This window comes from Pleurodeles waltl, chromosome 11 (assembly GCF_031143425.1).
Source record: "Pleurodeles waltl isolate 20211129_DDA chromosome 11, aPleWal1.hap1.20221129, whole genome shotgun sequence".
In the NCBI taxonomy this organism is placed as follows: Eukaryota; Metazoa; Chordata; class Amphibia; order Caudata; family Salamandridae; genus Pleurodeles; species Pleurodeles waltl.
Genome location: NC_090450.1, coordinates 779,868,831 through 780,157,188, shown reverse-complemented (window position 1 = coordinate 780,157,188; position 288,358 = coordinate 779,868,831). Strand labels below are relative to the sequence as shown.

Here is a 288,358-nt window from a genome sequence, read left to right as displayed (position 1 = left end):
ATCCAGGCACAACATCGCCGTGCAGAAGACTGGCGGAGGACCCCCACCTCAACCCCCACAATTCACATCATGGGAGGAGGAAGTCTTGAACATCCTGCATCCTGACGGCCTCGCAGGAGTCGGCGGAGGAATGGATACTGGTAAGTTGAAGCTTCAATACTGCTTCCCCCCCACCTGCATGCCAAATCAGACCCCAACCCTCACCCCCATCCTCGAACCCCACCCTCACCCCCACCCCCATCCTCACCCCCACCCTCACCCCCACCACCATCCTCACCCCCACCACCATCCTCACCCCCACCCCCAGCACACCTATTCCCCGCCAATGTCTCACCATCACAACCCACACATCCCAAAACCTAGGCCTGCATGCGTCCACTAAGCATGGACACCCATCACCAAAGCATGCCCAATGCATATACACATCCCCCCCACAAGCCACCCTCACCAAAGCCCCCACACACGAATGCCAGCACTTGGGGACACGGGAACCCACAGATACACCCATATGCCACACATTGAAACTATAACCATACCTCTATACCCCTGCAGGACCCGACCGTCAACACACCGCGGCGGAGGGGCCAGAATTATCCACACCCCCCACCCAAGAGGCCGTCAGCGATGACAGCAGCTCTGTCGATCTGGACACCGATGACCAGCCCGGACCATCGGGGACCTCTGGACAGTCGGTTCCCCTCACACAGGCACAGGCCACTATAGACCCTAACCCCTCTGGGAACACCAGCACAGCTCCCACCCAGCGGGCCCATGCCTCTGTCTCCAGGGCGCGTCAATCTGCGGTGTGTCTACCACTACAGGGCACCCAGGATAACCCACCACCCCAACAACAACAGGGACCTGGGGGCAGTGGTAGTGGGCACACCGGCCAGGGGGCAGAGGCCCAGGGAAACAGGGCAACTCGGCGGGCAGCTGTGCGACAGGGGGGGGAGGAGAGGCCCAGGGAACCCACTCTCCACGAGGTCCTCACCACCATCATGGGAGCATACAACCGCTCCCAGGAGACGATGGCGACGGTACTGGCCCGGTTCCAGGAGATCCAGGTGCTGCAGGAGGAACACTATCGGGGGTACAGGGAGGACATCAGAGCCATCAACACCACCCTGGTTACCATGGTAGGGCTGCTGCAGGACCTCGTAAACAGCAGGGCGGACACTGAACAACACCCAAGGGCCCCTGCCACTAGCCTGGACCAAGAACAGCCATCCACCTCCGCCGGCGCTAGTGGACAGGAGGCCCCCGCACAGCAGCAGCCCACCAGACCCCCACCTCCTGCAGGAGAAGAACCACCCCGCAAGAGGGCCCTGAGATCTCGCAAGACAGAGTAGGATGTCAAGACCCCCGCCAGCAATGGATACCACCTGATGTCATCCCACTGTCCCACATTGTCACCCTGTCCATCCTCGAACTGCCCATGCTCCATCTCTCCACAGGCCTCTGGACAATGCACCTGTGTGACTGTTACTCTGGACTCTGCCATGGACATTCCTTCACCATAGCCCCCACCCACTTGAAACCACCCATCCCATTTTGAGCACTGAAATAAACACCTATTTTGCACCAAAATATCAGGAGTCTGGCTGTGATTTCAATAGATTGTAATTGACATGACAGTGCAAATATGTCCTTGTACATGGTGAAGTCAACAAACAGCTGCCACAAAGCTGTAGTCCATGGGGAAACGAAGCACAGGACTCGTAGTGGGGACCCCAGATCTGAAATAGGGAGGGAAAAGCCAAAACTCAGTCATCATACACTGGGGCAAATAGACAGGCAGCAGAGATGCTGCAGAGTAGTTAACATTTACTAAATTATCTTTGAAATGTTACCTGTGTCCTATTGGAAGTACTGTTCAATGATTCTGTCCCTGTTGTCTGTTTCAGCCCCGTCGTCTTCCTCCTCGTCACTCTCCTCAGGTTCCACCGCTGCCACAACACCACCGTCTCGACCATCCTCCTGCAGGAAAGGCACCTGGCGGCGCAAAGCCAGGTTGTGAAGCATGCAGCAGGCCACGATGATGTGACACACCTTCTTAGGTGAGTACATTAGGGATCCACCGGTCATATGCAGGCAGCGAAACCTGGCCTTTAGGAGGCCAAAGGTGCGTTCGATCACCCTCCTAGTACGCCCATGGGCCTCATTGTACCGTTCCTCTGCCCTGGTCCGGGGATTCCTTACTGGGGTCAGTAGCCACGACAGGTTGGGGTACCCAGAGTCCCCCACTAGCCATACACGGTGTCTCTGTAGCTGTTCCATCACGTAAGGGATGCTGCTATTCCTGAGGATGTAGGCGTCATGCACTGACCCTCGGAATTTGGCATTTACATGCGAGATGTACTGGTCAGCCAAACACACCACCTGGATGTTCATTGAATGGTAACTTTTTCTGTTCCTGTACACCTGCTCCCTGTCTCTTGGGGGAACCAAAGCCACATGGGTCCCATCAATGGCACCAATTACGTTGGGAATATGTCCAAGGGCGTAGAAATCACCCTTCACTGTAGCCAATTCGCCCACCTCAGGGAAAATGATGTAGTTCCTCACGGATTTCATCAGGGCAGACAACACTCTGGATAACACCTTTGAAAACATGGGCTGAGACATCCCGGAAGCAATTCCCACGGTTGTCTGAAATGACCCACTTGCCAAGAAATGTAGTACTGACATGACCTGCACCAGAGGGGGAATCCCTGTGGGTTGGCGGATGGGGGACATCAGGTCGGGCTCCAGCTGGGCACACAGTTCATGGATAGTGGCACGGTTAAGACGGTAGGTCAGGATAATGTGGCATTCTTCCATTGTCGACAGGTCCACCAGCGGTCGGTACACGGGAGGATTCATCCGTCTCCTCGCCCAACCCAGCGGACGGTGCCTAGGAAGGACAACATGGAGCACACAGTCAGGCAACCCACAGGTACGTACTCACAGCTAGCACAGTATACGATTCTCTATGCAGTGAATGGCGTGTCTGAGTGGCTATGCAAGGCCTAGGCCTGTGTGACGCAGTTGAAATTGAGCCATGTGGGCCCTGGAAATGGCGGCTGCCTGACCTGTGAAGTGTGACAATGGGATGTGAGGTCAATGTGCTGGCGTGGCACACCGCGGCGGGCGGCGGGCGAAGACCGCGGCGCGAAGCCGCATTGGTTAACATTGAAGCCTATGGGTTTCAGGAGCCAATGGCGAAGGGCGCCGGCGGTGGCGGGACGCACCGCCGCGGTACGCACCGCCGCGGACGTGACCGCCATTTTCTATCTACTTATCCACTTGCGACTTGAACTTTCACAGGAGAGGACCTATACTGCAAGTGTTGCTGTGACCTCGGTCTGGAAGGGACAATGGCTGCTGCGACTGGGGAAAGGGCCCCTGCCTTCACTGGAGAGGAGTTGGAGAAACTTGTGGATGGGGTCCTCCCCCAGTATGCGCTACTCTACGGTCCTCCAGACCAACAAGTGAGTTTAATTCAATCTGGATTTGGGGCCACTGGCTGGCTTGGGGGCCTGGCGGGGATGGGGGGCATGTTGGGGCTGGCGGGGGGCCTGGCGGGGGGCCTGGCGGGGATGGGGGGCATGTTGGGCCTGGCGGGGGGCCTGGCGGGGATGGGGGGCATGTTGGGCATGGCGGGGGGCCTGGCGGGGGGCCTGGCGGGGATGGGGGGCATGTTGGGCCTGGCGGGGGGCCTGGCGGGGATGGGGGGCATGTTGGGCATGGCGGGGGGCCTGGCGGGGGGCCTGGCGGGGATGGGGGGCATGTTGGGCATGGCGGGGGCCTGGCGGGGGGCCTGGCGGGGATGGGGGGCATGTTGGGCATGGCGGGGGGCCTGGCGGGGATGGGGGGCATGTTGGGCCTGGCGGGGGGCCTGGCGGGGGGCCTGGCGGGGATGGGGGGCATGTTGGGCCTGGCGGGGGGCCTGGCGGGGATGGGGGGCATATTGGGCCTGGCGGGGGGCCTGGCGGGGGGCCTGGCGGGGATGGGTGGCATGTTGGGCATGGCAGGGGCCTGGCGGGGATGGGGGGCATGTTGGGCATGGCGGGGGGCCTGGCGGGGGGCCTGGCGGGGATGGGGGGCATGTTGGGCCTGGCGGGGGGCCTGGCGGTGATGGGGGGCATGTTGGGCATGGCGGGGAGCCTGGCGGGGGGCCTGGCGGGGATGGGTGGCATGTTGGGCATGGCGGGGGGCCTGGCGGGGATGGGGGGCATGTTGGGCATGGCGGGGGGCCTGGCGGGGGGCCTGGCGGGGATGGGGGGCGTTGGGCCACTGGAAAGGAAAATGCTGAGTAACTTGAACGTGGTATTTCTCCCTCCCTGTACGTGTCACATAGGTCCGCGCCCATGAGAAGATCGGGATTTGGCGTGCCATCGCCAAGGAAGTCCGGGCCCTGGGGGTCCACCATCGACGGGGCACCCACTGCCGCAAGAGGTGGGAGGACATCCGCCGCGGGACCAAGAAGACCGCCGAGTCTCTGCTGGGGATGGCCTCCCAACGTAGGCGGGGTGCCTGCCGTCAACTGAGCCCCCTGATGTTCCGGATCCTGGCGGTGGCCTACCCTGATTTGGATGGGCGCGTGAGGGCAGCACAGCAGACACAAGGGGGTGAGTCCAAGCATTATCTACTCTGTTGTCGCGCAGTGGAGGTGTCTGGGTGGGGGAGGAGGGCTGGGGGTCCCCCTAGGCCAGGGCGATATCTGTAGGCTGGGCACCCCCGTAAGCCCCTGTGTCCCCAGCCACCACCCTCAGTAGTTTGTCAGTACAGCCATCCCTGGGCCGTGTCATCCATGGGTGCAGTTGTCAACTCTAGGCGTGTAGGGCATGTTCCACGGAATGCGTAGCGGACCCCAAGTGCGCAACTTAGTGCAGGGGGCATCTGTGTCTGTCATGTCCGCTAACTGTACCGGAGATCCATGTAATCAATATCCCTTTATTTCTCTCTCCCCCCCCCTTTTTGTTTGTCTTTCTGTGCTTGTGTGCATCAGCATCATCAGGCGGAGGAGAAGTGGCATCGGGGCAGGAGGGAGCTGCATCTCACATGGCCCAGGAGGGCCATGCCACAGAGTCAGACTGGACCAGTGAGACGGAGGGCGAGGGGAGCTCCACGACGGGGACGACTGGACCCTGCAGCGACACGGACACGTCCTCGGAAGGGGGCTCCCTTGCGGGGGTGGCACCATCCGTGCCCCCCGCCATTACAGGTACAGCCGCCACCCAGCGCACCATCTCCGCCCTCCCAGCAGCCCCTCAGCGTTCGCCCCGTGCCCGCTCTGCCAGGAAGCCGGGCATCTCCTTCGCCCCAGGCACCTCAGGCCCTGCCCCTGTTACCCCCGCTGCCCTCAGTGAGGAGGTCATTGACCTCCTCCGAACGCTCATTGTTGGGCAGACTACCCTTTTGAATGCCATCCAGGGGGTGGAGAGGGAGGTTCATCGCAGCAATGCGTACCTGGAGGGCATTCATTCGGGTCAGGCTGCCCATCAGCGATCGTTCCAGGCTCTGGCCTCAGCACTGACGGCAGCCATTGTCCCTGTCTCCTGCCTGCCTCTACTAACTCCCTCCTCCCAGTCTCCTGTTCCTCTGCCTGTCCCACCCACACCATCAGACCAGCCTGCACACACCTCAACACCCAAGAGAAGCTCATCCAAACATAAGCACCACAGATCACGCAGACATTCACACACGCAACATTCCGATGCAGACATGCCAACAGTCACTACCACCTCTGTGACCCCCACCTCCTCGTCTCCCTCCTCCCTCCCTGTGACGTCTACACTCACACCTCCATTCACCTCACCATCAGCCAGTGTTTCCATCACCAGCACACCCTCCACTCCAGTCCGCACACGTGCAGTCACCACCCCCACTGCCATTTACACGTCCCCTGTGTCCTCTCCCACTGTGTCTGTCACCCCCTCTTCCACACCACACAAACGCAGCCACCCACCCACCCAACAGCCATCCACCTCACGACAGCCTATCCCTCCTGCACCTGCACCCAAAGACAGCAAACGTGACTCACCTACAACCACATCCTCTCCCTCCACTCCCATTCCCACTGTACCTACCACTCTCCATTGTCCCAAGAAGCTCTTCCTCGCCACTACTAACTTCTTTCCTGACCCTGAGCCCCCCCCTCCTTCTCGTCGGGGTAAGAAGAGCACCTCAGCCACCACCAGCCCTGCAGCCCCCTTGACAAGGGTGCAGGGGTATTGGAGCCCGCCAGCCCGCATGTCTGGATCTTCGCCCAGCAGCAAGGGGACAGCCAGCCCACCCCCTGGGAAGAGGAGCAGAAGGCGGAAGGGGCGCCGCAGGAGCCCGCCTTCTACATCCCCCCCGGACACCACCCAGAGACAGTCACCAGCCACAGCTCCAAAGGGAGGAAAGGGCCACAGGCCGACGACTAAGGAGGGCAAGGGCAGCAAGTTGGAGAGGTCAGGCAGCAGGCCTGCTGCCCAGGAGGAGCCCACAACCCCCATAGCCGCTGCCCCGGGAGGAACCGGCACAGCTGCCCCGGGAGAGCCCACCAGCCCCATAGCCGCTGCCCAGGGAGGACCCAGCCCAGCTGGCCAGGAGGGCCCCACCACCCACAGCCCAGGTGGGCAGTGAAGGAGCACCATCCCCGCTGCCCAGGAGGGCACCACCAGGCATTTAGCAGTTGGCCATAGACCGTCCGCCGTCTCAAGAACCGCTGAACTGGGCCCTTCAAGGCAAGAACCGCTGAACTGGGCCCTTCAAGGCAAGAACCGCTGAACTGGGCCCCGCCGTCTCAAGAACCGCTGAACTGGGCCCCGCCGTCTCAAGAACCGCTGAACTGGGCCCTTCAGGGCAAGAACCGCTGGCCCTTTGGCAGACGTGGCAGGGCAGGATCTATCTCGGGCAGGGCTGCAGGATGTCCTCTGGCCAACTTGCCTCCTCCAGTGGCAGTGGGGTCTGTTATGGACTGTATGGACTGTGGCTTTGCTCTCCCCAGGATGGCCCAGTGGGCAGGCCACCCACTGTATGGACTGTTTGGACTGTGGCTTTGCTCTCCCCAGGATGGCCCAGTGGGCAGGCCACCCACTGTATGGACTGTATGGACTGTGGCTTTGCTCTCCCCAGGATGGCCCAGTGGGCAGGCCACCCACTGTATGGACTGTATGGACTGTGGCTTTGCTCTCCCCAGGATGGCCCAGTGGGCAGGCCACCCACTGTATGGACTGTTTGGACTGTGGCTTTGCTCTCCCCAGGATGGCCCAGTGGGCAGGCCACCCACTGTATGGACTGTATGGACTGTGGCTTTGCTCTCCCCAGGATGGCCCAGTGGGCAGGCCACCCACTGTATGGACTGTATGGACTGTGGCTTTGCTCTCCCCAGGATGGCCCAGTGGGCAGGCCACCCACTGTATGGACTGTATGGACTGTGGCTTTGCTCTCCCCAGGATGGCCCAGTGGGCAGGCCACCCACTGTATGGACTGTATGGACTGTGGCTTTGCTCTCCCCAGGATGGCCCAGTGGTCATGGAGTCCCCTCGTGGATCTGGCGTCGTGTACTCAAGTGGCTGAGGTGCCCCCCCTTCCCTTCCCCCTGAGGTGCCTGTCCTATTTTCTTTCTGATGCCCCTGCAGTGTTCTCTCCGTGGAGTTCTTGTCGTGGGACTGGGCCTTGCCCCTTTGCACAGGACCCCTGTGATCCACGGACAGTGGTTGGACTACATTTAGTAGCTGTATATATTTTGTACATAGTTTATTTATTTTTTGGGATTAATGGCGTACATATTTCAATATATCTGCCCGTTTATGATCTCTTCTTTTGGTCTTTGCATTATTTCGGAGGGGGGTGGTTTGTGGGTTGTGACAGTGATCTGTGGGAATGCATTGATGTGTGTGTTGTAGTGGGTGTGGGTGGGTGGGTGTGTGCCGGTAATCTTTTCCCTCCCCTGTGTCGTAGGTGCAGTACTCACCGATGTCTTCCGCGCCGCCGGGCGTGCTCCTGGTATATGAGGAGGAATAGGAGTGCGGGGATGACCTGTAACTCTGGCTCCATACTGCCGGAATCTCGCGTGGAGTGCGTAGAGGTGAGCGTTTTCCCGTTCGTAGTCTGTTTCCGCCGTGTTCTTATCGGCGGTGCTCCCGCCCCGGAAAAGGTGGCAGATTGGTGGGTCGTAATAGGGTGGGCGGTACTTTGTGTGCCGCCGGGCTGTTGGCGGGAACCGCCGCGCTGTTTGTTTGTACCGCTGTGGCGGTCGGAGTGTTAAGTTGGCGGGCTGTGTTGGCGGTTCCCGCCAGGGTCAGAATTGCATATTTTAGACCGCCGGCCTGTTGGCGGCTTGGCCGCCGCTTTATCACCGACCGCCAGGGTCAGAATGAGGGCCTTAGTCTCCTTTTCAGAGATTTTCTTTACCGGGACGAACCAGCAAATCAGGCCGGGTCGCGGTTGAGGCAAGCCGGCTAGAGTTGCTGCGGCGGGTCGGTCCCTCTATGGAGCTTTTTTTCAAAAGTTGTCCAAACTTCTGGGGCTTCTCCCAGATGTCCTTTTAAGGTTCTTTTGGGGTCCACAGCTCACACCAAGGGTCCAGAAGTTCTGAGATGGTCCTTGGGGAGTGCGGACTACAACTCCCAGAATGCACCTGGCATAAACTCCTTTTTGGCCACTGGACAGTGGTCAGCTGGTCGCTTTCTTCAGGAGTTGGTGCAGGGGACTCTGGATAGCAATTTTTCACCTGTAGCAAACAGGGAGTCCCTCCTTGAACCAGTTGGAGCCAGGCAAAGTCCTTCTTGTGGTGAAGCCCAAGTGCCCAGCTGGTGCAGTCCTTCTGAGTGCAGGTTCCAGGTGCAGGCCAGGGGTCCAGCAGGGCAGTCCTTCTTCTTCTGTTGTTCTTCCTTGTTGGATGTGGTAGGGAACTGAGGTGTGGGTGCAGGTCTGCCAGTTTTATCCTTGCTCCTGGGTGAATAGCAGGGGGGTCCTGGTTCTCCAATCAGGTGCAGGGTCCTTCCCCCTGTGATGACCACTTCCTGGGAAGTGTGGCAAAAATCAGTCCCAGGAGGCAACATTCTCTAAAAATCCATCATGGCTGAATCTGATTTTTGAGGTTACATCTGGCTGAGCCCACCCACTGGTGTGGCTAAAAATCATAAACACACCCCTCTCCTGCCCTCTCCTAATCTAATCAAGGGGGCACCTAGTTGTCTGGGGTTTCAGGATGTGGGGGTGTTGCTGGTTGCTCCAAATGTCCTTCTCTGCCTTTGAAGACCAGTTTGGCAGCCCTCCCCCTTTCTGCCTCACCATCTGCTGAGGGAAGATTCCTTCCCACAGGCACATTCCTTTGTGTGAAGCCAGGCCACTTCACACCTCATCAAGGCAGCTTGGCCAAGCTGCTAAAGGCTGGCCAATCAGAGCACAGCAGCAAAAACAATGCAGGGCAACTTTTTAGGTAAAGTTTAAAACTCTTTACCTGAACAAGTTATATTAAATCCCACAACTGGAAGTTGTGGGATTTAATACAACAATTAATTTGATACCAAACTCTTGGTATGCATCATTTAAGGAGACTTTAAAAATTAAAATAAAGTCTCCCCATTTTAGCCTATGAAGGCCATTTACTACAATGAGGGAAAAACGAATTTGGCAGTTTTTACCTCACCAGGGCTTATAAAACTATTTTTATAAAGTCCCTGCTTATAGTTACATGGCACCCAGCCCTAGGGGCACATAGGGCACACCTTAGGGGTGATTTATATGTAAAAATAAGGTAGTTTAAGACTTTGGAACTACTTTTAATTCCAAAGTCGAATTTGCATATAACTTTAATTTAAAAGCAGCCAGCAAGGCAGGCCTGCCTTTAAAATACCACTGGGCACCTCAGCAGTGCATCTATGGGTGCACCACCTATGCTGTGGTCCCTAAACCTACATGCCCTACCATATACTAGGGACTTATAGGTAGGTTAACTTAGCCAATTATAATTAGCCTAATTTGCATATCCATTTTACACAGAGCACAGGCCCTGGGACTGGTTAGCAGTAACCAGGGCACCATCAGAGTCAGGAAAACACCAGCAAAAAGAGGAAAATGGGGGCAAAAAGTTAGGGGGCCTCTGCAATCAGCCCTGTTTTCTCACAGTACTCATTCACTAATGGGGTACAGGACTAAAAAGTTCACTGGAGAAGGAAAACCAGTGCTATTCCTGTGGTGTAATGATCATCTATATAGTGGTTTGGTGTTTTCTGCTTTTTTCTTTCCTAATTCCAAACAGTTTTCTAATCAAAACTTATCCTACTGTGCTCTGAGTGAGCAAAAAGCGAGCCAGCATCCGTAACAATCAGGTAATAGTTATTCTGAACAAGAATAGAGGGGCGAAGGAATACACTAGATCAGCAGCTAATCCACTTGTTTGTTATTCAGAGTTGCTGAACTCTCAAAGTCAGAAAACCCAGAGATTGCTTGCTTTCTCTAAGTTATTACCCTTCTCTATCAGTAGATTTTGATATCAGAAGTACGAGTATTATACTCGCTAACTTAGGATCATCAGTAAATGTTTCAGTTTATTCTTTCCTTGCAGGCGAGTGCAAACATGCTTTTCTTTCTTTTGCCTTCACTGATTTCCTTTCTGGTTTGTTCTCTGCCCTGTCCCTTGGGATCACCAGATCTGGTCAATGACAAAAATAAAGATTCCAAAATATAGGGTGTCATTACGAGTCTGGCGGCCGGACCGCTGCACTCCTGGTGATCCTACCAGCAGATTACAACCATGGAGGTTTGACCGCCAGGGGACTACTGCCACTGCTGGGAACATGGTTCCCGACGAGGTGACTGCAGTCGGAGTTGTGGTCAGCCGCGGTAGCGCTGGCGAAAAGCCAGTGCTGGGGGCCCCTGCCAGCACCCTTGGAATGCATACTGTCTGCTTTGCAGACAGTGCGCATTCTGAGGCTGGTGGTGTGCCACAGCATTGGCCTCAGCTCCCTCGGCTCCCTTAAGGGAGCCGATGCGAATGCCTTGGCACTGTTTCTGCCGGTCTAACCGTCGTCATATGATGTTTCCACGGTCAGCCCGGTGGAAACATCGTAATATGACTGTGGTGAGGCCACTGGTATGACAGCTGCCTCCTTCCCGTGGCTCTTTTCTAATTCCTAATCAGGCACTAAGGCAGTCATTACAACCCTGGCGGTCGGTGCTAAAGCGGCGGTAAAACCGCCAACAGACCAGCGGGAAAAAAAATGGAATCACGACTGTGGCGGAAACCGCCAACAAAGACAGCCACTTTAACACTCCGAACGCCATGGCGGTACAAACAAACAGCGCGGCGGTCACCGCCAACAGACAGGCGGGAGTCAAAGTACTGCCTACAGTATCACAACAGTCCAATCCGCCACCTTTTCCGGGGCGGATTCACCGCTGATAAAAACACGGCGGAAACAGCCATTTCGAAGGGAAAACGCTCACCTCTACACACCCCACGAGGAACGAGGACACCATGGAGCCGGAACTCCAAATCCTCCCAGCTATAGGCTTCCTGCTCCTCTACTAGGAGCACGTACGCCGGCGCAGAAGACAGCGGTGAGTACTGCACCTACGACACAGGGAAAGGGGGTGGGTAAAAACAGTGACACACAGACGCAACACCCCCACCCCCACCCTCACCCACTACAACACACACACTAATACATATCTATACATCACAGTTACACCCCCCAGACCCCCTGGAAGAATGCAAAGACAAAAGGAAATGACTGTAACCATTGAAATATATTGAAATACAGCAATCAAAAATATATACACACTAAAAACTATTATATACACCAAATTCACAAGTCCAGGCATTGTACCAGGCATTGTCCGTGGACCACTGGGCCCAAAAAACATGGGCAAAGCCCACACCGGATACCTGACCTCAACGCAGAGAACACTGCAGGGGCATCAGATAGCAAAACTACAGGCACCTCAGGGGGAACGGAAGGGGGGGCACCTCAGCCGGATGAGTGCACCACGCCAGATCCACGAGGGGGCTCCATGCCCACTGTTCCATCCTGGGGAGTGCAAAGCCACAGTCTCTCAAGTCTCTACAGTGGGTGGGTTTCCCACTGTTCCATCCTGGGGAGTGCAAAACCACAGTCTTTCAAGTCTCTACAGTGGGTGGGTTTCCCACTGTTCCATCCTGGGGAGTGCAAAGCCACAGTCTCTCAAGTGGATAACAGTCTCCACTGGTTCTGGAGGGTGCCTGTTGGCCAGAGTGCTTCTTCCTGTGCAGGAATGAGGTAGTGGATGCATGTCTCCACTGATTCTGGGGGGGGCTTGGTGCCCAGAGTGCATCGTGCAGCCCTGTCCGACACAGATGCGGCACTGCCCCTGCCGCTCATGGGCCAGCGGTGCGTGAGATGGCAGTCCCCTGTTCAGCGGTGCTTGAGATGGCGGTCCCCTGTTCAGCGGTGCTTGGGATAGCCGTGCCCTGTTCAGCGGTGCATGAGATGGCGGTCCCCTGTTCAGTGGTGCTTGGGATAGCCGTGCCCTGTTCAGCGGTGCATGAGATGGCGGTCCCCTGTTCAGCGGTGCTTGGGATAGCTGTGCCCTGTTCAGCGGTGCGTGAGATGGCGGTCCCCTGTTCAGCGGTGCATGAGATGGCGGTCCCCTGTTCAGCGGTGCTTGGGATAGCCGTGCCCTGTTCAGCGGTGCTTGAGATGGCGGTCCCCAGTTCAGCGGTGCTTGGGATAGCCGTGCCCTGTTCAGCGGTTCATGAGATGGCGGTCCCCTGTTCAGCGGTGCTTGGGATAGCCGTGCCCTGTTCAGCGGTGCATGAGATGGCGGTCCCCTGTTCAGCGGTGCTTGGGATAGCCGTGCCCTGTTCAGCGGTGCTTGAGATGGCGGTCCACTGTTCAGCGGTGCTTGGGATAGCCATGCCCCGTTCAGCGGTGCTTGAGATGGCGGTCCTCTGTTCAGCGGTGCTGCCCATGCCGGGGTGCTCATGTGCCATCTGGCTTGGGCCTGGCGGGGCCCTCCTGCCCACCTGTCCTGTGGGTGCCGGGGCCCCCCTGGACAGCTGTGCTGGAGCTTTTGGTGGCCTCCTGGGCAGCTGTGCTGGGGCTTTTGGTGGCCTCCTGGTCAGCTGGGATGGGGCTTGCAGGGCCCTTCTGGCCAGCTGGGCTGATGGCGGTGTTGTCGGGCATGCTGCCCTTCCCAGCCTTTCCTGCTCTCCTGTGGCCCTTCCCCACCTTGGCCGGTGTCCCAGCTGCCTCCACACTCCCGCCGGGAGCCCTGTTAGGGGTTTTTGTCCCTGGTGTCTTTACCCTCTGCCGCCGTGCACTGTCAAGTTTTGGATGTTTCTGAGGGGGGGGGGGCTGGCTGTGCTGTGGCTCCGTACCAGTCTGGCTGCCCTGGTGGGCGGTGCACTCCATTGTCCATGTACGACATGCACCACCGGGCCCGGTGATGTAGTGGCTGAGGTGCTAGCTCTGGGCCTATGACATGGACGGGGTGGGGGAGTTGAGGGAAAGAGGTTAAGTTTGGACAGGAAAAAAGTTTTGGGAGCAGTGGGACGGGTAGGTGTAGTGGGTATGGGAGTGGAGGAAGAGGCTGTGGTTGTAGGAGGTGTAAGTGGGGTGGCTTTGGGTGCAGGTGCCTGGGCTGGAGGCTGTCGTGAGGTGGATGGCTGTTGGGTGGGTGGCTGCCTGCGTTTGTGTGTCTTGGAAGGGGGCGGCACAGACACACTGGGAGAGGACACAGGGGATGTGTAAATGGCAGTGGGGGTGGTGAGTGCACGTGTGCGGGGTGTTCTGGTGTGTGTGCTGCAGAGGGACGTAGTGGCTGAAGATGCTGTGCATGCAGGTGTGAGTGGAGACAAGACTGGCAGGGAGGAGGGAGACGTGGAGGAGGGGGACACAGTGGAGGCAGTGGATGTTGGTATGTCTGTATGTGGATGTTGCTTGTGTGACTGTCTGTGGGATGTGTGGTGCTTATGTCTGCGTGAGCTGCCCTTGGGTGTTGAGGTGTGTGCAGGCTGGTCTGATGGTGTGCTTGGGATAGGCAGAGGTACAGGGGATTGGGTCTGGGTGGAGGAAGTTGGAAGGGGGAGGCTAGACACAGGGACAATGGCTGCCATCAGTGCTGAGGCCAGAGATTGCAGGGTTCGATGAAGGGCAGCCTGACCAGAATGAATGCCCTCCAGGTATGCATTAGTTTGGTGCACTTCCCTTTCTACACCCTGGATGGCATTCAAAATGGTAGACTCCCCAACAGTGAGGGACCTGAGGAGGTCAATGGCCTCCTCACTGAGGGCAGCAGGGGTGACTGGGGCAGGGCCTGAGGTGCCTGGGGCGAAGGAGATGCCCACCTTCCTGGGTGAGCGGGCACGCGGCAAACGCTGAGGGGCTGCTGGGAGGGCGGTGCTGGTGCGGGGGGGTGGCGTCTGTACCTGTTGTTGCGGGGGGCAGAGATGTTGCCGCCACCACAAGGGAGCTCCCATCAGAGGACGACTCCGATCCACTAATGTCCACTCGTGTCCCCGCCCTGGAGCTCCCCTCGCCCTCCGTCCCACTGGCGATTTCAGAGTCGGTAGTGTGGCCCTCCATGGCCATGTGGGATGCAGCTCCCTCGTGCTCCGGTGCCACTGCTCCTCCGCCTGATGATGCTAATGCACACATGAACAGGAAGACCACAAAAGGGGGGGGGGGACAGAAGAAAGACATGTTGAGTGCATGCATTCCCGCTACCGTTGGCGGACAGCATAGACACAGAAGCCCCCTGCACTACGCCGCGCACTTGGGGTCCACTTTGCAATCCCTGGGACATGGCCTACAAGGCTATGGACGACATCTGCACACATAGGTGACACAGGGCCATGAATAGATGTACTTGGCACCCTACAGAGGTGGAGAGCGGGGGCACAGGACCGTGCCTTACGGAGGGGCCTCGCCCACGGAACTCACCCTGGCCTAGGGATACCCACAGCCCTCCTCCCCCACCCAGACACCTCCACAGCGTGCAAAGTTAGTAGAATGTGAGAGTACTCACCCCCTTGTGTCTGCTGTGATGCCCTCACGCGCCCATCCAACTCGGGGTAGGCCACCGCCAGGATCCGGAACATCAGGGGGGTCAAGGTCCGACCGGCACCCCTCTCACGTTGGGAGGACATCCCCAGCTGAGCCTCTGCCGTCTTCCTGCTCCAGCGGCGAATATCCTCCCATCTCTTCCGGCAGTGGGTGCCCCGTCTGTGGTGGACCCCCAGGGTCTGGACGTCCTTGGCGATGGCACGTCATATCTTCTGGTGTGAGCTGACCTATATGAAATGTACAGGGGGAGAAGAAAAGTAATTACCTTCTGCACCATCAATGTGAGTGGCCCCCCATCCCTACCCTTGCCATGTGGCACATGCACTCACCGTCGTTTCAAGCATGCCTCAATCTCTCCCCCACCCCATCTTTCATCCACCCCACTCAACACAGGCATAGCCCATACAGCATGCTCCCAGTGTATTTACCTGTTTGTCTGGAGGACCGTAGAGTAGCGCGTACTGGGGGAGGACCCCATCCACAAGCTTCTCCAACTCCTCCGATGTGAAGGCAGGGGCCCTTTCCCAGTCGCATGAGCCATTGTCCCTTCCAGACCAAGGTCACAGCAGCACTTGCAGTGTAGGTCCTCTCCTGTCGAAAATCAGGTATCGAGTGAATTAACAGAGAGAAAATGGCGACCGCCGGCGCACATCGTCATTGGCTCCTGAGATCCATAGGGTCCAATGTTAACCAATGCAGCATTGCGCCGCGGTCTTCGACCGCCTACCGCCACGGTGTACAACACCAGCGCAGTTACCTCACATCCCATTGTCACACTTTACAGGTCAGGCAGCCGCCATTTCAGGGGCCTACATGCCTTACTTTTTGTACTGCGTCACACATACCTAGGCCTTGCATCCACACTCATAAAAGCCATTCGATGGGTTAAGATCCGTGTTTTTTTAAAGCTGGGGTTACGTACCTCTGGGATGTTTGACTCTGTGGTCGCTGTTGTCCTTCATAGGCACCGTCCGCTGGGACATGTGAGGAGATGGCGGCATCCTCTGGTGTACAGACCGCTGGTGGACCTGTCGACAATGGAGGAGAGACATCTCATCCTGACATACAGGCTTGACCGTGCCACTATTCTGGAACTGTGTGCCCAGCTAGAGCCAGACCTGATGTCACCCATCCGCCATCCCACAGGAATCCCCCCTCAAGTGCAGGTGCTGTCAGTACTCCATTTCCTAGCAAGTGGGTCATTTCAAACAACAGTGGCCATAGCATCAGGGATGTCCCAGCCTATGTTTTCCAACGTGTTGTCCAGAGTGTTGTCTGCCCTGCTGAAACACATGCAGAGCTACATCGTTTTCCCTGAGGTGGAGGATTTGGCTACAGTGAAAGGTGACTTCTATGCCCTTGGACATATCCCCAACATCATAGGTGCCATTGATGGGACCCATGTGGCTTTGGTCCCCCCCCACAGGAGTGAACAGGTGTACAGAAACCGGAAGAATTATCATTCTATGAATGTCCAGATGGTATGTTTGGCAGACCAGTACATCTGCCATGTGAATGCCATGTTCCCTGGCTCAGTGCATGACGCCTACATCCTGCGGAATAGCAGCATCCCTTATGTGATGGGTCAACTCCAGAGGCACTGTGTGTGGCTAATTGGTGACTCTGGTTACCCCAACCTGTCATGGCTACTGACCCCAGTGAGGAATCCCAGGACTAGGGCAGAGGAACGCTACAATGAGGCCCATGGGCGAACTAGGAGGGTGATCGAGCGGACCTTCGGCCTCCTGAAGGCCAGGTTCAGGTGCCTCAATATGACAGGTGGATCCCTATTCTACTCACCAAAGAAGGTGTGCCAGATCATCGTGGCCTGCTGCATGCTTCACAACCTGGCTTTGCGTCGCCAGGTGCCTTTTCTGCAGGAGGGTGGTCCAGATGGTGGTGTTGTAGCAGCTGTGGAGCCTGTGGAGAGTGAAGAGGAGGAAGACGAAGAACACGACATAGACAACAGGAACACGGTGATACAGCAATATTTCCAATGAACAGAGGTAAGAATACAAACCGGCCTACTACATGTACTTAAACACTACTACCTCTGTACTGTCTGTCCTTTTCACCCAGTGTATGGTAACTGAGTTGTCACTTTCCCTTACGATTTCAGAGATCTGGGTGCCACAGTGTGACATCTCCTTTGTTCCCCCATGGACTACAGCTGTGTGACTTCGGTATGTTGGCATCACAATGTAAATAAGCATTTTGGCACTGTAATTACAGATAAATATATTCACATTCACAGACAGACTCCTGATTGTTTTGTGCAAAACGGTGTTTATTAAGGTGCAAAATATTGGATGGGGGTTGTAAATAGGTGAGGGGTGATGGTGGAGGAATGTCCATGGCAGAGTCCAGTCTATTAGTCTCACAGGTGCATTGTCCAAATGGGTCTGGGAAGTGGAGCTGGGGCAGTTTAAGGATGGACAGGGTGACAAAGTGGGACAGTGGGATGACTATCAGGGTGGTATCCTTTCTTGGCGGGGGTCTTGGCATCTTACTTTGTCCTCTTCCTGGATCTCTGGGACCGCTTGCGGGGTGGTTCTCCTTCTGCAGGGGGTGGGGTGCTGGTGGCCTGTTGGTCCTGTGGCGGTGCCTCCTGTCCACTAGCGCCGGCGGAGGTGGTGGGCAGTTCTTGGTCCATGCTAGTGTCAAGGGCCCTTTGTGGTGCCACAGTGTCCCTCAAAGTGGTCACTACCAGATTCAGCACCCCTACGATGGTGCCCAGGGCGGAGCTGATGGTTCTGAGTTCCTCCCTGAAGCCCAAATACTGTTCCTCCTGCATGCGCTGGGTCTCCTGAAACTTGGCCACTACCGTAGCCATTGTCTCCTGGGAGTGGTTGTATGCTCCCATGATGGAGGAGAGGGCCTCGTGGAGAGTGGGTTCCCTGGGCCTGTCCTCACCCTGTCGCACAGCAGCCCTCCCAGTTCCCCTGTTTCCCTGGGCCTCTGTCCCCTGGACCATGTGCCCACTGCCACTGCCCCCAGGTCCCTGTTGTTGTTGGGGTGGTGGGTTAACCTGAGTGCCCTGTAGTGGTGAACACACTGCTGCTTGACGTGTCCTGGAGACAGAGGTGTGGGCCCGCTGGGTGGGTGCTGTGCTGGTGTTTCCAGAGGGGGGTAGGTCTGCAGTGGCCTGTGGCTGTGTGAGGGGAACCGACTGTCCCGAAGTCCCCGATGGGCCGGGCTGGTCATCTAGATCCAGGTCGACAGAGTGGCTGTCATCACTGTGGGCCTCTTCTGGGGGGGTGGACATTTGTGGACCCTCCTGTGCGGTGACGTTGCGTAGGGGTCCTGCAGGGGTATAAAAGCATGATTATTGCATCTGTGTGTGGAATGGTGTGCAATCGGTGGGTGCCCGTGTCCCCCAGTGTTTGCATTCCTGTGTGGGGGCTTTTGTGTCGGTGGTTTGGGGGGGGTATGGGTATGTGCAGTGGGCATGCTTTGGTGATGGGTGTCCATGCTTTGTGGTCGCATGCAGGGCTTGGTGTTGGGATGGGTGGGTTGTGATGGTGGGACATTTGCAATCAGTAGGAGTGATAGGGGTGAGGCTGAGGGTGGGGGTATGTGTTGGCATGCAGGTGGGGTGGGGGGATGAAGTAGTGAAGATGTGACTTACCAGAGTCCATTCCTCCAGATACTCCGCCGAGGCCCTCAGGATGCAGGATCGCCAAGACCTGCTCCTCCCATGTCGTAAATTCTGGGGGAGGAGGTGGGGGTCCACCGCCAGTCTTCTGCACTGCAATCCGGTGTCTGGATACCACGGAACGCACCTTCCCCCGTAGGCCGTTCCACCTCTTCCTGATGTCATCCTGATTTCTTGGGTGCTGTCCCACTGCGTTGACCCTGTCGACTATTCTGCTCCATAGCTCCATCTTCCTTGCAATGGACGTCTACTGCACCTGTGCTCCGAATAGCTGTGGCTCTACCCGGATGATTTCCTCCACCATGACCCTGAGTTCCTCCTCCGAAAACCTGGGGTGTCTTTGCGGTGCCATGGGGTGGTGTAGGTGATGTGTGGGGTGGAATGTGTGGTGAGAAGTGTGGTGATGTGTATTGGTGTGTTGTGTGAAGTGCGTGGTATTTGTGTGGGTGATGGTAATATGTGCGTCTGGGTGCTCGATTCTTCTATATGGTCTCTCTCTCTGTGCGTCGTCACGATTTTTTTGTGGTGGGGGTTTGTGGGTGATGTGGGTGTGTGTTTTATATTGTATTGGGTGTGTGGGAGTGGTGTTTGTATGTGTATCAGGTGTGTGTATTTAGATTTGTCCAATGTGGCTGTGTTTTGTAGGAGTGTGTGTATTTTGAGCGCGGCGGTGTGTACCGCCAATGGGATACCGCGGTTGAAAGACCACCGCGTGGATTCGTGTGTCGTGATAGTATGGGCGTATTTCTGATGGCGTGACGGTGTCGGTTTGGTTATCGCCAGTTTATCGCTGGCCTTTGGTGTGGCGGACTTCTGTGGGTGTCTGTATTTTGGCGGTTTCCGAGTTGTGGGTCATAATGACCGTGGCGGTTTACCACGGCCGCGGTGGTGTGTTGGCGGTCTTCTGCACGGCGGTAAGCGGCTTTTACCGCCAATGTTGTAATGACCCCCTAAGTGTCACATGAATGTCCAGTCAAAAATATCATCACTACAAATATAGTGATTGAAAAAACACAGAAAGTATTGCTTTTTATACATGTAGTTTTTTTTTTAATTGCTCTTTTGTGCTTAATTTAATACAAAATAGTTCAATTAATTTTACTCTGTAGGTATAACTATTAATTTTAGGTGCTGATATTATTATTATACCTATTTTTTAGGTATAATATTTCATTTTTTATGTGTAATTTTAAAAGTTGTTAAATCTAATTAGTAAACTATCATTTACTAGTGGGTTGTTGAGTTTGTTGTGGAAGCGGGTGGTAAGTTATTTTAATTATTAATTAATTTTGGGGGGTTTTAGTTAGTAGGCACGGTAGTACATGTTTTTTATTTCTTATATTATTGCTGCATTATTATTTTTTTACATTTAATTTTATTTATTTACATAATATATATTTTGTATTTTGCACATATGCATGTTGCTATGTATTTAAATGTTTATTTATACATGTTTGGGAAATGGAATGCTATATGTAAACTTCTGTAAGTACAGCACTTTGTATGTTTTAGCATGGGTTGGAGGGAGAATAGTAAATGTAACCCCTCCAACATTTCTCTACTGTTCTTTTGATTGGAGTGGGAATAGGAAATCTAACTCCTCCAAAGTGCAACACTTTCCCTGCTGTTGCTTACTTTGGAGTGGGACTAATGAACCTAACCCCTCCAAACATCAACAATCTTCCTAAAATTTGCTTCTATTGAAGTTAGATTATTTAATCCGACTCATTTGAAGTCAAAGACTTTTGCTAGTGTTCTTTATTTTTAATTATGTTTAATATTGGCCATTTTTCAATGTTTACATTGTTTTTGTGTTTAACTCCTGTTATTAAGTAGCAAAACCATAAAACTCATACAATACAAAATGCAGGGCAATGTCGCAAACACAGTCATTAAACAAATATACGAGGGAAGAGTGGAGGTGATACAGGCTAAACAACAAACCAACCCAACCATGAGGTGAGGAAGCCCCCCTAAGACTGTGAGGCAGGTTTGTATTGTTTTTAACATTATGCGTTTGGCAGCCGGATCGCCAGAAGACCACCATCGGAACGCCAGCAGCGCTATACTTAGTGCAGCGGGCACTGCGGCAGTCAATCATGGAGATCCTGGCATTGAGACCGCCATGGCCACTATGACCTCCAGGACTGCCAAGATTTCAATGGCGATCCCACCACCATGGAAAGCTTGGCAGTTTGGAAGGTAAGGGGCCCAAAACCGAGCGGCTCTAGGGGATATGGCCCCAGGAAGGTTGAGGCGGGGGCCTATGTGGGCCCCCCAAAAATGTGGGGATCGGGCACACTGTGTCCCGTGCACGACGTGGTGCATGGGCAAAGTCCCCCCATCTTGCCAACAGGTAGGGATGCATGGGCGGCAGTAGCTCTATTATACTGCTCCCTGCCTCCCTCCACCAGTCATGCCAGCCCTGTGGGGAACTCATAATCCGGCAGATTTGGGACCATTGGCCTGGTACCATTTAAAAGACCGCGACCATGGTGGTCCGGCAGTCTGACCTCCAAACTCGTAATGAGGCCCTTCGTTTTTATATTAATTTTATTTTTTAATTAATTGTGATAAATTTAATTTTTGATATGTTTGTTGATTTTAAGTTTATTATTGTTATTAATAATAATGCATTTTAAATGGTTTCTTTTTTTAATATATATGTATACATATATATTTTATACCTTTATTTAGTTAACAGTAGTAAAACTGCCTTTACATTAAATTTCATTTTCGGATTAGGTTACATATATGCTTTGGTTATGTACGTGTTATTTCATTTTTAGTTTAAAATTATTGTTAATATATGAAATGTAGTGCATTTTAAAATAGTTTAGTTGTTATTTCTATATTTTGTAAGGTAAATATATGTATACATATGTTTTAATTGCATTACTTGTTAAGGCAGGTTAATTTTAATTATATTCTGTTTCTCAATATTTTAACACAATATTTTCGTAGCTCCCATACAGAGGGGTTCATTACAAGGTTGGTGGTCGGACGAACTGACTGCAATATTCGCGGGGAAAAGGTGGCCATCAACCTGGCTGCCTCATCCCTACCATATTACGATGTTCCCACTGGGCTGGCCGGCGGAAACATAGGGGTTGATTCTAACCCTGACGGGCGGCGGAGGCCGCCCGCCAGAGTTCCCCCTCCAGAACACCACTCCGCGGTCATAAGACCGCTGCGGTGATTCTGGCTTTTGCACTGGGCTGGCGGGCGGCCGCCAAAAGGCCGCCCGCCAGCCCAGTGCAAAAGAGCCTTCCCACGAGGACGCCGGCTCAGAATTGAGCCGGCGGAGTGGGAAGGTGCGACGGGTGCAGTGGCACCCGTCGCGTATTTCAGTGTCTGCAATGCAGACACTGAAATACAATGTGGGACCCTCTTAGGGGGGCCCCTGCAGTGCCCATGCCATTGGCATGGGCACTTCCGGGGCCCCCAGGGGCCCTCCGACAACCCATACCGCCATCCTGTTCCTGGCGGGAGAACCGGCAGGAACAGGATGGCGGGATGGGCTGTCAGAATCCCCCATGGCGGCGCAGCAAGCTGCGCCGCCATGGGGGATTCCCAGGGCAGCGGAAAACCGGCGGGAGACTGCCGGTTTTCCACTTCTGACCGCGGCAAAACCGCTGCGGTCAGAATGCCCTGCGGGGCACCGCCAGCCTGTTGGCGGTGCTCCCGCCGGGGTCAGAATCAGGCCCATAGTGTTACGACATTCCTGTCGGTCAGCCCGGTGGGAACAGTGGTATGTTAATGGTCTCGGCTCCCTTAAGGGAGCTAAGGCCAATACTGTATGACAACAGCACCCTCAAAATGCACACTGTCTACAAAGCAGACAGTGCACATTCTGAAGGTGCTGGGCAGGGGGGGCCTTCACTGCCTATGCCATGGGCATAGGAAGAGCAGGAGCCCCCCTGTGGCCCCCAGCACTGTGTTTCCACCAGCCTTTCCTTGGTGGGGTCCCCACCATGGAAAGGCTGTGAAAAACAGGAGTTGTGATCAGCAGGGTGGTGCTGAGTTCAGCGCCACTATGGCTAACCACGAGTTTGACCGCCATCAGCCCGCCGGGAACCTTATTCCCGGCAGTGACGGTGGTCCCCTGGAGTTCCAGCCGCCAGAGTCGGAATGTGGAAGTCAGACCACCTAGAGTGCGGCAGTCCGACTGTCACCACGAGTCTGTCGGTCCTTGGACCGCCAGATTTGTAATGAGGCCCACAATGTCTATTCCTGCTTCCTATTGGAAGGAGGTTATCTGGGCCCGTTTCTCTTTTCACCTGCAGTCTTCCATAAGCATCTGTGTTTCTACACTTTTTACTCCTTCTTCATGCACCAGCTGTCTTTGTTATGACTTATCAGTAGCTGCAGTGCCTCTTCTGACGCACTGCTATCCTCCAATCCTCTATAAATTTGCCAGTACACTTTTGAGGGTCTGTGCCTTTTTCACAAGGGTAAAAAATACTAACCACTTATTAATTTACCAGAGGACTTTCTTTTAAAAAACCTCAGTATTTCACACTAAGGGCCTGATTTAGAGTTTGGCAGATGGGATACTCCATCACAAATATGAGGGCTATCCTATTCGCTGTACTACAAGTGCCACAGTATACAGTGCACTGATATTATAGCGGATGGGATATCCATCACGTTTGTGATGAAGTATTCTATCCACCAAAGTGTAAATTAGGCCACTAATTATACATTTTACATCACTTCCATATTTGTCCAAACGGTCAGTCCTCAATGACAAGCTCTGGGGCTAAGATAGAGCAGAATCAGAGACTCAAGATAGACTGCCCAAGTTACCAACATGAAATCCAGTTTATGAATGACATAAACATGACTGAAGGACTAGGATAGCTATAAGTGATACTAATATCTCTAAACACTACTCTGAGGGGAACACCTAATACTTGGAAACCTTCTTTGAGTAAGTAATGTGAGACTTTGGGTACAAGAAGTGTGCTAAAAGATTTTGAGTCGTCATTCACAAGTGCCATACTTTATCCATTGACCTGGTCCTAGTGAGACTGAACACCAACCTATAACTGCAAAATGTACCAGGAGGTTATTCAATGGTCTTCATCATATGGTGAGCCCATTTATGAACTTTTTGGACCCTGACACTTGATATGCATATACTAGATGTGCTACGGTATTGGCCTCAGCTCCCTTAAAAGAGCCGAGGCCAATATCATAGCACTGTCGTCATAATACAATGTTCCCGCCGGTCAGCCCGTCGGGAACATTGTAATACAATGAGGGCGGCACTGCCGGCATGATGGCAGTGTCCTCCCTGTGGGTTTGGCGGTCCAGCGTTGGGCCCGCCAAAGTCATAATGACCCTGTGTATGTATTTCTTTTGCAGATAACAGGTATTTCAACCAGAAATAATGTACACAGCAAGAGAAACAAAATACAGAAAGTCATAAACAGTTTGTGTGGTCGACATAATTTTGTAGGAAGATTCATGGTGGCTAGCAAATATAGAAAGCAGACTAGACACCATTGAACATAATATGCAGGCTAGTTTATATATAAATCTCAACATAGTCACCTTTGGGAAGGCATAACATGCATGGGTGAGTGAACAAGGATTAGTTCAGGTCACATTCCAGCTTTCGTTGGGAAGGCTTTTAGGTTGATTTGAAAGTGAGGAAAGTACACAGCTTAGAGGGTGGGGTGGACCAATGTCTGCCGGAATACAAGAGAAAGGTTAAGTTGTATGGGATGCACAAAGGAGGAAACTATTGATCCTTGGGGGACAGAGCAGAAGCCATGAAGGAGTACTTACTATGATTGTTTTCACATCGCCTAGTGAAGTCTCAGGAGAGTGAAAGGGGGACTTAAAGTCAGGTGTACAAATTAGTCTTTGGGTCACAAGTGCACAGATTTGGAGTTGTGACCAAAAAACTGCTTTTAGCAATCTACTAACCCCATTTTAGGAGTCAATAAGTCCTAAAATGGGTCTGGAATAGTGATTCCTATCCATACGTATAATTGGTTTAGGACTAAAAGAGTGGTTGCAAACCATTGAAAAGTTATTGATCCCTAAATTGGGGTGGTAACCCATTTGCAAATGGGACCCCTTCCCCTCTGTGAATTAAAAAAAAATGCTTGAGGTATGGAATGATCCATGACACCACTGCAAACTCTCAAACAAACAATGAAACTTGGTTACCTTTAAGGAAAACGAGTTGCATTTAAAAAAAAAAAGGTTACTCTGTTGAAATGTGATCACAGACATGGTCTTCTAGTGACCCCAGCAGGCCACCATTCTTGTGATGCATCCAATCAATGTTAGTTGCAATTTGTGACCTACCTCATTAATGGTCAAGAGGTAGGTCTTATTTTGGCCCTCTATGATTCAGATTTTTAGGAACAGATCTATTAGTACAGTACATAGGTCTGTTCTTAAAAATATGTACTGGTCACAAAAATATTGTTAGCAGTTTTCAACCAGTATTTTGCAACCAGATATTTTTACCTCATTTTCCTACCAGTCCTACCTACATCAAGGTACGGCAATCACAAATCTTCCAGGCACATCCATAATCAGTGGGAGTCTAAAGCTGAAGTGTCATTAGCCATTTTGTAATTCCTATGTGTTCATCATTGCATAACATGAGAAAAGCACAGTTGTTTTAAGAATAAAAACTCAAGGGGTTCTTTACAAGATCCTCGCACCGCTAGTGAATCACTTTTTATGACCCATATTTATGAGGCCACGCAAAGCCACTTTGCGTGGCTTTTCATAACCTCATATATAGCGTGTAAGGCAACACAGTGCTAGTTGTTGCATTGCCTTACACTGCACAGGGGCGTTCCATGGGCATTGGAGTTGTTTTTCCTATGTAACACTCATGGGTTTTGACTCATTCCCAGATTTACAAGAATCTGAAAACCTGGGAATGTGTAAAAACTTTATGCCGCCCCAGGGGATGCGTAACAAGGAGAAATATTTTTATTTCTCCTTGTTTTTTCCTCTTTCTTAAAAAAAAAAGAAAATGCCTCCATGGATTGTTTTGGTGCGGAAGGTATCCCTTCCTGCACAAAAACAATCCTGCCAACAATGCAGACAGAATTTCTGCTAGGCACCAAATTGTGAGCCGGTGATGGCTGAAAGGACAGGAGTACCTCGTAAATATGGTGCACTCCTGACCTTTCAAATTTCATAGGGCAGTGCAGCAAAAAGACTTGGGGCTCTGCCATATGCCAATTAATTGTAAATATGCACCCCAGTTTTAAACCAACCTCTTGCATCTACAGTGAGAAGTATAGGCTAACAGGCGGCCTTGATGGTATATTTCCTCGCTGAAACACAGAGGAGAACATAAATCTATATTTTATGTATTCACCAACAATATCTATAAAATTCATTTACAAAATTTCATTTTTGTCGATATCATAATGCCTCCTCTAGAATCATCTTACTTTCCCACTTTAAATGATCATTGCTTTTTTAACATCTGTTCTGAGTTTAGTTTAAGGGAGGGGGTACAATAATAATAACAGATAAAAGAAAAAAACTGCATTTACCTTTGGACGGACGTACTCCTCTAGACATCTCTCCTTCTCCCCTGGGTCCAGGAAATCTCACTAGCGAATCCTGAAGCTGCTTTCATGCTGGTTACCAGCATGAGAGCAGCACCTGGATTGGTGGGAGGGGCTCTCTCATCGGTCACCAGAGCGCTAGCGGCTTGTGCCTTCACTAACCCAGCTGCCTTAAGACAGCTGGGTTAGAGATATTTACAGTGTGCAGATCTGGCTGGCCCTCGCAAGACGGCCGGCCAAAGGGACATGGCACTTTAAACAAGTGCACAGCTCCCTGCTGCCACTCGGCAGCAATTGCCATGCCCTGTCCTGACACTCATTTCAGGACGAGGCGTTGAAAAATAAAATGGTAATAAACAAGGTTTATTACCATTTTATTTTTATGTCCTGGGGGCTTTTTTCCAAGCGGGGCGACGCTCCTCAGCCCATGTGGAGGGACTGCCCCTGTAGTTTAATATCTCATTGTTTCATGGCTAACTCTATTTGAAATATAATTCTACTCCCTGTTACCTTAGGGACTTGATTGTAATGACCTTACAACAAAACATAGAAAAGCATTGTTACTAACATGGATCACACCATTATATTTGAAAATCAAATCATGTGCTATGTCAAAAAGAAAATTGCCTTGTAGCTACCAGGGTTACCAGGCAGATATCTGGAACCCTATGCTTTGTGGGTGTAGAATCCGGTTTCACCGGTGAAATAAGCATCTTAGTTCTCCTTACCCAATTTATTATGGCATAACATTTCAAGCAAGCCGTCCTTCAGTTTCTCAGAAAGTATCCAGAAGCTGTAGTCCAGTATTCGAGCATAAATACAGCAACAGTATCATCTCAGCAGATGTTAGTTACCCCTTATTGCAAAGCATTAAACTCTTAGGGGGTTATTACAACTTTGGAGGAGGTGTTAATCCGTCCCAAAAGTGACGGTAAAGTGACGGATATACCACCAGCCGTATTACGAGTCCATTATATCCTATGGAACTCGTAATACGGCTGGTGGTATATCCGTCACTTTACCGTCACTTTTGGGACGGATTAACACCTCCTCCAAAGTTGTAATAACCCCCTTAGACACTTGCCCTTTTTATTAAGCTTATTCAGAAGTAAAGAATCATAATCAGGGTATCTATTTATATTACAAGTTGTAAGCTCTCTGGTACTCTGCATCTGCTCATAGCACAGTTTCAGAACCTGTGCAATAACATAGCACCAGAACCAAAAACGATTTAGGCCCTCATTACAACCCTGGCGGTCGGTGTTAAAGTGGCAGTAATACCGCAAACAGGCCGGCTGAGGAAAAAATGGGATTACGACCATGGCGGAAACCGCCAACATAGACAGCCACTTTAACACTCTGACTGCCACGGCGGTAAAAACAAACAGCGCGGCTGACACCACCAAAAGACAGGCGGAAGACAATGGCCCTGATTCTGACTATGGTGGGCGGCGGAGGCCGCCCGCCAAAGTCCCGCCGACAAATGACCGCACGACCGCGGCGGCCATTCTTACATTTCCGCTGGGCCGGCGGGCGCTCTCCAAAAGAGCGGCCGCCGGCCCAGCGGAAATGCCCCTGCAACGAGGATGCCGGCTCCGAATGGAGCCGGCGGAGTTGCAGGGGTGCGACGGGTACAGTGGCACCCGTCGCGTATTTCAGTGTCTGCATGGCAGACACTGAAATACTTTGTGGGGCCCTCTTACGGGGGCCCCTGCAGTGCCCATGCCATGGGCATGGGCATGGGCACTGCAGGGGCCCCCAGGGGCCCGCGGCACCCCCTACCGCCATCCTGTTCCTGGCGGGAGACCCGCCAGGAACAGGATGGCGGTAGGGGGTGTCAGAATCCCCATGGCGGCGGAGCGCGCTCCGCCGCCATGGGGGATTCTGCAGGGCCGCCGGTTTCCCGCATCTGACCGCGGCCGAACCGCCGCGGTCAGAATGCCCTGCGGGGCACCGCCGGTCTGTCGGCGGTGCTCCCGCCGACCCTGGCCCCGGCGGTCTCAGACCGCCGGGGTCAGAATGACCCCCAATGTGCCGCCCACCCTATCACAACAGGCCTATCCGCCACCTTTTCCGGCGCGGAACCAACGCGGACAAAAACACGGCAGAAACAGTACACAGAAGGGAAAACACTCACCTCTCCACACCCCACGAGGAACCCGGACGCCATGGAGCCCGAATTGCAGATACTGCCGATTATGGTCTTCCTTCTCCTCTATCAGGAGCTCCAACGACGGTGGCGATGACCACGGTGAGTACTGCACCTACAACACAGGGGAGGGGGGAGGGAAAAGAGAGTGACACACACATGCAACACGCAACACCCCCACCCCCACCCTCACCCACAACAACATACACACAAATACATGCTGCAACATTACATATACACCCCCCACCCCCTGGAAGAACGCAAGCACAAAAGGAAATGATTTGAACGAATGTAATCATGTGACATATCATTATCAAAATTCAAAATCCAGTATATACAATTATGTACACCAAATACACAAGCCCGGATAGTGCACCAATCATTGTCCGTGGACCACTGGGCCCAAAATGCATGGGCGTGGCCCACACATGATACCTGACTCCAAACTGAGAGAACACTGGAGGGGCATCAGATCGAAAATATACAGGCACCTCAGGGGGAGGGGGACGGGGGGCACCTCAGCCTGATGAACGCAAGATGCCACTGCTCCACGAGGGGGCTCCATGCCCCCAGTTTGGTCCTGGGGAGTGCAAAGCCACAGTCTCTCAAGTCTTTCCAATGGGTTGTTTGCCCACTGCTTTATTCTGGGGAGTGCAAAGCCACAGTCTCTCAAGTCTTTCCAGTGGGTGGTTTACCCACTGCTTTATCCTGGGGAGTGCAAAGCCACAGTCTCTCAAGTCTTTCCAATGGGTTGGTTTGCCCACTGCTGTATCCTGGGGAGTGCAAAGCCACAGTCTCTCAAGTCTTTCCAGTGGGTGGTTTGCCCACTGCTGTATCCTGGGGAGTGCAAAACCACAGTATCTCATGTCTTTCCAGTGGGTGGTTTGCCCACTGCTGTATCCTGGGGAATGCAAAGCCACAGTCTTTCAAGTCTTTCCAGTGGGTGGTTTGCCCACTGCTTTATCCTGGGGAGTGCAAAGCCACAGTCTCTCAAGTGGATGTCATTCTCCACTGGTTCTGGAGGGGGCTTTGTGCCCAGAGTGCTTCATCCTGCCAAAGACCGAGGTAGTGGATGTATCTCTCCACTGGTTCTGGAGGGGGCTTTGTGCCCAGAGTGCTTCATCCTGCCAAGGACTGAGGTAGTGGATGTATCTCTCCACTGGTTCTGGAGGGGGCTTTGTGCCCAGAGAGCTCCATGTGCAGTGTGGCCGGTACAATACACTCGCCTGGGTGTGTGAGCCACAAGATTGCCGAGGTACAGGTAGCATGATACGCCATGGAGGCAGAGACATACCCCACACTGCTGCGGCTTCGCATTCCATATGCAGGTGACAACTGTGATGACAGTGATGCTTCATGGAAGCTGCCCAGGGTCCTTGTACTCACCACCAGCCTCGGACGACTGACCACTGGGGATGGTAGCCATGTCTGCGGTGGTACCACTGTCTGAGGACATCACGGTGCTGCTGGAGGTGCTTGCGTCAGTGTCAGTCGTGGTGGTGCTTGCGGCGGTGTCAGTCGTGGCTGTGCTGGCTGCAGGGTCTGTGACGCGGTGCTGGCTGCGGGGTCTGTGGCGGCGGTGCTGGCGGCGGGATCTGTGGCAGCGGAGCATGATTCAGCACCAGCTGAGTGAGAAAGCAGGATGTTCTGCAGCCTCGGACGGCTGCCCACCGGGGAAGAGGCTGGGGACTGTCGCAGCGGCTGTAGACGTGCCAGAGGTGGTGCAGGTGGCGGTGTTCGCCGCCGTACAGGTTGGCGTGGACGTGGACAGAAGGTGTGACACTGGTCCCTCAGTAGGTGCCACCATGCCCTCTCCTGACCTGCCCTTCAGTTTTTTGCCCTTGCCCACCTTTGATGGTGGCGCAGTTGTCTTGCCACTATCCCCTTTCATTTTCGCTGACGCCTTGGTGACAGGTGTTTTCAGCTTCTCCCTCTAGGATATGGGGACCTTTTTAACCTTGGCAGGTGGTGGAATGTCCTTGCACTCGCTCCGTGGCACACTGGCAGCCCTGATGGTTGGCGCACTGCATGACCCCGCAGTTGCTGGCACCACTGTGCCTGGGGATGTGGTGGCTGAGATGCTGGGCTGGGACCTGGAAAGCCTGGCCCTAGGGGAAGGACGGGGGGGTAGGTGAAGGGAAGAGGTCAAGGTTTGACAGGAAAAGTTTTTTAGACACACTGGAATGAGTAGATGGAGGGGGTTTGGAAGTAGAGGAAGAGGTAGTAGTTGTAGGAGGTGTACGTCTGCTGAATTTGGGTGAGGGTGCATGGGCTGGAGGCTGTCGTGAGGTGGATGGCTGTTGGGTGGGTGTGTGCCTGCGTTTGTGTACTTTGGGAGGAGGGCTCACAGACACACTGGGAGAGGACACAGGGGTAGTGGGGGTGGTGAGTGCACGTGAGCGGTGTGTGGTGATGGGCATGCTGGTGATGGAGGTAGTGGCTGAGGATGTAGTGCATGCCGGTGTGAGTGGAGACGAGACTGGGATGGAGGAGGGAGACGTGGAGCAGGGGGACACAGTGGAGGAAGTGGATGTTGGTATGTGTGCATGGGTATGATGCTTGTGTGAGTACCTGTGGGATGTGTGGTGCTTATGTTTGCCTGAGCCACTCTTGTGTGCTGATGTGTGTGCATGCTGGTCTGATGGTGTGCTTGGGATAGGCTGAGGTACAGGGGATTGGGTCTGGGTGGAGGAGGTTGGAGGTGGGAGGCTGGACACAGGGCCAATGGCTGCCATCAGTGCTGACTCCAGGGCCTGAAATGCTCTCTGTTGTGCTGCTTGGCCAGAATGAATGCCCTCCAGGTATGCATTTGTTTGTTGCAAATGCCTCTCAGCACCCTGGATGGCATTTACAATGGTAGACTGCCCAACATTGAGGGATCTCAGGAGGTCAATAGCCTCCTCACTGAGGGCAGCAGGGCTGACTGGGGCAGGGCCTGAGGTGCCTGCGGCGAAGGAGATGCCCACCCTCCTGGGTGAGCGGGCACGGGACACACGCTGAGGGGCTGCTGGGAGGGCGGTGCTGGTAGGGGGTGGCGGCTGTACCTGTTGATGCGGTGGGCACAGAGGGGCCCGCCACCGCAAGGGAGCTCCCATCAGATGAGGAGTCGCTGTCGCTGGTCTATGCTCCTGTCCCTGCCGTGGAGCTCTCCTCGCCCTCTGTCCCAAAGGTGGCTCCAGACTCCGTTGCTTCACCCTCCAGGGCAAAGTGGGATGCAGCTCCCTCCTGCTCCGGTGCCAATGCTCCTCCGCCTGATGATGCTATTGCACACAAGAACAGGGAGACCACAAAAAGGGGGGTGGAGACAGGAGAAAGACATGTTCAGTACATGCAACACCACTACCATTGGCGAACACAACAGACACAGCAGCCCTCTGCACTACGCCATGCACTTATAGTTCCTAGATTATTCACATGCCCATGGGGTACAAGCCCTAAGCCCGATTGCTGCACACCTGGAAGTCAGAGGAGCCTGACTAGGTGTAGATGGCTCTAACCACTAGTTGGGTTGGGGTGCCACATAGCCTGCCTCACAAGGGACCTTGCCTACCAAGATCACCCTGGCCTAGGAGAACCCACTGCCCACCTCCACCACTGAGACACCTCGTAATGCGGGCAGTCAGCTGAATGAGAGTGTACTCACCCCCTTGTGGCTGCTGGGATGCCCTCAAGCGCCCATCCAACTCCAGATACGCCACTGCCAGGATCCGGAACATCAGCGGGGTCATGGTGCGACAGGCACCCCTCCCACGTTGGGAGGCCATCCCCAGCTGGGCCTCCGCCGTCTTCTTGCTCCAGCAGTGCAGGTCCTCCCATCTTTTACTGCAGTGGGTGCTCCGTCTGTGGTGGACCCCCAGGGTCTGGACGTCCTTGGCGATGGCATGCCAAATAGCCTTCTTCTGGTGGGCACTGACCTAGAGGAGTAGTACAGGGGGAAAGGAAATTCTTTACCCGTCCGGACCATCATACTCATTGGACCAGCACCCCCCCTGTATCTTCCATCCACACCACTCAAAACAGGCATTGCCCATGCAGCATGCTCACAGTGTACTCACCTGTTAGTCTGGAGGACCGTACGGTTGCGTGTACTGTGGGAGGACCCCATCCACTAGTTTCTCCAACTCCTCCGAAGTGAAGGCAGGGGCCCTTTCCCCAGACACTGTAGCCATCGTCGCTTCCAAACACAGTCACAGCAGCACTTGCAGTGTAGGTCCTCTCCTGTTGAAGGTCGGATATCAAGTGAGTGTACAGACAGAAAATGGTGGTCACGTCCGCGGCGGTGCGTACCGTCATCGCCGGCGTACATTGTTATTGGCTCCTCGGACCCATAGGGCCCAATGCTAACCAATGCAGAATTACGCCTCAGTCTTCGACCGCCCACCGTGACGGTGTAGAACGCCAGCGCAGTTACCTCATATCCTCTTGTCCCACCTTACAGGTCAGGCAGCTGCCATTTCAGGGTGCCACATGGCATTAATAATAACTGCGTCACACCAATGTAGGCCTTGAATACACACAGTTACAGGCACATTGCGGATTAATAAATGTGTGCAAATTACATTTTGTGATACCTCAGTGTTGGATGACTCTCTGCTCGTTGTTCTCCTCCATAGGGCAGGTCCGCTGGGGCAGGTGATGAGATGGCGGCATCCTCCGGTGTACAGACTGCTGGTGGACCTGTCGACAATGGAAGAGAGACACATCATAGTTACCTACAGACTTGATCGTGCAACAATCCAGGAACTGTGTTCCCAGTTGGAGCCAGACCTGATGTCAGCTATCCGCCATCCCACAAGAATACCCCCTCTAATGCAGGTCCTGTCAGTACTCCATTTCCTGGCAAATGGTTCCTTTCAAACAACAGTTGCCATTGCATCAGGGATGTCCCAGCCAATGTTCTCTAACGTGTTGTCCAGAGTGTTGTCTGCCCTGCTGAAACACATGCGCAGTTCCATTGTGTTCCCTCAGGTGGAGGATTTGCCCACAGTGAAAGGTGACTTCTATGCCCTGGGAAATAACCTCAACATCATTGGTGCCATTGATGGGACACATGTGGCATTGGTACCCCCCCCTCGCAGGAGTGAACAGGTGTACAGAAACCGGAAAAGCTACGATTCTATGAATGTGCAGATGGTGTGTTTGGTAGACCAGTACATCTCCCATGTGAATTCCAAGTTTCCTGGCTCAGTGCATAATGCTTACATTTTGAGGAATAGCAGCATCCCTTATGTGATGGGGCAGCTCCAGAGGCACTGTGTGTGGCTAATAGGTGAGGCCAAGGACCCTATACAGTGTGAATAGGTGTCTGGGTATGGGGTTGTCCCTAAGGGTTAGTGTGTGTCTAACAGTTGTCCCTCAATATTTGCAGGTGACTCTGATTACCCCAACCTGTCATGGCTACTGACCCCAGTGAGGAATCCCAGGACAAGGGCAGAGGAACGCTACAATGAGGCACATGGGCGAACTAGGAGGGTGATTTAACAAACCTTCGGCCTCCTGAAGGCCAGATTCCGGTGCCTCCATCTGACAGGTGGTTCTCTCTACTACTCACCAAAGAAGGTGTGCCAGATCATCGTGGCCTGCCAGGTGCCTTTTCTGCAGGAGGATGGTCCAGCTGGTGGTCTTGTGGCAGCTGTGGAGCCTGTGGACAGTGAAGAAGAGGAGGCAGAAGAAGAGGATATCGACAACAGAAACAACATAATCATGCAATACTTCCAGTGAGACACAGGTAAGAAGATGTCACTGCCTCCCATATCTCATACTCTTATTGGAGCTAGCATAAGTCTGACATTTGCACTCAGTGTATGGACACTGACTTGTCACTTTGCCTTTCCATTTCACAGATGTGGGTCCCACATTGTGCCCTCTGCTATATTTCCTCCAGGCCTACAGCTGTGTTACATCGGTATGTGCACAAGTAAATTGACATTGCTATATTCCATGGTTATTGCAATTACACGTTTGTGAAAGCACAGACTGACTCCAGATTGTTTTGTGACTGAAGTGTGTTTATTTCTGTGCAAATAAGTGGAGGGGGTTGGAAAATGGGCAGGGGGGACGGTGGAGGAATGTCCATGGCAGAGACCAGTCTATTTGTTTAACAGGTGCATTGTCAAAGGGGCATAGGAAGTGGAGCAATGGCAGTTGAAGGAAGGACAGGGTGACAAAGTGGGACAGAAGGGTGACATTCAGGGGGGTCTCATTTCCTGGCGGGGGTCTTGGTATTGTTCTCTGTCTTGTTCCTGGATCTCAGGGACCGCTTGCAGGGTGGTTCTCCATCTGCAGGGGGTGGAGGTGTCTGGGTGGGGTAGGTGGGCTATGGGTTTCCCTAGGGCAGGACGAGTGTGCTAGTTAGGTCCCCTTGTTCTGGCAGACCCTGTGGCACCCCACCTGTGTACAGTGCCAAGTACACCTTGTCAGGCTCCTGTGTCATCCATGTGCGCAGATGTCGCCCATAGCCTTGTAGGCCATGTCCCAGGGATTGAACAGTGGAGCCCAAGTGCGCGGCGTAGTGCAGGGGGCTTCTGTGTCTGTCGTGTCCACCAACAGTAGCAGTAATGCATGCACTCAACATGTCTTTCTTCTGTCGTCCCCCCCCCTTTTTGTGGTCTCCCTGTTCTTGTGTGCATTAGCATCATCAGGCGGAGGAGCTGTGGCACCGGAGCAGGGTTCACCAGTGGGCATGAGGACGAGGGGAGCTCCACGGCGGGGACAGGAGCTGACACCAGTGACACGGACTCATCCTCAGATGGGAGCTCCCTTGTGGTGGCGGCAACATCTGTGCCCCCCGCATCTACAGGTACAGCCGCCACCCCCCCTACCAGCACCACCCTCCCAGCAGCCCCTCAGCCTTTGCCCTGTGCCCGCTCACCCAGGAGGGTGGGCATCACCTTCGCCCCAGGCACCTCAGCCCCTGCCCCAGTCACCCCTGCTGCCCTCAGTGAGGAGGCCATTGACCTCCTCAGGTCCCTCACTGTTGGGCAGTCTACCATTTTGAATGCCATCCAGGGTGTAGAAAGGTAGTTGCAACAAACAAATGTATTCCTGGAGGTCATTCATTCTGGTCAGGCGGCCCTTCAGCGAGCTTTTCAGACTCTGGCCTCAGCACTGATGACAGCCATTGTCCCTGTCTCTAGCTTCCCCCCTCCAACTTCCTCCACCCAGACCCAATCCCCTGTACCTCAGCCCATCCCAAGCACACCTTCAGACCAGCATGCACACACGTCAACACACAAGGGAAGCTCTGGCAAACATAAGCACCACACATCCCACAGGCACTCACGCAAGCATCACACACATGCAGACACACCAACATCCACTGCCTCCACTGTGTCCCCCTCCTCCTCGCCTCCCTCCTCCCTCCCAGTCTAGTCTACACTCACACCTGCATGCACTACATCTACAGCCACTACTTCCTTCACCAGCACACCCACCACCACACCCCGCTCACGTGCAGTCACCACCCCCACTGCCATTCACACGTCCCCTGTGTCCTCTCCCAGTGTGTCTGTGACGCCACCTCCCAAGATACACAAACGCAGGCACACACCCACCCAACAGCCATCCACCTCACAACAGCCTCCAGCGCATGCACCTGAACCCAAAGTCACCAAACGAACACCTCCTACAACCACAACCTCTTCCTCCACTCCCAAACCCCCTCCAGCTACCCGTCCCAGTGTTCCCAAGAAACCTTTCCTGTCCAACCTTGACCTCTTTCCCTCACCACCCCCACCCCGTCCGTCTCCTAGGGCCCGCCTCTACAGGTCCCAACCTAGCACCTCAGCCACAACATCTCCGGGACCAGTGGTGCCTGTAGTCACCGGAATCTGGAGTGCACCGGCCACCAGGGCAGCCAGTGTGGCACGGAGCCACAGCACGGACAGTCCCCCACCTGTGAAGCGTCCAAAGTAGGCCAGTGCCCGCGGAAGATGGGGAAGACTCCAGCCACCAAAGCCGCTCCCAGGGGTACAGGTGGGAGTGTGGAGTCAGCTGCGACACCTTCCAAGGTGGGGAAGGGCCACAAGAAAGTCAGCAAGTCTGGGAAGAGCAGCATGGCGGAGAAGACCGCAATCATCCCCTCTGCTCAGGAGGCCAGCACCAGCCCAGCTGCCCAGGAGGCCACCGCCATCATCCCCGCTGCCCAGGAGGTGACCGCCATCATCCCCGCTGCCCAGAAGGCCACCGCCAGCACCAGCCCAGCTGCCCAGGAAGCCACCGCCAGCACCAGCCAAGTTGCCCAGGAGACAACCGCCATCATCCACACTGCCCAGGAGGCCACCGCCAGCACCAGCCCAGCTGCCCAGGAAGCGACCGCCATCATCTCCGCTGCCCTGGAGGCCACCGCCAGCACCAGCCCAGCTGCCAAGGAGGCGACCACCATCATTCCCGCTGCCCAGGAGGTGACTGCCATCATCCCCGCTGCCCAGGAGGCCACCGCCACCAGCCCTGCTGCCCAGGAGGCCAACGCCACCAGCCCAGCTGCCTAGGAGGCCACCGCCAGCACCAGCCCCACTGGGCCATGAAGGACCGCCAGCAGCTGATTCACTGCAAAGGACCCTGCCGCTACAAGCACCGCTGAACAGGACACCGCGGCCACAAGCACCGCTAGAACAGGGCACCGCCGCCACAAGCACCGCTGAACAGGGCGCCGCTGCCACATGCACCGCTGAACAGGGCACCGCCGCAACAAGCACCGCTGGCCCATGAGCGCCAAGGGCACTGACGCTACTGAGTCCGTCACAAGCAGGATGAAGCACTCTGGGCACAAAGCCCCCTCCAGAACCAGTGGAGTATCACATCCACTACCTCAGTCCTTGGCAGGATGAAGCACTCTGAGCACAAAGCCACCTCCAGAACCAGTGGACAAAGGCATCCACTTGAGAGACTGTGTCTTTGCTCTCCTCAGGATGGAACAGTGGGCACTTGAGAGACTGTGCCTTTGCACTCCCCAGGATGGAACAGTGGGCAAACCACCCACTGTAGACACTTGAGAGACTGTGGCTTTGCACTCCCCAGGATGGAACAGTGGGCAACCCACCCACAGTTGAGACTTGAGAGACTGTGGCTTTGCACTCCCCAGGATGGAACAGTGGGCAACCCACCCCCTGTAGAGACTTGAGAGACTGTGGCTTTGCACTCCCTAGGATGGAACAGTGGGCAACCCACCCACTGTAGAGACTTGAGAGACTGTAGCTTTGCACTCCCCAGGATGGAACAGTGGGCATGTGGCCCCCTCGTGGATTTGGCGTCGGGCACTCAACCGGCTGAGGTGCCCCCCCATTTCCCTTCCCCCTGAGGTGCCTGTTTTACTGCTATATGATGCCCCTTCAGTGTTCTCTCCGTCATGTTCGGGGATTGGGTGTGGGCCTTGCCCATACCTTGTGGGCCCAGTGTTCCACGGACTTCAATGGAGCACTACCTGGACTACTATTCTTGGTGTACATTTTGCTTATAGTGTATATATATATTTTTGCGTACTGGATTTTAATATATTACAATGGTTACACTCATTTTCTTTGGTCTTTGCATTCTTCCGGGGGGTTGCGGATGTAACTGTAATGTATCATGCTGTATTAGTGTGTGTGTTGTCGTGGATGAGGATGGGGGTGTTGCATATTGCGTGTGTGTGTCCCTGTTTTTTCCCTCCCCACTCCCCTGTGTCGTAGGAGCAGTACTCACTGTTGTCTTCGCCGCCGGAGTTCGTGCTCCTGGTAGAGGAGCAAGAAGATAAGGGCTGGCAGGATCTGGGGCTATGGTTCCATGGCGTCTGGATTCCTCGTGGGGTGTGTAGAGGTGAGCGTTTTCCCTTCGAAGTCCTGTTTCCGCCGTGTTTTTTTCCACGGTGAACCTGCCCCCGAAAAGGTGGCGGATTAGTAGGTTGTGATACTGTGGGCGGTACATTGTCCTCCGCCTGTCTGTTGACGGTGACCGCCAAGCTGTCTGTTTGTACCGCCGTGGCGATCGGAGTTTTAAAGTGGCTGTGTTTGTTGGCGGTTTCCGCCACGGTCATGATTCCATTTTTTTTCCGCCGGCCTGTTTGCGGTCTTATCGCCACTTTTGCACCGACTGCCAAAATGCCTAATGTTATGCCATTTGACCATTACAGCATGTTGTATAACCAAGATTTCATTTGGGGAAAAAACTACTATGGGGACAATGGTAATAAGCATCAACAGTTGTACTTGAGGTTTTTTATTGCCAGGCACTGATTAGTGAGCAAAATGTATGTTGTTTGTGTTTGTAGGACGTAGGGTAGGAGGCAGGCACTCCATCCCTGAAGGTCAGCCTCTCTTTGCCCTCCATGCATTCTCCTTCGGTCATATATTTTTCATTGTATTTCCAGTAGGATTCCCCTAGGTTGTGCATTTGCTTTTTGCTCGCGAAGGCCGCAGGCCATACAAGTCAATATTTGTTTACATTCATTGAAAAGCACATATGTATTAATGATTATTATAATGTAATGGTGTGTTTGATTTATATATTTTGATACTAAGGGGCTCATTACAAGTTTATTGGTCGGATGAGGCAACCACCAATCTTGTGGGGATGAGGCACACATCAACCCGGCTGCCTCATCCCCATCGTATTATGATATTCCCACAGGGCTGACCGGCAGGAACATCTTATTACAACATTCCCGACAGTCAGCCTGGTGGGTGCAGTGCTGTGGAATTGGTCTCGACTCTGCTGTGGCAGACCACGACTCCAACTGCTGTCAGCCCATCAGAAACCATGTTCCTGGTGGGGACAGGGGTGCCCTGGTGGTCTGACTGCCAGGGTCGTAATGTGGCGGTCAAACCGCCTGGAGTGCAGCGGAACGACGGCTACCGTGGCATTGGTGGTCCTAGGACCACCAGTGTCATAATGAGGCCCTAAGCTTCTAGTCCATAAGTCATATACTTGTTTGGTTGTTTGATGCTTACAGAAAGACATTAGAGTCTGAACATGAGTATGTAAGTCAATTCTCAGGCTTTACTTTCCAACGTCACCATGAATCCCAATGTTGATTTTTCACAAAATGATATGATATGATGTAAAATGATTGTTCACTGCCCTCCTAATAGAAGAGCGGGGAACCCTGAAAATATTGAAGGTGAAGTGCTGATTGGCTAAGGCCGGAAATAAAATGTACTTTGTACAATTTTACCCACTTATATAATGTTTACATTCTTTGCATTATACTTGCTACTCTTGTCTTGATATCTGTGCTATTACATTTGCATATATTCTGCATTACATTTAGCTTTAAATGAAGCAAAGAAATAGGGGCCAGATGTATCAAGCTGCCGGTTTGCATTTCTTAAATAGTGAATTTTAAGAAATCGCTATTTAAGAAATGCAAAATGGGATGTATGAAAATTGCATTTCGATAATAGCGATTTCTTAATAATCGCAATCACAAATAGCAAATTCCAAATACTGATTCGCTAAAATAGCAATACGGTACTTGAAAATCGCTAATTGCTATTCCAGCAATCTGGAGCAGCCTGATGACATCACAACCAGAAAGTGAGTCAGTGCATGCTGTTTCCAGAAGCCCCAGACACAGAAGCAGGCAGACAGACCAAGCCAAGCACGAGGGAGGCAGTCTTGACAGTCAGCCAGGACCAAACAAAACAATGGCTACTGATGGGAATGTGAAGGACAAAGGAGAGAGGAAGTGCAAACTTAAATTCAGTGAGGAGGAATTGGAGGTGCTCACAGAAGAGGTGGTCAAGAACCATGACCAGTTATTCGGAAAACACTCACTGGAGGTGCCGAAAAGAGAAACATTTGGACAGACATACAGACCAAAATATGTGCAGTGGGTATTGCGCAGCACTCCATCGAGGAGATACGCAAGCGCTGATATGACTTGCGTTCACATGCCAAAGAGTGGGTAGCAAGCAGACTGAAAGAGGCAAGGAGCACTGGAGGAGGACCACCCACCCAGACACCATCCACACCAATGGAAGACATGGTGCTGTCAACACTGCTTCCTGACGCTGTCAGTGGTGTCACTGACATTGACACCACAGGCACACCCAGCACCAGCAAAGATAAGGGCAGTAATTATGTGATTCCCCATATGTGCATGTACAAATGCCCCTTAGAAAATAGCTATGGCACTATGCAGTGTGATAAGTAGTCCATGCCACATTTTACATACAACACAACAATGCATTATGGGAGTGGTAGTCCACACCCCATAGTGCACCTACCACATAAATAGCAAGATAGTGTAAAACCAAACAGATATACGACACAAAAGACTTTCAGAGATACTATGCCAGGGTAAATGTTATCCTTTTACAAACTGTGAGAGTACATATCCAAGAATGACATGCTGTGCATTGTTGTTGCAGATGTTCCGGGCCCTGACACAGCAGAAGGTGGAAATGTGGGGGATTGCGAAAGTCAGCCACAGTCCTACTTAAACACCAGTGAGTCCATCATACAAGCACCAACTAGAGGCAGAGCGAAAGTGCTACCCCTCCCTAAGTATAACTTGGACTCTGATGAATTGCCGAAAGAAGTACCCATACCACACCCAGAGGCTAGAAGCACCAGCAGACAGCAGTGCCTGCCCCAGCGTCAGTCCACTCCCCTCAGGAGGCATTGCAAAGAAGGCAGACAGTGCACAGAGGAAGGTGAGGGCCTATCACTGTTTGGTGACCTTGAGGCTTCCATGCTGAAAGTGCAGCGCCTGCAATGTAAACACATGAGGTCAATGCACAGGCAGTTGGTGTCAATCAATCATAACATGGGATCATTGCACAGGCAGTTTGAGTCTCTCAATGACAACATGGGTTCAATGCACATGCAGTTAGAGTCTCTCAATGACAACATGTGCAAGCTGCATGAGGGACAGCAAACAGCACCAGAACACGCAAAATGCCATTAGGGAACTCTGCACTGTGATGCAGCAGGAGCATGTCAACCACCGTAGGTGCCATCACCAATTGATGGGCAGGTTTGATGGGTTCTACAGATCTGTCAATCGGCTCACTACCACAACTGCTTTGGTGTCACAACATGCTGTGGGTAGGCAAGTAGAAATGGCATATTGCAGTCGGGACGTTGCACGAGGATTGGTGCAAATCACCAATGTTTTGGAGACAATGCAGACAGCCTGGAGTGCTACAAACAGCGAACTGGGTGGTGGGAATAGTGAGGACCTCTCTAGCCTCAGCAGTCTCACAGCCCCTATATTGGATCCTAGGCGTCACAGTACCAGACACAGTACTGTCTCTGAACCCGCAACAAGAGGTGCCACCGAGACCTCTGAGCACTCAAGTGGAGTGCATGGACGTAGAAAGTAATGTTGAGAGGTACAGGGGACTTGCATATCATGTAGCAATGCAGTGATACTAGGATGCTAATAGTGTGACACTGTAACTAGGACCCGTTTGTGTATACTGCTTACCTATGTCCTAATCACACATATATTATCTGACCTCTAGGAAATAAAGATGCTACCTACAGCAATACATAAAAGTTGACGTGGTGTTGTCATTACTTACATCAGATATAGTTGCGCGTGATCTCAGCACGTCTTTGTCTGCCCTGTGCTGCACTGCTTCTGTCTGCTGGTTGAAGGGGTGGCAAGGGATCGTCATCCTCATCAGAGTCAGGCTCTGTGGGTTCCACTGGTATGCCCCTGGTTGTTGCAATGTAGTGCAACTTTGCACATGTGGCCACGATTTTGCAGGTGTTTTCGGGGCTGTATTGCAGTGCACCACCACTCTTGTGCAGGCATCGGAAATGGCTCTTCAGCATGCTGAAGGTCCTCTCTACAACGCTGCGTGTCATCCTGTGTGCTGCATTGTACCTCCTTTCACCTGGCGTGGCAGGATTCAGTTAGGGTGTTAGGATGAAGGACCGCACTGCATATTCACTGTCTCCTAGAATGACAGGAGAGTAAAATGAGTACTTGTTATCTGTGACATCACATAGACATTAAGGCGACATTGTGAACTATTACATTACCAAGTAGGTATCCTTCACCAAACTCCCCAGCAAGTAGTCTTGTGTGTATTCCACTGTGCCTGAAGATATAGGAGTCATGTCTGCCACCTGGGTATCAGGCCACAAGATCCGTTATAACGTTAGAGGCATTGCTTATGACTTGTATGTTCATGGAATGTGTACTTTTTCTGTTCCGATAAACATACTTTGTGGCAGATGGTGGGACATGTGTCCCATCGATGCAACCAATGACGTGGAAATTGGGCTTTCTGGTAGAATTTGAATTTGGCTTGTTGCAAATCCTGTGAGGTGCTGGGGAATCTTATGTGCAGATGGATTTTGCTAAGCATGGCATTAAGGAATGCATTGAAGAAGCGTGAAAGCGCTCTCTGTGAGACACCTCCAGGTGCTGCTATGACCCCTTGATAGCTCCCTGAGGCTAAGAGGTGCAGGGAGCATAATACCTGCACATCCTGTGTGTGTTTCACTGCAGTAGGGGTTGTAGATCAGCTATCAAGTCAAGTATCATGGCTGAGTTTAACCTGTACTTATCAAATGGCTCCTCCTCTGTCTTGTCAAAAAGAGTAATGCGCACTCTGAAAATGGGCACCTGTCTCCTTCTCCCTCTCCTCAAATCTGCCAGCTTCCTCATCCTCCTCACCATGACGTAGAGTGCAGCCATTGTGGAAAAGAGGCTGAGTCAATCTGGGCCTCTTTACATAGGTTGCGCCTGTTTACCACCTGATTTCAATTCATGGTAAATTGCACGTGCAAAAACCCATTCTGCGAATAATTGCAAAATGCGACTGGTTGATGCATTGCGAATCAGGTTTTGCGATAATATCTCATCGCTATTTGCGAATCTCAGTGTGCAATTCACAATATCTCATCACAATTGTAAGGAATCGCTTTTTTAGCGATTCCTTAGAATTGCACTGTGAATGCCTTTCATACATCGCGAAAGGTGATTTTGCATTCACAAACAGTTAAATTTACCAATTCGCACTGTTTGCAAATGCAAAATCCTTTGATACATCTGGCCCTAAGAGTGTGAATCAGTATTTCCCAACCTTTTGACTCCCGAGGACCCCCACTGAATCACTACTGGAAGCCGGGGACCCCCAAGAAATTTGTACGATTTAAATTTCAAACATTAAAAAAGTAATTCGCAAAAAATACACAAACAAGTACATGCCAAACAAATACTCAAATTAGTAAACATATCATTATTTTATATTGGAAAAATTGGAAAACTTTAATGGGAAAGTTGGTGCCGCATCTTGGCGAGTAACTGTTCAATGATTGGTTTTATTTAGGAAAGCTGAATCCTCAAGTCACATTCTACATTATCCAAGCGATTTTTGTTTTTATTTTTTAGATACATAAACCTTTAAATTTAATGTCTGGTGGGCAAAGGAAGTAAAACCACAAAGGCCTCTCATCTCTCCATAGCCTCTCTGTCACATGTATTTAATTTGATTTATAGCACCTCTCATACCAGTGTAGGGTGTCAAAACACTTTACAGGGGACTACAAGGTGTAGGATTCACCTCATCCATACTGTTAGGCATTTTCTAAGAGCGCTTGGTCTGGAGAAACACAAACTAAGGATTCAGAACATAACACAGTGGCTAGCCTTTACTTTAATAATAGCGTACTCCTATGCAAGCAAACCTTTATTTTAGCAGTAATGAAAGAATTGGAAAAAAAAAAAAAAACAATTTGTTCCATGTAGTTCTTTGTTGGCAGATCATAACTCACTGTGCTAGATTATGATTGTGACTTGTGAACAGCACAATAACAAAACAATCTCTGTGATAAAAGCAGTAACCCACTGTACTATGCACATAAAATGTGGTTCATTGCATGATACATGTTCTTTGCATCTGGCATATTAACCATCTGCACTACTTCCAATGAGTCAAATCTGCCAATAGACAAACTCCCATCTCTCCAGCAGGTACATTAATCACCAGAGTTGACACTTTTATTTTTGTCCGAAAGCTTACACTGAACTTTGCAGTGCTTTTAAAGCTGTCGCACAAATGAATAACCAGATAAAAAAGCACGCACATTTTTCTGCAGAGGGCCCAGCTGGAGAAGTGCCTTCATGCCGGTCCAGGCCTGTGGACCCCCTGGGAATGTGACACGGACCAGTGGGGTCCGCGGACCACAGGTTGGGAAACGCTGGTGTGAATTACTTGTAGGTACACACTTAGGGTGAAAGAGTGTCTGTAACTCACAACAATAATTCGAAATGTCTGTCAGTCTGTGGCAGGTTTTGTTACACACCTAACATACATTCACTCCAGATGTGTTGGAAAAGACGTGTGAGTCATACCGTGTCCATTCTCTCTGCTCAAGCTGGTAAATTGGTCTACATGTGCTTGCTTGAAGGCCAGTGGGGGATCTAACTAGGTCATAACCCGTAAAAGTTCCTGGTAACGTAGTACTTCTTTGCCATGTGATTGTCCACCATTTTGTGAAACCAGTGACAGTGTGTGCATGTATGGATATCTGTGTGTGTGTTTGTGTATATATGTGTTAGAAATGGGGTCTTTGGTTGGCAGTCAGGTTACCCCCTGTCCAAGCATGGACCCTCACTCTAGTCAGGGTAAGTCACACACAATCCAAATTATCCTGTGCCCACCCTCTGGTAGCTTGGCACTGAGCAGTCAGGCTTAACTTACAAAGCAACCTGTAAAGTATTTGTGCAATAAATCATACAATAACACCATACAACACCACAAAAATACACCACACAGTGTTTAGAAATATATATAATATTTATCTGGATAAATGCAGGTCAAAACGATCAAAGATGCAATAAGTATATGTTGAGATATCACTGAAAAGTGATATAAAGTGGCTTAATTCTTTAAAACGCAACCAAAGTCTCTTTCAAGCACAAAGTACCTGGTTCGCGTGAAAAATCTCAGCAAAGAACCGCAGAGGAGGAGAAGCATCCCACCTAACCCCAGAGAGGGTAATAGAGAGCTGCAATTTCGTAAAAGGGAGGCAGCATGGATCTGTAGTTTACAAAAAGTTGAACTAGGACACAATACAGATCATGAATTTCATTATTATTTATGACAATTTTGTCACACTATGTATATACTTACTTTGTTACAACAGTTTTCTCTTTATCTTTTGAATGATATATTTCATTGGTTTTCTTACATTGATTCTATGTATTGCCACCCTTTGTATTTATTCCATGTTGTACTTATTCTTCTTACATATTGGCTCAGCATCTCTAATCGAATTTAGTAATATTTGAAATATCCAATTTTTTTTGTTTATTTAGATTCGGTGTCTTTGTATACCTATTTGGTTAATATATGTAAAGACAAATCGAATGTCAATTGTGACGTAGGTGTTGTTTGGTTTCCAAATATAATAATTCTATTATAATTGGTGACTCAATTATTACTTAGACCGTTTATTTTGCTACTATTATATATATGTTGTTTTATTATTATATATTCCTTTTCACCGTTTATGGCATGGTGCGGGATCTCTCACTATTATCCAGTTATTATTCTTTTTTCCCCTCTTTCTGTACATTTCACCCTTTACTATAGTTCCTATTTTCACTTTATTTTCAGTTCATTTCCACTTTATTTTTATCGTATTTCCATTTTCCATGCTCACTAACTTTTACCTATTTTATCTGGTCTTGCGCTCCCGTTTTATAATAACATTTTCGTTACATTTCAATTCATTTTTTAATATATTTTTACTTATTCTCTTTTCTATTTCAAAATGGCCGCAATATACTTTTGTAGTGTAATACTCAGTATGGTGCCGGACGCTGACAGTCCGTTTTTTGTGTTGCCACATTCTTTCTCTTTCACGGCGGGATTATAAATACATGGCATTTCCCGTTTGACACGTTTAGTCACTCTGATGCCGCACACGGGTTCATCTTATTGACGGGCGACACACGACCGGGCCCATCGTACGTTGTCTTGCGCCTGCTGCCACCTGCCCTAATACCCATTCCAATCATTTTATGCGATACTCTTTTCTGAAACTTAGGTAAGGTTTGAACAGCTGTTTATTCTAGCTACGCGATTATTTCATTATCATTTTACAGTTATTCTTGACCTTTTCGCTGACTCCACAGCTGCACTAATTAAACCATCTACTGATTATTACATAATCTCATTCGGGCTGGGTTTAATCAACCCGAACATATATATTTTTGCTCATATATAATTGCGTTTCAACGTAAATACCGGCATCAGCGCTTCTCTTTAATTTTTCTGCATTTTTCCACATTTGTGCTTATATGCACACTATGAATAACGATATTCTTCTAATTGGAATTTTTTGGGTACGTGTGCCTCTTTTGATATTTATTAGAATTATTTTTCTTTATCTTTCTTGATATGCGCCTTGTCATTCACTTTTTGTCACTTTTTGGTTGGTATTGGTACTTTCGCTTTAGTGGGTGGGAAATACCTTCACTTTTTCCAGTTTCTATAACGTGATTGCATTGGTTTCTCATTTCACTTTATTATATTCAGTGCACATTTTACTATGGGATTTTTTAGGATACTTTCTTCATTCTTTCCCTTGCTGGTTCTATTCACTACATAGCACTTGGCATCGATCAGACTTATGATATTGTTCTTTCAGAAATATTTTTTCTTTACAACTTTGTTTGTAACTTTAAAATATATTATCATATGTTTGTATATTAAGAACTTGTTTGTTAACTTGGTGTGTCTGTACTATTTCATGTATGTTATTATATTATGTCATTTTTCCTATGGTTATATGTTATATTGCAGCCCTGAAGAAGCCCATGTGTATAGGGTGAAACGCGTTGGCTGTTTGTCTTCGTGAATTTAATGGTATATCAAGCTTCCTATATCAAGTAAAGTCTTGTGGAAGAAACCAACAGATCCTTCGTATTGTTATTTGCCTGACTACATTGGACTTTTGGCATTTACTATTAGTTATTTGACACATTGAAGTGGTGCACCCCCGTATTGTGTTTAATTATCGGGTTTTTCTTGTACCCCTTAGGCCCTTTTGTGCAGCAGTGGCCTTGGTGGAGTTACACACCACACGTGCTCAAACTAGATATTTTCTCACAGATTGCGACGTATTGGACAACAATAGGGATTGGTGCGTTTCTCTTGGGCTTGCTTCACTTTGTCCGTTTAATATATAGTGCACTGTATTAGGGATGTGTAAATAAATTAAATAGTCCAATTGGGGATGATCCAATGTAACCATGTTTAAAGGGAGAGAGCATATGCACTTTAGCACTGGTTAGCAGTGGTAAAGTGCGCAGAGTCTTAAAACCAGCAAAAACAGTATCTAAAGAGTGGAGGGAGGCAGGCAAAAGGTTAGAGGTGACCACCCTAAGGCTGTGAGGTCTAACAATATGCATGTCTAATAGTCAATTATAACCCTATTTTGCCATTTTTAAAAGGCTTAGGTTGGATGTATGGTTTATTACAGCTCATTAGAAGATTATCCTGAGATGTTTTTCTATAGGGGAACCTACTCTAGCAGCCCTTGGCCAATCCCCCATATCTGAGCCCTATATTCCCCAAACACGACCATGTGGGAGAAAGCTAGTTTACTTCTGCACCCTAATCTTTATCTTTATCCCAGCAGGGAGCTCCACCAATGAGTGCAGACTGGCAAGTTTCTCCCAGTTTCTGCCTTCATGTACATTTATATTTTCCACCTATATATGAATGATGAAATTCCATGCTGCATCTAAAAATAAATATTATGAAGGTGACACTGTCCTACCTCACCCAACATATGGATACCATGAACAGCACCAAAGAAACTCCAATATGTTTCAGCAGCCTCATAAAACTGAACAGTTCAATTTTCTTAATTAAAAATAAATACCATCACAAAATTCTCATGAATCACACAACAGGATTGTTCCTACAATGGTTAAATTAATTTGAGTCTGTTCATTTCTCTTCTTTTCTATAATTCCACTAGCACTTGCACTCATTGCATGATACGTGTTAGGCCTGACATCCTTGGCATGTTTTTCTCCCGACTTTTTGCCTTATGACCTCCTGTTTTGCTGACGTAGTTTTTGCTGGCTTAGGATTCTGGGCACTTTACCACTGCTGACCAGTGCTAATGTACATGTGCTCTTTCACTAAAACATGGTGACATTGCCTTATCCATAATTAGCACATTTAATTTACTCGTAGGTCCCTAGTAAAATGCACTACATGTGCAGAGGGCCTCTAAATGAAATGCTACTAGTGGGCCTGCAGCACTGATTTTGCCACCCACTTTAGTAGCCCTTTAAACATGTCTCATGCCTGCCATTGCAGAGGCTGTGGGATCAGTTTTAAACTGCCATGTTCTCCTGGCAATTTAAACCTCTTAGCAGGCCCAAACCTTCCTTTTTAATACATATATGTCACCTCTATGGTAGGCCCTGGACAGCCCCAAGGGCAGGGTGCAGTGTATTTCAAAAAAGTTGGACATGTACTTTTAAGTTTTACAAGTCCAGGTAATAAAAAACTCTTCAATTTGCTTTTTACTACTGCAAGGCCTATCTTTCCCATAGGTTAACATTGGGATTGCCTTATTACATTTTATAAGTGTAATTTCCGATTGGGTCCAGATAGATAATTTGAGTTTGGTGTCTCTAGACTGACAATTTAAAATCACTACTGATGGTAAAGATGGAATTTAAGTTGCAAATCTGAAAAATGCCACTTTTAGAAAGTTGACATGTTCTTACTTCAACCATTCTGAGCCTCTGCCTGTCTCTGAATACACACCTGGGTAGGTGACAGCCTGGCTCTTGTGCATCCCCACAGCCACACACAAAGGGAGCTAGGTGTGCCTGATGAGCCACCCACATCCTGATGGGCCAATAACATCTTGATGAGTTATCCTGAGCAGGATGAGAGGGAGGAGCTGACACTTACACATGCATAGCAGGATCCTGAGCTCTCACACAGGGCTTCATAACGCCCTGTGGTGTACCTGGAGCCAAGGAAGGAAGGACTGGAACTTTGTACACTTCAAAGGCCTCTCTCTGAAGTTGCCCCCACTTCAATGGCATAGCTGGGTATAAGTACTGGACCCCTGACACTACCAAATCAGTACACTTCTGGACCTGAGGACATTCTGCCAGTAAGATGGACTGCTGTACTGCTGAAGAGACTGATATTCTGCTAGAACCTGTCCTGCCGCCTGCTAACTTCCTTGCCTGGGAGTGAGAAGGACTGGACCTGCATCTCTACATCCCCAGAACCAAAGTGACTCCAAAAGCTTGCTGGTGTGCCTCCTATTCTGAAGTCTTAGGGACATCAAAGGCTTTATTCCACTCTGCTACAGTTTCTGGACTCTGCCAACTGTGAGTTCTACCCTGCCAAGTGGTGCTTATTCAGTCATGGGCCTTTGGAAGTGGGTTCTGCAGCTCTTTCCTACAGAAATCCATGCATTGTGGTCACTGTGCCGATCGGCACTGCTGCATCTCTCCTTGAAGCTGAGGACAAAGACATCACAGCACCCACTGCGTGTCTCAGAACTGGTGCATCGCCATCAGCCCCATAACATTGCCTTCACCTCGCCCGCTGCACGCCCAATGACAGCGCATTTCGCATCAGATCTTCGACACAACCTACTGTTTCAGCGGGACAAGGTTGGTCTCTGTAGCCGACCCAAGCTCCATCGGTGTTAGTCAGAACTTTGGATATATCCGGCCTGACACGACCAGATAGCCCTGGTGTCCATGTTAAGTTTTTAAGCACTCCAATTGCAGATATACTTTACAAATTCATATCTCAACTTGTACTTATTGGATTTATGTTGTTTTTGTTTTCTTTTGTTCATTACATTTATATATATTTTTCTAACCTTGTGTGGATTATTTTTCTGTAGTTTTCACTGTTTTGCTGTTGTAAGTGTTGCACAAATACTTTATACATTGCCTCCTAGGTTAAGCCTGCCTGCTCTGTGCCAAGCTCCCAGAGGGTGAGCACAGGTTAATTTATGGTGTGTAATGGAATTTACCCTGACTAGGATTGTGGTTTCTGCCTGGGCAGGGCACATACCTCTGCCAACCAGAAATCTAATTTCTAACATTGGTGTTCAGCAGTGAGGATAGGACTTGTGTTTGTGCAGTGCCTTACAGTAATTTGGTGCACAGTAACATCCACATATAACACCAATTTGAATCAATTGTCACTGATTCTCATTGGCATTTTTTTCCTACTCTCTCTGATTGGCATGTTTAATTATTCTATTTTCCGTGATTGGCATTTGAACTTTCCTCTAAAATCATGTCTCTGACTGGAGGTCCTGTGAGAAAGTAGCCTCTTTCTAGCCTTGTTACCCCCACTTTTGGCCTGTTTGTGAGTGTATGTCAGGGTGTTTTCACTGTCTCACTGGGATCCTGCTAGCCAGGGCCCAGTGCTAATAGTGAAAACCCTATGTTTTCAGTATGTTTGTTATGTGTCACTGGGACCCTGCTAGTCAGGACCCCAGTGCTCATAAGGTTGTGGCCTATATGTATGTGTTCCCTGTGTGGTGCCTAACTGTCTCACTGAGGCTCTGCTAACCAGAACCTCAGTGGTTATGCTCTCTCATTTCTTTCCAAATTGTCACTAACAGGCTAGTGACCATTTTACCAATTTACATTGGCTTACTGGAACACCCTTATAATTCCCTAGTATATGGTACTGAGGTACCCAGGGTATTGGGGTTCCAGGAGATCCCTATGGGCTGCAGCATTTCTTTTGCCACCCATAGGGAGCTCTGACAATTCTTACACAGGCCTGCCACCGCAGCCTGAGTGAAATAACGTCCACGTTATTTCACAGCCATTTTACACTGCACTTAAGTAACTTATAAGTCACCTATATGTCTAACCTTTACCTGGTAAAGGTTAGGTGCAAAGTTACTTAGTGTGAGGGCACCCTGGCACTAGCCAAGGTGCCCCCACATTGTTCAGAGCCAATTCCCTGAACTTTGTGAGTGCGGGGACACCATTACACGCGTGCACTACATATAGGTCACTACCTATATGTAGCTTCACAATGGTAACTCCGAATATGGCCATGTAACATGTCTATGATCATGGAATTGCCCCCTCTATGCCATCCTGGCATAGTTGGCACAATCCCATGATCCCAGTGGTCTGTAGCACAGACCCTGGTACTGCCAAACTGCCCTTCCTGGGGTTTCACTGCAGCTGCTGCTGCTGCCAACCCCTCAGACAGGCATCTGCCCTCCTGGGGTCCAGCCAGGCCTGGCCCAGGATGGCAGAACAAAGAACTTCCTCTGAGAGAGGGTGTGACACCCTCTCCCTTTGGAAAATGGTGTGAAGGCAGGGGAGGAGTAGCCTCCCCCAGCCTCTGGAAATGCTTTGTTGGGCACAGATGTGCCCAATTCTGCATAAGCCAGTCTACACCGGTTCAGGGACCCCTTAGCCCCTGCTCTGGCGCGAAACTGGACAAAGGAAAGGGGAGTGACCACTCCCCTGACCTGCACCTCCCCTGGGAGGTGTCCAGAGCTCCTCCAGTGTGCTCCAGACCTCTGCCATCTTGGAAACAGAGGTGCTGCTGGCGCACTGGACTGCTCTGAGTGGCCAGTGCCACCAGGTGACGTCAGAGACTCCTTGTGATAGGCTCCTTCAGGTGTTGCTAGCCTATCCTCTCTCCTAGGTAGCCAAACCCTCTTTTCTGGCTATTTAGGGTCTCTGTCTCTGGGGAAACTTTAGATAACGAATGCAAGAGCTCAGCCGAGTTCCTCTGCATCTCTCTCTTCACCTTCTGCCAAGGAATCGACTGCTGACCGCGCTGGAACCCTGCAACACTGCAACAAAGTAGCAAAGACGACTACTGCAACTCTGTAACGCTGATCCTGCCGCCTTCTCGACTGTTTTCCTGTTTGTGCATGCTGTGGGGGTAGTTTGCCTCCTCTCTGCACCAGAAGCTCCAAAGAAATCTCCCGTGGGTCGACGGAATCTTCCCCCTGCAACCGCAGGCACCAAAAAGCTGCATTACCGGTCCCTTGGGTCTCCTCTCAGCACGACGAGCGAGGTCCCTTGAATCCAGCAACTCTGTCCAAGTGGCCCCCACAGTCCAGTGACTCTTCAGTCCAAGTTTGGTGGAGGTAAGTCCTTGCCTCACCTCGCTAGACTGCATTGCTGGGAACCACGACTTTTGCAGCTACTCCGGCCTCCGTGCACTTCCGGCGGAAATCCTTTGTGCACAGTCCAGCCTGGGTCCACGGCACTCTAACCTGCATTGCACGACCTCCTAAGTTGTTCTCCGGCGACGTGGGACTTCTTTGTGCGACTTCGGGTGAGCACCGTTTCACGCATCCTTGTAGTGCCTGTTTCTGGCACTTCTCCGGGTGCTACCTGCTGCTGAGAGGGCTCCTTGTCTTGCTTGACGTCCCCTCTCTCTCCTGGTCCAATTTGCGACCTCCTGGTCTCTCCAGGGGCAAAGCAGCGTCCAAAAACGCTAACCGCACGATTTGCAGCTAGCAAGGCTTGTTGGCGTTCTTTCGGCGGGTAAACACTTCTGCACGACTCTCCACGGCGAGAGGGATCCGTCCACCAAAGGGGAAGTCTCTAGCCCTTTTCGTTCCTGCAGAAACCTCAGCTTCTTCTGTCCAGTAGAAGCTTCTTTGCACCCGCAGCTGGCATTTCCTGGGCATCTGCCCATCTCTGACTTGCTTGTGACTTTTGGACTTTGTCCCCTTGTTCCACAGGTACCCTAGATTGGAAATCCACAGTTGTTGCATTGTTGGTTTGTGTCTTTCCTGCATTATTCCTCTAACACGACTTCTTTGTCCTTAGGGGAACTTTAGTGCACTTTGCACTCACTTTTCAGGGTCTTGGGGAGGGTTATTTTTCTAACTCTCACTATTTTCTAATAGTCCCAGCGACCCTCTACAAGGTCACATAGGTTTGGGGTCCATTCGTGGTTCGCATTCCACTTTTGGAGTATATGGTTTGTGTTGCCCCTATCCCTATGTTTCCCCATTGCATCCTATTGTAACTATACATTGTTTGCACTGTTTTCTAAGACTATACTGCATATTTTTGCTATTGTGTATATATATCTTGTGTATATTTCCTATCCTCTCACTGAGGGTACACTCTAAGATACTTTGGCATATTGTCATAAAAATAAAGTACCTTTATTTTTAGTATAACTGTGTATTGTGTTTTCTTATGATATTGTGCATATGACACTAAGTGGTACTGTAGTAGCTTCACACGTCTCCTAGTTCAGCCTCAGCTGCTCTGCTAAGCTACCATTATCTATCAGCCTAAGCTGCTAGACACCCTATACACTAATAAGGGATAACTGGACCTGATGCAAGGTGCAAGTACCCCTTGGTACTCACTACAAGCCAGTCCAGCCTCCTACAGGTCCTATATCTGCACCTGCAAAAATGGACTGTGAGTTGGCTCAGCTGGAGAGTTACAGTGTGTCCCAGCTCAAAGACGTTGCAAAGGGGTTTGGGCTGCCTACAAAAGGCTCCATCAGGAAGGCAGAGCTGCAGAAAGCACTGAGGGCCTGGTTAACAGCCCAGGATGCACGTGTGACCCTGGAGGAGAAGGATGGCATAATGAAGGATGTGGAGCTTGATCAGGAGTCCCTGGAACTGCCTGTGGGGCAGGGAACCAATGGAGTTGGGGTTCCCCCCAGGGCAGGGAGCAGTGTTTCATCTAGAGACCTGTCCCCAGAAGAGCTGGAGGACAGGAGGGAGGAGATAAAATTAAAAGTGGACCTGGCTAAGCTCGAATTGGAAAAGGAGAGAGCCTTTGAAGAGAAAAGGTTGGCCATGGAGGAGAGGAAAATAATGCAGGCTCAGGAGTTAAGCCTAAACGAGATGGCTCTCAAGGCCAGGAAGGCAGAGTCCAGTCAAGATGGTGGCAGAATTTCTTCAGTTCCCTCTGACAGGAGGGTCTACATACCCAATGGTCTGGTGTCTGACTTTGTGGTGGGAGAGGAACTGACAGAGGTTTGTGGCCTATGTAATTTCTCTACAGATGCACAAGGAGGTCTCTGAGGAGGATTCTGAACCCAATCTGTGAAGGTACATTCCTACTGGGGGGAGGGTTACTCTACTGGCCCTAGAAGGGAGAGACGAGATGAGGTATCCCCCATGAAGGAAACACTAATCAGGAAGTTTGGTCTGACCCCAGAAAGTTACAGGCAGACATTCAGGGACAGTCAGAAGCTCTCCCAAAAGGCTTGGATGGATTGTGTGGATTTGTTTTGCAAGGCACTGGATGGTTGGGTGAAGGGCATTGAGGTAAAAGCTTACCAAGAGCTGTATAACTTGATTCCAAAGGAGCACATGTTCAGTCTTTGTTTTCCAGATCTACACAAAGCTCCCTGACCCTAGTGAGCTTGCTAAGAAGGCAGACTGCTGGGTCAACACCAGGGTTGACAAGAAGGAATCTGAGATGGATCACCACAAGGGTGGGCAGGGTCCTCACCGGAAGAAGGAGGGGGAGGACAAAAATAAAAAAAATAGTTCTCTAAAGGGCCACAAACTAGTTCTGTGGGCAGGGCTCCCATCCCCCTACTGATAAGAAGAAGAAATGGTAACCTGATAGTAAGTCTTCAGGAAAGGCACCCACTAAGTGCTATGGGTGTCAGCAGGAAGGACACTAAAAAGGGGTTGCCAAGTGGGCACAACCCCCCCACCGTTAGGCAGTCACTGGGGTTGGCAAGTGTAACGCTTTGGGAGGAGTTTGTCCCAGATAATTTGGGGGACAGTGTAGAGGTTACCCTAGTTTCCTTGGGTGATGGAGAGATGGTGCAGAGAACCCACGTGTCTGATAATACTAGGAAGGTCAGTCAGTGGGTCACTATGAATGGTCAGAGGGTGAAGGCTCTGTGAGACACAGGAGTCAGTTTGATAACTGTTAGGTGTCATCTGGTGTCTTCAGAGCAGGTAGTCCGTAATGTGTTCCACCAAGTTGTTGCTGCTGACAGTCGTGAGCACCAATGGAAATGTGCAGTGATGATGCACTTCGCAGTGTACAAGGTTTGATATTTCTCACCGCTGTCAAGCTGTAGTGAAGGTCTCTATCTCTTCATTGAACTTGAACAGTGTATTGAATGATCATTTTGAGATTGTGGTAGTTGTTGTCAACCTCAGGATCACGGGGATCAGTTATCACAGTTGCTCCATGGGTGTCAATAGTGCAGCAGATACAGTGACAATAGGGGTCCACTTGATCCCAATTAGTAGGAGTTCTTATTACCAAACCAGGGGATGGAGGACCCAATTTCTGTGCTTGCAGTAGGGTCCATGGTGCCCTTGCTATGCCATTGACCAGCCCCTCTCTCCCTGGGAGCGTCACACCCACTGGATATTTTGCTGAATGTAGGTGTGCGGTGCGTCCCCCTAGCACCAGAGGTCTCCACTATCTGTGACCATTGAAGACAATCCCTTTCTAGCCTGCTGAGGCACGTTCCCTGTGACCCAGACAGAAGCCAGTGACCCTTGCCAAGACCACTGCCAGGAAATGAGACTTTCCTGATTGTCCCCCTGGTGTCCCACATTGGCACCTTGTCCACTTTGAACTGCCTTTACTCCCCTTCCTATGGCCCCTTGGACACTGCACCGGTGCTACAAACAGACTGGAACAATACCCTGGTGTTTCCTCCATCATCATCCCTTCCATTGCACTTTTCCTTCAATTTTACAGCACTACAATAAACACCCTTGAACACAACTTAACTACCAGTATTTTATGTGTTAAAAATTTGCATTTTTGGAAGCAGTCACATCTAGTGCAAATGATCTGAATACTGTGAGAGCATAGAAATAATGACCTGTAGCTGTCTGTACTCATCACATCAGTACACAGTTCTGATCTCACCAACATCTACAAAATGATATGCCATAGTGACAGTAAGTTGAGATGCAAAGGAAGTTAATGCCATCATGCTACAGCCACACAAAAAACATCAATAGTCAGAGGAATGGTCAGTTGCACTGTGTCACCTGTGTGTCATTGGAAGTATTGACGTATAACTGATGTTCTGTTGTCCTCATCCTCTGCCTCCTCCGCCAGCCACACCATTTGCACATTCAGTGAGTGGAATCTCTTCAGATTCCGGAACACCTGTTCATTCTGGCGGGGGTGGGACTAACGCAATATGTGTCCCGCAAAATGGCCCCAACAATATTGGGGATATGTCCCATTGCATAGAATCCGGCCTTCACAGTGGCCAGATCTCCCAACTCAGGGAAAGCTATGTAGCTGCACATGTGTTTCACCAGGGCAGACAAAACTCTTGCCAGCATTATTGAGAACATTCGCTGTGACATTCTTGCTGTCACTTGGAAAGAACCAGTTGCCAGGAAATGGAGCACTGATACCACTTGCACAAGAGGGGGGATCCCAGTCGGATGACAGATAGCAGATATCAGGTCAGGCTCCAATTAGGCACACAGCTCTGTGATTGTGGCCCTGTCCAGTCTATAGGTGAGTATAATGTGCCTGTCCTCCAGTGTAGCCAAGTCCACAAGGGGTCTGTACACGGGGGTATGTCTCCTCCTCCTATTTATCCGCAGCGGTAAGTATCTAAGGGACACAAGAGTGAGTAGGCTGTCACACTATGAACAATGGAACCCCAACCTCAGTGTACATAGTACGTTTATGTGACAGTGGGAATGGCGAGGTATATGGTAATCTAGGCTGTGACGCAGTTAAGGTTTATATGACCGTTGTCTGCCACCATGAAATGGTGACCACCTGTCCTGTATGTAGAGACAGGTGGAAGTGAGGTAACTCCGCCGACATTGGGCATCGTGGCGGAAGGCAGTCTTGCACCATCGTGCAATTCCTCATTGGATAATATGGGGCTCTATGGAGTACAGTGGCCAATGGGGATCTGCGCCAGCGGTGACAGTGTGCACTGCCGCGGACGTGACCACCATTTTCTATCTGATTCCTCACTTGGTTCCTAACCTTCAACAGGTGAACACCTACACTGCGTGTGCTGCTGTGACCTATGTCTGGAACCTACCATGGACCGTGTGACCGGGAAAAGGGCCCCTGCCTTAACTTTGGAGGAGTTGGAGTGTTTGCTGATTGGGAACTACGCCAGTACATACTGCTGTATCGGCCTCCAGACCAACAGGTGAGTACACCTTGGGCACGATGCATGTGGGAAGGATACATGCAGATGTGTGTGCAAGCATTGTGTCATCGGGGGTGGAATGTCTTGTGATGGTGCACATGGTGTGCGCTGGCTGATATGTGTGCCAATGGTGACGGAAACAGGATTAGTGGGCCATATGTGTGACAGGCTGGATTGCATGTGTAATGGTGTCCTCCTGTTTGTAATACCTCTGCAGGTCAGCGCTGTAGGAAAGTACCATCTTTCTTGGCATGTTACCCCCCATTTTTACATGTATGTCAGTATGTTTTTGTCTGCCTCACTGGGATCCCGCTAGCCAGGACCCCAGTGCTCATAGTTTGTGGCCTGAATGTGTATACCTGTGTAGTGCCTAACTGTGTCACTGAGGCTCTGCTAATCAGAACCTCAGTGCTCATGCTCTCTCACCTTTTAATTTGTTACTATAGGCTAGTGACCACTTTTACCAATTTCAATTGGCATACTGGAACACCCTTATAATTCCCTAGTATATGTTACCTAGGTACCCAGGGTATTGGGGTTCCAGGAGATCCCTGTGGGCTGCAGCATTCCTCTTGCCACCCATAGGGAGCTCAGACAAACCTTTACAAAGGACTGCCATTGCAGCCTGAGTGAAATAACGCACACATTATTACACCCTCTCTCTTTGGAAATAGGTGTTAAAGGCTGGGGATGGGTAGCCTCTCCGAGCCGCTGGAAATGCTTTGAAGGGCACAGATGGTGCCCTCCTTGCATAAGCCAGTCTACACCGGTTTAGGGAACCCCCAGTCCCTGCTCTGGCGCGAACCTGGACAAAGGAAAGGGGGAGTGACCACTACCCTGTCCATCACCACCCCAGGGGGGATGCCCAGAGCTCCTCGAGTGTGTCCCAACCCTCTGCCATCTTGTTTCCAGAGGTGTGAGGGCACTCTGGAGGCCTCTGAGTAGCCAGTGCCAGCAGGTGACATCAGAGACCCCCCCCGATAGCTGCTTACCTGACTAGGTGGCCAATCCTCCTCTGAGGGCTATTTAGGGTCTCTCCAGTGGGCTTCTCCTCAGATTACGACTTGCAAGAATCCAGCAGGACTCCTCTGCACTTCTCTCTTTGACTTCTGCCAAGGATCGACCGCTGACTGCTCCAGGACGCCTGCAAAAGTGCAACAAAGTAGCCAGAAGACTACCAGTGATATTGTAGCGCCTAATCCTGCCGGCTTTCTCAACTGTTTCCTGGTGGTGCATGGTCTGGGGGCTGACTGCCTTCACCCTACACTGGAAGCCACAAAGAAATCTCCCATTGGTCGACGGAATCTTCCTCCTGGTCCAGCAGGCACCAAACTTCAGCGTCACCGGTACTCTGGGTCCCCTATCATCCTGATGAGCATGGCCCTTGGAACACAGGTGGTAGACCCAAGTGACCAAGACTGTCCAGTGGTCCAACTGTCCACATTTGGAGGAAGTAAGTCCTTACCTCCCCTCTCCAGACAGTAATCCTGTGCACCGCGTGATCTGCAGCTAGAAGGCCTTCTGTGCACATTTCCATGAAATCCTGCATGCACAGCCGAGCCTAGGTCCCTAGTACTCTGTCCTGCGATGCTCAGCTCCCTGAGTTGATCTCCGGTGCTGTGGGACCTCTCTTTGCAGTGTTAAGTCGACCGATGTGTTCAGACTTCTTGAACCCGTGACTTCTGCAGGTGCTTCCTTCCTGCTTGAGGGCTCTCTACGTTGCTGAGGACCCACTCTGTCTCCTCTCCCAAGTGGCAACATCCTGGTCCTTCCTGGGCCCGGGTAGCACCCTTTTTCTCCAATCGCAACTCTTGCAACTAGCAAGGCTTGTTTGCGGTAATTTTGCCAAGGAAACAACTCTGCATCCTCCAGCATGCCGTGAGATATTGTAGTGTGGTTAGTTTTAAGTATCCTTTGCGCGTTAGTTTCAGGCTTTAGGCCTTTGTGCACTTTGCCCTGGATATATTTTATTCATTTGCTTGCAGTTTAGAGCCTCTGTGCACTTTGCTCTAAATGCTTTTTATTAGGCTTCGTACTGTTATTTCTCAAATAGCCAGTTCTACGGTTTTGTTTTTTATTCATATCACATTGTTTAGCCTACTTCAGCACTGGAGTTCTCCATAACACATTCACTCTGTGCTTCAGTCAAGGATACAGTCTGGTACATTGCCGATAGACGTGGTAGGAATTTAGACTTGGCATTCCTGCGTAGGGACATTTTGTGATCACGCTGACATGTTAGTTATAAAATCACTTTCTTGTCCCAATACACGCAAGAGGGAGATTCCGACCAGGGAACCACAACTAGACGTTGACTGCCTCGTTGCAGATGCTGAACCAGATCACAGGCCTTTGCTCAGGTATGAGGGCTGATGTCTCCCCAGTTATTCAGAAAGGCAAGCTAGAAGCTTAACATGCTGTGCTCTAAATAGAACAAGCAGAGGGAGAGTAGAAACTGTTAGGCACTATGATAGCTTTGTTCTTATGTTTTACTCTCCTGGTGACTATTTCAATCCTACTGTGTTGTATTGTTCTGGTTATTGCGGCTCACGCCTTAATATCTAAAATACAGTCGTTTTATTAAAACATTATATAAAACTTATACTGTCTTTGTCATTTGTATATGAGATCATATTGTAAATGAGAGAGTTGGTTTGGATCTGAGTGACCACGACTTCCCTGAGAAGTTCCAAAGATGTCATGCGCTCGGCTGCCCAATCATCTCTTCCCCGTAGGATAAATGAGGCACTGCTAGTTAGCCGGAGCAAACACCGGATTTAGGGTGACAGAGTTCCTTACACGTGGGTCAGACTCAGTCCCCCACACCGTTATCGATCCTGCTGCCTAGAAATCCAGTAGTCTCATTTAGGATAATGAGAGCCCACGCGACATGGCGCCGCCAACGATTGGTCTGGCTCTGATTTTCGGGTCCGGCTGACTCTCTCGGTCTCATATATATATTGACTCCTCGGTTCCGTATACGGAGACGTCCGTGGCACTGAGGACTTCCGCCACCGCCATATAGGTAAATCCTGTTAATAGCGGTTGGTTGTTCAAGCGTGAACTTTAAAAGGAAAACCCCGATATTGGTGTGCCTTCTCTGACCTAGTGCTATTTTTTACAAATGGTGAATCCTAATGTGGTGAATATAGCAATCAATATGCGTCACCCGCTCACAGGACATCTGATAGTAAATGGACTGACGGTCCAGGGGGGTCCGGTCACTTTTGTGGTGGACGCCCATGCAGCCTATAGAACAGAACTTTTTTATTCTTGGGTCGTATTTCCGGCAGTTGATGGGGGTACAAATACTTTTCACGAATACACTGTTGTGAATGTCCCTGGACAATACAGGGCTTACGCATACTTAGAGATACCTTTATCTTATCAAGAACACCATAATTGGCTTGATGGCGCCCTCACACACACAGTAGCACAAGTAAGGTTAGTTCCACTGAGTAATGATGGTCCGACCTGGCCTTTATTGGCTACTTACACACCATATCCTGCGGTTGCAAATTTGGCAGTGGCTGACGTGCGTCGTTTATATATAGACTTAGCAACTACATACAGAAGACTGGTTCAGTTTGTATTGCAGGCATTAACGTTGTTTTGTATTTCTTACGCACATATGCAATACAGAATTCACATAGCGCAGCGCTTATGAATAATATAGTACGTAAGAAATACAAAACAACGTTAGATATCTCGAATGGATTTTTCTGCCAAAATATAGCGCCCGAAAGTCGGGACTATACCAGTTTCAGTGCGTTTGGCTGTCAGAAAAAGTTTTGTCGTTTGCCTCAGGGTTATAAGAATAGCCCAGGACTGTTTTCGGCTCGTGTGACTGAAATGCTGCACGAGTTGGACCCAAGCGCTATCATATGTTGATGACATATATCTGACAGACGATGAGATTCTGCAACATCTAAGGCGTGTATTGCGCATTGTTGTGGGGTTTGCTGATATTGGCTATAAGTTTAATTTTAAGAAATCAAAGATTGCCTTCCTCAGCGTCATTTTCCTGGGATATGAGTTGTCGAGTGAGGGCAAGAGCTTAGCGCCACATTTTTTGGAGAAATGTGCTTTGTTGCAGCCTCCTAATATGGTTCGGAAGCTCCAGTCATTGTTGGGGTTTCTGAATTTTGGCAGAACTTACATTCCTGATTATGCTACGCGTATAAAACCCTTATACGAGTTGATTCGTCCGAATTTTTCAAGTAGATTTTGGACGATTGAGCATACAAACATACTACGAGAGTTACAGACTGATCTCTTAGCAGTTAAACACTTACACACACGGGACAATAAGGCACATTTGGTCATCAGGGTAATACCTGGGGCTGTTGGGTTTACATATGTCACCTTTAATGAAGGTGAGACACTCCCGATTGCATACAAGTCCCACTTGTACTCTGCTGCGGAACAACGATTTGCACAGACTGAGAAAATACTAACTGCAGTACAGATGGCTGTGATTAAAGAAAGACCGCTTGCCCAGGGTCAACGCATTATTGTCGTTTCCCCGGTTCCGGCTTTAGAGGCTGTTACAAAAGCGAGTGTTCCTAATTCGAAAGCTTTACACCCGCGATGGATACAATGGGCTACGTCTTTGACAGCCACTGATGTAGATTACATATTTGACCCTAAACTGCAGACTCAAGAATTTCTTCAATATGAAATGGAGTACCCAGTTCCTGCTGGTACGTTGCCTATTGACCAATATCAGGTGGTCATGTATACCGATGGCTCTGCGCAACCAGCGGTTGGGACTAAACAACAGTATTCTGCTGCATGTGCGGTGGTGAGCGGCACTATGGAGGGGGAAGTGTTCTGCCCCCGACATACTTATACTAAAACCTTGGGAAATTGCATGGCACAGCTGGCTGAGCTCAAAGCTCTATTGTTAGCGTTGGAGCACGCGGATCCGGCGATTTTGACCTTGCTGGTCTGTGACTCCTACTACTGTGTTCAGTCTTTCAATGAATATCTGCACTATTGGAGGTTGAATGGGTTCAGAGATTCTAAAGGCAACACCATTAAACATAAATTGTTGTGGGGTAAGGTTGCGGATCTGAAAGAAACGCTTCCTAAGATCCATGTTGTGCATACACTTGGACACCAGCGCGTTGGAATACACGTTGCTGGGAATACTTTGGCTGATGAAGCCGCAAAGTCAGCAGTGGCTGTCGCCACTGTGGCCGCAGTGACTCGTTCGAGTTCCAAACCAGACAGAGATTTCGGCTGCCATAAAAGCTACGGCTGATGGCATGCCATTTCCTAAAGGATTTCCTTCTAAATATAGTTATTGCTTGAGTAGTGCGCTGAATGCTGTTGTTCATATTCCAGGCATTGGTGTACGTGAACTATCCAATAGAATTGAGAGACCTCGATTAATTTCTGCAGCACATGAGGGGTTGGCGTCTGCACATGCTGGTGTGGCTGCCACGATTTCACTTTTACAGGCTCGTTAGTGGTGGCCTGGTCTCTATAAAGAGGCAAAGCAATATGTCCTTTGTTGTGACGTTTGTCAACAAATTAAAGCGTTGTCGGCTAGACGCCCGCAGCAGATGCCCCTTCTGATTTCAAATAAACCTTTACAGTGTGTGTACTTGGATCATTGTGGTCCGCTGACACCAGATAGTGCATACAAATATATATTGGTTGCTGTAGATTCGTGCTCCAGATTTGTGTGGGTATGGCCACAACGCTCGGCTGACGCTCGAACTGTTATTAAAGATTTGGGCATCTTTGTCGATACATTTGCAGTTGCGGCTTTTCATTCGGACCAGGGCCCTGCTTTTGCCTCTAAGGCATTCCGGGACACCATGGCTTCGTTGGGGGTCCAACTCCAATTCTCGTCTCCATTTAATCCTGAGGGAAATTCTGTCGTGGAGCGTTTAAATCGTGATTTAAAGCAATCCTTAACAGCCAGAGTTATAGGTACGGGTCATGGTTGGCTAGCCCACCTGTATGGAGTACAGAGAGCACTTAATAACTTGCCTAGAAGGTCACTGGGGGGTCGTACTTCATATGAGTACCTGTTTGGAACACGAATGTATGTTCCTGATCTAGATGGTCCTGGTGTGGAGGCGGCGGATATGCCCTTTGACATAAATGATCGTGTCACTGTTTTACAGGATTTACGACAATTCCGTGAAGATAACTCTTCTGCGAGTGCTGCCTCCTCAGGAATTAAGGACGAACCAGTAACTCCTACTGGTTGGATACCCAGGATTGGGGATCTAGTGCGTAAAAAGGAAGCAGTAAAGAAAGAATTTGGCCCTTCTTATCGAGCACCTGTCCCTGTGTTAGGGGTAAGCGGCACGAGAACTGTGATTTTACCGCCGCTGCAAGGGGCCAAAGGAAATCGCTTTGTTTCCATTGATAATGTCAAGTTACAACATGTGGCCGATTCTGCACAGCAGACCAAGAGGGACACCCAGTAGTTCCGGAATCCCTCTCACTACTGGGGAAGAAGTCCCGCTGCAGGTGATTTACACTGACGCTGTTTCCTCTCCGAGCTTGGGGAGGGTGGAAGATGATCTTGCGATTGTTCCACAGACATTGATTAATTTGGAATCTCTTGATCAAGTTGCTGTACGTTCTACTGATGTTTCTGAACATATGGTTTATAGTGTGCCAAGGCGAGAGCCTCCATCTGCTTCTTTGTTCACGGTTGCACCTTTTGCAAGAACTGCCTCTGGCTGCTTCAACGACACTAATGATGCAGTGTCCAGCTCCTCGTCCTCGATGTCTTCAATCCAAGGTCCACGTAAGCTGCTGGGATGGCTTAAACGCACATATTTTGTTTTTCCTTGGAACTATTTGTGGCTTTTTATGGCTGTACTGACTCTTTTTTTTGTGGTTGGGATTTGTGGTTACTTTTTTTCTGGTAATACATGGTCATTTTCTTCCTGATCGATCGGACATTGAGCACGTGGAGACTGTGTTGAAACCACATTTTTCGTCTCACATGGTTCGAAGAGACTTGTCCAATGTAAACATTTCTGCAATACCGATTCCGGATGGGATTGTGTGGGATAAAGTAATGTTTGATATATATGGTCCCACTGAATTGATTCAAATACCGTATGTCCTCAAGTTATCAATGAATGATATTGTTATACCAGGCATTGTTTCTGATGATTGGGATGTGAAGACAGTAGATTCTATGCTAACAGATTTGCAATATTATGTTTTGCTACAACTATTATGGATACCACTTTATTCATAAAGCTAGTAGCCCTAAGTCCATATTTAATTATGTGCAATGGGAACATTGCTCGACTCCTCCACAAGGGAGTTCGAAAACGTATTATGATAAATTTGCATATTTTTCTGGGCATGATCAACAAAATGCTAAGTCTCACTATTTTAAAGTTGCACCGTATTCTAATAAGCAAATGTTATTGACCGATACTAAATTACTGTATTCAAATTTGTTTGTATCTAAACTTTCGGTCGAGGGGTATGAATACTGGTTTAAGACTGTTGACTTGAAAAGTGTTTGGGGTTCGAAAAATTGGCAGATGCGAGGCAGGGACACATTATTTCGAGCATGTATTATCCCTGTGCAGATGATTTTCCTCAATGACACAGTACAACAGACTAGCTGTTTGGGCTTGGCAACAATTAGAGAGTTAACTTTGCCTAGTATACCTGTCCCTTCCAAATTAAACAACTGGCAGCACTATGTGAATGCTACTTTTAGTGAATTTGCACATTGGGTCCAGAATGGTACGCTTAACACTTCGTCCATACATCCGGGCGGGTGGTTATTATGGCCTGTAGACACTAATGAGTGTCATCAACGTTTTGTCACCTCTTCAGGGGGGTTCAGGACTAGTAGGGCAGACCCTCGTTACATTTCACTACATACAGCGTGGGGAAGCTTTGTCAGCAATGGTTGAAGTCATCCACGCTGGATGCAGTTAAGTCACATCTCACGTTACTGTCTAATGATACTGATTTATAAGATTTTTTGTCAGGTCCCAAGGTACCACGGAAGAAAAGATTTTTATACGAAGTTTATAATGAGATTTGGAAGCTTTCACAACAGGAGGCTGCAGCCCGGTTGAGGCAGATTGATCAGGAAAATCTGCTGCAGACTTTGGGGGTGATTCTAACCCTGGCGGTCGGTGATAAAGCGGCGGCCAACCCGCCAACAGGCCGGCGGTCCAAAAAATGGAATTCTGACCCTGGCGGGAACCGCCAACACAGCCCGCCACATTAACACTCCGACCGCCACGGCGGGACCGACAAACAGCGCAGCGGTCACCGCCAACAGACAGGCGGCAGACAATGTACCGCCCACACTATTATGACCGGCCAATCCGCCACCTTTTCCGGGGCGGGAGCACCGCCGATAAAAACACGGCGGAAACAGACTACGAACGGGAAAACGCGCACCTCTACGCACTCCACGAGGAAGGAGGACAGCATGGAACCCGAATTAAACATCCTACCTGCTCTCGTCTACCTGCTCATCTACCACGAGTACGAACGCCGGCGCAGACGACAACGGTGAGTACTGCACCTACGACACAGGGGAGGGGGGAGGACGAAAGGTTACGTGCACACACATACGCGATACACCCACCCCCCCAAACCATGTACACACCAATGCAGAGCAACAAGTCACAGTGAAACCACCCAAACCCCCGTAAAAAAAGCAAAGACATAATTAAATTGTGACTCGAAATTTATGGGAAATAAAAACCACTGATAAGTCACGGTCAAATAGCAATAACAAATCAAAAATACCAATTCAATATCCAGTGCATACGATAAACCGAGGCAATAAGTCCTGCACATCTAACGAGATTCCAAGTGTCCGTGGGCCAAAGTGTATCAACACAAGGGCAAAGCCCACACAGGAGACCTGAGTCCTTTGGAGAGAACACTGCAGGGGCATCTGATGAAAAAACCACAGGCACCTCAGGGGGAAGGGAAGGGGGGGGGCACCACAGCCACATGAGTCCACGACGCCAGATCCACGAAGGGGCCACCATGCCCACTGTGCCATCCTGGGGAGTGCAAAGCCACAGTCTCTCAAGTCTCTACAGTGGGTGGCTTGCCCACTCGGCCATCCTGGGGAGTGCAAAGCCACAGTCTCTCAAGTCTCTACAGTGGGTGGCTTGGCCACTCGGCCATCCTGGGGAGTGCAAAGCCACAGTCTCAAGTCTCTACAGTGGGTGGCTTGGCCACTCGGCCATCCTGGGGGAGTGCAAAGCCACAGTCTCTCAAGTCTCTACAGTGGGTGGCTTGCCCACTCGGCCATCCTGGGGATTGCAAAGCCACAGTCCATCAGGTGGATAACAGTCTCCACCGGTCAAGGAGGAGGCATGGTGGGCACAGTGAACCGTGAACAGTAGCTCGAGACAGATCCGGCACTGTCATTGTGCCAGTGGTGTTTGAGACGGCGGGGCCCAGCGGAGCGGTGCATGAGACGGCGGTGCCCAGCGGAGCGGTGCATGAGACGGCGGTGCCCAGCGGAGCGGTGCATGAGACGGCGGGGCCCAGCGGAGCGGTGCTTGAGACGGCGGGTCCCAGCGGAGCGGTGCTTGAGACGGCGGGTCCCAGCGGAGCGGTGCTTGAGACGGCGGGGCCCAGCGGAGCGGTGCTTGAGACGGCGGGTCCCAGCGGAGCGGTGCTTGAGACGGCGGGTCCCAGCGGAGCGGTGCTTGAGACGGCGGGGCCCAGCGGAGCGGTGCTTGAGACGGCGGGGCCCAGCGGAGCGGTGCTTGAGACGGCGGGGCCCAGCGGAGCGGTGCTTGAGACGGCGGGCCCAGCAGAGCGGTGCTTGAGACGGCGGGGCCCAGCGGAGCGGTGCTCTTCTGCACGGCGGGGCTCTGTTCAGCGGTGCTCTTCTGCACGGCGGGGCCCTGTTCAGCGGTGCTCTTCTGCACGGCGGGGCCCTGTTCAGCGGTGCTCTTCTCCACGGCGGGGCCCTGTTCAGCTGTGCTCGTCCAGTAGGTCAAGGGAGCCAGACCTGGCCTGGACTCCCTGCTCAGTCGCCCTCCGACCGTGCTGTTGCTGGACCCTTCGGTGACGGAGTCCTGGGCCCTTTGGTGTTCTTCCTAACACCCGGGATGGGGCTTGTGGGCCCCTCCTGCTCCGCGCTCCTGCTGGCTGACTTTTCCGCCCTGCTGCCCTTTCGCTCCTTAGATGGGGCTCTCGGGCCCTTGCCTCCCCTAGATGTTGTGGCTGGTGAAGTGGGCGAACTTTGCTCCTTGGGGGCAGCCGTGTCAGTCCTCTCACGGCGGCCCTTTAGCTTCCTGGTCTTCTTGCCTGGTGGGGGGCTGGCTGTCCCCTTGCTGCTGATTGAAGTGTCACTGCTGGCAAAGGGTGGGCTCCAGAACCCATGCACCACAGTGACACTCGAAGCTGGGCTGGTGGTGGCTGAGGTGCTCTTGGGACTCTTTGCAGATGGAGGGGGTGGGTCAGTGGAGGGAAAGAGGTCAAGATTAGCAAGGAAAACTTTCTTAGGACCAAGGTAAAAGGTAGGAGAAGTGGTGATGGAAGTGGAGGAAGAGGATGTGGTTGTAGGAGAGTCAGGTGTGCTGTCTTTGGGTGCAGGTGCTTGTGCTGGAGGCTGTCGTGAGGTGGATGGCTGTTGGGTGGGTGTCTGCCTGCGTTTGTGTGTCTTGGAAGAGGGGGTGACAGACACAGTGGGAGAGGACACGGGACGTGTAAATGGTAGTGGGGGTGGTGACTGCACGTGATGCGGACTGGACTGGAGGGTGTGCTGGTGATGGAAGCACTGGCTGATGGTGGTGTGCATGCAGGTGTGAGTGTAGACGTCACAGGGAGGGAGGAGGGAGACGAGGAGGAGGGGGACACAGAGGTGGTAGTGACTGTTGGAATGTCTGCATCTGGGTGTTGCTTGCGTGAATGCTTGTGGGTTCTGTGGTGCTTGTGTCTGGATGAGCTGCCCTTGGGTGTTGAGGTGTGTGCAGGCTGGTCTGATGGTGTGGATGGGATAGGCTGAGGAACAGGAGACAGAGACAGGCTGGAGGCAGTCAGAAGAGGGAGGCTGGAAACAGGGGCAATGGCTGCCGTCAGTGCTGAGGCCAGAGCATTGAACGATCGTTGATGGGCAGCCTGACCCGAATGAATGCCCTCCAGGTAGGTATTGCTCCGATGCACCTCCCTTTCTACCCCCTGGATGGCATTCAAAAGGGTAGTCTGCCCAACAATGATGGTCCGCAGGAGGTCAATGACCTCCTCACTGAGGGCAGCAGGGGTAACCGGGGCAGGGGCTGAGGTGCCTGGGGCGAAGGAGACGCCCGCCTTCCTGGGCGAGCGGGCACGGAGCGTAGGCTGAGGGGCTGCTGGGAGCGCGGGGCTGGTGTGCTGGGTGGCGGCTGTCCCTGTAGAGGCGGGGGGCCCAGATGTTGCCGCCACCGCTAGGGAGCTCCCATCCGAGGACGTGTCGCTGTCGCTGGTGTCACCACCGGTCCCCGTTGTGGTGCTCCCCACTGGTGCCCTCGGTGTCTGTTCCTGGTCCCACCGGGGCCTTGTGACTTGCAGCTCCCTCGTGCTCCGATGCCAATTCTCCTCCGCCTGATGATGCTAATGCACAGATGCACAAGAAGACGAAGAAGAAGGGTGGGGGGAGAAAAACGAAGACCAGGTTGAGTGCATGCAATGTCAACACCGTTGGCGGAGAGGACAGACACAGGAGCCTCATGCACTAAGCCGCGCATTCGGGGTACACCACTCAGTACTTCGGACTAGGACAACAGGTCTAGAGACGACAAAGGCGCACATGTGTGATGCTGGACCATCGATAGCTGTACTTGTCACCCTACAGAGGTGGGGGCCGGGAGCACAGGGCCATGCCTAAAGGAGAGGACTATACTACAGAAAGCGCCCTGGCCTAATGTCACCCCCAACCCTCCTCCCCCACCCAGACGCCTCCACTGCGCAGAGAGATAGCAGAATGTGCTGATACTCACCCCCTTGTGTCTGCTGTGATGTCCTCAAGCGCCCATCCAAATCAGGGTAGGCCACCGCCAGGATCCGGGACATCAGGGGGGTCAGGGTACGACTGGCACCCCTCCTAGGTTGGGAGGCCATCCCCAGCAGTGACTCGGCGGTCTTCCTGGTCCCGCGGCGGATGTCCTCCCACCTCTTGCGGCAGTGGGTGCCCCGTCTGACGTGGACCCCCAGGGCCCGGACTTCCTTGGCGATGGCACGCCAAATGTCCACTTTCTGATGGGCGCTGACCTATTTGACATGTACAGGGTGGGAAGGAAAAATCATAATTTTTCTGCATGTTAGATGCGATTGGCCCCCCCTCCCCAACCTTGCCATATGGCACATGCTCTCATCTGTTGTGCGTTGCACTCCTCATTCGACCCCCACCCCACCAACTTAGCATCCACCCCACTCCACACAGGCATAGCCCATTCAATGTGCACCCAGTGTACTTACCTGTTGGTTTGGAGGACCGTAGAGTAACGCATACTGGGGGAGGACCCCATCCACAAGTTTCTCCAACTCCTCAGACGTGAAGGCAGGGGCCCTTTCCCCAGTCGCAGCAGCCATTGTCACTTCCAGACCGAGGTCACAGCAGCACTTGCAGTATAGGTCCTCTCCTGTGGATGATCAGGTCTCGAGTGATTAAGCAGATAGAAAATGGCGGTCACGCCCGCGGCGGTGCGTACCGCGGCGGTGCGTACCGCGACCGCCGGCGCACCTCGTCATTGGCTCCTGAAACCCATAGGCCTCAATGTTAGCCAATGCGGCTTCGTATAGCGGTCTTCGACTGCCTACCGCCACGGTGTGCCACGCCAGCTCATTGACCTCACATCCCATTGTCCCACTTCACAGGTCAGGCAGCCGCCATTTCAAGGGCGCACATGGCATTATTTGTACTGCGTCACACAGGCCTAGGCCTTGCATTGCCACACATACACGCCTTTCAATACTTAGATAATCGTGTGCTATGCATGCAGTGGTGAACGTACCTGTGATTTGCTTGACTCTGTGCGCCATGTTGTCCTTCCTAGGCACCGTCCGCTGGGACTTGCGAGGAGAAGGATGAATCCTCGCGTGTACCGACCGCTGGTGGACCTGTCGACAATGGAAGAACGCCACATCATACTACGATACCGACTTGACCGAGCCACTATACATGAACTGTGTGCCCAGCTGGAGCCAGCCCTGATGTCCCCCATCCGCCAACTCACAGGAATTCCCCCTCTAGTGCAGGTTCTGTCAGTCCTCCATTTTTTGGCAAGTGGCTCATTCCAGACAACAGTGGCCATGTCATCTGGAATGTCTCAGCCTATGTTTTCAAAAATCTTGTCTAGAGTGTTGTCTGTCCTGACGAAACACATGCGGCGCTACATTGTATTCCCTGAGGAGGTTGATTTGGCCACTGTGAAGGGTGATTTTTATGCCCTTGGACATATCCCCAACATAATTGGTGCCATTGATGGGACCCATGTGGCTTTAGTACCCCCAAAAGACGATGAGCAGGTGTACAGAAACAGGAAAAGTTACCATTCGATGAACGTCCAGGTGGTCTGTTTGGCTGACCAGTACATCTCCCATGTGAATGCCATGTTCCCTGGGTCAGTGCATGACGCGTATGTGATGCGAAATAGCAGCATCCCTTATGTGATGGAACAGCTACAGAGACAACGTGTGTGGCTAATTGGTGACTCTGGTTACCCCAACCTGCCTTGGCTATTGACCCCAGTGAGGAATCCCCGGACCAGGGCAGAGGAACGGTACAATGAGGCCCATGGGCGAACTAGGAGGATCATTGAAAGAACCTTTGGCCTCCTGAAGGCCAGGTTTAGGTGCCTGCATATGACAGGGGGATCCCTGATGTACTCACCAAAGAAGGTGTGCCAGATCATCGTGGCCTGCTGTATGCTTCACAATCTGGCATTGCGACGTCAGGTGCCCTTCCTGTAGGAGGATGGTCCAGATGGTGGTGTTGAAGCAGCTGTGGAGCCTGCGGAGAGTGAAGAGGAGGAAGACGAAGAGGACGACCCAGACAACAGGGACAGAGTTATCCAACAGTATTTTCAGTAGCACACAGGTAGGAATCACCCACGCCATTTAACATTTACTGAATGCCCCCTGCATCTTTACTTTGTGTATTTCCCCCCAGTTCTTTTAAACTGAAGTTTGCTTTTCCCTTCCCTTTTCAGTGCTGTATGACCCACTGCGTGACTTCTGCTTGGTTAGCCCATGGACTAATGCTTATTGACATCGGTATGTTGTCCACACATAAATTACAGAACATTATTGATAAGTAATGTGTTATACATTTGTAAATAATACAGGCTGACTCCAGAATGATTTCTGTGCAATGAGTGATTTATTTTTAGTGCTATATATTGGTACATGATATTAAAACGGTGATGGGTGAGGGTGGAGTTATGTCCATGGCAGAGTCCAGTTCTCGGTCGCACAGGTGCATTGTTCATATGCCTGTGGAAGGATGGAGCAGGGGCAGTTCAAGGTTGGACAGGGTGACACTGTGGGACAGTGGAATGACATCCGGGGGGATATTAGGCTGGCGGGGGTCTTGGCATCCTACTCTGTCTTCCTTTGAGATCTCAGGTTCCTCTTGCGGGGTGGTTGTTCTTCAGCAGGAGGTGGGGTTCTGGTGGCCCGTCGTTCTGTGGGGGCCTCCTGACCACTAGCGCCGGCGGAGGTGGTAGGCTGTTCCTGGCTAGTGACAGGGGCCCTTTGCGGTGCCACATGGTCCCGCAATGTGGTTTCTATCCGGTTGAGGGCCTGGACTATGGTCCCCATAGCGGTAGCGATGTTCCGGAGTTCATTGCTGAACCCCATGTACCGTTTCTCCTGCTGTGCCTGGATCTCGGTGAACCTGGCCAGTACCGTCGCCATCGTCTCCTGGGAGTGATGATATGCTCCCATGATGGTGGTGAGGGCCTCTTGGAGAGTCGGTTCCCTGGGCCTGTCCTCCCCCCCCCTGTCGCACAGCAGCCCTCCCAGTTGCCCTGTTTCCCCGGGCCTCTGTCCCCTGGACGGTGTGCCCACTACCACTGCCCCCAGGTCCCTGTTGTTGTTGGGGTGTTGGGTCAGCCTGGGTGCCCTGTAGTGGCGGACACACCGCTGATTGACGCGTCCGCGAGACAGAGGCATGGGCCCGCTGAGTGGGAGCTGTGCTGGTGTTCCCAGAGGGGTTTGGGTCTGCTGTGGCCTGTGTCTGTGTGTGGGAAACCGACTGTCCAGAGGTCCCCGATGGTCCGGGCTGGTCGTCAGGTTCTAGGTCGACAGAACTGCTGTCCTCGCTGGGGGCCTGTTCTGGGGGTGGGATGGACAAATCTGGACCCTCCGTGGCGGTGTGTTGGCGTTCGGGCCCTGCAGGGGTAAAGGAGTATGGTTATTGTTTCTGTGTGTGCCATGGTGTGCATTTTGAGTGCCCTTGTCCCCCAGTGCTGGCATTCCCTTGTGGGAGGTGTTGTGAGGGTTTGGGGGGGGGGTGGGTGTATGGGTATGTGCAATGGTCATGCTTTGGTGGTGGCTGTCTATGGTTTGTGTTGGCATTCAGGGGTTGGTGTTGTTTAGGGTGGGTTGTGCTGGTGAGACATTGGCAGGGAGGTTGTGTGCTGGGGGGTTGAGATTGGGGGTGAGGGGGGGTTGGCATGCTGGTGGTTGGGGGGGGTGAAGTAGTTGAGATTCGACTTACCAGAGTCCATTCCTCCGTGTACTCCAGCGAGGCCATCAGGATGCAGGATGTTTACCACCTCTTGCTCCCATGCTGTGAATTGGGGTGGAGTGGGTGGGGGTGCGCCGCCAGTCTTCTGCACAGCGATGTTGTGCCTGGAGATCATCGAGCGCACCTACCCCCGTAGGTCGTTCCATCGCTTTCTGATATCTTCCCGATTTCTGGGATGCTGTCCCACAGCGTTGACCCTGTCTACGATCCTTTGCCATAGCTCAGCCTTCCTTGCTATGGTGGTGTGCTGCACCTGTGTGCCGAAGAGCTGGGGCTCAACCCTCATGATTTCCTCCACCATGACCCGGAGTTCTTGGTCCGAAAACCTTGGGTGTCTTTGGGGTGCCATGGGGTGGTGTGGATGAGGTGTGGGGTGGTGTTTGTGGGGGTGATGTGGGTGTGTGTTTTATAGTTGATTGGATGTGTGGGTGTGTTGTTTGTATGTGTCTCAGGTGTGCGTATTTCAAAATGTCCAATGTGGCAGTGTTTTGGAGCTGGGTGTGTATTTTGACTGCGGCGGTGTGTACCGCCAATGGAATACCGCGGTTGAAAGACCGCCGCGTGGATTTGTGGGTCAGAATGGCATGGGCGTGTTTGTGTTGGCGTGACGGTGGAGGTTTGGTCATCTCCAGTTTTCCGCGGCCCGCTGATGTGGCGGCCTTCCTTGGATGTCGGATTTTTGGCGGTTTCACAGTTGGTGGTCAGAATGACCGTGGCGGTTTACCGCGGCCGCGGCGGTAGAATGGCGGACTTCTGTCCGGCGGTAAGGGCCTTTTACCGCCGAGGTCAGAATGACCCCCTTTGTCTGTTGTTGATAATGGCATGCATACCCTTTCTGACTGTGTTTACACGATTGACAGCATTGTTTCCTCTGCTATTGACATTATTAAATCGGACATGTCTTCTTTATATCATGGGCAGAGTCAGACGCGGTCCATCATGCAGCTGGGTTGGACTCTTCAGACCTTGAAGGCAGGTTGCGTTCCATGGCAGCACATTCGTGCCAGAGAGATCTTTGTCTCCTTTAATTTGACTCGTCAACAACAGCTGATGGCTAAAAAGGAAGCGACGTATGTCATGTCGAATATTGAGAAATTGGAGAAACTGCCTTTCACGGTTGCTGAGATTCCGTCAGCTGAGTGGTTGATTCATGGGGTTATTAATCTGCCTATCTCCACTCTGCAATTTACTTCTTGTTTGAAGCACATTCCGGTGGGTAGATATGAACTATTGGGAGACAGTTACATACACGAGGTGTGGGAGCTTCCCTTTCAATACAGATGTATTAATGGTTTGAGGGAGGTTTTTCTTAGCGGTAGTGAATGCGAAACTACTGTCAGCCATTCTATGGTTTGTAAACAGCTGTCCTTGCACGGAGCGTGTAACGCTTCGATTGCTAACTTAGCTTGTTATCTGAAGGGAGTTCCAGTCCCGGTTATTAAAAACACTTTCCAGGTGCTTTCTAACGGCAGTTACATTGTTCTTAACAGCGAACGCTGCTGTGGCATGCGTGCCGGAATAGTTTACGTTGTCGTTGTCAGCAAGGCCGTTATGTGCTGCGGGAATGTGTTGTTTCCCCCCACTCAAATTAGGGAGGTGGCGGACATCTGGCCTCATATTGCTACTTCCAAGGTTAATTTCGACAAGTTGAGTCGACTAAAGGCTTTATTGTTTCAAAAGCATGTGGCCCTTACATCTGCGAGCGAGACCTACGCACTTCAGGTGGCAAGGTCATCGGCAGAAATACAGTCCCTTTTGAATACTAACTTTCCAAGTCACTTCTGTGAACTTGTGGGACATATATTTAATGCATCCAGCACTGCTGGTATTGAACATTTTTTCAAAGCCGTTGGTGTTGGTTTTGCTCACACATTCTCTTCCATATTCGGTTTGATACCTATGGCTATACACTCTATTTTCGGAAGCATTTTTGAGGGTTTCCCGATAACTTTGGCTTTATTGGCTGGTGTCTTGCTATTGTTGCTATTTTTTCGCAATGGCTGTCCCGCCACGACAAGATCCTATAATGCTGCTCCCGTCAGCGCAGCTGTGTCGTGAACGCATGATGCAGCATTTTGGAGCAACACTCCTGGCCCATTTGGAGTGTGACTGGTCTCTGTCATTCCGACCGGTTTTGGATTGTGTGCAACCCGTGTTTCGGTGCCTTTGGTGCTCGTTTGAACATGCACTGGCTCTCTGTCTCTCGCTGCAGTGCCCTCCAGTGGTCGATCCTGATCTGTTGATGTTCCCGATTAGGGCTCATTCCCAGACTTGTGCACTACGGTTGCCTTTGCTTCGTGAGGCAGTTTATGAGATTCCCTTCCTGGAGGAAGATGGTTTTGTCTCATTCATAGGCCCTACACGGGGTGCCGCCCTGAATGGTTTTGGGGCTTTGGAACACACCTGCTCCATGGTACTTTGTGGCATGGATCTTCCGATATTGACATATCGAAGTGGAGGAGCTCCTACTTTCTATTGCTTCTGTTTAACAATTGGATTTTTTTTCCCTCTCCTGCAAAATTGACTTTATATTGAATTTGACTTTATCGTCACGTGTTTCCTAAATTTATGACTTTGTTGTCTTCTGACCTTGTCGAAATATGTATATAATTTTAGGTGTTGTTTATCTTTGGGGCATATTTTTATGTTATTGGAACCACTTGCTACCGACAAGGGGAGGGTGTAGTGTGGTTAGTTTTAAGTATCCTTTGCGCGTTAGTTTCAGGCTTTAGGCCTTTGTGCACTTTGCCCTGGATATATTTTATTCATTTGCTTGCAGTTTAGAGCCTCTGTGCACTTTGCTCTAAATGCTTTTTATTAGGCTTCATACTGTTATTTCTCAAATAGCCAGTTCTACGGTTTTGTTTTTTATTCATATCACACTGTTTAGCCTACTTCAGCACTGGAGTTCTCCATAACACATTCACTCTGTGCTTCAGTCAAGGATACAGTCTGGTACATTGCCGATAGACGTGGTAGGAATTTAGACTTGGCATTCCTGTGTAGGGACATTTTGTGATCACGCTGACATGTTAGTTATAAAATCACTTTCTTGTCCCAATACACGCAAGAGGGAGATTCCGACCAGGGAACCACAACTAGACGTTGACTGCCTCATTGCAGATGCTGAACCAGCTCACATGCCTTTGCTCAGGTATGGGGGCTGATGTCTCCCCAGTGATTCAGAAAGGCAAGCTAGAAGCTTAACATGCTGTGCTCTAAATAGAACAAGCAGAGGGAGAGTAGAAACTGTTAGGCACTATGATAGCTTTGTTCTTATGTTTTACTCTCCTGGTGACTATTTCAATCCTACTGTGTTGTATTGTTCTGGTTATTGCGGCTCACGCCTTAATATCTAAAATACAGTCGTTTTATTAAAACATTATATAAAACTTATACTGTCTTTGTCATTTGTATATGAGATCATATTGTAAATGAGAGAGTTGGTTTGGATCTGAGTGACCACGACTTCCCTGAGAAGTTCCAAAGATGTCATGCGCTCGGCTGCCCAATCATCTCTTCCCCGTGGGAGAAATGAGGCACTGCTAGTTAGCCGGAGCAAACACCGGATTTAGGGTGACAGAGTTCCTTACACGTGGGTCAGACTCAGTCCCCCACACCGTTATCGATCCTGCTGCCTAGAAATCCAGTAGTCTCATTTAGGATAACGAGAGCCCACGCGACAATATCTTCTGCATGAAGAAGAACTTCCTACCTCCTTTCGTTATTGCAAAACCTGCAGCTTCTTCCAACCGGTGGCAGGCATTTTGCACCTTCATCCAGGGTTTAGTGGGCTCCTGCCCCCCCCCTGGACACTTTAGCGACTCTTGGACTTAGTCCCCTTCCTTTGCAGGTCTTCAGGTCCAGGAATCCATCTTCAGTGCTTTGCAGTGTATTGTGGTCCTTGCAAAATCCTTTATCACTACTTTAGTGTGTTTCTGGGGAAATAGTTGTACTTTACTCCTACTTTCCAGGGTCTTGGGGTGGGGTATCTTTTACACCCTTAGTGTAAAACACTCTAACACTTCCAGCGACCATCTACACACTGCACTAGACTAGGGGTCTATTCGTGGTTCGCATTCCACTTTCTTAGTATATGGCTTGTGTTGCCCATAGGCCTATTGCATCCTATTGTATCCTACAGTGCTTGCACTACTTTCTGACTGATTTACTTACCTGATTTGGTTAGTTGTGTATATTTTGTGTATGCTACTTACCTCCTAAGGGAGTATATCCTCTGAGATATCTTTGGCACATTGTCACTAAAATAAAGTACCTTTATTTTTAGTAACTATGAGTATTGTCTTTCTTATGATATAATACCCATATAATATAAGTGGTATTGCATGAGCTTTGCATGTCTCCTAGTTCAGCCTTGCCTGCTCTGCTATAGATACCTCTATCAGCCTAAGCTGCTAGAGCACTACTACACTCTACTAATAAGGGATAACTGGACCTGGCACAAGGTGTAAGTAGCGTTGGTATAAGTCAAGCCAGCGTCCTACAAGCGCCCATCAAAAGAAGGATTATGACGTGCCATCGCCAAGTATGTGCAGACCCTGGGGTCTATGGCAGGCAGAGCACCCGCTGTTGGAAACAATGGGAGGACCTAAGACTCTGGGCACGGAAGACCATGGAGGCCCAGCTGGGGATGGCCTCCCAACGAGGAAGGAGTGCCCGTCGGAACCTGACCCCCCTGATGGCCCACATAATGGCAGTGGCCTACCCAGAGCTAGATGGGTGCTTGAGGGCATCACAGCAGCCACAAGGGGGTGGGTACAGTGGGCATTACTACAATAATTGGCAGGTGGTATGGGATCCGGGTGGTGGGTTTGACTTAGTGGGTGCCCCTAAGGCCAGGCCAGACATTGCAGCGTGCTCCAGCTCAAGGGTAATGGGTGTATGGCAAATGCAGGTAGCCTAGCTTGTTCACATTCCATGTCAGTCAGGGCTTTGAGGGCACCAGGAGGGGTGCAGTTGGCAGTGTGTGGCCCTCATCTTGCTGTGGCATCTAGCCAAATCACTGGCAGTGCAATGCATAGTGCTCAAGCCTGATCCCTGTGTGTGACGGTGCTGTGTATGCCAACTGTGGTGCTGGTGCAGTAATTGACCCAGTGTTTCCTTCCTCTCTCTCCCCTCCTTTTTTCTTCTGTCATCCTGTCCATGTGTGAATTAGCATCATCTGGCGGAGGAGCAGGGGCACCGGCGACAGAGGGAGCTGCATGCCACAGAAGCCTGGAGGCAGAGTCCACTTACGCCAAGGGAACCAGTGGGAAGGAGGGCGAGGGGAACACCACGGCAGAGACAGGAGGCGACAACACAGACTGAGATACCTCCTCAGATGGAAGCTGCCTGGTGGTGGCGGACACCTCTGTAACCACCCTAGCTACAGGTACAGCCGCCATCCCCCGTACCAGCACCGCCCTCCCAGTAGCCCCTCAGCGAGTTGCCCGTGCCCGCTCACCAAGGAGGGTGGGCATCTCCTTTGCCCAGGCACCTCAGGCCCTGCCCCAGTGAGCCCTGATTCCCTGAGTGAGGAGGCTATTGAACACCTGAGATCCATCTCCAGAGGGCGGTCACCCATGGTGAATGCCATCCGGGGGGGGGGAATCCCAGATACAGCAATGCAATGCATTCTTGGAGGGCATTCACAGTGGATTGGTGGCCCAACAGAGAGCGATTCAGGCTCTGGCCTCCTCTCTGATGGCAGCCATTGTCCCTGTTCCTACTGTTCCCCCTCCAACTATCACTTCCCAATCCCAGTCTCCTCAACCCCAACCTATCCCATGCATACATAAAGATGGGCATGCACACAATACAGCACAAAAGAGTGGCACAGTCAAACACAAGTACCACACTTCATCCCACAAGCACTCACGTAAACACCAGAAAGTTGCAGACACAACCACATCCACTGCCTCCACTGTCTCCCCCTCCTCCTTCTCATCCTCTACCTCCCTCACGGTCTCATCCACACTCACAGCTGCATGCACTGCATCGACATCCACAACCAGTATCACCACACCAAGCAGCACACACACCTCATTAGCAGACACCTCTACAACATCCATGCAAGCGTCCCCTGTGTCCTCTCCCAACCTGTCTGTCCCCCTCCTAAAGGACACAAACGCAAGCACTCACACACCCAACAGCCATCCACTTCACATCAGCACACTGCCCATGCACCTGTACCCAAGTCCAGCAGACATACACTTCTAACAACCACTCCCTCAACCTCCACTCCCATCCCTCCTCCCTCACCCTGCCCCACCATCCCTAAGAAGCTTTTCCTTGCCCAACTTGACCTCTTTCCTCCACCTCCCCCCGTTCTGCCCGTAAGAGCAGGGTTCAATGGCCCAGCACCTCAGCCAAACAGTCCACGCGGACAGTGGTGGCACCACCTAGTCGTGGTGACAAGTCAGTGAAGGATCCCACTCCACCAGCCAGGAAGGTTAAGGAGCCCGCACATCCTGCCATGAAGGGGAAGAAGCCCTCAACCTCTGCCAGGAAGGGTAAGTATCCAACGCCTCCTGCCAGGAAGGGTAAGAAGCCCTCAACTCCAGCGGAGGCTGTCAATGTGACACCACCACCGCCAGTGGTCACGGGGCCCCCACCGCCAGCTGAGGAAGTGCATCCCTCACCTCCAGCAGAGGCTGCCCAGGAGGCACCTCCACCTGCCAACACAGTGCAGCCCTCACCTCCAGCAGAGGCTGCCCAGGAGGCACCTTCACCTGCTGAAACTGTGAAGCCCTCACATCCAGATGACACATTGCAGCCATCACTCCGAGAGCAGTGGGCATGTTCCACACCTGAGATTGTGACCTTGCACTCCCCAGGACACAAAATAGGAATGGAGCCCCCTCTAGAACCAGTGGGACCGTCACCCACTCCAGAGACTGTGACCTTGCACTCCGCCAGCACTGAGAAATGGGCATGGAGCCCCCTCCAGAACCAGTGGGAAAGTCACCCACTCCAGAGACTGTGGCATTGCATTCCCCAGCACAGAGAAATGGGCATGGAGCCCCCTCCAGAACCAGTGGGAAAGTCACCCACTCCAGAGACTGTGGCCTTGCACTCCCCAGCACTGAGAAATGGTAATGGAGCCCCCTCCAGAACCAGTGGGAAAGTCACCCACCTGAAAGACTGTGGCCTTGCACTCCCCAGCACAGAGAAATGGGCATGGAGCCCCCTCCAGAACCAGTGGGAAAGCCACCCACCTGAGAGACTGTGGCCTTGCACTCCCCAGCACTGAGAAATGGGCATGGAGCCCCCTCCAGAACCAGTGGGAAAGCCACCCACCTGAGAGACTGTGGCCTTGCACTCCCCAGCACTGAGAAATGGGCATGGAGCCCCCTCCAGAACCAGTGGGCTTGTTCCTGTATACGGCTGAGGTGCCCCCATCCCCCTGAGGTGCCTGCCCACTTGCAAACTGATGCCTCTGCAGAGTTCTATCCGGATGAAGTCAGGATTTGAGTTGGGCCTTGGACTGTGCACTGTGGCCATGTGGGCCCTTAGTACATTGGACTGGGCATTGGCCCTTTGTGTATATTTGTACATATCTGTTTTTCGTACCATTGGTTAATTTGGTAGCTGTTTATATCAATATATTATCATTACTGCATTCTTGTTGTCCTTGCATTATTCTGCCGTGTATCCTGTGCAATTGTTTTTCGTCTGTAGCTGGTTGTGTGTATGGTGGGTATGTGTCTGCTGTGTGTTGTGCGTGTGTGTGTGTCACTCTAGTTTTCCTCCCTCCCTCCCTTGTGTGCTAGGCAGCTGAACTCACCATCCTTGTCAGCGTTGGTGTTCCAGGTGGAGCATGACGTAGATGAGCATCGGGAAGACTTGCAGTTCCAGTTCCACGGCGGTGTTGTTCTTCCCTGTGTCTTCAATGGTGAGTCTTTGCTCTTCTGTGATGTGTTTCCGCCAGGCTTTTGATGCCATTGGTACCACCCCAGGAATCGTGGCAGATTGCAGGGTCAAAATATGGTGGGCGGTACTTTGTCTTCTGCCTGGCTGTTGTTGGCTACCGCCGTGGTCAGTGTTGGTGTGGTACATTGGCTGTCTATGGAAGTTTTCTCTGCCATGGTCCTAGTTTGATGGTAATTACCGCCAGCCTGTTGCCGGTATTAACGCCACTTTATCACTCACCGCCAGGGTCATAATGAGGGCCATAGTCTACCAAAACCAATGCATACGTGGACTACCGACTAAGCCTCCAAAGGGCCCAGAAATAATAAAGGCTAATTTGCTCCACAGCACACTGGGACACTCAACATAAGTAATTGGACCTAGGACCATTACCTGCTTTTTATCACTGAAACTGCATTTACAGCACTCCCTTACACAATGTTCCACGTCCTTAGCTACACCTGGCCACCAAAAATCCTCTCTTAACCTACGCTTCGTAGCATGTACGACAACATGACTCTCGTGAGCTAGGTTCAACACTTTATTACGAAGACTCTAAGGGCCAACAAGAAGTTCACATATGTGTTACAACCTATTCTCTAAAGAAAACTCTTTCAAAATTCTCGAAAAGAGAACTTTGCTAGCCTGTGTGTCATTCGATGATGGCCACTGTCCTGACAAGAACTTCATGACTTTCTACATCACATCATAGTTCTCCACTCCTTCCTCAGATTATGCTCTATTTTTAATGGTGTCCACACAGCATAAAAACTCTACCTCATCAATGTTGTCGTCATACTCATCCAATTGGTGCACTAAAGGCAATCTAGACAAACAATCCTCAGCAAAATTATATATACTTGATACACACTACAATCCATACTGATTCTCACAAACAATAATGCCATTTGGCAATAAGGGGGGCACTCTACCCCCAAAATTGGTCCTGCATAAAACCACTAAAGGCTTATGATCCGTGTGTAAAATAAATTAATTTCCCCAAACAAAATTCTTAAACTACTGAACTTCCTTTTCAATAGTGGAATATGTGTGCGCTGCACCCCGTAAGTCTTTTGAGGCAACGGCAACAATCAGCTCAGTACTTCTACTGAGTGCAGCCCCCAAGCCACGTTTGCTACCATTGATGGTGAAGATGCTCAGTTCACCAGTGGACCAGCTGAAACTATTTAACATTTGATAGAGTTAAATAACATGTCACAATTACTATTCCAGTAATACTTGACAATTTTCTTTAGTAAAGATTGTAAACAGATACTGACAGCAAAACTTTGTGAATTCCTCCCACAGTCACACAATAGAGGGACTAGGGAATTACAGGAGAAGGGGAAACATTGCGGCTGGCTAGCAGTGGGCCACAGTATTGAATCCCATCTGAGCGCAGAGCAATGTATAATGATGAAGGAGGTGGGGCGCCCTGTCAGGGAACATATGGGAGAGAACTTGTAGGTGCTGTAGAGTATTGGGGCGCCCTGTCAGGGAACATATGGGAGAGAACTTGTAGGTGCTGTAGAGTATTTCCCCCTGAAAAGCCTCTTACCCTGCTTTTTTCCAGTGAATCTGATGGGCTGGCGTCCACTGTGGGAGGGCTCTGGCAGTATCAGGCCTGGTGGAGTGGTGGCAGCGTGGCTATTGCATAGCAATAAATATATCATATTTCATGTATGGGAAAAAATTTCATTTTGTGTGTGCAAATCATGAGCAGGTCAGAAAGGGACAGACCAGAAGGTAAAAACATTGGACAACAATGTATCAGAGGTAGAGGGTAATCTTGTGTTAATGCTTTGCAGGAGTGGTCCAAGCTGTGTTCTAGAGCGGTGTCGGCCCTCCAACGAGGAAGGGATGCTGCCATGAGAATTTCCTTCCAGGGAAAGGAGACAGACAGCACATGTGGCAAATTACACAGAAGGCTCGTAGAAGAAGAGGCAGGACGGATCCCATCTGCGGCAGACCCTGCAAAAGTCAGAGAAGCTAGGTGAGCCAACATCGCCCAGACCCAGAGGAAGAGAAAAGTTGTCTGGAGTAAGTAAGCAAGGGGGCAGAAGCTTAGGGGGGGCTGGCAGCAGAAGAAAGGAGAGAGAGGTGGCTGGGTTGAACAAGTCAGGCAGAAGTCTTGCTTTTACACTGAGAAGCAGAATAGTAAGATACAAGGAACACCTTATAGCATGAGTTTCTGCCCCAGGGGAAGACCCAGAGAAGGCCGATAGAGTGAATATTCATGGCCATGCATATAAGGTGAACTGGGTTGGAATCAAGGAGCAAAGAGGCCGTATCAAGGTTATTCATATTACCTTCAAAGGTGGTAGGGGCCGTCAACTAGAGGTGCCAAGTAAGATATCTAAGATTACTCCTTCATTAAGGACATGTTTTAGAGTTCTGCCAAAAATATTGATATTAAGTGAACAGGGGGCAAGGACTTAATTGGGAGATCTGCAACAGGTACAAATTCAATTTGAGGCCACCATTGATATTGAGGAAAATCAGATAGTTTGCAGACCCAACAGGTTTCAGGTTTTAGAACAGCCGAACACTGAAGAGGAGGGTGAAGGGGGAGACAGGGCAGGGGTGCCTGTTCAGGTCCTGGAGACAGCATGCCACTGGATAATGACCCCCAAGCGCCTGAGCAGCCTAATCGGCCCAGTGAGCTGTTGGAAGCGGCAGCTACAGTATCTGGGAGGTCGCACCACAATTATCCCTATCAGACGAAGGAGCAGGGTTGAGGCTTGACCAGAGAGGGGTCTCCCTGAGTAGGTCTATTGTAGATATGCTATGATCCATGTTGTTGGAGGTCAGTAATGGTTTTGAGATCTCTAATATAAATCAGAGAGTGATAAGAGGCCTGTGTGAGGATCTTGGTAAAAAGTTGGATGACCTTGCAGGTAGGACAGCTGTGCCAGAGGAAACAGTAGAGGATCTCAAGTGTCAACACCAGGACAGTGCACGCTCTACGGGCATCTAGAATGCAAAAACCCAACACTCGCAAGATAAAGTAATTTATGCATTGTGATGATATGTTATTGTTTAACCTTTTGCATTGCAGAATTCCATCCAAAAGATTCATTTTTAAGGTGCTTATAAATACTGTACATTTACAATGTGTTGCTGCAGACATTCAGAGTGTGTTAGGGTGTGGTCCCTTTCCAGGGCCTTCTGGAGACTTTCCCTGCAACATGCCTGGGCGTGGTTCTAGGCTGGGCCAAGACTCTATAAAAGAGTGTCAGCCCAACTTCCAGTGCTCACTATTCAGAGGTCCCGGTGCAGAGCAGCAGCTTCTTCCTGAGCTCCTGTCCCGGCGGCCTATTTGGATTTTCCAGTCTTCTGCACTCATCTCTCATTGGTGATCACTGTTTCCAGGCGGTAAGACGGTGTTTGGACATTTCCCAACACCGTAATTGAGAATCTTCATATTCTTGATTTTAATTCTTAAATGAGTAACAGATTACTTGTGCGCTGCCATTTTTTGACATTTGTATGGTGGTTTGCAAATAGGGAGGACGCGCAATTTATTCCATAAAGATTTGACTTCGTTATTACATTATTGTTCATTGCGCGCTGATATTTCTTGACATTTACATGATCTTTTACGAGTTGGCAAGACGTGCAACTCGTTTCATGAGCATTTAACTTTGTTGTTCATTGTGCGCTACCTTTTCTTGACATTTACATGGTGGCATTCGAATCGGCGAAACGCGCGATTCACTTCTCGTGTGTAATTCATGCTGTTCATTGTGCGCTACCATTTTCTGGCATTTACATGGTGGCATTCGAATCGGCAACACGCGCGATTCTTTCCTTGAGTGTTTTTTCATGTTATTCATTGTGCGCTACCATTTCTTGGCTTTTGTATGGTGGCATTTGAATCGTCAGGACGCGCAATTCTTTCCTCGTGTATAAATAATGTAAGTTACTGTGCGCTACCATTCTAAGACATTTTCTTGGTAGCATTTCAAGTTGACACGTCGCGTGATTTATTCCTTGAATCTACGTTGTATGATTTCATGGTGCACAAACCTTTATGGTGTTTAGTACTCATATAAAAATCTGCAGTGTGCGCAATTTACTTCCCAATGTTTTTTTCTGAGATGAACACAACACAATACCAGAGTTCTAGATGTAATTCTGTGTGTTCCTGATATGTATTCCTAAAAGGAGATTCATATAGTTGTTTAGAAATTGCACGGGTCCCGAGGATCTGATGACTCTGACAGAATAGTGAGCCCACAAATTATTATCCTCCTGGTTTGTGTATGTTGTCAGCATGGCCACACTGGACAAGCTAGTCAAGGCTATCACCCAGCTCCAGTCAGAAGTGGTATCATCAAAGGATTTGACAAATAGTCTAGCTGAGAGGGTGAGTCAGTTACAGAATAAGGTTGAGAAGAAAGAACAGAGTCCCACAGGTGTGTCTTGGCCAGGTACTTCTTCTCAGACTTCTGGAGGTAGTCCGACTAACATTTCCCTCAATGTTCCTTCAGCCATTCCTTTAGCTCCCCCAGAACGCTTCTCAGGTGATCCCTTGAAATCGCAATCTTTTCTGGTTCAAGTGGAACTTCACTTCACCTGCAGACCACATACTTTTCCCGATGCCCAGTCTAAAGTAGCTTTCTTGTTGTCGTATCTGTCTGGAGATGCAGCTACCTGGGCTATTCCTCTTGTGCGTAAAAATAGTCCCCTGTTGTACAACTGGAAAAATTTTGAATTTGAGAGAGTTTTCGATCGTAGAACTGTAACACAGTCAGCAGATTGTGAATTATTAGACTTACACCAAGGGAATCAAGACTTAGGGGGTCATTCCAACCCTGGCGGTCGGTGATAAAGCGGCGGCCAACCCGCCAACAGGCAGGCGGTCCAAAAAATTGGATTGTGACCCTGGCGGGAACCGCCAACACAGGCCGCCACTTTAACACTCCAACCGCCACGGTGGGACAGACAAACAGCGTGGCGGTCACCGCCAACAGGCAGGCGGCAGACAATGTACCGCCCACACTATCACAACTCACCAATCCGCCACCTTTTCCGGGGCGGGAGCCCCGCCGATAAAAACACGGCGGAAACAGACTACGAACGGGAAAACACTCACCTCTACACACTCCACGAGGACGGAGGACAGCATGGAACCCGAATTAAACATCCTACCAGCTATTGTCTACCTGCTCATCTACCATGAGTACGAACGCCGGCGCAGACAACAACGGTGAGTACTGCACCTACGACACAGGGGAGGGGGGAGGAGGAAAGCTTACGGGCACACACATACGCCATACACCCACCCCCCCCACCCCAAATACCTACACACCAATGCAGAGCAACAAATCAGAGTGACACCCCCCAAACCCACCGGGATAATGCAAAGACACAAATAAAATGATCTTTAAAATATATGTATAATATAGCTCCATTGAAGTTATGGGAAATATGCAATATGAAAGATACAAAATAAGGAATGAACATAGTAAAAAATATATACATAGGCAATAAGTCCTGCCCATTCTGTCAAAGTTCCATAGTCCGTGGGCCAATGTGCACCAACACATGGGCCAAGCCCACACAGGAGACCAGATACCATTTGAGAGAACACTGCTGGGGCATCAGATGATAAAACTACAGGCACCTCAGGGGGAAGGGAAGGGGGGGGGCACCTCAGCCACATGAGTCCACGACGCCAGATCCACGAGGGGCCTCCATGCCCACTGTGCCATCCTGGGGAGTGCAAAGCCACAGTCTCACAAGTCTCTACAGTGGGTGGCTTGCCCACTGTGCCATCCTGGGGAGTGCAAAGCCACAATCTCTCAAGTCTCTACAGTGGGTGGCTTGCCCGCTGTGCCATCCTGGGGAGTGCAAAGCCACAGTCTCACAAGTCTCTACAGTGGGTGGCTTGCCCGCTGTGCCATCCTGGGGAGTGCAAAGCCACAGTCTCTCAAGTCTCTACAGTGGGTGGCTTGCCCACTGTGCCATCCTGGGGAGTGCAAAGCCACAGTCTCACAAGTCTCTACAGTGGGTGGGTTGCCCACTGTGCCATCCTGGGGAGTGCAAAGCCACAGTCTCAAGTCTCTACAGTGGGTGGCTTGCCCACTGTACCATCCTGGGAAGTGCCAAGCCACAGTCCATCAGATGGATTACCGACTCCACTGTTAATGGAGGAGGCATGGTGCCCAGAGTGCTTCGTGAAGCCCTGCTCGACACAGAACCGGCACTGTCAATGGGCCAGCGGTGCTTGAGACGGCGTTGCCCAGCGGAGCGGTGCTTGAGATGAAGGGCCCAGCGGAGCGGTGCTTGACAGGAAGGGCCCAGCGGAGCGGTGCTTGAGACGGCGGTGGCCAGTGGAGCGGTGCTTGAGATGAAGGGCCCAGCGGAGCGGTGCTTGAGACGGCGGTGGCCAGCGGAGCGGTGCTTGAGATGAAGGGCCCAGCGGAGCGGTGCTTGAGATGGCAGTGGCCAGCGGAGCGGTGCTTGACAGGAAGGGCACAGCGGAGCGGTGCTTCTCACGGCGGGGCCCTGTTCAGCGGTGCTTCTCACGGCGGGGCCCTGTTCAGCGGTGCTTCTCACGGCGGGGCCCTGTTCAGCGGTGCTTGTCACGGCGGGCCCCTGTTCAGCGGTTCTTGTCACGGCGGGCCCCTGTTCAGCGGTTCTTGTCACGGCGGGGCCCTGTTCAGCGGTTCTTGTCACGGCGGGGCCCTGTTCAGCGGTTCTTGTCACGGCGGGGCCCTGTTCAGCGGTGCTTGTCCTGTGTTTCTAGGGAGCCAGACCTGGCCAAGACTTCCCGCTCAGTCGCCATCTGACCTTGCGGTCACGGGGCCCTCCTGTGATGGAGTCCTGGGCCCGTGGGTGTCGTCCGTCACAACCGGAATGGGGCTGGTGGGGCCCTCCTGGGCAGCTCGCCTGCTGCCTGACTTCTCCGCCCTACTGCCCTTGCCCTCCTTCGCTGAAGCTCTGTGGCCCTTGCCTCCCTTTGATGATGTGGCAGGTGACGGGGCAAGGCTACTGTCCTTGGTGGCAGCCGTCTCAGGCTTGTCGCGCCGGCCCTTATTTTTTTTTGTCCTCTTCCCAGGGGGTGGGCTGGCTGTCCCCTTGCTGCTGGCCGATGTTGCTGCCCTAGGAACTGGTGGACTCCAATAGCCCTGCACTATGGTCATAGTAGATGCAGGGCTGGTGGTGGCTGAGGTGCTTTTTTTTACTCTTACCAGATGGAGGTGGTGGGTCAGTGGTTGGAACGAGGTCAAGGTTGGAAAGGAAAAGCACTTTGGAAGGACAGGAACGAGTAGGTGTAGTGGGTATGGGAGTGGAGGAAGAGGATGTGGTTGTAGGAGAGTCAAGTGTGCTGTCTTTGGGTGCAGGTGCTTGTGACGGAGGCTGTCGTGAGGTGGATGGCTGTTGGGTGGGTGGCTGCCTGCGTTTGTGTGGTTTGGAAGAGGGGGTGACAGACACACTAGGAGAGGACACAGGGGACGTGTAAATGGCAGTGGGGGTGGTGACTGCATGTGTGCGGACTGTAATGGAGGGTGTGCTGGTGATGGAAGTACTGGCTGATGGTGGTGTGCATGCAGGTGTGAGTGGAGACGTCACAGGGAGGGAGGAGGGAGATGAGGAGGTGGGGGACACAGAGGTAGTAGTGACTGTTGGCATGTCTGCATCTGGATGTTGCTTGGGTGAATGCTTGTGGGATCTGTGGTGCTTATGTCTGGATGAGCTGCCCTTGGGCGTAGAGGTGTGTGCAGGCTGGTCTGATGGTGTGGATGGGATAGGCAGAGGAACAGGAGACTGGGACTGGGTGGAGGGAGTCAGAAGAGGGAGGCTGGAGACAGGGACAATGGCTGCCGTCAGTGCTGAGGCCAGAGCGTTGAACGATCGCTGATGGGCAGCCTGACCCGAATGAATGCCCTCCAGGTATGCATTGCTCCAATGCACCTCCCTTTCTACACCCTGGATGGCATTCAAAAGGGTAGACTGCCCAACAATGATGGTCCTGAGGAGGTCAATGACCTCCTCACTGAGGGCAGCAGGGGTAACTGGGGCAGGGCCTGAGGTGCCTGGGGCGAAGGAGATGCCCGCCTTCCTGGGCGAGCGGGCACGGAGCGAAGGCTGAGGGGCTGCTGGGAGGGCGGCACTGGTGCGCTGGGTGGCGGCTGTACCTGTTGTGGCGGTGGGCACGGATGTTGCCGCCACCGCAAGGGAGCTCCCTTCTGAGGACGTGTCGGTGTCGCTGACGTCTCCACGGGTCCCCGTTGTGGAGCTCCACTCGCCCTCCGTCTCACTGGTGTACTCGGAGTCTGTTGCATGGCCCTCCGGGGCCATGTGAGATGCAGCTCCCTCATGCGCCGATGCCACTTCTCCTCCGCCTGATGATGCTAATGCACACATGAACAGGAAGACAAAGAAAATGGGGGGGGGAGAAATGAAGACAGGTTGAGTGCATGCATTGGCAACACCGTTGTCGGAGAGGACAGACGCAGAAGCCCCCTGCACTAGGCCGCGCAATCGGGGTACACTACTCAGTTACTGTGACTAGGCCTACAGGTCTATGGACGACAAATGCACACATGGGTGAGGCCGGACCATGGATAGCTGTACTTGGCACCCTACAGAGGTGGGGGGCGGGGGCACAGGGCCATGCCTAACGGAGGGGCCTAGCCTACAGAATGCACCCTGGCCTAGAGATAGCCACAGCCCTCCTCCCCCACCCAGACACCTTCACTGCGCGCAAAGATAGCAGAATGTGCTGATACTCACCCCCTTGTATCTGCTGTGATGTCGTCATGCGCCCATCCAAATCGGGGTAGGCCACCGCCAGGATCCGGGACATCAGGGGGGTCAATTGGCGGCTGGCACCCCTCCTACGTTGGGAGGCCATCCCCAGCAGAGACTCGGCGGTCTTTCTGGTCCCGCGGCGGATGTCCTCCCACCTCTTTCGGCAGTGGGTGCCCCGTCTGTTGTGGACCCCCTGGGCCCGGACGTCCTTGGCGATGGCACGCCAAATGTTGATCTTCTGATGGGCGCTGACCTATGTGACATGTACAGGGTGGTAAAGGAAATCTCATTACTTTTCTGCCTGGTCAATGTGAGTGGCCCCCCCTCCCCAACCTTGCCATGTGGCACATGCTCTTATCTTTCGTGCGTTGCACTCCTCATTCGCTCCCCTCCCCACCATCTTACATACACCCCACTCAACACAGGCATAGCCCATTCAACGTGCACCATGTGTACTAACCTGTTGGTCTGGAGGACCGTAGAGTAGCGCATACTGGGGGAGGACCCCATCAACAAGTTTCTCCAATTCTTCAGAAGTGAAGGCAGGGGCCCTTTCCCCAGTCGCAGCAGCCATTGTATCTCCCAGACCGAGGTCACAGCAGCACTTGCAGTATAGGTCCTCTCCTGTGGATGATCAGGTCTCGAGTGATTAATCAGATAGAAAATGGCGGTCACGCCCGCGGTGGTGCGTACCGCGACTGCCGGCGCACATCGTCATTGGCTACTGAAACCCATAGGGTTCAATGTTAACCAATGCGGCTTAGCACTGCGGTCTTCGACCGCCTACCGCCACGGTGTGCCACGCCAGCGCATTGACCTCACATCCCACTGTCACACTTCACAGGTCAGGCAGCCGCCATTTCAAGGGCCCACATGGCATAATTTCTACTGCGTCACACAGGCCTAGGCCTTGCATTGCCACTCATACAAGCCTTTCAATGCATAGCGATTCGTGTACTGTGCAAGCTGTGTGAACGAACCTGTGGGTTGCTTGACTCTGTGCTCCATGTTGTCCTTCCTAGGCACCGTCCGCTGGGACTTGCGAGGAGAAGGATGAATCCTCCCGTGTACCGACCGCTGGTGGACCTGTCGACAATGGAAGAACGACATATCATACTTACATACAGGCTTGACAGAGCAACTATACATGAACTATGTGCCCAGCTGGAGCCAGACCTGATGTCCCCCATCCGCCAACCCACAGGGATTCCCCCTCTGGTGCAGGTTCTGTCAGTACTCCATTTTTTGGCAAGTGGGTCTTTTCAGACAACAGTGGCCATGTCATCTGGGATGTCTCAGCCTATGTTTTCAAAGGTTTTGTCCAGAGTGTTGTCTGCCCTGATGAAATACATGCGGAGCTACATTATTTTCCCTGAGGTGGGAGATTTGGCTACAGTGAAGGGTGATTTCTATGCCCTTGGACATATCCCCAACATCATTGGTGGCATTGATGGGACCCATTTGGCTTTGGTTCCCCCCAAAGAAAGTGAGCAGGTGTACAGAAACAGAAAAAGTTATCATTCGATGAATGTCCAGGTGGTCTGTTTGGCTGACCAGTACATCTCCCATGTAAATGCAAAGTTCCCTGGGTCAGTGCATGACGCGTATGTCATGCGAAATAGCAGCATCCCGTATGTGATGGAACAGCTACAGAGACACCGTGTGTGGCTAATTGGTGACTGGTTACCCCAACCTGTCGTGGCTACTGACCCCAGAGAGGAATCCCCGGACCAGGGCAGAGGAACGGTACAATGAGGCCCATGGGCGAACTAGGAGGATCATAGAAAGGACCTTCGGCGTCCTGAAGGCCAGGTTTAGGTGCCTGCATATGACAGGGGGATCCCTAATGTACTCACCAAAGAAGGTGTGCCATATCATCGTGGCCTGCTGTATGCGTCACAATCTTGCTTTGCGACGCCAGGTGCCTTTTCTGCAGGAGGATGGTCCAGATGGTGGTGTTGTAGCAGCTGTGCAGCCTGTGGAGAGTGAAGAGGAGGATGACGACGGGGACGACACGGACAACAGGGATACAGTCATACAACAATGTTTTCAGTAGCACACAGGTAAGAATCACCCACGCCATATTACATTTACTTAAGGCCTCATGCGTCTCTACTGTCTGTGTTTCCCCCCAGTTCCTGTTAACTGATTTGTGACTTTCCCTTCCCTTTTCAGAGCTGTATGACCCACTGCGTGACTTCTGCTTTGTTTGCCCATGGACTAAAGCTTATTGAAATTGGTATGTTGTCATCACAAAGTAACTGGACATTATTGCACCGTTATGTGTAATACATTTGTTAAGAATACACGCAGACTCCTGTTATTTTAAGTGCAATAAGTGATTTATTTTAAGTGCTACATATAGGTACATGATTGTAAAACGGTGATGGGTGGGGGTGGAGTAATGTCCATGGCAGAGTCCAGTTCCCAGACGCACAGGTGCATTGTCCATATGCCTGTGGAAGGATGGAGCAGGGGCAGTTAAAGGTTGGACAGGGTGACAATGTGGGACAGTGGGATGACATCAGGGGGTATCTTATGCTGGCGGGGGTCTTGCAATCCTACTCTGTCTTCTTGTGAGATCTCAGGTTCCGCTTGTGGGGTGGTTCTTCTTCTGCAGGAGGTGGGGTTCTGGTGGCCTGTATTTGTGTGGGGGCCTCCTGTCCACTAGCGCCGGCGGAGGTGGTAGGCTGTTCCTGGCCTGGGCTAGTGACAGGGGCCCTTTGGGGTGCCACATGGTCCCGCAATGTGGTGACTATCTGGTTAAGGGCCACGACGATGGTCCCCATTGCGGAACCGATGTTCCTCAGTTCCTCTCTGAACCCCATGTACCGTTCCTCCTGCAGTGCCTGGATCTCCTGGAACCTGGCCAGTACCGTCGCCATCGTCTCCTGGGAGTGGTGGTAAGCTCCCATGATGGAGGAGAGGGCCTCTTGGAGAGTCGGTTCCCTGGGCCTGTCCCCCCCCCCCCCCTGTTGCACAGCAGCCCTCCCAGTTCCCCTGTGTTCCTGGGCCTCTGTCCCCTGGACGGTGTGCCCACTACCACTGCCCCCAGGTCCCTGTTGTTGTTGGGGTGGTGGGTCAACCTGGGTGCCCTGTAGTGCACCGCTGATTGACGTGTCCTGGAGACAGAGGCATGGGCCCGCTGGGTGGGAGCTGTGCTGGTGTTCCCAGAGGGGGTTGGGTCTGGTGTAGCCTGTGGCTGTCTGTGGGGAACCGACTGTCCAGAGGTCCCCGATGGGCCGGGCTGGTCATCTGGGTCCAGGGAGACAGAGCTGCTGTCATTGCTGGGGGCCTCTTCTGGGGGTGGGATGGACATCTCTGTACCCTCCGTGGCGGTGTGGTGGTGTTCGGGTCCTGCAGGGGTATAAAGGTATGGTTATTGCTTCTGTGTGTGGCATTTCGTGTGATGGGTGGGTGTCCGTGTACCCAAGTGCTTGTGGGGGCTTTTGTGAGGGTGGCTTGTGGGGGTGATGTGTGTGTGCAGTGGGCATGCTTTGGTGATGGGTGTCCATGCTTTGTGGTCGCATGCAGGGCTTGGTGTTGGGATGGGTGGGTTGTGATGGTGAGCCATTTGCAAGGAGTTGGTGTGATGGGGGTGGGGGTGAGGGTGGGGGTATGATTTGGCATGCAGGTGGGGTGGGGGGAATGAAGTAGTGAAGATTTGACTTACCAGAGTCCATTCCTCCGCCTACTCCTGCGAGGCCCTCAGGATGCAGGATGTGCAAGACTTCCTCCTCCCATGCTGTGAATTCTGGGGGAGTAGGTGGGGGTCCGCCGCCAGTCTTCTGCACCGCAATGTTGTGCCTTGATACCACGGAACACACCTTCCCCCGTAGGTCGTTCCAGCGCTTCCTTATGTCATCCCGATTGCGTGGATGCTGTCCCACAGCGTTAACCCTGTCCACTATCCTTTGCCATAGCTCCATCTTCCTGGCAATTGTGGTATGCTGCACCTGTGCCCCGAAGAGCTGGGGCTCTACACGGACTATTTCCTCCACCATGACCCTGAGTTCTGCGTCAGTGAACCTGGGGTGTCTTTGGGGTGCCATGGGGTAGTGTGGATGAGGTGTGGGGTGGCGTTTGTGGTGATGAGTGTGGTGGTGTGTGGTGTTTGGTGCGTGGATTGTGTGTGGGTGATGGTGTTGTGTGCCTCTGTGTTGTGGGATTGTCTATTCTGTGCTCTCTCTCTAGCCTTCGTCAATAATTTCGGGTCGTAGGGGTTTGTGGGTGATGTGGGTGTGTGTTTTATATTGTGTTGGGTGTGTGGGAGTGGTGTTAGTATGTGTATCAGGTGTGTGTGTTTCAAAATGACCAATGTGGCTGAGTTTTCTATGTGTGTGTGTATTTTGACCGCGGCGGTGTGTACCGCCAATGGAATACCGCGTTTGAAAGACCGCCGCGTGGATTCGTGTGTCGTGATAGTGTGGGCGTATTTCTGTTGGCGTGAGGGTGGACGTTTGGTCATCGCCATTTTTTCGCTGACCTTTGGTATGGCGGACTTTTGTGGATGTCGGGTTTTTGGCGGTTTGCAAGTTGCGGGTCAGAATGACCGTGGCGGTTTACCGCGGCCGCGGCGGTGTTATGGCGGTCTTCTGACCGGCAGTAAGCGCCTTTTACCGCCGAGGTCAGAATGACCCCCTTAGTGTCATATTTAGCCAACTTTAATCGGCTGATCGCTGAGACATCCTGGCCTGAAGAAAAACAAGCGGCCTTGTTTTACAGGGGACTCAAAGAGGAGCTAAAAGACATCTTAGCGCGAATCGCCCCAAACCTGCAAACTGTCAAGATTTAATAAACCTTGTCTTGAGGCTTGATCATCGTTTAAATGAACGAAAAGGAACGCGTAAAAAGACTGAAAAACATTCTTGGCATGCTCATGATAACAAAGACTCAAGAACTCAGAGAGAAAGAACACCGGAACCGATGGAAATTGGAACCATCAGGAGACCTTTGACCAAAGACGAAAAGGATCTACGCAGAAAAAATGGGCAATGTCTCTATTGTGGGCGGAAAGGTCATTTCGCCAAAGATTGTCCAATCAAAACAAAGAGCAAGCGAGGCCCAGTTCAGAAAGTTGCAACCAATGCATCAGTCGAGTCGGAAAATCTAAACCACCCAAGTTGCAGAGAAGGGTTGCTCTTGGGTGTCACCGTGGATCCTTCACAATCCAAACATCTAAAATTGGGAATAGGAGTTCAGGTCAAGAAAAAGACCTATTTCAAGAAGGCTCTAGTCGACTCTGGGGCTACTGGAAACTTTGTTGACGCCCAATTGGTTTGTGCATGGGGGATCTCATGTATTGAAAAGAAGACTCCAGAAACCATCCAGGCAGTTGATGGAAAACTCTTGACTGGAGGTCCGATAACTCTTCAGACTGTCCCCGTGACAATAATTTGTGAAGGTAAAAATCAAAGAAAGAAACATAAAGAGGAACTCATCCTTGACGTGATCCATGCTCCCCAGCATGGGATCATCCTTGGCTTGCCATGGTTAACTCATCACAATCCAGAGATTAATTGGGCTGAACGAAAGATCGTGTTCTCATCAGTGCTATGTAAAGAACATTGTCTCCAAAGGACTCAAGAATCAGAAGTTCGCCATTTTTACATAGCTACCCCCGCAGAGAAAGAAGTTCAGTTGCCCAAACAGTATTCGTTTTATGAAGATGTATTTGATGAGAAGGAAGCAGAGAACTTACCTCCTCATAGATCTTATGACTGTCAAATTGATCTAGTCCCAGGGGAATACTTCCCAACTGTCGTGTGTATGCCCTGTCAGAACATGAAAATCAACATTTACGAAAATACTTGGATAAATTCTTAGAGAATGGTTTCATCCGCCCCTCTAAGTCTCCCACAGCTTCTCCTTTGTTTTTTGTTCCAAAAGCGAACGGAGAGCTTCGAACTTGTATCGACTATAGGGGCTTGAATAAAATCACCATCAAGAACAAATATCCTTTGCCTCTAATTCCGGCCTTACTGGAACAAGTAAAGAAAGCAAAAATCTACACGAGGCTTGATCTTCGAGGTGCTTACCATTTGGTCAGAATGAGAGAGGGTAACAAATGGAAAACGGCATTCAAAACAAGATATGGCCTTTTTTAATACACCGTCATGCCTTTTGGTCTGTGCAATGCTCCAGCAGCATTTCAATTTTTCTTAAATGACGTTCTTCGAGAGTACCTTGATATCTTTGCCATAGTTTACATTGATGACATTTTGATCTACTCAGACAATGAGAATGAACATGTTCAACATGTCGAGAAAATTTTGGCAGCCCTTCGTAAACACCATTTATATTGCAAGCTAACCAAGTGTGAGTTTCATGTTACCACAGTTGAGTTTTTAGGGGTTATCCTTACCCCTCAAGGTATGGTGATGGCAGAAAGGAAAGTAAAAGCCGTATCTGAATGGCCCATCCCAAAGTCTGTTCGTGATGTACAATGTTTCCTGGGCTTTGCAAATTTTTACCGGAGGTTCATCAATCATTTCTCCCAGACAGTGGCTCCAATTACTAAGTTATTAAGAAAGAAAGAAAAATTTGTATGGTCCCCAGAAGCAGACCAAGCCTTTTCAACTTTGAAAGAAGCTTTCTCCACTGCCCCAGTCTTGACTCATCCAGATGCGGATCGACCTTTCTTAGTGGAAGCTGATGCTTCAGATGTGGCGATAGGAGCAGTCTTGTCACAACGAAACAAAGACACTGGTCAGCTTCATCCTGTAGCTTACATGTCTCGGAAGTTGAACGAAGCCGAACAGAACTATGTCATTGCTGAAAAAGAGCTTCTGGCGATTCGTGACGCCTTTAAAGAATGGAGACATCATTTGTTGGGAGCTAAATATACTGTCACAGTATATACTGATCACCGCAATCTTCAATTCATGAGTTCTGCCAGACTTTTGACTCCTCGGCAATTACGCTGGATGCTGTTTTTTGCCGAGTTTGATTTTGTGGTAACCTTTCGGCCTGGTAAAGATAATCGCAAAGCTGACGCCTTGTCCTGCCAAGAGTCTACCACATTGCCTGCAGTTCAAACCTCCAGAGCTATCATTGCTCCTGACAAGGTCCTATGTATCATAAAAACAGAAGATTTCTTTGAAGACATCCGCAATTCATTCACTGTTGAAAAATGGCAGGCGTGGGCCCAAGCAGATCCGAAAAGATCAATCAAGCAAGGATTACCCTTTTACGATGCTCGTTTGTTTGTGCCCACTACCAAACTTCGCAAGATAGTGTTTCATTGGTTGCATGTTATACCTACAGCAGGTCACCCTGGTACACCTAAAACTCTTGAATTAATCCAACGCTATTTTTGGTGGCCTACCTTAACAAAGGATGTAAAAACAATGGTAAACAACTGCGAAGTCTGTGCTTGCACTAAAACAAGTCATTCAAAACCGAAAGGGTTGTTACACCCACTCCCAACCCCAAGTCGTCCATGGGAACACATCTCTTTAGACTTTATTACAGGTCTGCCAGTGGTACAACAGCATTCAGTAATTCTGGTGGTAGTAGATAGTCTCACGAAATATGGACATTTCATTGCCTGTAAGAAATTACCCACCTCTAGTGAACTGGCAACTATCTTACTGAATAGAGTGGTTCGTTATCATGGACTGCCAAAAGAGATCCTCTCCGATCGGGGATCGCAATTTGCCTCCAACTTCTGGAAGACATGGTGTAAAACACTCCAAGTGACATCTACCCTATCTACTAGCCACCATCCTCAAACAGATGGTCAAACGGAGAGACTAAATCAGACTTTGAGGCAATACCTACGTGCTTAATTCATGGACATCAATGCTCTGGTTAGCTGAGTTAGCCTACAACAACTCCTTCCACACTTCTACTGGCGTTACACCCTTCTTTGGTTTGTTTGGCTATCATCCTGACACCTTGCCCATCACAATTCCTCAAGAAAGCTCTCTCACTCCAGCTGTGTCAGAAATCATTCAACATTCGCATCAAACTCAGAAATCGATTCAACAACATTTAGAAAAAGCCAAACAAAAATACAAAAAGCATTATGATAAGAAACATTGTGAGGGACCGCAGTATCAACCTGGTGACAAAGTGTGGCTTTCCACAAAACATATAGGGGGTCATTCGGTCGGCGGGAGCACCGCCAACAGGCTGGCGGTGCCCCGCAGGGCATTCTGACCGCGGCGGTTTGGCCACGGTCAGAAGAGGAAAACCGGCGGTCTCCCGCCGGTTTTCCGCAAGCTGCGCCGCCATGGGGATTCCGACACCCCATACCGCCATCCTGTTCCTGGCGGTTCGCCCGCCAGGAACAGGATGGCGGTATGGGGTGTCGTGGGGCCCCTGGGGGCCCCTGCAGTGCCCATGCCAATGGCATGGGCACTGCAGGGGCCCCCATAAGAGGGCCCCACAAAGAATTTCAGTGTCTGCTGTGCAGACACTGAAATTTGCAACGGGTGCAACTGCACCCGTCGCACCTTCCCACTCCGCCGGCTCCATTCGGAGCCGGCTTCCTCGTGGGAAGGGGTTTCCCGCTGGGCTGGCGGGCGGCCTTCTGGCGGTCGCCCGCCAGCCCAGCGGGAAGACCAGAATGGCCTCCGCGGTCTTTCGACCGCTGAGCGGCCATTTGGCGGTTCCCGCCAGGCGGGCGGCTACCGCCGCCCGCCAACCTCAGAATAAGGCCCATAGACTTCAAGACGAAGCACATGTTCAACCCCAAATTTATAGGTCCTTACACTGTTCTTCAGCAAATCAATCCTGTGACCTATAAACTACAATTGCCAAAATCATTACGGATTCATCCAGTGTTCCATACTTCCCTCTTAAAAAAGGCAGTCCTAAAGGTCCGCCCTCATCCAGCTCCTGTTCTAGTACAGGGGGAAGAAGAATATGAAGTCAAGAAAGTGTTGGACTCTAAACTGAGAGGACGTAACCTATGGTACTTAATCTCATGGAAAGGTTATGGCCCTGAAAGTAATTCATGGGTTTCCGCATCTGATGTTCATGCTCCAGTACTTGTGAGACGCTTTCATCGTCTCAATCCAGATAAACCACGCCCTAGAGCGCGCCTGGGAGAGGGGAGTACTGTCAACACCAGGACAGTGTGCGCTCTATGGGCATCTAGAATGCAAAAACCCAACACTCGCAAGATAAAGTAATTTATGCATTGTGATGATATGTTATTGTTTAACCTTTTGCATTGCAGAATTCCATCCAAAAGATTCATTTTTAAGGTGCTTATAAATACTGTACATTTACAATGTGTTGCTGCAGACATTCAGAGTGTGTTAGGGTGTGGTCCCTTTTCAGGGCCTTCTGGAGACTTTCCCTGCAACATGCCTGGGCGTGGTTCTAGGCTGGGCCAAGACTCTATAAAAGAGTGTCAGCCCAACTTCCAGTGCTCACTATTCAGAGGTTCCGGTGCAGAGCATCAGCTTCTTCCTGAGCTCCTGTCCCGGCGGCCTATTTGGATTTTCCAGTCTTCTGCACTCATCTCTCATTGGTGATCACTGTTTCCAGGCGGTAAGACGGTGTTTGGACATTTCCCAACACCGTAATTGAGAATCTTCATATTCTTGATTTTAATTCTTAAATGAGTAACAGATTACTTATGCGCTGCCATTTTTTGACATTTGTATGGTGGTTTGCAAATAGGGGGGACGCGCAATTTATTCCATAAAGATTTGACTTTGTTATTACATTATTGTTCATTGCGCGCTGATATTTCGTGACATTTACATGATGTTTTACGAGTTGGCAAGACGTGCAACTCGTTTCATGAGCATTTAACTTTGTTGTTCATTGCGCGCTACCTTTTCTTTACATTTACATGGTGGCATTCGAATCGGCGAAACGCGCGATTTACTTCTCGTGTGTAATTCATGCTGTTCATTGTGCGCTACCATTTTCTGGCATTTACATGGTGGCTTTCGAATCGGCAACACGCGCGATTCTTTCCTTGAGTGTTTTTTCATGTTATTCATTGTGCGCTATCATTTCTTGGCTTTTGTATGGTGGCATTTGAATCGTCAAGACGCGCAATTCTTTCCTCGTGTATAAATCATGTAAGTTACTGTGCGCTACCATTCTAAGACATTTTCTTGGTAGCATTTCAAGTTGACACGTCGCGTGATTTATTCCTTGAATCTACGTTGTGTGATTTCATGGTGCACAAACCTTTATGGTGTTTAATACTCATATAAAAATCTGCAGTGTGCGCAATTTACTTCCCAATGTTTTTTTCTGAGATGAACACAACACAATACACAATACCAGAGTTCTAGATGTAATTCTGTGTGTTCCTGATATGTATTCCTAAAAGGAGATTCATATGGTTGTTTAGAAATTGCACGGACCCCGAGGATCTGGTGACTCTGACATCAAGACAACAGTGGAGCTAAACAATGAGGAATCTGAATAGTGGGTAAGGAGGGACTCATGACAAAGTTAGAATAATTGGAAAATAACCAAAGGTGGAATAATTTGATAATTTGAAAGGGTCTGGTGGGGATGAAGGGTGGAGATCTGAAAGGCCTGGAGGTTCACCTGATTAAAGCAGGGGTGCAAGTGGAGGAATTAGAGGAGTAAATCCCAAAGGATATTCAAAGGGTGCATCCTTTCAGAAAGCCCCCCAATAGAGACAAGCCAAGGACGATTTTGGTTAATTTCCACACGTACCCTATTAAAGAGCATATATTTTATCAGCTGCACTAAAGCAGAAGACATTATCTGTGGATGGGGTTTCTTTTGAAATCAGATCTGACATCTCTAATATAACTCTTAACAGGCAGTGGGAGTTGGGGAAGAGAATCGATGTGTTAAAGAAGTTGGGGGCCACGGCATAGTTGAAGTTCACCTCCACCTTGAGAGTTGTGATAACCAACAAAATGTATAACTTCAGAGACTGTTAGGGATTGGGTGATTTAATTAAGGACCTGGAAAGGGACCGTCAACAGTAAAAGTCTTTTAGCCTCCCCTTCGGCCCCTTCTGCCCTGTCCGGTGTCTTACTTGAAGCGGGGTGTAGGCTATAGGATACATTTCTTTTCTCTCTTGGGGCTTTGCTGTTTGAACTCTACCAATAGTTACTCTATTTTTACTTCATGAAGATAGGAGACAGAGGGCTGATGTAACATAGTGCTCAATGACGGGCCCGCCTAAAAGCGGTGGTGCCATGACGAAGGAAGGGGGGGGGGGTTCTCCTAGAGTGTGGTTTTGGGTAGGGATGTGGGTGGGTGGCAGGTGTGTAGGCACAGAGTGGGGCAAAAGAAGGCAGATGGAAAGTGGGTGGGGTTTTTGGTGGTGTGGTTAACATGTTTTGGTTAAGAAACAGCATGGCAGTTTCAGGGGGGAACCCAAGGCTATTTAGGATGTAACGTTTGCACCAGATGAACAGGCTAGAGCTATTGAGGCTCCTGTCCTGGATGGTCAATGGTTTACAGGTTAAAAATAGGCAAAGGAGGCTGATGCAGTATCTTAGAGACTCCCAGGCAAACATGCTAGTTTTACAGGAAACTCGACCGACTAAGAAAGAGTGCAAGGAGGTGTTTAAACCAGGTAGATGGCTACAACAAGTTGTGTGCACTAGTCAGGGTGTAGGTATTTAAGGAGTAGCCATCCTACTTAAAAAAACATTCTAATCATACCCTACAGCAGAGTGTGGTGGGCAAGGCCGGGCAATGGGTAATTGGGAAGTTAGTAGTGTACGAATGTATGTACACCCTGGTAGGATACTATTGCCCAAATAATGATGATATTGGGCCTCAAGTAGATTTGTTTCAACTTCTGTTCCACTTTTCAGACCTGATTATTTGGATGGGAGATTTCAACGTTGTGTTCAATTGCGAATTAGACAGATCTTCAGGTAGTAGGTCAAGGATGAATGAAAAAATTTGCCTACAAGTGACATCGATGATGACACAGCTGGGCGTGTATGATGCTTGGAGAGAAAGGAAAGGGTTGCAGTGAGGGTACACCTATTGTAATGAAAAATACAGGCATCAGTCAAGGATTGATTATGTTTTGATCGATAGGAGATTGAAGGATTCAGTGCAGGATGTGATACATGAGGGAGCATATCTGTCAGACCACTCGACAATTAGGCCCTCATTACAACCCTGGCGGTCGGTGATAAAGCAGCGGTAATACCGTCAACAGCTCGGCGGTAACAAAAATGGAAGTATGACCACGGTGGAAACCCCTGACACAGACAGCCACTTTAACACACCGACCGCCACGGTGGTAGCAACAAGCACCACGGTGGTAACCGCCAACAGCCAGGCGGAAGACAATGTACCACCCACTGTATTAAGACAGGCCTATCCACCACCTTTTCCTGGACGGTACCAATGACATCAAAAGCATGGCGGAAACAGAACACAGAAGTCAAAGGACCAATCTCTTGAGACTCAGGGAACAACCACGATACCCTGGAGCCCGAGTTGCACATCTTCCCCATACTTGTCTACCTTTTCCTGCATTATGAACATCAACGCCGGCGAAGACGACCAGGGTGAGTACTGCCGCCTAGCACACAAGGGAGGGGGGAGGAAAAAGAGTGACACACACATGCACCACACACATGCACCACACACACATGCACCACACACACATGCACCACACACACATCCCACACACACATCCCACACACACATCCCACACACACATCCCACACACACATCCCACACACACATCCCACACACACATCCCACACACACATCCCACACACACATCCCACACACACATCCCACACACACATCCCACACACACATCCCACACACACATCCCACACACACATCCCACACACACATCCCACACACACATCCCACACACACACATCCCACACACACATCCCACACACACACATCCCACACACACACATCCCACACACACACATCCCACACACACACATCACACACACATCACACACACACACACACACACACACACACACACACACACACACACAATACCCACAACCAGATGCAGTAACATTACATATCCACCCTGTACCCCTCAGGAAGAATACAAGGACAAAAGGAATTGAAGAAAGTGAGTATAATAAGTTAAAATAGTATTAATATGTGCTTCAAAATGAAAAAGTATACACATATTTACAAATGGAGGGACACGGCCCAGTCCTCAATGTCCGTGGGCCACAGGGCCACAGCACATTAGCCAAGGCCCCACCTGATTCCTGCAACAACACAGAGAGAACACTGCAGGGGTATCAGGTTGAAAATACACAGGCACCTCAGGGGGACGGAATGGTGGGGCACCTCAGCCAGAAGATGGTACAACACCACTGGTCCTAGAGGGGGGCAACATGCCCATTACTCTGCCCTGGGGAGTGCAAGGCCACAGTCTCTCAAGTGGGTGGGTTGCCCACTACTTGGTCCTGGGGAGTGCAAGGCCACAGTCTCTCTAGTGGGTGGTGTGCCCACTGCTTGGTCCTGGGGAGTGCAAGGCCACAGTCTTTCTAGTGGGTGGCTTGGGTCCTGGGGAGTGCAAGGCCAGTCTCTCTAGTGGGTGGCTTGCCCACTGCTTGGTCCTGGGGAGTGCAAGGCCACAGTCTCTCAAGTGGGTGGCTTGCCCACTGCTTTGTCCTGGGGAGCACAAGGCCACAGTCTCTCTAGTGGGTGGCTTGCCCACTGCTTGGTCCTGGGTAGTGCAAGGCCACAATATCTCGAGTGTATGGCTTCTCCACTGGTTCTGGAGCGGGCCTTGTGCCCAGTGTGCTTCATCCTGGCAAGGATGGGGTGAGTGGATGACTTCTTCCACTGGTTCTGGAGGGGGCCTTGTGCCCAGTGTGCTTCATCCTGGCAAGGATGGGGTGAGTGGATGGCTTCTTCCACTGGTTCTGGAGGGGGCCTTGTGCCCTGGGTGCTTCATCCTGGCAAGGATGGGGTAAGTGGATGGCTTCTTCCACTGGTTCTGGAGGGGGCCTTGTGTCCTGTGATGCCAATCTTGGGGAGTGGAAGGTCACAGTTTCTCACCTGGAAGTCACACCTATAGGATTTGCAGGGGCCAGGACGCACTACAGCCAATGGCGGCAGGACTACACACTGCCCGCCGGCAGTGAAGGCTGCTCAGTGGTGGCAGTGGGGGGGCTGGTGTCGGGGCTAGCAGTGGTGGGGGTAGGCTCCAGCCCTTCCCCTGCAGCCTCGGACAGCTGCCCACTGGGTCAACTGCTGCTGGCAGAGGTGCTGGTGGCAGTGCTGCCAGTGGTGAGGGGAGGCTCCAGCCCTTCCCCTGCAGCCTCGGGTGGCTGCCAACTGGGGCTGCTGCTGCTGGCAGTGGTGCTGATGGCGGTGCTGCCAGTGGTGGGGGGAGGCTCCAGCCCATCCCCTGCAGCCTTCGACGTCTGAAGTGCCATGGCTGGCTCTGAATGAGTCCCAGCACCTGGCGTCTTGTCCTTCCTGCCTGCTGGTGCAAGCCTCTTGCCCTTCCCTTTGGCAGCTGGTGGTGCCTCCTTGTCCTTCCCTTTGCCAGCTGGTGGTGCCTCTTTGCCCTTCCCTTTGCCAGCTGGTGATGCCTCCTTGCCCTTTCCTTTTGGCAGCTGGTGGTTCCTCCTTGCCCTTCCTTTTGGCAGCTGGGGGTGCCTCCTTGCCCTTCCTTGATGCACCTGGTGCAGGCACACTTTCAGTGCTGCTACCTGGTTCCTTGGAGCCTCTCCCACCTGCAGTAGCTGTCGACACTACTGTGGCTGTGGACTGGGTGGCTGAGGCGCTCACCTGGGTTCTGACCACTCTGGCCCGACGTGAAGGACGGGGGGAGGGGTAGGGAAGAGGTCAATGGTGGAGAGGAAAAGCTTCTTAGGGACATTGGGGCGGGAAGAGGGTGAAGGTCTGGTAGTGGAGGAAGAGGAAGTGGTTGTAGGAGGAGTCTGTCTGCTGATTTTGGGTGCAGGTGCATGGGCTGGATGCTGTTGTGAGGTGGATGGCTGTTGGGTGTCTGAGTGCTTGTGTTTGTGTACTTTGGGAGGAGGGGGCACAGACACAGTGGGAGAGGACACAGGGGATGTGTGCATGGATGAGGGGGTGGTGACTGCCAGTGAGGGGCGTGTACTGATAGGCGTGATGGTGATGGAGGTAGTGGATGAAGATGTAGTGCATACAGGTGTGAGTGTAGACGCTACTGGGAGGGAGGTGGAGGAGGAGGAGGGGGACACAGTGGAGGCAGTGGATGTTGGTATGTCTGCATCTGGATGGTGTTTGTGAAAGTGCCTGTGGGATGATGTGTGATGCTTGTGTTTGCCTGAGCCACTCCTGTGTGTTGTCTTGTGTGCCTGACGGTCTGCCTGTGTGCTTGGGATAGGTTGGGGTTGGGGGAATTGGAATGGGCAGAGGAAGTTGGAGGGGGGAGGGTGGAAACAGGGACAATGGCTGCCATCAGAGAGGAGGCCAGAGCCTGGATTGATCTCTGCTGGGCTGCCATGCCAGAGTGAATGCTCTCCAGGAATGCATTTGTTTGTTGCAAATGAGCTGCCAGCCCCTGGATGGCATTCACTATGGTTGACTGCCCAACAGAGATGGATCGCAGGAGGTCAATAACCTCCTCACTCAGGGCAGCAGGGCTAACTGGGGCAGGTACTGAGGTGACTGGGGTGAAGGAGATGCCCACCCTCCTGGATGAGCGGGCACAGGAAACACACTGAGGGGCTGCTGGGAGGGCAGTGCTGGTACAGGGGTGGCGGCTTTACCTGTAGCTGGGGTGGCCACAGAGGTGTCCGCCACCACCGGGAGCTTCCATCGGAGGAGGTATCACTGTCAGAACTGTCCCTTCCTGTCTCTGCTGTGGTGCTCCCCTCGCCCTCCGTCCCACTGGTGCCCTCACCGTCGGTGGATTCGGCCTCATGGGCCCTGTGGGATGCAGCTCCCTCCATTGCCGATGCCTCTGCTCCTCCGCTAGATGATGCTAATGCACATAAGGACAGGGTGACAAAACAAAAAGAGGGAGAGAAGAGACAAAGGATACACTTGGTCAATGGCTGCTCCAATACCACAGTTGGCATACACGACACACACACACACACACACACAGGGAACAGCCCTACGCACTAGGCAATGCACTAACAGTCACAATGCTAGTCACCAGGCCAAGGACAGGAATACCTAACGCCAATAGCAGCATACCTGAGACCCACAGACCCCTGCCCAGTAGTGGATACCTACTAGCTTGGAATGAGGTGGTGTACATCAGATCCTGCCCAACATGGGACCTACCTTGCAATGCCCAGCCTGGCCTAGGGGCACCCACAGGCCCACATTCCCCACCCAGAGACCACCCCACCTCACGTAAGTAGTATATTGGGAAACTGTACTCACCCCCTTGTGGCTGCTGTGATGCCCTCAAGTGCCCATCCAACTCTGGATAGGCCACCGCCAGTATGCGGGCCATCAGAGGGGTCAGGGTTCGTTGGGAGGCCATCTCCAGCTGGGCCTCCTCTGTCTTCCTTGCCCAGCGTCTCAGGTCCTCCCACCATTTGCGACAGTGGGTGCTCCGCCTGCCGTAGACCCCCAGGTTCCGCACGTCCTTGGCAATGGCACCCCATATTCCCTTTTTGTGATGGGTGTTGACCTGCAGGTAAATACACACAGAAAAAGGTATCAGTCAGACCGTCTGGCCTGTTACACTCATGGCCTACCATAGCCCTCACATCCCCTTATGCACAGACACTGCCCTCCACACATGCAGCATGCTGCCCAGGACCCTTCCACCAACACCCTGCTACACGAGGCCCTCACACACAGCACTCCATGCATTCATGCCCCATGCATCGTGCTCACAGTGTACTCACCTGTTGGTCTGGAGGCCCATACAGCATTTGGTACTGGGGTAGGACCCCATCCACCAGTCTCTCCAACTCCACAGCAGTGAAGGCAGGGGCCATTTCCCCAGAGACACGAGCCATGGTCGGTTCCAGACACAGGTCACAGCAGCACTTGCTTTGTAGGTCCTCTCCTGTTGATGGTCCGGTAGCAAATGAGTGAACAGATAGAAAATTGCAGTCACATCCGCGGCAGTGCGTAGCGTCACTGCTGGCGTACATCATCATTGGCCACTGAAACCCATAGGGCCAAATGACAACCAATGAGGAGTTGTACGGCGGTACTCAACTGCCTCCCGTAACGGCGCAAAACGTCAGCGTAATTACCTCATTTCCCAATGTCCATCCACACAGGACAGGTGGACGCCATTTTAGGGAGGGGGCAGGCCATGGCACCTAACTGCATCACAGTACACATATGCACCATTTGGGCCTATCCAACAATATTGTGTTACCGTCACAACATGCAATGCAGTGTAGTGCTTGGAAATGTGGAATGTTGAAAAGCTGCTCCCCGTTTTGCCCCCAAGATTACAACCGCTGCGGATGAATAGGAGATGGAGACATCCCCCGTATACAGAACCCTGGTGGACTTGGCAACAATGGAGGACAGGCACATTATCCTCACCTATAGACTGGACAGGGCCACCTCTTGTGCAAGTTCTATCTGTGCTCCATTTCTTGGCAACTGGCTCCTTCCAAGTCACAGTGGGCTTGGCAGCAGGAATGTCACAGCCAATGTTCCCAACAGTGCTGACCAGAGTGTTCTCTGCCCTGATTAAACACATGCGCAGCTACTTCGTTTTCCCCCAGGTGGAGGATTTGGCCACAGTGAAATCTGACTTCTATGCAATGGGACATATTCCCAACATTATTGGAGCGATTTATGGTACACATATTGCATTTGTCCCCTCCCGGAGAAATGAACAGGTGTTCAGAAATAGAAAGAGCTTTCACTCCATGAATGTGCAGATAGTGTGTCTGTCGGAGCAGTACATCTCCCATGTCAATGCAAAGTATCCTGGGGGTGTGCATGATGCCTTCATCCTGCAGAATAGCAGCATCCTATATGTGATGGCTCAACACCAGAGGCACTGGGTGTGGCTAATAGGTGATCCCTTATTCCCACCCAGTGGATGTTGGTGTATTGGTATGGTGATGGCCATAAGGGTTAGTATGTGTCTAACAGGTGTCCGTAGATATTTGCAGGTGACTCTGGTTACTCCAACCTCTCACGGCTACTAACCCCAGTGAGGGATGCCAGGACAAGGGCAGAGAAACGTTCCAATGAGGCACATGGGCGGACAAAAAAGATTATCGAGAGGACCTTTGGCCTCCTGAAGGCCAGGTTTCGTTGCCTCCATCTAACTGGTGGATCCCTGTACTACTCACCCAAGAAGGTCTGCCAGATAATCGTGGAATGCTGCATGTTGCATTACCCTGTCTTGAGACGCCAGGTGCCTTTTCTGCAGGAGGAGGAGGCTGGGGATGGGTGTGTGGCAGCAATGGACCCTGTGGACAATGAAGATGAGGAGGCAGAGGATGAGGATGAGGACAACAGAACAGCAATAATACAACAGTCCCTCCAGTGACACACAGGTAAGACACTGTAACTTCACTTTACATTGACAGTTTTGTGTTGGACATTGTACATAGCAGGCAGATTCTCCCAATTCTAAGGCCACTTACTGTACCCTTTGGCATCTCTATTTTCAGATATCTGTGCCCCACTCTGGTATCTGGTGTGTTGACTGCAGCCTACAACAGGTCATTCCTATGTATTCATTCCTGTACAGTTGTTTTGCAGTGTTTAAAGCTTGTTAAACGAATACATAGTGCAATCATTTGACAGACTCCATACTTGTACTTTTTTTAAATGGTGTTTATTTAAGTGCCAATAAGTAGAGGGGGATGTGCAATGGGCTGGGGTGATGGTGGAGGAAAGTCCAGGTTAGAGTCCAGTCTATTTGTATCACAGGTGCATTGTCCAAGGGGGCATAGGAAGTGAAGCAATGGCAGTTCAAGGTGGACAGGGTGACAGAGTGGGACACAAGGGTGACAATCAGGGGAGTACTATTTCCTGGCGGGGTCTTGGCAATGTTCTCTGGCTTCAGCCTGGATCGCAAGGACCGCTTGCGGGAGGGTTCTCCTTCTGCAGGGGGAGGGGTGCTGGTGACCTGTTGTTCCTGTGGCGGGCCTCCTGTCCACTAGCGGCGGCAGAGTCGGAAAGCTGTTCATCGGTGTGGCTAGTGTCAGGGGCCCGGTGGTCTGCCACTGCCTCCCTTATGGTGTTGGCCATGTCTGCCATCACCCCTGCAATGGTGACCAGGTTGGTGTTGATGTCCTTCAGGTCCTCCCTGATCCCCAGGTACTGTCCCTCCTGCAGCCGCTGGGTCTCCTGAAACTTGTCCAGTATCTGGCCCATCATCTCCTGGGAATGGTAGTATGCTCCCAGGATGTTGGTGAGTACCTAGGCCTGTCTTCCCCCGTCACACAGCAGTCCTCCAAACTTCCCTGTTGTCCTGTGCTTCTGTCCTCTGAACTGTGTGCCCACTGCCACTGACCCCAGGTCCCTGATTGTCCTGTGTCTGTGGTGTGTCCCCACACTTTCTTGTGGTAACTAGATTTTAATAGTACACCAGATATGATACTTAATCGCTCCACCCCGCCCCGAGAGGATTGCCACACAGAAACGCTACCGGTCCACTGTTGACATGGGTAGGGGATCTGAGACTACACGATATCTGGCGTACGAGCCACCCAACAAAACGTGAATATTCGTTTTATTCCATACCCCACAAAGTGCACACCAGGATAGATATTATGTGGGGCACCCACGAAATATGCTCACTAGTCAAAGTGGAATACCTGGCTAAAACGTTATCTGATCACTCCCCGCTGTGGTTAACGCTGCAGTGGGGAAGGAGGAGATCTGCGATACCCATGTGGCACCTCAAAGGGGAGGCTCTCTTAGACCAGGCCTTCAGAGAGGAATTAAACACAACAATAAAAAATTACTGGGAAATCAACAAAGGCTCCACAGATACAAGAGCGACAGAGTGGGATGCACACAAAGTCATTGTTCGGGGGCATTGTCTGTCTGCCAGCTGGGGGGTCAGGCGCTCACTAGATGTCGAAGTCACCACATTGGAAAAGGAGTTGAGAAAGCTGGAAATTGCAGTGGCACAGAATGGGGCATCGCAGGTAGAATTAGGGAACATACGCTTAAAATACAAAGAGGCGGATTTGAGACTCCGCCGCCATGATTATAATTATTATCTAATGCGATTACAGACAGAAGGAGATAGATCTGGGAGACTGCTGGCATGGCTACTCCGAGAGGATCGCCAGCAAGCTCCTATAGGGGCTATACGACAGGCAGATGGAATTATGGCCACTAGCCAGGAAGCAATAAACAAAGCGTTTGAGAAGTATTATACAGGTTTATACAAGGGACGGGAACCATGCACTGTCCAGCAACTTGGGTCCTTTCTAAGGGGAGAGAACTTAACACAACTGACACAAGCAGATGAAGAGACATTAGAGGCCCCCCTGACAATGGCAGAGCTAGAAGCGGCCAAGGCACAGATGTCTAGAAACGAAGCGCCTGGAATAGATGGCTTGCCAATAGAATATTATACTATGTATTCCAAACATTTGAAATCACATTTGCTGGAGGTGTTTGAAGAAGCATGGTCACATAAATTACTCCTGTGCTCGCAGCAAGAAGCATTAATAGTGGTCCTACCTAAACAGGGCCGCGAGCTCACGGATGTTAAGTCATACAGACCACTCTCGCTACGAAACCTAGACTGCAAAATACTGGGCAAAGTCCTGGCGAACAGATTAGCCCCCATAATACACACCCTAGTACATGAAGACCAGAACAGTTTTATTCCAAAACGCAACACATTCTTGAATATTCGCAGACTGCTGAGTATAATAGGCGATACTCCACCAGAGTCATATGATAATGTGGCAATTTCATTGGACATTGAGAAAGCGTTCAACACACTGGGGTGGAACTACCTATTCGCAACGATGCAAAATATGGGGGTCGGGCCTAACTATATAGGCTGGGTCCAGACACTATACGCAGAACCCAGGGCCAGAGTGAAGACAGGAGGCATCATATCAGACAGTTTTCCTATTGAAAGGGGCACCAGGCAGGGTTGCCCACTATCTCCTTTATTGTTTGCCATAGCAATGGAACCATTGGCAACCAGGTTGTGCACGGAGGGGGAGCGTTGGGGAGTGATCAATGCAGGAACTCACAATATAGTTTCGCTATATGCTGATGATGCCCTGATATATGTGAGAAAGGGAAATTAAACCATACCGTTGGTGATATCCCTACTAGAGGAATTGGGAAAGATATCGGGACTGAAGGTGAACTGGGATAAGTCGTGTGTGTTCCCACTGACCGAATGGACTACTGAGAACAGGGAGTCAGTACAAGTAGGGCGCTTGAGATGGTGCTTCAACACCTTCAAGTACCTGGGAGTTCATATATACCACAAACCTGACGACTTGAGGGATGGCAACTTGGGACGCGCATAGAACTCCATAAAGGGTTCTCTACGGTTCTGATGTGCACTGCCACTATCGCCATTAGGCAGAGTGGCAATAGCGAATATGTTACTACTCCCCCGACTTTTATACTTCTTTGCGGCATTGCCGGTTATAGTGCCTAAAAGCTTTTTCCGAGAACTAAACGCAGCCCTACTGAGACTCATATGGGGGGGTAGGACTCGAGTGGCTCTTTACACACTACAGCGCCCACTAAGCGAGGGTGGACTGGGAGCCCCAAACTTTGAACTGTACTTTGCCTCTGCACAGCTGCAGTGGATCGTAAACTGGATACACAGACCCGAATCGGCTGAAACTTCATGGATCATGAAGCAGCTACATGGCAAACCTTTGCTTACATGGCTGTTCAATACCTTAGCAAAAGGGACAACCGGTAATCTATTAATGTTAGCCGCACACGAATACTAGACAAGATACATCCAAAAGGGTCGAAAGGGGATCCCATACTCCCCCCTCATCCCACTGGGACAAATCCCAGGAAAGGGGAACATAGCTGGCATGTACTCCGCTGCAACCTGGGCAGAGGCAGGCATACTGACGGTGGGAGACTGCTTTGAGGAAGGAAAGCTAATGTTGTTTGAATCTAAGAGAGACCTCACCTCAGTAGGAACAGGCCAATTTATAGCATACTATTCTATTTGCCATTTAGTCAACAATGCGTGGACATCGGGGGACCAGGAACCTATTACTTCCCCAGCGTTACACCACATGCTATCATACGATAACCAAAACAAAGTTATAACAAACACGTGCAAAGCCTTAAACACATTCCCTGTAAATGGATTAGAAAACGTTAGAACTAGATGGAACACTGTGTTACCAAACCAATTGACAGCTGAAGATTGGTCCCAGGCTTTAAATCATACTCGCAGTGTGTCAAGAAACCCCAGGTTTAGATACACCCAATTTAATTACACACATCAAACATACCTCGCACCTGTGCGGCTGAAGCGCATGTTTCCTGGGGCAAACTTCCAATGCCCTCGATGTAGCTCCCCATCAGTCAACTTTTACCATATGGTCTGGGAGTGCAGTCCCCTGGAATCGGAATGGCGGGGGGTAATGGCTGATATCTCAGATATTACAGACCTTATATTCATACTAGATCCCGACTCCTGTTTACTGGGAGTCAGGAAAAGGGATAAAAAGCATAAATACATACACAGGTTTGTAGACCTAGCTTTCATAATGTATAAACGGTTGATTGCTATGAATTGGAAAGCCCCTAAACCACCGGATTTGAAAACGTGGCGTGCCTTAACACTGTGCTGGGCACTCACAGAATATCAGGTACTACGTAAGCTATTAGATGAAGGTCAGAAACACACCGGGTGCGATGCTTGGGAAACATTTGTTGCCAAATTGGAGGTAAAAAATGATGAGCGCCCACCATGAAACCTGATAGTATCTTGGAAAGTTAGACAGGGTACAGTCCACATATAACCCCGCACAGAACAAGGATACCTTACATTAATGTAACATGCATAATTGGTGCACAAATACATGAATAGGCGAAGATCCGGTCTGAGCTCCGACTCACCTTTTAAAAAGATGTAAAAAACAGGAGGGTGTACACCAGCTGCTAAGTATGATACTAGATATGACATGTGATTTAACTGTGAGATGCAAAACATGTACAATGGAAGGAGACTAGACCTGAGTTGTTATTGTTATTTACGTTATATGTTATGTTTGATCAACTAAATTCTACCATGACAAACTGTAATTGCTGTCATTTGATGTGCAGAAAATAATAAAAAGATGGTAAAAAAAAAAAGAATATTACTTAATGGCACCTTAACTTGACCCTTTAAAATTGAGAGAGAAATGAGGCAGGGATGTCCACTGTCCCCACTATTGTTTAATCTATACACAGAACCTATGGCCTGTAAAATTAGAGAGGAGCAGAGGAATCCCCCTGTAGGAAATTGGACCTTGTTGCAGTTACCGCCCACTTTTTGCTTGACTTAGAGTGTGCTGGGATCCTGTTAACCTGGCTCCAGCACTAGTGTTCTTTCGCTAAAACAGTACCAATGTTTCCACAATTGGCACACCTCTCGCACACAGATAAGTCCCTTGTAAAGGGTACCAGTGGTACCAAGGGTCCTGTGGCCAGGAAGGGTCCCTAAGGGCTGCAGCTTGTGTTGTGCCACCCTATGGGACCCCCTCACCAAAACCATGCACACTGCCATTGCAGATTGTGTGTGTTGGTGGTGAGAAAAAGGCAAAGTCAACATGGCATCCCTCTCTGGGTGCCATGCCCACAAAACGCTGCCTCTGGCATAGGTAAGTCATCCCTCTAGCAGGCCTTACAGTCTTAAGGCAGGGTGAAATATACCACAGGTGAGGGCATAACTGCAGTATGGCCATATTAAGTATATGGTCTGGGATTTTGTCATTACAAACTCCACAGCTCCATAATGGCTTCACAGAATGCTGGGAAGTTTGGTTTCAAACTTCTCAGCACAATAAACTCACACTGATGCCAGTGTTGCATTTATTATAAAAAGCGCACAGAAGGCATCTTAGAGATGCCCCCTGTATTTTACCCAATACTCTGGTCTGTGCCAGCCTGCCACAAGCAGACAAATGTCTGACCCCATGCGTGAGGTTGTTTGTACTCTCTGAGGCCAGAAACAAAGCCTGCTCTGGGTGGAGGTGCTTCACACATCCCCCCTGCAAGAACTGTAACACCTGGCAGGGAACCTCAAAGGCTCAGGCCTCCTATTACAGTGTCCCAGGGCACTCCAGCTAGTGGACAAGCCCACCCTCCGGACAAAGTCCCACTTTTGGTGGCAAGTTTGGCAGGAAACTTAGGAAAAACAAGGAGTAACCACTTCAGCTGGGACCACCCCTAAGGTGTCCAGTGCTGAAGTGACCCCCTTCCTGCAGAATACTCCATCTTGGTTTGGAGTACAGAGACCAATAGGGATAGGAATGTGCCCCCACTCCCCAAAGGGAGTGGACACAGGAAGGGTGTAGCCACCCAAAGGGACAGTAGCCATTGGCTACTGCCCTCTGACCCCTGTAATACCCCTAAATCCAGGATTTAAGGGCTCCCCTGAGCCCAGTTCATCAGATTACTGGCGACCTCACAAGAAAGAAGAAGGACTGCTAAGCTGAAACCCAAGCATAGAAGAAGGAAGACGAAAACTGACTTGGCCCCAGCCCTACCGGCCTGTCTCCTGCTTCAAAGAGCCCTGCAAAAGAAAACAACGCATCCTGTGGGTCCAGTGACCTCTGCCAAGCCTCCAGAGGACTGCCTGCATCACAGAAGACCATGAACTCCTGTAGGCAGCAGCCCTTTCCAAGTAGAAACCTAAGCACCTAAGGACTCCAGAGCCTCACCGGATCTGCAAGTCCTGACCACTCTGCACCCAACACCCACGGCCCATGTCCGGGTGGCCAAACCGACTAAAGAGCGATTCCAAGCAAGTGCTTACCCTGGGTTGACCTCTCCTGTCCTCCACAATTACGCCTGTAGTGTGAATCCAGAGGACCCCCTGACTGGAACAGCCCCAGAAGAAGATACCCATCGCCAAAAGGTACACTGCACCCGCAGCCCCCTGGCCTTGGGGAACCCAACCTCTGGTGCAGCAAGGTTCAGCAGGTGGGCCTCCTACTTGTCCAGCCTGTGGTTTTCCGGAACCAATCCGCTGGACCCAGCCTGCACGTCTACGTTACCCCGGGGTCCCCTCATAGGAAAGCATTGGGAGTCTGATGCAGTGTTTGCACCCTGCACCTGGCCGCCCCTGCACTGCTGAGGGGGTGTGTTTGGTGCTTACCTATGGACCCCCCCGGTGCTCCTCTAAACCCCCTGAGTCTTCCCTCCGAAGACACAGGTACTTACCTGCAAGCAGACCTAAATACAAGTATCCTCAGTCTCTATAGGAGCCCATGTTAAATTTGCCTCATCTTTGACCTCTGCACCCGGCCGGCCCCATGTTGTTGGTGGTGGGTGTTTGGAGTTAACTTGAACCCCAACGTGTGGACTTCCTAGCCCCATAGACTGGAACTGTAAGTCTTCTACTTACCTGCAAAACGTACTAACTTTTTTTCCCCCCAGGAAATGTTTCTGAAAATTGCACTGTCAACTTATAAAACAGATTATTGCCATTTATTCAAAAACTGCACAACTTGCTGATTCTAATCAAAGTAATATTGATACATATGTGAAATACTTATTTATTGATGTACTTACCTACCACTTGAATCTTGTGGTTCTAGAAATTATTAACTAAAGATATTTATTCAATATAAAAACAATTGGTCTGGAGTTAATTCATTGAGTGTGTACTTCTTCTGTTGTCTGTATGTGTCCAACAAATGCTTTGCACTATCCTCTGAGAAGCCTAACTGCCCGACCACACTACCACAAAAGAGAGCATTAGTATTATCTGCTTTAGCTTCTGTTAAGCCTCTGGACTCTGTGCACACTATGGCCCTCATTACAACCCTGGCGGTCGGTGGTAAAGCGGCGGTAAGACCGCCAACAGGCCGGCGGTAAAAAAAATGGAATCAGGACCATGGCGGAAACCGCCAACATAGACAGCCACTTTAACACTCCGACCGCCACGGCGGTACAAACAGCATGGCGGTCACCGCCAACAGACAGGCGGAAGACAATGTACCGCCCACACCATTTTGAGAGGCCAATCCACCACCTTTTCCAGGGCGGATTCAACGAAAACACAAACACAGCGGAAACTGGACTTGGAAGGGAAAACTCTCACCTCTACACACCCCACGAGGAACCAGGACACCATGGAGCCGGAACTCCAAATTCTACCTGCCATTGTCTTCCTGCTCCTCTACCAGGAGCACGACCGACGGCTGCGACGACCACGGTGAGTACTGCACCTACGACACAGGGGAGGGGGGAGGGAAAAGAGTTACACACACATGCAACACACCCACCACACCTCACCCACTACAACACACACACCAGTATATGCTGAAACATTACTTTTACACCCCCAGCCCCCTCTGGAAGAACGCAAGGATAAAAGGAAATTATTTGAATGATTGTAATCTGGAAAAATCCATTACTCAACAATATATATACACTATTAACAAATATGTACACCAAGAATTCAAGTCCATGTACTGCACCTACATAGTCTGTGGACCACTAGGCCCAAAATGCATGGGCGAGGCCCAAACTCAATAACCGATCCAAACGGAGGGAACACTGCAGAAGCATCAGATCTAAATAAAACAGGCACCTCAGGGGGAAGGGAAGGGGGGGTCACCTCAGCCGGATGAGTGCACAACGCCAGCTCCACGAGGAGGCTCCATGCCCATTGATGTATCCTGGGGAGTGTAAAGCCACAGCCTCTCAAGTCTCTCCAGTGGGTGGGTTGCCCACTGCTTTATCCTGGGGAGTGCAAAGCCACAGTCTCTCAAGTCTCTCAAGTGGGTGGTTTGCCCACTGCTTTATCCTGGGAAGTGCAAAGCCACAGTCTCTCAAATGGGTGGTTTGCCCACTGCTTTATCCTGGGGAGTGCACAGCCACAGTCTCTCAAGTCTTTTCAGTGGGTGGTTTGCCCACTGCTTTATCCTGGAGAGTGCAAACCCACAGTCTCTCAAGTCTCTCAAGTGGGTGGTTTGCCCACTGCTTGGTCCTGGGGAATGTAAAGCCACAGTCTCTCAAGTCTTTTCAGTGGGTGGTTTGCCCACTGCTTGGTCCTGGGGAATGTAAAGCCACAGTCTCTCAAGTCTTTTCAGTGGGTGGTTTGCCCACTGCTTTATCCTGGGGGGTGCAAAGCCACAGTCTCTCAAGTCTCTCCAGTGGTTGGTTTGCCCACTGCTTTATCCTGGGGAGTGCAAAGACACAGCCTCTCAAGTGGATAACAGTCTCCACTGGTTCTGGAGGGGGCTTTGTGCCCAGAGTGCTTCATCCTGCCAAGGACAGAGGTAGTGGATATGATTCTCCACTGGTTCTGGAGGGGGCTTTGTGCCCAGAGTGCTTCATCCTGACTAGGACTGAGGTAGTGGATCTGACACTCCACTGACGGTGGGCCAACATGGAAGCTGTCCAGGCCCCTGGAACTGACCACCAGCCTCGTACGACTGACCACTGGGGATGGCAGCCATGTCTGCGGTGGTGCCACTGGCACAGGATGTGGCGTGGCCACTGGCGGTGCAGGCGGCGGCCTCAGTAGCGGCTGTGCTTGCGGCGCTTATTGGGCGGCGGTGCTGGTGGGGGGCTCACTGAGCGTGTTGCTGGTGGCGGTGTCCTGAGCGGCGGTGTCCTGGGTGGCGGTGCTGGTGGGGGGCTCACTGAGCGTGCTGCTGGCGGCGGTGTCCTGAGCGGCGGTGCTGGTGGGGGGCTCACAGAGCATGCTGCTGGCGGCGGTGTCCTGGGCGGCGGTGTTGGGGGGGGGCTCACAGAGCGTGCTGCTGGCGGTGGTGTCCTGGGCGGCGGTGCTGGTGGGGGGCTCACTGAGCGTGCTGCTGGTGGCGGTGTCCTGAGCGGCGGTGGCCGTTGCGGCGGTGTATGTGGCAGTGCCGGTGGTGGTCTTGTCCGCCATGCAGGTTGGCGGCGACTTCCCTTTCTTTCTCTGGCCCTTCCCCACCTTGGATGATGGCGCAGCTGTCTTGCCACTCCCAATTGTAGTCCTGACAGAGCCCTTGGTGGCAGGTGTTTTGGCCTTCTCCCTCCGGGCTGTGGCCAACTTCTTTTGTTTTTGAGGTGGGAAAATGTCCTTGGTCTGGCTCCTTGGGACACTGGCTGCCCTGCTGCTTGGCGCACTCCAGAAGCTGGCACCACTGTTCCCGGTGATGTGGTGGCTGAGGTGCTGGGTTGGGACCTGGAAAGGCGGGCTCTAGGGGACGGAAGGGGTGGGGGAGGTGTAAGGAAGAGGTCAAGGTTTGACAGGATAAGTTTTTTAGACACACTGGGATGGGTAGATGGAAGGGGTTTGGGAGTGGAGGAAGAGGTAGTGGTTGTAGGAGGTGTTCGTTTGCTGACTTTGGGTGAAGGTGCATGGGCTGGAGGCTGTCGTGAGGTGGATGGCTGTTGGGTGGGTGTGTGACTGCTTTTGTGTGGTTTGGGAGGAGAGCTCACAGACACACTGGGAGAGGACACAGGGGATGTGTGAATGGTAGTGGGGGTGGTGAGTGCACGTGAGCGGTGTGTGGTGATGGGCGTGCTGGTGATGGGCATAGTGGCTGAAGATGTAGTGCATGCAGGTGTGAGTGGAGACATGACAGGGAGGGAGGAGGGAGACATGGAGGAGGGGGACACAGTGGAGGCAGTGGCTGTTGGTATGTCTGCATGGGTATGATGCTTGTGTGAGTGCCTGTGGGATGTGTGGTGCTTATGTTTGCCAGAGCTACCCTTGTCTGTTGAGGTGTGTGCATGCTGGTCTGATAGTGTGCTTGGGACAGGCTGAGGTACTGGGGATTGGGTCTGGGTGGAGGAAGTTGGAGGGGGAGGGTGGACACAGGGACAGTGGCTGCTATCAGTGCTGAGGCCAGAGTCTGAAAAGCTCGCTGTTGGGCTGCTTGACCAGAATGAATGCTCTCCAGGTATGTATTTGTCTGTTGCAACTGCCTCTCTACACCCTGAATGGCATTCAGAATTGTAGACTGCCCAACAGTGAGGGATCTGAGGAGGTCAATGGCCTCCTCACTGACGGCAGCAGGGCTGACGGGCAGGGGCTGAGGTGCCTGGGGCAAAAGAGATGCCAACCCTCCTGGGTGAGCGGCCACGGGGCACACACTGAGGGGCTGCTGGGAGGGCGGTGCTGGTAGGGGGATGGTGGCTGTACCTGTAGATGCAGTGAGCACGGAAGGGCCCGCCACCGCCTCTGTCCCCTGAACCGTGTGCCCACTACCACTGCCCCAGGTCCCTGCTGTTGTTGGGGTGGTGGGCTAGCCTGGGTTCCCTGTAGTGGTGGACACACTGCTGCTTGACGTGCCCTGGGGAGAAGAGGTATGAGCCCGCTGGGTGGGTGCTGTGCTGGTGTTTCCTGAGGGGGGAGGCTCTGTGGTGGCCTGTGACTGTGTGAGGGGAACCGACTGTCCTGAGGTCCCAGATGGGCCGGGCTGGCCATCTAAATCCAGTTGGACAGAGCTGCTGTCATCACTGAGGGCCTCTCTGTGGGTGGAGTGGAAATGTCTGGAACCTCCTGTCCGGTGACGTTGGGTAGGGGTCCTGCAGGGGTGTAAATGCATAGTTTTAGTATCTGTGTGTGCCATGGTGTGCAATGGGTAGGTGACCCTGTACCGAAGTGCTTCCATTCCTGTGTAGGACCTTGTGTGATAAATGTTTAGGGGTCTGTGTGGGTATGTGTAGTGGACATGCATTGGTGATGGGTGTCCATGCTGTGTTGTTACATGCAGGGCTTGGTGTTGGGATGTGTGGTTTGTGATAGTGGGACATATGTGAGGAGTTGGAGTGATGGGGGTGAGGGCGAGGGTGGGGGTATGTGATAGCATGCAGGTAGGGTGGGGGATGAAGTAGTTAAAGATTTGACTTACCAGAGTCCATTCCTCCAGCTACTCCTGAGAGGCCCTCGGGATGCAGTATAGCCAAGACCTGCTCCTCCCATGTTGTTAGTTGTGGGGGAGGAGGTGGGGGTCCGCCGCCAGTCCTCTGAACCGCGATGTGGTGTCTTGAGACCACGAAACACACCTTCCCCCGTAGGTCGTTCCACCTCTTCCTGATGTCATCCCATGTTCTTGGGGGCTGTCCCACTGCATTGACCCTGTCCATGATTCTGCGCCATAGCTCCATCTTCCTAGCTATGGTGGTGTGCTGCGCCTGTGATCCGAATAGCTGTGGCTCTACCCGGATGATTTCCTCCACCATGACCCTGAGCTCCTCCTCAGAAAACCTGGGGTGTCTTTGTGGTGCCATCGGGTGGTGTGGGTGATGTGTGAGGTGGTGTGTGTTGTGATGTGTGGGGTGATGTTTAGGGGTGTGTGGTGTTTTGTGCGTGGACGTGTATGTGTGATGGTGTTGTGTGCCTCTGTATGTAGTCTTTGCTTTGTTGTCTCTCTGGCCTTCTTCGGATTTTTGGGTAGTAAGGGTTTGTGGGTAATGTGGGTGTGTGATTTATATTGTATTGGGTGTGTGGGAGTGGTGTGTGTATTTGTATCAGGTTTGTGTATTTTGAATTGTCCAATGTGGTTGTGTTTTGTAAGAGTGTGTGTATTTTGAGCGCGGAGGTGTGTACCGCCAATGGATTACCGCGGTTGAAAGACCGCCGCGTGGATTCGTGGGTCGTGATAGTGTGGGTGTATTCCTGCTGGCGTGACGGTGGAGGTTTTGTTATCGCTAGTTTATCAGTGACCTTTGGTGTGGCAGACTTGTGTGGGTGTCTAGATTTTGGCGGTTTCTGAGCAGTGGCTCGTAATAGCTGTAGCGGAATTCAGCAGCCGTGGCGGTGTGTTGGTGGTCTTCCACGGCGGTAAGCGTCTTTTACCGCCAATGTTGTAATGAGGGCCTATATCTCACTTTGATATAGTATACACCGAGCCATCTTCCTATATCCCCCTTAGGTGTAGGGGATGGTTAAGGAAAATCTCCCTGTATGCAGATGATTTATGGTTTACACCAGTGATTCCCAACCTTTTGACTTCTGTGGACCCCCACTTTATCATTACTGGAACTCAGGGATCCCCACTGCATCATTGTTGTAATCCGGGGACTCTCAAATGAGTCATCACTGGAAGCCAGGAACCCAGGTCTAAACATTGTCGATGATTTGAACCACAAAACAATACACACAAAATACAGAAACAAGCATTCCATCAAACACACACACAAATGATAACGCATTTTATTTAATTTGCAAACAAATAACAGAAAAAAGAAAAATGTAAAGCTTAATAGGAAGGTTGGAGCTTTTCTAAATTCGGTTGAAGCCACACATCGCCCATATTATATTCCGTCTGATGCACCTGCACTGCTCCCACAAATCAATTTGAGGATACTAATGTAATTTTTAGCCTCTAATTTCAAATTTACAGTACATTTTAAAATATTCAATTGTACATTTAGACACTTTGAGGGTGATTCCGAGACTGGCGGGCGGCGGAGGCCGCCCGCCAGTCTACCCCCGACAAAATACCGCTCCGCGGTCGCAAGACCGCGGAGGGTATTTTGAGATTTGCCCTGGGCTGGCGGGCGGCCGCCAAAAGGCCGCCCGCCAGCCCAGGGCAAATCTACCTTCCCACGAGGACGCCGGCTCCGAATGGAGCCGGCGTAGTGGGAAGGTGCGAAGGGTGCTGTTGCACCCGTCGCGTATTTCAGTGTCTGCTTTGCAGACACTGAAATACTTTGTGGGGCCCTCTTACGGGGGCCCCTGCAGTGCCCATGCCATTGGCATGGGCACTGCAGGGGCCCCCAGGGGCCCCGCGGCACCCCCTACTGCCATCCTGTAGGATGGCGGTAGGGGGTGTCAGAATCCCCATGGCTGCGGAGCGCGCTCCGCAGCCATGGAGGATTCTCCCGAGCAGCGGAAAGTCGGCGGGAGACCGCCGACTTTCCGTTTCTGACTGCGGCTGAACCGCCGCGGTCAGAATGCTCGACGGGGCACCGCCAGCCTGTTGGCGGTGCTCCCGTGGTCGGTGACCCTGGCGGTCACCGACCGCCAGGGTCAGAATGACCCCCTTTATTCATATACACTTTATTAATCTGTTTATATTAGTTGACTTTCTAAGCAGTCACGGACCCCCTGAGCAGGCTTTGTGGACCCCCATGGGTCCGCGGACCACAGGTTGGGAACCTCTGGTTTACACAGCTGATTTAAGGGGCATGTTGCCAGCCTTGGAGGAGCTAACAGCAGAGTTTGGAAAAGTGGCTGGATACGCAGTCAGTAATGAAAAGACTGAAGTCATGGGCTGGAATATGCCTAGGGAGGGAGTTTCAGTAAAGAAAGAGATTAGGTATTTGGGTGTAATTATTACCCAGGAGATAAATAAAATTGCAGAAAATACCTTTACAAAGGTTATGAAAGACTCCTGTACATTGATGAGGAATTGGGATCACCTACCTCTTCCTATCTTAGGGAGAGTCAATATAATTAAGATGTCTCTACTGCCTAACTTTACCTTTATTTTTAATTTGGTACCATTGATATTTAAAAAGGGATGGTTGAGTAAATTTCAGGGTAAAATAAATAGTTTTATATGGGCCTCAAAGGGGTCACATATTGCCTGGAACAAGCTGAGAAAGAAGAAGGGCGACCTAGCTTTGCCCAACCTTCAATATTATGCAGGGGCATTCTTTTTGAAGAATGGGAAATGATTATTGTGTGCGGACGAAGGAGTCAGGTCTGGGGGCCATATGTTCAACTATGATAAATGTCACGCAGGAAGAGTATCTGGGTTTTCTATACAAGTTTGGAGACCCCAAGTTTTTCAAGAAGGTGAGGTTCAAGCAATTGCATGATCTGGCAGAACTATGGTATTGTGTTAGGAGGGCTGAAAAACTTCCATACTATAGCAAGCATGCTCCCATTTGGGACTTCCTACAGTCCCGTAGTGGGTTAGAGATTGTTTGGCTACTCCTTTGAGGGAGGCGGGGCTTCTAGAATGGGGCAAACTCAGACATAATGGATGTTGGTTGTTGTAGGAGGCCCTCAATTTGGAGGTGGGCGGGAAACTCTCTAAATTCAAATACCTCCAAATGAAGAGTTGGATGCAGAATGTGAACGAGGAGGCGGGGGAGGTCAAATGAGTTGGAAGAGCTATTGTATCAGAAGGCGTCAATGAAGAAGGAACCCATGAGATGGTACTGGTTGGTAATGGACATCATTGATGGAGGCTTTACACTATCAGATGAAATATGGGGAAAATGCTTGCCTGGGATGCAGACAAGAGACCTATGACAAGTATCTACTACACTTTTGTATGCTACAGTTAAACCTGCCTGTCTAAGGAGAAACCACCTGTTTTCCATTCAGAATGCTTTTTGGACTCCAGAGAAATTGTCAAATCTGTCGCCTGGCAATACGGTTAGCTGTAAGAGATGCGGGGTTGACAGAGTCAACGACCTACACATGGTTTTGGAATGCCCCAAGTTTGGCAAATTTTGAGAGGACGTTTGCAGGGCAGTAACTGAGATTCTTTCTATAAACGTCCACTTAAGCCCTTTTCTTTTTCTTTTTTGAAGACTGCAGGATCAGGTTAAGGTGAACAGAAGCTGTGCTAAGTTACTTTTCTATATGAAAATGTTACTTGCCCGGAGGGAAATATGTAGAAGGTGGATTAATCAATCAATCAATCAAAGCATTTGTAATGTGCACTACACACCCATGAGGGTCTGAAGTCGCTGAGGGGGGTGCTGCTGCTGTTCGAACAGCCAAGTCTTGAGGTGTCTCTTGAAGGTAAGTAGGTCCTGTGTCTGTCGCAGGTGGGTGGGAAGAGTGTTCCACGTCTTGGCGGCGAGATGGGAGAATGATCTGCCACCGGTGGTCATTCTGTGGATGCATGGGATGGTGGCGAGGGCAAGGTCAGCGGAGCAAAGCTGTTGGGTCTGGGTGTAGGAGAGCAGTCTGTTGAGGTATTCTGGTCCGGTGTTGTGCAGTGCCTTGTGAGTGTGGGTGAGGAGTCTGAACGTGATTCTCTTGTTGACGGGGAGCCAGTGCAGGTCTCTCACATGGGCTGTGATGTGGCTTTGGCGTGGGGATGTCCAGGATAAGGTGTGCGGAAGCGTTCTGAATGCGTTGCAGTCTTTTCTGGACCTTGGCCGTGGTTCCTGCATAGAGGGCGTTGCCGCAGTCCAGTCTGCTGCTTACGAGGGCTTGAGTGACCGTCCTTCTGGTTCCAGTGGCGGTCAATTTGTAGATCTTCTGAAGCATGCAGAGGGTGTTTGAACCAGGAGGAGGAGACGGCGTTGATTTGCTGGGTCATTGATGGCGATGATTCAAGGATGAATCCTCGGTTGCGTGCGTGGTTGGTGGGTGTCGGTGGGGTTCCCAGTGTGGCAGGCCACAAGGAGTCATCCCCGGCGGAGGAGATGGAGCCAAGGATGAGGACCTCAGTTTTGTCAGAGTTCAGTTTAAGGCAGCTGTTCTTCATCCATTCGGTGATGGCCTTCATTCCTTCATGGAGGTTGGTTTTGGCGGTGGCGGGGTCCTTGGTGAGGGAGAGGATTAGCTCCCCCCCCCCCTCCAGTGTTTCTTGAACGGAAGGGCTCTCTAATTTATAACTTAAAACTGAATATGAAGGATTTAAAAAATAGAAGATATAAGTTTTGGAGCCCAATAATGGATTGGTTAAGAAAGGACAGTCTCTGAGGTTTTGGGTGAAGAATGTCCTTTGATTGCACCAATTAACAGCCCTATTTACGCTCTGACATGAGGCTGCAAGGCCTGGATGCATCATCGACTTGTGTCACACCAGGCAGGTGCCTCTTTGGGGATATAAGATATGGGTCTTAAGATATGGGTACTACTCCCCCAGCTCCAAAAGAAAATCTTGAGGAGTTCTCCCTGGTCTTGGCAATGGAGGTGAATGAGGAAAAAAAATAGAGGGGCTAGGTGTGCCTTGATAGCCCTTTTCCTTGTGGGATGAGTGGGCTTAGCTGAACACAGCCCCACCTGCAACTGAATAGGAAGTGTTCTGCCCCATTCATAAAGGACCTAACACCTACCCATTGTCACTGCAGTCAGCTTGAAGCCAGGCAGGGGAGTCAGGAAACTCCATGCACTTCAAAGAACCTTTCTAGAAGCTTCTCACACCTTTCAGAAGAAGAGCAACAGGGTATAAAAATAGGACGTACAGACCCACTTTTCAGTGCAGTTCGGGACCTGTGCCCTCTGCCAGGAAGGACTACTGTGCTGCTGATAGGACTGCTACTCTGCTAGAGTTCTGCCCTGCTGCTTTGCTGAACGGCTGCCCTGCTGTCATTTTGCCTGGGAGCACTGACTACTCGCAGGGACTGCCAATACAAGGCTCCAACAACGCCTGTCAGTTTCACCTGGTCTGCTCTTTGTGGTATTCCAGCAGCCTCCAGCAACACTTTCCCTGCTCCTCGGTTTCCCTCCATGGCAGACTCTTGGCACTGATCTGAGAAAGTAAACTTTCAGCGAGGCTAATCTGGTGACTATAGCGGACCTGTGCTTCATCACTGTCGGCCTAAACCTGTGACTTTGATCTGGTTCCGCGCAACCGAATTTCTATAGTTGCTGCTTTGTTCTTTTTGGTGCTATTGTTACTGATCTTTTTATAAATTCATACGTCTGGTTCTACTGTTTGGATTTTTGCGGTTTTGGTGACAAATAATTTATTACAATGTACTCTATTTTTCTAAATTGATGTGGGATTTTTCTTGTGTTGTGTTTCCACTTTAACACTGCATAAATACTTTACACGTTGCCTCTACGTTAAGCTTGACTGCTTTTTGTGCCAAGCTACCCAGAGTTAAGCACAAGTTAATTTGGTGAGTTTTGTGGTTTACCCTGCAAGGGACTGTGGCTGTTGCTTGACCACGGATCACTCCCCAGTCAACCAACAACCCAATTTCTCACATTATTTAATTACATTATGCACATGTAATGAAACAGTATTTGCATGGGTGACTTGCTACCATGCTAACCAAAGATGAACAATGAAAAGTAATAACAATACCGCACTCGCAGAATTATACCTGAAGCTGAAATAAGGTGTGTCTGTCACCAACAATGCAGGCAAAGATATCACTAAACGTTGCTCTAATGTCCACAACTACTGAATGCGGAAAGGCATGCTTGTCACTGACAATGCAGGCAAAACAAGATGAGAAGTAAAATTGAGAGCAATATATTGTGGTGAGGTGTGCCTGGAACTGATAGTGTAGACAGGAGGTATACTGACGGTAGGGACATTTCCCAAACAAGTAATGTGGCCGCCACATAAAAACACTTCACGGCCTGATGTTTCTTTTCACATCCGATAAACCACCAGGAGGTATACTGAAGGTTGGGAAACTTCACAATGAAGTAAAATGGCCTCCACATAAAGATGTATCAATATGTGCTGCTTCATTTTACATACAACAGGCCACGTGCATTGAGACACTTCTCAAGGTGTGACAAAAACCACACCTCAGAACCCACGGCACGCATGTTGTAGTGTAACACTCCTTTTAGCAGCCGACGGAAATGCTTAATACAATGGAGCACCTTAGATGCATTACAACGCAATGTCTCTATTACAGGATGCGGCGGCTGAGTGCCTTCAGGTCAGCCAGCACAGATATCACTGGACAGTCACAGAAGCACCCATATTGGCTGCCCGGCCCCACAACAGAAAGTCACTTACAGGAAACTCAGGGCTTGTCAGGATACCCCCAATGGCAGGTTGATCACCTCATGCACCTGAAGTCAGACAGCACAGCAACCAGCCAACAGAATCCAGGAGCTTGGTGTCAATGACGCTCATTACCTCTGAGAAGATGATGAGACTGGGTAGATGTGAGAGTACATTTATTATCAACCATCAACACCAACGACCAGGCAGCAAATGCTGTCCTAGAATTCCTTTACCCCTCAATACTCCCCACATTGCATTCATTCCACCAGGCCCAGCAGTCTACTACCATTATATCTATTCATAATGATCAGGCCTACAATCTTTACTGGCCTGCCCCATCATAAGCAGCGCAGTCCTGCTGTCTTGAGTGTAAGCTTTGAAACAAGCCAAAAAGTGCAATACAAACACTCTTTTCAGTGGAAGCACACAACTTATGCCAAATCAAATCCTGTATTCTGATAAACCAGCCTGTTTGTCAAGCCTAATTTCCTCGCTCAATAGTACCTAAAAGCATGATTGATTTTTTGTTGATCACAGATGGTTGTGACAGCTGTACTGCCACGCAAAAGCTGAAAATATACAAGACTGTTTGTAGTCACAAATATTAATGCCATCAGGTTGAGGAGTCGGTGATGTTAGATGGGCATAGGGGAAAGCAAAGCATGTATATAGTGTGGATAACAAACCAACCTTTCACTTGACTCCTGTTTGCCTCCCATGCTTTAATCTCATCCTCCAAGAATTAAAGATAAATTATTAACTTTTGATGTAAAATGTGAGGGAGAAAGAGATACCCTTCTAGTGGCCTAATGTAAAATGAGAAAACCTGGGATCAATCAATAATGTGATCATAAGCAAATGGTTTGTCTTCATTACTACAGGATTTATTCAAAATATTCAATCTGACCTGTTTGAAGAACCTGGGATTTCCTCATTTGTACAAGAACTGCCTACTTCCTTGTGGCAAATCTTCTAGCATGGACTGAAACATGCAACCCATCTGAAGTTGCCCCTCCCCACTTAGTAGTGCCCTAAAATTCTTCAGCTGAAAGGCCCAACAACAAAATTTGAAGTCTGGAACAGCTATACCACCATCAATTGTTTTCCTGCAGAGCTTAATCCAACCAATTCTCACCCCCCTCGAGGCCCAGATAAATCTGGTTACTTACCCCCCTGCAATTTCTTGCACCATTCAGAGCTAAATGTCAGCAGATTTGTATTAAAGATGAAGTTAAACTTTAGGAGGATCGACATCTCTATAATGTTTTTCTCCTGAAGATTGTAAGTGGGAGATCTGTCCTTTGGAATCCATTATCAATTTATTGAAGTTAACTTGGGCCATCTTCTCCAAATCTTGTACTACAGTGACCGAAAGATACCTAGTTTCTTTCCTCACAAAGTGACTGTCACTGAAAGTATTCCACACCATTATCTCTGCTTTTTGCGTGTTCATCAGGAAACCACAGGTTTTCCCGATCTCCTCCAAAGTTTGTGAAACAGATGAGTATGAACCTGCCAAATCCGAGGTAAAAACCAACAAGTCATCCATGTACAACGCAACTTTCGTATTCCATCCTCAAAAGGGAAAATAGCAGAAATCCCCTCATCATTATTGCTAGAGGTTCAATATACAGATTAAAAAGCAACAAACATCCTGGCTGGAAGCTCTCTTTTAATTATGACCTATTCAGTTAGTCTTTCATTCACCTCAATTCTCGCAGTTGGCTCTTTGTAATTTAGCTGGATTGCTCTAGAGAATTAATCTCCCAAGTCATAACTTTTGATCATCCTATTTAGGAAAAACTAACTTACTCTACCAAATACCTTGGCGGCATTAAATGTTAAGATTGCTAGCGGGATTTCCTCTACTGTTGCCATGCCTATTGCTCCAATTCAATCGTATGTGAGCTCATATAACTGTTATGCCCCAGTGAAGCCCTTATATCTTTGTGCACTAAATCCCCCATTAACCTATCCAATCTCTTAGCCAGAATAAGTGTATAGATCTTATAGGCCCAATTTAGTAGAGAGTAGCCTATAAGATTTGCAGAGTTTAGGATCCTTGTTAGGTTTTAATATCAAGCTAATTGTGGCCTCATCCCATGTTCATGGCTGAGGGCTTCCCTTAGTAAAAATATCTGCAGTACAGCTTAGCTAGACCTCCAAAAGAAGTGGGACTGAATAGTTAGGGGTGTTTTGCTTTACTTATGACCGAGCTTAAAACACTCATGCATTGACAAAAACCTCTGGAATGCGCTTCTTAGTCTAAAGAAGACATGTATTAATTCACTTCACAAGGTTCGTAAAGAAGATTGGCATGCTGAAAGCATACGTTTAAAAATGGTCACAGCAATTAAATGAAAACATGTACAAATGATTCTCTACTGCAATATACACAGCAAATATATGTATCTATATTACAATGCAAAGCAAATAATGAATTAAACAATGCATCAACATGAGGCAAGGGCAAATCTGCTTCATCTCCCTCCTAATCAGCATTGGATCGCCAGATCCCAGAATCGATCGTGGAGAGAGAGAGAGCAATTATCTACATGGGAAGGATGACACACCTCAGCGTCCTGAGCATGTCCAAGATCTGAGTCACTCCCCGGTCTATCTGGTCTCGGCCTCTTATACTTTGAACAAACAAGAGAGGAGAATTCTAGAAACTCCCTCCCACTGCATACGTTTATTATTCAAAAAATGCTGGTTCCTTTAGATCAGCTTTGAAAAGAACATGTCGGGAATCGGCCAGAATCCCAAGGTGCCCTCTATCAAAACAAAACCGTTCCCTGCCATCCTAGTACATTCTTATCAGCCTGAGCCCTTGATGAGAAAGAACACACAAACATGCAGAATAAAAATATGAGCACATTGTATAACGTGGAAAAATACTTGCAGCTTTTAATATGGCGGTGGCTAATGCTAAAATAAAATCAATAGGAAAAATGAAGTTGGTGCTCACTAATGTGATGGTGTGCTCCTAGGCTAATTGCAACATGGAGTCAGTGGTCAAAACACAAATATCATTACAGGGGGTCACAGCATTAAAGTTGGTATTTTGACAACCTGGAACAATATATCCTGGATTATGGGTGTCAGGTTACCTAGATTTAAGTATTATCAACTAGTTAGCTGGGCACATGGGTTGCAGCAGGATGAAAGAAGGAAATTGAATGGGAGGAACTACTGCTAGGAGGTGCCTCTATAAAAAAAAGAGGTGATTAAGTGATATTGGATGATAGTGCAAGTCAACAATGGAGTCTTCACCCTGCCAGAGAACACCTGGGGAAGGGATGTGCCAACGCTGGAGTTCCCACATCTCTGGCAAGTATCAATGTCTATGCTTTACGAGTCAGGGAAGCCTGCATTTCTGAGGAAAAATCACTTATTTACACTACACGGAGCTTACCACATCCTGACAAAGCTGTAAAATCTGGGAAAATGAGCAGTGAAGACTTGCCTCAAATGTGGTGTTGAGATGGCTGATGGTGTGCACATGTTCATGCAGTGTCCCCCTATTTAGTTTTTCTGGCGAGAAGTGGGTATGGCCATTTCTGACATTCTGGGTAAAGAAATAAAGGGAATCCTATCACTGGTGTTTTTTGGTTTTCTAGAGGATATAAGGGCTATCACTAATTCACTTAAGACACAAAGGGGGTCATTCTGACCTCGGCGGTAAAAGGCCCTTACCGCCGGTCAGAAGTCCGCCATTCTACCACCGCGGCCGCGGTAAACCGCCACGGTCATTCTGACCACCAACTGTGAAACCGCCAAAAATCCGTCATCCAAGGAAGGCCGCCTCATCCGCGGGACGCGGAAAAATGGAGATGACCAAACCTCCACCGTCACGCCAACACAAACACGCCCATGCCATTCTGACCCACGAATCCACGCAGCGGTCTTTCAACCGCGGTATTCCATTGGCGGTACACACCGCCGCGCTCAAAATACACACACAGCTCCAAAACACAGCCACATTGGACAAATTGAAATACACACACCTGAGACACATACAAACAACACTCCCACACATCCAATCAACTATAAAACACACACCCACATCACCCACAAACCCCCACTAGTTGGAAATCGGAGCGAAGGCGAGAGCGAGAGAGATAGAGATAGAGAGAGCGAGCACAGCAATAGAAAACCCCAACACACACAGGAACCCAACTTCATCACCCACACCACATCTACGCACACATCACCACATATCACCACGCACATCACCACAAACACCACCCCACACCTCATCCACACCACCCCATGGCACCCCAAAGACACCCAAGGTTTTCGGACCAAGAACTCCGGGTCATGGTGGAGGAAATCATGAGGGTTGAGCCCCAGCTCTTCGGCACACAGGTGCAGCACACCACCATAGCAAGGAAGGCTGAGCTATGGCAAAGGATTGTAGACAGGGTCAACGCTGTGGGACAGCATCCCAGAAATCGGGAAGATATCAGAAAGCGATGGAACGACCTACGGGGGAAGGTGCGCTCGATGATCTCCAGGCACAACATCGCTGTGCAGAAGACTGGCGGCGGACCCCCACCCACTCCACCCCAATTCACAGCATGGGAGCAAGAGGTGGTAAACATCCTGCATCCTGATGGCCTCGCTGGAGTACACGGAGGAATGGACTCTGGTAAGTCGAATCTCAACTACTTCACCCCCCCCCCCAACCACCAGCATGCCAACCCCCCCACCCCCAATCTCAACCCCCCAGCACACAACCTCCCTGCCAATGTCTCACCAGCACAACCCACCCTAAACAACACCAACCCCTGAATGCCAACAGAAACCATAGACAGCCACCACCAAAGCATGACCATTGCACATACCCTTCCCCCCCCCCCAAACCCTCACAACACCTCCCACAAGGGAATGCCAGCACTGGGGGACAAGGGCACTCAAAATGCACGCCATGGCACACACCGAAACAATAACCATACTCCTTTACCCCTGCAGGGCCCGAATGCCAACACACCACCACGGAGGGTCCAGATTTGTCCATCCCACCCCCAGAACAGGCCCCCAGCGAGGACAGCAGCTCTGTCGACCTAGAACCTGATGACCAGCCCGGACCATCGGGGACCTCTGGACAGTCAGTTCCCCACACACAGACACAGGCCACAGCAGACCCAAACCCCTCTGGGAACACCAGCACAGCTCCCACCCAGCGGGCCCATGCCTCTGTCTCGCGGACGCGTCAATCAGCGGTGTGTCCGCCACTAAAGGGCACCCAGGCTGACCCAACACCCCAACAACAACAGGGACCTGGGGGCAGTGGTAGTGGGCACACCGTCCAGGGGACAGAGGCCCGGGGAAACAGGGCGACAGGGGGGGGAGGACAGGCCCAGGGAACCGACTCTCCAAGAGGCCCTCACCACCATCATGGGAGCATATCATCACTCCCAGGAGACAATGGCGACGGTACTGGCCAGGTTCACCGAGATCCAGGCACAGCAGGAGGAAAGGTACATGGGGTTCAGCAATGAACTCAGGAACATCGCTACCGCAATGGGGACCATAGTCCAGGCCCTCAACCGGATAGAAACCACATTGCGGGACCATGTGGCACCGCAAAGGGCCCCTGTCACTAGCCAGGAACAGCCTACCACCTCCGCCGGCGCTAGTGGTCAGGAGGCCCCCACAGAACGACGGGCCACCAGAACCCCACCTCCTGCTGAAGAACAACCACCCCGCAAGAGGAACCTGAGATCTCAAAGGAAGACAGAGTAGGATGCCAAGCCCCCCGCCAGCCTAATATCCCCCCGGATGTCATTCCACTGTCCCACACTGTCACCCTGTCCAACCTTGAACTGCCCCTGCTCCATCCTTCCACAGGCATATGGACAATGCACCTGTGCGACCGAGAACTGGACTCTGCCATGGACATAACTCCACCCTCACCCATCACCGTTTTAATATCATGTACCAATATATAGCACTAAAAATAAATCACTCATTGCACTGAAATCATTCTGGAGTCAGCCTGTATTATTTACAAATGTATAACACATTACTTATCAATAATGTTCTGTTTTTTATGTGATGACAACATACCGATGTCAATAAGCATTAGTCCATGGGCTAACCAAGCAGAAGTCACGCAGTGGGTCATACAGCACTGAAAAGAGAAGGGAAAATCAAACATCAGTTTAAAAGAACTGGGGGGAAATACACAAAGTAAAGATGCAGGGGGCTTTCAGTAAATGTTAAATGGCGTGGGTGATTCCTTCCTGTGTGCTACTGAAAATACTGTTGGATAACTCTGTCCCTGTTGTCTGGGTCGTCCTCTTTGTCTTCCTCCTCTTCACTCTCCGCAGGCTCCACAGCTGCTTCAACACCACCATCTGGACCATCCTCCTGCAGGAAGGGCACCTGACGTCGCAATGCCAGATTGTGAAGCATACAGCAGGCCACGATGATCTGGCACACCTTCTTTGGTGAGTACATCAGGGATCCCCCTGTCATATGCAGGCACCTAAACCTGGCCTTCAGGAGGCCAAAGGTTCTTTCAATGATCCTCCTAGTTCTCCCATGGGCCTCATTGTACCGTTCCTCTGCCCTGGTCCGGGGATTCCTCACTGGGTTCAATAGCCAAGGCAGGTTGGGGTAACCAGAGTCACCAATTAGCCACACACGTTGTCTCTGTAGCTGTTCCATCACATAAGGGATGCTGCTATTTCGCATCACATACGCGTCATGCACTGACCCAGGGAACATGGCATTCACATGGGAGATGTACTGGTCAGCCAAACAGACCACCTGGACGTTCATCGAATGGTAACTTTTCCTGTTTCTGTACACCTGCTCATCGTCTTTTGGGGGTACTAAAGCCACATGGGTCCCATCAATGGCACCAATTATGTTGGGGATATGTCCAAGGGCATAAAAATCACCCTTCACAGTGGCCAAATCAACCTCCTCAGGGAATACAATGTAGCGCCGCATGTGTTTCGTCAGGGCAGACAACACTCTAGACAAGATTTTTGAAAACATAGGCTGAGACATTCCAGATGACATGGCCACTGTTGTCTGGAATGAGCCACTTGCCAAAAAATGGAGGACTGACAGAACCTGCACTAGAGGGGGAATTCCTGTGGGTTGGCGGATGGGGGACATCAGGGCTGGCTCCAGCTGGGCACACAGTTCATGTATAGTGGCTCGGTCAAGTCGGTATCGTAGTATGATATGGCGTTCTTCCATTGTCGACAGGTCCACCAGCGGTCGGTACACGCGAGGATTCATCCTTCTCCTCGCAAGTCCCAGCGGACGGTGCCTAGGAAGGACAACATGGCGCACAGAGTCAAGCAAATCACAGGTACGTTCACCACTGCATGCATAGCACACGATTATCTAAGTATTGAAAGGCGTGTATGTGTGGCAATGCAAGGCCTAGGCCTGTGTGACGCAGTACAAATTATGCCATGTGGGCCCTTGAAATGGCGGCTGCCTGACATGTGAAGTGGGACAATCGGATGTGAGGTCAATGCGCTGGCGTGGCACACCGTGGCGGTAGGCGGTCGAAGACCGCTATACGAAGCCGCATTGGCTAACATTGAGGCCTATGGGTTTCAGGAGCCAATGACGAGGTGCGCCGGCGGTCGCGGTACGCACCACCGCGGTACGCACCGCCGCGGGCGTGACCGCCATTTTCTATCTGCTTAATCACTCGAGACCTGATCATCCACAGGAGAGGACCTATACTGCAAGTGCTGCTGTGACCTCGGTCTGGAAGTGACAATGGCTGCTGCGACTGGGGAAAGGGCCCCTGCCTTCACGTCTGAGGAGTTGGAGAAACTTGTGGATGGGGTCCTCCCCCAGTATGCGTTACTCTACGGTCCTCCAGACCAACAGGTAAGTACACTGGGTGCACATTGAATGGGCTATGCCTGTGTGGAGTGGGGTGGATGTAAGTTGGTGGGGTGGGGTGCGAATGAGGAGTGCAACGTACAACAGATGAGAGCATGTGCCATATGGCAAGGTTGGGGAGGGGGGGCCAATCGCATCTAACATGCAGAAAAATTATGATTTTTCCTTCCCACCCTGTACATGTCAAATAGGTCAGCGCCCATCAGAAAGTGGACATTTGGTGTGCCATCGCCAAGGAAGTCCGGGCCCTGGGGGTCCACGTCAGACGGGGCACCCACTGCCGCAAGAGGTGGGAGGACATCCGCCGCGGGACCAGGAAGACCGCCGAGTCACTGCTGGGGATGGCCTCCCAACCTAGGAGGGGTGCCAGTCGTACCCTGACCCCCCTGATGTCCCGGATCCTGGCGGTGGCCTACCCTGATTTGGATGGGTGCTTGAGGACATCACAGCAGACACAAGGGGGTGAGTATCAGCCCATTCTGCTATCTCTCTGCGCAGTGGAGGCGTCTGGGTGGGGGAGGAGGGTTGTGGGTGACATTAGGCCAGGGCGCTTTCTGTAGTGTAGTCCTCTACTTTAGGCATGGCCCTGTGCTCCCGGCCCCCACCTCTGTAGGGTGACAAGTACAGCTATCGATGGTCCAGCATCACACATGTGCGCCTTTGTCGTCTCTAGACCTGTTGTCCTAGTTAGAAGTACTGAGTAGTGTACCCCGAATGCGCGGCTTAGTGCATGAGGCTCCTGTGTCTGTCCTCTCCGCCAACGGTGTTGACATTGCATGCACTCAACCTGGTCTTCGTTTTTCTCCCCCCACCCTTCTTCTTCATCTTCTTGTGCATGTGTGCATTAGCATCATCAGGCGGAGGAGACTTGGCATCGGAGCACGAGGGAGCTGCAAGTCACAAGGCCCCGGTGGGCCCAGGAACAGACACCGAGGGCACCAGTGATCCGGAGGGCGAGGGGAGCACCACAACGGGGACCGGTGGTGACACCAGCGACAGCGACACGTCTTCGGATGGGAGCTCCCTAGCGGTGGCGGCAACATCCGGGCCCCCCGCCTCTACAGGTACAGCCGCCACCCAGCGCACCAGCCCCGCCCTCCCAGCAGCCCCTCAGCCTACGCTCCGTGCCCGCTAGCCCAGGAAGGCGGGCGTCTCCTTCGCCCCAGGCACCTCAGCCCCTGCCCCTGTTACCCCTGCTGCCCTCAGTGAGGAGGTCATTGACCTCCTGAGGACCATCATTGTTGGGCAGACTACCCTTTTGAATGCCATCCAGGGGGTAGAAAGGGAGGTGCATCGGAGCAATGCCTACCTGGAGGGCATTCATTCGGGTCAGGCTGCCCATCAACGATCGTTCAATGCTCTGGCCTCAACACTGACGGCAGCCATTGTCCCTGTTTCCAGCCTCCCTCTTCTGACTGCCTCCAGCCTGTCTCTGTCTCCTGTTCCTCAGCGTATCCCATCCACACCATCAGACCAGCCTGCACACACCTCAACACCCAAGGGCAGCTCATCCAGACACAAGCACCACAGAACCCACAAGCATTCACGCAAGCAACACCCAGATGCAGACATTCCAACAGTCACTACCACCTCTGTGTCCCCCTCCTCCTCGTCTCACTCCTCCCTCCCTGTGACGTCTACACTCACACCTGCATGCACACCACCATCAGCCAGTGCTTCCATCACCAGCACACCCTCCAGTCCAGTCCGCACACGTGCAGTCACCACCCCCACTACCATTTACACGTCCCCTGTGTCCTCTCCCACTGTGTCTGTCACCCCCTCTTCCAAGACACACAAACGCAGGCAGACACCCACCCAACAGCCATCCACCTCACAACAGCCTCCAGCACAAGCACCTGCACCCAAAGACAGCACACCTGACTCTCCTACAACCACATCCTCTTCCTCCACTTCCATCACCACTTCTCCTACCTTTTACCTTGGTCCTAAGAAAGTTTTCCTTGCTAATCTTGACCTCTTTCCCTCCACTGACCCACCCCCTCCATCTGCAAAGAGTCCCAAGAGCACCTCCGCCACCACCAGCCCAGCTTCGAGTGTCACTGTGGTGCATGGGTTCTGGAGCCCACCCTTTGCTAGCAGTGACACTTCAATCAGCAGCAAGGGGACAGCCAGCCCCCCACCAGGCAAGAAGACCAGGAAGCTAAAGGGCCGCCGTGAGAGGACTGACACGGCTGCCCCCAAGGAGCAAAGTTCGCCCACTTCACCAGCCACAACATCTAGGGGAGGCAAGGGCCCGAGAGCCCCATCTAAGGAGCGAAAGGGCAGCAGGGCGGAAAAGTCAGCCAGCAGGAGCGCGGAGCAGGAGGGGCCCACAAGCCCCATCCCGGGTGTTAGGGAGAACACCAAAGGGCCCAGGACTCCGTCACCGAAGGGTCCAGCAACAGCACGGTCGGAGGGCGACTGAGCAGGGAGTCCAGACCAGGTCTGGCTCCCTTGACCTACTGAACGAGCACCGCTGAACAGGGCCCCGCCGTGGAGAAGAGCACCGCTGAACAGGGCCCCGCCGTGCAGAAGAGCACCGCTGAACAGGGCCCCGCCGTGGAGAAGAGCACTGCTGAACAGTGCCCCGCCGTGGAGAAGAGCACCGCTGAACAGGGCCCCGCCGTGCAGAAGAGCACCGCTGAACAGGGCCCCGCCGTGCAGAAGAGCACCGCTGAACAGGGCCCCGCCGTGGAGAAGAGCACCGCTGAACAGGGCCCCGCCGTGGAGAAGAGCACCGCTGAACAGGGCCCCCGCCGTGCAGAAGAGCACCGCTGAACAGGGCCCCGCCGTGGAGAAGAGCACCGCTGAACAGGGCCCCGCCGTGCAGAAGAGCACCGCTGAACAGGGCCCCGCCGTGGAGAAGAGCACCGCTGAACAGGGCCCCGCCGTGGAGAAGAGCACCGCTGAACAAGGCCCCGCCGTGGAGAAGAGCACCGCTGAACAGGGCCCCGCCGTGCAGAAGAGCACCGCTCCGCTGGGCCCCGCCGTCTCAAGCACCGCTCCGCTGGGCCCTTCATCTCAAGCACCGCTCCGCTGGGCCCTTCCTGTCAAGTACCGCTCCGCTGGGCCCCGCCGTCTCAAGCACCGCTCCGCTGGGCCCTTCCTGTCAAGCACCGCTCCGCTGGGCCCCGCCGTCTCAATCACCGCTCCGCTGGGCCCTTCCTGTCAAGCACCGCTCCGCTGGGCCCCGCCGTCTCAAGCACCGCGCCGCTGGGCCCTTCCTGTCAGGCACCGCTCCGCTGGGCCCCGCCGTCTCAAGCACCGCTCCGCTGGGCCCTTCCTGTCAAGCACCGCTCCGCTGGGCCCCGCCGTCTAAAGCACTGCTCCGCTGGGCCCTTCCTGTCAAGCACCGCTCCGCTGGGCCCTTCCTGTCAAGCAGCGCTCCGCTGGGCCCCGCCGTCTCAAGCACCGCTCCGCTGGGCCCTTCCTGTCAAGCACCGCTCCGCTGGGCCCCGCCGTCTCAAGCACCGCTCCGCTGGGCCCTTCCTGTCAAGCACCGCTCCGCTGGGCCCCGCCGTCTCAAGCACCGCTCCGCTGGGCCCTTCCTGTCAAGCACCGCTCCGCTGGGCCCCGCCGTCTCAAGCACCGCTCCGCTGGGCCCTTCCTGTCAGGCACCGCTCCGCTGGGCCCCGCCGTCTCAAGCACCGCTCCGCTGGGCCCTTCCTGTCAAGCACCGCTCCGCTGGGCCCCGCCGTCTCAAGCACCGCTCCGCTGGGCCCTTCCTGTCAAGCACCGCTCCGCTGGGCCCTTCCTGTCAAGCACCGCTCCACTGGGCCCCGCCGTCTCAAGCACCGCTCCGCTGGGCCCTTCCTGTCAAGCACCGCTCCGCTGGGCCCCGCCGTCTCAAGCACCGCTCTGCTGGGCCCTTCATCTCAAGCACCGCTCTGCTGGGCCCTTCCTGTCAAGCACCGCTCCGCTGGGCCCTTCCTGTCAAGCACCGCTCCGCTGGGCCCCGCCGTCTCAAGCACCGCTCCGCTGGGCCCTTCCTGTCAAGCACCGCTCCGCTGGGCCCCACCGTCTCAAGCACCGCTCCGCTGGGCCCTTCCTGTCAAGCACCGCTCCGCTGGGCCCTTCCTGTCAAGCACCGCTCTGCTGGGCCCTTCCTGTCAAGCACCGCTCCGCTGGGCCCCGCCGTCTCAAGCACCGCTCCGCTGGGCCCTTCCTGTCAAGCACCGCTCCGCTGGGCCCCGCCGTCTCAAGCACCGCTCCGCTGGGCCCTTCCTGTCAAGCACCGCTCCGCTGGGCCCCGCCGTCTCAAGCACCGCTCCGCTGGGCCCTTCCTGTCAAGCACCGCTCCGCTGTGCGCCGCCGTCTCAAGCACCGCTCCGCTGGGCCCTTCATCTCAAGCACCGCTCCGCTGGGCCCTTCCTGTCAAGCACCGCTCCGCTGGGCCCTTCCTGTCAAGCACCGCTCCGCTGGGCCCCGCCGTCTCAAGCACCGCTCCGCTGGGCCCTTCCTGTCAAGCACTGCTCCGCTGGGCCCTTCCTGTCAAGCACCGCTCCGCTGGGCCCTTCCTGTCAAGCACCGCTCCGCTGGGCCCCGCCGTCTCAAGCACCGCTCCGCTGGGCCCTTCATCTCAAGCACCGCTCCGCTGGGCCCTTCCTGTCAAGCACCGCTCCGCTTGGCCCTTCCTGTCAAGCACCGCTCCGCTGGGCCCCGCCGTCTCAAGCACCGCTCCGCTGGGCCCTTCCTGTCAAGCACCGCTCCGCTGGGCCCTTCCTGTCAAGCACCGCTCCGCTGGGCCCTTCCTGTCAAGCACCGCTCCGGTGGGCCCCGCCGTCTCAAGCACCGCTCCGCTGGGCCCTTCCTGTCAGGCACCGCTCCGCTGGGCCCCGCCGTCTCAAGCACCGCTCTGCTGGGCCCTTCATCTCAAGCACCGCTCCGCTGGGCCCTTCCTGTCAAGCACCGCTCCGCTGGGCCCCGCCGTCTCAAGCACCACTGGCACAATGACAGTGCCGGGTCTGTCTCGAGCTACTGTTCACGGTTCACTGTGCCCACCATGCCTCCTCCTTGACCGGTGGAGACTGTTATTCACCTGATGGACTGTGGCTTTGCACTCCCCAGGATGGCAGAGTGGGCAAGCCACCCACTGTAGAGACTTGAGAGACTGTGGCTTTGCACTCCCCAGGATGGCAGAGTGGGCAAGCCACCCACTGTAGAGACTTGAGAGACTGTGGCTTTGCACTCCCCAGGATGGCCGAGTGGGCAAGCCACCCACTGTAGAGACTTGAGAGACTGTGGCTTTGCACTCCCCAGGATGGCACAGTGGGCATGGTGGCCCCTTCGTGGATCTGGCGTCATGGACTCATGTGGCTGTGGTGCCCCCCCCTTCCCTTCCCCCTGAGGTGCCTGTAGTTTTTTCATCAGATTCCCCTGCAGTGTTCTCTCCAAAGGACTCAGGTCTCCTGTGTGGGCTTTGCCCTTGTGTTGATACACTTTGGCCCACGGACACTTGGTATATCGTTAGATGTGCAGGACTTATTGCCTCGGTTTATCGTATGCACTGGATATTGAATTGGTTTTTTTGAATTGTTATTGCTATTTGACCGTGACTTATCAGTGGTTTCTATTTCCCATAAATTTCGAGTCACAATTTAATTATGTCCTTGCTTTTTTTACGGGGGTTTGGGTGGTGTCACTGTGACTTGTTGCTCTGCATTGGTGTGTACATGGTTTGGGGGGGTGGGTGTATCGCGTATGTGTGTGCACGTAACCTTTCGTCCTCCCCCCTCCCCTGTGTCGTAGGTGCAGTACTCACCGTTGTCGTCTGCGCCGGCGTTCGTACTCGTGGTAGATGAGCAGGTAGACGAGAGCAGGTAGGATGTTTAATTCGGGTTCCATGCTGTCCTCCTTCCTCGTGGAGTGCGTAGAGGTGAGCGTTTTCCCGTTCGTAGTCTGTTTCCGCCGTGTTTTTATCGGCGGTGCTCCCGCCCCGGAAAAGGTGGCGGATTGGCCGGTCATAATAGTGTGGGCGGTACATTGTCTGCCGCCTGTCTGTTGGCGGTGACCGCTGCGCTGTTTGTCGGTCCCGCCGTGGCGGTCGGAGTGTTAATGTGGCAGGCTGTGTTGGCGGTTCCCGCCAGGGTCAGAATTCCATTTTTTGGACCGCCGGCCTGTTGGCGGGTTGGCCGCCGCTTTATCACCGACCGCCAGGGTTAGAATCACCCCCAAAGGCCTTAATTATGACATTGGCGGTGAGTGATAAAGTGGCGGTAATACCACCAACGGGCTGGCAGTAATTACCGTCAAATTATGACCATGGCGGTGATAATTCCCATAGAGAGTCAATGAAGCACACCAACCGCCAGAGCGTTAACACCACTGACCACGGCGGTAACCGTCAACAGCCAGGCGGAAAGTAAAGTACTGCCCACCATATCATGACCCAGGAAACCGCCACGATTTCCGGGGCAGTACCAATGCCATTAAAAGCCTGGCGGAAACAGAACACAGAAGACCAAAGACTCACCATCTGAGGCACAGGGAAGAACAATGCCCCCATGGAACCGGAACTTCAAGTCTTCCCGATGCTCATCTACGTAATGCTCCACCTGGAACACCAATGCTGACGAAGACAAGGTCGGTGAGTTCAGCCACCTAGCACACAAGGGAGGGAGGGAGGAAAATGAGAGTGACACACATGCATGAAACACACTCGGCACACACACACCATACACACAACCAGCTGTAGATAAAAAACAATTGCACATGACACACGACAGACTAATGCAAGGACAACAAGAATGCAGTAATGAGAATGTATTGATTGTGAACAGCTACCAAAAGAACCAATTGTACGAAAAACAGATCTGTGCAAATGTACACAAAGGGCCAATGCCCAGTCCAAAGTACTAAGGGCCCACATGGCCATAGGGCACAGTCCAAGGCCCAACTCCAATCCTGACTTCATCTGGATAGAACTCTGCAGGGGCATCAGTTTGCAAGTGGTCAGGCAACTCAGGGGATGGGGGGCACCTCAGCTGAATACGGGAACAAGCCCACTGGTTCTGAAGGGGGCTCTATGCCCATATCTCTGTGCTGGGGAGTGCAAGGCCACAGTCTCTGGAGTGGGTGACTTTTCCACTGGTTCTGGAGGGGGCTTCATGCCCATATCTCTGTGCTGGGAGGGAGTGCAAGGCCACAGTATCTGGAGTGGGTGAATATCACACTGGTTCTGGAAGGGGCTCCATGCCCATATCTCTGTGTTGGGGAGTCCAAGGTCACAGTCTCAAGAGTGGGTGACATTCTCACTGGTTCTGGAGGGGGCTCCATGCCCATATCTCTGTGCTGGGGAGTACAAGGCCACAGTCTCTGGAATGGGTGACTTTCCCACTGGATCTGGAGGGGGCTCCATGGCCATATCTCTGTGCTGGGGAGTGCAAGGTCACAGTCTCTCAGGTGGGGAACATGCCCACTGCTTCTGGAGGGGGCCCCTTGTACAGCAGTCCCTGGAGGGTGGTCTACATGGATTCCTTTGGTGGGGAGGGCTGCACTGTCATCTGGAGGTGAGGGCTGCACTGTGTCAGCAGGTGAAGGTCCCTCCTGGGCAGCTTCTGCTGGAGGTGAGGGCTGCACTGTTTCAGCAGATGAAGTTGCCTCCTGGGCAGCCTCTGCAGGAGGAGTAGGCTGCACTTCCTCAGCTGGCGGTGAGGGCCCCGTGACCACTGGTGGTGGAGGCGGTGTCACCCTGGCAGCCTCTGCTGGAGGTGAGGGCTGCACTGTGTTAGCAGGTGAAGGTACCTCCTGGGCATCCCCTGCTGGAGGAGAGAGCTGCACTTCCTCAGCTGGCGGTGAGGGCCCTGTGACCACTGGTGGTGGTGGTGGCAGTGGTGTCACCCTGACAGCATCTGCTTGAGTTGAGGACTTCGTCCCCTTCATGACGGGAGGCGTTGGATCATTACCCTTCCCGGCAGGGGTTGAGGGCTTCTTCCCCTTCATGCCAGGATGTGTGGGCTTCTTAGCCTTCCTGGCAGGAGACGAGGGCTTCTTACCCTTTATGGCAGGAGGTGCGGGTTCCTTCCCCTTCATGGCAGGAGGTGTAGGATCGTTAACCATCCTGGCTGGTGGAATAGGATCTTTCACTGACTTGCAACCACAACTAGGTGGTGCCACCACTGCCGGCGTGGACTGTTTGGCTGAGGTGCTGGGCTGTGTCGTTGGGACCCTGCTCTTAAGGGCAGGCGGGGGGAAAGAGGTCAGGTTGGGCAAGGAAAAGCTTCTTAGCGATGGTGGGATGGGGATGAGGGAGGAGGTATGGGAGTGGAGGTTGAGAGAGTGATTGTTGGAGGTGTATGTCTGCTGGACTTGGGTGCAGGTGCATGGGCAGTGTGCTGATGTGAGTGCTTGTGTCCTTTAGGAGGGGGGGACAGACAGGGTGGGAGAGGACACAGGCGACGCATGCATGAATGTTGTGGAGGTGACTGCTAGTGAGGTGTGTGTGCTGCTTAGGGTGGTAATGCTGGTGGTAGATGTTGATGCAGTGCATGCATGTGTGAGTGTGGTTGTGACTATGAGGGAGGTGGAGGAGAAGGAGGAGAGGGAGACAGTGGAGGCAGTGGATATGGTTGTGTCTGCAACTGTCTGGTGTTTGCGTGAGTGCTTGTGGGTTGAAGTGTGGTGCCTGTGTTTGACTGTGCCACTCTTGTGTGTTGTCTTGTGTGCATGCTTGTCTGTATGTGTGCAGGGGATGGGTTGGGGCTGAGGAGACTGGGATTGGGAAGTGGTAGTTGGAGGGGGGCGGTAGGAACAGGGACAATGGCTGCCATCAGAGAGAAGGCCAGAGCCTGAATCGATCTCTGTTGGGCCACCAATCTACCGTGGATGCTGTCCAGGAATGCATTGCATTGCTGCATCTGGGATGCCAGCCCAAGGATGGCATTCACAATGGTTTACTGCCCTACAGAGATGGATCTCAGGAGGTCAATAGCCTCCTCAATCAGGGCAGCAGGGCTCAATGGCACAGGACCTTAGGTGCTTGGGGCGAAGGAGATGCCCACCCTCCTGGGTGAGCAGGCACGGCAACTCACTGAGAGGCTACTGGGAGGGCGGTGCTGGTACAGGAAGTGGCAGCTGTACCTGCTGCTGGAGTGGTCACAGAGGTGTCCGGCACCACTAGGGAGCTTCCATCAGAGGAGGTTTCTGAGTCTGTGTTGTCGCTCCCTGTCTCTGCCGTGGTGCTCCACTCACCCCCGTCCCACTGGTTCCCTTGGCGTCGGTGGACTCTGCCTCCAGGGTCCTGTGGGATGAAGCTCCCTCTGTCGCCGGTGCCCCTGCTCCTCTGCCAGATGATGCTAATGCACACATGGACAGGATGACAGAAGAAAAAAGGGGGAGAGAGAGAAAGGAAACACTGGGTCAATTACTGCACCAACACCACAGTTGGCATACACAGCACCATCACACACAGGTATTAGGATTGAGCACTATGCATTGCACTGCCAGTGATTTGGCTAGATGCCACGGCAAGATGCAGCAGTCCGTACAGGGGTAGGACCCCATCCACCAATCGCTCCAACTCCTCTGCAGTGAAAGCAGGGGCCCTTTCCCCGGTCACACAGGCCATGGTAAGTTCCAGGCACAGGTCACAGCAGCACATGCAGTGTAGGTGTTCTCCTGTTGAAGGTCAGGAAACAAGTGAGGAATCAGATAGAAAATGGCAGTCACGTCCGCGGCAGTGATCCCCATTGGCCACTGTACTCCATAAAGCCCCATATTATCCAATGAGGAATTGCACAGCGGTGCAAGACCGCCTTCTGCCACGACGCCCAACTTCAGCAGAGTTACCTCACTTCCACCTGTCCCTACTTACAGGACAGTCGGTCGCCATTTCATGGTGGCTGACAACAGTCATATCAACCTTAACTGCATCACAGCCTAGATTAGCACATACTTCACCATTTCCACTGTCCCAACACATAAATGCACTATGTACACTGAGGTTGTGTATCCATTGTTCAAATTGTGACAGCTTACTTACTCGCGTGTCCCTTAGATACCTACTGCAGCGGATGAATAGGAGGAGGAGACAAACTACCGTGTACAGACCCACTTGTGGACTTGGCTACACTGGAGGGCAGGCACATTATACTCACCTACAGACTGGACAGGGCCACAATCACAGAGTTGTGTGCCCAGTTGGAGCCTAACCTGATATCTGCTATCCATCATCCAACTAGGATCCCTCTTCTTGTGCAAGTGCTATCAGTGCTCCATTTCCTGGCAACTGGTTCTTTCCAAGTGACAGTGGGCTTGGCAGCAGGAATGTCAGTGAAAAAGAATAACTCCGCAGTGGGATCAGAAGACTATACAACGCACAATACACTATCTCAACCACTCTATCACTCCATTGATCAATCTTAAATAAAGGAATCAATAGAAAAATTATTTAATAATGCAATGCCATAAAATTACAAAATAAAACCGCCCTTCAAAAGACAAAGAAAAATTATAAAACCATCACACATAAAAACCAAACATAAGGGAGACAAAACGAAAGACATCCACTCTGGTCTATTATGTATAAGCTGTCCCAATCTTGGTATATACAGGCCAGTCGATCTCTGTCCACAGTCCCTGTTCAATTTTAGGCCCGTTCCAATGGGTCCAGCAATCCAATTTGCGTCAATGCGTTTCGGTGGTCTTTCAAAGTCCTTCCACCACCTTCTTCAGGACAATAAAATATACCCCCAACATATACTTTTCAGATCTATAGGCCAATCGATCTCTGTCCACAGTCCCTGTTCAATTTTAGGCCCATTCCCATTCTGAGCAGGAATGTCACAGCCAATGTTTTCAATCATGCTGACGAGTTTTTTCTGCCCTGGTGAAACACATGTGCAGCTACATAGCTTTCCCCCAGGTGGAAGATCTAGCCACTGTGAAGGCCGGATTCTATGCAATGGGACATATCCCCCAATTTTGTTGGGGCGACTGATGGGACACATATTGCATTAGTCCCCCAGTCAGAATGAATAGGTGTTCAGGAATCGTAAGAGTTTCTACTCACTGAATGTGCAAATGGTGTGCCTGGCGGACCAGTACATCTCCCACGTCACTGCTAGGTACCCTGGGTCGGTGCATGACGCCTTTGTCCTGAGGAATAGCAGCATCCCAAATGTGATGGCCCAACTACAGAGGCACAGGGTGTGGCTAATAGGTGAGCCATGGTCCCCAACCACTATATGTTAGTGTATGCCTTCCGGTGTCATCCCCATAGCATTGTGTGAGGCTAAATGTTGCCCCTCAATACTTGCAGGTGACTCTGGCTACCCAAACCTTTCGTGGCTGCTGACCCTGTGAGGAATGCCAGGGCAGGGGATGAGGAACGTTATAATGAAGCACATGGGCGAACCAGAATGATCATGCAGAGGACCTTCGAGCTCCTTAAGGCCACGTTCAGGTGCCTCCATCTGACAGGTGGATACCTGTGCTACTCACCCGGTAAGGTCTGCCAGACAGTAGTGGCATGCTGCATGTTGCACAACCTGGCCCTAAGATTGCATGTACCTTTTCTGCAGGAGGAGGAGACTGGAGATGCCCCTGTGGCAGCAGTGGACCCTGAGGTTAGTAAGGATACGGAGGCAGAGGATGAGGATGAGGACAACCGAACATCAGTTATACGCCAATGCTGACAACTGACCATTCCTCTGACTATTGATGTTTTCTGTGTGGCTGCAGCATGATGGCATTTACTTCCATTGCATCTCAACTTACTGCCATCTATGGCTTGTCATTTTACAGATGTTGGTGAGATAACTGTGTACTGATGTGATGAGTTGAGTTGCATCTCAACTTACTGCCATCTATGGCTTGTCATTTTACAGATGTTGGTGAGATAACTGTGTACTGATGTGATGAGCACAGAAAGCTACAGGTCATTATTTATTTGCTCTCACAGTGCTCAGATCATTTGACCTAGATGTGACTGTTTCCATAAGTGCACATTTTCAACACATAAAATACTAGTAGTCAAGTTGTGTTCAGGGGTGTTTATTGTAGTGCTATGAAACTGAGGGAAAAGTGTAATGGAATGAGGTGATGATTGAGGAAAGTCCAGGGTATTGTTCCGATCTGTTTGTAGCACAGGTCCAGTGTCCAAGGGGCCATGGAAGGGGAGCAAAGGCAGTTCAAAGTGGACAAGGTGACAGTGTGGGACACAAGGGAGACAATCAGGAGAGTATCATTTCCTGGCAGTGGTCTTGGCAAGTGTCTCTGGCTTCTGTCTGGATCGCAGGGAATGTTTGCGGGGTTGTTCACCTTCTGCAGGGGAAGGGGTGCTGGTGGCCTGTGGGTCCTGTAGCAGGGCCTCCTGCACACTAGCTGCAGCGGAAGTGGAGGGCTGATCAATGGACTGGCTAGTGGTAGGGGCCCGCTGGTGTGCTGTTGCTTCTCTCATGATGTTGGCCATGTCTGCCAGCACCCCTGCTATGGAGATCAAGGTGGTGTTAATGACCTGCAAGTCCTCCCTGATCCCCTGATACTGTTCTTCCTGCAGCCGCCTGTTCTTCTGCACGTTGTCAAGGATCTGGCCCAGTGTGTCCTGGGAATGTTGGTAGGCTCTCAGGATGTTGGTGAGTGCCTCGTGGAGAGTCGGTTCCCTGGGCCTGTCCTTCCCCTGGCGCAAAGAGGTCCTCCCAGTGTCCCTGTTGCCCTGTGCCTCTGTCCCCTGAACAGTGTGCCCACTGCCACTGAGCCCAGGTCCCTGATTGTCTTGGGGGCGAGGTGTGGACTGGGGGCCCTGTACAGGTGGGCCCACTGCTGATTGACGTGTCCTGGGGACAGAGGTGTGGGTACGCTGGGTGGGTGCTGTGGTGTTAGATACTTATGGGGAGGCTCTGTGGTGGACTGTGAGTGGGCTGGGGTGACCAACTGTCCAGTCGTCGTTGATAGGCCAGGCTGTTGGTCCAGATCCTGAAGTCCAGAGTTACTGTCATCACTGGGGGCATCTTCTGTTGGGGGACTGGATAGTCGTGGCACCTACTCTCCGATGGGATTGGCTGGGCCACCTGTGGGGACGAAAAAGTGATGTATTATGCTTCATGTCTGTGAAATATTGTACAGCCCTGGCTTCCCCTCTATTGTTGCTGTTGCCCTGCCACCTTTTTTTATGTATGGTGATGTATTTTGGAATTGTTAGTTTACCTGTGATGCGCATACTTTAGTAATTGGTGTCCATGCAGGGCTGGAAGGGCTGTCCATGCATTGGTATGGCATGCAGGATTTGGCATTGGGGTTGGTCATATGTGTAGGTGCAGTGTGTGGGATGGAGTGGAGTGGTGGAAGTGAAGGTGAGGGGGTGTGATGGCATGCAGGTATAGGGGGTGATAAGTAGTAAATTTTGACTCACCAGTGTCCGGTCCTCCGGCTACTCCAGCGAGTCCCTCAGGATGCAGTAATGCCAAGACTTGCTCCTCCCATGCTGTGAGCAATGGGGGAGGAGGTGGGGGTCCACCGCCAGTCCTCTGTATGGTGAGCTGGTGCCTTGCTGCCACGGAACGTACCTTCCCCCATAGGTCATTCCACCTCTTCCTGATGATGTCCCTTGTTCTTGGGCGCTGTCCCATGGCGTTCACCCTGTCCACGATTCTCCGCCATAGCTCCATCTTCCTGGCAATGGATATTTGCTGTACCTGTGCTCCAAACAGCTGTGGCTCTACCCTGGCAATTTCCTCCACCATGATCCATAGCTCCTCATCAGTGAAACGGGGTGTCTTTGTGGGGACATGGGTGTTGTGTGGTGTGTGTTGGTGAGAGTGTGTTGAGTAATGTGGTGGGGTGTGTGATGTGGAGTGCATGAGGGATGTATGAGTATGTGGTGTGTGTGTCTAGTTGTCTCTGTGCTGTTCCTGACAATCTCCTGGCAGTAATTGTTGTTCATAAAGGGTTGTGGGTAATGTGGTTGTGTGTTTTATAGTGCTATGGGTGGCTGGGTGAGGTGTGTGTATGAGTGTCAGGTGTGTGTTTTTAGGATTGGCCAATGTGGTGTTGTTTTGTATGTGGGTGTCCATTCTGAGTGCGGAGTATGTACCGCCAAAGGTTTACCGCCATTGAATGTCCGCTGTGGTGATTCGAGGGTCATAATGTGGTGGGCATTATTTTGTTGGCGTAATGATATGGGTGTTGGTAACGGCACTTTAGCACTGACCTTTTGGGCTGGCGGACTTGTGTATGTGGCTGTATTCTGTCAGATTGGTGTGTGTGTGTCATAATATGGGGAACGAATATTTGCCACCGCGGCAGTATGCAGGATTTACTGCCAATGTCATAATGAGGGCCATAGTTCCCGCCTGTTTGTTTTAATTTTATTGGCAAGAAAGGAGATCTGCAATAAATGGGTGCCCCCTCTACCTCTGGTCTATACTGAGTGGGCACTACCAGTTCAGCAAGTAAGTAAACTTGAATGCAACACACACTCTCAGAAAAAGGTGGAGATGTGAAAGCCATCAGACAAGTGGTGGGAAAAATGGGATAGTGGTAAAGATCTAAACATTTCTGGGGAGATGTCGATGAAAATGATCACTTCTTGTAAATCTTTCTCAATTGAGTGATATAGGCCCTCATTATAAACTTGGCGGTCTCGACCGCCACAGGCGGCCTTCCACCACCGCCAGGCAGCCTGATGATGACGGAATTCTTCATCCGACAGGGCAGCGCTGCTTGAGAACCCTTGTTCCGCCAGCCATTCCCTGGTTGGCGGAAGGGGTGCTCTGGGGCCCCCCTGGGGCCCCTGCACTTGGCAGGGGCAGTGCAGGGGCCCCTGTGCAGTGTCCCGTCGCGCAGGTCACTGCCCGATTTACGAGCAGTGAGCTGCGCGACGGGTGCTGCTGCACCCACCGCACAGCGCCATTGCCAATGTCCCGACCCAGCATTCCGCTGGGCTGGCTGGCAGAAACACTGTTTCCGCCCGCAGGCCCAGCAGACTGTTCATAACATCCAGCAGGGTCTCAAGGAGGCTGGCGGTCTGTGATAAGACCATCAGCATGAACAAGGCTGGGATTCCCGCCGTGTTCATAATGACCCCCTGTAATGTAGCATGAAGTCCACGAAAGGAAGTCGATTCTTTCAAGTTTAATGGCGGAAACAGAAGATACAATCAAGACATATAAACATCCCAACCTCCAGTCCTCAACATCTCTCTCCCACTGAAGCTCCTTGCCTCCCGCTCCTAGCAACCCCAAGATTCCAAGCCCTAAAACCATGGCTACAGATGAAAGTTCTGAGCCATGAGAAACATGAATAGAACCAATACAACACATCTCCCTCCCATTTGAATTTAACAAAGGAAAAAACAGGAAAACAAACATTTATAAAGAGTAAAGTACATTCTATAACTTGATATACAAATATTTACATTTAGACCTTTCAGGTCAAAATATAGGGGGTCATTCTGACCCTGGCGGTCTATGACCGCCAGGGCCAACGACCGCGGGAGCACCGCCAACAGGCTGGCGGTGCTCCCATGGGCATTCTGACCGCGGCGGTACAGCCGCGCTCAGAAACGGAAAACCGGCGGTGTCCCGCCGGTTTTCCGCTGCCCTGGGGAATCCTCCATGGCGGCGCTGCAGGCAGTGCCGCCATGGGGATTCCGACCCCCTTACCGCCAGCCTGGCTCTGGCGGTCTTGACCGCCAGAACCTGGCTGGCGGTAACGGGTGTCGCGGGGCCCCTGGGGGCCCCTGCAGTGCCCATGCCACTGGCATGGGCACTGCAGGGGCCCCCTAACAGGGCCCCACTAAGATTTTCAGTGTCTGCATAGCAGACACTGAAAATCGCAACGGTGCAACTGCACCCGTCGCACCCTTCCCACTCCGCCGACTCCATTCGGAGCCGGCTTCCTCGTGGGAAGGGGTTTCCCGCTGGGCGGGCGGGCGGCCTTCTGGCGGTCGCCCGCCCGCCCAGCGGGAAACTCAGAATAACCGCAGCTGTGTTTTGACCGCGCAGCGGTATTCTGGCGGTTCCCGTTTGGCTGGCGGCGCCCGCCGCCAGCCAAACTCAGAATGACCCCCATAGTCTTTAAGACGAGAAGGCACCTTAACAATCCTTTTAGATTTTGTTGAAACTTCATCCTCCGGAGAATGCAAGCTTCTACTTTGTCGTGTTTTGAAATTTTCCAAGTCCACGGTGTTGCCACAAAATCTGACGACTCTATTTAAATTCCAAATTCGACCATCTTCAGTCTTCACCGCATTGGTGAAGAGTTTCAGGAATTTCATAGGAGATGATAACTTCTTCCCATAACCTTTAAGAAGAGGTCTATTGATCATGACCCAATCACCTATTTTGACAATAGTTTTTTTCACAGAGTTCTTTCTGTCAAAATTTTGTTTGCTTATTAAGGATTTCTCTTGTTTCTTACCTCTCCAATTAACATCCGTAACATTCTTCCTTTTTCCACTCAAAAATTCATTGACCCAATTCGGCTCAAGAACCGTATTGCCTCTTCTTCCACGAAATAGAACAAAAGGCGTTTGACCTGTGGTGGAATGAGGAGTGTGTCTAAACACAGCTATCTTTTTCATCACTTCTTGTTTCCAATTCAGCTGACTGTCTATAGCCATGGTGATTGTTTCTTTAATGACACGGTTAAACCTTTCGTCTAAACCATTACATTCAGGGTGATATAAAGCACACAACTTGTGTTTGATACCACACCCCCTAAGAAAACTCTCCATTTCTTTTGAAACCAATTGAACACCATTATCGGTAAGAAGTGTGCTAGGAATGCCTTCCTTAGTTATCAAGTCTTAGAGAAAAGCAATTACTTTCTCTGTTTCAATGCCTTTGGTGAAGCAGATTTCAGGCCATCTCGAATACATGTCGACCACCACAATGATATAATTAGTTGAACCTCCACTATGTATAGGACCCACAATGTCCAAAGTTATATCTCCCATGGTCCTTTAGGCTTACTTCTTATCAACATAGGCTGTACCCTGGGTTTCATGGCTTTTTCGCTTATCCCACAGTGCACACAATCCCGAACCACCCTCTCAACTTGAATATCCATGCCGGGCCACCAATAAGATGACCGCAGCCTTTCCTTGGTTTTGGACATGCCCAAATGACTACTATGTGCACAATCAATTAACTGATTCCTCACACTGGACGGAGGTATCAACCTCGTACCTCTAAGAAGTAAATCATGATCTACTGCCAATTGATCCCTCACACACCAGAATGCTCCACATCTTTCACTACCTTGGGTTTTACTTCTCCAACCTGTCTGTATTAACTTCATCACCTCCTGTAAAACCATGTCCGATTTGGTCTCATCACGCCACCTTTCTTCAGAAATAGTTTCGTAATCTACTTCACACACTCTTTCAAACTCTTCCAACTCCCCATCCAAACTAGGCTCATCAGGATTAGATGAAGCAGGTGGCACTAATCTGGATAACACATCAGCAGAATAGTTGTCTGAACCTGGAACATACTTCACCATGAAGTCATACTCCTGCAAAGCTATTATCCACATAGTGATCCTGCTCGACACCGCTTCCATACCTTTGGAATTAAAGATTTCACATAAAGGTTTATGATCAGTTTTCACTACAAAGGACCTACCCAACAGAAACTTCTTTAATTTTTTAATCGCCCAAAATACCGCCAGAGCTTCTCTCTCTAACACTGAATGCTTATTTTCTGCTACCTTCAAGCTCCTAGAAATAAACACAATAGTGTTCTCAGGGCAACACACACCTTGTTGTAATACTGCACCTAAGCCTTTACCACTAGCATCGGTTGTTAGAATAGATTGTAAGGTGGGATCAAAGTTTTTTAGTTTAGGAGCACTGGACAGACTATTCTTTAGTGCGACAAATTCCTTCTCACAATCGTCATTCCACACAAATTCTTTGCTCTTTTTTAGTAAGAGTCTCATATTGTAGCAAGAACTAGCAAAATCTTTAACAAACTTATTGTAGTACTCTGCCATTCCTAGAAACCTCATAAGTTCCTCTTTGGATGGGGTGAGGCCAAACCACGAATGGTGTCAACAAGATCTTTCTTAGGTATCAATCCACCTCCAGTAATGGTATGACCTAGGTAGTCAATTGTATCAACCACAAACTTACACTTCTCATCCTTAATGGTTAAATCATGCTCAGAAATTCTACTTAAGACTCTCCTGAGAGTCTCATTGTGCTCACAATTGTTTTTACCATACACCAAAATGTCATCTTGGTAAACGCAGACACCACTAATTCCTCTTAATACCCGTTCCATAGCCCTCTGAAAAACAGATGCAGCAGAGATCAGACCGAAAGGAAGACGAATAAATCTGTACGTTCCAAAAGGAGTAATAAATGCTGTCAGGTTCCTGCAAGATTTGTCTAGTTTTATCTGGTGATAGGCTGAGGTTAGATCGATTGTGGAGAAAACCTTGGCCCTTGACACCATAGCCAACAATTCATATATATTAGGAAGCGGGTATTTGTCTACAACCACATTCTTGTTAAGCCTACGTAGGTCCACACAAAGCCTAATGCTGCCATTAGATTTTTGAGCAATAACAATAGGGGACAACCAATCAGTTTCCTCCACTTCCTCAATGACACCTTGATCTTTCAACTTCTCAAGTTCAGAACGTAATTCATCCCTCACCGCAAAAGGAACGTTCCTAACCATACTGCAGTAAGGCACAGCACCTGGAAGTAGATTGATTTTATGGGAGTACCCTTTCATGCACCCGATTTTACTACTGAAGACCTTATCAAACTTTTTGCGTAATTCCTCTGAAAGAACAGAAGCAGATATAATGCTTCCCTCTGCAGACTTCTGTAGTTGTCTTAATATAATAGGGGGAGAACTGTTAGGGCCAAGCATCACTCCCAGGTCTTTCTGGTGCCACCAGCTTATAATACTATCCCCCTTTTTAGATACATAGATCTTCCCTGAAGCGTAACGTTGTTCATATTCAATTAATCCAACAAAATATCCATGAAGATTTATTGGCTCACCACCATAAGCACACGGGGTGATATCTGGCCGCAACAATTTGACTTTACCTTTTAACTCATTCTGATAAAATGTGTTAGAGACTATAGTAATCTTTGCCCCTGAGTCATATAACACCTTAGTTTTTCTTCCTTCTACAGTGATATAATCTAGAGGCCCACCCAAACTCTTCTCTGAAACCTGTAGAACTATTTGGCCACACGCAAAGTCTGAGTCATCATTGACCTCATTAGAGTGATCATCAATGACACTCAGTGTCTGCTTAGATCTTTTTAGATTGCAAACAGCTGAAAAATGTCCTTTCTTCTTTCAAAATAGACAAGAACTATTGATAGCTGGAAAATGTTTGCTGTTTGCTAAGTGACCTTGTCTGCCGCATCTATAACATTTCTTTCTACTAGTACCAGTTGTTTCTCTGCCAGAAAACTTGTTAGGTTTAGATTTTGTACTACCAACCACATTGATATCTTTTGAATCACTACTTTTGATAACTTGGACACATTTAAGGGTGTGCTCAATTCTCTTAGCAAGTGATACCACTTGATCAATTTGAGGATCATCTAATAACCATAATTTGTCGCATACTTTTTCAATATTACAACCCAACATGAATTGGTCACGAATCCTTTCCTCCAAAGTTGATCCAAACTTACATGAAGACGCTAAACGCCTCAATTCTGTAACATCGTTTTCAACAGTTTCACCCTCCATTTGTTGACTCTTGCCAAAGTAGTACCTTTCTAAGATAGTACTAATCTTGGGGAGATAATGAAGGTCTAACTTTCTAATGCATATCTCATATTCATTGAGATTGATAGCTTCACTATCTGGAAGATCGGGAAGATGATCAAAGATTTCTTGACCCTCTGTTCCCAAACAGTGAAGCAACAATGCCGTTCTTCTTTCATTACTTAGGGATGTACCACAAACCCTAGCATATCTTTCGAAAACCTTTTTCCATTTTCCCCATTTGATGGGAGGTTCTCCAGGAGTGGAAAGAAAGAAAGGTGGAGATGCAACGTTCTGCATTACAATTAGCTACAAGCTTCCGTATACAATACACATATGTGGCATCAACTTGATACAAGGCAGCAATTAAATGAGCAACGAGAGATGACAGTACGAGGTCTCCATGGAAGAAAGAAAATGTAGAAACAGCAATGTTTGTCTAGTATTCCTTTTGAGCACTTCAGCATACAATGTACATATATAGCATCAACTTAGTTCAAGGCAGCAATTGAATGAGCAACAAAAGATGGTAGAATGAGGTCTCTCTAGAAGAAAGAAATTGCAGCAACAGCATTGTTTGCCTTGTGATCCTTTACTGACAAAAGAGCATGGACGCTGTTGTTTTAATTTGTGAGGGAGTTACAATTGCAGCCTGCATGTAGTAGAGACGATGTTGTGCAGAGTCAAGAAAACGTCAAAACAGTTCAAACGAGGCATGTGTCTCAGCATGAAGTCCTGCTTTGAGTGGCAATCCAGCGAAGTCGCCTGTGTGCAGTAAAAGGCGAGTAGAGGCTGTCCCTGTAAAGCCTCACTCTGTAGCCACCACTGCTCCAGGTGCTGCTACTGCTGTATGAGTCCCTGGAGCTGTGTCCGCCCCTGTAGCCACCGCTCCTGGACTCGAGGCGGCTGATGCCGTTGTAACTGCCTCGGCCGCCTCGTCACCTGCGGCCGCAACTGTAGAAACCGCGGCTCAAGTCCGCGGCTCCAGTCAGACTTCCTCAAACCAGGGAAGCGCTTAAGCGCTGAGTAAAAAAAAAAAAGTGCGCCCGAGGGTCTCTCGGAAAAAGCGCACAAGGGAAGCACTTCAGCGCGGATTACAGCGCTGTGCGACTTCTCTCAATTAAAAAGAGAAGTGCACCCGAGGATGACCAAAAGCACAGCTAATAAGGAAAAGCGGGGTGCGCCTCAGCATGAACTTGGCACAGTGTCTGAAGGAGAGAAAAAAATAAAGAAACAGCAGCTGCTTGAAACCGAAATCAAAGGCCGTTGGTTGTTTACCTTTGAATAAGGAAGGAGTTAGGATGTCGTCTTCCACTGCGAAGGTCGACCCTGCTCGTCGCCAGTGTAATGTAGCATGAAGTCCACGAAAGAAAGTAGTTTATTTCAAGTTTAATGGCAGAAACAGAAGATACAATCAAGACATATAAACATCCCAACCTCCAGTCCTCAACATCTCTCTCCCTCTGAAGCTCCTTGCCTGCCGCTCTTAGCAACCCCAAGATTCCAAGCCCTAAAAGCATGGCTACAGATGAAAGTTCTGAGCCATGAGAAACATGAATACAACCAATACAACACCCCCATAATCTGATGTACTAAGGTGACAAGCATCTGCATCTCAATAAAATATACTTTCTTGACTTTTTAAGAGTCTATCATATTTAGTTTAGTGCATGACGTTTTTAAAATTAAAGTTGCTTTAGACAACGTGAATCAATGCTTGCCTGTTTGACAATTTCCTGAATGCTTGTGTTCTGTGAAGTAAAAACAGTCCTGTGCTGCTGATCCCCAGGGGCCGCAATTAAAGGTCAGAATTGCCGCATGCGGGTCCCAGACCCTATTTTGAGTATCTCTCTGTGTAACCAGACATTTCATTGCAACAAATGTGAGAGTGGCTAACAAATGGCTTTTTTCATTTAAAATTGTAGAATGCCATATGTCATTAAACACATTTGAAACACGAAACATGATTGTATGATTCCTCCAAATGGACTAAACTTCCGACTCCGGTTTCACTGTATAAAGTAAGGGGAAATAATGTGGCGTTACAGTCAGAGCTGCCAAACTGGGGAACTTGATTCGAGTCTCAGAGTCGGCTCGCTATCCTGGAGTTCTGAGCAAACTACTTAACATCCTCATGTCAAAAATCAAAGTAACAGTTGTGTAATTGTAACTGGTGCTCGTGTCCAGCGCTCCCTTGCCCGCAGGTCGAACTGGCACTAAATCAGTACGTTAGTGGTCTAGCTCTACGAAGATCGTGGAGGCGTCCCTCTTGTTCACCAATCACTCTGTGGGGGCGCTCTAGCCCATTTACCTTGTTACTCTATCACTTTATGTGTGATTTGCTTTAGTTTTTCTTGTTGACCGATCTTCCCGCCCATTTCCGGCAAATTAAACCAATCGCATTCCTAGCTAGCTACCGAGGGTCACTCACGCAACTGCTGCTTCGGAATGAGAAGACAAGATTGCGCTGATTGGGACCTGATTGTCACGTGAGTCGCGTGTATTCGTGACGTTTAGCTTGGGGGTTAGGGATCTTTTGGCGCGGGAGAGTTGCTTGAGTTAGGGAGGGAAAAGTCAGACTGAAACCATGGAGAGTGGTACTGGCCGTGACCCGGAGTCAGCTGCGCCAAAGAGGAACCTACCCTGGTAGGACAGAAGCCCTTTGTAATCCTTTTAGTTTAGTCGTATACCCCAGCCCATGACATGGCTTGTGTATTGCTTTCCCCGTTTACTTTATATTGGATGGGGACTTGCACATTCATAGTAGGTTTAGAATTACTTATGCTAGTTTGATTCATCCATCACACGTCCTAGCAATATATTCGCCCCTATAGTTCCATACTCCAGTCCCTCTGATATAGACATGCGATCAATCACATGCACTTGTTACGGACAGTTCAGTGGCGCTCATTTTATCTATCCCACACGGGAGAAAAATTCTGATTATGTAGAGTTTATAGGAAAAGCCCATAGTTCCACGGGAGTTGTCAGCTTGTTTCATGCTACTTCTAGTTTGTTCTCTCCCAGGGTTTGGAAGGCATGTGTGACTGACCAAAATCTTTTTATTTGGTGTAGCAGCGATTTCGCCAGCCGCCAGGAAAACAGTGAAATTTTTCTACTATTTATCTGGCAACCATTAACTAGCAGAGGTTATCGGTTATTTAGCAAGTAGACCAATAAATGGTCAAACGTCAGTGCCAAAATAAGAGTCTATCGTATTTTACCTCCCGCTATTTAAAAATAGTAAGATGTATCTGCAATTCGCCTGCTTTTGGACAAATAGTACAGAATCTCTTTTGTTTAGCGGGCAGTCAGATATATAATGACATTTCCTGTCTGTTTGCTCAGTCACTACTAGATAGAGCAAAATATCTCCATGGTTGTCTGCTGGTGGTTTAACAGTACATGTGTTATTTTTCTGCTTATCAGGTAAGATTTTTTATTTACAGAAGAGACTCCTCCAGATTAAATCCCGAGCACAAGTCAGGAGTACGCGCGAGTTGACGGCCTATACCATCTCTTTTTAGAAGGTGGACACCGTCCACCCTGCCAAGAAGTTGGGTCCAACTGAAATATGTTGAACTCGTCCCGGTGTAATTTTCAGCCACTGAGACAGTCAGCACCACCCTAGTCTGCTTTTGTTCTGAGCATCAATGTGCAAGCATCAAGGGGGTTTATCAGATTCTAGCTGAGCCCATAACAAATGCCTAATTTAAAGGACCATTAGGCCTCTCTGTTCTAGCTTCCTGTCCGGGAGTTATCTGGAGCCTCGCACCTAGATGCAGATGTGATGGAAGGGAAACAATGCTACCCAGTTTATTACCTTGCAAGTACTTCAAAGAGGCATGCTTTTTTTTTTTTTGTTCAGCCCCTGCATATAAGTGGTATGAATTCACTGGAAGGGATGTGTTGGTCTGTCCCAGTATTTGCACAAATATTTTAAATACCACTGTTTTGTTTTATTACTTTTATAGTGCTACTCATCCCCAAGCAGGGTGTCTGAGCGCCCTACATCTCACACGTACATTACACACATGATTTACTGTCCATGTATAATCAGTCTACCGAATGTGTTACATAAGGCAATGAAGGTTACTAAGGGTAGGAGTCACATGGCCATAGTTTACTGTGCTGTTGTAGAAGGATTACAGTTTGAGCTGCAATCAACAAATGGACCTGTGTGGTAAAAACAGGAACCAACTAACCTATTAAAACTGGGACTAGACAAAACACATATCTCTGTAGCAAATGTGCTAACCTCTAGAGTTATCTTACCATTATTATTATCTCCTGAGATTTACTGTGTACACAAAGATCTCTGCAGCAGGTTTCTTAACCCCATACAATATTCTAAAGTACAGACTTTGCAACCAACTAAATAGAACAGATTTATCTCCAGGTTTCTCCTTCTTACCAATTTCTTTGTAGCAGATTTTGTTAAAGCATAAATATATAAGTGGATGCCCAGATTTTGCATCTGTGTGCAACACTTTTTTGACACAACTCTCACGCAAATTCTAATTTGTTAAACTTGTAATGTGCTCAACTGTACTCATGATATACCTGCTAAATATATGTCTATGGTTTTAAGATTTTATGTCACTTCTGGTGATGCCATTTCTGTTAGGTTGTGGTTTGTGATGCCAATTCCTGTGATGCCATGTGCGACGTCGCAATGTCGCGCTGTGATGTAATGTCTCTTGCATAATGTCTAACTGGATTAGCCCCTCCCCCCACTTCTTTTATAGGACTTGTTCCCTGTTTAGATTCTTGCATAAATCTGTAATACATAGTTCATAATTCATCCACATTCTTCATCAGTTCACCATTGTAAAAGTGCCAATACCATGAAACACACATAAATATCAGATATAAAAGAAAGCAGATCAATACGTCTGGTTTATACGACTTAACCACAGCTTATTGTATAGTGTAACCTAGCACACACTCTGTGAGGATGAAATCAACAAAAGGAAAAGTCTATTTTACAATACATGTACAGTTCATCAGCAGTGACCAAATGACAGCTCTCCCTACCTTTACATTGATATTGACTATTTTGCAGCTAGTATATCGACAACAGTCATGACAGCCATTGGTGAAAAGAGGGGGGTGCTCTGGTTCATCCAAGCCCCTGCAGCACACATGCAGGCTGCTGCTACAGCAATTGGGTATAGTGTGTGTTTACCATTCAAATATTGAGGTTCTACCCTTAGAAGTCTCATCTGTTGTGTACTCCATAATTGTAGTGTTTAAAATCATACCAGCATGCCCTGCTGTCTCATTCCTAAATTATGCTATCATTATACAGGAATAAAACATAGGAGATATGTCAAGATTATATTGGGGTATATTTATTTTACCACGCAAGATAAACCAGGTTTTATTGGTTGCCTCGATTTGTCTAAAAATTGGTTTTCCTATAATAAAGCTAGGTTCCAGGATTCTGAAAAAGGAGCCTCTAACTTCTTTACTCAGAGATAGCTCATATATGCTTGGAAGGCTTGTTGCTTGAGGGTATATACATCTATCATTAGTGATCAAAAGCTCCATATGTTGCAAAATGATTGCTAAATAGTAATACCTAAAGTTAGATGCCAGCCACCTCTATCCAGCCAGGTATCTCAAAGACCTACTCACCCACTTGTATTCCCAGATGAAATTGCTATAGATCTGATCAAACTTCTTCAGCCACTCCTGTCTAAGTGCCAAAAGCATCACCCTAAAAAATTAAGGAATCTTAGGTGTACCACAATTTTACTGACATTGAAATGTCCCTTGAGTGTTAAATGTCGATTAACGCTTGCCACCTGAGACTTGTTTTTGTGTATTATAGTTTTGTTATTCATTTGAGTAATACACTCTGTCCTAGGTGCTATCTTGATTTCCAGCTAAACCACGATATCTATCTTCCAAAGGTCCTGACAACCAGTACCATTACTACACAAGATTTGCGTTTTGCCCCTATTCAGGAGGTACCCTTATATTTGCCCCTACCTAGCAGCCTCCTCTTCCACCATCCAAATCTAATTAACTGGATACGTGGTGCCAAATCATTGCCACCCACTTATGGTAACAGCTTAGTAGCAAACCCGTTTGTCGTTACATTGGTTATAGCTCTGTTATTCAAGAGTTTTTGCAAGAGAAGATCAGTATAAAGCTCAAATAATAGAGGAGAACAAGGACTGTCCTGTCGAGTTCCCACTAGAAATCTTCATAATATCCAACTCGGTAGCCCTTAACTATAATTTTGCAGTCAGATTAGGATATATATTGTGGATTGTAGTTTGAAAACCAGGCCCAAACCCTACCTCTCAAGTACCTCCCAAAGATATTACCAGGCGGCGCAGTCAAAGTCCTTCTCAGCGTCCAGCAGGATCATTGCTATATTGGTGCCCTTGGTCTCTGTTGCATCAAACAGAGTTATGGCCCGTCTTTCATGATCTCTCATGCCACAGCCTAGCACAACCCCATGTTCCCACAGATAGACCATTTTTTAAATGATCCTGCCTAGCCGAGATGACAACATTTTGAAATCAATCTTGGCATCACAGTTGATGAGTGTAATTGGTCTTTAAAACCCAGGGTTCAGTGGTGTGTTTTTTTATTTTATTTTTTATTTTAACACAATATTTGTAGTGCTTAAGTCTCAGGAGCGGCTCTTCATTACTGTGCCTCCCCAAAAAAATGACGATCATATAATTTGCCAACATTGACCACAAAAAAGGGTGTTAAAATTCTAGTGAGATCTTATCTGGTCCCATGGCTTTTCCAGGTGCAAGAGAGTCCAGTGCCTCTTTTACGTCTTCTAAAGTAAGCAGGGAATCTAGGCCAACCCTATCTTCCCTGCCTAAATTTGCCCGTTCACTTACCCAAAGTATTGCTTGATTTCATCCGGTGTGCGGAACCAGTCTTCCTGATTTAAGTTTCTGTAATCTCCAAAAACTCTAATCTCACCTGGAGAGTTCACCCCCTGACCGGACTCCTTTTTATACCTGTTACTGAGAGCCAGATGCTTCCCTACTGTATCACTGTGCTCGTAACTCTCTGACTTTTATAACCAATATTTTTCCGCGGTGTTCCTGGCAAATCTGCTATTAGTATCTACCTTTACAGCTGCTATTTTCAAAATACTTCAGTGACCTGCTTGGCCCTCTAGAATCATTTCATGTGAGATGATACTTAGCCTGGCAAGTTCCTCATATTTTTGTTTAATTTTGTTAGTTTTATCTCTCTGATTATATAAGCCAAAGGTAAGGGCTTCACACCTAATCCCTTCTTTCATTGCATTCGATACGACTTATATTGGAGCACTGCCGCTGTTTATATTTTAAAAGTCTGTCAACCACTTTCATATGATGAACATCTTTGGGGTTCAGAAGTAATGCCAAGTCGAGTGTCCAGTGATGCTGCAAATGCTTAATTATGGAAAGACATAGTTCCAGGACGAAAGATTTATGTTCCGAGGAGATCCTGGGAAATTTAAATAGTTGGACTTTTTCCAAAAGGCAGAAAGAAATCAAAAAATAGTCCAGACGAAAATACTTTCTGTAGAAAGCTGGGTTCTGGTTGCAATTGTGTGCCATGCCCCTAACCATTGTCTTTAATATTTCTAAGCCACCCCTACAGCAGGCCTTTCAGATCTGAGGCAGGGTGCATTATGTTACAAATGAGGACATACCTGTATGAGCAAATATACCTCTACTATGCCTCTCGCTTCTTAAACATAGTAAGAGTGCAGGGAAGTCATTTTTAATACTTATGCTGAACACTGGTCAATACGAGTTCCCCAGCTACATAGTGGCTTCTCTGAAAAGAGGGATTTTTGGTATCAAACATCTCGTATTAATAAACCCCCACTGATTCAAGTGACTGATTTCTTAATACATGCACCCAAGAGGGCACCTTAGAGGTGCTCTCTGAAAACCTACCAACTGCTGGTGAGCTCACAGACCAGCTCTGGCCAGTCTGCCACCAACAGATGAGAATGTGCACCCCTTGGGAGACAGCCTTTGCTCTCCGGAGGTCAGAAACCAAACCCTTTCTGTGCTGGGATATGCAACACACTAAACCCCAGTGCCTCCTTGATTAATCAAATACTCTTTGCTCAGTGATTAGCACTGAGCACTCAACAATAGAACCTAAATACACTAGTTAATGATCAAGGATCATGTTACAACATTATATGCGCAGTATAACTCTGAAACAGAAACCTTCAAGATCATTTGTCAAAAATTCCTTTGCCTTAATCTGAGTTGAACATACAAGTGTTCTTGTTATATAGCCTTAGCCTTGCAGGATTAGGCAAGATTGCCTGTGTTCCTTTATCCTGAAAAGGTTAGATCATTTGTTGAAGTCTAAAGTGTCTCTCACTCTTTGAGTGACCGAAATCTGGTCGCACAAAAAAAGACATGGTAGTGGAGGATAAACAACAGATTCATTGGTATTTGCCTGTTTGCTAGTTATATAGTGATTTTTCTCTGCTATGTGCTAATCTACTGGCAAGGTAGTGCAGAAGTTCTGCTGTGTACCTAGCTTATGTCCAATAGTTCAGCATCTCTGCTTAGTACCCGATTATTGGTTGTCATACACAATCTGTGTTTTACAAGGCTGCTGGCTTCCTGTGGCCCTTGGGAAAGCAGCGTATATATTCTGTATTGGGTAAATAGTAGGGTTTCTCTGTGCCACATCCAGAAACCAGGTACTTTCAGAAATTCTGTGCTACGTAGCCAATAGGCAAGCCCAATTTAGGGAGCTGTCACTATGCAACTGACAGATGTAGATCACCTGATTTCAGAGGTTTTTTCTGGTCCTGACCAATGTTTCCTCTAATTTTTTTCCACTGTGTGCGGCAGTGTAAGGTCTCTGTGTGCTGCAGCCAAGGGTACGTTTGCACTCTCTCTTCGTCTCCCCCCACCCCCTCCCACCTTCGAGGCACAGACCCACCCCTCCATTCACATGCTGGCTGAGCCAGCAGCAGAAAAATAAAACAATATTGAAATACAGTTTCATTTTTCTGCTGCAGGCTCTTAGCTTGGGGGGGGGGGGGGGGGGGTGAGAACACCTGCTCTGCCATTACAGAGGAGCCGCCCCTAATAATCTGTATAAACTCGGAGCCATCTGAAAGTCTAAACGCTATTCATCGCAATGCACCCATTTTTATCATCTGTTCACAAATTTAAATGCTCTTGCTCGCGTACTTTTAGCTTGCGTCTATCCACAGACAAGTTTACGTAAATCGCATTGTGAACACTGCTAGCGCAGCGCACATGGCAGGAATGATTTTACAGTCCCCCCAAGACATTTCTGATCAGCCTCCCGTGAAAGAAAGCTTCACACATCAGGAAATTATGCGAGCTAGGGGTAGTTTAGTGATCTGGATCTATGCCAAATTATGCTAATGTAATGCAGATCACATACAAGCTTAGTCCTTATCCTGTTTTTTGCTTTATTTGTGTACTGTTTCTCGTTCTCCCTTGGTATTCCTTTCACCACTTCAACTGATTACCAATACTGCTGTCCTTTTTTTTTTTTTTTTTTTTATATATTTTTTTTGACTGTGAGAAAGTAGCCTCTTTCTAGCATGGTTACCCTCATTTTTGGCCTGTTTGTGAGTGTGTGTCAGTGTGTTTTACTGTATCTCCAGGATCCTGCTAGCCAGGACCCCAGTGCTCATAGTTTGTGGCCTATGTGTGTTGTCAGTATGCTTGACTGTGTCACTGAAGTTCTACTAACCAGAACTCCAGTGCTTATGCTCTCTCTGCTTACCAAATTTGTCACTACAGTTTAGTGACTCCATATTCCAATTCTGATTGGCACACTGGACCCCCCCCTTATAAGTCCTAGAATATGGTACCTAGGTACCCAGGGCATTGGGGTTCCAGGAGATCTTATGGGCTGCAGCATTTCTTTTGCCACCCGTAAGAAGCTCACACACACCTTTCATCAGGACTGCCACTGCAGTCTGAGTGAAATAGTGCACACACTATTTCACTGCCATTTTTCACTGCACTGAAGTAACTTAAGTCACCTATATGTCTTACCTTCATTTACTGAAGGCTAGGTGCAAAGTTACTGTGTGTGAGGGCACCCTTGCACTAGCAAAGGTGCCCCCACATTGTCCAGGGGCAATTCGCCGGACTTTGTGAGTGCGGGGACACCATTATAGGCATGCACTACATATATGTCAATAAATATATGCAGCTTCACTACGGTAACTCCAAATATGGCCTTGTGAGGTGTCTAAGATCATGAAATTGACCCCCCCCCCCCCCAATCCAAATCTGATTTTGAGGGGGCCTGTCCCATGCACCCTGGGGGCTCCACCATGGACTCCCAGTACTACCAAACCAGCTCTCTGAGGTTTCCACTGCAGCCCCGGCTTCTGTCACCTCACAGACAGGTTTCTGCCTTCCTGGGGATTGAGCAGCTCAATCCCAGGAAAGCAGAACAATGCATTTCCTTTAGGAGAGGGGTGTTACAACCTCTCCCTTTGGAAATAGGTGTTACCGGCATGGGAGGGGTATCCTCCCAGAGCTTCTGGAAATGCTTTGTACCCTTATTGCATAATCCAGTCTACAATGGTTCAGGGACCTCCAGTCCCTGCTTTGGCATGAAACTGGACAAAGGAAAGGGGAGTGACCACTTCCCTGTCCATCACCACCTAGGGGTGGTGCCAGAGCTCCTACAGAGTGTCCCTTTCGTTAGCCATCTTAGATTCCAAGGTGTGGGGACCCTCTGGAGACCTCTGAGTGGCCAGTGCCAGCAGGTGTCGTCAGAGACCCCTCCTGATAGGTGCATACCTGGGTAGGTAGCCAATCCCCCTCTTATGGCTATTTAGGGTCTCTCCTCTGGGTGTTTCCTCAGATTCGGTTTGCAAGATTCTTCCAGGACTCCTCTGCTTCAGCTTCTGACCGTTGGATTAACTGCAGACTGCTCCAGGAACCGCTGTAACTGCAACAAAGAATCCAGGACGACTCCTGTGGCCTGCAACTTCAGCTCCGGCCAGCATTTGCAACAGTTTCTAAGGTGTGCATGCTCTGGGGACTGCCTGTCTTCACCCTGCACCAGAAGAACCGAAGGAATATCCTGTGGAGTGACGGAGTCACTTCCCTAATTCATCAGGCACCCTTCTGTGACGACAACCGGTATTCTGGGACACCTCTCCTGACGACGAGCGTGCTCACTGGAACACTGGTTGTGGACCGAAGTGACCCATACTGTCCAAAGGTCCAGCTGTCCAAATTTGTTGGAGGTAAGAGCTTGCCTCCCTGTGCTGCGACAGTACCCCTGTGCACCGTGTCTTCCACAGAACCTTGGGCTTCTGTGCATTTTTTTCCAAAAGTTCTTTGTGCACAACATAGCCCAGGTCCCCAGCACTCCATCCTGCGACAGACTGCTCCCTGAGTTGTTCTCCGGCAGCGTGGGACCTTCCAGTGTAGTGGTGTGACAACCGCGCTTTGCATCTTCTTTGTCCCAGTGTTCTGGGACTCCCGTGGGTGCTGCCTGGTCTTCTGAGGGCTCTTTGAAGTGCTGAGAGCCCCTCTGTCGCCGCAATCCGAGTTGAGACCCCCAGGTCTGTCCTGGGTCAAGGCAGCTCTTTTTTGATGCAAACCGCGTACTTGCTTGAACCAAGTCTTGTTGGCGGAATCCAGTGATGGAAACAGCCTGCATCCAACAACTCGACGTGGGACATACCTTGCACCAAGCAGGAACCCGCAGCTATCTTCTTTGGTGACTTCATCATGAAGCACCACTTTTCTTGCATCCCCCTGCGCCTCCCTAATGCCACCATGTGTGCACTGTATTTAGGATACAGCGCACCATGGCGGTATTGGGAACAATAGCCTAAAAATTTCTGCCACTATTGTGGCGCTTTGCTCCACTAGCGTCAAATGTCGACGCTAGTAGAGCAAAGTACAAGGAGGCCCATTGATGTCAATGAGTGCGTCCTTTTCCCGCCTGCTTTTTAGTAGGCATTAAAAATGACAGCAAAAATGGCGCAATTAAATCTTGTAGCTTTCATTGTGCCATTTTTGCAGGCCTCCTTGCGCTGGAGCGCCCCCTTTGCATACATTATGCATGGCACATGCATAATGTGGCCCAGCCACATTATGGCTGGGCCCCATTGTGTCATGATTAAGCCCTGTGAGCCTGAAACACATGTGAAGTGATTACTATGCCAAGTGGCCCAGCAGTTTGGGAGATACTCCTTCTTGTAGGGAAGAATTGTAGAAATGTGAATGTCAAATGTCTGTAATCATTTTGCAATGGTGCAAGCCAGCTATAAAATGATGGAATGGTGCTCCAGAGACATGAAAGTAGCGCCCCCATTTGTTAAACCTAAGCAACTCGAGCATTTCCCTCATAATTTCAGTCTCTTATTAATCATGATCATAAGTATTCACTAATTTAAAAAAATGCAATTGGTTTTCAGTTGTGTGGATTTGTTGTAGAGCAAGTCCCACAGCTACGGATGCAGGACAAAGCAGAATCTACCACCTATGCACTGCTTCTGAAGGTGTGGAGTAACCAGTGTGTCCTGCTATTATCACCTAAGGATGCACATGGTATGTAGTGAGGACATTTGCAGGACTGATCAGAAGGGCCTACATACCAAATAGACTTGAAGTCTCTGGAACTACAGTGTGGGAAGTTATGTTGGGCTTCTGGGACGGAAAAAGATCTGGATTTTATGTATAGGGGACCTCTCAAAATGGAGGGATGTGAGTGTGAACGCGAAATGCCATAGTGCCTTACACCTCGAAGGTGCTCATTGCACAGGCCCTGTGATAGTGATTCCTCGGGTCCAAGTCCAGTGCATAGTTGGGTAATCACTGGTCCTCATGTCCTGGTGAAATTGCCAGTAAGTTGTGGGGTGGCAATGAAACATGTTAGACATTCACATTAAAATGATCTAAACCTAGAATTTGTTTTTAATCATGAGTGGGGGCCTGAAATAAAGACAGATTGATGCCACACAACTCAGTTTACCTTTTTGTGAGGAAGGCAACCTTTCCTTTATGAGGACTTATAGAGGCTAAGATATGTGTGAAACATCAGATAGGGATATTCACAAGCAGTGTTTCTTGATTTAGTCTGTGTTGGTTCCTCCGGTTTATAGAAAAGCTGCCAATGATGAGAATGCAAGCAAATTGGTGAGTAACAGCCAATTAACTTGTGCTTGCTTATGTGAGACTCTTCCTATATATATTTATACATTTTGTCACACAATCAGTCTGGGAACAGGATTGATGTGAATGCCATTGGACACCAGAGTTGGCCAAAGTATCACACTCAGACACAGGGGTTGCCACCAGATAGGTATTGACACGTGACCCTCCCTTAACAGAAATTCATTGAGATTAGGGATGTCCTACGAGTGAGAGGTAGTGTGAGATTTGTCTGTCATTGCTACTGTTGGCATCATCCTCTGTCTTTCATATCTTCCCTCATCATGGTCCTCTAGGTTCTGGTCCTTAGCTCATCCTCGTCTTTCTCATCATCCTGGACCTGCTGCTGTACTTCCTAATCTTCTTGGTCCTTGTTCACTTGGTCTTAGTTATCCTATTCCTTCTCCTTCTGGTGTCCTGTCTCCTCGTGGAGTCCCTCATAGTGGTTCTCCTTATTCTGGTGTTTCTGGCCCTTCTATTGGCCCTGCTCCTCCTCCTGGTACTCTTCTTTTTACTGCTGGTCCTGTGGGAACAGGTCTTATTGATCGCCCAGGTCTGGTCCTCTTTAGCCTCCTGTTGGGCTTATCTGGCCATCCTGATGGTCCTGTTCCTCCTGGAGCAGAACACTTTGTCCTCCTCACGGTGCTCGAAATCCTGTTTTTTCTGGTCTTCCTCCTGCTCCTGTGCTTTACTTCATCCATTTATTTTCCCTCTAATCTGTAAGTATTCCTCTTGGATGTTGTTGGAGGAGGCTCGCTATGGTTGGCTAAAGCGTATGCTCAGCCAGGCGGAATGTTCAACTCCTGTCTGGGCTAAATAACCTGTGCTCACCCTTGTGTAGCTTGGCACAGAGCAGTCAGGCTTATCTTGGACTCAGTGTGTAAAGCAACAAAACGGCATGTTTCCACAACACCCCTGCTGAACGACCCCAAAAAGACATTTAACACGGGTTGGATGTATAGAAAAATTGTTTTCAACACATATACATGATTTACACAGTTTTATTACAATGTGATCTCAGCGTAAATGTCAGTGAGCACAGAGCAGACAATATGCAATGTAAGCTTGAGTGTGAATCTCCGTGAACGATGCAACATACAAAAATAGGCCCAACCAGGTAAAGCATTGATCACTGTACATACACTTGAAACCATACATCCCCTCCCTGCACCCGCAAAAGGTGCCCACCTGATGTCAGCACTAGGACCACCCTCAAGTTACCCACGATCAGTGTAACACGTGCAATCCTGGGTGCACCCTGGGGCTGACAGAAGAAGCACAATGCATATCACAGTATAATCGCACTCCCTCCTAGACCCACAGCCTCAGCCTCACTAGTAAAATTTGATGCCAACCGTATGAACTCCCTGGCAGTACAGACTACCCAACAACACCACAGTGCTGCCCCTGCATTCACTCGCTCTCACTCGGCCTCACTCCCTTACATCCACATCACAGCCTAGGCATGAGATCCAGGTATCAGTTGATGCTGGTACCTACACAGACACTCTGGTACGCACTCTCTTCTGGCACCCTAATGCGATGCCCTGATAACTGGCAAGTGGATGCCCACACGCTTGCAAAACCCAGTGTGTCCCAACCCACCCTCCAACAAGCCTCCAGTTAACCTCACCCCACTGCAACCCCAAAGATTGTAGTAACTTTCCCCTGGGCACCCAACTGCTCTTGGTTAAGTCATAACTCTCCAGGTGTCTGGGTCAAGGTGGGTGACCAGAAAGACAACAGCCAGTAAATAATTAAGGAGGAGATGTTCAGGCTTCCTGCAGGAGGTTCACTCAGAGGTCTGCAAAACACAGGGGGATGGTCACTGGGGCCTACCGTTAGACTAGGAGGCACCCACCCCTGCAAGACAATCCAGTGTTACTGAATACTAACCAAATTCAGCACCTCTGTAATGGAAAGGCGATATGGGGGGTGTGTTGACCTGACCCGTCCTCGACACTTCAGGTTGCACACAAGTTACCGGGGCTGTCTCTCTGGATTGGAGACACCTTGTCTGGTGCTTGTGAAATTCCATTAGCCCCAGACAGGTTTGGTCCAATGTAGAAAGTGCTCAGTGCAATACCCCCCACAAAAAGAGGATACTTTCAGGGGTCCGATGACTGGTGGTTCCCGGATGGCACCCGGTTTCTTCAACCAACTCCTTGCATCATTCCTCCCCTCAACAGGAGGCACTAGACTCGCGTGTGATGACTTGAACTGCACCAGACCTTCCGGTTCCACCCGCAACTTGGTTTCCTTACTTGTCTGGGTTGAGGTACTCTGCCCAGTATGCAGACTTTGAATAACCCTACTTATACATAGGTAAAATCTTTGAAGTGGGGGGTGGTTCAAAGGGTAATACTTTGAACCACAAATGTCTCCCCTAAATTACCTCCTTGTCTGCCCTGGGATGCAGATCTTAATGGGTTACCAGGCTTTGGCTCTGGGAGGCAAAGTGTCACGACAACTCCCCACCATCTATCTCACCAGCCCCCAAATGGCAGGGTTCTGTTGTTCTGGATGCCTGAGTTTTATAGCTGTCATCTGGGGAATTTGGGCTGCTTCCCTACAATCCCTTATTGTAATCAGACTTAATAAGCCTTATATCCCTTATCACTGTGTGGGCAGAACAGCTGTCATGGGCAGGGCGAACAGGCATGGGTGTTAACTTCCTGGGCACTTATGGCCTAGCACATGCACCAACCTGCCAGGGCAGGTAACATTTTGACTATGGCCACCACTACGGTGCTCATGCACCTTGATCATCCTGAGCCCTCAGGCTCTTTTCCTATCATGAAATACTAAAGCGTAAATATGTGTGCTGTGGTCACTTCAACTGTGTGCGCATTCACATAGGAACCTGACTTGGACACCTGGGTTGGAGAGGCCAATCCTGGCCCGGATACTCAAACCTGCACTTGGGTAGCAGTGCCAGTTTCTAAATTGTATGGATGGCGTGGACGCTTACACCCTACATTGGCAGAGGGAAAGTGATCAGAGCACCTCGACTCTTGGGTGTGTGGTGCCCAGCTGCGGTTAGGCACCTTCTGGGCTAATGCGCCAGCGCATCACACGGGGGTCTCCAGTGTGTGGGTATGCTGGTACTCGCTGGGTGTGCCGGGCCCGTACTTACCCCAGCCCTCCAGGCCTAAGGCCCACTTCGAGGTCCAACCGTGGCTGGTCCTGCATATACTGGCTATCACGGTCTCCCCACTCGGGGAAGTACCCGCGCTTGCATCTCTATCCTGCCCACACAGGTGGATGCTCATGGCCACATATCAGGGAACCAGCTCCCCACTTTGGGGTCGGGCTGGCTCCCTTTCAGTAGGGGTTCCCAAAACCTCCCCCCCCCCCCTACCTGGGCACATCCTTTGGGATGTACCAGCCTGGCTCGATGCTGACCACCAACACCTCTACTGTGGCCCCGGGACAGTGTAGAGCCCAATCAAGTCTAGGCCCCTTCAAGGGATCCCTATGCCTGCAGTCCTGCTCAGTCAGGCCTCAGACATGGCCAACGGGTTGCTAAAGGGGCCAGTACATGTGGCAGAATTCTCCTTCGCAACCAAGGTCGCACCCATAGGCCGCCTTGCCCACCCCCATGTATCTACTACACAGGAGTGTGGAATTTATTAAAATATCTACTTGTCCAGGGCACAGGTAGCTTTATAAATCTACTTCTGTAAAAAAAAAAAAAAAAAGAACTACTTGGCCCTTTCGTCAACATGTAATGTATGGCAGCAATCTCATATTAGAGCTTTGATAATAGCTGTTCTGATTATGCCAGGTGTAGGAAAGTACCATCTTGCCTGGCATGTTACCCCCATATTTCACTGTATATATGTTGTTTTAGTTGTATGTGTCACTGGGACCCTGCCAGCCAGGGCCCCAGTGCTCATAAGTGTGCCCTGTGTGATGACTAACTGTCTCACTGAGGCTCTGCTAACCAGAACCTCAGTGGTTATGCTCTCTCATTTCTTTCCAAATTGTTACTAACAGGCTAGTGACCAATTTCACCAATTTACATTGGCATACTGGAACACCCTTATAATTCCCTAGTATATGGTACTGAGGTACCCAGGGTATTGGAGTTCCAGGAGATCCCTATGGGCTGCAGCAGTTCTTTTGCCACCCATAGGGAGCTCTGACAATTCTTACACAGGCCTGCCACTGCAGCCTGAGTGAAATAACGTCCACGTTATTTCACAGCCATTTACCACTTCACTTAAGTAACTTATAAGTCACCTATATGTCTAACATTTACCTGGTAAAGGTTGGGTGCTAAGTTACTTAGTGTGTGGGCACCTTGGCACTAGCCAAGGTGCCCCCACATTGTTCAGGGCAAATTCCCCAGACTTTGTGAGTGCGGGGACACCATTACATGCGTGCACTATACATATGTCACTACATATGTATAGCGTCACAATGGTAACTCCGAACATGGCCATGTAACATGTCTAAGATCATGGAATTGTCACCCCAATGGCATTCTGGCATTGGGGAGACAATTCCATGATCCCCCGGGTCTCTAGCACAGAACCCGGGTACTGCCAAACTGCCTTTCCTGGGGTTTCACTGCAGCTGCTGCTGCTGCCAACCCCTCAGACAGGTTTCTGCCCTCCTGGGGTCCAGCCAGGCTTGGCCCAGGAAGGCAGAACAAAGGACTTCCCCAGAGAGAGGGTGTTACACCCTCTCCCTTTGGAAAAAGGTGTCAGGGCTGGGGAGGAGTAGCCTCCCCAAGCCTCTGGAAATGCTTTGATGGGCACAGATGGTGCCCATCTCTGCATAAGCCAGTCTACACCGGGTCAGGGATCCCCCAGCCCTGCTCTGGCGCAAAACTGGACAAAGGAAAGGGGAGTGACCACTCCCCTGACCTGCACCTCCCCTGGGAGGTGCCCAGAGCTCCTCCATTGTGCTCCAGACCTCTGCCATCTTGGAAACAGAGGTGCTGCTGGCACACTGGACTGCTCTGAGTGGCCAGTGCCAGCAGGTGACGTCAGAGACTCCTTCTGATAGGCTCTTACCTGTGTTGCTAGCCTATCCTCCTTCCTAAGTAGCCAAACCTCCTTTTCTGGCTATTTAGGGTCTCTGCTTTGGGGAATTCTTTAGATAACGAATGCAAGAGCTCATCAGAGTTCCTCTGCATCTCTCTATTCACCTTCTGCCAAGGAATCGACCACTGACTGCGCTGGAAGCCTGCAAAACCGCAACAAAGTAGCAAAGACAACTACTGCAACCTTGTATCGCTGATCCTGCCGCCTTCTCGACTGTTTTCCTGGTAGTGCATGCTGTGGGGGTAGTCTGCCTCCTCTCTGCACTAGAAGCTACAAAGAAATCTCCTGTGGGTCGACAGAATCTTCCCCCTGCAACCGCAGGCACCAAAGAACTGCTTCACCGGTCCTCTGGGTCCCCTCTCAGCGCGACGAGGGTGGTCCCTGGAACTCAGCAACTCTGTCCAAGTGACTCCCACAGTCCAGTGACTCTTCAGTCCAAGTTTGGTGGAGGTAAGTCCTTGCCTCCCCACGCTAGACTGCATTGCTGGGTACCGCGCGATTTGCAGCTGCTCCGGCTCCTGTGCACTCTTCCAGGATTTCCTTTGTGCACAGCCAAGCCTGGGTCCCCGACACTCTAACCTGCAGTGCACGACCTCCTGAGTTGTCCTCCGGCGTCGTGGGACCTTCTTTTGTGACTTCGGGTGAGCTCCGGTTCACTCTTCTTCGTAGTGCCTGTTCCGGCACTTCTGCGGGTGCTGGTTGCTTCTGAGTGGGCTCTTTGTCTTGCTGGACCCCCGCTCTGTCTCCTCACGCAATTGACGACATCCTGGTCCCTCCTGGGCCACAGCAGCATCCAAAAACCCTAACCGCGACCCCTGCAGCTAGCAAGGCTTGTTTGCGGTCTTTCTGCACGGAAACACCTCTGCAAGCTTCTTCACGACGTGGGACATCCATCCTCCAAACGGGGAAGTTCCTAGTCCTCTTCGTTCTTGCAGAACCCACAGCTTCTACCATCCGGTGGCAGCTTCTTTGCACCCTCAGCTGGCATTTCTTGGGCATCTGCCCGCTCACGACTTGAGTGTGACTCTTGGACTTGGTCCCCTTGTTCCACAGGTACTCTCGTCTGGAAATCCATCGTTGTTGCATTGCTGGTGTTGGTCTTCCTTGCAGAATTCCCTTATCACGACTTCTGTGCTCTCTGGGGAACTTAGGTGCACTTTACACCTACTTTTCAGGGTCTTGGGGTGGGCTATTTTTCTAACCCTCACTGTTTTCTTACAGTCCCAGCGACCCTCTACAAGCTCACATAGGTTTGGGGTCCATTCGTGGTTCGCATTCCACTTTTGGAGTATATGGTTTGTGTAACCCCTATACCTATGTGCTCCCATTGCAATCTATTGTGACTATACATTGCTTGCACTGTTTTCTATTGCTATTACTGCATAATTTTGGTATTGTGTACATATATCTTGTGTATATTTGCTATCCTCATACTGAGGGTACTCACTGAGATACTTTGGCATATTGTCATAAAAATAAAGTACCTTTATTTTTAGTATATCTGTGTATTGTGTTTTCTTATGATATTGTGCATAGGACACCAGTGGTATAGTAGGAGCTTTACGTTTCCTAGTTCAGCCTAAGCTGCTCTGCTAAGCTACCCTTTTCTATCAGCCTAAGGTGCTAGCCACCTCTTCTACACTAATAAGGGATAACTGGACCTGGTACAAAGTGTAAGTACCCCTTGGTACCCACTACAAGCCAGGCCAGCCTCCTACACCAGGGCTCGTACTATAGTAGGGCTTGAATACAAGCAATTTCTTTATTGTGCCACCTTTCCACAGATACAGGGACTAGAGGATGGGAGGTAGCAATAAACAATAGTTCCAAGGTTGGAATGCCTTTTTTAGTCTGTGCAGACCTATTAACTTGCATGTTTTAAGGGTTTACACTATATCTTCTCTAATCATTTTACATACTGAGAAAGGTTGGAAATTTACTCCAGGCAAGGGTCAGAAGTAAACCACCTTCCAGGGTTGGGGAAAAATGTGGTTAAAGGGAAAGTGAACTTATGAATGCCCAACAGATTTTCACATGAGCTAATCTACACCTGCATATTTGCTCGTGCTAAAATACCATTCACAAATATTTTCAAGGACTACATTTTCCTGTTATACTCTTTGAAATTCTTGTGAATTCATGAAATTTGCAAATCTGCAGTAATGCAAAGACCTATACATGGGTGCACTTTTGTGATATTCTTTAAGAATTGGGCCCCTAATTAGGTCTGGTGTTAAACAAGATCTTTTGTTTTATTAAAATTATATCTCCATCCATCGGCTGGCTTCACTGTGACTGATCCTACTTGCAGAACCCACTCCTACTCAGCACCTGGATACAGTCACATGTGACAAGTTACATGCTCTTCAAAAACTTGTTGCATTACAATGATCTCACTCTGCTCTTTCACAAGGAGCATAGAGGCACACAAAGTAGTTTTGCTCAGTGGCAAGATCTTCTGTGGCAATATGTGCTTATTGTGACTGAAACATATTTTTGCTTTTTGCTAATATTTGTTACAATGGTGAGGGCCCAGCAGCTCGAACAACAATAAAGTTTTACAAAAGTCATGTAAAAACCGACCTGCATTGAGAAAACCAAAAGACTGACCACCAGTGTTGTACCTATTGGCTTTGCCAGTGCTTGTTTATGTTCATGTTTCCCATAATCTTGTTGAGACTAGTTACAATGATTTTTCCATTATGAATATTTTTTGCCCGTATAAATGCATTTTACTAAATGATGCTTCAAATAAATGGTACCTAAGTTTCACAGTAGTTTCGCAAAACATTTATTTCCTAGTTGCATTTTTTTGTTAACAATTTTAAAAGCAAACAATCATCAATCATGCATTCAAGCTTCTGCAAAAATTAGCATTTAATCAGAGCATATTCTGGGAGCATTATACGTAGCCTCATATTTTAAACTGCAAACGTGTGTACACATTTATTTATTTTTACCTCAGCCACTGTCAATAGTGCAGTCCAAGCTTATATTTATTTAGAACGCTCACCCTAATAATACAGGCTTTGCATTAATGAACCTTAAATACAATTTCGAACAGCATAAGGAGGTGGACATATCTCAACTGCAGACAATTCCTTTCCACACTCTTGAATGTGATGCTCTATATTGGCAGCCAAAGGGGTTTGTGCTGGCCTACTTGTCCCAAAGACAAAATAAGGTTGAAACCTTGTTCTCCTTGACCCCAAACAATATGTCCTGGGCTTTTGGGGCCAGCACCAGCCACATCACCCAACCCCCCCTACTACTCGCACTCCTACCCCATTTTCAGTAGGACGGGGCCCTCGCTTCCACTCAGCCAGACAGCGGGAAGTGTCCCGAGTCCCAAGGTCCAGCATGGGAGATGACATAAGCTGGGAGGGAAAAGCAAAAAAAATCTGGATTTCTCTCTAAAGAGAGCCATGTTTGACAGGTGTCCGCTTTTTCTCTGTATGCCTTCTATCCCCAACTCTTCCCAATCACTGACAAATCTTTCCACTTTTTTCTCAACCTGTACAATTTTCCCCAGTCTTCCATTCTCCCCTAAGTATGCCTGCTTTTCCCTCGAGTCTATAGTTCTTTACCCTGAATCTGGCCACTTTCACCCTCCGTATCCCTGTTCTTCTTTGAATCTACCCACTTGCTCATTAGCCTGCCTGCTTTTTTTCCCAGTCCACACATTCTTTCTTGAGTGTGTCTACTTTCGTATTGGTATGTTTCTTTTTTTTTTTTCCCCAGTTTGCTTGGTCTCCGCTATTCTTCCTACATTTTTATTTTTCAACCTACTTCCTTTCCCCCACTCGTCCTGCTTTTGCTCAGCCTGCCCGGTTTGCCCTCAGTTTACTCCTACACTTTTCTCAGTCTGTTGGCAGGGTTGGACTGGGACAAAAAATGGGCATGGCCATCAAAGTAAAAGTGGCCCCCATTAGTGAACCATATAACTAAAATAAAAGTGGCCCATATTTGCAAATCAGGCCAGTTTTGAACTTGTGAAGACATGCTGAATGGCTATTTTGCAAGGTATGGGAGATTGCATGAATTTGTGCTGCAGCAATAATTTTGCTAGTATCTGGGAAATCAACAGTAAGCACTGGCTCATTTCCCGGTAAGACCAGCCTACAAACGTTTATTTAAAAAAAAAAAAATGCTCCACACCTTGATCTATCAGGCACTGCCATATTGTCCTATAGGCCAGTTCTACCCTGTCTAGCAGATCTCCCCGTCTGCCTCTCGCTACCCTAGCTTGCCATCTTTCTTTAGAGTTAGTCCCCACCTTCTTTGCTCTTCTCCCTCTAGCTTATCAAACACAAGGTCCTAAATCATTGAGGATGCAAGATATACTCAAGTATGTCATAATGTGATGGTTGTATGAATATTTTCCCATTTGGTTAAGTAGCGTGAAAGAAGTTATTCAGGCCGACGACTTTTCTTTTCATTGTTTTCTCTGCTTAATTGCTACACAACATCCTGATGGCGAGAAAAATATAAACTGTTGTAGCACCTATTTCCATCAAATGGAATTACTGTTTTCTAAAGCACTGTCGTTTCATTGCAGGGTTGAAAAATATCGGCCGCAGACGCTCAATGATCTAATTTCACATCAGGATATTTTAAGCACGAGTAAGTTTGAACAAGAAATAATTAAGATAATATAATATTTTTTTAATTTATTGGGGAATAACGTGCATTTGCTGTTAGCGGGTTCTCGACTATGATTTTGCATGCAAGACCAAAGTAGTTTGAACGAGTTGTAGTGCATAACCTGAGCAATTCAGGATCTTATCTCTTTTATATAATCCTCACTCCAAAAAGAAGCTATATGGGACACACATTTTATATCGAAGGAAATTGCGTCATTGATTTTTTTATTTTTTGTTGGTGACACTCACGTCTACAAAATTATTGTGCTTGATTCTTAACTTGCGCTAGTTTGCTGGTTAAACCACAGCACATCTGCATTTTGGATGTAAACTTGGGTGATAAAATGGGTTGCTAAGATGAAACGGAGCCTTTGATAGTCAGAAACCTGCACTGTTTGAATGAGATTACATAGCATGTCTGCATTTGACTGCTGCTGAGGAAAAACACAATTCTAATTTGATGCACAAACGACAGAGTAACACAATCCCTGTCTCTGATAATTCTTTTTTTCTTTTTCTTCTCCATTTTAGCTCTTAATGTATTATTTGTAGTCATTCCAAGCGTACCCATTATCATGTGGTCTTATTTCTCCTTCGGTGGTTTTAAGATAGGTTTGTTTTATTTCTTGTTAGAGGTGATGGTTGTTTTGTTAATCTTTGCTGGAGACTAATACTAATTTTCAGACGTTTATGGTATTATCTGGTCAGACCCACAGGACTTCTTTGTGGGATGCCCTGTTCCAATATGGGATCTTAATGTTTGGCACATGCCATCCACATGCTTCAGCATTTTTTTTTAAATGAAGCTGTAAGAAAATGGGGTATTCTTGAGCACCTGTATTGTTGAAGAAGCTGACGAGCCAAGGGTATTATGATCCAGGGAGTTTTATAGGATCTACCCTCACTTTAGCATTCAAAGAAACACAAAGTGCCTGAGTATATTAAAGCACTTGTGATAATTTTTTCAAAACATTTTTAGTAGCATTTTTGTAAACTTTAATCAAAACAGGGTACATAACAGTGCGGACACAGTACCTAAATAGCAAAAAACATTTTATGTTCGTCACTTATATTCTAATACAATATATTCAGTGACATTTAGCTCTAAGTCCACTCTCAGGCCCAACATAGAGTGGTTCAGGCATATTCAGTTAGTTTGCAGTCGTTGACAATAGGACATATGCTGCAAATGGTGCCGATATATTCCAGGGTCTCGATGCCATAGGCAGTTCTTCTCCATATAACTCCAATTGATCTTTGCAGTATGCTACATCAGTCAGTCATTGTTAAATTTGGGCGCAGCTTTTTACCTGCAGTGCCTAGGTAACTTCCTTTTTGCTAAAGAGTTATCACCACCAGGCTACGATTTAGATGGCAGTATAAGTTTAACAAGCCCCAAAAGGCAGATGTGTGGCATGCAGGAGACCCACTCCAAGACCGTAGCAGATAAGGTTTGGGTTTCCTGCATCCAATAAGGTCGCATGACCAGGCCAAATGCATAGAGTTTGCATCTATAGAGACGCATTGGGCAGTGTTGCGCAGGCCATAGCTTACAGTTGAAGCGGAGTGTAATATATCTGTTGTAAGTATTTGAAATGTATAATGCGTAAATTGTAATTGGGTGTGAGTCGGCTTGTGAGGGTGCAGCAAAATTCCCAGTCCTCCAACACAGCATTCACCTTATCCAGTCTTTTGACCTGGTCGTTAGGCATAATCTTATTGTGTAACATTATATAGTCTGGTAATAAGCTTGTCACGCGAGCTGCTGGCAAACAATGTTTGCAGGTCCCCCATTGTGGGTGGCGCATCTGGGAATTGTGGATAGAGGGATTTTAGGGCTCCACAGAGTTGGTGATAATTGAACATTAATAATAGGGAACTTTGTTGGAGCAATGTACGTGCTTCAAGCCAGATAAACTTCCTTTCAAGTTAGGTTTCTCCCAATGTCACCAGCCCCAATTTTGCCAATATGGAGAGCGCATTTGGTTCCTGTGTGACCGAAATTGGCCGGTGGTTTAATAATGGCAATGCTGTAGCGTACAGCAAGGGTTTTCCTGACCTAGCACCTAAGTCCCTCCAGCCCTTTATGGTGCTTCTGATAGTGTTGGTTTCCAGACGGGGGGCATTTGCTTATGTATGGGGTAAGATGGCCTTAAGGGGGGGGTTATAGGGTGTGCATCATTGATTTTTATTGCTAAATGCGGCAGGTATTTGGTGGGGTAGTACCAATAGTGTGCGAATTGTGCCCACACACGGATAATATAGGTACATATCCGAGGCTCCTTAGCCTCTGTATTTGTAAGGTCTAGTAAATATTTCCCAGCTACATCTAGGTTGCTTCCCTGCCCAGGCGAGTGTTATTAAGCAGGATCGAAGCGTGATGAAAAACGCTTTTGTTAGAATGACCGGGATATTAATGAATGAATTAATATAAGAACCGGGGAAGTATTACCATCTTCATGACGGCCACTCTGTCAGCCGATGTCAGAGGGAGTCTTATCAAGTGGACCACCCGATCAACCAGCTTGGAGACCACTCGCCTATAGTTCTGTTGGACAACAATTCCTGGGTCTTTGTTTCCACACAACTGGGTCTGTACACCATTCAAAGGGGAAGTCGAGTTTGTGGGGTTCAGTGCATGGTGTCAAGGGAAATATGGTTGATTTGTCCCAGTTTATAAACAGGCCAGAATACCTCTCAAATTAAATATGTTCCCTTATGAGGGGCGCTTGTTGCATATCTGGGTTCCGCACATATAGCACGGTCTTCTGCATATAGGGAGCTGATCAGGGGGCGAAGGCGAAATCTCATTGCCGCTTCCGCATGCCTCTGCCCAAGTTTACACGCTAGTGATATGGCAAACAAAATTGGTGACAAGGGGCACCTTGTGTTCCCCTTCAAATCTGTACTATCCCCTTCGCTGCCAGGCCTTTTCCCCCTCCTGTGCCGAGCCTTTTTTGGCTATTTGGGGCAGTTCGCGCTTAGGCCCTCATAACTTTTTGTTCACATAAGCTACCCACGCCAAATTTGAGTCCTTTTTTTCCAACATTCTAGGGATTCGTGAGGTACCCAGACTTTGTGGGTTCCCCTGAAGGAGACCAAGAAATTAGCCAAAATACAGTGAAAAAATGAAAATAAAAAAGGGCTGCAGAAGGCAGCTTGTGTTTTTTTTCCCCTGAAAATGGCATCAACAAAGGGTTTGCGGTGGCCAGATCACCATCTTCCCAGCTTTCAGGAACAGGCAGACTTGAATTAGAAAACCCAATTTTTCAATCCAATTTTGACATTTTACTGGGACATACCCCATTTTTACTATTTATTGTGCTTTCAGCCTCCTTCCAGTTAGTGACCAAAATTGGTGAGAAACCAATGCTGGATCCCAGAAAGCTAAACATTTCTGAAAAGTAGACAAAATTCTGAATTCAGCAAGGGGTCATTTGTGTAGATACTACAAGTGTTTCCTACAGAAAATAACAGCTGAAATAAAAAAAAAATTGAAATTGAGGTGAAAAAAACTGCAATTTTTCTCCACGTTTTACTCTAACTTTTTCCTGCGATGTCAGATTTTTTAAAGCAATATACCGTTACGTCAGCCGGACTCTTCTGGTTGCAGGATATATAGGGCTTGTAGGTTCATCAAGAACTCTAGGTACCCAGAGCCAATAAATGAGCTGCACCTTGCAATGGGTTTTTATTCTATACCGGGTATACAGCAATTCATTTGCTGAAATATAAAAAGTGAAAAATAGGTATCAAGAAAACCTTTGTATTTCCAAAAAGGCCACAAGATAAGGTGTTGAGAAGCAGTGGTTATTTGCATATCTCTGAATTCCAGGGTTCCCATACTAGCATGTGAATTACAGGGCATTTCTCAAATAGACATTTTTTTAATACACTGCCTTACATTTTCGAAGGAAAAAATGTAGAGAAAGACAAGGGGAAATAACGCTTGTTTTGCTATTCTGTGTTCCCCCAAGTCCCCCGATAAAAATGGTACCTCACTTGTGTGGGTAGGCCTAGCGCCCACGAAAGGAAATGGCTCAAAACACAACGTGGACACATCAAATTTTTTCACAGAAAACAGGTGTTTTTTGCAAAGTGCCTACCTGTGGATTTTGGCCTCTAGCTCAGTCGGCACCTGGGGAAACCTAGCAAACCAGCGCATTTTTTAAAACTAGACACCTAGGGCAATCCATGATGGGGTGACTTGTGGGGCTCGGACCAGGTTCTGTTACCCAGAATCCTTTGCAAACCTCAAGATTTGACCAAAAAAACACCTTTTCCTCACATTTCGGTGACAGAAAGTTCTGGAATCTGAGAGGAGCAACAAATTTCCATCCACCCAGCGTTCCCCCAAGTCTCCCGATAAAAATGGTACCTCACTTGTGTGGGTAGGCCTAGCGCCCACGAAAGTAAATGCCCCAAAACACTATCTGGACACATCAAAATGATCAAATACAAAACTACCTGTTTTTGCAGGGGGGCACCTGGTTTTTGGTCCTGGGCTCAGCAGTCTTCTAGGGAAACCTACCAAACCCAGACATTTCTGAAAACTAGACACCCGAGGGAGTCCAGTGAGGTGTGACTTGCGTGGATCCCCCAATGTTTTCTTACCCAGAATCCTCAGCAAACCTCAAATTTAGCTAAAAAATCATTTTTCCCATATTTCTGTGTGGGATCACCGCACTGGGACACATTTCATACCACCCAATGTTCCCCTCAGTCTCCCGGTAAAAATGATACCTCATTTGTGTAGGTGGGCCAAGTGCTTGTGAAAGGGAAGAGCCAAAAACATGTCGATATTGAGGGGGAACAAATGGGGTCCAAGAGGGCAGTTTGCAAAAAAACATTTTTAGGCTGACAAGTGGTGGGGGGTCGGGGGTGGAAGGGGAAGGGCTTCCCCTTTCATCCCTGCCTTGGAGGGGTGGGGGGGAACCCCACAGAGGGAGCACTATCCCTCTGGGCTCTGTGCCCAGGACGTAATGGTTACTTCCTCGGCACACAAGCCCTTGTTTAAATTAGTTTTAAGCTTTCTTCATTTCCGACGTTCTCTTGCGCTTAATCCCTTTGAAACATGTTGGGTATATGAAAGCCAGGTTATTAAACAAATTGAATTTTATAATGCAGATTTGGGAACAAAATATCAAGTAGGTGCCCTCGTGAAGATTTCGTGTAAATAGAATTTATCATAGGTTTATTTTAGTTTCTTTCTGATGGATACAACTACCTGTGGATTCCTCACCTCATGAATACTCCCATGGCGCCAGCATTCGACGGAAATCTTCTTACTAGTCTCTGCACGTCGACGAGGACGTCACTGTCTCGCACGCGACGCCGTCTGACGTCATACAGGCAATAAGAGGTCCTCGACGACGTGCAGACGTCAGTTCCCTTTTTTCCGTGCATTCGAAACGGTTATCTTCGAGGGAGCAACTGTTACTCTTGCGGTTACAGTGTATATCTTGCTGCGTACTCTTTCTCTGTGGAAATAATGTCGCAGAGAAAGTCTGGATTTAAGCCTTGTCGTGAGTGTGGAGGCAAGATGTCGGTGACGGATCCTCATTCCGATTGCCTTTGGTGTTTGAGCTCCGACCACGACGTCTCGACTTGTGATTCATGTCAGCACATGAATCCGAAGGCCCTTAAAGAACGCGAGGCGAAGCTGTTTATGGCCAAGTCAAAGGAGAAGCATCACAAGAAAAAGTCTTCTCCAAGACATCGGCGTCATCGAGACTCCCGGCGCCGTAGAGAATCTCGGCGTCATTCAAGGGAGGCTCGTTCCAGGTCTCCGGATCGGCGCCGAAGGACATGGGAGGTCAGCCCCACGGTGACGCCGCACCCTTCGACGCCGTTGCCCTCTCCGGCGTCTCCAACTTCGCCTGGACAGGCGTCGGTGATTGAGGTATTGGAGCCTCAAGTGTTTTCTCCGGCGCAGACGCCGAGGCCGGCGTCGGGGTCGCCTCCGAGTCAGGCACCCCAGTATCCGGCTTTTCCCACCCCTGGAGCCGATAGTTCCGCATTCTTGAATGCGATGTATGCCATCTTCCAACAGATGGCTCCAGGGGGTGCTCCGGCTGGGCCTTTGGCCTTTTCTTTGGGTGATCCTGCGCCTCTTCGGCCGGCACCCTTTATGCCCTTTCTCCCGTTTGGGAACGTGGGCTCGGTGCCAGTGTCGGCGCCGGTGGCCGCTCCGGTGGCTTCGGAGGGATTGGCCCCAGGGATTTCCATCCCGTCGACGTCGAGATTTCGGCCTGTGACTCCGGTGGGTCCATCCGTTTCAACTGCTCTTCAATCGGCGCCGAAGTTACCTGTGGCGCCGGATGCGGCGTCGGTGGCTTCGGAAGATCGGCGCCGATCTCCGACTTCGGCGGAGGTATTGTCGACTCCGCGGATTGAGCAACGACTGCATTCAAGGAGGCGTGCTCTCCGGGTACTAGAAGAGCAGGAGTACCAACGAGCCCTAGAGGAAGGAGAGCTAGAGGACTCGGGTGATGGGCTGCGTGGACTGGAGTCGGCCAGTGGGCTGGACACTTCCCCTGAGTGGGACCTTTCGTCCCCGGGGGAATATACCGAGGAAGCTGCTTCCTTTCATACAGTGGTACGGAAGGCAGCTAGTTTTTTGGACCTGCCTTTGCCGGTGGTGGAAGCGAAACAAAACCTTTTGACAGAGGTGTTGCATCCGGCCTCAGCCGCGGCGGAGCCTCTATTACCTTTTAATGACGCTCTGCTGGATCCGGTTTTAGAGGTGTGGAAGAAGCCGGCATCTTCCCCAGCAGTTCACAGAGCCGTGGCCAGGAGGTATTGGACGGCTCCAACTGATCCTGGTTTCCTATCTAGGCACCCTACGCCGGAGAGCTTGGTTGTGCAGGCCTCCTGTTCGTCCAAGTCAGCGCCTGGTTCTTTTCCGACGGTGCCTGGGGACAGAGATTCAAAAAAGCTGGAGGCGCAGTCGAAGAAGATTTTTTTCGTCCTGCAGTCTGGCATTAAAAGCCACCAATGCAACCTGTATCCTGGGGAGGTATATTCATGCTCTGATGGATGACATCTCCTCTTCGTTTACAGAGCTTCCCCAGGGTCTTTTGGATCTTGTCTCTGATGCCCAGGCTGCTGCACCCAAATTATCCAGACGGGACTGGATACCACCGACTCGGTAGCCAGAGCAATGGGCACAACTGTGGTGGAAAGGAGACAGGCCTGGCTCCGTAACTCGGGCTTTTCGGCAGATGTACAGTCCACATTGTTGGATCTCCCGTTTGATGGGGACAAACTGTTTGGGGCTAAGGCTGATTCGGCCTTGGAACGGTTTAAGGAGAGCAGGGCCACGGCTAAGTCGTTGGGACTCCAAGCTCCTTCTTCCACGGCCTCTTCCAGATTCTTCAGGAGGTTTCGTGGATTTGGGCGTGGCTCTTCCTCCTCTTCCTTTCGGGGAAGATATCAGCAACCTGCCTCTTCCCATCCCTATAGATCTTTTAGGGGGAGGGGTAGGGTCCGCACCAGGGGAGCTTCTCAGCAGCACTCTGCCTCTTCCTCATCCTCTGGCGGGGTGCAGCAGGGGAAGCAGCCTTAGGCTTCCACCATTTCCCACTCACTCCTCTCCTGTAGGGGGAAGATTACAGCATTTTCTCACCAAATGGGAGACTGTTACGTCGGACACTTGGGTTCTCAGTGTTGTGGGAAAAGGCTACACCCTTCCCTTTCGGGAGTTTCCGCCCCTCATCCCGCCCCGCCCTTCGTATTGTTCACAAGAACACCTCCTGTTGCTAGAACAGGAGGTAGAAGTCCTCCTTTTAAAGGGCGCGGTGGAGTTGGTCCCGGAGCAGGAAAGGGGTCAAGGAGTTTACTCAAGGTATTTCCTGATTCCCAAGAAGGATGGTCGTTTGAGACCAATTCTGGACCTGAGGATCTTGAATTGGTTCCTCAAGCAGGAAAAGTTCAAGATGCTGACCCTAGCACAGGTGCTTTTGGCGTTGAATATGGAAGACTGGATGGTGTCTGTCGACTTGCAGGATGCTTACTTTCATATCTCGATACTCAAGTCACACAGGAAGTATCTCCGGTTTGTGGTGGGATCGCAACACTACCAGTTTGCGGTCCTTCCGTTTGGTCTTACTTCAGCACCTCGAGTCTTCACGAAGGTGATGTCGGTGGTTGCGGCAGAGCTCAGAAGGAAGGGGATAGCAGTATTCCCTTACTTGGACGATTGGTTGATCAAAGCCAAGTCCCCGGAGCTTGTGTTGCGTCATCTGCAGTCAACAACCCAGTTGTTGTTCGACCTGGGCTTTTCGGTGAACGAGCCCAAATCTCACCTAGAGCCCTCTCAGCGCCTCCTGTTCATAGGGGCAGTACTGGATACAACATTGGGTCGGGCCTTTCCTCCGCCTCAGCGGATTCAAGATATTCAGGATTTGGTTCCAATGTTTCGAAATGGAGCGGTAGTTCCAGTCCTCAAGGTCCTTCGTCTGCTCGGTCTTTTTGCCTCCTGCATTCTGTTGGTCACGCATGCTCGCTGGCACATGAGGGCTCTTCAGTGGTGCCTCCGAAGGCAGTGGTCTCAACACAGAGGGGATCTCGAGGGTACTGTCAAGATCTCCAGAGATGCTGCTGTGGATTTGAAGTGGTGGATTGCAAGCAACAATCTTTCACAAGGAAAGCCGTTCCAGCAGTCGCCACCAGTGGCCACAGTCATAACGGATGCTTCCACTCTAGGGTGGGGAGCTCATCTGGGGGATCTGGAGATCAAAGGTCTTTGGTCTCCAGAGGAACAGATTTTTCACATCAATCTGTTAGAGGTACGGGCTGTACGTCTGGCTCTCAAGGCCTTCCTCCCTTCCCTTCGTGGTCAGTCGGTACAGGTCCTAACGGACAATACTACCACGATGTGGTACATAAACAAGCAGGGAGGAGTGGGGTCGTACCTTCTCTGCAGAGAAGCTCTTCGACTATGGTCCTGGGCAAAGGACCATCGGATTTGCTTGATAGCAAACCATCTGGCCGGAGTTTTGAACGTGCGTGCGGACAGTCTCAGTCGCCACTTCTCGGCAGACCACGAGTGGCGTCTCCATCCAGATCAAGTCCGTTTAATCTTCCAGAAGTGGGGGTTTCCTCGGGTAGATCTGTTCGCCACTCGAGAGAACGCGCATTGTCCGTTGTTCTGCAGCCTTCAGTATCCGATGCAGGAAGCGTTGGGGGACGCGTTTCAAATGACCTGGTGCGGCCAGTTGCTTTACGCGTTTCCTCCCATACCCTTGATTCCTCGAGTATTGAGGAAGATTCGCCAAGACCGGGCTCTAGTAATCTTAATAGCTCCGGATTGGCCAAGGAGGGTGTGGTACTCCGACCTTCTCCAACTCTCAACGTGCCCGCCGCTCCATCTCCCTTTCAGGGCAGACCTCCTCTCACAGTCGCAGGGGCAGGTTCTACACCCCAACCTCCAGAGTCTGCACCTACATGCCTGGAGATTGAACGGGGCAACCTGAGTTCCTTCTCTCTCCCGCCTGAGGTAGTGGATGTTATATTAGCGGCCAGGCGACACTCCACTAAATCTATCTACCCTAATAGGTGGTCTAAATTTGTTGCGTGGTGTGGAGAGAGGCAGATTGATCCCTTACATGCTCATCTATCGGACGTTTTGTCTTTTGCTCTATCTCTGGCGCAGAAAGGTTGTGCAGTGGCTACCATTAAAGGTTATTTATCGGCCTTGTCAGCCTTCATATGTCTTCCAGACCAACCATCTTTATTTAAATCCCCTATTGTTATCAGATTCTTGAAAGGTCTTCTAAATCAATATCCTCCAAAGCCATTCGTTATGCCGCAATGGGATTTGTCCTTAGTCCTGACTTTCCTTATGGGGTCCCCTTTTGAACCTATGCATTCTTGCCCCTTGAGGTATTTGGTTTTAAAAACAGTCTTCCTGATAGCTATAACATCAGCAAGGAGAGTGAGTGAGTTGCAGGCCTTATCAGTAAAACCCCCTTATACAACTTTTTATGGGGATAAGGTGGTGTTGAGGACCAAGGCTGCTTTCCTTCCGAAGGTTGTTTCACCCTTCCATTTGGCTCAGGCAATTACTTTGTCCACGTTCTATCCTCCGCCTCATCCTTCCAAAGAGGAAGAAAGACTGCACCGTCTGGACCCAAAGAGAGCGTTGAGCTTCTTTATCGATAGAACAAGGGATTTCAGGCTGGAGGATCAGCTGTTTATTGGATACGTGGGCAAGAGGAGAGGAAAGGCAGTCCACAAGAGAACACTATCCAGGTGGGTTGTTCTTTGCATTAAAATATGTTACTCTTTGGCAAAGAAGGATCCTCCTGAGGGCATTAGAGCTCATTCCACCAGAGCTAAGTCGGCCACTTCGGCCTTAGCCAGAGGTGTTCCTGTGGTCGACATCTGCAAGGCCGCAACTTGGTCGTCCCTTCACACTTTTGCAAAACATTACTGTTTAGATTCTGAGGTTAGAAGGGACGGCCATTTTGCACGGTCAGTGCTGCAGGATTTCTTGGTTTGACCATTTAGGCACCCACCGCCGGGCGTGGTACTGCTTTGGGACTCTATTCATGAGGTGAGGAATCCACAGGTAGTTGTATCCATCAGAAGAACGAGTTACTTACCTTCGGTAACGACTTTTCTGGTGGATACATTAGCTACCTGTGGATTCCTCACGGTCCCACCCGCCTCCCCGTTGCCTTTATGGTCTTGCCAAGTAATCCTTGAGTGCGCTCCTCTTGGTCTTTGAAGGTGCAATAGATGTATATATAATATATTTATATATGTATATGTGTATATATCTTTATGTATATACTTGGTGTGTGTATATATTTTAAAAGAGAGAGTTTTATATATATATATATATATATGTACATAAAAAGATTTACAGTTATTCATACAATGTGGTGTATTTTACAATATAATGGATGTTGCCTTGCTCTTTCATTGCATTGCCTGGTTGTTCTCATGCACGTAAAAAATGATTGGTACTGACGTCTGCACGTCGTCGAGGACCTCTTATTGCCTGTATGACGTCAGACGGCGTCGCGTGCGAGACAGTGACGTCCTCGTCGACGTGCAGAGACTAGTAAGAAGATTTCCGTCGAATGCTGGCGCCATGGGAGTATTCATGAGGTGAGGAATCCACAGGTAGCTAATGTATCCACCAGAAAAGTCGTTACCGAAGGTAAGTAACTCGTTCATCTGATTCTTTGGTTAGTCTCTTGTCTATATTCAAGAAACGTGTTCTGTACTTAGTTGCTTTTACTGTGAAGCACTATACTAGTTTTCAGTGGCTATGTGTTTGGGGAATGTGAGTATGCTCTGGATTACTAAGCATACAGAATGTCACAGTTTTGGAGCAAATTAATTGAATTCATAACTGGAATGCATTATGCCTGTAGACTCAAATACAAAAGTCTCCTCACACTACCCTTTATCCATCTTGTTTGCCTAAATGTTCTCTATGAAGCATTATAGGTGGCTTACAAAGTAAAGAATGAAGAACACCTCACTTTGCGTTGTGCTAGTACTATGGCTCTGAATGAGGAAGATAATATATACCAGCTAAGGATATTATTATTATTATTCCTGCTGTATAAGTTATAAGAACTCATGTTTTATAGGAACACTTCTCCCTGCGCGAAAACCTCAATTGAGTTTGTGATTGAATCTTCTTAAACCATAAATAAAGGTGCTATTTGTGAATGGACCATTTAAAAATGCCTGCCTCTTTTTGTCCTGTATTCCTTGTGTGTTGCTCGGTCTTCAAACTTGCTGGCATGTGATTTTTCTATCTTCTGCATAGTTCAGAGGTTTATAAGCGAAGATAAATTGCCTCATTTGATGTTCTATGGCCCACCTGGAACAGGAAAGACTTCTACAATCCTTGCCTGTGCCAAGCAACTCTACAAAGACAAGGAGTACAACTCTATGGTGTTGGAGGTATGTTTCTTTTCTGAAAATAGATCATTTATACATTTTGAGAGCCAGAATGAATTGGAATTGATTTTGAAGTTCGTTTTGTTTCTGGAAATACTAAAGATTTTTAGTATTGCAGATACTAGATATCTTTTCTTGAAAGAGTACAGCTCCACAGTTCTGATGGTAATAAATGTCTGCATCGGTACAACTGTAAATATTTGTAGTTGGGATGTTTTACCTGGAAATAGAAAAGCTCTGCTTTTTGATCTAAGGTATTCAATTTTTTTGAGAATCAGTGACTTATTTCAGGAATTGAACTTTACTAGCATGAATAACCCTGCTAACTGATGTTTGATATCTAGGGTTTCATTAATGGAAAGCATTAAAGATCGTTGCCACCTTGTGTACAGAAGGTCTTGCTTAGTGAAAATCAGCTATTGGCTTATATATTTTTTACTTTTACAAGCCCCATTGCACAATGAGGTAAGAAGCTCACTGGGAGCTACTTGAGGCAATGTTTGTGGACATCTGAGTACCACCAGTGGTTCAAAGGATCCAATGAGTGACTAAGCAGAGAATTAGTGGGGTGCAGGATGAGCACACTAACATTGCTGTACCAGTTTGGTAAGAAAGCATATGTGATCCAGAAGTGCACAAGAGATGTCCTGTTGGTAGACAGTGGTGACCCAGTCGTGTGGCAGGAACAGTGAGAGCTAGTGACACTTGTAGGGCTTGCTTGCGGAATTGTTTTGCGGTGGGGGGTGGTGGGTCCCACTAGAGACAGCTTGATGTTGCTCACTAAGGTAGTGGCAATAGTCACCCACACCCTAATTGGATTAGTGAAACCTTCAAACCCTACTCCCACGATAGGTAGATCAGTCTTTGCCCTGAGAATATCTCAGCAAAGCAGAAGGGGTCAGAAATAGATAATATTTCAGAAAAGCAACATTAGTATGAAAGACATATTGTTATGTGCTTTCAATGCCCACCAGAGGGAACACTTCCTTGAGGACACGATTGAATCTCTTCTTGAAAAGGAGCACACCACCACAATGCTGGACAGTACATTTGACTGGTTAAACAATATTGTAGGAAAGGTTATACATTTAGAGTAGTGAGCAAAATATGAAGGATGCTTGGTCAGGTTGACATCCTGACATAACTATAGCTTTATTACTTTATGAAAATATCAAAAGCATTTATTGTATACTTAAAAAAAAAAATGAAACTGTAGTACAGCTGGACAGTAAAATGAGCTAGCTGTAGATGGAGATACAGTCCCGTATGAAAATCATCATGACGCCCCAGTCCTAGCTTTCTAAAGTGAGTGTACAGGACTGCTAGAAAGAATCAGTGAATTGTTTAACTTTGACAAACTCTTAAATGACTAGAAGTGATTAGCACACATTTACTTTTGGACATTTGATAAGGTGAGGTGGAAGAAGAACCATTAGCTTTTCTTCAACGGCTTTCATTGAAAAAGGGTAGACCTGGTGCTTGAGACCATCAACAAAGAGATCCAACGTGGCTTGAAAGGGAGGAAGATGGAGCAACTGTGACAACCATAGTGCATGGCTACGTGAGAGACTTGATCCTGATGGTCGTCAAAAGAAAGACCAGGGCCACAAGATAACTTTCTCCATCACTTTCTTCCTAGACACCTACCCAGCCACAGATCAAATGAGAAAAACTGAAGGAAATAGTTTAATGAAGCGGAAGCACAGGATACCTATCATACAAGCATATGCAGCTCCAGAGGTACTTCAGAGGGAAACATGGCAATTTTGGACCAACGAGGTGCATAAAGTAAAGACAACACAATAAAAATAATCCAATGTGGGAGATTGAAGTGACCAGCTGCAGATGGATGCACTTTTCAGAAAAAATTAGAAATTCAGTACTATGTAAGGGAGGTAATTGGAAACGATTGCTACACAAAGAAGGAACAGAACTTGGTGCTACACATTATCAAACTGAACTTTGTTGACTGAACCATATTACGCTGTGCTGAGCTCACCCTAATAATAAATATTTTGTAAAACATGTCCAGATTAAGGGGGAGGGTCACTGATTTCCCCTTACTCCTCCTACTAACCCATCCTCCTTGGTTAACTTACTATCCCAGTTACTCCCACATGTTGCCCCTCTTCTTTGATAACAGTGCCTCATACAGTCTAGGCCCCTTCCACGTGGCTCAGCAAAGAAATGTTCTGTGCCTTCCACATTGTTTGAATAAGGAGTGCCACAAGGATGATGACTTGAGGTTTGTCACCCACCTCTTTTGAATTTGGGTTAACTGAATTGTGCCAAAACAGTAGCCGACGTACAGTGTATCAAGTATGAATGATGATCCTTATTGAGTCTTCCTCATCTACCCCAACTGAATCATCTACCTTTTTGTAATGCTATCAATGTATTGTAAATTAAGAAACTGTCAAGATTTAAATCTAAAAAAAATGAAGCAAATTCAAACAAAATGCAGCTACCACAGCAAATTGTAAGTTAGCAGTTACTTTACAAATACCCCTGAACTCACTGGTACAGGATCTTCCCTTTTGACAGAAAAACAATAATTTGGGAACGCATTCTGTGTACCAGATGGCTAATTTACTCCAGACCATATTGAAGGCTTTAATTAGGTTTGAGTTGACTGTCTGACAGCTAGTTCACTACGCTTTAACCCAGCGAAGACCAGTCTGGTTCAGTACCCTAGCAATGTATCACAATTGGTCTTATCCAGGTCTGGTCCTTCTGCTAACTGCATTGCTCTTCTAAGGCATTCAAATTTCTTTAGCTATCTGCAATTTACAGGAACAGTTTGTGCTTCCATGCCTTTGGTTCTTGACATATCTCCAGAAACTTAACCATTCATCTGCACACTTAAAGCATTGAGATACCTGAAATTATTTGCCCTGATTTACTTGCAGAATTCTCTCTGACTGCCCGATATTGTACACTCTGTTTTCTCTCCCTTGAAGGCTTACCCTTTGTCATAATACTTGTGTTCATGTGGGACATATTAACTCCTGAAAGTCTATTCTATCATACCCTACTTCCATTATTTAGGAATGGTAGATCCTTTACAGATTTAGGGACACATTAATCTTCCTTATCTGTGCTCTTGCAGACAAAGCTATTGATATTTTTGAACTCTGCTCTTTCTTGTTTCCACCTACACATTATAGGCCTGTCTTGTGAAGCAGATGACTGCCTAGATAAGATGTTTCACGTTTTTGTGTTTTCAATCATCTCATGGCTTTTCTTACTCTTCTGTCGACCTGTCTGCTGACACATGTATGTTTTCTGTTTCCCATTAAGTTCCCTCAATTTAAATCATCCAGGGCTCTGCATTCTCAAAATATGAAAGTTTCTAGTTGCCTTCTCAGATTTTTGGACTTGAGTGTAATATTAATATGTTAGGTTTAACCACCCCAGAAACCTAGCGTTCACTTCCTGATATTTTGCAGTAGGCTGTAAAGTTGCAGCCAGTCCTTTCTTCGGGAATGGTCAACAACATTTGACTGGTACAGTGCACACAAATGTGTTTTCTTCTGGTTGTCTGCATGCAGAATACATAACTTGGACATGTGATCCATATCTCTTTGCCCTCAGAATCACAGCAGACTCATACTGTAGTGTATTAAATTAACTTAGAGTGTAAACTAAAAGGGTTTCCTAAAATATAACCCTTTAAACTGTTAAGTTAGAAGGTTACTGTAGTCGGTGAAAAAGGAGTATTCAGACACAACTCAACCAATCTTCTTGACATCCCATATCAGAATACTTAACTTAATTCCAAATTTTATCAGAAGGATTTAAAACTGCAAGTCTAAGACCACAGAGTTCCCTTTAAGTACAAAATATCCTCTGAAGATATTCAAAAACATTAAATTGGAACTTTCCAGTGCTTGACATATCCTTCCTCACATGTGTCCGTGTGGTTCCTAGGTATCCTGTGTATTGTGCTGCCATAGAGTTCTTCCCCCGTGTCTGATGGTTCTTTCTGTAGTTTGTGCTTGTACTGTTTCCTCTACTACAGAGAATGTGAGTGTTAGAAATGGGGTCTTTGGTTGACAGTCAGGTTACCCCCTGTTCAAGCAAGGACCCTCACCCTAGTCAGGGTAAAATAGAATCACCCCCAGCTAACCCCTGCTTACCCCCTTGGTAGCTTGGCAGAGCAGTAGGCTTAACCTCAGAGTGCTAGGTGTAAAGTATTTGTACCAACACACACAGCAACTCAATGAAATCACTACAAAATGACACAACACCAGTTTAGAAAAATAGGAAATATTTATCTAAACAAAACAATACCAAAACGACAAAAATCCAACATACACAAGTCAAGTTATGAATTTTTAAAGATTAAACTCAGAAAATAGCGCTTAGAAACAAAAATGCTCCGATGAGATGTTAACACGGCGTCGTGACGGAGTCGTTCCCAACAAGCCGACACCAGCGGCGCCGGACACGGAGTCGTGTAGACCCCCAAGTACAGTACCTTTGGTGAAGGGTGAAAACAAGCCAATGCGCGAAGTCGGGGATCGCGGCGTCTGTGCGAAACGTTGAATCCGTGCACTTCGAGCGGTGTCGGTCACAACGTGGTGCGGCGACTTCCACGGAGTCGCCGACTTCAGCGGGGCTGCAGCGGCGTCGGGCCTGCGAAGAGCGTCGCGTTCCAGCGAAGGTCACGGCGTTGGGTGCAGGCGGCGTTACCGGATTCAGCAGCGGCGTCGGTCCGGAGTCGTCCGAAGTCGATTTCCTTGGATTTCCACCAGCTTTCCTTTCAAGGGCCCAGGGACTGGATAGGGCACCACTTGTCAGAGCAGGAGTCTCTCCAGAGACTCCAGGTGCTGGCAGAGAGAAGTCTTTGCTGTCCCTGAGACTTCAAACAACAGGAGGCAAGCTCTTGGAGATTTATTCACAAGATGGAAGGCACACAAAGTCCAGTCTTTGCCCTGTTACTCTGGCAGAAGCAGCACTGCAGGAAAGCTCCACAAAGCACAGTCACAGGCAGGGCAGCACCTCTTCCTCAGCTATCAGCTCTTCTCCAGGCAGAGGTTCCTCTTGGTTCCAGAAGTGTTTCTCAACTCTGTAGATTTGGGTGCCCTTCTTATACCCATTTTAGTATTTGAAGTCACCTTTCTTCAAAGGGGACTCACACCTACTTGTGAAATCCTGCCTTGCCCAGACAAGGCCTCAGACGCACACCAGGGGGTTGGAGCCGGCATTGTCAGAGGCAGGCACAGTCCTTTCAGATGAGTGACCACTCCACCCCCCCCCCCTCCTAGCAGAGATGGCTAATCAGGAAATGCAGGTTACACCCCAGCCCCCTTTGTGTCACTGTCTAGTGCGAGGTGAAAAACAACCCAACTGTCAAACTGACCCAGACAGGGAATCCACAACCAAGGCAGAGTCACAGAATGGCTTAAGCAAGAAAATGCTCACTTTCTAAAAGTGGCATTTTCAAACGCACAATCTTAAAATCAACTTTACTAAAAGATGTATTTTTAAATTGTGAGTTCAGGGACCCTAAACTCCACATGTCCATCTACTCTCTAGGGGAAATCTACACTTTAATCATATTTAAAGGTAGCCCCCATATTATCCTATGAGAGAGACAGGCCTAGCAACAGTGAAAAACGAAGTTGGCAGTATTTCACTGTCAGGACATATAAATCACATTACTATATGTCCTACCTTATCCATACACTGCACCCTGCCCTTGGGGCTACCTAGGGCCTACCTTAGGGGTGCCTTACATGTAAGAAAGGGGAAGGTTTAGGCCTGGCAAGTGGGTACACTTGCCAAGTCGAATTTACAGTGTAAAAATACACTTACAGACACTGCAGTGGCAGGTCTGAGACATGATTACAGGGTTACTTGTGTGGGTGGCACAACCAGTGCTGCAGGCCCACTAGTAACATTTGATGTACAGGCCCTGGGCACCTCTAGTGCACTTTACTAGGGACTTAACAGTAAAACAAATAAGCCAATCATGGAGAACCAATTACGTACACATTTTACACGGAGAGCATAGGCACTTTAGTACTGGTTAACAGTGGTAAAGTGTTCAGAGTTGAAAAGCCAACAGCAACAGGTCAGAAAAAAATAGGAGGCAGGAGGCAAAAAGACTGGGGATGACCCTGCATAAGCAAAAAAGTCCAACAGTGAGTAACTGGTAGCAGCACTCTCCATTTTGTGTCTAATCGATTGGTCCACAAGGCAGTCTGTATAATCCAGATACGGCAAAAAAGCTCTCACATTGTGAGCTAGAAGATTTGAGTGTTGCCTATATTTCACTGTGCTTTATTTTATTTTTCATCCTACATTCTCAGTTACTTCAGATGGTATGTTGATGAGGTCTTAAGTTTCTTCAACAAAGCAATATACATGTCCTACGTAAAGATTCTTCACAAACTGTGTTCACTGCTCTTTAGATTCTGTATTTGATTCCCTAGAAAGGGGAGACTCTCAGGGTTTGTTACCATCTGTCACAGATGCCACTCGACTGCCCTGTAACAGTTTTCCTGATTTCCTTCATCTCATGCCTCCACCCTACCATACAAATCAGACAGTGCACTCCTAAAGTGTCACAAGTGTAGAAGCACCAGCGTCCATTTTTTGCAGAATATAATATGAGTGATATTTACAGCTGCTTTCTGTACTACTTTTAGTGCAGTCTTTAAGCTTTAATCCCCAGGATTCCTTGGCTGGTAGTGACTTTAACCAACAGATTTTCTGCATTTTGCTTGCTTGAAGTTAGTCTTATGCTTTCTTCACCTCCCACGTTCCCTTGTCCTTAATACTGTGTTTATAACATGTTCGGTCTGTGAAAAACAGGTGAATAAACAAATTGACCTCTGTAAATGTAGCTTTGGGAATATGATAGCCTTAACGTGCTTTCATACTTGAAGAATGTTGTGTATACAGAGTAGGTTTGTTTTAAGTCCTTTCTAGCTGTTTGGTTTGTCTGATGCCTGTGTTCAAGAAACATCTACTGTACTTGACTCCTAAACTGTAAATCATCTTACCCTTTTTAAGTGGCTATGTTTTCTGGGCAGATGGGTTTGCTTTTTTTTTTTCTTTTTTTTTAACTAAGCATACAGAATACCACTGTTTTCTAGAATAAATGAATTGAATTGGTAACTGGACAACTCTTTATCTGTAGACTCCGTTCCATTAGTCTCCGCACACCACTCTTTGTTTAGCTTGTTCGCTTAAATGTTTTTATGAAGCATAATGTGTGGCCTACAACATAAGTCAATGGCTTCTCACCCGACATTTTTCCAGTTTGTTTTTGAATTGTGGAATGTAGATTTGTAGTCATTGTGTGGCTCAGAGTTGTAGGTTGAGCCATGCAAACCTTTCAGTTATCTAATCACCTCAAATTCATTTGTCCCCTGCTATAGCTAAATGCCTCTGATGATAGAGGGATAGACATTGTTCGAGGGCCTATTCTCAGCTTTGCCAGCACCCGGACTATTTTCAAGTAAGTATTGTTTTGCAATCTGCTTGTAGTATCCCAGGTATGTCCTCCTTTTCTGTGTGTGCAATGGTTAGTTATTTATACTGAATTTTACAACATCATGCCTTAAATGTTTTACCTAATGCCACTTGCGCTAATCAAAGTACATTTTTACATATGCTATTCTATGAGATGGTAGGGGAATTGATTTATATAATTGATTTGCAATTGATTGAGACATATAGAAAGCTCCATTATTTAGGAATGTATATTCTATTTCTTACATGCAGATGATTTATCTTTTGTTGTCATTGTTACACCGTCCAGTTATAGAAAGTGTGTTTGTACAGCAAACACTTTTACTCAGGCATTGCTTTTGATTCCTATCTGGTCCATATCAATGATTGATTGTCCAGAGCGGTACTATGATTATGACATTCATAATGGAGTGACTGAAAAATGATGCCGACAGCAGGGCTTTAGATAAAAGTTAAACAAAAATTCGAAATGGTTTCAACTGACAAACATATTTAACTGTTAGGATAGGAGATGCATGAAAACATGTTAAACTCAGTATGACTATAATTGTAAATGTACAGCTTTATCTTGCAGATTTCCATTCTGCAAAATTGTATGTCTCATTTAAGTATTTTTTGTTTTTCTATTTTGCTTTACATGTGTGGTCTGCTAGGTTCTTAGTCCTGGGCTTTAATCTAAGAAATCAGTGCACTCTGGGAGTTGTAGTGTTAATTTGATTTGGTTACCCAGTACATTTGAGTACAATAATTAGCAAAAGGAGTTCCCAGAGCTGGATATATGCCTGTTGGATTTAGTGATCCTGTAAGCCTGTGTGTCATACATTGGCAATAAAGAAATTAAGGTAGTGAATTTGAGTGATATGGGCGTTTGATTATAACAAAGAAGCAAAGGATGAAATGGACAAGCAGAGAGCGCTGTTAATTAAACCTAATTGTTGCAACGTCGGTAGTTGTTGAATAAGCATGCATCCTGAAATTTTCCATTAGCCAGTAAAAGTGATTTCTATAAGAAAAAATCTGATTGTTTTGACATTATCACTAGTTTTTCCTTCACCTCGAATTAGTTTTATTAGGAAAGGGTCTACATAGTATATTCATCTGTTCATTCTTACCCATCCCCCTTTTGCTTGTTTAATGCTTCAGATAGGTACATATTCCCTACGGCTTCTCACTTTGATTTTTTTTCTTTTTTTCTGGGATTTGGGAAGGTCAGAAAAAAGTTTCCCCTGCCATCTATAGCGCTGTCCGTTGGGACTATGCTTCTTCAACCACCAATGGATATGGCATCACTAGAGTATATTAGGCACGCTTATGCACCCTCTAAATGCTTTTCTTGAGCTCTTTCTTGGTGTTTGACCAGTAAAATCCCTCAGCATTTCAACAGCTACTAGGCCAAATGTCCTCTCTAAAAATATGAGGTTTTAGGCTGCTAGTGCGCCTGGTCCTTAGTAAATAAACTTACAAGGGGACGCGTATAGGTCGATGAATCTTTTGAATCACATGGAGTATCCTAGTCATGCAGTGACTATTGATTCAATAACTAACATCAATAATCAGGAAATGACTCTACTCTATGAAATCACAACATGAAACCATAATAATCAAGAATAAACACACTCAGGAAAAGAGTTAACAAGTTTTATTTCCATATTGCTTACAATTCTAAATCAACTGTTGGATTGACTTAATTCAAATCAACTCTTTTATTAATGCATTAGTAAAGACATTAACTCTTAAAGTAACCATATGCGACAAAGCAACAACATAAGCTATGAATACCAGCATTAATGTCATTCAGCAATTGAGTTTGTCAGTCATTTGTCACTGTCAACGTCACCCCTAACAGCCTACCTAACCAAGATTAGCATTAGAATGTGGGTCTTCATGCAAAAACAGTTTAGAGAAAACATTAATTTGGAAAAAAATCTTCCTAATTTGGAAGTGAAAATCTCTATAAACAGTGCAGTTGGTACCTAGAAGAAAAGGCACAAAATCGTCAGTCACATTTTCATAACTACCTATCCAGGCTGGACCAGCAACAAGTCAGTCTTTGTCTTCAGGTCATCAATTAGTCGGCTACGGATCAGGCTCACGGAGTATGAGCCCAATATCTGCACCTCGGACAGCCTCTCCTGACGTCATCAATTTTCTCCCTGCAGTTCTGCTTCCTCACTCCTTGTCATGACTTTATTAGGGTCTCCCAGTCCATCCCCCTAATTGCTGATTGGTCAGTCGGTCAGCAGATATGACTTTAACCTATAGTTTTTGTTTACTGAATCTACTAATTTAGATAAACTTCAAGTTACACGAAACAGATCGGTTCTTCATGCAATTACCTCATCATCCGGCCCTTCAGATATCAAAATTGTTGCATATGGCTCTCCAGTCAGTGCGTCTATTGTTCATGTCCTGGGGAAAGTACATTTAGCCTGCTCTACATGTAATTGTATCAAATTGTCTTCATCATCTCCTGTCCGTCAGTACATTGCAGAAAATTCTAGCTAAGTAACTTGAACTTTGAACGGGTCAAGGCTATAGTCCATGATTTCCAGTCCTTTGCAAGGCGTCTGGTTTCTCCATGTTCACAGTGTGCGAGGCCCAGTGGAACTAGGCCCTTAGTTCAGCTAACTTAATAACACAAAACAGAGGTTATGCGTCTCATTATGACATATTACTACACTTTTCTCATATATTTTAATTATTTTTCACATTTTCAGTTGTTTTAGTACACACGGTGATCATAACCCGAGGGCACATTTTTCAAACATGCACATTATTTTTCTACGATTCATTTCTCAATGCCATTTCACATTAGTAGCAACATATAAATCATTAATAATTTTCTTAATTAGCGTATCTGCTTCAACAAGGCTATATGAAGCGGTCCTTGTCAGAGCCAGATGACCCCTACATGTGCTGTCAGAACTCAGAGGATGACATTCCAGACTGGCTCCTGCTCTCTTATGAACATCACAATTATAGGGACACAGGAGTAGCAGTCTACTAACCTGTCTTTCATCCTTCCTTCCCACCCAACCAAAGAGTAGGAATGATTGCATAGACTGGATTCCAGATGTGCTGTCATATTACATCCACCCCAGTGCTGAGTACAAGATCATCTCTTTGTTGGATTTTCCACAGCCAAAAAGTGCAAGACAGTGACCAAATGCACCAATTTGCGATGAGTCATACTCTGTTTCTCGATCTGCCATGGCTTGGACAAGAAAGCTAGTTGGCTGTACATATTGACCCATTACATAAGGGCCATGGCCACTTCCGCGGCTCTCTAGAGACATTCTGAGTGGGTATGTGTCATCCTTGCATATCTTTACTACCTTACCCCCAGTGCATGCAGTGAAGAGTATTTTGCATGAGCTGTATTGCTTAACCTTCTTGGTTAACTGCCACTCCTCAATCCCACCTACCAGGGTGGTATTGCTTTGGCAGTTATTCCTAATGTGAAGAATCTACTGAAGATGTGTCTATCAGAACAAAAGGTTAATTATCTTCAGTAACTATATTTCTGATGGATACATAATCTTCCCACATTTTTCTGTATTCCTTTCCTCCGCCCGTGTGAGAGAATGCTGCGATAAATAACCCCAAGGCATGAAAACATGTACTGCATTTGTCATTGTCATCCATACTTTCTATTCCTCTACACGTCTGAGTGACGTGCTTAAGATGTTTCATGAAGAAACACCAGGGATGGTAGGGACCTAATATCCTCTGGTGTTGCCACATTAGGCAGTGCAGTCACACATGAGGATGCATGATGCCTCCTGGAGGTGCAGAAGAGAGATTGCTGGGGAGAAGTTTAGTGGGCTTGTCTGAAACCTCGAACGCTACTTCATCAGATGAGGATTCATTCTGATGGAAGGTTATGTAAGCACCAGAAATGTAGTTACCCAAGGTAAGTAACTTTTTCTGTCAGACCTTGTTTTGTATGGGACTATATGGGGGCTTGTATGTTTGTAGTCTGTGTGACAGTCTCTTATTGATTTGGAGCCACGGATTTCTGGCTATTACATGCTTGCCTTTGTATCTACCTAACACTGTCTAACTCCTTCTGGCCCTGATTCCTCACACTGGTAGACCTCTCCTTTAATTAATACCACCTACTCTTTCTTGCTTCTTAATTCTTTTTCCTGCAGCTAACCTCCCTCTCCCGCCTTCTCCTTGTCTGCTAGATGACACAGGTTGGCCTACCAACTAAAATTGTGCAGAAAATCATTTACATGCTTCCTTTCTCATTTCCTTTTTTGTCCATTCCTTTCCACCATTGTTACCATAGGTTCCACCATTGTTACCATAGGTTCCACCATTGTTATATATAGCTCTTTGCATGTATAGAGCTAATGATGCTCTAAGCGAATATCAGTCAACACACTTGTACCATGTGAGCTATGAATGACAGAACCCTCTTGGCTCCTGATGGACTCCGTAGAACTGTTGTGTAAGTGTCAGAACTTAGCGAAGTGAATGCAGGTTTAGAATGTTGATTTCATGGTTACTCGCAGATCAATAAAGACGTCTAACACACAGCTTTGTGTGTGGCATAGTTATTGGCAGGTACCCCAGAAGATGCTACAACCGGTGACTAGATTGGAGGGGGGGTGGTAAGTAACCCGAAGATGGAAAGTGCTCTCCCAGGGAGTTTGCCTTGGTCCAAGCAAATGGCTCATGCTTGCCACTTGTACCTCCGTCGAAGTACAGAATTGGCATTTGGCGTATGTGGAGTGAAAGCGCAGCTTGAGCCTCTGTGACCCGTTTGAAGATGATAAAAGCTTCACTGGAAGTCTGCACATCAGTGGCCAAGAATCTGCTGGCAAGGCCGTAGAGCGGTACTGCGCTACTCTGCAGCATAAAGCTGTACAGTGTATCGAGTGATAACAAACAGGTGGCATCTCAGCACAACTGCAGAAGTCTCCAAAAAGTGAAGGACTCCACTAGAGACCAAGAGAGAAGTCACTGTTCCACAGACTGTGCATGATGGCCCAGAAGCCAGCACAACACAGGGCCTTAGAGGTGGCATAGATGAAGAGGACAGCAGACAGTATTGGAAAGAGCTCCATGTTCAGTGTCAGCTGAGCCAATAAATAGTTAAAATGCTGCTCCCTTCCTGAAATCACCACCATTTGGCCATAGATGGACTGCTTGGATAGAGACATTTGATAATTTCATTGATGTGCTAAGAAGAAACAGATAAGATTATCAAATACCTCAAGAATCTTGCTCATGAAGGTTTAAAAGAAGTCCTAAAAAATGCTGCAAGCTGATTAAGTTATGCACTGTCACATTAAAGATGCCTTGAATATCAAGTTCAATCCAATACCGAAAGTAGATTATGAAAGGTACATTTTCAGTCAAGAATGAGAGTTGGTGAAACCATAGACAAATTTGTTGAGTCAGGATACGCCCATCAAACACCGTAAGTTTAATTAATTCAATGATGTGGAAGCAGTGTGTCTGTTTTATTGACTGATGCTTGCCAAATTCATTCTGACGACTAATACTGAGAGAACCTCTTAATCTGGAACAAGTTCTCATCGGCGCCAGAGCTGAAGAGCGTGCTGTTTGAAAAGCTGCTGACATGGAGGTCAGAGGTGAGTCAGTCATGAACATGAAAAGCAAGCAGAAAAACAAATCTGAAGAACACCAGGGGATGTCTCCATGGAAACAAAATGTGTTTCAGCTGTGAATTGTTGTTTCTACACGAAGGTAAATGTCCCACCACTGGATAGATTTCCAAAGGCTGTGGGAAGGAGAACCATTGTCACGGTTGTCAAAGGCTGAGGGTAAAGTAAGTGCTTTGTGGTGAGAAGACAAAATTGTCTCCTGAACGTTCTAGAAGTGACTTTCGTATGCCCACAAGACCAAGCGACAATACCAACTGAGACAAATCAACACCATACTGAGTTGATTGTCATCTAAATCATCATCAAAAAGGTCTTCGATATCCATCTCAAGTGAAAATGAAGTATATAATTGTACAATGTTGATGTTTACCTCAGAAAAATGTGCACATTTGAGGCCGGCCACATGTGAAGAGAAATACCAGTCAGAGAAAAGTCAACATGAAAAAGCACCTAAGTCATGTAAACATTGTCTGAAAATTACACCAAAAGTAAACGATTGTGCATTATTGTCAGTTGTGTGTCGAATATTGTGCCTGAAGAGAAATATAATGGACTATTTACATTACAACGACTGACACCACTGAAAACTGAAGTAAACACTTGGGCTACATCAGCGCAATTGAAAGCCAAGGTTAATTTGTAACAACGATCAAACACAAGACGACAAAAGAGCAAGTGCCCACTTATGTGCTTCAAGACACTGCGTCAAGTGCCTGTTTATTAAGTTTCAGCACAGCTGCTGATATAGGACTGATCTCAGTGAACTATAACATGAGAATGTTCATCAAGAAATAGTAAGTTAGTTTCCTTCTTCGCTTCATGGGTTTGCAAAACCTACGACTAGTACAATTGAATATTAATGAGGATGACTGCCCTGTTGCACAAAAACACAGAAAATTGCATTTAATTTACAAGAAGCTATTGAAAAGGAGCTCAAATCATTACTTAAGCATGATATCATTGAGCAATGTGCTGGTCCATCGCCCTGGGTTTCTCCCATAGTGGTAGTACCCAAAAAGGATAGTGAAGGGGTGTACGCATCTGTGTGGGTATGCGTCAGGCAAACAAGGCAATTGAAAGAGAACGTCATACAGGTCTGCACATTGCTGACATAATTCAGTTGAATGGTGCAAAAGTTTTCTCTTGCTTTGATTTAAATAAAGTATAGATGTAGTTGGAACTCCAGGAGAATTACAGGAACACCACCACCTTTTCTGCACTTATTGGCCTATTTCAATATAAAAGACTAGGTTTTGGTGTGTCATCAGCTGCAAAGATTTTTCGAGATATCATTCTGTGCATAATATGGCCTGTCATGAATGCTTTTAACTATAGTGATGACATATTAGTCTTCAAATCTACACAGAAGGAGCATGATAAAGTTCTCAAAGTGTAGTTTACTGGTTGATGCAGGTTTACATTTGAATGTTAAGAAATATGAATTCAATGAAACAAAGCAAAATTTCTTTGGCTATATCTTTTCTGTTGGCTGTATGACACCTGATCCTGCTAAAGTGCAAGTGTTATCAACTTCCAGTCTCCCACAAAATGGTTCCATGTTATGTTCATTCCTTGGCATGGCCAGTTACTGTCACAAATACATACGCGGTTTTGTCACTGTGAGTCATCTGTTGAGAGATTTGACCAAAAAGAATTTAATTTCAATAGTCATGTGAATGCGAACAAAGCTTTAAGAGAATTAAACTATCGGGAACTGTACTGAAATGGCATATTTTGATCCAAAGCTCCATACAGAAGTTGTTGTTGACGCTAGCGTAGTTGGGTTAGGTGCAATCCTTGCACAGTACTGCGGACACCCAAATGCTTGAAGAAATATTGTGGCCTATACAAGCAAACGTTGTTCCCAAACTGAACATGCTTATTTGTAAACCTGGGGAAAAAAAGTTTAGCAGTGGTGTGGGCTTGTGAACATTTCTGTGTGTTCTTCTACTGGAAAGCCTTTTACTCTTGTTACCGATCATCAAGCATTGTTGATCATCTTTAGCAATCCAAAAGGCAAGATCATGTCTCCTCGTACTTTCGAATCTACGATGACAAGAGCCCAACTACACAATTGTGCATCGTCCAGGGAAAGATCAAAACCGTGCTGACTACTTCTCGAGAGTGCCTATACCTTGTCAGGGTACCCCTTCCAAGACAGCTGAAGCCTACATAACTTCATTGTGAAATCAAACACTCCAGCTGTCATATTGTTGGTGAAAATTATTGCTGCCATGAATCAGGATAGTGTTGAGACAGGGCCACTCACCTGAAAAGCAGGAGGTCTGCAGGGGCAATGGCATGCATCTGACCTCCTGGAACACCTCTTGGCACTTCCTGGCAGACACAGAAACCCCGGCAGGTGTCCCAAAAGGAAAGGGGGAGTGGAAGAGAAAGAGACAAAACACAGCCACGTCTTGCCAGTCCAGCCAGGCACCCTGTATCTTCGGGGGGGGGCAGGTCATTGTTGACAGAGTGATAGTAGAGTTTGTGCACTCAACTTCCTTGAAACTGAATCTCTCTTTCCAATACGTGCACGGGAGCCGCAGAAGAACACCGGGATGCTCCAGCACTTTTCTTGGATAATAATAATAACCGTTGGCGCTATTACTAACACTGCGTTACCACAAACCCAAACTGAGTACCATAACAATAAGTACTGCGACACTAGGGCTGGCTTCACAGAGATTCACTGTTGCACACTACAATTAGAACTGTGGTTGCACTTACCATGCACAAGAAAGACAAACAAGGGCATTAATTATATCACGTATAACTTTCCTGCATGCATAGGGTTAAACTAAAAGGAACAAAAACAATCCAAGAAATTCAAATGTCCACTCTGGGTTTAAACAATTAGCGTGGCAGTTTGATTTGGTTTCACTGTGTGTGTGAAAAACCCTTCAAAAGCAAATTCCTCAAACCTGAAACACAGGCACGAATGACGCAATTTAAATCCAAGAGTTATACTATTAGAGAAAGAAAAGTCACCTAAATGCTCTTTTAAAATTACACTGTCACTTTTTGTAGAACTTTAGCTCAGGCAGATTTCCTGAAGCACATTTAGGTAAGTAACTACAATAATTATGTAGAATGTTCAGAAATGCATTTGTCTCTTCAAGATAAGCACTCTGCCAAAATACGAGGTCTGAAATACCCCAACTGTTCTAGGAAAGCGCAGAGCTCAAAGAACTAACTACCTGGAAAATACTAGTCACTTAGTTGCAGTCTTTTCCGGAGTGCTGGAGGAATGCCTGGTGTCAGCTGGTACAGGAACATAGAAAAGAATTGCCTCAAAAGTCCTGAATAAGAGGATGACAGCTAGGGCTGGACTGCCAAATCGGATGTTAAGATCAGGACCAAAACAAAGCCTGGCAGGGAGGCATGCTTCATTCTGCTATTTATAGCCAATCAGGAAAGCAGTTGAGTTTCCACATGTGGATGAGTCCCCACACCCAATTAGAAGCACATGTCTACACCACACCCAATTAGAAGTACTGTCTACACCTGCTCACATTAGCAAACAAGCATTTATAAAAAACAATTGGGTAATACAGCACATTATGTTTACTTAGAAACATGAAGGTTCAACCAAGAACAGAGATATGATTTAACCCTAATCCCTCGGGATACTGACAGATAACGCAGGAGGCACCTTGGGGGATTCCTGACAGATAGTAACATGTTAAAACGGAAAGACATGATTACACATCAGTATTGGAACCAGCACTCTCGACCTTTTGCCAGTGACCCTGAATGCAAGAAGTTCAAGAATGTCAAAGATGAGATATCCATGACAAAAGAAGGCATTATCCTGAGAGGTTTGAGAATTGTTATTTTGTAGACTCTGTGACAACAGATAATTGAAGTGGCCCATGAAGGACATTGTGTAATTGTTGCTGCCTAGTGAGCACTCCGAGACAGTTTGGTTTTCACATCTCGAGGAGAAAGTTGAGAGTTGAAGGCCTGTCATCTGTGCAAATGCCTGTCATCGAAAACCACTTGGTACCCCTTAAGCATGCAAAAGTTGCCCAAGCATGCATGGGAAAGAATTGCTGTTGACTTTTTCGGTCCTTTTGACACTCAACATAACCTGATGGTGGTTGTTGATAAATACTCCTGTTTTCCTTTGATAGATGTCTCCTCTATCACCCGAGAGAGTCATCAAGAGATTAAACTGCATCTTTGTGACTTTGGGTATTCCTGCGAACTCAAAATCTGACAATGGCCCACCTTTCAACAGTCGAGAATTCAGAGACTTTCTCAGTCATCTTAATGTGAAGAATCAGTGGATCACACATCTTTGGTCAGAGGCTAATGGCCTCCTCAAACATTTCATGGGTACGACAAAGCTGTTCAGTGTGCTGCATTGGAAAAGCTCAACCTTAAAACTGTCTTGAATTCTTCCCTACGACCTTACCGTTCAACTCCTCATTCGACCACAGGTGAAAGCTCTGCAACTTTGTTGTTCGGGAGAGCAATGACGACCAAGTTACCTCAGTGGACCAACACAGGGTTAAGTACTGAGGAAGAAACCTGTATCAAAGACTTTGTTCATAAAAAGAAAATGAAGACCTATGAAGACATTGTTTTCACACGAGGAGATTGAGTGCTTGTCCGTGAACTGAGAAAATCTAAGTCTGGTACTCCATTTGATGCTGAGCCATTCCATGCGGGATCCAGCAAAGGACACTTGATGACTGCCCAACATCCTTGGAAATCCATTATGCAAGATTCTTCAAATTTCAGGCTTGTGGCTCACACTCGTCGGAAACTGATGTCAACGTAAAGAATGGGTTGGAAAAGACAATTGGAAAAAAGCCCAGACTGCTGTTGCTCCTGCATCACCAACCCAGATCATGGACACTCCTATTGCTGGTTCTCAGTTTCCGAAGAGATGATCAGCATGAATAATCAGAGTGCCACAAAGGCTCATCGAAGAGCTATGATTGTGTATCAATTTGTAAAAATGTTTTATTTTTTTATTTTAAGGAGAGGGAGATATGTTGTGTGAGTTATGAATGATAGTCCCCTTTTGGCCCCTGAAGGACTCATTAGAACTGTGACAAAATATTAGAACATAATGAAGTGAATGCAGGTTTTGAATGAATTAAAGTCAAGTAAAATACAGCTCAGTGTGTGGCGTAGTTATTGGTGGGTACCCCGGATGGGGAAAACGCCATTCACGGCATCTTTCAGTATTTGCATGTTGGGTAGTCATTGTATGTGACCCGTTAGCTCTCTGTATGTGTTACTGTCTGATGGTGTGCATGGAGTGATTATAGGTGTGTTGTCCCGATTGTGCATGGATGTTTGTAAGCATTTTGCTGTGTGTATTTGAATGTATGCATCATCAATGTTGTGTATGGATATAATCAAACCTAGTTGGCTTTGTCAGGGCATGTTTCACAGATTGTTACCAATGTGTCTTGGTTGCATCATTGATAATCACCTGCTAGTACTAGCATGTTTTAGCTCAGGCTAACTTAAGTGAATTTTAGGGTAATGCTGGTGTAGTGAGCATTGATAGGAGAACTTAAAACTGGTCTTTTACTAAACTGATTTCCTGTGGGCAGTGCCTGCTTCCCTTGTCATTATGACCCCAATTTCCACTGCAGTTTGCAAAGGTGGTTGACTCTATCTGCTCATTCCGATTAGTGCCTGTTGCGACAAATGTATCGTTTAACAATCTTCACATTTGGAAGTGAATAAAATACATAAGCTTACTTTTGGTAAGCCACATTACCTGCAGGATGCTTTTGCTGTTGCTGACCTGGTCAAAGTTAAACTAGTAGGCATTAGGAGGACAGACAATCGGCGAGCACTCTCCTGATTGTGTAGAATGATAACACATTTAGGAGTTGATGTGACTTGAAGAATGACACCAAGATATGGGTGCCTTAGGTTTTTTTTTGCAAAACTCAGCTCAGAGATACTGAGTTAGAATAATAGAAATATGTAATTCTTAAGGCTGTTTCAGGTGGTATTTTCTTAAACATGCTGTGCTGTCTTGGGTTTGACGTTTTTAGCAGGGGTTGCTACCATACGTGATGAATGACTTTCCTGAGCTTGGCTTGAAATTGCCAGCAATCGTTAAGGATTTGGGCTGAGCTGCTTTCGTGTAAAGAAATGTTTTCAGAGTATTGCTTTGGTGCATTAGTCTAAAGAGTTATTTTAGGAGCCTTGCTGTGTTGGTTGTAGGAGATTTCATTTGTCAGTAGGCTTTGTCAGATTTCGCAGGCTGGGTGCTTAGCAAACCCTGGCTTGGCTTGTGCTGATGAGGTGGCCAGGTGATGGCAATTTCATAACTTATCATTCAGAAGCTTCTACCAGAGTGCCTGTCCAAAATCACTGCCTTCATCTCTTTGAACTTAATAGGAAAGGCTTCAAGCTGGTGATCCTTGATGAAGCAGATGCTATGACCCAGGATGCACAGAATGCTTTGCGACGAGGTGAGAACATTTGTGTGCCCTGTCCCCCTTAATGAAAGCACAAACTGAATCTCAGCTTTTCTAGAGCTAGAGAGCCAATGGGAGACTGGGAAAGATGACTTTCTAAAGATCCAGAAAATAAAATACTACCCTGGAGCCTCATAGCAATAACATCTGGCGTCTCCTTAAACACTCACACTTCTGGAATTTTTCAGTTACTAAGTGAGTAGAACTAGGTATGTTTTATTTTGTTTACTTTAATGTGTTAAACCTTATTAGTTAATTGTTTAATAGCAACTCTGCCCCTCCAGTCTTAATCCTGTTCTCTTCAGGGGTTCATGCACCTGCTCTGCCTTTAGTAAAACTCCATCCCTGTGTACAAACCTCCTAGTCCACAGAGGGGCAGTCGTCAAACCCAGGCTGCAAAGTTTTTGTTTCAAAACTGGTCTTTGGGAATAAGTTGGTCACATTACCTGATGCATTATAAAGTGTGGAATGACTTGCCTTTGATAACATTATTACTGACTTATTTTTCGTGACACATCTTTTACATACTGTAAATGAACAAGTACTTTGCAAGAAGCCCTGAAAATACATAATGGATGGCTGAAGCAGTGCATCAATTTCCATCAACGCGCACGCTATACTTTGCTTTCAGTATACTCGCTTTATCAAGTTTTGCTGCCTGAGTACCTCCTGAGTGATTATCTTTAGTGCATTGTCTCATTTTTCTATTTCCCAGTGATTGAGAAGTTTACAGAAAATACCAGATTTTGTCTGATCTGCAACTACCTATCAAAGATCATTCCTGCACTGCAGTCAAGATGCACCAGGTTTCGCTTTGGCCCGCTGAGCTCTGAGCTTATGGTCCCCCGGCTGGAGTACGTGGTGGAGCAGGAAAAGTGAGTGATGCCATAAAACAGTGCTATATTGGTACTGGGATGCACAATATGGGGGCATATGTATCATAAATGGCAGGAATAGATCTACACAGCAGAATAAGCGAATCCCTTATATACTTTGCTTTGTGCATTCCATGTTTCCATGTTTTGCGGGTACATCCAGAGACAGCCTGATTCGCATTACATTTCTTGTGGAAGGCTTGAATTTCCACGAGGAGACGAGCAGAGGATGAGGTAGCAGCATCCAGAGAAGTTGATTTTCAGAACCAAATAGTCAAAGGGCTTGAAGTGGTGGAGTTGCACCACTCAAGAAGCACATAAATTGCCTTCCCATCAAATGGTAAACATTCTAGTGAGCATTTGCATGGGGAAAATGTGTTCAGACCTTCTGTTTGTTTTCACCTCGGTCATTAGTGAAAACAAATCTCTGGAATGCACTTCTTAGTTTAAAGAATACATTTATTATTACTTCACCACGAGGTTCCTGAGAGAGGAGATTAGTAGGTTGGAGGCACACGTTTAAAAATAGTCACAACAATGAAAGGAAAATATATCAAAGTGATTCTCAATTGCAATGTACACAGCAAATACATGTGATTATATTATAGCATAACTTCAAAGCAAAGAATAAAAGTCAAAGTTCATCACCGTAGGGCCTATCACTGCTCATCATCTTCCTCATGCCTGCAAGTTGATGACTCCTGTTCAACTGCAAGAAAGATTTTCCACCCTTATGGGATAGGTCAGGCAGCTGACGTCCGCTCCTGACTGAAGCCTCGGAAAATTGCCCCTCGCTGCTGCCCAGGGACACCTTTTATAATGAAAAAGCCTGCTAACAGGTCCTTTCCTCTAATAGTCATAACATGCTGGCTACTGTAGGTCAGAGTTGGAAGAAGCAAGCGTAGAAGGTTGGCCAAGTCCTCAAGGCTTGTTTTCCCCAAGGCTGCACTAGAGAAAAACACAAAATATGCGCTTCCTTATCAGGCTAGTGTTCGGTGGGAGAAAAACACAAGCTTAGTTTACCATGTGGAAAAACACAACTCATCTGCAATGTCTAACACCCCGATAAAGCCAATAGGCAGCTATACCTAATACAAAATGTAATGTGCTACTGGTGAACATTGAACAACTAATATAAACAGTGGTGAAACACAAAGTCAGTGGTCAAACATACTTAATGTCATTACACCTTCTAATCCCAGCAATCAGGTGGCTGCTGCATGCAATGATGCTTTCAGTGGAGTAAGAAGAATAATGTGAATTCTGATGAGAATGGCATTGCAGTAGTCAAGTCTGAAGAGCACTAAAACTTGTGACACATCTGAGATGGTCTTTGGAAACCAAGTCTTTTAATTGGCAAATCATTCTGGTAGTTAGCCCTTTTGGCCATTGAATGGCTATGATTGTAGAGATTGAAGTAGAGCAGCCAAACAATTGATTGTCAATTCAATCTCGCACCTGGTAATGATCAGACTGAGAGCAGATGAGAAAAGAAGCTTGTTTTTTTTTCCATCAAGATTGATATAATGTCCGTTCATTTGTAACTTGCCGAGTTGAATCCACTATGATGAGGGGAGGTAAACTTCAGGTACAACTGCATGTTCTACACATCATTTTTAAGAGATATAAGACTGTCTGATTATTTTACCAGGAGTCCCAGATAAAGATTGAAGAAAGCTGCTCATAGCAGACACCCTTGAGGAACATCTTGAAAAGTGGCATAGGATAGGAAAAGGAATTCATGATTCTGGTACTTGTGATCAGTTTGTTAGGTGTGACATAAATCAGTCGAAGACTTTACTACTGAAGCCCTGGTGTTCCTTTAGCAGAGAATGTCAAGTAAGATTAAGATGCAGGAGTTTCTTTTCTCGAGGATGCACACTGTGTCAGTAATTTGTAAGAGTGGTTTTAAGGTCGCATAATGCCCTAAAACTAAACTATTGGTCATCCTGGAGCTTATTTTCATGATCAAAGTGATTCATTTGATTATTCATTTAGCTTTAGTAAAGAAGGGTGAAAGTTTCTGTGGTCACTCCTATCAACAGAAGATTGCTGTGGAAGGAAAAGGTATTTTTAAACATGGTTTTTGGCTTTTCATAGAAAAGAAACATTTCAAATGTTTGAAACTTAAAATTGACATTCTTGACCAGATTCTTACACTTTGAAAATTATGAATGCAAGCTTATTAGTTTAAGTAGCTGTTGTACTTAGTTTATCAGTAATTGACAGTGCTGATTCATAGAGGCAATATCACTCTGTCAGGGCTCGTACCTTCCCCTTAGCCCGTATAACCTGAACATCTCTCAGTGCATTCTATTGTCACTATTTCTCCCAGATTTTTTCAAACTTGTGCAGGCAACCCTTGCTGTATTATGTTTCTCTTTACCATGATGCATCAGTCTGTTTTATGTCCTACTTTGTATATCCAATGGTTCTGTCCCCCCAGTCTCCTTTACCAAATCTCTCTTGGCCACCATTACTCCCATATCATAGAACAACTTTTCATATTTAGTGGTGGTTTCCTCACTCCAGGTCTAGTGATAGTATTTTGCGGGAGCAGTCAAATGAGTCTCCTACATCCTTGTTAGGTCTGGGGGTTACATCTTTTCTGTATTTCTCAACCAGGCGCCATTGCCAAATAGTATGCCAGGAGGAACCTATTTGCCCATGTGCTCTTAAGCACTGTCCATCCTAAAAACTCCCTAATTTCTGCGTTTGTATCCAATTTTAATATTCAAAAAGTAGGATTTTTAGTTGCACCAGTTGGAACCCCGGTCTAGATGGGAGTTTGTAAAATGTTTTGAAATGTGACCCACTTTTTAGAATGACAAACTTTCGTGACCTGCCTACCTTTAATTGTCATGAGGAGGGGTGTGTTTTTTTTTTTTTTTTTTCATTTTTTTTTTTTTTAATGTGACTAAAGCTTTGTGTGGTAGCTAGTTAATTGTAATTCAGACAGCACATTTTCCATTGAAATAGCCAATAACGTCACACAGACATACAGTTTTACTGGTAGAACTAAATAGAACACAAATGATAATGTGTGGAGAGGAGGTTTCTAACAAAATTAATCACATGCACATTTCCAAGTGTTTTTTTGTTTTGATCTTAATAAAATCTGATTCCAGCGCACTTCAGAATTACGATAAATGATCTTCATTTTTGACTTCCTAACTGCTAAATGCACACAGTTCGTTTACAGTTTTTTTTTTTTTTTTTTTTACATTTTCTTTTGTTGAAAAAAGCAACATTCATGAGCCTTTCCTTTAATATTCCCTTTGCTCCAGCAATATTGTTACATAATTCACTTTAAAAACTCCTCTCACTTTGCAGTCAGATAAAGAAAAGTAAACACCAAGCCTGCAGCAATTTATCAGAAGACATAGCTTGACATTGGACCTCTCTCTTTAAAGCATTGGCAAATGTGACAAGTTAAATACAGAATTTAAAGGCATCTTATTTATTACTTCCACTTTCCCAAACCCACCAAAAATCAGCTAGTGACTCATACCTCGAGAAACCCCGGTCTAGACTTTGATAGTTACATGCTTGTTCCCAATCTGCCCCAGATTGCCTTTGTTCCTGAACCATTGATAGTCTTGTGTGATGGGCATATTATTAATAGGCGTGCTGTATATTTGCAATATGGCCCTTCTTGTGTAGCTGGGTTTACGATACCATGTACTCGAGCAGTCTGTATATCCTTTCACTTGCTGGAGTGTACGGCTTACGCATGTCACAGTTGTATATAATTATATTTGTGTCACTCTTCCAGGCCATACTCTTAACTTGAAATCATCAAAAGCATTGTGTGTCTATTTCTTTCACACATGCCATGTCTTTGGGGTGCTATTCAGCCAGCCCTCTCAACTTCATTTAGAACAACACTTTCTAAAAATGGTGTTTCCAAGGTGAGCCTTCTTCCATCCCATTGTAGCTAAGGCCACTCCGTATGCGTTCAGGACTATCTTCATGTAGCCTAGCCAGGCCAGCAATCTGCCTCTGCCCATTGTATCCGTTTCTATTCCTTTGCATGGCTTTTGCAGATACACAATCATTCACCACTATAAGTTGCTAAGGCTGAGTATGATCTCCTGCTGTCCAGCAGCACAGGCCCCCCCCGTCCCCACACACACCCCAAGCCGCCTCCCCCCCCTACCATCCCCCTCCCCCACACACACATTTTATTCCAAATTTCTTCGGGTTGACAAAGATATTCTGGTTGCACCTCCCTCCTGTAGCAGTGTGTGTTATGTCTCTACCACTCATACAACGTTTCCATGAGCTAGAATAATGTATTCTTTAGGAGGAGTTTGGGCAGGGACATCATTTTAAAGTTAACTGCTCCAGCCCTTCAGGAATAGAGGCTGCTTATGCCAGCTGGCTCCATCTTGCCTAAAATTTGTCATTAAAGATTTTAGGCTTTTTTCCATAAGTAGGTGTCTAGCCTGGATACCATACATTTCCAGGTACCTAAACCCTTGAGTGGCTATCATTGTAGTGCTTCTGACAGCCTCCGTTTGGCCAATGGGATTGTGGTAGATTTACATGTGGAGAGGCTCTTGCGGATACTCAAGTCTTTCAACAGAAGCCTGTGGACCAGCCACATAGAGAAGCAGGTCATCCCCATGCAGGAACAACTGATCTTCCCAGTTTTCCGTCCACCTAAACCCTTTAAATACAGGCTTGTCCCCCACCCCCTTCACTGCCAAGCCAGGGATCCTATTATCAGATCAAAAGGGTTGCGAGCTTGCCTCAAGGAGGGGGATTTGGGGAGGAAAGGAGACTGAGTGAGGGGAACAAGTTTTTAAGGTGCCGGAGAAAATGTTTTAAAAAGAAAGGGGCTCAAAAGTGTAGGGTCCAGAAGATGATTTTTAACACAGGGAGCCTTGACTGGTGCCTCTAAAGTGGGAATGGCCTTGAGAGGGTTCTTTGGATGTAGTTAGAGCCACCAGGGTGCCGTAGAGAAGCTTCACCCAGTCACAAAATATTGGGCCAAAGACCATCATGTGCATTACCACAAAAAGAAAGGAGTCAAATGCATGTATGGCACCTAATTAAAGAATTTCAATGGGCTCATTCAGTCCTTTGGTCAACTCCAGCTGTTATCTCATTTTAGGTTACGGCTGGTCAGTCTTGCCTGCATAAATCCTGACTGATTTGAGCTTATGGAGGCCACTACCTCATATAGTTTGTTAGCTACAATTTTCACTGATACTTCTTTTCAACATACAGCAGTGTGATAGACCTATATGAGAAGCATCTATGTGGGGGGCTTCCTCTGCTTGAGTGTCATTACCACCTTGGCCTCCTGAGATCTGGGGACTGGGAACGTTTCCCCTTTGCAGTCTTCTAAAAGCAACGCATTCGTCCTGTCAACATATTCAATAACATTCTGTTGGCAACCCATTAGGGCCTGGTGCCTTGCACCTTTTATATGGGCACTGTGGCTGCTTTTTCATCAGTGTTAATGTTCGTCTCTATGGTCCGTTTTTGGGCAGGTGGTGGGTAAATCTGTATGAAGTCTTCCATGAGGTCGATCAACATGCCTATTTCCAATTTATATATGAATTGGAGATAGTTGGCAAAGGTCTCTGAAATCTGTGCGCTCTCATCTCCTGTACCCATTTAGACTTCTGCTTTTCCTGATTAAGCTGTGCTAGTAATTTCCCGCCTTTTTACCTACGTCATGTAGATGTCTGTTGCACCAGCTGTATGTCCCTGGCTTCATTTTCCAGCTGGGACATCTATTTGCCCTTCTTTACCCTGAGTCTGTGGTTTCCCCTTTTTGTAATGGCTCCAGTCCAACCTGTATTTATAGTTCCACCAATTCCTTCTCATTCTTCTTTGAGCGTCCCCTCCTCCCACCTCTAATTGCCCCAGCCCCCTTTATTTTCGAGATGATTTACAGCTTTGCTTCCGAGATAGTCTCCTCTGACTTTTCTACCCCGTTATTTTCCACACAGTATTGTTAAACTGTTTTGGAAATGGAGACATCCTGGACTTGTCTCATGACTCCCAAAGGTTTGCTCTCCAGCCCTCATCTATTACCAGGATTCTAGGTGGCAGCTCCAACCTTAATGGAAAAGAATAAGATAAACTGCTAGCCAAGTGCTCCACATTTGCAAACCTATCTGTATATGTTCCCGGTGGAAGACTTATTCTGCCAAAGGCATGTTTTATGAACTCCAGAGTGAATAAGGGTACTATAGGACCTTCCAGACACCTGTCAACCAAGTTCTGGTGTAACCCTCTCCAATTGTGAGCCCCACCCCCAGTGACCAGAACTGCTGCAGGAATCTGCAGTAGGAGCCATCCAGTTGGTCTAGTATGATTGACTGTAGCATATGTGGGAAATACACAGAAACAAATGCCATTTTCTTTCCCTCTAATTCCAAAAACTGCTGCATAGCACCCCATCAGATCTATCCATCTCTTTCGGGCGTGAGCTGTGTAGATTTCCTTAAAAGGACCTGATACTCATATCAGATCCTACAGTGAAATCTGCATTCTACCCTAGAGTATACATTCTCTACCCAATAAATCTACACCTTTTTTCAACAACCTGGCTTTCTTGGACTAACACCATGCATGGTGTATATCGCTGTGCGGCCTAAATACAACTGTTTTTAATTTTGTTACCTATCCTGTTAACAGGACAAGGTAGTTAAGGCCTGTCTCATGTTTTTGAAGACTGACCATCTGTTTCTCTTGTTATTTCTCCCTATTTTAAGGATTACCTTCAGATCCCCACACATTTGAGCCCATTTCTTTTTAAAACACCACCTCTGTACATGAAAAACTTGTTCACCTGCTACACACCCTCCACCTCATATCATCCTGTGTCAAGCTTGCCTGTCGCTCTAACAATTTTACCATAACTATTTTTATATTGTCTAGTATTCCTAGCATTTTAATAGCTTTGTAAAGCCCAGATCTTCCAATACTAGCCCTGTCACCCCACACCACCCATAGTGTAGAAAACAAAGAATAGGGAGATTAGAACACAGCATTACAGAATTAATATACGACCTTCCGTTTTATTGCACATATATTCAATTTCTGAGGTGGTGACTAACAAACTTATATCCACCAAGCCTCCTCTGCGAACTGCTGCCAGTACCTTATTTCAGTCTTCATCTTTCTTTCCCTTATCCATCTGAGCTGGATTCTGAGGCAGTCATACTGGGGGACCTATGCTGGATCATCGTCCAACCAGCCTAGGCCATCATCTAACCTGCAATCTAGTCCTCTTCTTGCAGTTCATGGCCATGATTGTTGTGTTTTGCATTGTGTAATGGCAGTGCTTCCATATTCCTTCTTTGGTTGGCTCCAGTGGTTTTTGCATGCTGATCTGCTGGCCTCCTCCCCTCCACCATGTGCCATTCTTCGTGTATTCTAAGACCTCTTCAGGTGTTGAATAATGTATTTTCTTCTTCTATCACTATAGCTAATTCATGGAACAGCATATATTTGATATTTGTTTCTTATTTCACAGCTGACTGCATCAAAAGTTTGGCACTGCTTTGAACTGCTGGCATGAGATCTTTGGGATAAAAGTATGTTCTAGCCTCTTGCCCCAGTGGGCTCTGTGATTTTGAAGGATAGCATCTCTATCGCTAAACTTGAATATTCTTGTGATGATTGCTCATTGTAGGCTCTAGTTTGACCAGTGGGTCTTTGGCTTTGTGTCCTTTCAATGGAGAAAAAATTTGACTGCCTCCTAATTTTCTATGTCTTCAAGATCGTGTGCTGCAGTAGGTTTGTGCACTATCCCTCCTCCCTCCATTCATTCCGTAACACCAACCAAGTGTATATCATTACACCTTGAGTGCACATCATTACACCTTGAATGCACCTCCACATCTTTCACCTTAGCTGGCAATTGCTCCTTAAGGAACTGAAGTTTGGTTACTTGCCGTATAATTCAAGTTCTGTTGGGCCACTTTCTCCACTGTTGTCCACAATTTTATGAATCTCTGATATGAGTAATTTGGGGCCTACTGTGGCCATGTCTGTTTTATGTTCTTGAAACATTTTAGACTCCTGTACTGTGGCCAAGTTACTATGCAGTGTTGAGGCCTTTTCCTCTCCTTGTCATGCCTAGGTCTGCTGAGTCAGCTTCATAGAACCTTGTCTTGCTGCCCTCAGAAATGCATATCTTTCAGGTTATTTTATGGCTGGAGCTTAATCTTTTGGCGATTACTCCCTGGGGATGTCACTTTCAGGGTTATTTGTCTCTAGCTGCCATTTCGGATCTTGTCTCAAGTATTGAGTAGTTGCCTCCTTACTCCCACCTGGGGACTGCTGCTTGGGATTCTATACTACTGAATGGTTGCTGCACCTCCTGGGTACTTTTGTCCCATATTAAATTGTGTTTTCCGTTCCACCTGCAGTCCGGTGGCTTTGCTGCCCAGAACTCCTATGGTAGTCCTGTCTCGCCCAGACCCGGTTTAGTCAGTCGTTGTTCTGCCTCTCTTGGTCTCCATCATGCCAGCTCAGTTTTCTTGGTTACGAACACTGGCAATACAACCCAGCCAGGGGTGTGGTCAGATATTGGTGGTGATCTGAAGCTTGAATCTTGCAAATTAAGCACCCATCATGGTTGTATCGCAGGTCACACCCACAGAAGAGAAGTGTCTTGACCCCAATACCAGGTTGAAACACGTTCCTTTAGCAAGGTGAGCAGGTATGAGGTCATCTGTGTGATTTTGAAAGTTTCAAGTCCACAGTGATGTATGGAAGAACAGACTGTAAAATCTGCTTAAGACAGACCAGTTATTGTGACATTTTCTGCAGGGGACCGGTGTCTTGGATTTAGGAAAGCGGGTTGGGAGTAGAGGCTTTAATTGCTTTGACACTGGAGGTAAAGAATTGGCTGAATACTGCACATTTTGTTTCAGTTTCAGTGATGGCTACAGAAGGAGCCAAGCTGGTGAGCGAATTGGCAATCGAGTTTTTTCTTGCTCAATTTGTAGCCGAATCTATTTGAGCTTCCTTGTAAGTGGATTTAACTTTGGCTTGGAAAACATGCTATTTATGACAATCCAGCAGCATGTGGGTGTTCTGTGTTAGTTGGTTGATATTGTTTGGGTGGCAGAGGTTGCTCTCTATCACTCACTCATTTTCCCCATAGAATCCCAAAGCCAAAACAACAAAGGTTGCCATCCTACTTGCTTTCATGCTTTTCCACAGATGAGCCTATATCCTTGCTTGACCAGAAACATGGGGAGTCCTGTACTACCCGAGGCCACCTTAAACTATTTGGGTCCCAAATTGGGCCCTTGGCATCCTGAGGAGTACTCCTCTGGCCCCTCCCAAATGTCAAAACATGTAGGGAATTAAAGGGTAGCATGGAATAAACTTGAGCTCTAACTCAGACCATCTCCCTATTTAGACTGTGGACCCTCTAGTGAATGTATCAACTAGGTAGAAACATGTGGCTCTGTCTTTGAATGCCAATACAAAAGATGTAAAGTCATTACCTCTAACGGGGAGTTTCCCTTTAATCTGCTAATTGTACTAATTTCCGCACCAGATGTGTTTTCAGAGATTCAGAGACACACCCACATATACGCCCTGATTCCATTTTATTTTCTCTTGCTGTTTCCTGGTTTCCATTTGTTTCTTTGTCCAATCAGTGCCGTCTTGCACACCACATTAACATACAACCTAGAAGCACAGACCTGGATGCCTATATATTCAGTAATGCTTATAGAAAAAGTAGTATTTCGGTTGAGCAATAGAGAATTGATCGCCACGGTCAAAAGAAAAATGGAAAGGCCTTTGAAAAAATCATCACACACACATAAAAGGTACCTCTTACAAACTCTACTACCCACAAATGGGCCATCGCCGCTTCCGGTTTGGGGCTTCTAAACTCGTCAACCATGCACATCCACGGAAGCAAACTGCACAAGGGTTGCTATATCATTGGTACAGGTTGCAGGATCCCTGTTTGCTTAACTTACATACTGAACAAGAACTGTGGAATGCAGCCATAATTTTAGTTTGCCAGACAGATCCCAGCACATGCAAGGCTTCTTGGAAAACTGAGAATAAACATGCAGGATATTAGTAATGTAAAGCAAACCAAGGAAAATAATCCAAAGAAATTAAGACTTTGAATCAAAGTACCGGATAAATGGTACTTGAGGACCCAAGTAATGGGCCCAAAGATATTGCATTGATGCTGATCTTTTCAAAGGCTTGCATAATGATGTTGGGAGTCCATTTCACATTTTTTGGCCTCGGGCCATATTGGAGCGTGTAAAAGCATTGTCAAACGTAGTAAAACGTGCAGCTGCAATTGTTCTAATGTGCACTGTTTTTTTTTTTTTTTTATTTTGACTTGCCCCTGCTTTTGAAATGAGATCCATTCACTGACTGCTGCAGCTAGCAAGGACAGTTTCTATTCCTTCACGAGTAGTAGACATCCTATTCTGAATTTAAGAAGATACGAAAAATTGCACCAAATCTTAAGTTTTTAATTCTTTTTACATAGGCTTGCTTGATAGACCTTTGATAAAAAAAATATTGCTTAAAATAAAGTTGCCACAATTCGGTGAAGTCAACTTTTACTTTCTGCTTTGTCATGTACTTGGTACTTTTTCATTCATATGTTTAGTATCCAGATAGTTATGGTTATATTGTTAACCATTAATCATGTTGGGGAGTGTTCCTGGAACCCAATACATATTTGAGTACAGTCTGTGAGCGTTTTCAAATGTGAGCTATTGAGCAGAATTCAAACAAACTAGGACGGCATGAAGGTAGTGTTGTTCGGATTACAGGGTTAGTTCAATAGTGAATAGTGTGACCACTGAAGAATAGCAGTGTGCTGTGTAGAATTGAGATGTTATTTATATGACATAGTTTACTCTCTGCCCATGTGAGAACATGTGAAATAGGTGCCAATCATGAAAACTGTTTGACTTTTGTCCACTAGAAAGAAACCAAACTGGATACAACTTTTGAAACCAGGTTAAACAACATTGCACCATGAATCGAAACAGAAATTATTTCAAATTATTATTTAACTACCTTTCAGATTGTGTGCATGTTTGGTTGCATACTTGCAAACTAGAGTTTCAGCATGCAACATTCAATGAGAGTTAAGTTTGAAACGCACTACAATTTCCCCCTAACATTGTCTTAATTTTTGGGTTGGTCGAACACCAGAGGAAATTGAATGTACCAGGTATGTTTATTGCTGGCTTCTATATAATAGTCTGTTAGAGATTGTGTCACATAGAGCATTCTTTATGCGTCCCACTGGGCATTAGAACCAATCAAAATGGGTGATCAATAAATAAATATATTGGTCTAGTGCCACTGGTCAGAAGGGTAGCTAACCATCATGCTATGCTACCTAGATTACAGAAACCCAAGGCAGAAACTGGAACACAATTCACATAAGGGAACCAGCTAAACTGGAACTGGTAACACAAAGGAATACCCTAACATTCTCTGACAGATGTTTGATGTTGAAAAATAGTAAATGTCTCTAATCCAACTAAAATATTTGGTGGGATCATAAGGAAATTATTTTTAAACTGCAAGGTTATACTTTGAGTAATGTTTATTAATTTGATCTCTCAATCATACATGTTTTCAGTGTTGAGATAAGCCCAGATGGAATGAAGGCCTTGGTGACGCTCTCAACTGGAGACATGCGCAGGGCCTTGAATATCTTGCAGGTAATGTGACTGGATCAAAATGTGAGTGACGTATTTAAGGGCCAAAGGTACAGAACCACCCCATAGCTGTTCTATCCCTTACATTCAGGGTTGCAATGCATTCTTCTTTTTTCCCCATTGATGATGGACCTCTTAATCTCTAGGGATCCATCAAAATGCAGATTCAATTCCCCTTAGAAACGCCCTTTGGCAAGCCCTGAGATTGAAGAGGCCCTGACTTGGTCTCCACACCATGTCGTGCAAAAAAGGTAGCAGCCTTCAGCCCCCTCTGCCAAAGACCTGGCTGGCAGAAGCATGCTTTTAATTGTTGGGGTTATTGTAGCATCAACAGTTGTTTACTAACCTAACTGTGTAAATTATGCCCAACGGGCTGGGCATATGGTTGGGGTGGAAGAGTTTGTTTAAAGTTATTGCACGTTCACTGCTTTTATTGAAATAACACATGTGATCATGGAAATTCAAACACTGTATCAGCCGCAATCATTTATTATTGTGCGATTCCCGCATCAACACTAAAATCTCACCCGGTAAAGAGATCCTGGACTAGTGAGTGCTGTAAATTTGCACCTTTAAATTAAACATTTGAGTAGCTTAATTTAGAATGGAAATATCCCAGGGGCAGCTCCTCTGCTATGACGGAGGAGCGCACACCTCCCCCCCTCCACCCTATAAACAGTTTATTATCGTTTTCTTGTGAAAGGGGTGGAGCCACAGGCTATGACAAGCACAGAGGGGAAGTGCGGCGCTCCCCCTCAGTGCGTGTGTATGTTTGGCCAGCCATCTCTGGCTTCCAGCAGCATGAAAGCAGCGTTAGGATTGGATGCAGGACAGGCTGTGAGTCTGTTCCTGCGGTGGAGGAGAAGAGCGGCGCGGATTGACTCAAAAGTTGCTCCTTTTTTGTTAAAACTTTGCTTGCTTTGCAGTTAACAAAGGTTGTAAAGCTTTAAAAAAGTAAAAAATCAACTTGCGATTCCCCAGACTGAAATTTTCCCATCCCTAGGTTTTTAAACAGAGGTGCCTATGATCATTTTCAATGTCATTGTTGCACTTTTTCAGAGGGACAAAGAAGAAGGATGAAGAAGGCAATGTTATAGGAGGGTATCAGGGACTAAGCAGAGGGCTGTATTTAAACTGCACAACACATGATAGCCATTATTCCTAATGTAACTGACTACTGGTAGCATGTGAAAGACTGCTAGGACTTGTCAGTGTGTAGAAGAAATAAAAATAATGATCGAAGATGACAAGAAACCATTTCCTGCCTAATTCAAAAAAGTTTCATATGGACATAGTTATTTAACAGCTAGACTTTTGTTACTCCTTATAAACGTACATGTAGGATGTCATTTCACAGTTGTGTTTTGAAAATGCCTGGAATGAATTCTTTTTTTTGTGCCTCAGTAGTGAGTTCAGACATCGTCAGTACAGCATAAACGAAGACCAGGACCACACAAGTTATATTAATGGAGAACCAAATTATGCTACAGGCGTAACTAAATGATGAAGCAAGAACAAACATGGGATGCGATATAATAAGGAACATTCAGTGGCAGTATTGTTTCACTAGGTGGTCATTTCAACACACTAATACTCTGTGCATCTCATTAAACTTTGTGCCCTGAGCCTGCTGCGAAATAAGACTGGCTAGTCATCAAGTATGTACGCTGTTCAGAAGCTGCCCAAAGGTGAACTAGTATACTGTTTCTACCTTTTGATTCCAACAGATAATTGCACATTGTCTGGGCGGTAACTCTGGAGCTCCTGTCCATAACCCCCTGTAACTTTGAGATAATTAAATTAAGTTGTAACTGTTTCTTCCACGCTGAAGGTGGCCGGAAAGGTAAACAGGGCTACTGTTACAAGGTGGACATGTATCTTTATTTTATTACACCCATCAGTTTCACTATACAAATTAGACCTCCATAGTTTGTTTTTAATCTTAAATCTGTGTTACTTTGTTAGGTTTATATTCATTTTCTCCTGGACGGTGTCTTTTGGTTTTTCCTTAAGTGGAAGTTGAAATAATTTGACTACCTGTGCTCATTCCATGCTGCCAGCTGGCTGTCCATACATAAAACTCAAGGGCGATAACTGACTAGCTGAGTAACGGGAGCATTTTTCCTTATGGACCTTTATAACCCATAGATATGCAGGAAGGATGTCAATCTCCAGCATTGGATCGCATTAGCAATTTCATTAGCTCATTCTTGGCTTGCAGCACATTAGTTTGGCTCACTACTGTGCTTACTCCGGTGTAGTAAATACCAATATACACTGCTTCAAAAAACAAGCATTTGCAGTGCAATAGGGCCTCGCATTTCTCCGAGTTACAGCTATTAGCAGTTGTAAACTCCCAACCGGATTTTTCTTACCACGTTGAATGGAAAAAAACAGCGCGATCATGCTGCTACAGTTCACTTTTAGTGAAACCTATAGGCAAAAGTGCAATTATCTATGTAACCGGCAAAAGTGCAATTAACTACGTAACAGGGTCGATGTCATGCAAAGCGCTCGACTTCTGCCCAGCGAGATCGCGCTGCGAACAAAAGATAAAAAGTAGTCCACAAACCTGACGGGAAACAACGAGCCGCGCATGTTTTCAGTACTTGGTTGCTGCGCTCGAGGAGAGCTAACCACCGGAAAAGGCATGACTTATGCATGCCTTCCACTAATGAAAGCAAGCAGATTTTAACAGGCAAGCCCATGAACCAATGAAAGACACTGACACTGACTCCTAAAGTGTCTCTCAAGCGAAACGCATGCGACGCAGGCTCGACCCTAAAAACGGTTTAGATCATCGTATAATGGATGCGTAAGAACACATGTTTAAGGAGAATTTCTGCCTAAAAATGTCTGAGACGACTGACCTACTCCTCCGACATATCTGAAGTACTACATGAAAATGTTCGACTCTAGAGTATCTATCCAGTTAAAAAGGTGCATCGCTCTGCTATCCCATTTTACCCTTCCTCGCCACTCTTACGTAAAAACGTAGCAAATGGGACAGCATAGTTAGCCGCAATCTGTCCAATTTTTTTAAGCAGCCAGGCGAAGACTTATTTTATATCTGGTATGTGGACCGCAGCAGCAAGCCACTGTTAAGAGGCTAATGGGGTCAAAGCCCAATAAATTAAGTAATAGAATTAAATGAAAGGAGATGCTTGCCAAGGAGCTCGGGCACTGAAGTGCACTATTGAAAATGAGACTCCGGCTAAGAGGAGCTGATAACTGAAGCATGCTATATGCTATGGTGGATTAAATTGTGAATGACAGTATATTAGACCAATGACTGATGAAGACTTCAGCCTAAAAGCCCCTATTTGTATGCATAATCTAAAAAAGAGAAATATTTTATTTCTACCACTACCCACACAAAGGAAAACTACGACACTTGCAAACAATCCAACAATTACTTTTGCGGTTGGGGCTCTAGTGTCTCTGTAGCATTTCCCTATCCTACTCTCTTTGCGTTAGCGATTATTCAGCAGTCCGAGTCTCAAGAGTCCATTTTGAATATCAGTTATTCACCGTCAACCGTGTTTTAGCGCTGCAGCAAGTACATGCAACATTAAGCTGCTCTTCACCGATGTACAAAAACTTGACTAACATCCAAGGTACCAGCAAAAGTAGAGTTGGAAAACGACTTGTTTATAGACCATTGAGCTGTTGAAGGCAATTGGTGGGCTAAGCATTGGTGAGGAAACAGTGACACGTGTATTCATTCAGAAAGCACATGTGCTTCGAATGTTTTTAGAAAAATGTGCTAGAAAACATGTACATGTAGGTTCCAAGTTGCTCAAGGATTGAGTACAAATATCTTTAGTATGCAGGTTATTTTAACCTTTGTGTTATGAGAGGTGTGTGTGTGTGTTTATTTATGTGTGTGTGTGTGTGTGTGTGTGTGTGTATATATATATATATATATATACATACACACACATTCTGCGTTTTGTCTTCGAAAGGTACAACACAATTCATTTTTTTTATTTTTATTTTTTTATAAATAGAATCTTGTATTATGCAGTGACTCAAAAGATTTACTTGCTTTCATTTTAGTCTCTGTTGCCCGTTTTGCTTTTTGCATGAAAGATAAAAATAAACTGGTTTAATGTCCTTTCTTATTTTTTTTTTGCAGAGTACTGCTATGGCATATGGATCGGTCACAGAGCACAACGTTTACACTTGTACCGGTCACCCACTGAAATCTGACATTGCCAACATCTTAAATTGGATGCTCAATAAGGACTTTACATCTGCTTACAAGAGTATCCTTACACTTGCGTTGTAGGTCAAGATTTGTGCTATAGATGGGAGTAGATTGTGTTTGGGAGGACGTAAAGAAGAATGTATAATGCTTGGTGCAATTCACTCCGGCCTTTGAGTCATCAATTTTACTTTTTTTTAAAAAAAATTATTTCCTTCCTTCCTTTCCTTTCTCGTGACTGTATTATAGATGGAGCTCTTTGAAATGTGGTAGTTATTTGCTGTTTTGGCCTTCCTTGTGCCTCCACACTACGGATTTTTGCATCCCTGTTTTTTTTTTTGAGGTTCTGGCGGCAGCCAGTGCCTTTTTGTTTATTGAAAAAAAAAAAAATCTTAAAAAATATATTTAGATACACACACACACACACACACACACAAAAACGGGGACGTTTGCTTAGCGCTGCTCATCCATTTGTCTATTGAACTGTCGTTCACATTTTGGTTCTGCCCCCATGAAGCATAAGAGGCAGCGCAGCCCAGGTCAGCCATTAAATTTTGCGTGATTGATGGCATTCTGCTCAAGAACAATTTCGTCACACAGAGAAAATAGTCTTCTTCTGTACGAGCGACTGGTGAATCAATGTGTCAGATTTTTGAAATATCAGAAATATGCATTTTCACCTCAATTAGACTTCATTGCTAGCTCACCTCCAGGCCCTTTCGCTCACCCGCTGTTATGCAGTTTCCATAACAAGTGAACTCCAGCCCTTATCTGTAACTCAGTACAGACCCACCTCTTGGCCCCATCAGCGCCAGATTTGTTATTTTATACATCCCAGGGCCTTTACCCGTGTGGCTGTTAAACGTATAAGGAGTTGTACTGTAGTGTATCAAAGTTTGAATCTGCTATTGTATGAAAGTCTCCACTTAGAGATGGCAACCTCCCAGCCAGGTGTATGGTTTGTGTGCTGGCTTGTTGATTTCATTTTCAGTGGTCATGCTGCTACGAGCATGGGCGTAGGAAGTGTGGGGGACGCAGGGGATATGTTCCCCCCAGATTTTGGAGTGGGGGTGACACGGGGGACAAGGGTGGGGGGGGATGAGGGGACAGAAGAGTTTTCCCTTCTTTTCCGTAATTCGCAGGGCCATTAGCGCATGAAAGCGCAACCTATACTGGCCCTGCACTTGACCTGTGACCAGCCTCCAGGACACTCGCCCTCTGTCCTTTTGTTGTGCTGCAGCACACAAGGGATTCCTTCTCACCTTGCCATCAGCTGCCTGCAGTATGCACTTCTGAGAACAAAGGGAGATGAGAGAGGCCCTTTGTTGATTGGTGTCTGCATCCCCTCCCTCCTGAGCCCGACCTTCCTGTCCCTTGAAGATCGAACCCTATAGACAGCAGCCTGGCTTCTACACACTGCCTAAACTTCACTAATAAGGGGATACCTGGACCTTGGATAAGGTGATAATACCATAGGTACTCACCACACACTAGGCAAGCTTCCTACATCAGAGAGCTCCTTTTTTTCTCCCCCGCAAGTTATAAATTAAAACTGAATATATAACAGTGAGCAATTAATTCATTAAAGAGCTGCATGCAAACATCAAGGTATAGATTAGAGCGTTATGATTTCCCCTCACTTTTTCATTAACTTAATGTTGCAAAACAAGTTAATTTGAGCGCAAATCAATTCTTATTATTGAACCATTGTGTTATGTTTTAAATTCAGAGTTTGCGCTTCTCCAGATAAAGCACTCTTAAACTTTACCTGCTACCAGTATGGATGACCTGTGACACCTACACCTTGTAGTCCTCTGTCTTATGTAACATTTCATATACACTGATTTACACACACATGATGATTGTCTCTGCGTAATGTCTGTGTGATGTAAAGTGCTTTGACACCCTAGACTGGTATGAGGGCTGAATGATGGAACAAGACATGCTTATATCATGCATGCCTTAACAAGGTGGTCTCAACAACGACGTGTCTTTACTACGCATGCCTTTACAACAAATGTTGTTGTAAAAGCATTTTTGGTGAAGGAACATGCGTGGTAAATTCTCCCCGCCCTGCTCCCTTACACCTGATACCATACTCCACCCCGCCCAAGCACTTAAAACTGCCTCTGCCCTGATCCCTAACCCCCCCAGCCCTGAGCCCTAAAAGTAACCTTGCCCTGTCCTAAAAACGACCCGACCCCCACTCTGAACCCTAAAACCTACCCTGAACTGCCCTAAAAACTACCTTGATGCTCCTGCCCCCAACCTGAACCCTAAAACCTACCCCGCTCTGTCCTAAATACTACATAACCCCCACCCTGTCCCCTAAAACGTACCCCATACTGTCCTAAAAGCTACTTGTCCCCCAGGCCTTTGTCCTGAACCCTAAAACCTACCCCACCCTGTCCTAAAATCTACCCTGACCCTACCCTATCCTAAAAATGACCCCAACCTCCCACCCTAAACCCTGCCACAGCCCTACTTACCTCTCTCTTCTCTACTTCTTCCTGTTCCACCCAGACTGCTAGACTGCTCTCTATGCTGTAACCACGCATATGCGTGGTAAAGACATGTGTGGTAAAGGCATGTGTGCTAGACCCATATCTGTGGCAATGGCTGTGTGGTCATTGCATTGCATTGCATTGCGTTGTAAGGGATATTTCCTGGTATGAGTGGTGCTATAAAACTAATGAAATGCATCTGAGAGAGAGTGGTGATGGATAGTAGTGAGGAAATCCGTGGCAGAGGTGGTCACTGGGGGGGTGCCAACAAACAATGTCGCACAGGGCGCCACCAGCACTAAGGCCGGCCATGTCAGACAGCACAGCAGTTCACAGGAAGGTGGCAGCACAGAGACTGCCACTTGACAGTCAGAGAAGGACCTAGCAGCAATCATAGGCCTTACTGGCCTTCATAGGCAGGCGGGGACCCAGACATTGACACAGCCTGACAAGAAAGAAAGCTCCCAACAGGCAGCACAGTGCATGGCAGGCAGCACAGGAATCAACAGGAAGCACTGTACCCAGCAGGCAGCACAGGCCTCATAGGACTTCACACAGGCGAACAGCAGCACAGAGCCTGTCGCTGTCTAACAGGCAGCAAAGGGTCTAGCAGACAGGGAATTGCAGGCCTCACAGGACTCGACTGGAAGTGATCCCCTTCCCCTATCTACCCCCCCTCCACCCCACACAGCAACCCTTCTGTGTGCAAACTTTGTGCAGGGGGCCCACCTCAAGGTTGTCCCTGTCCCCCCCCAGAAATTTAGTGTCTCCTACGCCCCTGGCTACGAGTTGCGATCATGTTGTTTCAGCACCTATCTGCATCTTTTTTTATTTATTAAGTGTTAAGTGCTTTTGTACATAAAACTACATTATGCCCACGGCCTGCCTCATGCGCTTTCCTGGCACATTCCTCCCCTACCCCCCTTAGCCACACTGGGAAGATGTTCCAATAATTACTCACTGGATCTTTAGGGAATGGCTACGTAGTTCAATTTCTAAGAATAATTGGATTCGAGACCCCTTTCTGTTTTTGAGCCCCATCACATTCTTTAACGTGCTGAAATAGGCAGCTAAATTATACAAATACAGGCATACACTAGCGCGCAGTTCTGCATGTTTATTTTTGCATGCTTTAGCACAGTAAAGAGAAGCCTAATGATTGCCAATGATTCGATTTAGTTTCCTCCGTTGTATGCTTTTCAAATTGTCGGCCTGTCTTGCATGCAGGGATCCTCCTCCGAGACAGAGCAGGCCCACAACAAGGTTTGTATGGGGTTTGTTTGGCAACTCGATTCCTGAAACAGTTTTTGCCAGGGCTTTTTCTCTCTGCGTGTCTCGCAGTTTAACTCTTCCCTTTAGTACACGACTGTCCTTGGAGTTTTGTTGTTTAATCATTCCTAGTCCGGTGCATTGGTTGTATATTTTTATATTATTCTAGTTTTGTATTGTGATGAGTGGTGATGCAATTTACTGTACTATGCTTTAATATGTAGGATTGTGGTACTTTTATTTGGTCTGGTGTTTTGTGTGATATGCTCTATGAAAGTTAATGCGGTGCTGTAGCCTCATGTGGCGCATATGCTTTGGTGTGTAATGTGATGTGCTCTGACCTGACCTGTTTTCCGATGTGTTGTGATGTAATGTGCTCTCCCTAGCTGTACCTTGCCATGAAGGAAATGCTTGTGCTGTTGTTACTTTCTGTGCCTTGTAGTGCTGTACTGTAATTCCATGTGGTGTGCTGTTTCGGGTTATTGTGTGGTATGCTGCAGTGCTTTGTGTTTGGATGTGATGCTTTGTAATGTAATATGTTGTGATGGTATCTTGGATGCTGTGATATGCGGTGCAGTCATTTGGACCACTATGCTGCTGTGATTTCTGGTGATATAATCTGTGGCGCCATGCCGCTATATGCTGTTAGGTAATGATGGGATGTTCTCATTTGTTATCTTATTTTGTGAGGTCTATTGCTGTGACCTTTTTAGCGATGTTTTGCATTGTTCTTGGCTGATGTGTGATGTTCCAAATTGAGGTGTTCCAATATTGTTGTTTATTTTCTGGGGGTGGTTTGGTGTGCTTTTTTTCTGTGGATCTTTGTGATGTGCTGTGATATGCCGTGCTGGCTCTGAATGTGTCTCAATGTTATCTACGTACTTTGATGTAATGTGCAATGATGTCATCTGGTGTGCTCCAGTATGCGGTGATGTCATTTGGGGGTGTGCTTTGCTCTTATGTACCGTGCCATGGTGTGCTATGGTGCAGTGTGATGTTGTTGAATTTGATATGTCAGGGTACCCAGTGGTGAGCTGTGATGTTATCATGTGCTGTGTTCTGCTGCCACGTGCTTGAGGCGCTGCTAAGTAATCATCTGTTGTATGGCATTATGTCCTATGGTGTGCTGTATTGCAATGCACTTTTCTGTTTGGCAACTTGCTGTACTGCAAAATAATGCCACAGGAGGTTCTGTATTGCACTCTTTTATGCGATGGTGTGATTCCAGGTTGTGTAGTATGCTGTGCTGATGCTTTCTGCTATGATGTGCTGTGCTCAGATGTATTGTAATATAAACCAAAGTGATATGACATATTGTAATATGATGCACTGTAGTATTCAGCGATGTGCAATAATGTGTTGTACTGCCATTTGGTTTTCTCTGATTTGCTGTTCTGCGCTTTGCTGTTATGCCTTTGGAGGCACTGTAGTGTACAAAGATGTAAAATGAAGTGATGTACTTGGATGTGACCTGATGTCCTATGTATAGGTCATATGGTGAGTGATACTTTGGCTCACAATACTCTTGGTTGTGGTTATCAGGACATGCCACAGAAGCTAAAGATTGTTCTACCCGAAGTGTCAAACATAATCGAATCCAAGTGAACACTTCAGTTAATGGCGATCTTGCAAAATGTGCGTAGTGCACATACAACCGTGACAGTCAAAAATAAACTGGACGGGGATTGCTTTACTGAGGGTGGGGAGGAAAAGATATAAATAGGTTGGAGCTGTAAACAAAAATCATGAAAAGCGATAGTAATAAACAAGCATTTGGTAAAGCCAGTACTTCTGACTTTAAAATAGCAATGCACTCACATGCAAGCATGCACAAATGTGCATAGACTATTAATGACAGAAATATTAGCTTTGTCATTGCTTGTATGAAATATTGCCGGGGCACCAACCCCACTAGTCCAAGGAGGATGGTGTCTGTGAAAATAGGGGTATGCTGTCCCTATGGCTGTGTGCTCAAAATCATCAGCACAGCAGGTGTGGTCTCTAGCATGTTATGGACAACTCTCCTTTTTGGGTCTGTTAGCCAAGGCCTTTTAATTTTACTGTGTGCATATATAGCTCCTGCTGGCCGTTGCCAGTAGGTAGTTATAGTTAGGACCCATGTTTCCATAGGAAAAAAACACTTTTTGACAGATCTTGACGAAACATTCCCAAAAAAAAGTATGCTGGGGCGGGGGGAGGGGACAAGCGTTTCCCACTTTAATTTCTGGATGAGTTTTGAACACAACTACAGCCTGGACCGCTGGACAGAATGACACCAAATTTGGCTGAAAGCTAGATGTTGTTCCGCAGACTGTGCTTTTGGTTATATGGTGTGAATCCTTTCAGTAATTTACTAGAAGCTAAAGAAAATTCAAATTTGTATATCGGAGGTCACAAATAATTGTGAATATTTGTAAATGTGTGCACGAATAGAAGCGCTGTAGTTGGCTGGTCTCCACCCGAACAGAAAGTTGCCGCCACCATTTTAAGGTCCCAGGTTACGATCCCCGGGGTTGAAAAATAAAATGAAAAGTAGCATAAGGGGCCAGGGTGGAGGTACCCTGACCCCAGGGGTTTGAGAGAGGGGTATTTTGAGGGTCAAATCATGGGTTTAACATTATTTTTCTTCACCTTGCGCGATATTCGAGAATATTTGTGAATAATCAAGATTATTCAGGAACATTTGCAAATAAGCATTTATTCTCTAATTAATTAACTCATACATGCACTCAGACTCATGCATACATTCACACACCCATCAGACATTCATGGACCCACTCATAGACTCCCACTTTCAGACCCACTCAGACACCCACTCACTGATCCACGGACAGAGACGGGCCCTGTTGCCAACCCCTGCTGCGCACAGCCAAAGGCTGTGTGCGGCGCGGGTTTCAGTGGTTATAAGGGCTTGGCTGCAGGACCTAGCCTCAGGCATGGCCTTGCAGCCAACCCTAATCCTACACGGCCAAAGCCCATGCTGAGCGATGGTTGGATAACGTATAGTAGTTAAAATTACTTTGCGTTTAAAAAAAAAAAAAAAAACGAATTCACTCGAAAAAAAAAAACAAAGGTTCCTGGGATGTTATGGTTACGTCCAAAACCTTAAAAATTCAATAGTTATAGTTAATTATATAAAGTAACTATAACTCGTGCCTTGGTCATGCACAACTAATTACTCCACACATAATATAATTGATGACACCTGTTGCATTTTTGATATTATCACTGCAACATTTGATAATTGATATTTGATATTGATAAGAAAACTGCATGGCAGGGCGCAGGTTGTAGTTACCTTAGGGTGCAAGTTAGTTACTTGAAAAAACTCTAAACTGCTGAATTTCTGGGGTTTTGTACGAGTAAATTCAGAACCAAACTATAACATGCCTGTAACCTTTGTTTTTTTAAATGAAAATATATATATAAAATGTCCTAACCATAACTACTTAGTGGCAGTCGCCACTAGGTAATATATATATTCACTTAAAACAAAAAAACGCTACAGGGACGGTATAGTTAGGTTCTGAACTTACTCCCTATAACCTGTTTTTTTCAATGAAAAGGAGTAACACTCAGTGTGTCCAAGTTTTATTAGGCATACAAAAAACTGCCTTGCTTACGCACCGTGTGGCTGTGCTCCACAATCAACCAAATGCCAGTTGTCAAAAATAAAAGAAAAATGTCTAGTGCATATTAACACATTGTTTTCATCCTACTGGATCTGACATTTTGGAGCATGCACTTTGTTCTAGAAACAATAACATTGCCTCTTTTCTCATCGATTCAAATATCCATAATCATTAGTAATACGTTTGTGTATAAAACTATGTTCGGCAACCAAGGGTAAACAATATCCTAGAATAAGCGATCACTGTCCTGATTTTCAGTCAAAACTTCTGAAATGCATACAATATTCTGAACCCTTGGTATTGTGTTTATGCATAAAACGCAGTCCATTGCTACTAAGAGTTTTTAATATTTTACAGAATTTAAATCATACTTTCCAGGCCGGCAAATATGTGATATTCATAATTCCTCTTCCACATCCATTTCTGAATCCTGAAGTGTTATCATTCATTACTCATATAAGCTCACCCCGTGGATCCCATAAAGGAGTGAAAAATTAATAGTATAATTATTTGAACCAAATTGACTACTACATTAAACTTTCTGGGCCATAGTCAAATTACATATTGATCAATATTCCGTCCGCCTGCATGATAATAGAATTACGCCCAAATGGGCTTTTCTCCCATATGCACATCTGTCAACATATATGATCACATTATACAATGAAATTACACATCAGCCAGTTTGCTGGCAGCCTAATACCGTAGTCAGTGCACACACAAGTGGGCAAAACTTCTCTTATAAAACCAAAATGCAATTCTTACATTCCTTTAAAGTGTTATAATAAAATAACCAGATCCGGGTAAGAGGTTTTGAAAAATCACCTTATAATTTAAGGCAGTGGTTCCCAACCTTTCAACTTCTGTGGACCCCCACTTTATCATTACTGAAACCCGGGGACCCCCACTGAATCATTATTGGAATCTGGGGACCCCCACACTGTGTCCTTACTGTAAGCTAGTGACCTAATCTGTTAATATTATTTAATTTTCTAAGCAGTCACGGACCCCCTGAGGAGGCTTCGTGGACCCCCAGGGGTCCCCAGACCACAGGTTGGGAATCACTGATTTAAGGTATATATTCACTGATCATTTTTGTTAGCTCTCAATGCTCCTCCGTATCTTGCTACTCTAGAGGTGCATAAACTGTGAGAGTGATTGCACTGGTATCTGGATCAGCACTTAAAGCAGGCTTTTATCACATTTGCAAGGGAAGTGTGACCGGTGGTACTGGTGCTCTGTGTTTTTTGTGTACTAGATTTGTTTACGGTCTACTTGTGCTGTGTTGTCTAATGTAGCTGGCGTGTTTATGAGGGAAACATTTTCTTATCCATGCTATTGTTGTTTTGGTGCACTCTGGCCATTGCACCATAACTACCCCTGATGCTTTAGCTGTTTGTAAGGTCGAGTTTGTAGTTGCTGTTGCCTTTGTGTGTGTGTGTGTGTGTGTGTGTGTGTGTGTGTGTGTGTGTGTGTGTGTGTAATTCTTTAAAATTTGTACTGCAAAAGCTAATTGAATGCTTTTGATCCCACAGTCCTCCTATCATGAATTATCCTTGACAATGTTCAGGTATCATGGAGCTGAAGACTCTGAAAGGTCTTGCATTGCATGACATCTTGACTGAGGTCCACTTGTTTGTGCACAGAGGTATTCATGCCTACCTACCATTTATTCTTCTTGAATTGTAGCAAAACTGTAATACCTTGCTGTGCCTATAACTGTTTTTGTGTTTGTGTAAAAGATAGAGAAATAATATTAAGAATGGCACTTTCATTGTAAGCCAGCTGGCCTTAGAATTTCGATAACATTGAAGCTTTTGAAGTAGTATTCTAACATTGTGAATGTTGATTCATATGCCTGATTTTCTACCACAAAGAAGTCTTGGATTTTGCATTCCCTCCTGGATGATCTTGAGCTTTTTCAGAACAACTCCATGATAGTAGACACATTAATGGCAGCAGCAAATTACCTATGCCCTATGAAATAGTACGGTAGATTACTTCTGGAAATTGATCAGCAAGCCAGAATTATAGCCTAGAAGAATCATTTGAAGCAGCAAGAATATGTTGTAGACCATAGGTTCCAGTCCTTCACTCTTTTCAGGGCGATCGGTTGGACAAAGTACCGGTAAGAAGAGGTGTTAACTAAGTCTATTTGGAATTGGACTTTCGGTAAAAACATCTATTGAATCATCATGCTATTTCTTGTATGTCTAAATAAGTGATACATTTCACAGGTATATTCCACAGTCTGTCTTGACTTTGAAGACTTGTATTGTAATGCTGCTGAGCTAATGGCGTACAGCTAGGTGTATGTTAGGTTTCTGCCTGCATGTTCCACTAATGCTCCAAAAGCTTCCTTCAAACAAGAAACTTTCTACTTACTGAAGTCCTAAATTATTTCCTGGACTTTTCTGTTCTGAACATTTTAAGGGTTTAGCCGTGCATGCATAATACAAGTGGCAGTCGGTGTTGGAGAACAAAATTAATAAAGTTGTAATGCACAGCTACACATTTTGATACCTTTGCTAAAAGGTGCTGAATTGTAGCAAATATTTTCCAGAATTAACTTTCCCCGTAAACTAGGTTCTTGGGTTTAGGCATATTTTTTTTCCTACATTGATCTAAGGTGCTGCAGTGAGTATGCTGAACTAAGCAAGGATACAAATAAGAACACATAGCAACATTGATTTAAAGTAAAACGTTAATTTAATTGAAATCCAAGACCCTTTGTGATTTTTTTAACAAACTATATTGGTGTGATACCTTGACCTCGCTGTGAGCTACATTTATACGAGTACAAAGTACATCTTCAGAGTCTGGGAGCTAATACTGGCAAAGAATAGCCACAGGGAAACGCTTGGATCGCCAATGTTGGATACAAATGGTGGTTGAACCCGTGAACCTGGGAAGGAACAGACTGAGTTGGCAGTTTTCAGTGAATGAAAATACTTAAAACCTAAAGTAATTCCCAGAGGCTTCCTAGCACTGGAAAGAACGAAATGGCAGTCACTAGTATCACACCAAAGTTACCAAAACCAATATGTCCTAAGGACTTTCCTAAATGTTGTGATCACATCTGGAGCGCAGATCAGCGAGGGGCATTCCAGTCAATGTGGCCTAGAATAAACCTAGGATAGCACGTAATTCTGGTCTGCTTGAAGAGGTTCTTAGCAGGTTTAAAGAACTACGCTGAAGAGAGCACCGAGGAAAATAAAGGATAATTTCCTTCTGAACAAAGGACCTATGCCATAGCATGCCCAATATTGCTGCCAAGATAGAACATTTTTTGAGTATTTCCATAATTTATTAGCTCAATAACCCAAGATTATAGCACTCCTAAGAGTACACACATGTATCTGATAGTAGAAAGCTGTTAAAAAAAAAACGGAGAATATTGTAGTATATTGATTAATTTTAAGAGTATTACTCCCCCACCTATTTCTTGGTGGGGGCTGTGATTATACTTGCCTCTTTTCTTAACAAACTGTACACCTGAAGAAAAAAAAATCATCATGCTACATTAGAACATTGGAATGGTGAGAGCTCAATTGAAGGCAAGTGAAATAGCTTCTGGTTTTATATTGGCTGGTACAGGCCTTCTGCTCCAGCATTCCAGTGTTTGTCTGTTTCTGCTATTTCAATTTTGAACATTCTACCCTTCGTGACTGGAATGTTCTAATAGCCTTATAGCCATTCTGCCTCAGACTATAATGGTTGCTGAAGGCCCTCTCACTTGTTATAGGCCTGAGCCTCGGGCAAGAGCATATAACTCACGGTCAGGGCCTTTAGCTACCTGTGTAGCCCTCAGCAGCAGGCTGTATGTCTATATTAATACATAGACTCTGGGATAGGCTGTCATTCCTCTCTCAAGTAACATCATGGAACGTTATGTGTTTGAAATTCCTTGTCAGTCTCTGGCAATTAGATCTGGGCTTTGCTACTTGTAGCATGTGCCCCTGGTGGAGACAAGGCTGAGGTCAGCAACGTTGCAATGAAGTGGCTTACAGCTTATGTTGGATCCTCTGTATGGAAATTACCTCTTTGATCTTCTTTGGCCTAGGTGATGTTTTTATAATAAAACGTTTTGTGTTCTGAGAAACAGGCCTGACTTGATCATGTGTCTTAAGTGTTGAGCCTGGCTGCGCTCTCTTGTGGCGGCAATACTAGATAGATTACTTTGTACAGTCTTTGAGCAGCCTTGGGTCAAAGTACACTGTGAAATGTAGTACAAGGAAAGCAGTAGCAACACTTTCGCAGAACAGCAGCTGATAAGTAAAATAAAACAAGCCAGTTTTGCTAAATTGAATTAAAATGAATAAACAAGATGAAGCATGTAACTAGGTAAAGGGGCACAGGCTGCAAGCCTAAGCCAAATTATGTGTGCCCAAGCAAGGCTCTAAAATGAACGCACAACACTCCTGTACATGTTTGTACCTGTGCCTGCCTACTGAATAAAGTCTCCAGTTAAGACAAGGTGTCTGCGAGTTCAGTACTACTTACTTGCCAACTTAAATTACTAAATTCTCCTATTGTGCCTTTCTACTTTTTAGTGATGAAATTAAATAAGAGGAGCAAGGCCATGAATCCTAGGACACCTTGATGGCAGCATTTATTTACCCACTGCGTGGCAAACAAAAATGATTTTTTGCATGGCAGTAGAAAAAGGGAAAGTCTCCCTCACTTGGAAATGGAATGGAAGAGAACCACGAAGGCATGAGCTTCATAAGGAGCACATGTGCATTTCATTGGGCACTTTTTTGGGAAGTCGTATTTTTTTTAAGACTATTTTTTCTGAACCTGTTTGATCAGTCATTCATCCAATAGAATGCAGTGGAGTTGATTTCAAAATATTAAGGGGTGAGAGTCCTCTAAATATATTTTTTGGGCAAAAAAAATGGCTCAATCTGAAACATTATTCCCAACCTACATCTGAAAATTTGCTGATCAAATGGATCTTCGAAAATCTAGTAAATATCCCTACATTGTATAGTCACAGAGCTACGGTGGAAGACTAGATTGGTTTACAGTTATGAAAGATGCGTATTTTCACATCCATATGTGCTTTGAGCACATAAGACTCCAGACGATAAGCTCATACTATTAAAGAGGTTCTGTCATTGGGACTGAAGTCACCCTCTAACTTTCTCAAAGTGCCAGTCATTGGTAGCAGCAGCCTGTCAGCAAAAAGGAGTGTCTGTGTATCTTCACAGAGGGGATTGGCATGCTTAAGCCAGTATCCATAAAACGTAGAATAGACTCTACAGGAAACTCTTCATCTTGGAGATAATGAACACCAAGTCAGCTTGCCCAGGCCTATTCTTATGCCTATCCAGACAATTCAGTACTGGTAGGACACACACATTGCTAGAATGTTTCCTTTAGAGGACAGATTTTTATTTCTACAAAGGAGATGACAACTGTTATACAGAAGGAGTCTGGGGAGAAAGCAGGGAGCTTAGCAACAGCACATTTCACTTCCTGGTTTGGCGGTGTAAGCTGAAAACCATACTTCAGGGATTTTTTCGTAAACCACCTTCAGTGGAGGCCAGTGTGGCTGATAAAGTGATGACAGATGAGGAACCTACGTGGACAACCCCTAAACTCTTCTGGGGAAGGGGTCTGCTTCAGAACAGGAAAACCAGACCCACATATAAGTGATCTATAAATGTGTGTGTGAATGTATGTATATGTATATATATGAGCCACCAGTTGTCTTGCAGTTGCAGCTTGCGTCTTCAGAGCAATGCCTATACTTCAACTGACGCGTTTCAACTGTAGCTTTTAGGCAGCAATAAAAAAGTCAAGTCTTGTGATTATTTTTCTGCTACAAAATGATCAGACTTTTGTCTAGTGGCAGTTTTGGTGCCCTAAAGAAGCGCAGAAGGTTTATATGCCTACTGCAAAGAGCAAATCTGTATTTTATGTGAACAGCTGAGTACATTAGTAAAGTCAGCCATTACCTGCGCTATAATACAAATGAAGTGTATGTGAGGGGTGGCTTTGGAGAGATGAAGGGCACTTTTGCTGGGCGGTAGTGAGGAAATCCGAGGAGGAGGACATGGGAGTGGGAGCACCAATAATCACTGTTGGACTGGGCGCTAGAGGTGCTAAAGACTGTGACGATTGGTATGTGACAAGGTGCATTTAGAATGTCTTGAAATAAAGTTTTATTGAGGGAAGAAGCGAAGGTAAGGTGACCTCTACTGTTGCACGTATCACACACACACACCAGCAATTTTGTGACTGTCTTCGTAGGCTAGTGTTTTAGAGCAACAGTTTAGCCAGTAGCAGAGATGTGATCCTGTTGGATACTGAGACAGCATCTGAGGGATAGGACAATGGCGCAGACTCAGTGATTTTTCAGTCAGAGGAGCCCCATTCGATAACTCCTCTTCCAGTTATTATGAGGGATGTGATGAGGACAGTCCTGCTGTCCCTTCGCAAGCACAGTCTGTGCAACGGGACAAAAGTGTGTTGCCCAACCCAGAGGGCAGATGAATGCGGCGGCAAGCGCAGAGAAAGAGTGCTCTCTTGGGAGCTCCCCAATTTAGTTCAGCCCCAAATTCCACTGCCCAAATCGTATTGTGGAGACATCAAAATTATATATCACAAAACAAACTGGTTTTGTGAGGCAGGCACCTGTGTTTTTGGCCCAGGGCTCAGCGGCCATATAGAGAAACATACTAAACCCAGACATTTCTGGAAACTAGACATCCAGGGGAGTCCACCGAGGTGTGACTTGTGTGGATTCCCCAAAGTTTTCTTATCTAGAATACCCTGCAAAGCTGAAATGTTGAATAAAAACTCTATTTGTTCTTGCATTTTTGTCACAGAAACTACAGGAATATGCTGGGATCCACAAACTTCCTACCACCCAGTGATTCCTCACCTGTCCTGATAAAAACACTACCCCACTTCAGTCCCTGTACCTAGTGCCTGAGTCAGTAATGGATCACCCCAGGGTCAACAGTTGCCTCATGTAAGGACCAACATTGACTGTTGTGTGTTCTGTTCCTGTCGCGGGCACTAGGCCTACCCACAAAAGTGAGGTACCATTTTTTTCGGGAGACTTGGGGGAATACTGGGTGACAGGAAATTTGTGGCCCCTCTCAGATTCCAGAACTTTCTATCATCGAAATGTGAGGAAAGTTTTTTTTTTTTTTTTTTTTTTTTGCCAAATATTGAAGTTTGCAAAGGATTCTGTGTAACAGAAACTGGCAAGAGCCCCACAAGTCACCCCATCGTGGATTCCCCTAGGTGTCTAGTTTAAAAAAAATGCACAGGTTTGGTAGGTTTCCCTAGGTGCTAGCTGAGCTAGAGGCCAAAATCTACAGCTAGGCTTTTTGAAAAAAACACATCAGATTTGAATGTAAAAATGTGATGTGTCCATGTTGTGTTTCCTGTCGCGAGCATTAGACCTACCCACGCAAGTGAGGTACCATGTTTATCGGGAGACTTGGGGGAACACAGAATAGCACAAGTGTTATTCCCCTTTGTCTTTCTCTAAATTTTTTCCTTCCAAATGTAAGACAGTGTGTAAAAATGACGTCTATTTGAGAAATGTCCTGTAATTCATAAGCTAGTATGGGCACCCCTGAATTCAGAGATGTGCAAATAACCACTGCTTCTCAACATCTTATCTTATGCCCATGGAAATACAAAGATTTTCTTGATACATATTTTTCACTCTTTATATTTCAGTAAATGAATTGCTGTATACCCGGTATAGAATGAAAACCCATTGCATTGTGCAGCTAATTTATTGGCTCTGGGTACGTAGTGATCTTGATGAACCTACAAGCCCTAAATATCCCCGCAACGAGAAGAGTCCAGCAGATGTAACGGTATATTGCTTTAAAAAAATCTGACATTGCAGGAAAAAGTTAGAGTAAAACGTAGATTTTTTTTTTTTTTTTTTTTTTTCAGCTCAGTTTCAATATTTTTTTTTATTTCTGCTGTTATTTTCTGTAGGAAAACCTTGTAGGATCTACGCAAATGACCCCTTGCTGAATTCAGAATATTGTCTACTTTTCAGAAATGTTCATCTTTCAGGGATCCAGCATTGGTTTCACACCCATTCCGGTCACTAAAAAATAGTAAAAATGGGTATGTCCCAGTAAAATGCCAAAATTGTGTTGACAAATTGGGTTTTCTGTTTCAAGTCTGCCTGTTCTTGAAAGCTGGGAAGATGGTGATTTTAGCACCGCAAAACCTTTGCTGATGCCATTTTCAGGGGAAAACCCATAAACCCCTTCTTCGGCAGCCCTTTTTTCCCTTATTTTTTTTTTTTTTTTTTAACTAATTTTTCGCTGTATTTTGGCTAATTTCTTGATCTCCTCCAGGGGAACCCACAAACTCTGGGTACCTTTAGAATCCTCTAGGATGTTGGAAAAAAAGGACGCAAACGTGGTGTGGATAGCTTATGTGGACAAAAAGTTATGAACGCCTAAGCGCAAACTACCCCAAATAGCCAAACAAAAGGGCTCAGCACTGAAGTGGAAAAAGGCCCAGCAGCTAAGAGCTTAATTTTCTGGATGGCCATAGGAAAACCTAGCTTTCCTCCCTTTCCACCATCTTCCCAGTTAGGCCTTCGCCCTGGGAGTTCAACTCTGCCACACTGATTAGTTAAGGCAACCTTTTGAGCCCCTGCATAATCGAGATCAGCACTGTTTAGTTTTCTTTATTGCATTCATTATGATCACAAGGGTGAATGAGCTTGACTTTCCAGGTACTCCTGAAGCAAGGTGCTGGAATGATATGGACAACTCTAGAATATCCAAGACTTTTTGGCTTGGTAGATCAAGCCTGAGCTTACAGGACTGTGCTTCTGTGTTTTCCTAGTTGTCTGGCTGTATGCACTGTATATGTAGAGTGTTAGTCATGCACCCCAATTTAAGTGCAGATGTAATGATGTGACTTGAGGGCCTGGACTATGTAGCATGGCACACATCGGCCACTGTTATTGGCAGGTTTATATGAAGAGTGGGTGATGCAGATTTTGCGTCACTTGCTCATCTTAGTCATGCCTCCGCTCAGTATCTGATTGTCTTCTTATGATTGCCAGGTGCTTTCATAGTGACACTTGTCCTGAGAAGGATCGGGGAGGGTGTGGGGGAGTCAATGTGATTGCGTAAGCCAGTATGACTGGAATGTTTATTTTATTCAAAATAAGGTGGTGTTAAGGGTTTCTGTGATACCTTGGTTGGATGGTGGACTGTGTGATGTGCTTTGAAAAGGTCCAGAACATAAAATAGGTCATTAAAGGCCTGACTGCTGTGTACTTTTACAGTTGTGTCAGGCCAACATTAACACTTGGTTTTATTAGTGCTTACATGTCATTGGTGTCTATCAGATGCTCCCCCTTCCTTCCATGCACTAGATAGACATGGTGCTCTAACGAGTAAACAAAATAAGTATTCTCACTTTCCCGCTCCAGTAAACAGAATTTTTTTCGTGCATCCACATCTTGACTGCAAGTAAAACTAAATATCTAGATTTAACTTGTCCATCATACTTTTTTCACAAATTTGACTATCTTGATGTCCTTCCTGGCCCAAACTGTTGTTTTGAATTATATTGTGTCTTAACTTGACCTAACATATTTTGGGAAGAGGCCAAGGTGTCCCTCCTTTCTGTTCCCAAGGTTGATCTGCCCATAAGTAAACATGTCGGTTCAAGGTTTGGGAACAGTGTTCCTTTTCCTTACAACACTATGCACGGAGAATCCAGTAAAGATTTTTTTTTTTTTTTTTTTTTTTTTTTTTTTCTCTCCTTCCACCAATTACTCATATGGAAACCTCCTGCCCATTTCTTTTCCTCTGGGTCCTGAAACTAATAGTGATCAGCTGTTCATTCAAAACATTTTTGGTTCCTTTGCATTTGGAGAAGCCTCATTTCTTGCAGTGTTTGAGATCACAGGGGATGTGGATCCCTCTAGAATCTTCAACTAGCCTGCCTGCTTTCTTTGCAAGTGGCACATGGTTTTGTGTTTGACAGGGCCCCAGGAATTTTCACCATTGGTCTTTGGAGTATTGTACAAAAATGAAATACATCTCAAATATGGGGGTAAAAATCCTTTTTTCCGGAGTACAATTTTATATATTCCATCTAGCATAAACTGTTATGAGGGTGAATTGAACTTCTCCAAGACCACATATTCCACCTAACTGTCATTTATCTATCCTACTAGCTGCAAATCACCAGTCATTCACTGGAAGACCATTTCACCCATGGTGCCTCGAAGGGCCGTGGTGGTTCACCCAAAATCTGGCACATCTGTGCTCCATCAATTATCAGCAGCGAGTCCCAAGGGCCTTATTCTGGTCCTACAATACCATGAGAGCCCCTGGGCCCCCACCCACTGACACATTAGAGCCGCAGTTACGCAAGAATGAAAAAATTCATAGTATTCATCAAGGAAAGCTTCAGTTCCATTAAGGACACGGGCAAGAATTATGCCACATTTCTTCATTTTATTAAACAGCCATTTTAAAACCTGTATCAAGCACTTAATTTCCCATAACTCATAGGGAAAAGAAGGAATTAATTTTCCAGTCAGAAGGTATTGTCTCCCTCTTGAGCCTCTGTCTGCCTGCTCTCATCCCCTTTCTCTGTACAACCAAGGCAGATGTTAGAAAATGCCACTCCTGTTTGGATGACTGATCCTTCAAGAAACAGCGGATCAAGATTCTATCAGAATCCCATAGGCAAACCGCCATCCAGTACAAATCCGCAATAACAAAAATGTTCCAATAAGATAGATTGTCAACTCCATTAGGAGCTTAGCCACATATCATTCATGTACTTCGATTGGAAGACACATTACTTACACTCAAAGAAAATCCTGCATCGTCTGGAGCAGAGAGTGGGCTTATCCTCGCCTCCATGTCCTTGATAGAATTGAAGCTTTCCTTAATGAATGATGGGAAATTCTTCACTCTGTCAGGACCTGGAGGCGATGATTATGCAAATGTAAGGCCACAATGGCGGGAACTGTCATGAAATGGAACCACGTAAAGGTCGAATCGTAAAACCAGTCTGCCACGTTCATGATATCCTTGAAGCGAGCCCTAAAGGCAAATAATTTCAACCCCACAGACCCTCTGGTAGAATGAGTGCCAAATATCTTAGTATCAATCCCAGGGCCCGGACATCCTAGACCCTGCAGCAAGACACAAAACATAACAGTATAGCCAACTTTGCCTACAACTGTTTCTGAGAAAGGTACTTTGTTACCATCCCAGAGGACAGAATACATCCACTCCGGAGGGAGAGACAACCTGATAACCCTGAGAAGTTTACGCACCAACGGATGTTCACGCACTGGACAGCCCCCCACCTGAGCATGACCTGAGGAAATTGCAGACTGAAAAGTATTGACTGAACTGTAGGCCATCCCTTCCACCTCCAAAGAAGCCGAAAGAAGTAGGATATGGACAACATCTGTTCCTACGCGATCCATGTCCCGTTGCTGGGGCCAACCCAACCAACGAGACCAAGCTGATAGATAGCATTTGATCATACAGTCTGCTCTGGAGAGGAGGTCTGCAGCATGGTGCGAAAGCCGTGGGACTTGCCATCAGGACCTGTAATCCTCCACACCATAAGCGAAAAGGAACCATTGCTAGTCAGTGGGTGGGGATCCTTAAGGACATATTGATCTGGGGCAGATGGATTGGAAAATCCCAAAAAAGTTTCATCAGAACTGGAAACCAAACCTAAGATTTCTATATCAGGGTCGCTACCACCAGGTCTGCCTGTTGGTAGAGTGTCTCATTATCATGGCAGAAGGAGGAAAGGCATAACCAGTCTCCTTGGACCACGTCGGGATCCAGTCTGCAACTGAAGTACCAGGGAAGTTGATGATCCAGACAGAACGCAAAAAGGTCGGTCTTAAAAGCCCCCATCGATCTGACAGGGCTTGAATTACTTCCAGATACAGTTTCCACATGCTCATATCCTTGAGATGGTGTGTGTGTGTGTGTGACTGTCAATCCGCTACTTTGTCAGCCGGGCCTGGAAGATGTTCTGCCACCACTGACACGTAGTTATCGTGGCAATATTCCCACGAACATTTTGCAAGATCTGACATAGCTCTGGAATGCGACTGCTGCTATGATATCCATCTCCCGACAGCACACAGCATTTCCTCGATTACTGGTCCAGCACTTCACTGTGAAGAAGCCTGCCATCAGTTCCAGGCAGTAGATATGTAGAGCTTGCTCTGAGGCGGACCATTCCCCTCTGGTGGTGAACTCCACACAGTGCATGTCCCAGCCAGTGCCACTGGCGGCTGACTATCCCAGATCTGGTTGCGAACTGAAAATTGCGAGCGCGTTTCAGACCTCCATGTGCGTGAGCCACCATTGCAGCTCCTCCTTGGCCTCGTCCGACAGGGGAACATGTTGGGAGTTCATGAGGCCTCGACGCAGTTGCAATGCCTTAAGGTATTGCAGGGCCCTTAAATGAAGGGGACCAGGAAAAATGGCCTGAATGGAGGATGACAAGAGACAGACTACCCTAGCGATCTGCTGGAGAGATGTAATAGGTTTTGACAATATCCTGGGCCCTTCGCAATGTGTTTTGGCCATTTTCCTGGACGGAAGACTGGTTTCCACCGAGTTGATCACAAAGCCTAGGAAGATCAGGGATTAAGAAGGACAAAGGCTGACTTTCAGTAGTTTAGGATGAAACCAAAAGACTAAAGGAGGTCCACTGCCGTCCGCATGTGCATAGTTAAAGTATGCAGGGATTGGTCCATGAGGAGCATGTCATCCAAGTAAACAATCATGCAGATCCCGTGTGCCCTCAGATATTCCACCACCAGGTTGAGCACCTTGGTGAAACACCACAGAGAGAATAATAGGCCGAAGGGTAGGGAGTTGAACTTGACGGTCTGAGGTCCCCGTTGGAATTGCAGAAACCGATGATGTGGCGGGAATATCGTGATCATTAGGGAAGCATCCTTTAGATCCAGTCATACCAGCCAATCGCTGTGCCTGAGGAGGTCTTGGAGCAGATGAATGCCCTCGATCTTTAAATGGTGGCAAACCAGCCATTCGTTGAATTCCGAGAGATTAATCACCGGGCGTTATCGCCATCTCAGTTTTCTACAAGGAATAAGTTGTGTAGGGAGACTGAGGGGTGGGGCTTAGACAAGGATATGGTCCTTTCAGGTAGAAGTTCTTGAATTTCCTCCTGAATAAGGTCCGCCCCCCTCTCCGAGAAATGGATTGACTGAGGTGGGAAGGGCTGGAAGGGAGAGCTGTACAGGTCTATATAGAAACCCTGTATTATCTGCAGAACCCAAGCATCAGAAGTAAGTGTGTACAAAACATACTTTGAAACGTGCCATCCGACCTCTAAACCCATCCCCAACGCTTGAGAAACCAGATGAAGACTCACCACGTGTGTTGGCAGAGGGCCCAACACCATAGGAGCCACCTCAGGACCCTCTGAGGCGTGGGTACCCCTTGATTGGATAGAAACCTCCGAAACGTGGGGTCCTGCCATTGTCCTCTTCTGGAAGGTTGGTCTCTACCAGTGGTCTGGGGTGAGGGGACCCAGCCGAGCTCCCACTACCACAGCTGGCCCCTGAGAAAACCGGGGTGTGAAAGTATGTTTGATGGACTATTGTGCTTTGTCCAGAAAATTGAAATTTGAAACAAACTTAACGACCTCTTCGGTAACAGGCTGACTAAGGAGCCCGCCCTGTGCAACCTGGCCTACCTCTGAGGTCATGAGGTCCCCTAACTTGGGATCTATCTTAATCAGGAGACATCTGCTCCTAACAGTACCAATGGTGCAGTTGGCATTATCCAATAATATAACTGCCATCTCGGCCCACCCATAGAGTACCTCAGGTGAGATGAGCACCTCGGATGCCTTACTATCCTCTGCTACGTCCAGTATTTTGGTTAATGGCCCAGTCAAGTATAGTAGTTTTTCCTGGCATGACCGCCAGAAGCGGTCAGTGCCCTTCTTCGAGTCACACACATACTTGGCCAGAAAAGTGGCCATTCTAAGATCAATTTTGAGGGTAGCTGCAACTTTCCCATTAAGTGAGGGACGGAAAGATTCCTTACGTAGGCAGTTGTGGCTCACTTGATCCAGTGGCTTGTGTAGCATCTCAGCCGCATAGGGGGCCACCTTCTCGGCCGGAGACTACTCGGCAGAGCAATGGTGCATAGGTGCCTACGGGTCCAGGTTGTCTGAGTCCACACTGCCAGGTTCGTCTGCGGATGGGTCTGCCCTGAAAGAGATGTTATGCAGCTTCAAGATCAGTCATGATCAGAGTCTCATTCCGATACCGTGGGGGATCCATCTGATTCGTGTGTGGGGGTGGTGAGGATTCAAAAACTGGTGAGAGGATCACCTGCAGGTTCAGGTTTGGGGGCTGGTGGCAGGGTCTGTCCTAAGAAGGCCTTTGTACGCCTGGAAAAAGGGTCCAGATCTACCCCAGGGGTTTGTTGGTGCTTGTACAGGTTCTTAGAAGTATTAACAGGCATCCTAGAAGGTATGGGGGCCACAGGCGCAGGTAGGTCTTCCCTAGGAGTGAGGGGTTGTAGGCACTGTTGTGGCATAGCCAAAGGCTTCTGATCCAGAGGTACTACTGTATCTGAGACTTCCGTGTGTATGGAGGCGTCTACTGCCTTGCAAAACTCACCTGACACTGGGGAAGTAGGATACCTCCGCTTCAGGGTAGGAGTATTCATACCTTTCCATAGCAACAATAAAGTAGAGGTAAGTACCTTACATGGGGAGATTATAGAGGGCAATATTTGGTCTGGGGTGTGATGTAGGGATGTTTGAGGGTCAAATTATGGGTTTAAAATGATTTTTTTCACGATGCGCAATATTCACAAATACATTACGACGCTTAGCGCCCCTCTTTGTAACTGGATGAATTTGTGAATAGTGAATATTTGCAAGTGAGCAAAAAGAAATTTTGGGAATTCAGCCTCATTATACATTAATTCATTCACTCATAGATTCACTCAGACTCATGTGCCCACTCGCACACCCACTCATAGACTCAAACACCAACTTTCAGACTCACTCAGACACTCACAGATCCACGCACAGACAGGCCAGTGATCAACCCCCACTGCGCACAGCCAAAGGCCGGGCGTGGGGTTGGGTGGTCACAAGGGCTTTGCTTCACGGCCTGTCTGCAGGCCAGGCCCTGCTGTCAACCCCTGCTGTGTGCGGCAGAGGTTGGATTAACCTATAGTAATTAAAATTACTTTGTTAAAAAACTGAGAAATTCCCTGAAAAAATACCAAAAGGTTACAGTTATGTTATAGTTAGGTTCTGAATTTACTTGTACAAAACCATAGATATTCAGCAGCTAGAGTTCTTTCAGGTAACTATAACTCATGCACGTGCAGGGAACAGAGATGAAATGCTTCATCAAGCACGGAGCTGAAGCGATGGCGCTGCGAGGGAAGCAAAGCCTTAAGGCTTCCCCCGCAGTGTCAGGTAGCCCGTAAGGGCTTTTTATATATATATATATATATATATATATATATTTTAATGAAATATATAAATAAATATATTTAGACCGCGGGGGAGCTCATGGGGGCTCCCTCACTGTCCCAGAAAGGTCTTTAAAAAATGAATAATAAACCCTTATAGCTAATTGTGAAGGTCGCAGACCTTCACACTGAGCTTTGGGGGGTTTGAGTCCAGCTGGACTCATTTCCCTCTTTATTATTTTTTTATTTTACAAAAATGGTTTTAGAAAAATACTTTTTTTATTTTATTTTAACTTGAACATAAATATCTTATTCTAAGTATGAGATATTCAAGCATAAAAAACTCTAGCTTTCTTCCTCTTTCAATTTCTCCCAATCAGACACTTAAACACCCACTCAGACACTCACGCACCCACTCAGACCCACTGACACCCTCATGCACCCACTCACAGACCAACGCACACACTGACTCATCCACTACAACTCTGGGCGCAATCTTGCACCCAGGCTGACAATCTGACAGCCACTTTAACTCCCAGATACACCCACTCACACCTATTCTCACACCCAGAGAATCCGCGGCCAACTCCCGCTGCGCACGGCCAAAGGACTGTGCACAGCGTGGATTTGAGTGGTTAGGGTGTGTTGGCTGCCGGGTCTGGCTGCAGGCCAGGTCTCGCAGGTAACCTTCCCTTCGCACAGGTGAAGGACATGCATGGTGCAAGGTTGGGTGTGCACAGCAGTGGTTGGATTAACATATAGTAATTAAAATTAGTATATGTTTTTTTTTTTTTTTTTAACATATAAATTCAATGAAAAAAAACTAAGGTTACAGGGATGTTATAGTTTGGAGATAGAATTAAAAAATAATAGAAATTCACTTTAAAAAAAAAACAAAGGTTACAGGTACGTTATAGTTGGGCTCGCATTTGAAACGTACTAAACCATAGAATGTTTTTCAGTTATGTAACTATAACTCGTACCCTCCCAATGCACTGCTAATTACCCCACAAATTACGGCACTCATGAATCTTTGAGAACATCATTGATGATATCAACTTAATATTTGCAGTAAAAAGTTTTATGAAAAAAACTGTGCATTGCAGGGTGCGAGTTATAGTTACTTTAGGGCCCGACTTAGTTATTTGAGGTAACTCTATAACTGGTGAATTTCTATGGTTTGGTACATTTAAAATGTGAGCCTAACTATAACGTCCCGGTAACCTTTGTAAGTGAATGTATATATATGTGTGTGTCTTTGACAGGATACCTCCTCCAAAGTGAGGAGGAAATGGGGAGTTATTATTGAGGAGACGAGCATCCCAGTATATAATATCCTTAAATACAAAATTACAGAATGGATTAAATAGATTCTGTTTGTGAAAAGCCAAATAAGAGGTTCTCTTATAGATCTCTATTTCCATTGTAAACAATTTTGTGTAAAATGGTAAGAGCAGTCTGGGGGTGAGGAGTCAGTAGACAACATATGGAAGTGCCTCCTCATCTGTGTCCAGATAAGCCCGTATGGGGCTTGATGAAAAACATTTTTTCGAAATTTTCGTTTTTCAACGTTTGAAAAATGTGGGGATTGGATCACTGTTTGCTGGGATGAGCAGAGTCTTGGCATGCCTTCTATAATTTGCAATGATTCTGAATTATGTCCTTATATTTGTGATGTTTCTCATACATAATGGAGTTCTGTCAATTCCCTATGTGGTTGTTGAGTTAATCCTGTTTAATAGATTGAATTGGAGAAGATAAAAATTGAATAATGATATGACACAGCAGTGGGTGATAAATTGTTAGGAACGCCCACTGGGGCGATATAAAATTTAAGAATTGAAAAATTGAAGGAAAAAAAATAGAGATTTGTGTAAAATGAAATGTATATTGATAATGTGGAAAAGCTTAATGAAATTGATTGAAATAAGAAATATAATTATTCCGTAAATATCTGAATACGCCCTTAGGTGAGGGACAGAGGGCATGCTCCAAGATGGCTCTCGTATTAAGATGCACTTCGGGTGTTGATGTTGGTCCTTTGTTTATTTTAATCATTAGATATAAGTTTTAAATTCTGAATGAATCGTGTGAATTGAATACCCGTGAACAAGGCCGAGGACACCGAAACGTGTTGGGTTGGTTTCATGGTGCTAGCGTTCATGAGATTATGGAAATGACAAAGATTGAATAAATGATACGAAGCCTAGCGTTGCGGAGTTTGTGTACTTCCTCGAACTGGGAGGAGGGTGTTGTGGACAATTGTGTGTGTGTGTGTGTGTGTATATATATATATATATATATATATATATATATGTGTGTGTGTATATGTGTATATATTTGTGTGTGTGTGTATATATGTGTGTATATATATGCGTGTGTGTGCATATGTGTATATGTATGCGTGTGTGTATGTATGTATATACACACACATTTACAAGCCTTCTACACATAAACTGGGAGAGTCCAGACAGAGGTAGGACTAAAGTCTTGAGGTCTACTTTTATTTCTGGCTTGTCCCGGTTTATGATAATTTCAGAACATGGCTGCCCTACATATCATGGTACCTTGTTCAAACCAGTTTTTCACCACTGAGTTTCTGTATGGTTATTTTATAAAAACAAAGCATTATTTATGCTTCTGTTCCTACAGTGATATGCTCACATGCAGTGTATTTTTCATCAACACCTCTTTATCTTGTATGGCTTTTAAAAAGCTACATCGATTTTGTTTACGAAGTTTGTAACCGGAAAGCCTAACAACGTACTTAAAAAAAAAAAAGGGAGGGATGGTGGTGAGGGGTGCCCCTGGAGCACTATTTAGGCAAAACCTATTAAAAAATCAAGCATTGGCAGAGCCATTAGGTATCATCTGTGCAAGACCTATTGGCTTTGCCAATGTTTTAGCCATGTTGTACACCAGCATAGCTGCTGGTCAGCGTGGCTAAAGGTTAGTGGGGAAGAGGAGAGTGGCATGGAGTGTCGTAGAGTGGAAGAGTGGAGTAGTGTGTTGTGGAGTGCCAGAGAATGTAGTGTGTTGGAGTGGCATAGTGTGGAGTTGTGTAGAGTGGCATACAGTAGAGTGGACTGGTGTAGAGTGCAGTGACTAATACTGCATTGTACGCTGCTGAAGTGAATGTGTCATCGGATGTAGTGGCGTAGATTAGGGTAGTGCATAGTAGAGTGCAGTGGAGTGTTGCAGTGTCAGTGGAGCAGCGCTCAAAGAGTGGAGCAGCATAGAATGGAGTTGTGCAGAGTATATTGGTGTTGTCTAGACTGCAATGGCATGGAGTTGCACAGAGTAGAGAGGCATAGCCTACAGTGGCATACCATGGAGTGGTGCAGGGTGCAGTGGTATGGAGCGGTGTAATGTGGAGTGGTGCAGAATATAGTGGAGTGGAGTATTCATGGTGTGGTAGCACACTGCTGTTACAGACTGCACATTTTCAGTTGAAATTACCATTACATTTGCACAGAAATATAGTTTTACCTATAAATCTGTATAGTGCAGATGAAAATGTGTGGTAATTGTTTTGATCATATTAAAGTATGTGTTTCCAACAAAATTTCGAAATAAGGAAAAGTGCTTCATTTGTGTTCATAATTCTGAGATATTCTGAAATACTTAAACAGTTCTTTTAAAAATGTTGTGTGCTAGAAGAAAACAAATTCTACCCACAATATCCAGCAAGATTGTCAAATAAATTATCTCACTTTGAAGTCACAGAAAGAAAAGTAAACCAGTGCCCTTGGTAGACAGTGCCTAACATTTGACCTCTGGCTTTAAATGCACAGCAAATGTGGCAAGATAAGAATAGGATTTACAGGCCTGTTTACATGAATGGAGATCTTGGAAGAATGCTTTCAATAAGGTTTTGGCATGGGAAGACCAAACTCAAGCTGGACAGCCTAAAACAAATAAAGCAAGCAAATGTAAAGCAATAAAATGTGAGCTACAAGCTACAAAGCCAGTGGCAAGCAGTGGGCAGAATGCATTCCTAGGTCAACTTTCTGAATACCCAAGATATCAACAGCAAATCGGACAGCTGTGACCTAAACAAATACAGAGGGGTCCCGATTCGAGCTTTAAGCAATTGTGGAGTAAAAAAACAACTTCTACATCTGTTAAGTACAGAATGTAGAGGGGAATAAAAAAAGTTTCTAGCTTACGCGTCAAGAGGATTATGCTTTCTCTTTCTTTACTGACTTAAAATAGCAGCCAATCAAATACAAGTAAACAAAAAACTAAACATCCCGTGATGCTCCTCATAACGTCACATGGTCCAATCACCAATCATGACCTTTGTTCATAAGACTCATGACCCTCGACGTCACTTCCTCTTTCTTTGGTCAAATCAGATACAGTTCAAATTGAAATCGAAACTTCTTACATCAAACTCGTAAATCAGGAGCCTGGAAGATCCACTCCCACCGGATAACAAGAACTTGAAGCATCCAACTCGAAGGGAAAAAACTGTCCCAGCAAGAAACATATGCACAAAACTTTACATGAAGTCGTGAAATTTCAGGCATTCTTCTGATCAGAACCTATAAATAATAAAACAGGTAGGTAATATTCAAAATAAATTGAATACATTTCAATAAAATTGATATTCATATAACTGACATTGAATTGGGTGGGTAAAAATGACAATAAATCATCAATCTCAACAGTTAAATTTTTTACTCAATAATGATTGTTCCTAAGGGTGGGATAATCCTCGCCTCCGTGTCCTTAATAGAATTGAAAATTCTTGACGCGTAAGCTAGAAAAAAAATTATTCTATGTCATGACCGGAGGCTCCGATTATGCTATTTTAAAGCTGCTCCATTACTACAGAGGCTACATCCAACACAGGCTTGTGATAAAACTTACGAAAAGTATTTTCTGAAGACCAATCTGCAGCCTTCATAATGTCTTCCAAGCAGGAACCCAGAGCATAAGATTTTGAGGCCATAGCTCCTCTAGCAGAATGAGCTCCAAAATGATTGGTATCTATACTTGCTTCATTCATTAACCATCTCTTCCATCTAGCTATGTAACTGGTTTAAAAGGCTTTTGTAAAGAAATTAACAATTGACCTTTAACATCATGTCTAATCTCTTCTGTAACAGCTTCATACTCCTTTAAACACTGAACTACACATAACCTAGAATTGACAGGATACATTGGATATGATACTGACCTGTAATTCGTTTTAGTCCTACTTGTCACCGTAAAGGTAACTCCATCTGGGGAATACCCTACCAGTTAAGACTAGCGCTCTGACATCCGACACTCTCTTACAAGAAATGAGACATAAAAGCATGGTCAATTTTGCCGAAAGCTGTTTGCGAGATAAATACCTATTGGCAGGCCAAGAATCTAAGAATTTTAAAATAACATTAACATCCCATAAAACTGAATATTTTGCTTGAGGCGGTTTAGAGAGACGTATACCCCTCAGCAATTTACAAATTAAAGGATGTTCTCCAACAGGTTTACCTTCAAAATGTATATGTCCCGTTGAAATGGCTGATCTAAAATTATTGATCGTCCGATATGCTAATCCAGAACTAGCTAATTCCGCTAGGAAGTTAATGATCAACTCAATATGTGCTTCCACCGGATTGGCACCTCTTCTATCACACCAACTATTCCATCTGCGCCAGGCTGATTCATACCTTTTTATGGGTACTACCGGCCCAGGCCTGTTTAATGAAATCCGCAGCTTGTTGAGAAATGCCTGGGGTACTCCATCTTGACCTGAAATCAACCAAGCCAACAGATTCAACTTCCCTGACGAGATCATTGGATGTTGAAGGCCCTCCGGATTCAAAAGTAGATTCCGATGAGGAGAGGCACAAACTAAATTCAGAGCTACAGGGAACCAAGGTTGTGCTCTCCAGAAGGGTGTCACCAAAACAAGTTCTGTCTTCTGTCTCCGAACCTGAGACAACACCCTGGCAATCATCAGAAATGGCGGAAAGGCATAACCCCGAATCTGAGAACAGTCCTGGAGAAATGCATCAGTCTTCATTGCACATGGATCTGGGCGCCAACTGAAAAGTTTTGAAATCTGAAAGTTGAGGCGAGATGCAAACAGGTCTACATCGCAAATGCCCCATTCTTTGATTATCTGAGAGAAAATCATTGGATCTAGTTTCCAGTCGCTGGAATCTGTCAGGTATCTGGAACTCCAGTCCGCTATAATGTTCTGGTCCCCCGGCAGATATTCCGCTATAACCACTAGGCGTTGTCAGACAATAATGCCAAAAATCCTTGGCAATCTCTGCCAAAATTCTGGATTTCGCCCCCCCTGCCCCCGAGTTTGTTGACATACCTCACTGCTGAGACATTGTCCATCCGCAAAAGTATGCAACAATCTGTCTTCTGAGGGGAGAGACTCTTTATGGCAAAGGAACCCACCAGAAGTTCCAGGCAATTGCTGTGTAAATTTGTTCCCATTCCGACCATCTGCCTCCTGTCACTAGAGAGTTGCAGCGGGCTCCCCAACGGCTGGCATCTGATTCGATCACCACCTCTGAGTGAGACCCGAAGATCACTCTGCCATTCCAGGCTTCCATATGCTGAAGCCACCATTGAATCTCTGATCTTACCTTGGCAGTCATTGGGATCTGTTCTGAGTAACTCAGGCCCTGTTGTAGATGTCTGATATTGAGTCTCTGTAGAGCTCGGTAATGTAAGGGAGCTGGGAAGATCGCCTGAATAGATGAGGCTAACAATCCCACTACCCTGGCTATGTTCCTTAAAGAAACATTCGAGCTGGTCAGAATCGACCTCAATTCCCTCTTGATGTTGCGAATTTTCTGAGAGGGCAGAAGGAGCTGACATAGGACTGAGTCTATCCAAAAACCCAGGAAGTCTATCACCTGAGTCGGTTTCAACAATGACTTCTGCACATTGATAAGGAAACCTAAATCTTGCAGAAGATTGATGGTCCAGTTCAAATGAGACAGAAGGACTTAGGGAGATTGAGCCATCAGTAAAATATCGTCCAGATATATAATCAACCGGACACCCTTGGTTCTTAGCCATTCCATCACAGGTCTCAGTAGCTTCGTGAAGCACCAAGGGGCTGATGACAGACCAAACGGGAGAGCAAGAAACTCTAGACACTGACCTTTCCACTGAAATTGTAGGAATCTCCTGTGAGGGGGTAAATTTGGAATCAACAGATAAGCATCTTTTAGGTCCAGACGGACCATCCAATCTCCTTCTAACAGAATATCTCTTAACATGTGGATGCCCTCCATCTTAAAATGTCTGTACAGGATCCAATTATTGAAATCCTTTAAGTTCAAGACTAAGCGGTGTCCTCCCCCTTTTTTGTCTACTACAAAAATAGGGCTGAGAAAACCGTAAGGATGAGGGGAGGAAAACTGTACAGCACCTTTTTCTAATAAGGCCTGGACCTCTTTGTCTATAAAAGCTTGATTTGCTAGGGAAAAACACATTTGAAGAGGTGAATTGTGTTGTTTGGGTGTACTGATAAATTCTAGGTGAAAACCCATGACCGTTTGGAGAATCCAAGGATCTCCGGTGATCTCTCTCTCCAATTTCTCAAAAACAATGCCACTCTGCCCCCAAGTGTGACCTGAGAAAAATGAATAATGATCACCTGCGAAACTAGTGTCCTGTATGGCTCCCTGCTGCCCTCTGCGAGAGGCTCTGCGTAAGCGAGGGTGTCCTCCTCTGGGACGAGTGGGGTAGAAGGTGGAGCCCTTCTCACCATACCAACCTCCTCTGCCTCTGGGATAATAGTTCTGAGGACTGTTGAATGTTCCTCGGCTGGGCATGCGTTCTCCGTAACGACCGGCCCTGACAAAAAGGCCCCGTCTAAAAACTTTTTTGAGAGACATCTGGGCTTTGTCTAGTGATGAAAAGGTGGAACAGAACTTGGCTAGATCCTTAATAAATGAGGACCCAAAAATAAGACCTTTGGCCGAAGGGCCCGCTTCAGAAGATGCTAGACCTGACAGCTTAGGATCGATGCGCATCAGGATAGATTTCCTGCGTTCGGAAGATATGGCGCAATTAGTGTTTCCTAATTGACAAACAGCTCTTTGGGCCCAACCGATCAGGACATCTGTGTCTGCAGGAGAGCCTGATTGTTTAGCCAGGTAAGTCATCTCAAGAATCTCAGTCAAAGGACCGGAAAGGTCCAAAAGTTTATCTTGGCAATTACGCCATGATCTATCTAATCCTTTTTTAGGATCCTTAGCAAACTTCTTCATAAACGTAACCATAGTGGGGTCTATTTCAGGGCTATCAGAGACTCTACCCTCTAAATCTGGTCTGGGACACTCAGCTCTCAATCGAGAACGAACTTCTTTATCGAAACTTTTCCTAATTTTAGACTGCACATATTGGGCCACCTCAGGAGGAGGAACCCAATTGGAAGCTCTGGGGTGCATAATCTCCGTGGGATCGAAGTCTAAAACATGACGAGACGGAACAACCTTCTTTGCTTTCTTACTAGGAACTGGAGGTTCTGAGTCGTCCGAAGCCTCGGAAGACGAATCTTTATCAGAGGAGGAAGGAGAAAAGGAAATATCCTTTTTTGAACTATAATTATGTTCACCACTATGCTTCTTGCGAAGTTTATTAAAGGCGTCTGCGTGAAGTCCACTAATATCAGTGTTAGGCTCTTCCAAATTTTTTCTTTTGCTTTTGCCTTTTTTCCTTCGGGTTGAGGTTGCTGACCTTGAACCCAACCTTGAGAGTGTGCATAATCAAAAAGTTGCCCTGAAAAGGGTCCCAAAGCTCTCACAAGAGCATCATTTATGGATTGCTGGACCCTAGTATCAAGGGCTTCCACTAAATTAACTTCTAATTGGTTCCCCAATTCTTCTGTGTAATATTCAGTCTCTTGATTATCCCACTGAGCCATGTTATAAATAGCAATGGAAAAATATAGTCAATAATAAAATGTATATGAATTATAATTATATAAAATCTTTTAGTATTCTTTTAAATATCCTTCATGACAGGGGGAGTGCAAAAACCCCAAATCAGGCAAACTACTATGTATGCCCACTATAAAACGTGGAGGGAGCTGCCTGATGGCACTCTAGGCAAAAGCCTGATATGGATTTTACAACCCACATTCTTCTAATCACGAACAGGGTGTCTGGGAGCACTTAACAGGTAGGATTTGTGTGCCCAGGCACACGCGCGCAGCACTCGACTAGCCGATCACTCAGAAAATGAAACTGAGGATCGGCTCGGAGACTAGGTGCGTGCGCACGAGGCCAAGCTATAGAAAAAAGACTGCGTGGAGCACACGCAGTAAACCTCCCGCTCCCGCTCCACTATTCGGGCAATGAAAATCGGTAAAAAGACGATAAAATAACAGCGCGAGACGCGCTTGCACAACTAAGTACAGCGCGCTAGATCGCGATGCTGAAACAGTACAATATAATGCATAAAAAGACACAAACATGCACAATATAAGTAACCTTTGAGGCACTTATATGCTGCGAAGCAGCAAAGAAAGAGGAAGTGACGTCGAGGGTCATGAGTCTTATGGACAAAGGTCATGATTGGTGATTGGACCATGTGATATTATGTGGAGCATCATGGGATGTTTAGTTTTTCGTTTACTTGTATTTGATTGGCTGCTATTTTAAGTCAGTAAAGAAAGAGAAAGCATAATCGGAGCCTCCGGTCCTGACATAGAATTGCAGGTATACTTAGATATTAAACCTAGAAGTACCTGAAGGTGATTTTCTGAAGTTAACACTGGGGGCAAAACCCACATTTATATACTGGAAAAAGAATGAAGATATTACAGATAAAAATGTTCCACTGGAGTTGCACTTTGCCCCTTTTGCAAGACTGGCCTAGATACACTTTTGTGCTTGTTGGTATTTTGTATGTTAAGATTTGTAAAGAAAGACATTTACTGCCATATTTAGAGAACTGCAGCTTTGGCAAGTTTATGAAGTGATGACATATGTAATGAAATATTACAATGAAATGTTTTAACCTTGGGAAATGTTTAGAATTGGTAAATGAGAAAATTGGACATAGTTAACAGAAGATTAATTTTATGCATATTCGGTCGGCAGGGAATTTACAGGGCCTTGGATGGTCAGTCTACCTAATTGTCCTTGGTTCTAGTTTAGTACTTACAAAGCTTTTTACTTGAAGAAGTTTTCTGAACTCCGATAGTGGACTTCAGTGTATTTTTATACATATTTGTGATGTGCCAGTGCAGTTTGTGAATTTCTAAGGGAGTCTTGATTCTTTTGATGTGAGATATATTCAGAATGGTACATATCTTGGGCAGAGGGTGTTCAGCATTCAAATTTTCGCTTGGATATGCCAGTGAAAAACAAACTGTTCCTAGCTGTTGTCTAGCACCGTATGTTTTTTTGCACAAACATTTTTACATTCCTTCGAGCACTTTAATGCACACTTGCATATTTATTTTAGGTACCTATTCACTTTATGCATTTTATGCGTTTTTTGTTGTTTGTTACCCTAGGATTTTAGCTCAGAGGCTTATGTTTTATTAGATTTGGATTTAGTTCAGAACTGTGGCTCTCTTGTTAGTAAAAAAAAAAATAGAATGCATGTAGTTTTACCTCTGTGAAGCACGTAACCGCGATGGTGGGTTTCTATAGGTTCTTAATAGATGTATTAGATACCCCATCAGGTGATTACCCGCGCTTCATAAATCCTGATTGATTGATTATAGTGTGTGATGGCTTCAATGTTTGTTTTGGACACACAAACATAAATAAACAATACTACAGGATTGTTGGCCTTGGCAACCTGGACACCCTACGGTGGTGTTCCAGGCTCACCAGCCGATGAGGCTGGGTCATATGACTCAGTAAGAGTTGTACTGCTAATCTCACTGCGATACCACATTTTATTCCCTCATACACCTACAGGGAAAACCCATTAGGGCCCCAACCAGTTGCAACATGCACTAAACCAGCAGTAGAAACCTAGAGAGATAGTACGTCGCCTGCCAGCTGGAACAAGGAACACAATTTAAGAGGCTGTTACAGATTAGGTGGGTGGGAACGTGTATTACCCGTCTTGTTACACTGAACTCTTTCGTGAGTTTGTGTAGTACATTTCTAATGGCGCTGCGGTCGGCAGACGTTCTCGGTGTGCAGACGGAGGGCTCACTGTGTGAGGCGGTTTTATGTCTGTTGTTTGTGTGTGAAAGTTGAATTGCATGTTCTTGGTCTCCCGCGGCTGCGGCCCGTGATTATGACGTCTGTCTTGAACCCCCCTGGGAGCACAGGTGGCGTAAACAGCGTGCTTGATGGCCTTGTTATGCTAGATCGAGAAGCTGAAATCCTCACTGGAACCCCTGAAAGCTTCGTGTGCGCAGAGGAGATCCCGCCAGGTCCCCAGGAGGAGGTAATCCTTTGCAGCCCTTTGTGGCTGCCCTGGTTTGTGGAGTTCAGTCGCTCATATAGCCTTAATAGATCCGTGGCTCAAGTTTTCTCTGGCTGCATTTATTAAACCTTCGGTGCATTCTGTAAGGATACCAAGAAAATATATATATTTTTTTTTAATTAAAAAATAGACTTTCCTTCCTTTGCCAAATTGTCACTTCTGTGTCTAATTGTATACGAACCCTGAAGATTGTATTGAACAAGTTAACATTCGTTGCATTTCGCAGCCAACACATTATTTTTGTGACAAAATTAAGTTATGCATTGTCCTAGTAATTATTGTACTTGCAAAGAATATTCGATGAGCGAGTTTAAGCTTTGAGCACCAGGCAAAAATATTGAACTGCATTTCTGACCTGAATAAGCATTAGTGATAGCTTTTAAATTCGCTGAAACTTCAGTGGCAGTTTAATAAGTGAAAAAAAAAAAAGATGAACTGCGTTTCTTTGCATTTAGCATATTGTGCCGGTTTTGTGGATAGCCTTTTCTCACGCGCAGGGTAGGGAGGTGGCTAGCGAAGTTCTCCGAAATTTGTCTCGAAACTGCGTGTGAGAGCAAGTACCAAATTTGTACTCCGCGTTCCCTGGCAGATTTCGCATTTTACTGGCATGTTAAGCCTGCTGCTAGTTTTGAGGGATGTTTTGTACAGCAGATCCGTACTTCAATTTCCACAGTATTGCAAAGCAAATCTAGCCCCGTAGCTAACACCAGCCTGTACGCAGTTGTACCGACCTTTTTATTCACTCGCTGGTTATAGAGCCTTAGTTAGTACGTAACCAGCTATTTAATGATGTAACTTTGAGCTAGTTACGTTGTTAGGGACAATTGCTCCCAGTGGAAAACCACTCCCTGTAATGAGATGCTCTTTCTGGGGTTTATTGCCCTGTAACGCAAATGGCACCATTTTGTATTTATCTGTCTGGTGTCAGCGACAACCCTGGTACACATGAACCTCGTCATCCATTTTCCACGGAGAATTAAGATAATTTGGATTTACATTGTGCATTTTTAGAAAGGGGGGAGTGAAAAGGTTGACACTGGGGGGATTAATTACAGTCAGAGTCACATGGCACAAACATAGCTCCAAGATGGATTAATTATTTTTTGTGGTCAATCTTACCTTTTTTAGGTCTCGTTTAAAACAGAGCATGCATTGTCCCTTGCGAAACCTATTAAGTGGCAATGCGCTCTATACCGGAACCATAATACAGCCCATGAACCGCCTCCAGACACTCCAGAATGTAGCTGCAAGACTTTTCCTTGACCTCCTCAGAAGAACCAGCATCACACCCCTCTTCAGGGCCCTCTGCTGGCTCCCTGTCAAGCAAAGATGCCTTTTCAAGCTCCTCATGCATTCGTACAAGGCCCCTCACAATGTCGGACCCACCTACATCAACAGCTGCCTCATTCTCCATCAACCAACCACAGACCTCCGCTCAGCCTCCCTCACCCTGGTCCACATCCCCTGCATCCACTGCTAACGCTACAGAGATCTATCATTTGTGAATGACAAAATGTCTCCCCTAGTCCACGGTACATGGACTAGAACCCCTCCAGCTGTTTTTCTCATAGGTAATATCTTTACCATTCCGGTATCTGGTGAAGCTTTAGTTGGACTTGATCCCGGACTGTCACCTTTTTCCTTATCTCTCTTCTTTGCCCATCTGCTTTCCCATTTCTCTAAAGCTCACCCGATCTGCGCACTTTGCAATATTTCTTTAAGATGCGCTTTTATTCCAGCTGACCTCATGTGATCAAAGTCTTTAGAATCGAAGTCTAGTCTGTAACTTCTCTTCCAATGTTTAGTATTCTCAATGTCAATATTGTATTTGTCTGCCAGATTCGCCAACCTCTGATGCACCTTGCCCACTTCTTTAGTAATCTTGGGGCACAGATACCTTAACTCCGCTTCTGTGTATGACTCTAATCTGTTTACCCCTATTGTCCCTTCCACTAGTTCACCACATCCTGGAATGGCTTCCACCTGCGCACCTCCCCTTCCCTGAAAGATTTCAGAAAGCAGCCAAAGACCTGGCTCTTCGATCTCTAGCACCAGCCAAAATAGGACCGCAGCCCCCCCTCCCCCCAAGCGCCTAGAGACCCCCAAATTACTAGCTTGCACTGTCTAAGACTCAGTGATTGATTGAATATCTTACAGGAGGCCTAGAGACTGGCTATTGCTTACCAGTGGTTGGCTTCAATATCACTCCCATTTGTTGCATCTTGTCAGCTTCCATAGTCTTCCTCTTCTTTGTGTGTATTGTGAAGTCACATATTACTTATGTGCTTCGACCGCTTACTTCTTCATGTGCTACTGTTTTTTTTTTAACTGTGACAAGGCTGACTCTGACCACATCATATCACTTTTTATTTTTTCATTACATTTAGCCATGCAACCCCGCTGATGCAGTGTGGCTACAAAACGTTGACAAAGCCAATATCTCTTGTAGGTGAAACCTGTTGGCTTTGCTGACGCTTGTTTTCTTTATTCTTACAGTAACTTTCTTTACAGTCAACATACTGTAATACTTGTCCGGAAAAGGTAGAGAATTAAAATCACTTTCTGTTCTTTTGCCCAAAATATGCTAATGCCATGTCCAAGTGATTTAAACAGTTACTTATTAAATCTGTACGAAGGATAACCCATGGTATGGAGGCATTTAAAACGGATACTACAAGACTTGTGACATTTGCCCTTTCACGCTCTGTCGTCTGCTTAGAATTCAAGGAGATATTATAAAAGATTAATTATATTTTACTTCCTCCTGCGAGAGCCTTATTTAAGAATATGATAAGTAATGCCCATTGACCTTTTTTTTTTTTTAAATTCTGTTTGCTAAGTATTGTTTATAGCAAGTTGTCCTTAGTTGTTTTTGCTTCTTTTTTTATATATCGTTTAAAAAAAAAAAAATGTTCCGTGTGCATTGTATTTTACGGCCTTAGCGTTTTATAGATTCTGTCCTGAAAATAAACTCGATTAACAGTAACTGTTCCCCACTAATGAAAATTGTAACTGCGATTTTATTCGATTTTCCTCATTCAACAAATAAATTTCAATTCAGACTTTTAGATAAGGAAGATCTTGAATAGCTGAACACATCTGTTGCAAAGTGTTAGTTATGGGTAACGCAAACCAGACTCGGTGGCGTGCAAAGTAAAGGAAAAAGGGCCCTTGACCACGAATGCTAGATGGCACCTGAACGTGCAATGTATGCACGGTGATAGTTACCTTATCAGTCTTTAAAATGGAAATTTTAAGTCTTGTAAGTTACCTGTTTTATTATAGGATTCTGTTGATACACTGCTCTCACTCTCTCACTGGAATTTAAACTTGAGTTCTATAGTTACACGCTGATTTCTGGAGTACATGCCTTAGCCTCTCGAGCTTTCATACTTTGATTGCAACAGTAGCCTGCAGGTCACAGTTTGTAATGTCAGTACTAGGTATGTTATCTACCATTGTATAGCGTGCAACTTCCACTAGTATGGCATTGTCGCACTAAATCATTATAGAGAAAATGCAAGCAGGTGCGGTAAAGTCTACTGACTGAACTCCAGATATGCTAGTGGGCACTGAGGTTTACTGCCCATATTTTTTAATATGCTTCCCCGAAAATTTGGAACAGGGCTTCGGAAAAGCAGTGTTCCTTTTAGCCGCATACGCTCTCTTTTCACAGCCTCACATTTGTGTCTGCTTATTGCTATAGGAAAATTACACTTGGAAATGGCCAAAACGAAGGAGTAAGCTTTACAACCGTAGGAAGGATGAGATTCTCTGCCACCCCCTCTGGATCTGGATGGCCTGTCTTTGCCTTTACCATGCTCATCATTCTTCCCAGGAGAGCATTCAGACCTGTGCTTATTATGTTGGAACCACATCTGCCCTCCCTACCCTATTCATCTGTCCCAACTAGCTAGGCCATCCCTCCCTTCATCACACTAGTATGAGAAATTGCCAGTGGGTCTGAGAGCTATAGCCGTGCACTGCAAATCACCCAGTGCCTTTGAAGCCCTTGGGGAAGTCTGGACACTTAAAACCGTGTGAAGACGCTGAGAGTGCTACATTTCTTGTACTGGGACAGAGATGAAATGAGAGCCCCCTTTCACTTGCTGAAAATGAAAGCCTGGACGGCCCATGAGCCTTAGTCCTCCTTAAACACACACTCATAAGGAACCAGTGTGTTTAAAGATCAAACGGGCATTGGCAGTGCCAGTAGGTCTAGCTTTATAGGAATGTTGTATGGTAATGTGAAGCTTTAGAAGTGAGATCATGGTAATAACTATGGATTTGTGTGAAAGCAAAGAATTGTTGACTAGTATTGATATAGGTTGATATAGGTTAAAAGGTCAGGAGACAGTTGCACTGTCAAGCTAGATGTAAACATTAATGTAGTTTGAATGTCCTGTGCCCATCTGTGCTCCTGCCAGAGAAAAACAAAATTAATTATGTACTTATCCAAGACACTTAAATAGTATTTCAGTGTCTTCGGTGCCCCTGAAAATTCAGGTTTAGGTGTCTGAATGTGTTCCAGAATATTAAAGCTTAGATAGCCAAATAAACAAAATGATGAAGTGGTGTGCTTCCACTTGTTTTTTTTTTTTTTTTTTTTGAAGGCACACGTATGCCCAATCAAAACATTGACTTATGACTCACAACTTGTGGGTGGAACAAAAGCTCCTCCCTAGTGATACTCCTATATACATTTAAACAAAAAAAACTTTCTATACTAAAAATGGAATAGATCCCCTAAAAAGTACTGCTCTGCAAAAGGTAAGATAACGGAAGGATGGCTAATGGGGGGGGGGCAGGTGAGGGGGGGGTAAGAATGGGCTCGCCCCATGCCCTCCACCACCAATTTAAGAACTTAAGCCATCGCCGATTTCCACCCCACCACGCCCCCCCAACCCAGTTGTTGATACATGCAAGGTATTTGTAAATAATGTATTTGCCGAAAATCGAAAATATACTTCAGCATGATATGAGGCAACATTTACATACTATAGATTTGTGTCTGGCTGTAATTTTATTAGAATTTGTAGGAAGTTGGCTCTGTATGTGCTATTTCAAAGTAAGGAATAGCATGCACAGAGTCCAAGGGTTCCCCTTAGAGGTAAAATAGTGGTAAAAAGAGATAATACTAATGCTCTATTTTGTGGTAGTGTGGTCGAGCAGTAGGCTTATCCAAGGAGTAGTGTTAAGCATTTGTTGTACATACACATAGACAATAAATGAGGTACACACACTCAGAGACAAATCCAGCCAATAGGTTTTTGTATAGAAAAATATCTTTTCGTAGTTTATTTTAAGAACCATAGGTTCAAATTCTACATGTAATATCTCATTCGAAAGGTATTGCAGGTAAGTACTTTAGGAACTTCAAATCATAAAAATTGCATGTATACTTTACAAGTTATTGACAAATAGCTGTTTTAAAAGTGGACACTTAGTGCAATTTTCACAGTTCCTGGGGGAGGTAAGTTTTTGTTAGTTTTACCAGGTAAGTACGACACTTACAGGGTTCAGTTCTTGGTCCAAGGTAGCCCACCGTTGGGGGTTCAGAGCAACCCCAAAGTCACCACACCAGCAGCTCAGGGCCGGTCAGGTGCAGAGTTCAAAGTGGTGCCCAAAACACATAGGCTAGAATGGAGAGAAGGGGGTGCCCCGGTTCCGGTCTGCTTGCAGGTAAGTACCCGCGTCTTCGGAGGGCAGACCAGGGGGGTTTTGTAGGGCACCGGGGGGGACACAAGCCCACACAGAAATTTCACCCTCAGCAGCGCGGGGGCGGCCGGGTGCAGTGTAGAAACAAGCGTCGGGTTTGTAATGGAAGTCAATGGGAGATCTAGGGATCTCTTCAGCGCTGCAGGCAGGCAAGGGGGGGGTTCCTCGGGGAAACCTCCACTTGATCAAGGGAGAGGGACTCCTGGGGGTCACTCCTCCAGTGAAAGTCCGGTCCGTCAGGTCCTGGGGGCTGCGGGTGCAGGGTCTCTCCCAGGTGTCGGGACTTTGGATTCAAAGAGTCGCGGTCAGGGGAAGCCTCGGGATTCCCTCTGCAGGCGGCGCTGTGGGGGCTCAGGGGGGACAGGTTTTGGTACTCACAGTATCAGAGTAGTCCTGGGGTCCCTCCTGAGGTGTCGGTTCTCCACCAGCCGAGTCGGGGTCGCCGGGTGCAGTGTTGCAAGTCTCACGCTTCTTGCGGGGAGCTTGCAGGGTTCTTTAAAGCTGCTGGAAACAAAGTTGCAGCTTTTCTTGGAGCAGGTCCGCTGTCCTCGGGAGTTTCTTGTCTTTTTGAAGCAGGGGCAGTCCTCAGAGGATGTCGAGGTCGCTGGTCCCTTTGGAAGGCGTCGCTGGAGCAGGATCTTTGGAAGGCAGGAGACAGGCCGGTGAGTTTCTGGAGCCAAGGCAGTTGTCGTCTTCTGGTCTTCCTCTGCAGGGGTTTTTCAGCTAGGCAGTCCTTCTTCTTGTAGTTGCAGGAATCTAATTTTCTAGGGTTCAGGGTAGCCCTTAAATACTAAATTTAAGGGCGTGTTTAGGTCTGGGGGGTTAGTAGCCAATGGCTACTAGCCCTGAGGGTGGGTACACCCTCTTTGTGCCTCCTCCCAAGGGGAGGGGGTCACAATCCTAACCCTATTGGGGGAATCCTCCATCTGCAAGATGGAGGATTTCTAAAAGTTAGAGTCACTTCAGCTCAGGACACCTTAGGGGTTGTCCTGACTGGCCAGTGACTCCTCCTTGTTTTTCTCATTATTTTCTCCGGTCTTGCCGCCAAAAAGTGGGGCCTGGCCGGAGGGGGCGGGCAACTCCACTAGCTGGAGTGTCCTGCTGGGTTGGCACAAAGGAGGTGAGCCTTTGAGGCTCACCGCCAGGTGTGACAATTCCTGCCTGGGGGAGGTGTTAGCATCTCCACCCAGTGCAGGCTTTGTTACTGGCCTCAGAGTGACAAAGGCACTCTCCCCATGGGGCCAGCAACATGTCTCGGTTTGTGGCAGGCTGCTAAAACTAGTCAGCCTACACAGATAGTCGGTTAAGTTTCAGGGGGCACCTCTAAGGTGCCCTCTGGGGTGTATTTTACAATAAAATGTACACTGGCATCAGTGTGCATTTATTGTGCTGAGAAGTTTGATACCAAACTTCCCAGTTTTCAGTGTAGCCATTATGGTGCTGTGGAGTTCGTGTTTGACAAACTCCCAGACCATATACTCTTATGGCTACCCTGCACTTACAATGTCTAAGGTTTTGTTTAGACACTGTAGGGGTACCATGCTCATGCACTGGTACCCTCACCTATGGTATAGTGCACCCTGCCTTAGGGCTGTAAGGCCTGCTAGAGGGGTGTCTTACCTATACTGCATAGGCAGTGAGAGGCTGGCATGGCACCCTGAGGGGAGTGCCATGTCGACTTACTCGTTTTGTCCTCACTAGCACACACAAGCTGGCAAGCAGTGTGTCTGTGCTGAGTGAGAGGTCTCCAGGGTGGCATAAGACATGCTGCAGCCCTTAGAGACCTTCCTTGGCATCAGGGCCCTTGGTACTAGAAGTACCAGTTACAAGGGACTTATCTGGATGCCAGGGTCTGCCAATTGTGGATACAAAAGTACAGGTTAGGGAAAGAACACTGGTGCTGGGGCCTGGTTAGCAGGCCTCAGCACACTTTCAATTGTAAACATAGCATCAGCAAAGGCAAAAAGTCAGGGGGCAACCATGCCAAGGAGGCATTTCCTTACACAACCCCCCCCCAAACGAAAGAGGATGAGACTAACCTTTCCCAAGAGAGTCTTCATTTTCTAAGTGGAAGAACCTGGAAAGGCCATCTGCATTGGCATGGGCAGTCCCAGGTCTGTGTTCCACTATAAAGTCCATTCCCTGTAGGGAGATGGACCACCTCAACAGTTTAGGATTTTCACCTTTCATTTGCATCAGCCATTTGAGAGGTCTGTGGTCAGTTTGAACTAGGAAGTGAGTCCCAAAGAGGTATGGTCTCAGCTTCTTCAGGGACCAAACCACAGCAAAGGCCTCCCTCTCAATGGCACTCCAACGCTGCTCCCTGGGGAGTAACCTCCTGCTAATGAAAGCAACAGGCTGGTCAAGGCCATCATCATTTGTTTGGGACAAAACTGCCCCTATCCCATGTTCAGAGGCATCAGTCTGCACAATGAACTGCTTAGAATAATCTGGAGCTTTTAGAACTGGTGCTGAGCACATTGCTTGTTTCAGGGTGTCAAAGGCCTGTTGGCATTCCACAGTCCAGTTCACTTTCTTGGGCATTTTCTTGGAGGTGAGTTCAGTGAGGGCTGTCACAATGGATCCATATCCCTTCACAAACCTCCTATAATACCCAGTCAAGCCAAGGAATGCCCTGACTTGAGTCTGGGTTTTTGGAGCTACCCAGTCCAGAATAGTCTGGATCTTGGGTTGGAGTGGCTGAACTTGGCCTCCACCTACAAGGTGGCCCAAGTAAACCACAGTTCCCTGCCCTATCTGGCATTTGGATGCCTTGATAGAGAGGCCTGCAGATTGCAGAGCCTTCAAAACCTTCTTCAGGTGGACCAGGTGATCCTGCCAGGTGGAGCTAAAGACAGCAATATCATCAAGATAAGCTGTGCTAAAGGACTCCAAGCCAGCAAGGACTTGATTCACCAACCTTTGGAAGGTGGCAGGGGCATTCTTTAAACCAAAGGGCATAACAGTAAACTGATAATGCCCATCAGGTGTGGAGAATGCTGTTTTCTCTTTTGCTCCAGGTGCCATTTTTATTTGCCAGTACCCTGCTGTCAAGTCAAAGGTACTTAGAAATTTGGCAGCACCTAATTTATCAATGAGCTCATCAGCTCTTGGAATTGGATGGGCATCTGTCTTGGTGACAGAATTGAGCCCTCTGTAGTCCACACAAAACCTCATCTCTTTCTTTCCATCTTTGGTGTGAGGTTTGGGGACTAAGACCACTGGGCTAGCCCAGGGGCTGTCAGAGCGCTCAATTACTCCCAATTCCAGCATCTTGTGGACTTCCACCTTGATGCTTTCTTTAACATGGTCAGATTGTCTAAAGATTTTGTTCTTGACAGGCATGCTGTCTCCTGTGTCCACATCATGGGTACACAGGTGTGTCTGACCAGGGGTTAAGGAGAAGAGTTCAGGAAACTGTTGTAGGACTCTCCTACAATCAGCTTGCTGTTGGCCAGAGAGGGTGTCTGAGTAGATCACTCCATCTACTGTACCATCTTTTGGGTCTGATGACAGAAGATCAGGGAGAGGTTCACTCTCTGCCTCCTGATCCTCATCTGTTACCATCAACAGATTGACATCAGCCCTGTCGTGGAAGAGCTTAAGGCGGTTTACATGGATCACCCTCTTGGGGCTCCTGCTTGTGCCCAGGTCCACCAAGTAGGTGACCTGACTCTTCCTCTCTAGTACTGGGTAAGGGCCACTCCATTTGTCCTGGAGTGCCCTGGGAGCCACAGGCTCCAGAACCCAGACTTTCTGCCCTGGTTGGAACTCAACCAGTGCAGCCTTTTGGTCATACCAAAACTTCTGGAGCTGTTGGCTGGCCTCAAGGTTTTTGGTTGCCTTTTCCATGTACTCTGCCATTCTAGAGCGAAGGCCAAGTACATAGTCCACTATGTCTTGTTTTGGCTCATGGAGAGGTCTCTCCCAGCCTTCTTTAACAAGAGCAAGTGGTCCCCTTACAGGATGACCAAACAGAAGTTCAAAGGGTGAGAATCCTACTCCCTTCTGTGGCACCTCTCTGTAAGCGAAAAGCAGACATGGCAAGAGGACATCCCATCTCCTTTTGAGCTTTTCTGGGAGCCCCATGATCATGCCTTTTAATGTCTTGTTGAATCTCTCAACCAAGCCATTAGTTTGTGGGTGGTATGGTGTAGTGAATTTATAAGTCACTCCACACTCATTCCACATGTGCTTTAGGTATGCTGACATGAAGTTGGTACCTCTGTCAGACACCACCTCCTTAGGGAAACCCACTCTGGTAAAGATACCAATGAGGGCCTTGGCTACTGCAGGGGCAGTAGTCGACCTAAGGGGAATAGCTTCAGGATACCTGGTAGCATGATCCACTACTACCAGGATATACATATTTCCTGAGGCTGTGGGAGGTTCTAGTGGACCAACTATGTCCACACCCACTCTTTCAAAGGGAACCCCCACCACTGGAAGTGGAATGAGGGGGGCCTTTGGGTGCCCACCTGTCTTACCACTGGCTTGACAGGTGGGGCAGGAGAGGCAAAACTCCTTAACCATGTTGGACATATTGGGCCAGTAGAAGTGGTTGACTAACCTCTCCCACGTCTTGGTTTGTCCCAAATGTCCAGCAAGGGGAATGTCATGGGCCAATGTTAGGATGAACTTCCTGAACAGCTGTGGCACTACCACTCTCCTAGTGGCACCAGGTTTGGGGTCTCTGGCCTCAGTGTACAGGAGTCCATCTTCCCAATAGACCCTATGCGTTCCATTTTTCTTGCCTTTGGACTCTTCAGCAGCTTGCTGCCTAAGGCCTTCAAGAGAGGGACAGGTTTCTTGTCCCTTACACAGCTCCTCCCTTGAGGGTCCCCCTGGGCCTAAGAGCTCAACCTGATAAGGTTCAAGCTCCAAAGGCTCAGTTCCCTCAGAGGGCAGAACTTCTTCCTGAGAAGAGAGGTTCCCTTTCTTTTGCTGTGTTGCAGTTGGTTTCCCAACTGACTTTCCTGTTCTCTTGGTAGGCTGGGCCATTTTTCCAGACTCCAGCTCTACTTTTTCACCCTGTGCCTTGCATTGTGCTCTTGTTTTCACACACACCAGTTCAGGGATACCCAGCATTGCTGCATGGGTTTTTAGTTCTACCTCAGCCCATGCTGAGGACTCCAGGTCATTTCCAAGCAGACAGTCCACTGGGATATTTGAGGAGACCACCACCTGTTTCAGGCCATTGACCCCTCCCCATTCTAAAGTAACCATTGCCATGGGATGTACTTTTCTCTGATTGTCAGCGTTGGTGACTGTGTAAGTTTTTCCAGTCAGGTATTGGCCAGGGGAAACCAGTTTCTCTGTCACCATGGTGACACTGGCACCTGTATCCCTCAGGCCCTCTATTCTAGTCCCATTAATTAAGAGTTGCTGTCTGTATTTTTGCATGTTAGGCGGCCAGACAGCTAGTGTGGCTAAATCCACCCCACCCTCAGAAACTAGAGTAGCTTCAGTGTGGACCCTGATTTGCTCTGGGCACACTGTTGATCCCACTTGGAGACTAGCCATACCAGTGTTACCTGGATGGGAGTTTGGAGTGGAACCTTTCTTGGGACAGGCCTTGTCTCCAGTTTGGTGTCCATGCTGTTTACAGCTATGACACCAGGCCTTTTTGGGATCAAAGTTTTTACCCTTGTACCCATTGTTTTGTGAAGAGGCTCTGGGCCCACCCTCCTGTGCAGGTTTTTGGGGGCCTGTAGAAGACTCTTTACTATTTTTAGTTTTGGTTGTCTCATCACCCTTCCCCTGGGGAGTCTTTGTGACCCCTTTCTTTTGGTCACCCCCTGTTGAAGTCTTGGACACCCTTGTCTTGACCCAATGGTCCGCCTTCTTTCCCAATTCTTGGGGAGAAATTGGTCCTAGGTCTACCAGATGCTGATGCAGTTTATCATTGAAACAATTACTTAACAGGTGTTCTTTCACAAATAAATTGTACAGCCCATCATAATTACTTACACCACTGCCTTGAATCCAACCATCTAGTGTTTTCACTGAGTAGTCAACAAAGTCAACCCAGGTCTGGCTCGAGGATTTTTGAGCCCCCCTGAACCTAATCCTGTACTCCTCAGTGGAGAATCCAAAGCCCTCAATCAGGGTACCCTTCATGAGGTCATAAGATTCTGCATCTTGTCCAGAGAGTGTGAGGAGTCTATCCCTACACTTTCCTGTGAACATTTCCCAAAGGAGAGCACCCCAGTGAGATCTGTTCACTTTTCTGGTTACACAAGCCCTCTCAAAAGCTGTGAACCATTTGGTGATGTCATCACCATCTTCAAATTTTGTCACAATCCCTTTGGGGATTTTTAACATGTCAGGAGAATCTCTGACCCTATTTATATTGCTGCCACCATTGATGGGTCCTAGGCCCATCTCTTGTCTTTCCCTTTCTATGGCTAGGATCTGTCTTTCCAAAGCCAATCTTTTGGCCATCCTGGCTAACTGGATGTCCTCTTCACTGGGGCTATCCTCAGTGATTTCAGAGGTGTTGGTCTCTCCTGTGAGGGAACCAGCATCTCTGACTATTATTTTTGGAGTCAGGGTTTGAGGGACCCTGTTCTCCCTAGATAGGATTGGTAGGGGGGAATTTTCCTCCAAGTCACTATCCTCTTCCTCTGAGTTGCCACCCTCAGAGGGGTTGGCCTTTTCAAACTCTGCCAAAAGCTCCTGGAGCTGTATTTTGGTAGGTTTGGGGCCCATTGTTATTTTCTTTATTTTACAGAGTGACCTTAGCTCCCTCATCTTAAGATGGAGGTAAGGTGTGGTGTCGAGTTCCACCACAGTCACATCTGTACTAGACATTTTGCTTCTAAAAGTTGGAATACTTTTTAAGAATCTACAACTGGTTCTAGAATCTAATTCAAACTTTTACAAACTTTTAAACTCTAAAAGAAATGCTAAACAGGGACTTAACACACAAGGCCCTAGCAGGACTTTTTAAGAATTTAGAAAACTTTTCAAATTGCAAAAATCAATTTCTAATGACAATTTTGGAATTTGTCGTGTGATCAGGTATTGGCTGAGTAGTCCAGCAAATGCAAAGTCTTGTACCCCACCGCTGATCCACCAATGTAGGAAGTTGGCTCTGTATGTGCTATTTCAAAGTAAGGAATAGCATGCACAGAGTCCAAGGGTTCCCCTTAGAGGTAAAATAGTGGTAAAAAGAGATAATACTAATGCTCTATTTTGTGGTAGTGTGGTCGAGCAGTAGGCTTATCCAAGGAGTAGTGTTAAGCATTTGTTGTACATACACATAGACAATAAATGAGGTACACACACTCAGAGACAAATCCAGCCAATAGGTTTTTGTATAGAAAAATATCTTTTCGTAGTTTATTTTAAGAACCATAGGTTCAAATTCTACATGTAATATCTCATTCGAAAGGTATTGCAGGTAAGTACTTTAGGAACTTCAAATCATAAAAATTGCATGTATACTTTACAAGTTATTGACAAATAGCTGTTTTAAAAGTGGACACTTAGTGCAATTTTCACAGTTCCTGGGGGAGGTAAGTTTTTGTTAGTTTTACCAGGTAAGTACGACACTTACAGGGTTCAGTTCTTGGTCCAAGGTAGCCCACCGTTGGGGGTTCAGAGCAACCCCAAAGTCACCACACCAGCAGCTCAGGGCCGGTCAGGTGCAGAGTTCAAAGTGGTGCCCAAAACACATAGGCTAGAATGGAGAGAAGGGGGTGCCCCGGTTCCGGTCTGCTTGCAGGTAAGTACCCGCGTCTTCGGAGGGCAGACCAGGGGGGTTTTGTAGGGCACCGGGGGGGACACAAGCCCACACAGAAATTTCACCCTCAGCAGCGCGGGGGCGGCCGGGTGCAGTGTAGAAACAAGCGTCGGGTTTGTAATGGAAGTCAATGGGAGATCTAGGGATCTCTTCAGCGCTGCAGGCAGGCAAGGGGGGGGTTCCTCGGGGAAACCTCCACTTGATCAAGGGAGAGGGACTCCTGGGGGTCACTCCTCCAGTGAAAGTCCGGTCCGTCAGGTCCTGGGGGCTGCGGGTGCAGGGTCTCTCCCAGGTGTCGGGACTTTGGATTCAAAGAGTCGCGGTCAGGGGAAGCCTCGGGATTCCCTCTGCAGGCGGCGCTGTGGGGGCTCAGGGGGGGACAGGTTTTGGTACTCACAGTATCAGAGTAGTCCTGGGGTCCCTCCTGAGGTGTCGGTTCTCCACCAGCCGAGTCGGGGTCGCCGGGTGCAGTGTTGCAAGTCTCACGCTTCTTGCGGGGAGCTTGCAGGGTTCTTTAAAGCTGCTGGAAACAAAGTTGCAGCTTTTCTTGGAGCAGGTCCGCTGTCCTCGGGAGTTTCTTGTCTTTTTGAAGCAGGGGCAGTCCTCAGAGGATGTCGAGGTCGCTGGTCCCTTTGGAAGGCGTCGCTGGAGCAGGATCTTTGGAAGGCAGGAGACAGGCCGGTGAGTTTCTGGAGCCAAGGCAGTTGTCGTCTTCTGGTCTTCCTCTGCAGGGGTTTTTCAGCTAGGCAGTCCTTCTTCTTGTAGTTGCAGGAATCTAATTTTCTAGGGTTCAGGGTAGCCCTTAAATACTAAATTTAAGGGCGTGTTTAGGTCTGGGGGGTTAGTAGCCAATGGCTACTAGCCCTGAGGGTGGGTACACCCTCTTTGTGCCTCCTCCCAAGGGGAGGGGGTCACAATCCTAACCCTATTGGGGGAATCCTCCATCTGCAAGATGGAGGATTTCTAAAAGTTAGAGTCACTTCAGCTCAGGACACCTTAGGGGCTGTCCTGACTGGCCAGTGACTCCTCCTTGTTTTTCTCATTATTTTCTCCGGTCTTGCCGCCAAAAAGTGGGGCCTGGCCGGAGGGGGCGGGCAACTCCACTAGCTGGAGTGTCCTGCTGGGTTGGCACAAAGGAGGTGAGCCTTTGAGGCTCACCGCCAGGTGTGACAATTCCTGCCTGGGGGAGGTGTTAGCATCTCCACCCAGTGCAGGCTTTGTTACTGGCCTCAGAGTGACAAAGGCACTCTCCCCATGGGGCCAGCAACATGTCTCGGTTTGTGGCAGGCTGCTAAAACTAGTCAGCCTACACAGATAGTCGGTTAAGTTTCAGGGGGCACCTCTAAGGTGCCCTCTGGGGTGTATTTTACAATAAAATGTACACTGGCATCAGTGTGCATTTATTGTGCTGAGAAGTTTGATACCAAACTTCCCAGTTTTCAGTGTAGCCATTATGGTGCTGTGGAGTTCGTGTTTGACAAACTCCCAGACCATATACTCTTATGGCTACCCTGCACTTACAGTGTCTAAGGTTTTGTTTAGACACTGTAGGGGTACCATGCTCATGCACTGGTACCCTCACCTATGGTATAGTGCACCCTGCCTTAGGGCTGTAAGGCCTGCTAGAGGGGTGTCTTACCTATACTGCATAGGCAGTGAGAGGCTGGCATGGCACCCTGAGGGGAGTGCCATGTCGACTTACTCGTTTTGTCCTCACTAGCACACACAAGCTGGCAAGCAGTGTGTCTGTGCTGAGTGAGAGGTCTCCAGGGTGGCATAAGACATGCTGCAGCCCTTAGAGACCTTCCTTGGCATCAGGGCCCTTGGTACTAGAAGTACCAGTTACAAGGGACTTATCTGGATGCCAGGGTCTGCCAATTGTGGATACAAAAGTACAGGTTAGGGAAAGAACACTGGTGCTGGGGCCTGGTTAGCAGGCCTCAGCACACTTTCAATTGTAAACATAGCATCAGCAAAGGCAAAAAGTCAGGGGGCAACCATGTCAAGGAGGCATTTCCTTACAGAATTGAAGAATTCTTTTTTTAACTCTGTGCCTATTGCACAATAGGCATTGAAACGCATTAACGACAGTGCGACCGATCCTATGGAAAATTATCAGTTGCCTGAAGGAAGGGACATTAAGTGGTTGGACAAGAGCTTTGCACACCGTAGCACTACATACTCAGTTATACACCACTTAAGCAGTAGCATCCAGATGAAGCAGTAGCCAACTTCCAGTCAGGCCCTGAAAGAGCCAGTTGCTCAGACCTGATCAGCTTTTAGCCTTCTTCCCGTGATAGACCTGCCACTGCTGTGACCCAGTTCTACTCCGTTAATGGAGTTTGACTGAGGGATTATTGCCTCAGCCAGCCCTCATCAAATGAACAATCAGAAATCCAAAGATGCCAGATATCTGGCTCTTAATATTCCCAAGATCTGCCGATATACATCCTTCATAGAACAGGGGCTTTTGGCCTAAGGAGTCTTTGACAGAGTCCACTATTGCAACAGTTTATTCGCTAATCTCCCTCAAACTCCACCACAAATTCTATATTCGCTCACGCCATTGCTCCCCCCCATCCCCCCCGACCGGAGTTATTAACAATCATCCAAAAACATCGTGGCCTTTTTCACGGTCCCGTACTAATCAGGAAACACCAAATGATAAAATATTGTGAACTTAGACACTTTAAAGCCAAACCTACTGACTACATCAACGCTTCTTAATGTCCAGCTATGTGCCACTGCATATGCACTCGTTATTTAAGTTGTGTCAGTGCCACTTGTGACTTTCTATGCCTCCAATGCCCTTGTCCAGTTTTTATTGCAAAAGCTTTGAGCTGCTATTTATTCCCAAATCTTTCGATGCTGGTGTGCCATTCATATATCTGCATGCTTCTGTTTGCATATTTTGTCACATTAAATCCATCCCGGTTGGCTTTTGCCATTGCTTGTTTTCTTCTTTAGTTCACCCACGTAAACATTTTGTTCCAATATAAAAAGTCACTTCATTTAATGTCCAATGCTGCCCTCTTGTGGCTATGTCGTCAGTGTTAAAAGTGCTGTAGTGGAGCTGTAAAAATGTATTTTCTGAAAATGCAACAGAACAACAGCTTTCTCAGTCATTTTAAATACCTCGTGTCTGGTGCGCCTGTGTTGTTCTTCCGATAGACACGGGTAAAATTAAAATACATTGTGTATCTGGCGAGGTGCATCATCAATCCCTTGACCATGTTTGTTCATTCACGAATATTAGGAGGTATATATAACATTCCTGGGTCTGTATTGGAACTAATGCAATTTGAAACTTTTCTATAACTGTCTCATTCCAACGATTGAAGGGTGAAATTTACGGACCGGCAGCGCCTATATGTCTTGAATTACTGCAGTACCTTTCAGTTGTAGTAGCCAGCGAGATTACGTGGTGCACGTGGACCCTGTTGGAGTTGTTAAACGAGGCGTGGTAGGTAGGAGAGGGGCGATAGAGGAACCTAGGTAACCCAGGGACAGATTCAGTGTGAGGGCTGAGGAATCCACATGGGGTTTTATGTGGAAGATTCATGCGATATTTTGTTTTTGGGGGGGGGGGGGAGGGAGGAGCCTATGCTCAGAACAGAGAAGGAACGTGGAACAAGGGGACCCGAAGGTAGTAACTGGTGAAAGTGATATGTGGTTGGTATGGAGGTATGAGGTGGACATTGATATCTGGCCTAAGAGCATACTGTCTGAGAGCAGTAGGGAGATGGGCGTGGTGCTGCTGGTGGAACTGGAAATTCTGTGGAAGTGAAATAGCTTTAAACGGGTCTGGAAGTGAGAAGGTGTAGGAAATGTGTGTTGCATTGAGAGTGGTGTTTGTCTGATGGATGGAACTGAGTGATCTTGATACCTAATGGTGAGCAGTGACGAGACAGTAGCAATCGGTAGTCACTTTTACCATTAGGTTATGATCTTTCCTCAACGCCCTCTAGATAACCACACACACAAAAAATACTAGATGTTTCCCTTAATTAAAACAGATCTGACACCATTTGAGGTGTAACTTTATATAAAATGTCAGAACAACATACACAGACACTTCTGAATGTGGATTCCAAGGCTGCTTGGGTACATCCTCGTGGATCATTGAAGTCTGTTGCATGTATTCTATTTCGCCGAGTTTATTGTAGGGCAGAAGCACTTTTTTCTGGTTATAGGCGAGGCTTACATATTTGCCACGAAAGGATGCTTGTTAGAGGATGGCTAGTGATCAAATAGATGTTTAACTGATGTAATGATAAATGTCTGGAAGATGCTTGGATTTGTCAGTTGAGAAAGACAGTTGAAAATCTGATTTACGTTAATTTAACTGCAGACGTAAGGACAAAATATGAACATTCAGGTCATAAAGAAGAAAATGTTCAATTTCTAATTAATGCATTGTATACGGTTGATTTTCAAGATCTGGAGGGAATATAAATGAATATGCTGGTTATCTCCGAGAAATATCAAATTGGCACTGACGTATAGACTCTGTACTCTTCAGTATTCAAGCACATATTCTTGGTAACATGGTGGTAATTTTTTGTACCATGCAATAAAATACTTGCTTTGCTTTCTGCTATTTGTTTGTCTTTCTTATGTAATTTAATAAACGATTGGGAACGGTGCCTCTGCGCAGATCAAGCACAGCTAATGTCCGTGTGGGTTACACCTGATACAAGAACACCATATGTGTACCTTAGCACAGTGGGAACCTCTTGAGTAGAAATGGTTCAGGAATACAAGTGTCGGTGCTCTGTTATAGGTTTGTGGATTTATAGATAAGCTTATATCTGCATAAAGGACACATTCTCATCACAGGCACTCAGATCCCTAAACCCTAAGGAGGAAATCCCTCTTCCAAGTCTTGTGTGTTCCCCTATGCAGTCTAAACAGTGCATATATTCTCTGCCTTTCGTTAACATTTTGTGCTTAGTTTGCAGCTGAATATCTGAAATTAATCCAAATTAAATTGTATTCAGAATCCTTTCCCACAATCTTGGCACCCAAAGTAAAGTTACCTGCATATTGTGCAACTCGTTTCACAGCTGTACAACCATCATTGTTTTAGGTTCGGTCATTGGAGTTAGTAAATTTGGTATCTTGCTTAGTTTGTGTAAGTACCATTAATACGGTTTGGCTGGTGTGGAGATGTAGACATCGCACTGCGTTCACTAGTCTATTTGTATTGGACAATATTATGTTTCTGACATGTACTGAAACATTTCTAAACACATTATGTACAATTATTACATGTAGTGAAACACCTGCATTGTAGAGCAGAACGCATAATGTAATGTATGCATAACATGTACATTTATCTGTCATAGCAGCAGAGAATTGTCCACCAATGTTCATTTTCAATTTGTTCTCTTTCTTTTTACAGTTGATTTTCCAGCTTCAGTTCGAATCCATTTACTTAGCAAGATGGCAGATATAGAGTGAGTAGTTTCATTTATGTGACATAATTGAAAGGAAAGCCTAGGCCACTAGTATTCATATTTGAGCTACAAGGCGATCCCACACCTATTAATCTGCCGCTTAAGAGCCATGTTGATGGTCCACGGAACAATAGCAACATGGCTTTCTGGCCATATCTAAACAATGCAGAGGAGAAGTTAGAACACAAGCTTGGCTTTACTTAATGCAAATACTCATGCATCAACATGAGCTGATGAAAATGGAAGACACTCTGAGGTTTTGGTGCAGTCAGTCTAGAGGAGAAGACAAGCTTGTAAACAGGCTATCCATTTGATGACACTGCTCCTCTCCTTTCTTGAGTACTATCTCCAACACCTAAGACTTTTCCTCTACCTTCGTGGATTCCTACATTTACCTCTATTGTGCTTCCTCATTTGGCTGTGGTGCAACCATCAGTGTTTAAGCCATTCCTCTTAAGTGAAGGCACAGGAAAGAACAGGTAAACCTTTAAACGTGTATTAGTGCCAAAGGCCCAAAAGAACCCTGATGGTATCCGAGACAGGCTTTCTGTGATCATTTGCTCAGTGTAAGCATTTTGGTGGTATTTAGGACATGTTTAGGTAGTGAGCCATATTTGTGGATTGGGCTCCTCATATTGTGTGGGATTAGGAAGCAAAGATATTTCCATAGAATGTAGTAAAATGCTCTGCCTGTTCTGTGGGGAAACACAAGATCCCGTGGTAGTTGTGAGCTTTCTTTTTTTTTTTTTATTCAGTGTTCAGTAGAAATAGGATGGTGGGTCCTCTGCTCTCCAGGTTTTACGAACGCAGGTGGCAACTCTTTGAATCCTAATGCATGAACATTCTCCTTCACATTACCGTTCACCTCAGTTCTCTTTTGCTTTGCTGCAGCCAGTGTGATCAGAAAGGAGATGGGACTCAAAGGTAATGATTCTGTGACTACACTCCACTTGCAGAAACAGCGAGTTATGGCATTGTTTCCCAACAGCCTACTACTCCCAACCCTGGAAGTATGCAGCAAAGAAGCTGCTTGCGCATTACTTTTTTCAATTGAGTAGGCAGTCAACTATTTGTGCATTAACTGGGGCTGAGGGCCAGAAAGATGATCTGAACTAAATTTGACTTGGAGAGATCATGTAATCAGCAACACATATAGGCCTGTTCCCTGACGGCCTTCTTATGCTGCTCCTCGCGACAGTTGCCCCTTTCTTCCACCCTGTCAAGGTCTGGATTTACTTGAAGGGACCTAGCCAACAGCTTCTGAAGTATGGCTCTCAAAGTAGCAGCAGTGTTAGATTTTTCTCTTGTGTGTATTTTGCATAATTAAACAAACAATGGCCAAATAGTTTAGCTGACTTACTTCGTCTAAATAGACCTCATTCTGCAAACTGGTTGTTTGAGAACGTGTCAGTCTAGTCTTATGTGAAATTGGAGTGTACACCTTTAGTTGTGTGTGTTGCAGTTTCAGGTATCAAGTCTTGTAAAAATAGAATTAACATGTTTACTATATGGTGTCATTAGGACCAAACTATTTTTTAATTGTCTCTGGTCTTTCCAGGTACAGGCTTGCAGCAGGAACTAGTGAGAAGATCCAGCTCAGTTCTCTCATAGCTGCTTTCCAAGTGACTCGTGACATCATTGTTGCTGAAGCTTGACCTCGCTGCCAATGTCGAAGAACTTTATTTTGCACGTGCTTCAGCTGCCCAAAAGCAAGACTCAAACTTTGCAGCTTTTTGGAAATTAAAGAAAGTTCTTATTTTTGTGAATGATGGAAGGAACTAATATATTTTGAAAGAGACTGAAGTGTGATAACTAATGAAATATCACCAAAAGAGCCTTGAAGTTTCCTGTTTCTTCCATAGTTTGTATTCTGCAAACAACCAGTTTGCAGAATAAGGTCCATTTAAAATGTGGAACTAATTTCAAACTTTGTCAGACGCGTACAGTAGTCTGTGCAAAGGCTTTAATGTTTGAACTCTCGTTGCTTTTTCACGGTGAAGCAATTAAATATTATTGAAAATAATAACATTTGTTGTCATACTGTGCTTTAACAAAAGGTCATCCCCAAGGAAAGAGCTGCAGCCAACAGAGCTTAAACAATCATTGGGAAATTATTTAAGTTAAGAATATTTATTCTTCGACTAAAGTGCTACTAATTGGATGCAGGGGAGATATATTTTTTAGATTTATATTAGCAAGTATGATGCATCAATGAAAAGTGGCTTCAAAGATAGAGTAAATAGGAGTGCTATAAGAAACTAATTAGGATATATAGAACTTTGTAGTCCAGGCAGTCCGCTTCATCCATTAGTCTTCTGTATTGTAATTCACAGTTTTCTTCTACTCAACACATTGTTGAGCTTGGAGCAGAGGGTCATCTCATTTCATCCATTGGCTATTTTCAGAGGGAAGAGGGGCATTTTACTTTTGTGCTTATGAAGAACCGCACAGAAAAAAGAATCGATTTCAGTGCCAGGCGTGGTGGGTCGAAGTCTCTAATTTTTTATTTTTATAACATACATTTTTTAAATTGATTTTGCGAGGGTCTGGCAGTTTCTTTGACACTGCAACCGGGTCCTCACTGCCACTTGCAGTGTAAGGTGTCTTGCATGGACACATAGTGATGGCTGTGTTGAAATAGGATTTCAAAATAAATACCAAGGTGGACACCTGTGCGTGTGCTTGCATGCAGGCACACTGGGGGAGGGCATCCTGGAAAGGTTTTGTTATAGTTGATGACAAAAAACATTCCAAGACAACCATCCATTCGCAGCACTTCTCTTCAGCTCTTCTCCTTGGCACGGGTTCCTCTTGTATCCAGAAGTGATCTAATTTTCAGGGGTTTGGTGTCCATTACTTATACCCCTTTCTGCCTTTGAAGTAGGCCTACTTCAAAGGAAAGTCTCTATTCACTAGATCTTGCCTTACCCAGGCCAGGTCCCAGACACACACCAGCGGGTTTGAGACTGCATTGTGTGAGAGCAGGCACAGCCCTTCCAGGTGTGAGTGACCACTCCTCCTTCTCCTCCTAGCACAGATGGCTCATCAGGATATGCAGGCTACATCCCAGCTCGCTTTGTGTCACTGTCTATAGAAGAGGTGCAAACAGCCCAACTGTCAAACTGACCCAGACAGGGAATCCACAAACAGGTAGAGTCACAGAATGGTTTAAGCAATAAAATGCCTACTTTCCAAAAGTGGCATTTTCAAACTAACAGTCTAAAAACCAACTTCACTAAAATATATATTTTTAAGTTGTGAGTTCCGAGACCCTAAACTCCTTATTTCTATCTGCTCCCAAAGGGAATCTGCACTTTAAGTTATTTTAAAGGCAGCCCCCATGTTATCTTATGAGAGAGATAGGCCTTGCAACAGTGAAGACTGAGTTTAGAAGTATTTCACTGTTGGGACATGTAACACGCATCAGTACATGTTCCACCTTTACCATAAACTGCATCCTGTGCATGGGGCTACTTAGGGCCTACCTTAGTGGTGCTTTACATGTATAAAAAGGGAAGATTTAGGCCTAGCAAGTGGGTAAACTTGCAAAGTCGAATTGGCAGTTTAAAACCTGCACACAGACACTGCAGTGACAGGTATGAGTCATATTTTGCAGGGCTACTTATGTGGGTAGCACAACCAGTGCTGGAGGTCCACTAGTAGCATCTGATTTACAAGCCCTGGGCACCACTTTTACTAGTAAATCAAATATGCCAATCATGGATAAGCCAATTGCACATACATTTTACATAGGAGCACTTGCACTTGCACTTTAGCACTGGTTTGGCAGTGGTAAAGTTCCCAGAGTATTAAAAAAACAGAGTCCAGCACACATCAAGAACCTGGGAAATGGGAAACCCAGGAGCATACACCACAACCTAAGACTTTATTAATGTGCTCTAGGATTATTGATGGGGCCATGTTCAGGGCTTAAAACCCAACCTGAACATCTGCCCAGGCTGGAGTACTGCTAAAGAATAGATGACACATTTTGTGTCAGATTCCAACCACATCCAGGTGCCTCATGTCAGCCCACCTGAAAATGACAGCAGTGACGTGGCAAACTTAGTTCCTCTTGTGCACTCTCATACAACGGACTACTTGGCACTCCAGAATGCCAGTGCTTTAGAAATATTGATCAAAATGGAGGTGAAATGCTTTTTTGGGCTGGCACCACCTGAGGTGGCTTCTTTCACAGCCATTTTAAGTAAAGTGGCAGAGGTTCTGGAGCTAGCCATTCCTACAGTCAAAGCCAAAGGCCAAAACCAATGTTCTGATATAAATCTTACAGCCGATCTCAAGTTTCTGAACTCCTACTTCCATTTCAAAGCAGCCTATGATAAACCACATCTACTTGGGCAGTGAACAGGTTAGTCATCTGCTACTGTAGGCCTGTGGCCGGCTGACCCAAAGTTCTTGTCCACCCATCCATCGCCAGTAAGCTTGGTGGTCCAAGGACATGTCTTGGTCCAAACAAAATCTGTGAGCATTCCCAATCGCACCTGCAGACTGGATGTCTGGAAAACTGGATTCCATGGGAAAGAAAGGTGTTCCATGCAAGGAGTATGGCACTCCAATCAATGAATGCCACTCACCTGCCAGTGAAGTGTAACAATATGCAATGGGAAATTACAAAAATGTTATAAAGTCTGCCTGACCTGAACTTGATGGCCAGGGGCATCGGATCTTTGTTCATTTTGAGTAGGCATGCCTGGCTTTGCTCCACAGGCTTTTTGGGCAATGTCAATGTTAGCTTCATAGACTTGCCTTTCTATGGCTCTCCCCTCTTGGACAATAAAGCCAACTCTGCTCTAGAAAGATTCAAGAAAGAGAGGGCGACACCCTGTTCCTTGGATCTAGCATCTCCAGCCCTGGGACTTCACAGCAAAAAAAGGAAGTTCTGTGGCTATTTGAAAGTCCTGCCTTTTTTGCGAGTGCCGGTCCACCAACCGAACCAGTTCCCTAGGCAATACAGAGGCTCTGGTAAGCCACATTATTTCTACTCCTCTTCCTCTGTGGTACCACCTGTGAAGCCGCTGTCTTTCCCTTTCAAGGAACATGTTTGTTCGGGGAAGGATGTCTTCTTTTCTGCAGCCCTGGGAGGTAATTGTAACATAACAGCGTGTCTTACAAATTAAAGAAAATAACTACGCCCTTCCTTTCTAGCAGGAGCTATCCAGTCAACTTTTCATTCACCTCAGTCTCTTTAATCAGAAAAACACATTCATTCTCTGGCAATTGACTGCAGCGCTTCAACAGAAACAGGTGGTACCAGAGCAGGAAATTGGGCCAGGAAGTTATTCATAATACTTCATGGTTCCTAAGCAGATCAATAATCTTTGGCCCAACCTTTGTGTCTTTAATTTCTTATTTGCAAAGGTAGATTTTCAAGATGCTGGCCTTGTCTCTGGTGTTTCTGTGGCACTGAAATTTGGACACTGGGTGGTGTTCTTTGACTTGCAGAATGCCAGGTCCCACACACAATCATAAAGTCACTTGGGAGATTCCTGTGGTTCATGTTAGGGTCCAACAACTACCAGTGTGCAGTCCTCTTGTTCAAGCCAACATCAGTACTGAGGGTCTTCCCCAGGGTGGTGGTGGTGGCAGCACCTCTGGTGAGTTTGATGATTTCAGTATTTCCCTTCCCAATTGATGGGCTGATCAAGGCAGACTCACATGAGACGGTGTCTATAATCACTTGAATGCCACAGAGTCCCTGCTATTTGACTTGGACTTCTCCATCATTCTTCCCAAGCTGCATCTGAAGCCCTTGCAGTGCCTCCTGTTCATAGGGGCAGAACTGGACCCGGGCCTTATCTCCTCCCCAGAGGACCCCTGACATTTGCACCAGTTCAGTTTTGAAGGTTCTGTGCCTGCTAGGTTTGCTGCCTTCCTGTATGCTGCTCATCACTCATGCACTCTGGCACGTGAATGGCTCTCTAGTGTTGTCTGTCTGCAATGGTTTCATCATGGGGACGATCTGACTGACAACAATATCACTCTCCTCCCGGAGAGTGCTACGGATGGGTCCCACTTTGTCCACCACTAGCAGTGGCCACAGTAGTGAAGTCAATGGTGCCTCCACCTGAGGGTAGGACACATTTTTGAAGGAACTGGAGGTCAGGGGCCTCTGGTCTCCGAATGAACAAAGATTACACATCAAGCTGCTCAAATTGTAGGCAACTTACATGGCCTTGAAGACTTTCTTCATCTCTCCCTTCTCCACTCCCCCACCCTACCCTTTGCAGTTGGTCCAGATCTTAACTGACAGTATGACTTATGTGGTATGTGAGTAAGCAGGGAGGTGTGGGGACACATCTTGCACACTATCTGCCTGGCTCCCTGCATACAAGAGTCAGTGGTGTTAATCAGCTATGTCATGATGACCTCAAGTGGAGTTTCCACCTGCAGGTGGTTCAAAATACCTTTGAGCTGAGGACCACTCCTCAGGTCAACCTTTTGCCACTTGCACAAATGCACACCACTCAAAGTTCTGTGCTATCCAATTTCTGCTGCAGGGATCCTTGGAAGATGAATTTTCTGCTTCACTGTGCATGTTTCCGAAATCCCTTGACTTCTCAAGTGCTGAGGAAGGTGCACCAAGACTGGCACAAGTCATTCTGATTGCTCTGGAATGGCTGAAAGGGTGTGGTATGCAGCCCTCCCGAGACTCCTTGTGTCCCCTACTCCAGCTCCTGTTCAGATCTGACCTCTCGCAGTCTGAGAAATGTTCTTCACTCCAATCTCCAAGTCTCTATTTTCATGTTGGGACACTGAAATGGGGCAGATCAGTACACTGAAGTTGTTGATGTCAACTTTGCTACATTGAAGTTGTTGATGTCAACCTTTCGGCATGTCAACCTTCCAGGAAGTTGGTTTGCCCCAGATAGTGAAATAGTTTTGGTGCCTGGAGCGAGTGAGTGTGGCTGCCCTTAAGGCACACTTTTCAGATCTTTTGCATTTTCTGCTTTTGTTTAACCTGGATACAGTTAAAGAATGTTACAGCCTTTTTCGCCATTCGTTTGTTTACCTCCCAATTTCAGCTTTTAACCATCAAAATTGTGTTCTGTCTCCAGTGTTTAGTTCGTCACATCTGTGAGTTACAAGCACTGTGTCTTACCACCATTTACCTGTTTTTACCCAGACAAGCTTGTACTCAGGAGGGGCAGATCAGTACACAGAAGTGGTTGACAACCTTTCGACATGTCGCCCTTCCAGGACATTGGTTTGCCCCAGATAGTGGAGTTGTTAGGTTGCCTTGTGCAAATGAGTGTGGATGCCCTTAAGGCTTTTCTGTGAAATGTGGTTACCCTGTTTCATTTGAAGCAGTCATTTGTTACTCTGCGCACATTTTGACCCCACCTCATCCTACCAAACAGGAGGAGCGGCAACATAAGATGCAGCCATGAAATAAGGGGTTGAGGAGGGTTGTGGCAGTGGAAGGAATTATTTAAAATCTGACAATCAGCTTTTTGTCGGGTATGTAGGCAGCAAGAAAGGCAAGGCGCCCCAGAAAGAGGACCCTGAGACTTATGAGTATGGCACAGACGGTACTTCATTGCAACGCTGATTGACTACCCTCTCCACAAAACTGAAAGTCCACCCATCTGATTTAACAGTGGGGCATACTTTAAGCATGTCCTCAAGGGACATTATCCAGTCTCCATCCCTGACGCACTCCTTTGACAAAGTGAGGGCTGTCGACAGTTTGAACATTTGACCGGCTGCCAGTTTGAGTGAGTAGTTGAATGACCAGTTTTTATTGTCCCTTACTGTCATAAAGAACATGGCAGTAAGGGAGAGTAAAATGTTTTAAATAACCCTCACTCCAAGGGAGAAAGCTTCATTGGTGTGTCGGGGGTCATTAGGATTTGTTTATTCAAAAACAAAATCCCACTCTGGTGTTTTTTTTTCTTCTTTTACTGCAATTCCTGTCAGACTAGAAATGTCCACTGAGCTGGCGGACACCTCTAAATTTAAAGTATGGGCAATCCATCAGGGCGATGGAGTATCTTAATTTGTCGCCCTAACCAAGTACAGCCTGTACTCCAAATTATAAATCGGACCATCTTCCTCAGTGGATGTTCTCTTTATTAAGATCTGTTATATCCCTGTTACCAAGGAACCGCCAGAAGAAATCTGGCTCATTCAACTGATGCCAATGCATCTTCATCAGCATTACGTCAGCAGGCGTGTCACCAGGATGCAACTGAGTATTTTCTGACCTACATTCAACAATGAGAGTGGGCAATAGGAAGTAGCATACAAAGGATCTTTCCCTGGTTTCGGCATCAAAATGACGGACTCCTCTCTTAAAGGCCTCTGTATAGACAGTCAACAGTTTGTCCGACAGAGTTCCAGGAAAGGCCTTATATAGCTCGGCAGGAAGTACTGGGTCCTCTCAACCCCCTCCACCCCCTCCCCTAGGGCCTAAGCATTCTTAAGGGAGTCCATTGCCCAAAGGATCTCCTGTTTAGTCAACGGGCATTCAGCACTGTACAGTCCACACGGTCCAGCTATGATAGTGACAGGGCAACAGTCTAGTTGATGATCGAGGGCACATTAGTCGGTTGGGACGGAGTGTAGCCCCCCTCTGCTCCCCCCTCCAACCCCGCCAGAGGTGCTCCACAAACGCATCATTCATATTTATCAGTCTAGCCAGCATACGCCCTGCTCTGTTGCCTTCCATGTGTAGTCTCCCACCTGTAGGAGAGCCGCACGTTTCTCCATTTGTTCCCAAACAGCATGAATACACTGCTTAACTCTGCCCCACTCCTGCAGTAATCCATTGAGCTGCCTACAGTCTAGCCAGTTTTACCTCCTGTATCTTCAGATCCCTCTCTGTTTGTATGACTACTTCTATAGGTATATGTCACACTCCTCTCAACAACACTTTCATCACATCCCACTCCACAGCTCTTTGCAGAGTACTACCCCAGTTAACTCCAAAGTAATCAGTTAAGGCATCTGCTAGCGTCTTTACAAACAATGGGTCTGTCAGGGCCTCCGCTCTCATTTGCCATAGAGGTACCCATGGTACCTGCCTAGCCAGAGAGAACATGGTCAGAAGAGGCAAGTAATCTGATAACTATCTAGCCAGGTAGACAGAATCAGCCATTTGATGTGCAGCATCGGCCTGTTTTAGAAAGTCATCTAATTTGCCATAGGTTCTAGCCGCCGGAGTATAGCTGGAGTACACAATCATCTGTAGATCTTGGATCTCCCATATGTCCACCAGCTGTACACTTGCCATCACCTATTTAAGTGCTTCTGTCATAGTCGGTTTACTGCTCTGCCTAGGAGGGGGCCTGTACTTGTCCCCATCTATCACACAATTAAGGTAACCTCTGTTGCGATGAAATCCTGTGCTGCTGACAGCACTATATTAAAGTAATTTTCATTTGGCGCATAAACATTAATGAGCCAAATTTCATGGGCATCTAAGGTGTCCAGAAGATAAAACTTCCTTTCCCATGGCATCTACCTGACATGAACCATTCGAAAAGGGGCTCCAGGGGCCACCCATAGAAGGACAACCCTGTGTGAGTCCCGAATAGAAAGTGGCTCCATTTTTTTTCCCCCAAAGGCAACCAATGCAATCCCCTAATATGTGTTTCCTGCAGTAATGCAACTGAGATGTCATAACATTTCAAATAGTTTTAGTTTATTTTTATGATATTATAAAGCGCGTAGCTACCCTAAGGCATCCCAGCACTAAAGGTATATAACGACTCCTGAAAACGAAGAAAAGGATAAGAAAAAAAAGTTAACTACAATAAAGGATGGTTTTTAGCTTCTTCCTAAAAAGACGCTCCGAAGGTTCATGATGGAGCCCGGAGGGGAGGGCATTCCAAAGGCGGGCAGCCTTGATGGAGAAAGAGTTGCCTTCCTAGG

General features: G+C 47.6%; 1 protein-coding gene across 2 annotated transcripts; it reads left to right on the top strand.

The window, feature by feature from the left end:
* The first annotated feature begins 156,475 nt into the window (after positions 1-156,475).
* RFC5 (replication factor C subunit 5) lies at positions 156,476-280,490 on the top strand. Of its 2 annotated transcripts, none has more exons than XM_069214500.1 (11): positions 156,476-156,567; positions 176,863-176,927; positions 188,739-188,875; positions 196,264-196,343; positions 208,375-208,448; positions 209,170-209,329; positions 220,947-221,028; positions 225,164-225,293; positions 234,208-234,285; positions 278,410-278,464; positions 280,023-280,299. In XM_069214500.1, exons 1-11 carry the CDS (start codon positions 156,527-156,529, stop codon positions 280,117-280,119), a joined length of 999 nt encoding a protein of 332 aa, XP_069070601.1. In that variant the 5' UTR covers positions 156,476-156,526; the 3' UTR covers positions 280,120-280,299. The 2 variants fall into 2 exon arrangements, with proteins under 2 accessions (XP_069070601.1, XP_069070600.1); XM_069214499.1 differs by having other exon boundaries at positions 156,563-156,724; positions 280,023-280,490.
* Positions 280,491-288,358: the final 7,868 nt, after the last annotated feature.

What these genes read in the sequence shown, in the direction of transcription:
- RFC5 (XM_069214499.1), top strand. Translation starts at nt 156,666, where the DNA reads ATGGAGAGTGGTACTGGCCGTGACCCGGAGTCAGCTGCGCCAAAGAGG. An exon ending in ACAACTCTATGGTGTTGGAG is followed by an intron (nt 188,876 to 196,263) that starts GTATGTTTCTTT and finishes CCCCTGCTATAG; the next exon opens with CTAAATGCCTCTGATGATAG. An exon ending in GGGCCTTGAATATCTTGCAG is followed by an intron (nt 221,029 to 225,163) that starts GTAATGTGACTG and finishes TTTTTTTTGCAG; the next exon opens with AGTACTGCTATGGCATATGG.